This window comes from Schistocerca serialis, chromosome 1 (assembly GCF_023864345.2).
Source record: "Schistocerca serialis cubense isolate TAMUIC-IGC-003099 chromosome 1, iqSchSeri2.2, whole genome shotgun sequence".
NCBI classification, from domain to species: domain Eukaryota; kingdom Metazoa; phylum Arthropoda; class Insecta; order Orthoptera; family Acrididae; genus Schistocerca; species Schistocerca serialis.
Window position 1 is genome coordinate 991994781 of NC_064638.1, and position 288358 is coordinate 992283138.

The following is a 288358-nucleotide window of genomic DNA, read 5'->3' on the forward strand; positions in this document are numbered from 1 at the left end:
AGGGTTAGTCAAATGGAAACCAGACGGATGGAAAAAATAAGTAAACTGTTTATTATTTCAAAAGAAATCACCTGAACTAGTAATACATTTATCTCACTGTGAAACTAGACGGCCAATACCCTCATAGAAAGAAGTGTACAGTTGCCTATGGAACCATGATTGTAACTAGGCACGCATCTTCTCGTCCAAAGCAAATCGACGGCCACAAATGTCTTTCTCCAGGACTCCAAAAATATGTAAATTGCAGGAGGAGAGGTCGGGAATGTATGGGGGACGTGTAAAGGATTTCCAGCGAAAGTTCTGCAGCGTAGTCGAAACAACCTTGGCAATATGTGGGCGGGCATGGCCTTGCAACACAATGAACAGAATGATGCCGTCCTCAACATTCCTGGACATTTAGATCTGATGGCGCGCTTCAGTTTTTGCAAAGTTCGCAGGAACGTGGACGGACGGCATCATTCTGTTGCAGGATAATGCCCAAGCATTTGTTCCCACGGTTGTTTCCACTACGCTGCATAAGTTTTGTTGGGAAGCCCTTATACGTCCTCCATGCAGTACCTTTCTCTCCCAAGTGATTTCTGTATTTTTTGTGTCCTCATTAAAGACCTTCGTTGTCATCGATTTGCTTTGGACGAAAGGGGGGACCGCCTTGGTGCAATCATGGTTCCGTAGGCAACCGCACACATCTTTCCGTGATGGCATTGGCCGTCTTGTCTCACAGTGGTATAAATATATTATCAGTTAAGTTGATTACTTTTTAAATAATAAACAGTTTATTTACTTCTTTTTCCTCCCGTCTTTGATCACCTGAAAAATAAGAATGGATCCGTGAATACGCAATCCTGAACAACCGACAAACACAAAAGTATATCAACAGGAGATATGGATCTGAGAGTCTTCAAAGGTAGGCTTGCTTTTTCATATAGCAAACAATAAACTATATACAAAAGAGCTGTGAATAGTATCGCCTTCAGTCACAATTTTTTCGTATTTTACTGAACGACACAGTGCATTTCGACCCCAGTGGGTCTATATAAGGCGCAAATTGTTTTAATAAATCATTTACCACTGCTCTTGCATGAGATGATGCGAAATGTGAGTTCCTGTTGCCAGAAGGTTAGTGAGTTGGCGTAAGCTGTCACGTGCACACCAGTTGGCAAAGAGGTAGCAACAAGATCAATAGTAGGCACTGGATAAAGCAAGCCTATCAGGACAGACCCCAAAGTCAGACTCACAAGCAACTGGCCGCCAACGCCTTCTTGACCGCAAGTGGTAGATCGCCGTCGGTGAGTGGAGGGCTCAGTCTCAGTCAGCCTCAGGCACTAGCGCAGTCGCTCAGTCACTGGCGTATTAACCGACATTCTAGTTTGGCATCTGTCATTCATCACATAGCAGGTCTTGTACTTCATCAGCGGTGAGGCTAATATGGACTATTAGTAAAGAGCTTGTACCACAACATATGGACTCTTAAAAGTTAAGTAGCTTCCTGTTTATGTAAATAGAGAACTCGGTCAATACATATGTGCACTTGCGTTGTAGAAGGAAAATACCGACCACCAAACAGCATCCTCTCCCTTGATTCCTATGGTACCAGACTCAATAGTGACGACAAGGACACAAAAGTTAGATGTCCAGTTTCGAAATTCACGCATAAAATGATGAGAAACATGATGAGAAACAGTGAATAACCTAACCAAAAAATCCAGGAAAAACGTTTTTAACGGTTTACTGTAATCAGATGCTGATTTGTTCATTATGAAATTACTTATCACGCGCTTAAAGGCGCACACATGTAATCTGAGAACACTTGAAAGATGTAGTTTCGCACGAAATACCAAAGATGAAAACAGCCATAAGACAGAATAGAACACAATAAAAAGTACTGCCATGAATTATGACTACACAGCTATAAAAATTGATAAAACAAAAATACACAAAGTAAGATAACAAATGCTAACACTTAGGAAGAAAAGAAAATATTTGTTAACATCCAATTACTGGAACCTAATGTACAAAAAATGCTAGTCAATTTAAGAAGGGATATAAAAATTGCTTTATCCACAATCAGTTAGGACACTTACTAGTCGACAAAATAAGAACAGGTTACCAAAATTGAAACCGAAGTTTCAAAACCCAATTCCAAGACGAATGTCTTCAGATTTAATCTCTTCGGAAAATCAATCATTGTACAGCTTATGCTGGAAACTAAACATATTGTCAAAAGGATAGAAAACAATTTGGTCGTATTACACAATGAAGCCAATGATAACACCCTATATCTGGTAGAACAACTGGAAATACACATATGTAAAACCATAATGCCTGAATCCATGCTGAATGAACAGACATAGTCACTTTACTAACTTAAAATACTTATTTTAAATTTATTTCCTTACACATGTCAGTTTATTAAAAATTCTGAAATCTGACACTACATAATAAACTTCATCTTTTGTCATCTCATACTAAACTGCACCAATGAAGTGTGCGCCTTGAGCGACTTGATGTGAAATTATAAAATAGATAAATCAACTTTGACTTTCATTAAAACGTTCGAAATGTTATTCCTGGGTTTTTCGGTAAGTTCTTTCGCTGTTTCTCATCCTTCCCACAACAAGAAAATACATTTCACATCATGTCCCTGAAAGTCAGAGAAAACTATGTATTAAAACGACTTGCACCCGATGAGGGAGCTACAGGGCCCGAAATGCTTCGTGTTATTCAATAAAACACGAAAAACGTGTGACTGAGGGCGTTACTTTTAAACGTTGGAACAGTGTTATGGACACTGCAAAATATATATAGGAGTCACAGGTTTTGTGGTGACCGATTTGTTCAATGACACATTCCGATATAACCAACACCAGATGATCTGAAACAGTAACAAAACCTCAAATAGCGCAATGAACACAGATATATAACTAAAAATGTTACTACATAAATATTTCACAAACTATACAAATGTTATACAAAGGTATGTACCAAAATTGGACGGGACCTACATTCGAGTTACGTGGAGTCATGTACCTTAGACACATGCCAAGATGACACAGACAGGTTCTACATCCACATCGATACTCTGATAAACACATTTAATTGCCTAGCAGAGGGTTCATCGAACCACCTTCACAATTCTCTATTATTCCAATCTCGTATAGCGTGCGGAAAGAACGAACACCTATATCTTTCCGTACGAGCTCTGATTTCCCCTTATTGTATCGTGGTGATCGTTTCTCCCTATGTAGGTCGGTGTCAAAAAAATATTTTCGCATCCGCAGGAGAAAGTTGGTGATTGGAATTTCGAGAGCAGATTCCGTCGCAACGAAAACGCCTTTGTTTTAATGATGTCCAGCCCAAATCCTGTATTATTTCAGTGACACTCTCTCCCATATTTCGCCACAATACAAAACGTGCTGCCCTTCTTTGAACGTTTTCGATGTACTCCGTCAATCCTACCTATTAAGGACAGCACACCGCGCAGCAGTATTCTAAAAGAGGAGGGACAAGCGTAGCGTAGGAAGTCTCTTTAGTAGATCTGTTAGATTTTCTAAGTGTCCTGCCAATAAAACTCAGTGCTTGGTTAGCCTTCCCCACAATATTTTCTATGTCTTCCTTCAAATTTAAATTGTTCATAGTTGTAATTACTAGGTACTTAGTTGAATTTAAGGACTTTAGATTTGACTGATTTATGATGTAACCGAAGTTTAATGGATTCCTTTTAGCACTCATGTGGATGACCTCACACTTTTCGTTATTTAGGGTCTATTCCCAATTTTCGCACCATTCAGATATCTTTTCTAAATAGTTTTGCAATTTGTTTTGATCTTCTGATGACTTTATTAGTCGATAAACGACAGCGTCATCTGCAAACAACCGTAGACGGCTGCTCAGATTGTCTGCCAAATCGTTTATATAGATAAGGAACAGCAAAGGGCCAACAAAACTACCTTGGGGAATGCCAGAAAACACTTCTGTTTTATTCAGTTACTTTCCGTCAATTACAACGAACTGTGATCTTTCTGACAGGGAATCACAAATCCAGTCACATAACTGAGACGATATTCCATAAGCACGCAATTTCACTACAAGCCGATTGTGTGCTATAGTGTCAAAAGCCTTCCGGAAATACAGAAATACAGAATCAATCTGAAATCCCTTGTCAATTGCACTCAACACTTCATGCGAATAAAGAGGTAGTTGTGTTTCACAAGAACGATGTTTTACGTGCTGACTGTGTGACAATAGATCGTTTTCTTCGAGGTAATTCATAATGTTCGAACACAATACATGTTCCAAAATCCTGCTGCATATCGACGTTAATGATATGGGCCTGTAATTTAGTGGATTACTCCTACTACCTTTCTTGAATTCTGGTGTGACCTGTGCAAGTTTCCAGTCTGGAGAACTTTCGGCGGGAGTTTCTCTCTTTGTGGCGTGTTGCCGTCTTGGTGCTGTGTATCCAAAGCCCATTTCTAGGGCTTCAGGTTCTGTAACTAGCGCTCTGTAAGCATTGGTGTCGTCACTGGCGTGGGTGTGGGCGCTTTTCGCTGTCGCGTGGCATTCCTGTGTGGTGGTTTCAGGAAGCCGCCGTCGCTAGTTCCCGACGACTATTGTGCATCTGTCGTCGTCTGCGTGCTTTGCGTTTTCTCAGCGCCGCTGTGTGCGCTTCCTCATTTAGGTCCATGTCGTCACTGGCTGAATCCGTCTCATGAAGCCTTGCATTTCGTGCCTCGTGTGTAGGATTGTTCCGTGTGTCGATCCGTTGTCCTTGCCGGGTCGTCATCTATGGAGCAGAAAGCGGGGCCGCCGCCCCGAGCTCCACTTCTGCAAATGTCGTGGCAGTCGCGAAAGTCGCGCGCTCGTTCGTCACGTCCGTTCGCTCTGACATCTCGAACACGATTGCTACTGCCAAGGGACGGCAGGCGTGAGGTATACATCAGAGTCCCCCTCCCCCTCCCTCGGGCGCTCCCTCCGCCGTCCACGCCGCGGGCACTCTCTTGGCTGTCCGCGCCAGGGTTCGAAGCGTGGATTGTGGCGCAGCGTCTGGTTCAAAATGGTTTAAATGGCTCTGAGCACTATGGGACTTAACTTCTGAGGTCATCAGTCCCCTAGAACTTAGAACTACTTAATCCTAACTAACCTAAGGACATCACACATATCCATGCCTGAGGCAGGATTCGAACCTGCGACCGTAGCGGTCTCGAGGTTCCAGACTGTAGCGCCTAGAACCGCTCGGCCACTTCGGCCGGCGCAGCGTCTGAGTGTTCCCTCGTAGGTCCGCACCCAGGGAGGTTTGCCGGCGGCGTTTCGGATGTTCCTTCCCCTGCCCTCGAAGTCAGTACATTCTGGAATATTTCTACCTTCTCCTTAATCCGTATAATGGCCGGTTCCCAAGCTTGGTTAACGGAATAGCCGCTGTCACGATTCAATTCAAGTTTTCTTATTCTTATCTCTATAGCTTCTTTGATGACTCAGTCCCAATAATTCGAAGTCTGTGTTAGGACCTTGGTCTTGTCATAATCCATGCCGTGAAGTTCTGACAGGCAATGCTCTGCGATTGCAGACTTATTAGGCTCCTGCAATCTCGTGTGCCTTTGGTGTTCACTGCATCGGTGTTCAATGGTGCGAATTGTCTGACCTACGTATTCCTTACCACATTGGCACGGTATTTTGTAAACCCCTGATTTACGTAAACCGTCTTTAACACTGCCAAGAAGTGCTCTTGTCTTAGTTGGAGGGCAGAAGACGGTTTTTACTTGATATTTGCATAAAATGCGTCCAAATTTTCCGATAAGGTCCCACAAAGCCGAATGAATGCCATGGCCGTGTTTTCCTCAGGTTCTTCATTACTTTTCGCTGGTTGTGTTGCAAGTGTCGGACATAGATCATCCCGGATTTGCCTTTCCTTATAACCGTTCCTCAGAAACACGGATGGGCCAATTATTGTTGGAGACTGTCGTCGTCAGAGAGGGCGCGAGCTCTGTGTAGAAGAGTTTTTAGTCCGCCGTTCTTCCGTTCTTCTGAGCAGGATGGTGGCAGCTATCCGCGTGTAGGTATAAGTCGGTGTGACTTTTCTTTCTGTACGCGCTGTGCCCCAATCTGCCGTCATCTCGTCTTTTGACGAGAATATCCGAGAAGGGGAGCATCCCCTCCGATTCTACCTCCATGGTGAGCTTGATATTCTCATGTCTTGAGTTGAGATGTGCGAGAAATTCCGTCAGCTTGTCTCTTCCATGTGGCCAAATAACAAACGTGTCGTCCGCGTATCTGAAGAAACAGGTAGGTTTCAGATGCGCTGACTCCAAGGCTTCTTCCTCGAAATGTTCCGTGTACACGTTAGCGACGACGGGAGAGAGAGGACTCCCCATCTCAACACCTTCGGTCTGCTCGTAGTAGTCATCGTCAAATAGAAAGGTGAAGGCACAGCAATTTACATTCGTTCCACGTTGTAGCACTGTGTTGCCCCTCAGACCAATGGAGTCCACAGCAGTGGAAGTGACTACAGTCCAGGGTCAGGTCACATTTTACTTTGTCTACAAGCAGCCAAAGAAGGCGACACTACCAGAGAACGCTGACGTGCTCTTCCCCGGGCCTAGACGAATCTTTGCTGCAGGGGACTTCAACTCTAAGCACACTGCCTGGAACTCATGGATTTCCAACGCCGATGGAAGATGACTCCACCGTGCAGCAGAGATGCAAATCATTGGCCCCAACGAACCAACACATCATCCGCGAAACAACAACTGGCCAGACATCCTTGACATCGGATTTGCGAAAAGACTCCAAGCGTTCATCACTGCGTAACTTGTCCACGAACTGCCTTCTGACCACCTCCTGGTGATTTTTACGCTGCCCGAGGAACCCACTCGGCGACCTGAACACACCGACTATCGCAAGACCAACTGGCGCCTATACCACGCTGAAGTCGTCAGAAATCTGTGGGAACGCCGCCCTGCTGAAGCAGCGAATGTGGACACCATGGTTGACCACCTCCAAGCATTCATGAAAGATGCCATCACGACAGCCACACCGCCGCCGAGACCTCGTGGAGGCCCAGTACCCGACCTTCCTCAGGACATCCTGGCCTGCATCAGGACTAGAAATCCACTCCCCAAAGACTAGCGCATCACCAGAGACCCAGAAATTGAAAGGCAGGCCAATCTCCTCAAACGACAAATCCAGGCAGCACTGAAGGAACACCGCAACAGAAGGTGGCAAGACAAGATTGCGGCCCTTCAACCAGACTCATCTATGTGATACATGACACGATACTTCTTGCGAACACGACTGCGCCGTCCAACACTGCAGACGCCGGCGGGCACGGTCTACTGACCGCAGGAGAAGGCTAACGCCCTGGCTGGCGTCTTCGACGAGAAGCTCCATCCTATGGAAGCCCCATAGAACATACAACCCGTGCAACTTGTGAAAGAAAGGCTGACTACATACCTCGCTGCACCGGCAGAAGAAGACGAAGCACAGGACGAAGACAGCCTGGAGGTGACTACCCAACAAGTACGAGCCTGCCTCAAGCTCCTGCCTACAGCCAAAGCACCAGGCCACGACGCCATCCCAAGCCTGGCCATGAAAGCACTGCCACCACCAGCTGACGAAGTCCTAGCCAACATATTCAACAAGACTATCCGCAGCAGAACCTAGCCCGAGGCATGGAGGCATGCCCTGGTAGTAACAGTCCCCAAACCAGGGAAGAATCGAGATGACCCAAAGAGCTATGGGCCCATCAGCCTTCTGTCTATCATCAGCAAGGTCTTTGAAAGGATCCTCCTCAGCCGGTTACAAGGGACGAGCACCGACGGCGACCTGCTGCCACAGGAACAGTTTGGATTCAGAGACGGCCACTCTACCACATTTCAACTACTCCGAGTGGTTGAGGAAGCCACCGAGCCATTCCTACAGAGATTTCTGTGGAGCCCTGTTCTTGGACATCAGCAGGGCCTTCGACAGCGTATGGCACTCAGGCCTCCTGTACAAACTCTTTGTGCTAGGATTCCAGGGAACCTACGTACAGCTGCTCGCAAAATACCTACAGAATCGGACGTTTGCCGTACAAGCCGAAGACGCCACCTCCACCATCCGGCAAGTGCGAGTAGGAGTATCCCTGGGGTTGGTCCTTGGACCAGTCCTTGACTCCTCTACACCATGCTACTCACAAAACGACGAAGGCCAGTGCTACCACAACTGCAGCTCCTTGGGGAATTCGTCCAATGGGCAGGCGAGGCCAAATACCTTGGAGCTCTGTACCCTCTAATTAAAGAGAAGTCTTCACTCCCATCGACTCTGTACTCATACAAGTCCTGCGTGAGGCCGATTGTGGAGTATGCCTGTGAAGTCTGGGGCAACGCGGCCGACTGCCACATCATCAAGTTGCAGCGACTGCAGAACATTGCCTTGAGGAGGAAATTTCATGTCCCGCGACTATTACCTGAACTGCACCTTCATGAAGCAGCCCAGGTGCAGAAATGATACAGCTCTACAAGCAGCCGGCTACGAGAACAACTGAGAGACGCGCCCTCACCACTCGTCCGCCAGTTAGGCCGACGAAATGAAGACAACGACCGCTACAAGCGGCCCGTGTCTCTACTGGACAGATACTTGATCCACCGGCAGACGACCTCACGTCCAACACCAACCGCATCCGTGACGACACATCACAAAGTGAAGACTAACCCAACGATGCAGAATCCAGACGAAGCAGTCTTTGCCAACAGGTTAACATGCTGCCTTACCCCCATCGCCAGACACAGAAGAAGCGTTGAACCCTTGGCAGTACATCAGCACACCTGATGATGGCAACAAGGTCGATTGCCGAAATGTTGTGTCCTTTGTACACTCACACCAGGCTGTTCACCCGAAATCTATATCGTCATCATCAGTTAATGATTGCAGTGGGCATAGCATCACTGAGTTGCAACTGTGAATGGATAGAAACGTGTTGCCTCGAATGAATTGCATTTCTTGTTACACCAGGTCGATGATTGGGTCCTTACCTGCCATCATTCAGACGAAAGGCTGCACGAAACATGCACACGCGGCGAATCTCTACCAAAAGATAAACGAGACAATGTGTCGGCGTTTTCATGTTGCACCATCGGGCAATACCAAATTTCATACTGGTAATTTGACAATAATAACAAGTAACGTTGAAGCTTTTGCACCATGCTCTCGGGAACTTGTTTCGAGGGATGAAACAGTGCAATCAAATGCTTATGGTCCGTGATCAGGAAAAATTTTCTGCACAGCAGGTAATGACGGAATTTGGTGACACCATATATTATAGCCAGGGCTTCTTTCTCCAGATGACCATAATTAATCTGAACATTGTTCAAAGTAATGGAAGCATATGCGACGGCTCATTCTGTTTTGCGAATTTTGTGGAATAAATCCACCTTTATGCCATGAGACGAGGCATCGACTGCAAACGTATGTGGCTCGAACGAATCATAGTGGAAAAGGCAAGGTTGACGAAGCAATACATCTTTCAGTCTTTGAAAAGCTTGGTCATAATCTTTTGTCCAATGGAACGGGACCTATTTACGTCTCCTAAATTCTTAGGAGATGGCAATTGCTGAATTGTCTGAAAATGTTTCGTTGAAGTACGAGCACCATTGACATCGATGGCACAGGGCGTGCACGGCAAAATTTGTGTTAGCTATTAGCCCTCAGCGTAACGTGAGCGTGAAAAACCTTTTGCACATCCTAGCGTACCGTCGAACGAATGTTGATACTTGTCACAGAGTTGCTGAATTGGAGTATGGGAAAATTTTGTCTTAATAGCATGCACATTGTCCTGTATGAGTAATCCGAAGAAACCAAAGGCATCGTTGCCGAAAATATCTGGGCTCGTCTGTGAGCGGATTACAGTGAAAGGGACTTCCTTAGTGATGGTTTTGTAAAAAATGTTCAAATGTGTGTGAAATCTTATGGGACTTAACTGCTAAGGTCATCAGTCCCTAAGCTTACACACTACGTAATCTGAATTATCCTAAGGACAAACACACACACCCATGCCCGAGGAAGGACTCGAACCTCCGCCGGGACTCCGCCGAGACCAGCCGCACAGTCCATGACTGCAGCCCCATAGACCGCTCGGCTAATCCCGCGCGGCGTGGTTTTGTATTTTGCTGGTAGGTGGCACGTGCCATGCGCTGAAATTCTGTCGCCATTTTAGGCGATAAGATGCATACTTGATATCTGCAAATGCTGTTGGCCAATTTTTTTATATGTATCTAGGTTAAGTAGCGTGACAGAAGCTCCGGTATCTAGTTGAAAAGGCATTGACTAGTTAAAAAATTGCAAAGTGATCCACAGTTTTCGGTGTGTTTATAATTGTCCATAGCATGATGTGAAAAACTGTTCTCTGTTTCTACACAAGCACTAGACCACATTCGTGAATTTCGAGATTGGGAGAGCCTTTTTGAAGAGCGTGGTATTTTTTTTTTTTTTTTTTCAACTCGTGCGTTTACTGCGTCTTCGCTTGTCTGACTTTTGAATAGGAAGAGGCACAGAATCTGAACATGACAATGACTTCCATCCATTCCTGTTTTGCATTATTCCCGCATGAAACGTAAGAGGGCTTTGTAGTCTTTTGCAGGCAGACTGGTTTTGTATGTCCTGTGCGGTGGCAAAATTTGCATTCAACTTGTCTGAAGAAGCAATTCTTCCAGTCATGGATGACATGGCATTTCACACATGATTTCACTTTGCACGATGTTGGAAGAGTGCAATTAGTGTTGTGCCAGCGCGGCAGACTCTGTATGTAGTGTGTCCTGCCTTATTCATGGGGTGCTGACTTGCGAATGCTGCGGCAGGGGCCATTGTTGGCGCACGGGCTCTTTGTCAAGTGAAGCGATAACTGGTAGACAGAAATCTTGCCACCCAAGTCTTGAACTTCGCGTGCATCGATTTCTTTAAGCACTTCACTGACGCTAGTGTTACGATGTTTTAGAATTTTGGCTCTCAATCTCTGACCTGAGAGATTCGGGATAACAACATCGCGAAGCATTTCATCCTAATAAGCTGCGCCACAGACACAACGGAATTTACAGTCTTTCATCATGTCCTGAAATTCCACAGCCCAATATTTATAGGACTGAGCACTACGATGACACGTGCAGAAAAATTTATACTCTGTATCAGCAACGTGTATCTGACTCTCAAAAAATTCGTCCAATTTTTGCAATTATGATCTCGTAGGGCTCGGTTTGAGGCTCATGGAAAGGAAACAATTTCGTTAGGAGGTGGTAGGTGTACATTCCTACATGTGAAAAGAAAAATGCACGACGAGAATCATCTGTGATGTTTTAGACATCGAAATATTGGTTTCCCTGCATTCTTTCCATGTTTCCTTCGTCTTGTCCATCTGTCGGAAGCTTTTGTCACCTTTTGCTGCTAGGCTGCCTGTGCTTGTATGAGGCAAGGAACTGCTGACAGCAGTCCTGTTATTTGTTGACTATGAAACGAAAAAGAGATGTTAGACACTGCTCTGCCCTTAGATGTTGCTCTCTCTAGTTCGCCATGATTCCTTATACATCTCAACTTACGTATTTCAACTTAATATAAGCATACACACAAAAACGAATTCAATAGAAAGAAGAAACTATGCAGCTCTAGTGCCCAAAGCTACTTGTTCCACTATCCATTTGCTTGTCGCCAGTTTGTTATAACTTCTTTGCACGCTGTATGGTTCCTTAGTGGGTACAGCAGCGAGTAACAGACGTTGTTCATGAACAGATGATTCACATATTAATTTATTCTGCATCTAATATCAAATAGTGAAAGCAATACGTAAATTTGCAGCTGTAATTGCATCGTCAGTTGATAACAGTAGCTTCGAGTGTTGAAACATATACAGATACTGCAGATTTACAAATCAGTCAGTCTTCAATACAATAACCACCCTGAAGATCACGAGCCATGGCCACCCTGAAAACCTGTAAATGTAGTTCAACTGGCAACACGAAAAATGGGTTGAGAGTATTAATGTTCTAAATTACGTACAGCCGCCGCTGGAGTTCCGGAGAAGGGATGCTTGCATCTCATTGGCAGTGCTGTAGGCGTGCGCGGCAGCGCCCTCGTGCCGCGGTGATCGCTGTAGGAAACGTGACAGCGACGTCTCGGTGTGAAAGACGCGGATGGCAAGACGACAAGAATAAATAGCGTAATACTGAAAATTGCTATCTAGTACAATAAAAATAAACTTGCTATATACTATAATCAGTTATTCTATTCATAAAATGAATAAGTCACTACAATCGTAACAGCTACACTAATAGGGCCATGTAGCTTGCTATACACAATTCACAGTACATGGCCTGATTTGTATAGCTGTTATGACTGAACGACTTGTTCATAGTATTTATGAGTAGAATAACTGATTATAGTATATGGCAAGCTTATTTTTATTGCATTACATAGCAAGTTTCAGTATTACGCTATTTATTCCTGTGGTGTTTCACAGCGAGACACTGAGCACCATGCTAGTACCTAAACGTCGGGCAACATGTTAATAGCGTAAATGTGATTTGTACAGAGTCGCTTGTAATGACGTCTTTGTGGTTGTTATGATTTGATCACTTGATGTTCCTTTTGTAGTTCTTTCATGTCTGCTTGACTTTACCGACGTACCGAGCAACAGCGTATGTTTACCGATGCTTTATGTTGCCTGCATATTATGACATGTATATTGCTATTGTATTTATTTTTATATGTCGTATGACTGGCTTAACTACTTGTATATTGAGCGATATATTGAAGGTACAGTGCTTCCTGTTATGCTTTTTAAGATGGTTTTAAATTGTATATACATTAATTTAAAATTATTATAACAAAATAAGTGTAACGTGCTCTGCTTTGAATTATTTTTGTATGTCTGCCTGTGTAACATCTTTGAAGTGTGGTTTGCCTTTACACTTCACATAACACGACGTGCTTTTGTTTGTAACTATTTCCATAGTGGCACCCGATGACTGGTTGTAACGTCTATGACATTTACATGATAATCTCAGTCTTCATTCTGCTGTTGTTGTTGTTGTTGTTGTTGTTGTGATCTTCAGTCCTGAGACTGGATTGATGCAACTCTCCATGCTACTCTATTCCGTGCAAGCTTCATTTCCCAGTACTTACTGCAACCTAAGTCCTTCTGAATCTTCTTAGTGTACTCATCTCTTGGTCTCCCTCTACGATTTTAACCCTCCACGCTCCCCTCCAATGCTAAATTTGTGATCCCTTGATGCCTCAGAACATGTCCTACCAACCGGTCCCTTCTTCTTGTCAAGTTGTGCCACAAACTCCTCTTCTCCCCAACTCTATTCAATACCTCCTCATTAGTTATGTGATCTACCCATCTAATCTTCAGCATTCTTCTGTAGCACCACATTTCGAAAACTTCTATTCACTTCTTGTCTAAACTATTTATCCTCCACGTTTCACTTCCATACATGGCTACACTCCGTACAAATACTTTCAGAAACGACTTCCTGACACTTAAATCTATACTCGATGTTAACAAATTTCTCTTCTTCAGAAACGCTTTCCTTGCCATTGACAGTCTACATTTCATATCCTCTCTTCTTCGACCATCATCAGTTATTTTGCTCCCCAAATAGCAAAATTTCTTAACTTCGTTAAGTGTCTCATTTCCTAATCTAATTCCCTCAGCATCACCCGATTTAATTTGACTACATTCCATTATCCTCGTTTTCCTTTTGTTGATGTTCATCTTATATCCTCCTTTCAAGACACTGTCCATTCCGTTCAACTGCTCTTCCAAGTCCTTTGCTGCCTCTGACAGAATTACAATGTCATCAGCGAACCTCAACGTTTTTATTTCTTCTCCATGGATTTTAATACCTACTCCGAATTTTTCTTTTGTTTCCTTTACTGCTTGCTCAGTATACAGATTGAATAACATCGGGGAGAGGCTATAACCCTGTCTCACTCCCTTCCCAACCGCTGCTTCCCTTTCATGTCATCTGGTTTCTGTACAAATTGTAAAAAGACTTTCGCTCCCTGTGTTTTACCCGTGCCACCTTTAGAATTCGAAAGAGAGTATTCCAGTCAACATTGTCAAAAGCTTTCTATAAGTCTACATATGCTAGAAACGTAGGTTTGCCTTTCCTTAATCTATTTTCTATGATAAGTCGTAGGGTCAGTATTGCCCACGTGTTCTAACATTTCTGCGGGATCCAAAATCGATCTTCCCCGAGGTCTGCTAAAGTACGAAAATAAGTTTGTATAACGATTGCGATATGGACGTTGTTTTATGTAGTAGTTTTTTATACTTGACTTGCTGATATACTATTGTTCTCATGTTCATGAAGTATCCTATGATACGGTTCGGCATAATACGCCTTTGATAAAGATTAAGTGAAATATGCTGCAAAGGTATGTTGTATTCCATGGCATTATGTGAAATTCTGTTACGCCCCTTTACATCTGATTCCAGTTTGCTGGAATATATGTCGATGTATACTTTACGGATCTGATAATGGCAGCGTAGTTTGCTGAAACCGGTCGTCACAATAAATGCTGTAGAACAGAGATCTTGGCTGTTTGAAGCTGTACTTCTATTTCCATTTTCAATCCGCTTATTTACTGATGGCGAGCTTATCGATCAATCGTCGTTTCAACCCTTTTCCACCAGACCCAAGAGATATGTGGGTGAGTCAAATGAAAACCTTAAATTTGTTATAAAAAATCGAAATTTGGTGCCGTTACCCTGTAAGTTCGTAAGCATGATAAAACAGCGTGCAGAATGGCCTGTAGGTGGCAGCATAGTGCAGATGCACACATCCCGTCGCAGTATCAGTATAAAGATGGCCGCTCCACTTGTGATACGCACCAGGGAAGAACAGCGTTCTGTTCTTCGGTTTTTGCGTAGTGAAGGTGTGAAACCTATTGAAATCATCGAGGAATAATGGTTCAGTACGGTGATTCATGTTTTTCATAGCAGCAATTGTACGAATGGAGTAGGAAGTTCGCAAATGGTGTGACTTCAGTGGAAGATGCTCCTCGTCTAGGTCAGGCACAACGATTTGTCATTCCGCAGAACATTGCAGCAGTTGAAGCCATACTGAAGGAAAACCGCCGAGTGACACTGAATGACATTGCAGCCTGTTTACAGATTATTCATGGGTCAGCACACCGCATTGTGCATGATGTGCTCCAGTTTCACAAACTGTCTGCAAGATGGGTGCGTCTGCAGCTGACTCCTGAAATGAGAGAACGACGTGTTGATGCTTGTGAAGAACTTCTTCGGCGCTTTGAACGAGAAGGTGATAGCTTCCTTGCAAGAATCGTTACTGGGGACGAAACCTGAGTTCACTTCCACCAACCGGAAACGAAGAGAGCGAGCAAGGAATGGCGTCATTCCTCATCACCAAAACCAAAGAAGTTTCGAACACAACCATCAGCAGAGAAGGTTATGCTGACTCTCTTTTGGGACGAAAAAGGCGTCATTTCGGAGCATTACATGCCTAGAGGAAACACTGTCACCAGTGCATCACACACAGATCTCCTAAAAATCATCTGCCGCCTGCAATCAAATCAAATCGACGTGGATTGCTGTCAGCAGGTGTCATTTTGCAACATGACAATGCAAGGCCCCACACTGCCCGTACAACAGTTGCAACAATCACAGACCTGCATTTTGAGTGTCTTACTCATCCACCATACTCACCAGACCTTTCCCAAAGTGATTTCCATATGTTTGGACCACTCAAAGACGCAATGGGAGGAAAGAAGTTCCGTTCTGATGAAGAGGTACGCCACGCGGTGCATGAGTGGTTGCGCGGACTACCAAAAGATTTTTTTCTAAAGGAATTTATGCACTTTGTAAGCGCTGGAGGACTTGCATTGAGAGTGGGGGAGATTATGTTGAAAAGTGATACAGCTTTGTACCACTTCTGCACAATAAATAATATTTAAAAAATAATTAAGTTTTTCATTTGACTCACCTTCGTAAAACACCGAACACATTCAACATATTCATTTTTTTCTAAAAGTTTCCAATGGAGGTATGGTTAATTTGATGTCGCAACAGAACTTTACAGCAACGGCAAACTCATGTATCTACAATGTCCTCTGAATACATGAAAAGTTCTTGAACTTTATTCTGGCAGTAAAATCACATGTTACCGAACGGACAGAAAAGCGATGTGCAAACGTTACTCGTAGTAATAGATTTGAAACAGTTCTCACGTCAACATCTGTCGTTTGATGCATATTCTGTATGGCACTCAGTGCGACATTAGCCTTCCAGGAACAAATTATTATCACGAACAGCACACAACAACACGTGGAAATAACTCTTTTGGAGACTACAGCGGTAAAACATGTGACGATAACACCTCTCCGGCACTTTGCGGATTGTATGTGCTATTATTCAGGGCGATTCGGCCTGTTTAGGACCTAGCGGCAATGCGCAAGGCTCTTGGGAAAGCTGATTCCCCGTAATTGAAATGATATATAATAGCGGATTAACCGCAATCGCTATTGTGAGCCGGCAATGCAGCGAGGGTCCCTAATTAGTCATTTGTCATACAAACGGTGGGTCCTGACGGTCTCAGTGCTGCCACCTGTAGCACGCCGCGGCCCGACCGCTGCGAGGCAGACGACAATGGCCTGTCCATTTGCAGGCCATCAGGCTGCCGCTAGTGCTGCGTAGAGGTCCTCTTCACACTCTGAGCGCTCGTTTCAGGAAGTATTTCCCCGCTAGTTATGTGATGTTTCGCATGAATCTAATTTATTTTCATGATTGTTGACGTATAATTTGGAAAGAATTGATGGACATGTTTCGCCCTTTCCGCATCACTTGTGTCAGAAACACAAGAACCATGGGAAATGCGCCATAAAGCTCATCCTTGCAAATTTCTGCTACCATAACACAAGGTGTATCATAATGAATGGTGTAAACGTACGCGGTTGAAAATACACGACACCAGAAGCAAAAAAGTCTAAATAAACATAGAATCTACAACGCATACCCTACGAGCTAAGGCTCTTCTGAATGTTCGACACTGCAAAACAAATCACTTCTACTGTAAGCTCTTTGCTTTCCACATTTTGGAAGGAGGTAGTGTGGACAAAAGCAAGGAAAAAATATCCACTAAACATGTGCTCTAAATCGCATACCTTAAGAGCTGTGATCACTTGTTTCGTTGAAGAGATGTGTTTCACAGTAGTGAATATGAAGAAGTGGTTGCAGCTTTTAAGGTATGCTCTTTAGAGCTCACATTTACTGCATAATTTTTTACTGCTTTGGGTCATACTACCACCTTTCAAAATATGGAAAGCAATGAGCCTGTAGAAGAAGCATCGAAGAAGAGGAAGTAGTACTCACAGCTCTTTAGGTATACGTCTATGTTTATTAAGAGTTTTTTGTTTTAGTATATATTCATTAAAATGTGTGCGTTTACTTCTTTAATTGTGATACACTCCTTGTATACGACGATGAAAGGTAAAACTGAAGGGATACGTTGGTTTCAGATGCGGACTGGAGCGTGGAACTGCCCTCTTTCACTTTATGAGTCATTAAAATGCAACACGTATAATTAAATAGTAGACATCCATGCACAAAACACAGTAATCCGACAACCAATACGTCCCCTATTGGGACGTTTCGTATCTTGTTTGCCTAGTGTACTGCGTTGTAGTTTCAACGATCTGTAAGTATGCTTCGAATGCAAATGAAAGTTGAAGTTATTACAATTAGTCCTTTCATTAAAAACTCATTTTATTTCCAGAAAACCACGTTAATATTCAAATACTCAAACACAATTTATTATGAGACCAAGATTTTGATGCTATGTCAACATTTTTAACTACTTGTGGGAAAAGCGCAAAAAGGTTTGCGTAAATTTGTTCTACAAACATCAGAACAATAAATTTTAGTAACTCATGAATTAATAAATTTCTCAGGGGTTTCTCTCGGAAATGGATTCGCTTGTATCCAAAGGTGTATTACACTGTTACTAATATTCACCTTGCAACCAGCCTGTATTTTTAATTAATATTCCGTGATCGTTGTGATGGCGAATACGCTAAGCTGAACGTACTCGGCAACCTCCGTTTAAAAAAATTGTTATTAAAGGTTTAAACTTGGATAAAGTGGAATGAACTTTTTCATAAGTAAGTAGACTTCAAGAGCCGTAATTCACGAAAGTAATTAGGTCGATAGCAATGGCAGCCAACAATAGAGAGATGAAATTACGTAAAACTATTGTAGAACTACCGTAAATATCTCAGGTGAGGACACTATATCACAAATAAAAGAAGTTTCTTACGATTAACAAATACATACTGCTGTATTCTGAAAATGCTGAAGTAAGTGATTTATACAATTGTTGTTAACAGACCTGTATTTTAATAAGAGTTATTACGATCACGTCAGTCTAAGCCAGCGGTAATCTTAAGAGACCTAGGATCAGTCACTCTTCGTTCGCTGGACAAAAGAAGGTAAGAAACTAACTATTAATGTTTTTGTAGTCAGAATCAGAGATCAAAAAGTCATATGTAATTGTTCATCAGCGTCCCTGATCATCTTTTGTACAGTACTTTTCGTTTATCACACATCAGAAAATATTCTGTCGGCTTTTCAGTAAATCCTAACCAGGAGAAAATAAATTGTCTGTCAAAGAACACATGCAGTTGGGCTAAAGAGCTGGGGTACAGCCTAGTCAGTTCTGTGTGATTCTTAGAACAAGCATGGCAGCAATTACGGCATCTCTGTGTCAGCGTTAATTCCTGGGAAACATAAACGTCTCCTCGCTTTCATATGGCACATGGCCAAACGTGATTTCTGTAGTGGCATCAGTGAGCTTACCCGGAGAGTGGATGACTATTCTGTTTTTCCCTTTCTCTCTTGGCAAGAGAATACTCTGCGTACTATGTTTAAGCTATGACTCACCGAAAAATATACTGCTGGTCATTAAAATTGCAATATCAAGAAAGTTAAATTGACGAAAGTTTATTACATGTATGGACGTGCAAATTATTAGGTTCTCAGCACGAAAGCACACATTATACAGTATGATTCAGCTGTAGTTTCATGCAACCCTCAATATAATACATGGCCTCCAAAAACCACGCGTGAGATTTTCATATTCTCCAGTTACCTACCCGCAGACTATTAGTCCTACAGAAAAAAATGAAGAGGATCTTCTCGTACTAAATTTAATGTACTGAAATTTTGTAGCCGAATAAGTTTCCGCTGGAAGCCATGGTTTTCGAGTTACTTAAGAGTAACGTACAAAAGTGACCCCCAAATGCACCCACAGTTCCACACTCAGCTGTCACCGGTCAGGATTTCTAATCTGTTGTTGATGGTATACTATCCATGCACAAAAATTTGCGACTGCAAGAAATATTTCCCACATTCGACCTTTTTTGGTCTTCATTGACTGGACTCATTACGCCACCGACCTAGTCGAGCACTTACAAATTGAAAAAGTAACATTTGTGTAAATTTTACCTCAAAGTTTTGTGGATTTTAACAGCGAAAACCAAACAATTACATCGTTGAATTCGTCAGGTCTTCTGATTATGAAACTACTATGCTTGTAAGATTTAAGTTTGGATCAAATTGCCAATGTATTTAGTTTTGGCGTAACGTTTACAAAAGTCATTTTCCTTTTATTACTCTCACGGGCACGATTAAATAATAACGTTCACCAAATAGCCGGCTACGCTGGTGGCCTAATGGCCCAATCAATAGAGACAAAAACAGATAGAACAAAACAGCTCGGATATCGGTACTAGTTCGTGTAGTCCGAAATTCTTATACAGTGGTAGGAGGGAGTGCCACGAACGACATACTACAAATCCTGACTGATGAGAGATGAGTGTGGGGCTTGAGATGGTCTGAAGGTTGTACATTTTTCTTCAATAACTCAAAAACCGCGGCCTGCAGCGGAGACTTATCCCGGTACAAAATACGAAAAAGTGATCGTGTTTTTCCTGAGCACCTGGTCATTACTCATCTATGTGAAAAGATAACGTTGGAAGCTGAAGAAGTGAATTAAAATTTGTGCTGCGGCCGTAGATAAATTAGAGACTTAAATGTCTCAGGGAAAATTTAATTTAAGGTCTGTGTGAAAAGAGATTGAAAATATTTTTAAACAGCCAGAAGTTATATTATGCGAGCAAGTTAGATGCCTCACGGTGAATTTGCAACTGAAATATTTATATATTTATAAACTAGGGCGCTGAGGCGACTGAAGTTTTCGAACAAAAGCCAGAGGGAAGCGCATGTCGTTGTTAGGATGAACTGGAGTGGTCTGTGCGACTGCATTGTTGGAACTACAGTGGAAGGAATTTTGCATCCAATGAAGCATGGTAATAAAACCATTTGTAGTACAATGACATATTAAAATCTCGGAATAGAAAGATAATCTTGCATTTATCCTCTTCAAAACAATAAGGAAACACAGTAACATGTTCAGAAAATCAAATACTCAATACAGAAATGAAATCGTTCCCTTGTTCCGCGACGAGCAATTAGTCTAGAAGTAAAGAAGACCAAATGACAATTTATAGGACATATACGTACCAATGCAGGTAGTTAAGAAAACGATACTCCGTCGAACAAGACCAAATAAGGCCTGCAGAATCACAACTGAAAACATTCACAAGCTAAAAACTGCATACAGATAAAAGACTTGGCTAGAAATATGGAGAAACTGGGGATATATTTGAAATGATGATTTTTTGTTCCCTGATCCAGCAATTCTCAGAGAGACCAACGCCGTTCTTCTCGGCGGATGAATCGGCTAGCGATGTCAGCTTCGTGGCATTAATATACTGCATTAAGAAAGTGGTTTCGTCAGTACGACGTCGGTCCTATCGATTCTGGCAGAGTTCGGAACGACCGGAGGCGTGCTGCCTACGACAAGGGCGGACTTCTGCGCCGGATCTAAGGAGATCGTGGGCCAGCCCAGGACAGTCGTTAGAATCTAATGGCCCGCGAGTAATTAGGTCGTTGTGTTCGGCTGCAGTGGGGTCGGAAATTAGGTCGGCACTCAGTACCTTCACGCTCAGTCGGGATTCGACTGTGGCCTGGCAAGTTTTAATGCTGTAAGATCCCCAGAAACGGAACTAAGGTCAATTCGTTTACTCCATTAACTTCATGGATAATTATCAATATAGCGTCCTCTAGGTGGTCATTACCTGGAGAAAAAAATATTGTGTTTTAAAATTAAGTACTACTGAAACGAACTCTGTGTGAGTAAGACGTCGCTACCTACAACATCTAAGAATTAAAAAAAAATTTTTTTTTAATCAGTCTTCTACCTGGTTTCATGCGACCCGCCACTAATTCCTCTCCCGCGGTAACCCCTTCATCTCAGAGTAGCACTTGCACCCTATGTCCTCAATTATTTGCCGGATGTAATCCAATCTCTGTCTTCCCCTACAGATTTTGGTTGGTTGGTTGGTTGATTTTGGGGGGGGGGGGGGGGAGATAGGACCAAACAGCGAGGTCATCGGCCCCATCGGATTAGGGAAGGATGGGAAAGGAAATGGGTCGTGCCCTTTGAAGGAAACCACCCCAGCATTTGCCTGAAGCGATTTAGTGAAATCACGAAAACCTAAATCAGAACGGCCGGCGCGGGTTTGAACCGTCGTCCTCCCGAATGCGAGTCCAGTGTGCTAACCACTGCGCCATCTCGCTCAGTCTTACAGATTTTACTCTCTACAGCTACTTCTACTAGCTAGAAGTTTATTTCCTGATGTATTAATTAGTCGATTCCGCGGAGAACCTCTTCAGTTCTTATCTTAGCAGTCCACATCATTTTCCACAGTCTTCTGTAGCACCAATCCACGTTTCACTATCATGCAATGCTGTGTTCCAAACGTACATCCTCAAGAAATTTCTTACTCAAATTAAGGTCTATGTTTGATTCTAGCAGATTTCTTTTCGCCAGGAATGTCTCTTGCTGTGTGCTCCTTATTTCGTCCGTCAGTGGTTATTTTGCTTCCAAAATAGTACAATTCCCTAACTTGATCCACTTCGTGATTAACCTTTTTGGATGTTAAGTTTCTCGCTTTCTCATTTCTACTACTTCTCACTACTTTCATCTTTCTTCGGTTTACTCTCAATCCACATTCCATACTATTTAGACTGTTCATTCTGTTCAACACATCCTGTAATTTTTCTTCACCTTCACTGAGGATAGCAACATCATCAGCGAGTCTTATCATTGATATAGTTTCATACTGGATTTTAAACACGCTTTTTAACCTTTCTTTTCTTTTTGTCATTGCTTCTTCAATGTATAGACTCAACAGTGTTTTGGTTTTTGCATATATTGTATATCACCCGTCTTTCCCTGTAGCTTACTCCTACTCTTCTCAAAATTTCGAAATCTTGCATAATTTTGCTTTGTCGGACGCTTTTCCCAGAACAAGTCAAAATGCTGACTATATGTAATTTGGTTATAAACTGGGTTATTTACACTTTAAGATACGAGGCCATGAGCTTCTCACATATTATTACGTACATAGAATTCAGAAGTGTTCATTTATGCCTCTTACTGTAACGCTGTTCAAAGTAGGCTACTTCTGTCCTTTTCTTGTTGTAATCCTTTAAGAAATCATAGTCAAATAGCGTTATAATATCATGTAGTGGGTCTAATCTATATGTGGAAGGGGGTATTCTAATCAATGTGTGTTTCAGGATACATAATGCCATGTAATCCGAATATAAAAGAAGAACGTAGGAAGCTTGGAAACTTACAACATTAACGACGCAATGGTGAAAAACTTGTCTTTGGGACTCGAACACATGTTGAAAAAGTAATGTGATATGAGAGTGTGTAACGATTCAAAATTGCGAGATGTCAAGTGAACAAGTCGCCAAAACATTAAAATTAGTGAAAATATGAATAAATAGCATTTCTGAGACGGGTGGACACTTGCCTTCGTAGATCTGATGACAAATAAGATAGTTTATGGCCAAAATTAGATCTTCACCTATTTCAGTATGAGATAATTGCTCTGTTTTTGTGAAAATTCCGCTACTTTTACTTAGTAATTGCAACATGCGTCCGCACTTTCTGTGGTTTTCCTTTTCCAGCGAAAAGCTACCATCCATTAGGACTCATCACTTTTTTTGCCCCGTGAGGTACTGACACGTTTCTTTTCTTGAATCTTCCTGAATGAAGGGACATTACATTGAGAATAGGCGTGTGTTAGTGTGAATTATATCTGTGTGCAGATGGTAACACATTTCATTCAATACACTTTAAGGAAGTTACATACATATGGCAACACAGATATCAGACGCAGAGATAACTCGTGTACTTGATGTCCTGTTAGCTTTCGTTAATAGCTGAAGTATAAAGTTTGTACTTTTCTAAATCTATTACTTCATGTACTAGTTCGAACTCTATTTCTTATTCATATTTTAGCGCATTTGCATAGTTTCAGCACGTACTGTATATCTCTGCTCTTTAGCTTTAGTCACTTAAATATCTTGCAAACAATGTATCTCAGTTCCTTAACGTATTTTAGATTTGTCTGTGCCACTACTGGAAATGGGTATTTATTTTACCACACGTTTTACTTTCTACTCATTTACAATCAGACGTATCTACAATTTTTTTCGTTGCAAATCTAAAGGCCAATGGCCTTGTTGCAGTGGTAACACCAGTTCCCATCATACCCCCGAAGCTAAGTACTGGCGTGCTTGGCTAGCGTTTGGATGGGTGACTACCCGGTTCTACCGAGCGCTATCGGCAAGTGGGGTGCGCTCATCCCTTGTGAGACCAGCTGAGGAGCTACTTGACTGAGATGTGGCGGCTCCGGTCACGAAAGCTGACAATGGCTGGGAGAGTGGTGTGCTGACCACATGCCCCTCCATATCCGCATCTATTGATGCCTATAGGCTGAGGATGACATAGCGGTCAGTCGGCACCATTGGGGCCTCCGAGGCTCCTTCGGATGGAGTTAAGATTCAGTTTAGTTTTACAAATCTAAAAACTGTTCCACTGAAGTAAGGTGGTTTTTCCTTAGTCTACTTACTGCATTGAACCCGCTATGGAGTCAACCATCTGAGAACAAATTACTCGTCCGGGTCATTTACACCCTCACATATGTCACATATGGTCTAGTGTGTCCACTGCATTACCCTTTAATGAATCTAATTTTATCAAAATTTCAAGTATTCGTGAGAAGGGAGTTATCCGTGATCCTTATTTATAGCTCTAAAGTCCAGAACTTCATTGGGTCTAGAGTTTTGAAATGTTAATAGGATTGTAATCGTGTTTTTGAAAAACAGCTTTTGGTATTCAGATCTCAATTTTCACATTCCTGAATATTTTCACATTCGCAAGACATAGCTCAACAGTTCTATGCATTCATTTTGCGAGAAATGATACTAACTTTCAATATTTTTTCAAGGTTGCACTTCACATATTCTTTAATTATCGGTACACAGATGTGATAATAAAATAGACAAATTACATTGTCGATAGTAAAACTCAAGACAATTTTCTTTAATAAAATTCATTGAGATTGTTAATATTTAGAATAATAAGGTTGGCGCTGAACTTAGAAAAACGAACTGTTTTCCCTTTCTGCTGCTGTAAGGCTTCTTACTCTTGTAATTTCAAAACTAGGGCTGCATTTTTCTTGAATTTTTCATTCTCCACACACCTTCTTGTTGACTGCTTGACCGGTCGCCGATCTGTAAGTAAGCGAGCTTCGTCTAGCAGGATGATAAACGGGTGCTGGGACTCCTGCTTTCTTCAGTCTTCAAACATCCCATACCGAACGGAGAAGCAACTTCTACTACACCCAAAATATCTTTTTTTCCTTTTTTCTTTGGCGGCACTTGAACCAATTGACACTGTGCAAATTTTCATTTGTAGTTTGTCTCTTACCATCAGTGCATCTTGCCAGTGGTGCATCACATGCAACTGTCTGACAGACAGATACTATCCTGACCACTATCGGCAGCTGTCAGTGTGCCATGGTACCTCGGGCAGTTCATATCTTAGATGTACTTGTAATTAGAAGACAGCGAAACAGTTTCGGGACCTAAGAGTAAACATTCCTAAGGTGTGAATTACCCATTAAAATGTCTCCCTTTAAAGGAAGTGTGAAAGGACGGTGGTCGTTGCAATAGCACATACGCTCCAAATGAGTCAAACTAGCGTCGTGTTGTCAAGAGCGTTTAAGTCTGAGTGGGAATTACAGAACTTTTTCGAAGATAGGGATGGAAATTCTCAGTGTCTATTATGCCATCGCGTAATTGCCGGGCATCACAGATTAGATTAGATTACATTACATTAGATTAATCATTCATTACATAGAACCACAAAAGAGGGGATTCTCCTAGGTGTGGGTATGCTATAGAACGGCATTGCATCACAATGCACAAAGACTTTAAAGATTTAGTTGCCGATGAAAGATAAAACAAGCTGGCTCACCTAAAAAGGTGCAGTGCTGTACAGCGAGCCGATCTCAACATGGGTAACACATGAAAAACATTGTTTTTGAGCTATTTGTATTTGAACGTGTTTGCTTGTGGAAACCCAAAGTGTTTCCAGTCCGTTCTTTTGTTTCTTGTTCCTAACGGCCCGTCATTTAAAGCAAGTTACAAAATAGCTCTCAGAAGTGTTGGATCTAATAAACCTTCCAGCGATGGCGAGTGCATTGTTGAGGCAGCGGAACTCGTGACGCCAATGGAGATACAGAAGTTTCCCGAAAATTTAGTCTTTAGCTACAAACGATAACCGGGCATCGGGTGTCTACAGGCAGTTAATTAACAATGCTATAAAGTTCATAGCATTCTCGAATGCTCTGGATGAGTCAATCGACACTTCGGACATGGCATAACTTGCAATTCAAGTTTGTAGAGTCGACACAGTCTGCATATGAAAGAAGAACAGTTACATTTGTTAGCAACGAGAGACACAACGAGAGGGATCGACTTGCTGAAAACTGCTGAAGAGGCAATTGGCGTGAATCGGAACATGTGGTCTCTGTTACTACCGATTGAGCGCCAGCGATGCGAGATCCACAAAATGGGCTGGTAGCAATTTTGCGCAAAGAAATTGGAAAGATCAACAGACGATTTGTACGGAATTCATTGTTTCTTACTTCAAGAAGCACTTTGTGCTAAATTTTCGTGGATGGATCACGTCATGAAACTGGTGGTCCGAACAGTAAATTGTCTAAAAGTCACATTGTAAGTTGGGTAAGTAGAGAGGCGCGCCTGGAACGATTTTTCGAGCTGAGATCGGCTATTGTTCCATTTATGAAGGAGAAAGGAAAGCAGGAACCAACGTCATAACATCTGAAATGGATTGCAGACGTCGCATGTTTAGTTGACCAGATTGCACTCGTAAACACACCTCAATAAGACGTTGCAAGGCGAGAAGCAATTAATATCTGATATAATGGGAAAGGTGATTGTATTTAAAATGAGAATCACGTTGTGGAAGGGACAACTTCTGAAAAAGAACGCCACACGTTTCCCTAAACCTTCTGGTATTAACGAATATGCTAATTTTGAACCATTAATTTCGGTGTTAGAAGAAATACAGGATCATTTGTCATATCGTTTACAGGTGACTGCTAACCTCGCATGTGTTTTGAGACGTCCTAAAGACCATATGCTGGAACAGTTGAAAGATCCTCTATTCATTTGCAGATGAAGCTGATCGATCTGCCTTGCAGTTCTCGATTAAAATACAAATTCTATTAGTTTAAAACTATCCAGGAGTTATACAAAGGTTTTCTTCGAGAAGAATTTCCGCGTCTCTACAATAAGACTATAAAAGTGACATCCAACTTACATCAACGTAAGTGTGTAAGGTGTCAGGCAAATCCAACACCTTCCATGAAAACCCTGACATGATAAGCAAATCCAGTAGTATGTCACATAGCTCCGAATAAATCGTGACATTAAATTAACCAAAGTAATACGAGTAAAGAGTGAGCAAATGGAATACCACAGACTAACACAAGAATGCCTAAATGCATGTCATACCCTCCCACCGTGGGACAGACGCAGTTCCGAGGGGAGAAACGAGAACAGAAGCCGAGAGCAGAACTGTGTTAAGCTGTAAGGCCCTTTCGATAAGGGACGGACACCCACGTCGCCAGCTAACCGCTACGACCACCCCCAGCCCATGTTAAAATCTAGAGCCCTCCAGAAGAACAGTATATATCTTACGATAACCCAAAAAAGGGCCACCCCAGCCGCAAGTTTTAGCGTGAGACTTTTTCGCGTCTCTGTTACGTCAGGGCCACCCCCCAGCCCATGTTAAAAGATAGAGCCCTCCAGAAGAACAGTATAGATCTTACGATAACACTAAAAGGACCACACTAGCTACAAGTTTTAGCGTGAGACTTTTTCGTGTCTCTGTTACGTTGCAAACTTTGAAAACATTGCCCCACCACGAAAAGTATAACGTTTCTCATTGGATAGACAGAATTTTTGTAGGCGGAGCTTAAGGTTAACATTGAGACCCTGATTGGTCAGATGAAAACACAGCCAGATAGTTTTTTTAAACCAACTTCGGTAAATTGTAGTAAAGAGAATTTAGGAGAGAGTTGCTTCCGAGACAGCGAGGTGAGCGGAGCTGTGCTGTCCGCCGCCCCCTGACGAACACCGACAAGATAATGAACGCATGCGATGCCGCATAACAGCGCAAAAAGCTTCACTCAGAACTGCAGAAGTCACATCTGTTACACCCCCGTTTTGCGTAATACTAGTGTCGATCGTCAATTAAAGCTCATGGTGTTCACATTTGCCACTTGAAGTAAAAAATCTGAAACGCGATGATTTTTCTGTTATATAGTTATTGAGAAGCCACATCAGCCACTGTAATTTACGACAAGTTAGATAAGTAATTAAAGATAATTGAGGGTCACTGTAGACCATTTTGATAGTTTTCTCTTTTGTGAAACTTAATTTAAACCTAGATTATAGATGTGATATGGCATAGGTCATCCTTCGATCCATTGTAGAACTTGGAAACCCATTCAGGGAATATTCTTTCACATTTTTGTTGAACGCAGTTGGTTTTTACCATCCTGTATTAAAACATTTCCTTTTATCAATAGTGCAATTTATAAAGAATGTTTTGTGAGTAGAATAAAATGTCCAATGGTAAACTTAACTGCTTTTTCGACATTATTTTACCAGCTAACTAAAAATAGGAAAGCCTTGAACCCCTTCCACTAAATTTAGTTAGTATTAAGATTCTTTTACAGGGAGTGCAGTGGAGCTGACGCTGAAATCATTAAGTATTTGGTTATATCATCGCTAGTCTCACTGAACTCTTCTGAACTCTACATGTCATGTGTGGTCTGGCGTCTCCTTACCAGCAACAGGTCCCAGGTTCAAACTAGTCAATTCCCTAAAAAACACGCTCAGAGAGTCGTTGCGCGAAAGTGGTAGGGAGACACGACTTAGAACAACAGACACCACGCAGAATGTTAGAAGTGAGTGAAAGATTTTTTTTCGATACCGAAGCTAAATAAGTGACGGTTACATGGCAGTCTGAGTGATGACAGGCCGACGAATTGCATGCACCAACCAGCGTGAGACAGTCTGTACCAGATATCAATTTTATTATGTCCTTAGCGAACTAAAAGTAATTAAATAATTATAAAAATTTTGTTTTGTGATATATTTTATTGAGAATTGTAGCCATGGAACAGTCGGTAGAGAATTACAAGGTAATAAGTTCTTTTTCCTTTCACATATGATTATGGTAATTTATTCCATTCCCCCTTATGACATGCTATAGACACCATTTGTTTCTGCCTCTTTTCCTGTATCTCAGTTGAAATGCTGTAAGAATTTTACATGGAAAAATGTGCCTTGCAAAATATTACTAGTGTCATGCAGTTGCAACCTCAACTTTATTTTTGTAAGTGTATGCTCTTGCACTAATAGTCAGTAACAATCACAACATCGCTCTTCATGACACATAGCTTAAGTTTTACGAATTTTCAAATATAACATAATATGAAACCTAGCCGCAGGCAAGCGAGTCCGTGTTCTGTGTGCGACTGTTCTGCAATGTATGCGGCCAGTCTGCAGTTCCCACTCAGACAACATCGTGGAATACAGCGGCCCACGTGTCGAGGCATCGCCTGCGTGCCGAGTTTCTGCCAACCCTGACATGCAGGAAATCTTGGATGGAAATAATTAATCATTTCTACACAGTAACCTGTAAATGGCCATCATGTAGCCATACAAACATTTTTTCACATATGTTTGTGTGTGTGTGTGTGTGTGTGTGTGTGTGTGTGTGTGTGTGTGTATGTGTGTGTTCTAGGTTTGTTCTCCGGACACATCATGGCTGTTATTGTGAATATGAGCTGTGGAACAAGTAACTAACTGCGTGATTGATGAGACTCATTTCAAGCAAAACAGGAAATGTCTTTTTTGGTGTTTAGATTTCTGTTTAGGTCATAACATCGTAAAGACAATGACGGCATAAAAAAAATGGAGCTACAACTGCATTAATAAATCGAGCAACCTTCCTTTTAAAAGCATTATATTCCGAAAAATTTTGATACTTTAATTTTCCATAGCTATTATCCTTCAAAGAAACCCATAAACATTCAATAATGGAAAAACGATAGGAAATCCAGTATCACAGTAAATAAAATTTGAAGAGTATTAGTTATGTACAATTAGATGTCGAAAACTTTGCTCAGATACACTGAACCGTTCGTAGGGCATCACGCTTGTTCACATTCCATGAGTTACCCTGTTCATTAAGAAGGCTATATCAAAAACAGAGTACATAATTAATGTTGGGGCTCAAAGTCAACGAATTACTCTAAACTGATGATCAGACGGTGAGTTTTAAGGAAAAAAACTACATACGGATATAAAACGTTACAGCCGGACTCTGTGACCGAGCGGTTCTAGGCGCTTCAGTCTGGAGCCGCGCGCTGCTGCTACGGTCGCAGGTTCGAATCCTGCCTCGGGCATGGATGTGTGTGATGTTCTTAGGCTAGTTAGGTTTAAGTAGTTCTAAGTCTAGGGGCTGATGACCTCAGTTGTTAAGCCCTTTTTTTTTTCAGAAACCCTTGTCAGAAACAAACTCATTCTATGTTACCACGTGTGAAAAATTTTAACTGTCTTGCCTGAGACTAAGAACGATAAAACAACATCCAAAATAATGTGAACATGATCTATATAAATGTATTAACTAAACAGCAGTTAAATATGGAAAACATGGGAAGGGGGTTGATTATAATTTTGAAGGATGCTTACTTTGTCATCTCTGTAGTATGAAAATGAATATGAATTTCAAATTATAAACAAAAGTATTTATTATATGCAGAATGACAGTGGTAAAAGAGCAGCCGATGTAGCCAAATGAAAATGTGAGGTTAAAAAGTCTTACGACAATAGGAAAAGAAGACACCAGTGTACTAAGGAAAATTGCGGAGGTTAAGAAGCAGGAGGTTGGCTGTTAAAGGGCTCAAAGAGAGAACGATAATCCTTACAATGCCTAGCTTCAGCAGATGTACAAACAGATAAAAGCAATGCGGAATGCTTTGTTTCAGTTGCCGAACTAGCTAAGGCTGCAGCCAGTATTCCACGGGCAGGCTCCACAGCTGCGCTGCCAGTTCACCACGTGTCCGCGAGAGGCGCGACGAGCGATCGCCGCTAACGAGGGCAGCCCTGCCTGCTAAATTACCCCACGCGGCAACGCCCACAAAGAGGACTTTTTTAGCTGTTAACTTCGTTATTCTTCTTAGCGCGGGCGCATGCTTTTACCCCTGTTTTTACGAACACAATCTCTAATTAATTAAATCTCTCAGCGCAGGTCTACTCAGCGGATTATGCCAACAGCGGTTGAGGGCTCTGTCACGAGCCATCTCTGTAGCAGACGCAGCGGGTAAAACGCACGATCTCGCCAAAAAAGGAGACCTAATTATTCCCACACGGCCTTGTGACAAGATTGTCGGAGGGCTATTTGACAAGAAGCCTCCCGAATAAAGCCGCGCTGTGGTTTAAGACGCTTTGCGCTCTCCTTTAAAAAAACGTGGTCATTAACCAATTTAGCTGTGAAGCAGACGTCTCGCGTACATATTACTAGGATGAGAGCATTTTTATTTCTTCGTCTTTAAGCGTCGACGGGGCTTAACGTATAATACTGCTTATCGTCCCAAAAATAGCACGTGGTGCGTGTCTGATGCCATCGTTACGATTTCAGAACGAGAGCATTTACAGAATAGGTTCAAACAATGAAATAAGCGTGAATGAGTCGCTAAAAACGTACGAACCAATTTTGTAAGATTCTGCTACTGCCGAATTCAGTCGTTTTCGAAAATAATGCCTATTATCCTTGCACAAATTGATTTAATTGTGTGATGTTCAGCAAAAAGTGAATGCCACAATGCTAAATAGGACGACCCATCCTAGTCCACTGCAGTGACCACATTGTCAATGGGACAATCAATTCTGCCCTAATTTTTCTCCATGGCTGGAGCATTCTGGATGCGTGAGAAAAATACGAGTAAATGTGAGGTGAATGGCAAATTTTACTGACGATAAATAAGGTTATTTCATTACCATCCTTCGCATCTTTCTTTCGTGTGCCAATCTCTACAGATACGTCCCACCAAATTCTCTCAATTACATCGGTTATCCCAGGATGTTGTTGTTGTTGTTGTTGTGGTCTTCAGTCCTGAGACTGGTTTGATGCAGCTCTCCATGCTACTCTATCCTGTGCAAGCTGCTTCATCTCCCAGTACGTACTGCAGCCTACATCCTTCTGAATATGCTTAGTGTATTCATCTCTTGGTCTCCCTCTACGATTTTTACCCACCACGCTGACCTCCAATACTAAATTGGTGATCCCTTGATGGCTCATAACATGTCCTACGAACTGATCCCTTCTTCTAGTCAAGTTGTGCCACAAACTCCTCTTCTCCCCAATTCTATTCAATACCTCCTCATTAGTTATGTGATCTACCCACCTAATCTTCAGCATTCTTCTGTAGCACCACATTTCGAAAGCTTCAATTCTCTTCTTGTCCGAACTATTTATCGTCCATGTTTCACTTCCATACATGGCTACACTCCATACAAATACTCTCAGAAACGACTTCCTGACATTTAAATCTATACTCGATGTTAACAAATTTCTCTTCTTCAGAAAAGCTTTCCTTTCCATCGCCAGTCTACATTTTATATCCTCTCTACTTCGATCACCATCAGTTATTTTGCTCCCCAAATAGCAAAACTCCTTAACTACGTTAAGTGTCTCATTTCCTAATCTAATTCCCTCAGCATCACCCGAGTTAACTCGACTACATTCCATTATCCTCGTTTTGCTTTTGTTGATGTTCATCTTATATCCTCCTTTTAAGACACTGACCATTCCTTTCAACTGCTCTTCCAAGTCCTTTGCTGTCTCTGACAGAATTACAATGACATCGGCGAACCTTAAAGTTTTAAATAGTCAATATTCAGGGATATGACAAGAACGGTTTGCGCCTGACAGAATTTGATGTAATGGCAAGTGTATTAACTCTCTCTCTCTCTCTCTCGCAGGCGACGGAGATGAATTTTCGAAGCAGGCAGGTGATCACTTGTTGCAGTGTACCAAGGCTGACCAACGCGGTATACGGAACTGGAGAGTCAGTCAGTTACTCCGTCGCAGATGACAGCCATCTAGTGCTGGGTCACACGACGCGACTCGTCACTGCCAAAGAGCTTCTTCTCTCCGCTTGTTCCGTAGGCTCATCACAGTCCTAAAAGAACGATCTGTACGAACGAAGTCTTAATCGTGGGAAGCGAACACTCTGGTTTCTCACTACCTGTGCCAGGTGTGACACTGACTTACCAGAGCTACCTGATCCCAGAAGAAAGGGCACTAATATACCTACATGTATGCCATATGCTGAGGTGACAAAAGGCATAGGATACCTCCTAACATCGTGTCGTACCTCCTTTTGTCCGGCGTAGAACAGCACCTCAACAAGTCGTTGCAAGTTCCTTGCAGAAATACTCAGCTACGCTGCCTCTATAGCCGCCCACAATTGCGAAAGTGTTACCGGTGCAGGTTTTCGTGCACGAAATGATCTCTCGATTATGTCTCATAAATGTTCGGTGGGGCTAATGTCAGGCGATCTGGGTGGTCAAATCATTCGCTCGAATTGTCCAGAAAGTTCTGACATGGCGCATTGTCACCCATAAAAATTCCATCGTTGTTTGAGGACATGTAATGTCTGCAGTCCTAGTAAACACAGTCTACACCATTATGGAGCCACCGCCAGCTTGCGCAGTGCCCTGTTGACAACTTGGGTCCATGGCTATGTGGGACCTGCGCCACACTCGAATTCTACCATCAGTTCTTACCAATTGAAATCGGGACACATCTGACCAGGCTACGGTTCTGGTCGTCCAGGATAGACCCGATATGGTCACGAGCCCAGAAGAGGCCCTGCAGGCGATGTTATGCTGTTGGAAAACGCACTCGCATCGGTCGTCTACTGCCATAGCCCATTAACACCAAACTTCGCCACAATATCCTAACGGATGCGTTCGTCGTTCATCCCACATTGATTTCTCCGGTTACTTCACGCAGTGTTGCTGGTCTGTTAGCACAGACAACACTTCGCAAACGCCACTGTTCTCGGGGGTAAATTCTAGTGTCCGATTCCACTCGTCGGCTTTGAGCAATGACGTGATACCTAAGGTAATGAAGGTAGTTATAGGCAGTCTATGAAAGCAACGGATCATACACGTAAACAAACGAATGTAGCAAACGATAAAATTACAATCACATTCACGCAGTTATTTACTTAGTCACTAATTACATCGAAACGAACAGAAGATAGCGAAAATAATTAAGAACAAGAATTAAATGTAAGAAGTATCCTCGTAATTTATGCTACTAGAAAAGCACAGAGAACCTTTGAATTGCAATACATTAAAGCACATAGTGAACTCATACTGTTAGAAAATAGCGTTAATTTTATATTAATTGTTGAACCTAACCGGAGAAGCGCGGGAAAGTGGGGGTTTTGGGCGGGGAGAAACAAAATCGTATCAGAAAAACGGAAAAATTAAGCGAATGACAACAAATACAAAACAGTAGAATAAAATGTGGAGAAACCGAACATAAGTTCTAAAAGAAAAGCCAGTACATTACTAACGAATATCTACAAAATATGAAGAATATTGGAATAGATAACTAGAATTAATCTATGTAGGTAAATTCCAGTTACAGGTTCCACAATCGCTCCACGATTCATATGCAGATTATTTTTGCAGTTGTATACACTGAAACGTAATGCCATTTCTACATTTATAATTGCCCTCTAAAACTACTGCGCTGTATAACAAAAATTGGAATCGGTAACTATAACAAATCTTCTATAAGGTCAATTCTAATTACCGATTCAAACTTTTCGATGGTTCATAATTTTGGACATTTTTGCAGTAAATCTGTGGACTATGTTTTTGGAGGATTTCTAGATTTCTTAGTCATCTCAGAACTACTACGAAAAGCTAATAAATATTGTAGGTATAGCTTCCAAATTTTTCTCTTTTCCATAGTAATGAAGATAGTAATACCATATGTAGAAATCCTGTAAGACTTGAGTTCACACACTTGTTGTTAAAACGATCTAGATAACGAACCGTGGAATGGTGGGATTCGGTAACTGGAATTAACCTATATAGGTCAGTTCCAGTTACCGATTCCAGTATTTGTTATACCCTACTTTTTTTGCCAATTTTCGTTAGTTGTGTACTCGTTCCGTTAGATTTAACAGTTAGTATTAAAAGTTAACGCTGATTCATAATATTATGACTTGGCCATGCTCTACATTGCACTGGATTTAAAGGCTCTCTGTGCTTTTCTTACTCGCATAAATTACGATAATAATTTATTTCAGACATGTATACTTCTCTTTTTCTGTTCTTATTTATTTTCATTACCTTTAATTCTTGTCGGTATAATTTGTAGCTAAGTAAGTAATCACGTGAACTGTGTTTGTAATTTTATCGTATGGTACATTCGTTTATTTACGAATATGATCAGTTGCTTTCAAAGACTGCCTCTATGTCGCATCTCTGCCTTAGATACGAAGTCATTGTCCAAAGCCGGCGAGTGGAATCTGACACTAGAATTGAGCCGCTCTCGGCCGTTACGTGAAGCCGTTGGCCACTCCGCTGCCCGCGGTGAGAGGTAATGTCTGAAATGTGATATTTTCGGCACATTCTTGACACCGTGGATCTCGCAATATTGAATTCCCTAACCATTTCCGGAATGGACTGTCCCATGCGTCTAACTCCAGCTACCATTTTGCACTCAGTCTGTTAATTCCAGTCATGTGGTCATAATCACGTCGAAAACCTTTTCATATGACGAACACAGATGACTGCTCCGTCAATGCTCTTCCCTTTTATACCTTGTGTAACTGATGCTACTGCCATTTATCCCGTAATTTTTGTCACCTCTGTGCAATATGTATGTAAATTGGATATTTGTCCTAATCTCCTTCTTCCCCTGTGCCTGTGCATCTCCTCCTCGCCCTTCTCTCGTTGTTCATCTTCTCCTTTTTCCCCTCTCTCTCTCTCTCTGTCCATCACCTCATCCCACCTTTCTCTGTCCATCTCCTCCTCCTCTCTCTCCATCTCGTCCTGCGCCCTGTCTCTCTGCCCATCACCTCCTGCCGCCTTTCTAGGTCCATCTTCTTCTTACTCGTCTCTTTATATCCCCCTGCTCTCTCTCTGCCCATCTCCTCGTTTCCGCTTTCACTGTCCATTTCCTCCCACCCGTATGTCCATCAACTCTTCCCCCTCTCTGACCTTGAGCCTTGTTTATTGTTACTGCAAATGCAGATTCTGTAGCAGTATTCTAATCATAAACGGATAAACAATAAACATAACTGTCGTGTTTGCTAATAATGTTTCACTACGTATTATATATACACTCCTGGAAATTGAAATAAGAGCACCGTGAATTCATTGTCCCAGGAAGGGGAAACTTTATTGACACATTCCTGGGGTCAGATACATCACATGATCACACTGACAGAACCACAGGCACATAGACACAGGCAACAGAGCATGCACAATGTCGGCACTAGTACAGTGTATATCCACCTTTCGCAGCAATGCAGGCTGCTATTCTCCCATGGAGACGATCGTAGAGATGCTGGATGTAGTCCTGTGGAACGGCTTGCCATGCCATTTCCACCTGGCGCCTCAGTTGGACCAGCGTTCGTGCTGGACGTGCAGACCGCGTGAGACGACGCTTCATCCAGTCCCAAACATGCTCAATGGGGGACAGATCCGGAGATCTTGCTGGCCAGGGTAGTTGACTTACACCTTCTAGAGCACGTTGGGTGGCACGGGATACATGCGGACGTGCATTGTCCTGTTGGAACAGCAAGTTCCCTTGCCGGTCTAGGAATGGTAGAACGATGGGTTCGATGACGGTTTGGATGTACCGTGCACTATTCAGTGTCCCCTCGACGATCACCAGTGGTGTACGGCCAGTGTAGGAGATCGCTCCCCACACCATGATGCCGGGTGTTGGCCCTGTGTGCCTCGGTCGTATGCAGTCCTGATTGTGGCGCTCACCTGCACGGCGCCAAACACGCATACGACCATCATTGGCACCAAGGCAGAAGCGACTCTCATCGCTGAAGACGACACGTCTCCATTCGTCCCTCCATTCACGCCTGTCGCGACACCACTGGAGGCGGGCTGCACGATGTTGGGGCGTGAGCGGAAGACGGCCTAACGGTGTGCGGGACCGTAGCCCAGCTTCATGGAGACGGTTGCGAATGGTCCTCGCCGATACCCCAGGAGCAACAGTGTCCCTAATTTGCTGGGAAGTGGCGGTGCGGTCCCCTACGACACTGCGTAGGATCCTACGGTCTTGGCGTGCATCCGTGCGTCGCTGCGGTCCGGTCCCAGGTCGACGGGCACGTGCACCTTCCGCCGACCACTGGCGACAACATCGATGTACTGTGGAGACCTCACGCCCCACGTGTTGAGCAATTCGGCGGTACGTCCACCCGGCCTCCCGCATGCCCACTATACGCCCTCGCTCAAAGTCCGTCAACTGCACATACGGTTCACGTCCACGCTGTCGCGGCATGCTACCAGTGTTAAAGACTGCGATGGAGCTCCGTATGCCACGGCAAACTGGCTGACACTGACGGCGGCGGTGCACAAATGCTGCGCAGCTAGCGCCATTCGACGGCCAACACCGCGGTTCCTGGTGTGTCCGCTGTGCCGTGCGTGTGATCATTGCTTGTACAGCCCTCTCGCAGTGTCCGGAGCAAGTATGGTGGGTCTGACACACCGGTGTCAATGTGTTCTTTTTTCCATTTCCTGGAGTGTCTTTATACATTGTATATAATAAAAATATGTAGCCTATACGTGTCCAAATGTTTATTATAGTACCATTTAAAAGTCTGAAGCAAGTCGGAGGAGTACTTTTGGAGTTTTCTAGCAACAATGTTTCCCCTTTATATATTACATATTTATTTTTATACTACTGAGTACCTGCCGTTGCCCTGGCATGTATGTATTCCAGTATCCTACTAGGCGAACTCCTCCTTTCCTCTCTCTCTGTCCACCCCCTCATCTTCATTTCCTCCTTCCCTTCTGTCTGTTCATCCCCTCCCCCATCCCCCTGCCCATCTCTTCCTCTCCCTGTCTCTGTCAAGATCCTCTTCTGTCCTTTCCCCATCCACCTCCTCCTCTCCCCTCCCTCTGTCCATTTCATCTCCCCTATCTCCGTCCATCTCTTCCTCCTGCTCCTATCTGTGCACATCTCATCCTTCCCCTCGCTGTCTGTCCGTGTCCTCATGCTCCCATCTCCCAGCGTTACCACACTCATCCGAATGGGCGACGATGGTTCTTTCTTCCAAACTGTGCCTAACAAACCGTGGCTTTGCTCTCTTACGCACGAGTGAAATATAATTGAAACATTGTTGTTGTTGTGGTCTTCAGTCCAAAGACTGGTTTGATGCAGCTCTCCATGCTACTCTATCCTGTGCAAGCTTCTTCATCTCCCAGTACCTACTGCAACCTACATCCTTCTAAATCTGCTTAGTGTATTCATCTTTTGGTCTCCCTCTACGATTTTTACCCTCCACGCTGCTCTCCAATACTAAATTGGTGATCCCCTGATGCCTCAGAATATGCCCTAGCAACCGATTCCTTCTTCTAGTCAAGTTGTGCCACAAATTTCTTTCTCTCCAATTCTATTCAATACCCCCTCATTAGTTATGTGGTATACCCATCTAATCTTCAGTATTCTTCTGTAGCACCACATTTCGAAAGCTTCTATTCTCTTCTTGTCTAAATTATTTACCGTCCACGTTTCAATTCCATATATGGCTACACTCCATACAAATACTTTCAGAAACGACTTCCTGGCACTTAAACCTATACTCGACGTTAACAAATTTCTCTTCTTCAGAAACGCTTTCCTTGCCATTGCCAGTCTACATTTTATATCCTCTTTACTTCGACCATCATCAGTTAGCTTGCTCCCCATATAGCAAAACTCCTTTACTACTTCAAGCGTCTCATTTCCTAATCTAACTCCTGCAGCATCACCAGATTTAATTCGACTACATTCCATTATCCTCGTTTTGCTTTTGTTGATGTTCATCTTACATCCTCCTTTCAAGACACTGTCCATTCCGTTCAGCTGCTCTTCCAAGTCCTTTGTTGTGTCTGACACAATTACAATGTCATCGGTGAACTTCAAAGATTTTATTTCTTCTCCATGGATTTTAATACCTACTCCGAATATTTCTTTTGTTTGCTTTACTGCTTGCTCAATATACAGATTGAATAACATCGGGGATAGGCTACAACCCTGTCTTACTCCCTTCCCAACCACTGCTTCCCTTTCATGCCCCTCGACTCTCATAACTGCCATCTGGTTTCTGCACATATTGTAAATAGCCTTTCGCTCCCTGTATTTTACCCCTGCCACCTTCAGAATTTGAAAGAGTGTATTCCAGTCAACGTTGTCAAAAGCTTTCTCTAAGTCTACAAATGTTAGAAACGGAGGTTTGCCTTTCCTTAATCTATTTTCTAAGATAAGTCGTAGGGTCAGTATTGTCTCACGTGTTCCAACATTTCTACGGCATCCAAACTGATCTTCCCCGAGGTCGGCTTCTACCAGTTTTTCCATTCGTCTGTAAAGAATTCGTGTTAGCATTTTGCAGCCGTGGCTTATTAAACTGATAGTTCGGTAATTTTCTCATCTGTCAAAGCTGCTTTCTTTGGGATTGGAATTATTATATTCTTCTTGAAGTCTGAGGGTATTTCGCCTGTCTCATACATCTTGCTCACTAGATGGTAGAGTTTTGTGAGACCTGGCTCTCCCAAGGCTGTCAGTAGTTCTAATGGAATGTTGTCTACTCCTGGGGCCTTGTTTCGACTCAGGTCTTTCAGTGCTCTGTCAAACTCTTCACGCAGTATCATATCTCCCATTTCATCTTCATCTACATCCTCTTCCGTTGCCATATTATTGTCCTCATGCACATCGTCCTTGTTTAGACCCTCTATATACTCCTTCCACCTTTCTGCTTTCCTTTCTTTGCTCAGAACTGGGTTTCCATCTGAGCTCTTGATATTCATGCAAGTGCTTCTCTTTTCTCCAAACATATTAAACATATTTCACGCATATTTGTACACATATTTCACCTGTATGTCTAGCTAATTTCGCCTTGCGTTTTCATTTTCACGCTGTTTAATGTTCATGACGACGCATCTCCTGAACTATGAGCTATACAACGATATACGTTTGCAGGTTCAGCCAATGGTATATGTGGTTGCTGTCTGAGAAATGTGCTTGGAATAGAGTTAGTAGTAAAGAAGTAATAAATTAAAACGTCGTGCATTATGCGGCAGTTTCTCACGCCCCTCAGTATTAATGACATCATATTTCCTGAACTATTTGTCGTAAACTGATATATTTTTCTAGGTACATTCAGTGGCATATATGGATGCTGACTGCGAAGCATGTTGCGAATAGTGTTGGTAGCAAAGAAGTAATAAATTAAAATATAATGCTTGATGTGGGAGTGTTAAGTGCATCTCGGTATTTGACGTCATACGTTCTGAACTATGTGTCGCACAATGATATATTTTTGTAGGTACATTCAGCGGCAAATGTGGATATTGTCTGCAAAATGCGTTGCGAACAGATTTAGTAGCAACGAAGTGATAAATAAAACGTCGTACATGAAGCGGCAGTCCCATACGCATTCAGTGTTTATGACGTCGTATCTCCTGACTAAGTGTCGTAGAGTGATGTAATTTTTCTGTATATACTGTCGGCTAAATGTGTCACTAGTGCAGTTAGCAATAACGAAGTAATAAATTAGAACGTCATGCTTCTTCATGTGGCAGTTTTAGTGCATGAACAGCCAAAATGCAGTAAGCGATAAACCCTTTTCCTTCCATCATTTTGGGGGACGGGGGAGAGGGGGAGTCGTCAGCGAGAAAAAGTTTGTTGTAAGTCTCTAAATGCTCTCATTCTCAAATACTGGGCGACTAAACTATAGGTATTCACGTGTCGTGGGCTACACTGCTTTCTCACCATCTCCCCCATGCCTTACATAGATGGGTGGTTCTAACTCCCGCCCCGCCCCCCTCCCCCACACATACACACACAGCGATTCTTACGGGCCGTTAATGATATATGTATGAAGTTTGGTTGAAATCGATCCAATAACTTAGGAGGATATGTGGAACATACATATACACATAGATATATTTTTATAATTTGTTTGGATTATATGTATTAAAAATATGTAACCTATGCCCGTCGGATTCTTCGCTACAGTATTTTGTAAGAATCTGAAGTAAATCGGTGAAGAACTTACCGATACTTCTGGTAATAACATTTTCAAATTTATACATTATACAGGGTAGTCCATTGATCGTGATCTGGCCAAATATCTCACGAAATAAGCATCAAACGAAAAAACTACAAAGAACGAAATTTGTCTAGCTTGAAGGGGGAAACCAGATGGCGCTATAGGTGGCCCGCTAGATAGCGCTACAATAGGTCAAACAGATATCAACTGCGTTTTTCTAAATAGGAACCCCCATTTTTATTACATATTCGTTTAGTACGTAAAGAAATATGAATGTTTTAGTTGGACCACTTTTTTCGCTTTGTGATAGATGGCGCTGCAATAGTCACAAACATGTGGCTCTCAATTTTAGACGAACAGTTGGTAACAGGTAGGTTTTTTAAATTAAAAATCAGAAAGTAGGTACGTTTTGAATATTTTATTTCGGTTGTTCCAATGTGATACATGTACCTTTGTGAACTTATCGTTTCTGAGAACGCATGCTGTTACAGCGTGATTACCTGTAAATACCACATTAATGCAATAAATGCACAAAATCATGTCCGTCAACCTCAATGCATTTGGCAAAACGTGTAACGACATTCCTCTCAACAGCGAGTAGATCGCCTTCCGCACACGCATTGACAATGCACTGACGCATTTGTCAGGCGTTGTCCATGGATCACGATAGCAACGATCCTTCAACTTTCCCCACAGAAAGGATTCCGGGGACGTCAGATCCGGTCAACGTGCGGGCCATGGTATGGTGCTTCGACGACCAATCCACCTGTCATGAAATATGCTATTCAATACCGCTTCAACCGCACGCGAGCTATGTGCCGGACATTCATCATGTTGGAAGTATATCGCCATTCTGTCATGCAGTGAAACCTCTTGTAGTAACAGCGATAGAACATTACGTAGGAAATCAGCATACACTGCACCATTAGATTGCCACCGATAAAATGGAGGCCAATTATCCTTCCTGCCATAATGACGCACCATACATTAACCGGCCAAGGTCGCTGATGTTCCACTTGTCGCAGTCATCGTGGACTTTCCGTTGCCGAATAGTGCATATTATTCCGGTTTACGTTACCGCTGTTGGTGAATGACGCTTCGTCGCTAAATAGAACGCGTGCAAAAAAATCTGTCATCGTCCCGTAATTTCTCTTGTGTCCAGTGGCAGAACTGTTCACGACGTTCAAAGTCGTCGCCATGCAATTCCTGGCACATAGAAATATGGTACGGGTGCAATCGATGTTGGTGTAGCATTCTCAACACCGACATTTTTGAGATTCCCGATTCTCGCTCAATTTGTCTGCTACTGATGTTCGGATTAGCCGCAACAGCAGCTAAAACACCTACTTGGGCATCATCATTTGTTGCAGGTCGTGGCTGACGTTTCACATGTGGCTGAACGCTTCCTGTTTCCTTAACTAACGTAACTATCCGGCAAACGGTCCAGACACTTGGATGATGTCGTCCAGGAAAGCGAAAAAAGTGGTCCAACCAAAACATTCATATTTCTTTACGTACTACACGAATATGTAATAAAAAATGGGGTTCCTATTTTTAAAAAACGCAGTTGATATCCGTTTGACCTGTGGCAGCGCCATCTAGCGGGACAACCATAGCGGCATCTGGTTTCCCCCTTCGAGCTAAACATGTTTTGTTCTTTGTAGTTTTTTCGTTTGATGCTTATTTCGTGAGATATTTATCCCCGTCACTATCAGTGGACCACCCTGTATATTTAATATGTGTTACAAAAATGGCTCTGAGCACTATGGGACTCAACTGCTGAGGTCATCAGTCCCCTAGAACTTAGAACTACTTAAACTTAACTAACCTAAGGACATCACACACATCCATGCCCGAGGTGGGATTCGAACCTGCTACCGCAGCGGTCGCGCGGTTCCACACTGTAGCGCCTAGAACCGCTCGTCCACTCCGGCCGGCCAATATGTGTTACATATATTAAAAATATTTATATAAAAGCATTCGAAAGCGAAACTGTGTCAAAATTTCGAAGCATTAGGTGAATAACATTGGGGGAGTTAACATTTTGAACAAACGAACATTTACACTTTTATATAACTTTCGTCTGTAATTGTAACATATGTTATGTGGCGTTCCAGTAGGTGTTCCACGTGTATATTCGAATGCAACGTTGTGTCAGAATTTGAAATCAGTCGGTGAAGAACTTTCGGATTATAAGATTTTGAACAAATGAATATATATATATATATATATATATATATATGTGTGTGTGTGTGTGTGTGTGTGTGTGTGTGTGTGTGTGTGTTTGTGTGGGTGTGTTCGTTTGGTCAGAATTTTAATTCTTCCAAAATTCTTCATCTATTCCTTTGAAATGTGACACAGCGTTCGTTGCATTCGAATACGCGCCAGTTTTTATATACGAGAGGCGTTTAGTAAGTAATGCAACACTTCTTTCTCGGCCAATTTCGGTTGAAAACTGTGCCAACCTACTTGATCTCCCGCGTGCCTGCCGACCGCACACAGCTGTGACTCCTGCAAAGTTGGAACGTGCGGACACTCATTCGAGGTGCTCGATGGATCACAATTAAACATCCCGCTGCGCAACTACACATCTCAGTTGATAGTGCTGACACACTCGTCTGTCAAATGGGCTTCTCAAAGGCGTGTGCATGCTGGGTTCCTCGCCACCGTAAAGGACCATCTGTGCGGAACTGCTTGCGCGTTACGAGACTAAACGTCACAATTTTTTGTTGAACATCATCACAGGCGATGAAAATTTTGTTCAACGCCTAGAACCGGAAACACAACGGCAATTCGAGGAGTGGCGCCACACCATCTCTCCTCCGAAGAAGTTCGAAGGCACACCCTCAGCCAGTAGTCATGACGTCGTACTTCTGAAGCTCTGAAGGGGTTACTCCGTTTCATTTCCTCCCTTATGGTGCAACCATCAACTCTGAAGTGCACTGTGGTAACCTCAGGCAATTAAAGAAACGACTTCAGAATATTCGCCGCCACAAAAATGCAAATGAATTTATTCGTCTCCAAACCAACGCAACTCCTCACACAATTATGCGCACCAGAGAGCAACTCACAAAACTTCATTGGACTGTTCTTTCTCATCCATCCTACCTTCCGACTTCCATCTGTTTGGCCCAATGAAAAATACACTAAACGGGAAGCAGTACGCTGATGCTGGGGAGGGGGGGAATTAACACAGTAAGACGTTGGCTCCGACGTTGAAGAGCAAAGTACTACCATGTAGGCACACGGGCTCTCCCAGCAAAGTGCCGTAACGCCGCCGCATTAACAGTCCATCATATGACTATACGATACCACAGTTGATAATAGTAGTAACTGGCGTATTGTGACGAGCCAGTTGCTCGGCCACCAGTCACCAGACGTTTTCAATTGGTGAGAGATCTGAAGAATGCGCTGACCAGGGCAGCAGTCGAACATTTTCTGTATCAAAAAAGGCCCGTACAGGACCTGCAGCATGCGGTCGAGCATTATCCTGCTGAAATGTAAGTTTTCGCAGGGATCGAATGAAGGGTAGGGCCGCGGGTCGTAACACATCTGAAATGTAGCGTCCACTGTTCAAAGTGCCGTCAATGCGAACAAGAGGTGACCGAGACGTGTGACCAATGACACCCCATACCATCACGCCGGGTGATACGCCAGTATGGGGATGACTAATGCACGTTTCCAATGTGCGTTCACCGCCATGTCGCCAAACACGGATGCGACCATCATGATGCTGTAAACAGAACCTGGATTCATCCGAAAAAATGACGTTTTACCATTCGTGCACCCAGGTTCGTCGTTGAGTACACCATCGCAAGCGCTCCTGTCTGTGATGCAGCATCAAGGGTAACCGTAGCCATGGTCTCCGAGCTGATAGTCCATGCTGCTGCAAACGTCGTCGAACTGTTCGTGCAGACGGTTGTTGTCTTGCAAACGTCCCCATCTGTTGACTCAGGGATCGAGACGTGGCTGCACGATCCGTTACAGCCATGCGGATAAGATGCCTGTCATCTCGACTGCTAGTGATACGTTGCCGTTGGGATCCAGCACGGCGTTCTGTATTACCCTCCTGAACCCACCGATTCCATATTCTGCTAACAGTCATTGGATCTCGACCAACGCTAGCAGCAATGTCGCGATACGAGAAACCGCAATCGCGATAGGCTACAATCCGACCTTTATCAAAGTCGGAAACGTGATGGTATGCATTTCTCCTTCTTACACGAGGCATCACAACAACGTTTCACCAGGCAACGCAGGTCAACTGCTATTTGTGTACGAGAAATCGGTTGGAAACTGTTCTCATGTCAGCACGATGTAGGTGTCGCCACCGGCGCCAACCTTGTGTGAATGCTCTGAAAAGCTAATCATCTGCATATCACAGCACCTTCTTCCTGTCGGTTAAATTTCGCATCTGTAGCACGTCATCTTCGTTGTGTAGCAGTTTTAATGGCCAGTAGTGTATTAATAACATGGAGAGCAGAATTTTTAATCTAAGTCGGGATCTCTCCGATTACGTCGTTTTCTTTGTGTATAAGAGATGTTGATGAAGTTTTCATGATTGTGAAGGGCACTTATGATAAGGTTGTGCCTGTTTTAAATTTATTCAGTGAGCAGAATCCGAAGATAACGTACACGTGCGAAGTTGAAGCGGACAGGAAATTGAGTTTTCTGGATTTGCTTCTTACGAGAAATGATGAGAGCCTTAGCTTTCCAGTTTTTCGGAAGCGAACGCAATCTGTTGCTGTAATATGCAATGATTCCAATCACCCCATTACACGCAAGGTAGCCTACTTTTGTTCTACGTTAGTATGACTGTTGAGTTTGCCTCTAAATGAGGACAAAAATAAAGAGTTAAACATTTTTAAGCATGTTGCGATGGCTAATGGCTATAATCAATCGCTGGTTTCCGGTTTGTACGTAGAGCATAGGCAGATGAAACCATCTCGAACACATGATTAAAACAGTACCTAATGTTGCAATACAGATGTCCAGCCTCTGAAAAGCTGGCCCGCTCCTTCCCAAGATGTTTATGGTAGGATTCCGTACGAGTTGGCAGCTAAGGTATAAGTTGAAACATAGGCTCGGCAATAGGGGAGGGGGTCATGGGAGTGATAAATATAATTCATCAGGCGTACATAAGGTGCAGTGAGGATCTTATGAACCATTTTATGTTGGACAAACGGGTTGAAGTTCTCTCGCCGTTTTAAAGAACATGTGGGTCCTTCTACTAGGACTACGTTTGGACAGCATTTAAAAAAAATGAAGGTCGTCAGGTTGGTATTATAGACAACATACTGAAGGTTATCACGCATCGAGAGATATACAGTTGGATATTTTGGAGGAACTTCAGATTTTTAAAAGCAAAAGAAACGAACCGATAAAGTTTTGAATAAACAAGTCCATTTTCGGTTTAGTCGGTTCTTTGCTCTGTTCGAAAAAGATGTATAGTTCATACTCTCTTCCCCTGCAACCAACCCCGTTGTCATTTCCACAAGCACTGAGATACCCGGTTCCGACACCCACCCCCTCCCCCACATTTCCCTTCCTCCCTTCCCTGCCCCACCTCTCCTTCTCTAAAATAATCATAGCGACATTTTGTTCCCAAGGTTGATTGTCATGTACTGAGTTCAGTTTCTGGCTTTTTCATCCACCTAACTACCGCCCGCAGCTCGTGGGCCCCCCCACCACCGCCCATTATACTTTGCCTTCCCCATTTTATAAAAATACGTTGCATAATTTAACGTCTGTAGTTCGGTTCTTGCAGTTACCATTGGTTTGTCATGTGCTCCCCACCGTTATTGCATTCCATTGCTGATAAACTGTATGTGGTGCTGCTGCGTTTTACTGTTCAGTGACTTTAAGTAATTAACTATTTTAGTTAAAAAATTTAAAAGTATTAATTAGACTGTTGACTTGTATTGTTATTGTATTAATTGTTATATTTTTAATTGTTGGAGAACATTGTAATAAACACAAAAAGGTTTCCTGCATTCCACATCCTGACAGAGCGTCTCCTTCCCTCTGTTTCCTTATGGCAGCGGAAGGAGTAGACTGCCAGTTGTCTGTATGCGCTGCAGCTGTTCATTTGTGCTTCATAACACGTATATATATTCTTAATGTTTTTTGCATTTTCGGAAATATCTTTTGACTATCTGTTACATAAGTCTTGAAACGATATGTATGTATTTTTGGCATGTGCTTAAAAATTGGTAATGTCTGTAATGTACATGAGTGCAAATTTGGTTTTCTGTCCTGTGAGACGATTTGAAAATGGATCCCGGCTCGAAACTAGTCATCGAGTAAATAAAAGAAGTTAAATTTGCAACTTATGATGGTTTTTCGCTGTACCAAATTGGTTTATGTACCCAAAAGAGTGTGGAATGATAGGCATATTGGAATCGTGAATATAACCAACCTGTTTCAGAAAAGAAAGTGTTGCATAGACATTGAATAGCCAAAGAAACTGGTGCACCTCCATAATATAGTGTAGAGCCCCGCGAGCACGCAGAAGTGTCGGGACACGAAGTGGCATGAGCTCGACTAATGTCTGAAGTCGTGCTGGAGGCAATGAACACCTTGAATCCTGCAGGACTGTCCATAAACCAGTAAGAGTACGAGGAGATGGAGATCTCTTCTGAACAGCACGTTACGAGGCAGTCCAGATACGCTCAATAAAGTTCATGTCTGGGGAGTTTGGTGGTCACCGGAAGTGTTTAAACACAGAAGAGTGTTCCTGGAACCACTCTGTAGCAATTCTGGACTTGTGGAGTGTCTCATTGTGCATCTGGAATTGCCCAAGTCCGTCAGAATGCACAATGGACATGAATGGATGCAAGTGATTAGAGAGGATGCTTATGTACGTGTCACCTGTCAGAGTCGTATCGGGAGTCTCATATGACTCCAACTGCACGCGCCCCTCATTATTTCATTGTCTCCACCAGCTTGAACAGTTCCCTGCTGACATGCAGGGCCTATGGATTCATGAGGTTGTCTCCATACCCGTACACGTCCATCCACTCGATACAATTTGAAACGAGACTCGTCAGCCAGGCAACATGTTTCCGGTCATCAACAATCCAATGCCAATGTTGACGGGCCCAGGCGAGGCATAAAGCTTTGTGTCGTGCAGTCACCAAAGGTACATGAGTGGGCCTTCGGCTCCGAAAGCCCATATCGATTATGCTGACACTTGTTGATGGCGCAGCATTTAAATCAGGAGCAATCAGCGGAAGGGTTTCACTTCTGTCACGTTTAACGATTCTCTTCAGTCGTCGTTGGTCCCGTTCATGCTGGATCTTTTTCCGACCGCAGCAATGTCGGAAATCTGATGTTTTACCGTATTCCTGATGTTCGCGGTACACTCATGAAATGGTCGTACGGGAAAATCCCCACTTCGTCGCTACCTCGGAGATGCTGTGTCCCATCGCTCGTGCGCCGACTATAACACCACGCTCAAACTCACTTAAATCTTGATAACCTGCCATTGTAGCAGCAGTAACCGATCTAACAACTGCGCCAGACACTTGTCTTATATAGGCGTTACTGACCGCAGCTTCGTATTCTGCCTGTTAACATATCTCTGTATTTGAATATGCATGCCTATACCAGTTTCTTTGAGGCTTCAGTGTAAATATGCACTCGTATTCGAATGTAACGTTGTGTTACAATTTCAAAGCAATTTGTAAAAAAAAATTTCAGATACTTACGATTTTGAACAAAGAACATTTATATTTTTACTTGTATAAACAAATCGTAGCAAAAGTCTCGAAAGTTCTTGACGATTTACTTCAAATCTTTATACAATACTCTAATAACGATTCAAAGGAACATAGGCTCCTTATGTTTTAAACATCATTGTTTCCCGTCAAAACCAAATGTGGGAAAAAATGCTTTGCTCTGCTGTGAAAATGAGCGGTTTCGTTTTCTTTGCGCAGTGTTTAACTACGATATTAGAGCATTTAAAGTGTGTGTGTGTGTGTGTGTGTGTGTGTGTGTGTGTGTGTGTGTGTGTGTTTTCGCGTTTTCGCAGTTGGTTTTAACAGAAAACAAGAAAGTTGTATTTATGGCTTATCGATTAGAACACCATTAGGAAAGCTAAATCATTCAAAACTTTGTAATCCTACCTTTTCGCAGATTAAAACTAGTGCTACTGTCATCACAGATCTAGCAGCTGGAGAGGTGTCTCTCCTACCCCATATACCAATGATACTAATCGATTTACCCATTAATTTTAAGCGACTTCAGTTACTAATCAGCCGGCCGCGGTGGTCTAGCGGTTCTAGGCGCTCAGTCCGGAACCGCGCGACTGCTACGGTCGCAGGTTCGAATCCTGCCTCGGGCATGGATGTGTGTGATGTCCTTAGGTTGGTTAGGTTTAAGTAGTTCTAAGTTCTAGGGGACTGATGACCACAGATGTTAAGTCCCATAGTGCTCAGAGCCATTTGAACCATTTTTGAAGTTACTAATCAACGTTCCGTTTGCAGTACCAATAAAACAAGGCTCAAGGGCAGAGAGAGGGAAGGAAAAAGAAGTGGTTAGGGGGAGGGGGGCGGGAGAAAATGGACATAGACAATCGTGAGGAGCAGATGGAGAGTGTGGGTAAAGAGAAGATGAACAGATAGAGGTGGGAGGAGGAGACTGGTGAAGAGAGGGCGGGGTGGGGAGGGGGAGAAGGGGATGGACAAAGAGAGGGGTCAGGAAGAGATGGAAAGAGAGAGAATTAGCAATTATGAAGCAAGGTTCAAAAATGGTTCAAATGGCTCTGAGAACTATGGGACTTAATTTCTGAGGTCATCAGTCCCCTAGAAGTTAGAACTACTTGAACCTACCTAACCTAAGGACATCACACACATCCATGCCCGAGGCCGGATTCGAACCTATGAAGCAAGGGCGGGTTCACTAGTATTCATATAAAACGTCATAGTCAGCGTTTCCTCATGACTGAGTTTTTACTCCTAAGTTCGTATCAGCTATAAGAACCTAAGCAAGTGGAATACAAAAGTCGACAGTTTGTTATTCGTAAAAAATTCATCTTTCACTGATGGCATACCACACAAAACCCCTAGGGTTTCGTTATAATTTGACGTCAGGACGGTTAAAGATATTTGGCTTTTACTTTCCGATTACTTTGTTTTATGACACAGTTTGACTGACTTTTTAGTACTTATCTTGTATTTTAAGCCTTGACGCTGTCGTCTACGCAAAGGAACTGCTCTGAATCCTCCGTCAGTTCCCAAATGAACCCGGATACTAGGCTGCCAGGCCAAGTGCAGTATCTCCATCGTCACTGGAGGCAGGATGGCCGCTTGGGAGGTCGCGCTACTCGCGGACGCGCAGAGACGGCGCTCCCCGACTGCAGCGGCGACGAACCGGCCGCGCGCCGTATTCGGTGCCATACGTAACGCTTAGCCAACGATCGGAAACGAGAACGAATAGCAGGCCCGCTAGAATATCTGAGCGCATTAAAGACGGAAACGAACGTACTGGGCGGCCGCTAACCCTCCTAACCGGGATTTAACGCCGCGGCGCGGGTCAGCTGGGTCTGCATTTTATCCCCATTGTCCACATTAGGGCGCCGGCTAGATTACGCTCACGGCCGCACCTCAGCAGGCTGCAGAGCGGCTCCAGCGCAGACTACACGATTCCACACCGGCTGTGATGGCAACAATCGGACAGACGCCATAAACTACTGGCCTACACCTTTGGCAGGGACTTGAAGCCCCTCATTCAGTTAAAGGGTTATTGTATCGGATTTCTAGTAGTTCTGATACCGGTCATCGAACGCTTTCGTCGTCAGTTTCATCAGTCGCCACCGACGCTGTATGTCGAATCCAGTCATAATGTAACGATACACGTACGAATATTGTTACCGTTTCCTCAAAATCAGTTTTCGTTTCATCATATGACAATGCACGTATTTAGAGCAAACGATCTGTCCGAAGGCCAACGCCGAAGTTCAGTGTGTAAGCGTATGCCACCTAGCGTATAGTATGAAACAAAACACAAAGACATCACGTGCCGAGGGTTTACTGTTGGACGCTGTCATCTAGCCACAAAAAATGAAGTAATTTAAAGTATTCTTTTCTGTTGTACATAATAACTGTTAAAAAAAGTCCGCCCCGATAAATGAAAGGTCAGCGCACGAGGGCCCAGGTTCGATTCCCGGCTGGGGTGGGAGATTTACTCCCCTCAGGAACTGGGTGTTGTGCTGTCCTCGTCATCATTTCACCCCCATTGTCGACGGGCAAGTCGCCCAATGTGGCGTTGCACTCAATAAGACTTGCGCTTGGCGGCCGAACTTCCCACTTGGGAACTCCCAGCCACTGATGCCATACATTCATTTCCATTTTCCACTGTTAAAATGTTTAATATGGACAATTTGTTATTCATAAAAGAAAGAACCAAACGATACTGTAAAATGCACTATGCATTTGACATTCTAAGTACCAAGTGGGTCATTTTCGACCCACGAGGACTTTCAAGAGCCCTACCCCTTTCCATAATCATTGTAGGATCAAACGCTCCGTTGACTTATTATTATTTATGGGGTTATACAAGTCACCAAAATGTAATGCCCCTAACCCACATGGAAGCATGAAAAATTTACCTGTTATACCAGTGGTACAATGTGGATCATTTTTTACCCATACGCATTTTAAAGCAATTTGATATCAGTAACTCCGGTTCTCAGACAATAAATAGTTTCTGGGCGAGCCTGGACGTTATTCACGAGATGTTGGCGTGTATTACCACACTTTGGGCTAAAAAGAATGTGAAGTACGAAGAATTCGGAGGTCGGACAATGCTTCATATCAGCGCAGCTTTCCGTTTTCTACTGACTGGCGACATGCAGGCCTACGAAGTGACAATGGGAAACCGCAGAGTAACAAATTATACAGTAGGAAAGCTCATCCCCTCTTACAATACTGTCTGGGGCGCTGCTGTTAGTTCTCCTACACAACAGCAGACGTCAGGCGCGTCGCCCTTACAGGAGTATCCCGTCAATATGTCTTTGTGATGCAGAGAGAGCTAAGGCAGTCCTGACGCCAGTGACGTGAGCTTTCAATTTATTTCCGCGTGTTCGCATCATTGGAGCTACGATGGCAAGATGACGTGGGCTTATGAAGACCAAGATTCTTTACCATCCGGAGGACGTTTCACCGACACAGTCGAGTGATAAATCCGGTAGTGAAACAAATGCGGAGGAGGACGACGATTTTGTTCCAGTCGAAACCGCTGACTTAAGTGATTAAGACGCATCAAATGAACAGCAAGTAGATCTGATCCATCTGATGACGACCTACTCCTTGCATAAAGTAAGCACGAGCCATTCTACCTAAGGTTTTGAACCAATTAGCGCGCAGTCCACTGTGAGGCTTTCTTTCTTCCATTCTTTAGGTGTCGGATTTATAAAATGTGTGTGCAAAGCAGCACAACGGACTCGTCAGGGACGAGGACAGCAGGAAGGAGGCGTTATCATAATGTAAATGCGTGAGTCAAACTACATCATGGCCGGTCTCCTGCCGTCATTCCTTATTTCTCACCTGTTACAAAGGATTTTGACATATGATTCAATTTTCAGCTGACATAGGCGATTATCGAGGTGTTTTAAACGACCCACAAGACGGCGCTGTGCGGCATCCTCTCCCTGGCGAGTAAATGGAGACTTTCACTGCCACCAAGTGAACACGGATTGAGCCAGGCGAAGCAACACATTGGTGTAGCGTGTAGAAAGTGTTGAAGGAGATACCCAGGCCGACGCGACACGCCAAACGACATGTTGTAGATGACTCGCCACTCTCTGTGTTGCGGCTACACGTCAATGATCCGAGCCTGAAACTGATAAAAATGTACGCTGAAGAAAACACTCACAGCACAGTTGGTAATAACGATTGACCCCTGAGCCTGGAAGAATTAGATGCTTTTGTTGCATTACTCTACGTTTGAGGAGCACACAAAGATTGCAATAAGAGGGAACCTCCTCTCTTTCAAAACACCATGTCAAGGAACAGATCCGCAGAAATATACAGTCATAATAACATTTAATATCGCATTATGTATCACTTGAGGATGAGCTGCTGCTCGAAACTGATAGCAGTAAATAAAATACACTACCACAAAAAAATAGTACGCCCCATTAGAGGTTTCCTATTCACTCAAGATTTATTGATCCAATAGTGCATATGGAGTACATGAGATGACTACATTTACAGATCAATAGTAGAGGCGGTCCTGAGTTACCAGGTACCGACCCATGCTGAAAAATTAGTACGTGGTGTAGCCTACACAGACAGAAGTGCAGGCGTTGACAATGGCATCCAGTCGATCGTACAGATGACGAATACTGTCCTGGGATACTTTATTCCACGGCTGATCGACTCGTTCACGTAGTTCTGTAAGACTTGTTGCTTGACAAGTGGCACAAGTCACTTCTCCTCCCATGATGTTCCCACACGCGCCCCATTAGAGACACGTCCAGAGATCATGCTGGCCAGTGAAGTTGCTGCAGATCTTGCAGAGTTCGTTGTGTGGGCGAGCGTTACCCTTTTGGAACAACACGCTACTTTCCTGTTGCACGAATGACAGAAAAACGGGTCTAACAACTTTCTGCGCGTACCGAGCGCTGGTTAGCGTCCCTCCAGAAACACCAAAGATGAACGAGGGTTGTTGTTTATTGCACCCCAAACTATAAACGCAGGGTGGGGCCAGTGTGTCTTGGACGAATGCACTCTGCGAGACAGCGCTCCCCAGGTCTACGTCGTACGCGGAAACGATCATCACTTACTTACAAGCAGAATTTGCTTTTATCGCCGAAGACCATGGCGCACCTTTCCATCTTCCAAGTGATCCGCTGACTGCAGCAGACGAGCCGTTTACGTCGATGCCGTGGCGCGAGTGGAAGACGGGCTGGAGGTGTGGGTGGCCTTACTCCCTCTTGTAATAGCCGACTCGCAACAGTTCGCGTTGACACGTCTGTGCTCACAAGCCCTGTCATCTGTGCTCTGATAGTATGACCTGCCACTGCTGTCCTTACAATACGACCATCCCGGCTCGCTTCTAAGCTGCGCGGCCGTCCAGAACCTCGTCTACGGGTGTGATAATGTTCACTTGACTACCAATACAAGCATCGTTGCACAACTGAAGCAGCACGTCCAACTTGTGTGGCTTTATCGGACAGGACCGTCCCACCACTCGGAATGCAACTGTTTGACCCCTTTCCAACTCGCTCAAATGGTTCAAATGGCTCTGAGCACTATTGGACTTAACATCGATGGTCATCAGTCCCCTAGAACTTAGAACTACCTAAACCCAACTAACCTAAGGACATCACACACATCCATGCCCGAGGCAGGATTCGAACCTGCGACCGTAGCGGTCGCGCGGCTCCGGACTGAGCGCCTAGAACCGCTAGACCACCGCGGCCGGCCCAACTAGCTCACTTGGCTGTAGGAAGCACGAGTGCGCCTCCATGTCATGGTTGCCAGCTTGCTTCACACGTTTGCACCACAGTGAGCCTTGTGGCTGTGAACATTCAATACTAAAGGGTAGACACAAGTGGTGATCTGGTAGCTACGCCACTACGCTATCTGGTGGCAGATGACGTTGAAGTCATCCCCCAGAGGAATATTCTGTCATCAGGTGAAAACTGACGTCGTCTTTCCAGGTGTGCTAATTATTTTTTTCAAACAATGTATAAAAAAACAGCTCTGATGGATTTTTCAAATAATTTGAAGAGTAATACACACATCAAAAAAAGTTTTGCATCATCTCGTTTTCCAGAGTTCCGGAACCTGTACAGAAAACTGGAATTGAGATCAATATAAACATCGCTTCCGCCCTTTTTTATTGCTCATGAAAATCACACATTGCATGTTGTACCACTATACAGCGAGACGTTCAGAGGTGATGGTCCAGATTGTTGTACACACCGGTACCTCTAAAACCCAGTAGCACGTCCTATTGCACTGATGCATGCCTGTATTCGTCGTGGCATACTATCCACAAGTTCATCAACGCACTGTTGGTCCAGATTGTCGCACTCCTAAACTGCGATTCGGTGTACATACCTCAGAGTGGTTGGTGGATCAGCCGCGCAGGGTAGCCGCGCGGTCTAGATCACCTTGTCACGGTCCTTGCAGCTCCCCTAAGCTGAGGTTCGAATCCTCCCTCGGGCACGGTTGTGTGTGTTGTCCATAGCGTAAGTTAGTTTAAGTTAGATTAAGTAGTGTGTAGGCTTAGGGATTGATGACCTCTGCAGTTTGGCCTGTAAGACCTTACCACAAATTTCCAATTTTTTTTGGTGGGTCACGTCGTCCAAAAACAGCCATTTTCAATCTATCCCAGGCATAATCGATAGGGTTCATGTCTAGAGAACATGCTGGCCACTCTAGTCGAGCGATGTCGTTGTCCTGAAGGAAGTCATTCACAAGATATGCACGATGGGGGCGTGAATAGTCGTCCATGAAGACGAATGCCTCGCCACTATACCGCCGATATGGTTGCACTATCGGTCGGAGGATGGCACTCACGTATCGTACAGCCGCTACGGCGCCTTCCATGACCACCAGCGGCGTACATCGGCCCCACATAATTCCACCCCAAAACAGCAGGGAACCTCCACCTTGCTGTTCTAGCTGGACAGTGTGTCTTAAGGCGTTCAGCCTGACTGGGCTGCCTCCAAACACGTCTCCGTCGATTGTCTGGTTGAAGGCATATGCGACACTCAGCGGTGAAGAGAACGTGACGCCAATCCTGAGCGGTCCATTCGGCATGTTGTTGGGCGCATCTGTACCGCGCTGCATAGTGTCGTGGTTGCAAAGGTGGACCTCGCCATTGACGTCGAGAGTGAAGCTGCGCATCATGCAGCCTACTGGGCACAGTTTGAGTCGTAACACGACATCCTGTGGCTGCACGAAAAGCATTATTCAACATGGTGGCGTTGCTGTCAGGGTTCCTCCGCGCCATAATCCGTAGGTAGCTGTTATCCACTGCAGTAGTAGCCCTTGGGCGACCTGGGCGAGGAATGTCATCGATAGTTCCTGTCTCTCTGTATCTCCTCCATGTCCGAATAACATCGCTTTTGCTCACTCCGAGACGCCTGGACACTTTCCTTGTTGAGAGCCCTTCCAGCACAAAGTAACAATGCGGACGCTATCGAACCGCGGTACTGACCGTCTTGGCATCGTTGAACTACAGACAACAGGAGCGAGATGAACGCAGAGCTCACCATCTGCAGCACAAAACGAGCCGTGTACCTCCTTCCTGGAGGAATGACTGGAACTGATAGGCTGTCGGAACCCCTCCGTCTAATGGGCGCTGCTCATGCGTGGTTGTTTACATTTTTAGGCGGGTTTAGTGACATCCGTGAACAGTCAGACGAACTGTGTCTGTGATAGAATATCCACAGTCAACGTCTATCTTCAGGAGTGCTGGGAACTGGGGTGTGCAAAACTTTTCTTCATGTGTGTATTTAAGATCGTACAATGTACTACCGTTTGAGAACGAGCCATCGCACGATACTGCTACTAGTAGTAAATAAAATATAAGAGCAGATTTGATAGATTAATATTAGAAGAGTGTGAATTTGATAGAAAGTATCATACTCAGTGCAAAGAAGCTGCACGTAAAATTCTAGAAGTAGTACTAGCAATTGAACCTGCCGGTTGTAATATGTGCAGATATTAAACATTTATTACAACCAGACGCTACTGACAGACTTCATGTGTGTAAACGACACAGCACCTCTTTCTGCGTTAATGTGACGAATATTCGGAATTTCGCTGTACTGTAAAGTTAGCTTTATGAAACGTTTAGCAAACAGCTGTATCTGATTGCTAAGAGCCTGAAAAATTACTCGTTGCAAAACTAGCAGAAAATTACTAACCTCGATGATGAAGAAGCGTTTCTAACAGCACAAATTTGCCACAGCTGGAGGGAATGCTTCAAGCAAACTGATTTGAAATGCACGAATCTTTTTGTTTTACTGGTAAGTTTTCTAAGGGCTGCACATGCAAGCCGTAATTTAAAATATCGACCTAGATTTACAGTGCCAGTAGAATTTCTCATTCTTACAAATTGCGATGCTCATTTCGTAATTGGGGGGCTGAGAGTACACCTAGTACAAGTTCCTGCTTAAACACACTGCGTAAATTACTGCCACAGTTAAATAGCTACTTACAGACTATTTGAGCTATTATCGTTTTCTTTCTAATAGCCAGTTGATGGTGTATAGTTGTAGATACATTTAGAGACTGTAGCGCCCTTGTATTATTTTTTATAGTATATTACAGATACTTATACTCCTTTTGTCTTAAGACCTTTTAGAGTAAAACAAAGACAAGTGCAGACACATGTTATTCACTACGTTTTATTTTCAAAATTTTTGCTACTATACGTATGATATAGCCTCCTACATACACATATTTCTTATAATTAATGCAAAATTGATATAAGAAACTGAAAAACACAATAAGTATATAGCAACTAAATCACAATTAATTACCTACCAGAGGGTTCATCGAACGACGTTCAAGCTGTTTCTCTACCGTTCCATTCTCGAACGGAGCGCGGGAAAAATGAGCACTTAAATCATTTCTCCTATTTTATTATGATGATCATCTCTCTCGATGTAGGTGAGCGCGAACAAAATATTTTCCGCTGCGATCGGAGGAGAAAGTTGGTGATTGGAATGTCTTGAAAAGATCCTGCCGCAATGAAAAACGCCTTGTTTTAATGATTGCTACCCCCATCCACGAATCCATGTCCGTGGCACTCCTCTATTTCACGATAGTATGGTTCAAATGGCTCTGAGCACTATGGGACTTAACATCTATGGTCATCAGTTCCCTAGAACTTAGAACTACTTAAACCTAACTAACCTAAGGACATCACGCAACACCCAGTCATCACGAGGCACAGAAAATCCCTGACCCCGCCGGGAATCGAACCCGGGAACCCGGGCGCGGGAAGCGAGAACGCTACCGCGCGACCACGAGCTGCGGACTCAAGATGTACAAAACGAGTTACCCACCTTTGAACTTTTTCGATGTCCTCCTTCAGTCCCACGTCGTGCGGATCCCACACCAAACAGCTGTACTCCAAAAGGGGGCGGACAAGCGTGGTGTAAGCAATCTCTTTAGAAGACCTGTTGAACTTTCTAAGTGTTATGCCAATAATCACAGTATTTGGTTTGTTTCCCCACAACGTTACCTATGTGACCGTTCCAATTTAAGTTATCCTTAAGTAATCCCTAAGTACCTAGTTGAATTTACAGCCTTTAGATAAGTGTGGTTTATCGTGTAATCGAAATTTAGAGGATTTTTTTCAGTACTTATGTCGAGGACTTCGCAGTTTTCATTCTTTAGAGTCAATTGCCACTTTTGTCTAAATAATTTTGCAGTTGGTTCTGATCATTGCCGACATTACTAGACGGTAAATGACAACATCATCTGCAAACAATCTGAGAGGGCTGCTCAGATTGAATCCTATGTTGTTTATGTAGATCGGGAATAGCTGATGACCTTCTGTTTTACTCGATGACTTTCCGCCAGTTACTACTAATGGTGACCTTCCTGACAGGAACTCACAAATCCAGTCGCATAACTGAAGAGATACTCCGTGAGCACGCAATTTGATCAGAAGTCGCAGGTGAAAACGGCGTCAAAAATCTTCTGGAAATCTAAAAATATGGAATCAATTTGATATCACCTGTCTATAGTACTCATTACTTTGTGAGAATAAAGAGTTATTCGTGTTTCACAACATTGATTTTTTCTAAATCTCTGTTGACTGTTTGTCAATATGTCGTTCTCTTAAGGGTAAGTCATAATGTTCGAACGCAGCGTATGTTCCAAAATCCTGCTGCAAATCGACTTCATGATTTGGGTATAAAATCCAGCAGATTACTCCTGTTTGCTTCCTTTGGTATGGGTTTGACTTGTGCAGCCCTCCAGTGTTTATGTACGGATCTTTCGACGAGCGAGCTGTTGTTTAATAAGGATCTATTGTATCATCATACTCCGAAAGGGGCCTGATTGCAATACAGTCTGGACCGGAGACCTTGCCTTTATTGATTTAAGCTATTTCGTTACGCTGAGAATAGCTCCTTCTAACTTACTGATATTGGCAGTTGTTCTACATACGAATTCTGAAATGTTTACTTCGTCTTCTTCGGTGAAGGAGTTTGTGAAAACTGTGTTCAGTAACTCTGCTTTAGCGGCACTGTCATCAATAACATCACCATTTTTACCAAATAAAATAAAATCTCGAAAGCGAAAATATGTTGGTGTAGTTCCAACATATATGAGAGATTATTAATAGTCCCTTTACATAATCCCCTTACAGTCAGTGTATACACAGTCAGAATCATTTCCTCCTGTGGTTTCTCTTGAAGAACATCGTTCCTGCACCATTGCGTTGTGCATTTACTAGTCTTCTTCGTCCCCTTCTTCCAGCACGTCCTCTTCTTCGTCCACTTCCTGTTCTTGTACTCATAGTGACTGCTGTTTGGGAATGGGATGTATTGTTGTAGAATTCATGATAAATTGGAGGGTTGTAGTTACTTATCTCCTGAAGATGTTTCCAGTTCTCAAATTTTAATTCAGTGCCATCTTCATGTGAAGGTTGCGGAAGAGGCATTGATGGGCGAGCAATATTGAGCCTCATAAAAATCTGCTTCTATAGGTCAAGATCACGATTTAGTGAGTACTGGACCTTAATTATTAGAGGATTTTCTTTGATGATTCGAATTCACCTAATATGCCTCCACTGCATTTTGTTTCCTTCAGTGTCCTTAGCAGCTTTGTCCTTTGCTGTGGCGTGCATTGCTTCAACTGAAAGAAAGCTTTCTGTTTACATTGTTGTAAAGGCAACCGGAACGGTCGCGGGGTAGTAGTAGTGATGGAAACGCGGCGGGACCCGCGGAGCGGCCCGCGAGCAACAACACAACGGGAGAGGATGGACACGACTAACGGAGGACCTTACGACACAACAAGAACAGACAACAGAGTAACGAACCAAACAAGACAACCACGTCCACTGGAATAGAAACACGAAGTCAGTACGCTGTCTGAGACGATATGTCCTGAGACGCAACGCGATGTTAGACTGTTGGCTGATCTTTTTTTTTTCTTGATTGCCATTTTGCACCTCATACAACGTGGGCAGGCAGCGGAAAATTTTACTCCGCTCTTCAGCCACAAGCAGTACAATAAGAGAAAAAACCAATGAAGACAGAAAAGTAACATAATGGTGGTTAAAAAACAGTAGATACAGTAATTAAAAAACATGAAGCCGTTCACACTCGACGAAAAACGGGAAAACTGGCGGCACTGTGCACAAACACTGATGATTTAGACGACACACGTGAACAAAGAGGCGTGGGCGGCGAAAAACACTGAATCACAAACACGACGGCACACACCCTAAACCGATGGCGATGATCTCCGGCGTGCGAATGTCCACTTAACGTCTGCGAGTCAGGGTACCTGCTAAGAGGGAAAGAAGTTGGTGGGGGAGGGGCAGGGGAGAGCAGAGATGCCAATGGCAGAGGAGATGGGTGGAGAAATGAAGGTATGGGGGGGTAGGGGAAGCCCAGGAGAGGAGGGAGGAGGAAGGGAGGGATGGAAGAGAGAAGGGAGAGAGGGTGCCCTGAGGAAAAAACACAGAAAGTGGGAGGGGAGGATCAAAGTTGATAGGAGGTGTAGATGGGTGTAGATGGAGGGGTGGAGGGCATCATCAGGGAGGGGGAGCTGGCGGAAGCCACCTTGGGAGTGGGTAAGGAGAGTGGAGAGATGGAGAGCAGGTGGGACGTGGAAATACAGGTATGGCAGCGGACGGGGGTGGGAAAGGATGTGAGAGACAAGTGGGAGAGGGGGATCTAGTTTAAGGGAGGTGTAGAGGATCCGTAACCATTCGAGGGAACGGAGGAGGTGGGGGAACGGAAGAAAGTCATACAGGATCTGCGTGGGGGAGGGCAGACGGATGCAATAGGCGAGGCGAAGAGCATAGCGTTCGAGGATTTGAAAGGGATTTGTAAAAGGTAGGAGGGCCGGAGATCCAGGTAGGGTGGGTGTTGCAGAGGATAGGGCAGATGAAGGATTTATAGGTGTGGAGGATGGTGGAGGTGTCCAGACCCCATGTATGGCCAGACAGGAGCTTGAGGAGACGGAGTCGGGAGTGTGCCTTGGCTTGGATCGTCCGGAGATGGGGGTCCAGGAGAGGCAATGGTCAAGGGTGACGCCAAGGTACTTAAGGGTGGGGGTGAGGGCGAGAGGACAGCCATAGATGGTGACATAGAAGTCGAGGAGGCGGAAGGAAGGGGTGGTTTTGCCTACAATGATCGCCTGGTTTTTGGAAGGATTGACCTTAAGCAACCACTGGTTGCACCAAGCGGTGAGTCGGTCAAGATGGGATTGCAGAAGGTGTTGGGAGCGCTGCAGGGTGGGGGCGAGAGCAGGGAAGGCGGTGTCATCGCCATACTGGAGAAGGTGGATGGGGGGTGAAGGTGGCGGCATGTCCACCGTATACAAAAAGTACAGAAGATGGGAGAGGACGGAACCTTGGGGCACACTGGTGGAGGGGAAAAAGGTGTGGGAATCTGTGTTATGGATGGTGATGTAGGAAAGACGTTGGGAAAGAAAGGACCCGATCAGACGGACCTAGTTAACAGTAAGGGCAAAGGTTTGGAGTTTGAAGAGGAGACCGGAACGCCACACACGGTCATAGGCGCATTTGAGGTCGAGGGAGAGGAAGATAATGGAGTGATGGGAATTGAGCTGTTCGGAGAGGAGATGAGTGAGGTGAAGGAGAAGGTCATCGATAGAGAAGGACAGCTGAAAGCCACACTGGGTAACGGGAAGGAGGCGGTGCTGGCAGAGATGCTGGTGGATGCGTCAGGTAAGGATTGATTCCAAGACCTTGCTGAAGACAGAGGTAAGGCTGATGGGACGGTAGGAGGAGACAGCGGACGGCGGTTTGTCGGGTTTAAGGAACATCAGGATGTGGAAGGTTTTCCACAGGTCGGGGTAGTAGCAGGTGGACAGTACTACATTATATAGCCTGATCAGTGTGGAGCGGAAGCAGGCAGGAGCTTCATGAAGGTGGCGATAGGTGACATGGTCGTGACCGGGAGCGATGTTGCGTTTTGTGCGCAGTGTAGTGATGATATCCTGAGTAGTGATGGGGGCATTGAGTTCGGTGTGTGCAATGTTGCCCAAGTACTGGAAACCAGGAGCGAGGGGAGGAACAGAGGTGTCAGTTCGATTGTGGACATCCGGGAAGAGGGATTAATCGAACTGGGGATCGTCTGGGATGGTAAAGACATTGGAGAGGTAGGAGGCAAAGTTATTGGCCTTACTAAAGTTGTCAGGGAAGGGTTGATTGTCATGAAGGAGAGGGTAGTAGGGGTGGGGGGTTTAGATCCCGTAAGGCGGCGGAAGGCTGACCAGTACTTGGACGAGTTGATAAGAAGTGTAGCGGTCCAGCCAGCAGCAGCAGCAACAGCAGCAGCAGTGGCAGCAGCGGTCCAGCCTGCGGCAGCAGCAGCTGCAGCGTTTCTGCCATCCAGCCAGCGTTCCTGCCAGCCGGACAGAGTTCCTGCCAGCCGGCCAGAGTTCCTGCCAGCCAGCCAGTGTTCCTGCCAGCCAGCCAGCATTCCTGCCAGCGTTCCTGCCAGCGTTCCTTCCAGCATTCAGCCTCTGTGGTTGCCTCCCACCAGCGTCAGCGGAGTGGGGCTTCAGCCCCAGTCAGCATTTCGTCGGTCTTCATCTGTCTTCATCCATCATCATGAGTCCCTTGTTTTCTTCTGTAGCTTTTGTAATCATGTCAGCCCCCACCACCACTACCACTGCCACTACTACCGCCCTAGTATACACCTCTCCCTCCACTGCCACCACTACAATTACGTGGTGCGCCCAATCGCTCCCCCTCATTCCATCCCCCCACTTCTCACTCCCCCTTCTCCTTCGCTCTTTGTCACCCCATCCCCAGCTCCTTCTTCCCGTGCCTCGTGCTATGATCCCTTCCCTCCACTCCCTCACTCTGTTTCCTCCACCTCTGCAGAACAAGAAATAAAATAATAAATTAGTTAATAAATAAAATAATAATTGGATCATTTTACAGACCTCCCAATTCAGGTGATACAATTACTGAAAGGTTCAAAGAAAATTTGAGTTTGATTCCAAACAACTACCCGACTCATACAATTACATTTGGTGACGACTAATTTGCCGTCGATACGTTGGCGAAAATACATATTTAATTCCATAGGTGCGCATAAAACATCATCTGAAAGTGTGCTAAACGCATTCTCTGAAAATTATTTCGACCAGTTAGTTCATGAGCCCACGCGAATGGTAAATGGTTGTGAAAACACACTTGACCTCTTAGCAACAAATAATCCTGTGCTAATAACGAATATCGAAACGGATACGGGGATTAGCGAACACAGAATTGTCGTAGGAAGACTGAATATTGGGACCCCCAAATCCTCCAAAAATAAACGAAAAGTATACCTATTCAAAAAAGCAGATAAAAATTCACTTGACGCCTTCCTGAGAGACAATCCCCACTCCTTCCAAATTAACAACGTAACTGTACAGCAAATGTGGCTTGAATTCAGAGAAACAGTACCGATAGCGATGGGGGATTTATACCAAGTAAATTAACAAACGACGGAGCTTATCTTCCATCGTACACAAAACTGCGGTTACACGACAAATCTGTCGAGTCTAAATGCCTTAAATTCAAACAAATGCCCAAGAATTACAGTTACGAACAACTTGAATTGGAAGGAACATTTAGAAAATGTTGTGGGAAGGCTAACCAAAGACTGTGTTTTAATAGCAGCACACTTAGAAAATGTAACAGATCTGTCAAGGAGACTGTCTACACTACGCTTGTCCGTACTCTTTTATAATACTGCTGCGCGCTGTGGGATCCTTACCAGGTAGGATTGACGGAGTACATGGAAAAAGTTCAAAGAAGGACAGCACGTTTTTTATTATCGCAAAATAAGGGATTTTGGGTGGACATCATTAACACAAACGCGTTTTTCGTTGCGATGGCATCTTCTCACGAAATTTTGAATCACCAATTTTCTCCTCCGAACGCGAAAATATTTTGCCGACGCCGACCTACGTATGGAGAAAGGATCATCATAATAAAATAAGGGAAATCAGAGCTCGCACGGAAAAATACAGGTGTTCGCGTTCTCCGTGCGCTATACTAAATTGGAATAATAGGGAATTGTGAAGGTGGTTCGATGAACCCTCTGCCAGGCACTTAAATGCGATTTCCAGAGTATCCATGTAGATTTCGATGTAGATGTAGATGAACTCAAACGTGTATGCTCCCTCTTATCTTCCTCTTTGTTTCTGGTTCTGAATTTGAAGATGGGCACTCTCATATTGTAGCTGTACACGACGTACGCATTCCCGACAGGCTACATGCCTACTGTAATGTGACAGCAGAGTTGTATAACTTGTAATGTGCAACAATGAAGTACTGACAAAAGAATTCATCAATAACAAAAACAACAGGACATAAGCTGCGTTGAGACAAAGAAGATTTTTTAAGATCAGCATTCTTACAATGTTGCTCAATTAACTGAAAAAAAGGCTAGGTTATATTGTGGCTGCGAATCCGTCATACTCCATCATCTTCTCTGGTTTCGCCATCGATCTTCTTTGCCGTCATCTTTATCACAAGATATGAATGGAAAATTTATTTCTAACGAGCCCGCTCACTTAAGAAAAGCAGAGACCTTGGACGTTGTAGCCCTATAGCGAAAGGTAGTTAGGATTCCAGTATCGCGATATCCTTCGTTGTGCATGCCTTTCTGCGATCTCCCTCTTCCTCCCTTCCTCTCTCCTTCTTTCCCTCGATCTCTCTCTCTCTCTTTCTCTACAACCACTCACTTTACTCCGCTACCTAATTGCCAGCAAAGGGCGCAGCCGCCGCTACATTCTTTGTTTTATGGCCTTGGACAACAGCCCTAAGAAACAAATGCAAAGTTAAGGAAACATGTGACAAAATTAAGTGGTAGTTAATTCGTATAAAGGACACAGGAGACAGTGAAAATATTTAATAGTTGTTCACTTCGCTATCATTAACATAAAGGAACTGAACACCATTATTCACATTTAAACTAATTAAAAACTTATATTAACATTAAATAGCTCTTTTTCAAAATATAGTGAATTACTAATGGTTGAATCCGTGGTTATGGGTGTGATATTCAAGGAAATAAAACTTTGAATACGTCTTATACAACAACACCTTCTTATTTCTGCTGATTTGGAAATATTACAATGACACTTCTTCCTTATTTACTTGCATAAGTTAATAGTTTTCTATAGCTTTCCGAGTGACAGTATTAAAATCAATTTCATTCTGTGAACCCTTTCCTTCAAAAGATCTTTTTCATTTCGGTTCTTGTCTATTAGCATTTTGGAACTGTTGCAGGTAATAATGAAATTATATGATACATTCATTTTTGAATTAATCGTACAGATGCGACAGAAAGTTACAGGTGTGACACATGCAAAAAACTTAATTATGATCAAAACAATGGAAGTTTATTATCAGTAGTTTTCAAAAAAGAGTTTCTTTCTTTGCACTGTACTTGAAACTCAGTCTTATTTACTTGCATAAGTTAATAGTTTTCTATAGCTTTCCGAGTGACAGTATTAAAATCAATTTCATTCTGTGAACCCTTTCCTTCAAAAGATCTTTTTCATTTCGGTTCTTGTCTATTAGCATTTTGGAACTGTTGCAGGTAATAATGAAATTATATGATACATTCATTTTTGAATTAATGGTACAGATGGTACAGCCTGTTGTTCACAACTGTTGTTTCTGGTAGTCTGGATAGCTGTATTTTTTTCAGTTGAAGACGTGATTGGAGACCGTGGCTGTTTTGTGACAAAAATTATTGATGATGTACAATAGCAACCAGCCACAGTACGAACAACATGAAAATAACTCGTTTTCAAAAAAATTATAAAAATTATTGTTCCATATGGACATTTCACAGCAACTCACACATTAACCAACCTTAGAAGTGTGTTGGAGAAAGCATCCAACCCTCCTGTTGATGAAATCTATCAATTCGAAAGCGGTAGCAGTACCTTTCCACAAAGTAAGCTTAAACCAGTTTGTGGTTGGTTGCTGCCGTACACCGGCAACAATTTTGTTGACTTGATGCTGCGACTCCCAGGATTATTCATCAGAATATATCCATACTTTTTCAGATCTCTTCCGTTATTTCAGCAAAAGTGAATCATTTTCGATCTCTGTATTTCTTCTATTTGTCTCTGCTTCTCGTTAGCAGAATATCAGTCAAGTCACCACAGTTAAAATTATCCTTCAGGAAATCTGATGCAAGCGTAGGCCCCACGGTTGCTTTCTCATCATCATCAGTCATTGTTATCACAATAGAGTGATCGTTATCAGAAACAAACTTAACAGTCAAACGAGGATGGGAAACTGGCTTAAAGAATTGTAGATTGTGTGTTCCCTGAATAGGCTTCAAAGATTTTCATCTTTCAGTTTCTTTCTTAGGTACAAAAATTATGTCCACTTTCTTAGTCACTGTCTATCACATTCAGCAGACTCTTTAGTACGTGTTGCTTTAAATTTTATTGCACACTCTACCTTCCACACACTTTGCTTAACATCGCTGCCTACTTCATCTACGTAACTTTCACCATGCGAATATGCATTCTCCATCAATGCCATATTCCCCTTGAATAAAAGATAGATTTGATGTGTATCTGATCTTAAATTGAAGTGTACACCCACCTAAGACGATTTAATATAAATTAATATCACACTGAGTCTCAATTTCCTTCTTAAAGATGCACTTGAGGAAAAGCCATACTGTTTGTTTCCCATGAAGGCAGCAACTGAATAGTGACTTGACTTAATCCATTCAACAGCTGTAAAGACAGTCGCCTGCTGATTTGATAAATGAATAATCTACAGTACATCTTAAACACTGACAGACTAGTTCTCTTCTAAATACATCGGCGTAGTACTTTCATTATCTACAACAGAATCCCTGAAAGCTTGGAAATATTTCCGTTGCATATTATATATTAGATAGATGCCTTAAAAATAATGGCAACTGCTGCATAATGTAACTCAACAAGTTCGACAGAGACCCAGCTTCTACAATTGTCCTCATACGACCCTTTGTGTCACACCATTTATCACGCTCAGTTTCCTTACAAAGTACCTCATTGCTTAAACTTCAAGGGCAGTTAATGAATTATTTTTGCACTTTTGACATTTCCCATTCACACATCCTCTATTCTCATCATCGCAACCAAATTTTTCACATGCTGCCTACACTTATGAGGGATGGTTTCACTCGTCTAGGATGCAGATGTAAGGATCATTTCTGCATTTGTGGAATAACGGTATACACGGACGTTATGTGGCACTTCAGACAAGGGCCAAACGTTGGCTGGTCAAAGGTAAAAGAAATTAGAGCGTCCTGTTTATATTACCGAATTCACTTTTTTGAAAGTAGCACATGATTGACCAGAATTATTCAAAGGCATGAAATGTTTTCTGCTATGTATTTGCCAGCTTATGTCATTACTTTCATAAAACTCCCTAACTGTAGTTACAGTATATGTGTATATGTGGGGAAATTTGGTTGGTGTGATATTTATGAAGGTCTTTAGATGTCTCTAGGCATGGTTTAATACCATTTCCGTTTTCTAGGTCTATCTGATAGAGCCTTTCCAGCGCTTATCCAAGCCTTCTCGGAAAGCCTGCAGAGATTTGTAAAACTGACACAGTCTTCTCCAGGTTTTAACGTCTACAACCTACTTGAAGTTTACTCTTTCCGCAATTTTTGTATTTTCCTGGCCGTGGTCATCTTTGATTTAAGTTCCTTGTTTAACTCAAATGTTCGTTTCTTGTACGTAAATATGTCCTTCTCTAAATGCTGTTGATACCTCTCAGGTTCACTTTTTGAGCTAGCCACGAAAAGTTCCTACTTGTTCTTTATATGTCAATGACAAGGTCAACGTCTAAGCTAAATATTATAGTCTTCTATAAAATCGGCAACTGCTTCAATTTCTAAAATTGCCACACATTTAACTAAAGTACTGTCACATCTGTAACCATTAATTTAATTTTAAAACTAAACTCTAGAACCAAACTGCTTGTACGGTATATCAGTATCCATGTGCTGGCTGTGTACTAGCAATTTAAAGGTTTTTGAACAAATATTTGGTGGCTACAGGGGTGACAGTGAATGTGTCAAGCCTTACTCCTACATCTACATCTACCTACATACTCCACAAGCTAGCATATGGTGCATGGCGGAGGGTGCTGTGTACCAGCAGTCATTTCCTTTGCTGTTCCACTCGAAAACAAAGGGAGGGAAAAACGGCTATCTATCTTCCTCCTTACGAGCCCTGATTTCTCTTGTCTTGTCTTGTCTTCGTAGTCCTTAAGCGAAATTTGCGTTTGCAGCAGTGGAAACGATCTGCAGTACGCCACAAATGCTTGTTCTCTTCATTTTCTCAACAGAGTTTCCTGAAAAGAATACCGTCTTCCCTTCCAGGGATTCCCATTTGATTTCGCGGAGCATTTCCGTAACATTCGCGTGTTAATCGAACCCTCCAGTAAGAAATCTAGCAGTCCATCTCTGAATTGTTTCGATATCTTCCTTTAATCTGACCTGGTGGGTCAAGAATGTGGCCCACTAGTGATCTATAGGCGTGCGCTTTATAAAGGAGCTACACTTTCCTGGAACTCTCCAGTAAACCGAAAGCGACCATTCGCTTCCTTCTAACATTCTGCGTGGTGTCTGTTGTTCTATATCGTGTCTCCCTACCACTTTCGCGCAACGACTCTCTGAGCGTGTTTTTTAAGGAATTGACTAGTTTGAACCTGGGACCTGTTGCTGGTAAGGAGACGTCAGACCACACATGACATGTAGAGTTCAGAAGAGTTCAGTGAGACTAGCGATGATATAACCAAATACTTAATGATTTCAGCGTCAGCTCCACTGCACTCCCTGTAAAAGAATCTTAATACTAACTAAATTTAGTGGAAGGGGTTCAAGGCTTTCCTATTTTTAGTTAGCTGGTGAAATAACGTCGAAAAAGCAGTTAAGTTTACCATTGGAAATTTTATTCTACTCACAAAACATTGTTTATAAATTGCACTGTTGATAAAAGGAAATTTTTTAATACAGGAAGGTAAAAATCAACTGCGTTCAACAAAAATGTGAACGAATATTCCCTGAATGGGTTTCCAACTTCTACAATACATCAAAGGATGACCTATGCCATTGTTGTTGTTGTTGTTGTTGTGGTCTTCAGTCCTGAGACTGGTTTGATGCAGCTCTCCATGCTACTCTATCCTGTGCAAGCTTCTTCATCTCCCAGTACCTACTGCAACCTACATCCTTCTGAATCTGTTTAGTGTATTCATCTCTCGCTCTCACTCTACGATTTTTACCCTCCACGCTGCCCTCCAATACTAAATTGGTGATCCCTTGATGCCTCAGAACATGTCCTACCAACCGATCCCTTCTTCTAGTCAAGTTGTGCCACAAACTTCTCTTCTCCCCAATCCTATTCAATGCCTCCTCATTAGTTACGTGATCTACCCACCTTATCTTCAGCATTCTTCTGTAGCACCACATTTCGAAAGCTTCTATTCTCTTCTTGTCCAAACTAGTTATCGTCCATGTTTCACTTCCATACATGGCTACACTCCATACAAATACTTTCAGAAACGACTTCCTGACACTTAAATCTATACTCGATGTTAACAAATTTCTCTTCTTCAGAAACGATTTCCTTGCCATTGCCAGTCTACATTTTATATCCTCTCTACTTCGACCATCATCAGTTACTTTACTCCCTAAATAGCAAAACTCCTTTACTACTTTAAGTGTCTCATTTCCTAATCTAATTCCCTCAGCATTACCCGATTTAATTTGACTACATTCCATTATCCTCGTTTTGCTTTTGTTGATGTTCATCTTATATCCTCCTTTCAAGACACTGTCCATTCCGTTCAACTGCTCTTCCAAGTCCTTTGCTGTCTCTGACAGAATTACAATGTCATCGGCGAACCTCAATGTTTTTACTTCTTCTCCATGAATTTTAATACCTACTCCAAATTTTTCTTTCGTTTCCTTTACTGCTTGCTCAATATACAGATTGAATAACATCGGGGAGAGGCTACAACCCTGTCTCACTCCTTTCCCAACCACTGCTTCCCTTTCATGCCCCTCAATTCTTATAACTGCCATCTGATTTCTGTACAAATTGTAAATAGCCTTTCGCTCCCTGTATTTTATACCTGCCACCTTCAGAATTTGAAAGAGAGTATTCCAGTTAATATTGTCAAAAGCTTTCTCTAAGTCTACCTATGCCATATCACATCTATAATCTAGGTTTAAGTTAAGTTTCACAAAAGAGAAAACTATCAAAATGGTCTACAGTGACCCTCAATTATCTTTAATTACTTATCTAACTTGTTGTAAATTACAGTGGCTGATGTGGCTTCTCAATAACTATATAACAGAAAAATCATTGCGTTTCAGATTTTTACTTCAAGTGGCAAATGTGAACACCATGAGCTTTAATTGACGATCGACACTAGTATTACGCAAAAACGGGGTGTAACAGATGAGACTTCTGCAGTTCTGAGTGAAGCTTTATGCGCTGTTATGCGGCATCACGTGCGTTCATTACCTTGTCGGTGTTCATCAGGGGGTGGCGGGCAGCACAGCTCCGCTCACCTCGCCGTCTCGGAAGCAACTCTCTCCTAACTTCTCCTTATTACAATTTACTGAAGTTGGTTTAAAAAGACTATCTGGCTGTATTTTCATCTGACCAATCAGGGTCTCAATGTTAACCTTAAGCTCCGCCTACAAAAATTCTGTCCATCCAATGAGAAACGTTATACTTTTCATGGTGGGGCAATGTTTTTAAAGTTTGCAACGTAACAGAGACGCGAAAAAGTCTCACGCTAAAGCTTGCAGCTGGTGTGGTCCTTTTAGTGTTATTGTAAGATCCATACTGTTCTTCTGGAGGGCTCTATCTTTTAACATGGGCTGGGGGGTGGTCCTGACGTAACAGAGACGCGAAAAAGTTTCACGCTAAAACTTGCGGCTGGGGTGACCCTTTTAGGGTTATCGTAAGATCTATACTGTTCTTCTGGAGGGCTCTAGGTTTAACATGGGCTGGGTGGTGGTCCTAGCGGTTAGCTGGCGACGTGCGTGTCCGTCCCTTATCGTATGGCCTTCTAGCTTAACACGGTTCTGCTCTCGGCTTCTGTTCTCGTTTCTCCCCTCGGAACTGCGTCTGTCTCTCGGTGGGAAGGTATGACATGCAATTAGGCATTCTTGTGTTAGTCTGTGGTATTCCATTTGCTCACTCATTACTCGTATTACTTTGGTTAATTTAATGTCACGATTTATTCAGAGCTATGTGACATACTACTGGATTTGCTTATCATATCAGGGTTTTCATGGAAGGTGTTGGATTTGCCTGACACCTTACATATCACCAGCTTTCGAACTTAATTTTTGCACTGAAGTTAGGCAATGATTGATTCATTGTCTAAGTCAGTCAAAAATTATTCCGTTATCTAAATTTTGTTGCCTACTGTTCAGCCACGTTATTCTGTTCTATGCTAGTTTGTATTACTAATTTATATTTTTATATTCTTCCACATTATTATCAAAAATATGTTTATATTGACAAGGGAAGAATATTTTTATTCTATTATAATTATTATTTTTTAATTATTTTCTTTCTTTATTTAATTGTGAAGTTTGTTTTTTACGAAGTTTTTCATCGAAAGTGAGGAGTCTTTCACATCGATTTTCTTAGAAATATTGTTTTTATAAATGTAGTAATTAAGTAAAATCTATTCCTAACACATTTTCTAAATATCATGTACAAGTAAAATGTTTTTGTTTCTAGACACTCATTTCAACATTGTTACATTAACAAATAAGAATTATTTCCAAGGATTGCTTTGACAAAGAAGTATACATACACAAGTATTGAGATATTATCCTAACAAAAGGTACAAATGTTAAAAAAAAGGGAAAACATCCAACAAGATAATTTTTTATTCTTTGTTTTTATGTGGAGAAAATAAGTAAAATATAGTTATTCTTTTATTTTTAAGAGGAGAAAATAAGTGGCATATAGTTTTAGTGTTTATTATGTCTTACTTATGTTCTTTATATATGGTCCATTTCAGAACTAATGACTTATTTTTATCGATAGTCTATTTTTTACTTAAGTCCATAGTCAATGACTGTTATTTTGTAGGTTATTAGCTGTCTGGTGCACTTAACTTAATTAGTTTTTCACATGTTTCTTTTGCACAATTCTTACATCACATAATTTGATTTCACACATTCACACAATCCTATGAATGTTTAAGTATAAGGTTGGCGAATGTTTTTTGCATGAAGGTGATGGACTTGAGCGAGATGGATGTGGGCAAGTATTTGATGTGTAGCTTCGTTCATCATTCCTTGTTGGCTTTGCAAGTGTGTGTTGCTGTTGTGGAGGTCCCATAATGGAATGGAGCTGTGAGTGCAGAATCTCGTGGTTTACTGGCTTTCTATGCGTGAAAGTCATCGTTATGTGTCGCTAAAAGCGGTCGTTTTTCGTTGTAAAACTTCGCAGACGACTAGTTCACAATAGGATAGGGATTTGGGAAGGTATGTCGTCTATTCTTCATCCATCTTCTTTCTTGGTTTCAATCCTGCGAATCTTCAACTTCTGTTCTTCCTGCTTTTTCTCTGCTTCTTACTTGTGACTTGGTTCTTCTCTGGACAGGATATGGAAATATTTATTGATAACTAGTTGCTTTGAAGTTCTCCTCTTAGTAACAGTTTGATAAATTGTTTGGGCGTGTCATTTTGACTTTGTGGAAGTTTTCGTCAGTTTCGTGCACCAGCGTGCTGTTTAATAGCAGTAGTGTGACTTTTACACATATTTTTTTTTGCCAGTGGTGGCTTGCCCAAGCAGTCTTCTCATCGGGCCGTTTTTTGCTCGCTCTGCTGAGTCGGGGCGTTCGGAGACCCCTCTGGCGTTCGGTGTCCTATCGTGTCTCTGCAGGGTTTCGCCACTGTGTGGTTCCATGTTCTGTCCCAGCAGGGTTCCGCCACCCTGTGGTTCAGCTTGGCAGCAGATTTATTTACTGCCCACTTCGGCTACAAGGGCCTTCTGTTGGTCTCACTGTCCTTTCCCTTCTCTCAACGCTTCTGTCTTGTAGGAATCGTGTCTTGCTAATTACGTCCTTTCCTTTCTTGATACTTCTCGCTTTGCAACTTGTGGGTCGTTGCATCTCGTCCTTGCTGGAGTTTTTACAATGGTTCTAACAAATAGTTTTACTCATAATCATCTAACATATGTGTAGTACCTACATTGTTTTACGCCTTCTTAAAAGCTTTACAAATTTCGGCGCCCTTTCCATGTTACAATTCTAAGATATTTTGAGTCTTAACGTCTACAAGAATCCGCAAATTCGTTTTTTATTTTTGTGTAGTGTTGTGGTGTATAGCATTTTAGTATTTCATGATGTTAGACTATCTACACTTTATCCCTTCACCTTAATCTATGGTACTATTGGTGTTATTTTTGTTTTTGTTTTTATTGAAACTATTTTCTTTTTCCTACCTTCCTCTCTCTTCATTCTTCTTTCTCCTGACGATCTTATCTGCAACATAATCTTGAAATATTGTGCTGATTATTTACCAGCAATAAAATTAATCTTCAAACTTTTTGATATGGCTCACATGGTGAAGTCCTAACGTTTTGTCTGTTTTTGGGTCCATTAGTTCCACAGCATTATCATGAGCAATTCGGCTAAATATGACAGGTCCTTTGTATGCAGCGTAAAACTTATGTATTTTGTGTTTCTGTTTGCTGGAGAGATGGTGTGTTTTTACAAATACTTTCTGGCCTACTGAGAATGTTCTTTTAATTACTGTTCTATTTCCTCTTTCTTTTCTTTTAATGGCTGCCTTTCTGATGTTGGAGAGTGCTGTTGCTATGACTTGTTTGTGCTGTCTACGTGGTACAACAGGAAATCTAACATTTTCTCTGGTTATGTTTGGGGGTTCAATATTTTTTAAGTACAGTAACTGGGGTAGTAGTGTAGTGCTATGTGGTATTTCATTTATTACTTCTTGAAAATCTTTAAGGTATATATCCCAAGTGTTGTGTCTTTTGCCTGCATATAATCGGCATAAAGTGCCTATGTCCTTCATAGATCGTTCTGCTGGATTTACGCTTGGTTTGTACTTAGATATGTAGATGGGTTTTATTTTGTGTTGTTTTAACGTGTTCTGCCATTGCACTGATTTGTATTGTGGGCCATTATACGAAATTATTCGTTCCACTTGACCTACTTGTCTAAATGCTTTGCTTATAGTAAGACCTGTTGCCTGTTTTAATGGTGTCAAGGAAACATATTTAGAGGTAAGTTCCAAAACGACAAATATGAAAATATATCCATTTTTTGTGCGTGGGAGGGGCCCCATCAAATCTGTTGCAGCTATTTGTTTTAATCTTTTAGGGATAGTGACGTGTTTAGCCCTCATACATTCTTTGAATTTGACTAATACTGTTCTAATTCGTCTTTTCATATTAGGAAAATAGCTTGTTTGTTTTATTTTTAAAAAGTATTTCTTTGGTCCAAAGTGGCCATTACTTAAATGTGTATACCATATGTACTTATTAATTAGTTCATATGGGATATAAATTAACCATTCATTCATTGCAACATTTCGTCTAAAAAATAAAACATTTTTTTTACGAGATAGTGCTGTCGAATGTCTGGAAAATCCTTAATTCTCCACTTGTGTTTGATTCCTAGTATTTCAGGATTCTTGTCCTGTTCTTTGCCTATGTTTTTCAATGCTGTCGTAATGTAGTTTTCGAAAGGTACTTGTTTCATATAGTACATTGTAAACTGGTCTTCTGCTGCTTCCAAACCTATGTTATTGGATGCACCCTGTGGACATCGTGATAAAGCATCTGCTAATACATTCGCTGGTCCTGGTATGTGTGTAATAGTGAAGTCAAATTCTTGTAGTATTAACATCCATCTGGCTAACCTTCCATGAGTTAGTCTGGCGGATAACAGAAATTCTAATGCTTTGTGGTCAGTGTATACTTTTGATTTTCTTCCGAATAGGAAGTATCGAAAACGTTGGAAGCCCCATACAATGGCCAATGCTTCCAGCTCCGTGACTGAATAGTTTTTCTCGCTTTTTGTGAGTACCCGACTGGCAAATGCAATTGTTCTATTTGATCTTAGCCCTGCCTGTTCGTATTCTTGGAATAAAACAACTCCTAAACCTGTTTTCGCGCTATCAGTGGTCATACAAAAATTTTGTGTTAGATCAGGATGTGCTAAAATCGGTGCTGTTGTTAGTGCGTTTTTCGCTTTTAAAAATTCTTCATTGGCTTGTTGATCCCATACCCATGGAGTGTTTTTTCAGTCAATGCACATAGGCGTGGTGTTGCGGGAGAGTCGATCAAAATAAATTTTTTATAGAATCCGGTGAGACCTAGAAATCCTCTGAGAGTTTTCTTATTACATGCAGTACAGAATTCTTTAACTGCCGTTAGTTTTTCTGGGTCGAGCATTACCCTTTTCTCTGAAATTATGTGTCCTAGAAATTTGACCTCTCGCCTTCCAAATTTGGATTTTGTTATATTTACTGTGACCCATGCTCTTTCATGATCTGTAAAAACTGATTTAATGTGTCATTGTGATGTTCCCAAGAGGGTTCTGCTATAATCACATCATCAACATAACAAGTAATTTTTTGTAAAATTTCAGGGCTGAGTATAGTATTAAATCCCCTAATAAACGCTGCTGATGATATGTTTAAACCAAATGGCAATCGTTTAAACTGGTAACATCTACCGATTACGATAAATGCTGTAAATATTCTACATTCTGGGACCAATTCTATTTGCCAGAAACTACTCCATAAATCAATTGATGAAAATATCTTAACACCGTGAAAGTTTTGTATCAATTTCTCTAATTTTTCTGGGCGATCTGTCTCAGTGATTATGATTGTGTTGATCTGTCTGGAATCAAGCACTAACCTGATGCTCCCATCTCGTTTTTGTACAATATGGAGCGGGCTGTTATATGTGGAGGTAGCTGGTTCAATAATATTGTCATCTAACATTTTAGATATCTCCTGGAGTACTTTATTCCTGTAGCTTAATGGGACTGTATAGGGTGGCACTCTAAATGGTTTATGCTGTTTTACTTCAAACTTGTACTGAAAGTGTTTAATACTGCCAGTCTTAGGTAAAAATACCTCTGCTTTATATCGTAAATTACCCTCTAATTCTTTTTTACTGTGTTCCGAAATACCTTGAACTTCTTGCAATTTTCCGTCGATTTCTTTATGGATTTCTAACATGAGTTGAGGGAATTCCCCCTTTTGTGCATACCATTCTAATTTTCATCCTCTTTATCTCGCGTCATTCTTAATTGTTTGTTTATAACTGGTATTTCTTCTAATTTTAGCTTTTGCTCAAAGAGAAGTGTGACATTCCCGAATGTTACGCTGCCTTTCCCCATATCTGTTATCGCTCGTCTCTCATTTAAAAAATCTGCACTTATAATCAAATCTACTGTTAGTTTAGGTATAATCACGAAGTTGGCTTCGATCTTTTGACCTTGACACGAAAGAGTTAACCTTGTTTGTCTCGTAACTTCCGCAGCATTGTTTCTAATAGGACCTCTTACTTTAATCTTACGTGTTTTCAGAACTGGCAATTCTTCATTGGCAATACACTGCATGAATAAATTTTCTGAGATCGCAGTCACTTCACTTCCGCTACCAATTACAACATTGACTGGGATACGCTTTACCATGGCCTTCACAATTGGTTGAATTTGAAAGGGTTGGTTCTGTTCTTCTTCTTCTTGCATCAACGAATCCTCCACTGAATCATACATGAGTCTTTTTAGGAATTTCCCTTGTGAATTCGAACTTTCTGTAGGATAAGCTTCGACTTCCACTTCTCTCTCTTTTATTTCTTCTTCTCTATTTCTTCCTTCATTTACGCTTTCTTCAACATCCTCTACTTTTTCCTCATCCTGTCTATCTTCTCCTTCTTCGTCGCTACTTCCACATAATCGCATCTAGATGCTCTAATTATCGCTTCATAACTTCCTTCATTATATACGTTGGGTTGTGTGCCTACTCGTAACTTATTTTTAACTTCTGTCGACTGCACATTATCCTCATTGAATTCGCTTCCCCTGGTTTCCATCTCAAATAGCTCTGCAATACTCATTACTTCGTCCTTTCCTCCTATATTAGTTGTGCAGTCCTCTGGTAATTCATCTTCTTCGTCAGTATTCTCCCAATTAATTTCGTCCCAACATGATATTGTTATTTTCTTGTCTTCGTTTTCATCTGGTCCCTGCGGATTTGTTTCTTCCTTCTTCTCTTCTCGTGATAAGATTTTTAATTCTCTGTTCAAGGTGCTGCAATTGTCCTGGGTCGGTGCGTCATTCTCTTTGACATGGGCGCTTAGCTGTCAATTCGAACGTTTATCGGGGTTTGGTGGTCTTACCTCCACCTCTTCTATCTGTATTCTCTTTTCTTGTTCAGCTTGTTGATAGTGGTTTCTTTGTTGATAATTTGTCGGTCTATTGGTTCTCCAGTACCCGTTCCGGTTGTCGTTATTCCCTCTGTAATAGTTGTTGCCGTTCCTGGGTGAATTATAGTTATTGCCATATTCTCTTCTAAATCCATAACCGGTTCTTTGTTGAAATCTATTGTCGTTTCTTGGTGCGAAGTTATCACATGATTCGTAATTATTGTTTCTTCGTACTATGTCTTGTGGATTCCACTGCTTTTTGCTTTCGTTTTCGCGTGCGCTTTGTCTTTTTCTTGCGTCATCTTCCGAAAATATGAACTCTAGTTCCCTTAGAATACCTTTACATGCTTCGACGTCATTGCCTCCGCGACCTACTAATGATAGCCGGTATTTCAATGGTAGCTTCATCGCGCATAATTTAATCAACTCTCCGTCACTGTATGGTACATCTAAGCATTGATTTTTCTTTGCCATTAATTCGAAAAATTTCACGGGACTGTTCTCTCCTGAAGTTTCAAAATATGGGTTCTGTAATAATTCGTTCTTCACTCTGTTCTGTGTTTCGCTGGACCAATCTCGTGAGAGAAACATCTCTATGAAATCGTACGATCGGCATGTCGCATGGTTTCTGCGACTGTTCCTGACATGTGTGCACATATGAAGTCTAATTTTTGTGCTAGCGTCCAGTGTTCTGGTAATCCTACTCGGAATTGATCAATAAAAGTTCGTGGATGTAATGAGTTTCCTTCTCGAAACTGTTGAAATTTTCTGACTGTGAGGAAATGATCGTTGTCGTACTTCATCATACTGCCATATAAAATTCGCGATTCTTCGCCACTTTTGTTTCTGATCATTTCTCCGGTCGTTCTTTCCGGTTGTGGTAGATCCATTGGATATTGTCCACTGTAACTTTCGCCTACCCTTGCGTAGTATCGTTGGAGTGGTACGCAATAATTTTCTTCCATCGGTTGTGAACGTGTAGCTGAATGCATTGCACTGTACTCTTCGCGACCTGGCTTTCCATTGTCAGATATTGGTTCAGTATCTTGTTTGGCTAACCTTGCTGCTTCATTGCACGATCCAAACTGTCTTGAAACATACATTTGTGGTTCCGCATGTGTTTGTGATGACGTTTGTTTATCAAGAATTTCGAAACGTGTTTGTTGCTGTGCAGGCTGTCTAATTTCACGTATGTTACTTTCTGCCTGTGATTGGAATCGCAAATGCGTAATATCTTCGTTAATTGCTTGTTTTTCCGGTGCTGTTACAGATACGGATGTGGTTGCAGACTCTGTGCTTGTTCCATCCTGTTCACTATGCTCTTCAATGGTTTGCAACAACTCTGTTCGCAATTTCTGAAATTGTCGCTTCGTTTGCGCTTCTATTTTGACTATGCGGTTATCATATCTTTTCAGCGCTGCTTTTGTGATACGTTTGTGTAACATACTGTTTTCAACAACTTCACGTGCTGTACCTGCTGCTTGTCTAGTAATTTCGTTTATCTGTTTCTCTAGTTTCTTGACTTCTCCCTGGGTGTTGTTAGGTAATGTTTTGATCTCGTCCTGAATGTCATTACGCAATGTTTGTACGTCCGCTTGTACCTTGTCAATGTCTGTTCTCAATTGATTGTGATCTGTTATTAAGTTTCCTATCACTTCTCGAGATTCTTTTGCCTCGTCTTCGATATGACTTAGGTATAACTGATTTTTTTTGCTTTGTTCTTTAATCGCACGCATTTGTCTCGTGGTTTCTGCACTCTGAATTTGAATTTGCTTCGCTATGTCTTTATTTTGCCTTGTCATGGTTTCCGTAATTTGTTGTGATAATTCTGCCAGATTGGTGAGTCCTATTGCGTTTTCTTCCGACGTCCTACGCTCTGTGTTTTCGGCCAAGTGTTGGTTCGCAACCGATTGCATTGAATTGTGCTGTGACACGTTTCTGCTCGCATTCCTTCTACTCTGTGGTGAGGGAGCTCTGATTACTTGTACTATGGATTCTACGTATTAAAGACGCAAGTTAGAATCCTCATCGACTGTCTCTCTACTTTCAAGCTCCTCTGTCGTATGCTGACTTACGTTTTCTATGCCTTGACGTACATTATCCTCGTTATGGTGCGTTATATGTCCTATTTCTCACGATACTGCATCGTCTGTTGTACTGTCCTCTATTCTCTGTCCATTTACATGCTGCGTCTCTACCTCAATTCGATCAAGGTCTCGATCTGCCATTGCTAATCTTTCCGAATTCCTTATTTTCTGTTTTAAAAGCAATTCACTCGCCCTACTTCGAGTCAACATGCGTTCATACGATCTCACGCGTTTTATAAACTTTTTGTTCACACGACTTGACACTTATTATACCCAAGACTGACAATCCATTCACTTACTTGTTGGGGTCAGAACCAACATGTCAACGATGTATCCGCCACCTGTGCGCTTGCATTGAGGAGAAAACTTAATTCTAACAATTTTTAAAATTCATGACTTAATTATGCTATTCTCTCTGCTAGAATGTCTCACTATCCATCGCTGCAGCTACTGTTTTAACTATTTATGCCTTTCAAAAAAAAATTTTTTTTATTACGAAATTTTTTAACAGGATATTTTTCTAACCTAGTTAGGTGGTCGACCTTCAATCATGGTATTTTACCATCCTGGCAGGGTTGCCATTCTCTAACATTCTGCGTGGTGTCTGTTGTTCTATATCGTGTCTCCCTACCACTTTCGCGCAACGACGCTCTGAGCGTGTTTTTTAGGGAATTGACTAGTTTGAACCTGGGACCTGTTGCTGGTAAGGAGACGTCAGACCACACATGACATGTAGAGTTCAGAAGAGTTCAGTGAGACTAGCGATGATATAACCAAATACTTAATGATTTCAGCGTCAGCTCCACTGCACTCCCTGTAAAAGAATCTTAATACTAACTAAATTTTGTGGAAGGGGTTCAAGGCTTCCCTATTTTTAGTTAGCTGGTAAAATAACGTCGAAAAAGCAGTTAAGTTTACCATTGGAAATTTTATTCTACTCACAAAACATTGTTTATAAATTGCACTATTGATAAAAGGAAATGTTTTAATACAGGATGGTAAAAACCAACTGAGTTCAACAAAAATGTGAACGAATATTCCCTGAATGGGTTTCCAAGTTCTACAATGGATCAAAGGATGACCTATGCCATATCACATCTATAATCTAGGTTTAAATTAAGTTTCACAAAAGAGAAAACTATCAAAATGGTCTACAGTGACCCTCAATTATCTTTAATTACTTATCTAACTTGTCGTAAATTACAGTGGCTGATGTGGCTTCTCAATAACTATATAACAGAAAAGTCATTGCGTTTCAGATTTTTACTTCAAGTGGCAAATGTGAACACCATGAGCTTTAATTGACGATCGACACTAGTATTACGCAAAAAGGGGGTGTAACAAATGAGACTTCTGCAGTTCTGAGTGAAGCTTTATGCGTTGTTATGTGGCATCGCGTGCGTTCATTACCTTGTCGGTGTTCGTCAGGGGGCGGCGGGCAGCACAGCTCTGCTCACCTCGCCGTCTCGGAAGCAACTCTCTCCTAACTTCTCCTTATTACAATTTACCGAAGTTGGTTTAAAAAAATATCTGGCTGTGTTTTCATCTGACCAATCAGGATCTCAATGTTAACCTTAAGCTCCGCCTACAAAAATTCTGTCCATCCAATGAGAAACGTTATACTTTTCGTGGTGGGGCAATGTTTTCAAAGTTTGCAACGTAACAGAGACGCGAAAAAGTCTCACACTAGAACTTGCAGCTGGTGTGGTCCTTTTAGTGTTATCGTAAGATCTATACTGTTCTTCTGGAGGGCTCTAGCTTTTAACATGGGCTGGAAGGTTGTCCTAGCGGTTAGCTGGCGACGTGCGTGTCCGTCCCTTATCGTAGGGCCTTCTAGCTTAACACGGTTCTGCTCTCGGCTTCTGTTCTCGTTTCTCCCGTCGGAACTGCGTCTGTCTCACGGTGGGAAGGTATGACATGCATTTAGGCACTCTTGTGTTAATCTGTGGTATTCCATTTGCTGACTCGTTACTCGTATTACTTTGGTTAATTTAATGTCACGATTTATTCAGAGCTATGTGACATACTACTGGGTTTGCTTATCATGTCAGGGTTTTCATGGAAGGTGTTGGATTTGCCTGACACCTTACATCCTCTACTAATGACTTTAGGTGCTCGTACCATTTGATATGCTCAAGCATTCTGCAACAGACCCATGCTACTGATCCTGAAGTATGATTTCGTGGGTTCCTTCTTTTAGCCTTCTTAAATAGAGGAATCACCTGCGTTTTTGTCCTTTGCTTGGGATTTTGCGCTAGGCGAGAGATTCGCGACAAATGCAAGCTAAGTAAGGGGCTAAGGCGGAAACTGATGTCGGATTCCATCCGGGCCTAGTGACTTTAAGTACTTTCAACTGCTTCAGTTGCTTCTCAAGGCCATGAATGCTTATTTCTGTGTCCTCCATACGGGAGACTGTACGGCGACCATCCTGCGTAAATGATTTTTAAAATACAAAGTTTCAAACTTAGCCCTTCCTTTTGCTGCCTTCTATTGCCACGCCAAACTGGTCGACGAGTGACTGAATGGAAGCCTTCGACCCACTTAGTAATTTTACTTAGGTCCAGATTTTCATGGCATCGGTAACTATGATGACATCGTGATCACTATCCCTGTCACTATACTGATACCCTCGATAAGAGCAGCCTGTTTGTAGCTACAAAGTCTAAAATATATCCATTGCGTGTTGGTTTTCGAACTAACTGCTCAAGATATTTTTCGTAAAAATTTGTTAATAACTACTTTACCACCTGCAATAAATCCATAGACATGCCTATACCCCGTAGGTTAAAGTCGGCCCCGACCAATATTTCATGGTCTGAATACTTTCGCGATACTGAACGTATATTTTCTCTGAAAGATCCTACGTCCCTACATAGGATCTTTCAGTGAAAATATACGCTCAGTAAGCGCGGAGGTATTCCGACCATGAAATATTAGTTGGAGCCGACTTACACCGGAAAGTAGTTACACGTGTAGTCCCACTCTAAGACCATTGCGCGGCAAGACTAACGTATTATCAGAAGAGTGTTCATTTTCCGGGTTTCCTGCATGCGTAGTTCTGCTACGGTACGGGCAACAGTTGTACCACAGTGTGCGAGTGACATGGCACGGCAAATGGAAACTTACTCTAAAGTTGAAGTTCGCGGGGAGTACGGTTCTTGTCGGCAAAACGTCTAAATTACACACAGATTCGGCGTGAAGTTCTCGCGATAAGTGGACCGAGTGCAACGTCGTGTCCAGGCGTAGTAAAATGTTGCCAACAATTTGACCAAGGCCGCACAGACGGGGATGACACTGATCTGGAAAGGGGATCATTGATAACAACGATGTCCAGACGATCTTTTCGCCAAGCTGAAAGAACATCAGTGGAGAAGAATTTTTCCAACGAAGAAGACGGTCACATAGTGTTCCTCGAATGGCATTAAGTAGAAGTTACTTAGCCTGGCACAATAATGTTTAACTTACTTCCTGAAGTGCATTGGTACAGTTGTTATAGTGGAATCAGGTAAACCTAGGCTGGCTACTCGCACACAGGCAACTTCGAAGTCAAATTCAATTTCGACCTCAATAGACGCAATATTTTTGACGTCTTCTATCCTGTACCGTTAAACGTGCCCTTTCGATGTACATTCCGTACCTCGTTAAATACTTAAGAGCTATCTACTTCGAGTGTCATCCAACTCTCCATTACGAGTACAGGCTGTAAATTCCAGGTCTTTGTTGGGAGTACTTCGGAAATTTACTGTCAAAATTTTGACGTTCGCAGTGTCTTTATGCGATCTAATTCCACTCTCTGCTTATCGACTGGTGAGTGACCACCAGGACCTCAAATCATCACCTAGTCCAAGAAATTCCCATGTGCATTTCACAAATACTCCGCTACCCGAGTAGTTGTTTTCTCTGTGTACTGCACTCCTGACCTTTCAAACGGTATCCTACCATTCTCCACCCCATAACGCATGAGTAGAAATCTGTAGCCAAGACCGTCACATAATCGAAAGACCGCCCGTCACAGAATCGAAAGACCGTCACACAAATCGAAAAACCGTCACAGAATCGACAGAGGCTCTTGTTGGGACCCTTCACTCGACTCCAAACAAATATCGTCAATGTACTCCTGTGTTGTAAGAAGACCGCGGATGACAACCAAAGATGTCCTGCTATGAAATGAAATAGTACTCCAGAGCATTACTCCCGGTTGTCGGGCTGTACGACAGTCATGTTGGTACTCCACTACTGTCCGGGGCGTCTCCAGCAACGACTCCGCTGGTCATCGAGGCTCAGTTCGAAGATGGACAGGATGGGACTCATCACTGAAGACAATTCTACTCCAGTCCGTGAGATTTCCGACCGAAGAAGTGTCTGGAGGCGCCCTGGACAGCGTTGGGATACCAATCTGACTGTCTCCCACCATCCGGCCCAACGACCAGTAGTGATGGTCTGGGGTGCCATTTCTTTTCATTGCAACCACAATAATTATGGGTCCGCAGCTCGTGGTCTCGAGCTCGCGTTCCGGAGTCCCGGGTTCGATTCCCAGCGCGGTCAGTGATTGTCACCAGCCTCGAGATGACTGGGTGTTTGTGTTGTCCGCATCATTTCATCATCATTCATGAAAGTGGCGAGATTGAGCTTCACAAAGGTTGTGAATTTGTATGGGCGCTGATAACGGCGCAGTTGAGCGCCCCACAAACCAAACATCATCATCATCATCACATTGATTCTCATCCGCGGCACCCTTACAGCACAGCGGCATTTCGACGTTATTCTACTCCCCGTGTTGTTGCCTTTTATGGCAAGCTTACCTTGGCTTACATTTCAGCAAGATAATTCCCGCTCAGACACGGTGCGGGTTCCTGTTGCTCGTTTTCGTGCTTGCCAAACTACTTTGGCCAGCAGGGTAGCCGTATCTCAGCCAAAGTGAAAGCGTTTGAGTATCATTGGCAGAGCTCTCCCAGTCAGCTGTGGAGTTTGATGACCTAATGCGCCAATTGGACAGAATTTGGTACGATATCCCTCTGGAGGACATATAACACCTTTGTTAATCGTCAGTCAATGCCAAGACGAATAACTGCTCGAGTAAGGACCAGAGGTAAACCAACGCGTTACTGACTTGCTCAGTTTTTGAAGGTCTTCCTTTAGAATAAATCATACATTTTTTTCTGAAATTATATTCATTTGTTTATCTGTCCCATCTGGATAATTCCTTCGTGGTGAATCTTTTTCTTCTTAGAGTGTGTATCGATGCGCACTGCTCCATTCATCTGGAATTCGGTGTTTTGTCTATATTTGTTATCCCTATAGTTGTTTGACTTCACTTACAGTTTTCTAACGCAATTATTTCTCAGCCTCTAATGAACTCGGTGTTGACGAGATGACATACATCTTCAAAGAATAACTTGCTGTTTTTTCCTTTTTTTTAGTTAAGACTAGCCACAGAACTGGGATGCCGCGTTCCATAGTGCACAAATCGCGTTTTTTTACGAATCCAATAATACCCTTGAGATCAAAAAAATAAGTTACAATGGACTTCCGGACCAGCTTTCAAGAGAAATTTGCGTCCTTCTCTTCCGATACGGGATGCATACGGCCCTAGAAATGACGGTGCTTTGCTTCAACCCAGGGAATCTGTGACACAGTGCTGCACTAGCTTTTAAACATATCATATGGTTATGAAATAACTGAACCAACACGTGACGTGTGCAAGTGAAGCTATCTTTAGGACACATATAACTGCAATTATTACTTAGGAAGTTCAGTGGAAAGCCGTTATAAACATTATATCCATTGATGGATTATACAGTTGTCATATAAGAGCGACACTTCTCCTATCACCTTGGATGTAATATTTAAACAGTGACATACAGTTCCTTCTGAGAAAAAAAAGACACAAAGAAAGGAATTTGCCATACAGTGGTTGAAGGAACCGTCCCAGTATTCGCTTCAAATGCTTTAGAGAAACCACGGGAAAATGAAATATGAATGGCTGGACGCGTCTTTCAAATCCTACAAATAATAGACACATGCGTTTGTGTAAGTAGACTTTTGATTAATTCTTATCGTTTGACATGTGGAGTGTTGCCTAGTGACAAAGCGAGATGAACTGCACTCAGAGCAGACACTGAACTCGTATACAAGTAAGTCTGATGAGGGTATACTGGTAAATCTCTGTATGGTTATCATGTGGCATTCTATTATCATTCATACAAATTTTTCACCCCCATCTCAGGAACACAAACAGATAAATCACGAACGCGGACATAATGGACAAATAAATTACACTAGCCAACAAAATTTCATTCTTTTCTGTAACTGGCACGAAAATATCCAATATTTAAGTTTTTCGGGCTTCTTGATAACGAAAATGTTAATCAAAATGCAAGATTAGCTCTCTTTTTGAAGTTATGATAACTTTACGTTATTATCTTTATAAGCCTATGCATATATTTACCTTGGTGTTATGTGTGATGTCCTTAGGTTAGTTAGGTTTAATTAGTTCTAAGTTCGAAGGGACTGATGACCACAGATGTTAAGTCCCATAGTGCTCAAAGCCATTTTGAACCTTGGTGTTACCCCACGAAAGGAGATCACTGAAGGCACAACCGCTTTGCCTGGTGTTTGTAGTTTTTTGCTGATGATTCCCTTATTAGTGTCCAGCAGTAATCGGCTAACAGTGAAGCACTCCACTTTCGCTGGCATCTCATTTCCATGTCCGAAATTTGCTGCTGGAAGCGTCCTCCTTGCTCGTTGCATACAGCACCACAGTTGTCGGGAAAGAAGTCCAAGTAAGAATCTAGAAAATGTAACTTTAAGTACATGTTGCACCCTAGTCTATTATAGCAGAGCAGAAGATTTGCCAGAAGATCCTTATAGTTTTCTGTCCTCTTGGAATGTTTGTTGACACTTAAACAAAGGCATCCCAAGCTTACTTTTCATCGTCTGTCAGGAAAGTGTTCCAAATGCTCTTCTTTTTACAGTTTGCGTATCGGGGATCCAACGAAAATCCTCTCTTTTATTTTTGCCTCACTAAGACGTGGAAATTTCTAACGCAAATAGAGAAATGCTTCCCCAGTTTTATCCACAGCCTTAATGAAAGTTTTCATTAGGCCCAATTTTATATAAAGTGCAGGGAGAATTATGTTCTTGTATTCGAAAAGTGCCTCGTGCATAATGCTGTGAGGTCCTGGTTCAAGTGATCGACTCTTAGGCCAATTACTCTTTCTATAAAGAAGTGCTTTGGCGCGGCTATCCCAGACGCTCAGGAAGCAACAGAATTTGGTATAGCCGAGTTGTAGCCCAAGTAATAGGCATATTATTTTCAGATCCCCGGAAATCTAGCATTAAAGCTTTCACAGTTCAACCTCAATAACAATTGTTTCAGATTATCATACGTTTATTTCACGTAAGGTGCGTACCCAATCGGAATCGATGGTAAAACGTTGTCATTATGCAGTAGCACAAACTTGAGACTTTGGTGGAGTTGATGAACCAACCTACTCTGCTCACTTTTATATTTAATGCCCATAGCTGCCAATAGTCCCTGTACATCAGTACAAAATACCAAGTTATTTTCACTTTCGAAAAATAGAAGGGATGGCACATGGCACTTACAGAGCGCAATCACATTTACCGTCTTATCAAGACAATTCCACTGTTGTAGTCTTGACACCAACAGTTCAGCTTTACCTTTCGAAAATTCCAGATCTGTTACTAGTTCATTAAGTTCACATTGTGTTATTTTGTGAATCTCTGTACATTCACCATTACACACAAAATCAGTATCTTTCGCAGAACTAGGTTTCGAAGGTGGTGGTGCAGCACTAAACTCCCTTCGCTATAACAATAAACCTGATGTAAACAAACACAAACGTGCTGATTGTGTAACACCAAGATCGATTATAAATAATTTATACTGTGTAATTTTATATATGTAACAATGAACTGTTTGGTCTTTACTGATTAAGTTCATTGAGTTGTGAAAGAAAAGTTGATATGTGTAATACAAAAACTTAAAATACGTTTAAAAATAATAAAATTTTGTAAATTATGTCTGTTTATCAAAGAGAATTTGTAATTTGACTACTGGTTCATACTTAGAGAAATTGTATGGTGTAACTTGAAAGACGTCGGGAACCCTCTCCGCTACGGAAGGGGCTTGGCGCGTGGGAAAAGGTGGATCTGGCGGTCAATCTGAGCGGAAAAAGAGAGAACATATTGCGCAGTCAGTGGCTAGACGTTGTACTGTTAACAACACAAGTGCCAAGTGAGGCAGTTGGAAGCCAATTTATGTTGAAATTGCCCCAGATGTGGGTTTGGCTGTCGTATGGTACTCTTGTTATCATGGCATGGCTCTGAAATGAAGGAAATACATCGCCTGGAAGAATTTATAAAGATCATTCAACTTCCGGAGCATGAGACCACTTAGCACCATGTGCTTGCCACCACTATTGCGCCACTGCTCCACCAACTGCAGGAGTTCAGATATGTACCACAGTATGAACCAGTATACTGATGTGAGTGTTTTTCAATAATAATTCCAGTGATATAAAATTGTGTTTGAACCTTAAAAACTGTCCTAATGAGAAACTAATGCAGGTCTTATCCTTAATGTACTGTTGTGGCGACAGACGCCAAATGTGGCGTATTGAAACTCGGAAAGATCTTTCCAAATGATTTATTTGTTCCCATTATAGTGGTCTGTTCACCTCGGTCTGTGTCACAGGGCCCCGCAATGCTGAGGAAGCACCCCACTGGCCTGTGCAATGCAACACTGTGTCATGCCGGCCTTGGCCAGCCCACTGAGTTCCGATGATGTCAGGATGGCTGCGACAGCAGCCAACTCAGCGGCCACTGTCCTCATTGACTCCGTGCTGTTCCACCGGGAGCCGTAGGCCGGCCCTGCTGCTGTTTCTTCCTTGCTGGTGTAACTGAAAATGCGGCGGCAACAACAGCCAGCGATTCGGCGTCCGAATCTGCAGCCCTCGCCTCCGGCATGTGTCGGGAGCCAAGACGACTGCCTGCAGTAGCGAGCCAAAGAGTGGTCCGCCATGACTGACTGCAGACGCCGTGTCGGCCTCAGAGGGCCGAACCAACGATTCGCCATGGACTGGGATGCAGGCGGCCTCTCTTGTGCTGCATGTAGCCTGGCAGTGACGTGCCCCGCTGTCCAGGAGAGCTGCACCACTTCAATGAATCTCATTAGAAAACGGCACCAATTAATACTCGGCTGTGCACCCCCGTTTTGCCAAGCATGCTGCTTTGCGTCACATATGCATAACACTTAGGTTGGCCAGTGGCCCTCTTCTGCCTGTGACTTGCGCCATGGAAACTGCTGTGTGCGCTCTCACTGACCGTTCTACGCCCCTGTGGCCTGTATTTGCCTTCGCTACTGCTGGTATGTGTAACTTACTGCAAAACGGTGGTGCCACTACAGTACAGATAATCGAGCATCCTGTTAATGAAAATATAATGATTTGTTGTTGCACTAAAGGTGCTGAAGTTCAGTGCTAAAATGTTTAAATGTTGTTATCAAAGTTACCTGCTTCACAGGTAGTGAGAAAGGCACGTATATTGGACTATTATGAAAAGTAAATTGCATTGATTAGTATCATGAACTATTCTCTGAAACTGATTGAGCTTAGTATTTTAATAACTTGTTTTAAACCATTAAAACATAAACAAATCTAAGCAGGGTTAGAAATCCACAATAGTGTAATGTAATTTGTCTCTGAAATAGTTACAGAATTCGCCAGTGGAGTAATTGACAGCTTATGGTCCCCTACTATATTCTTTTCTATTATGAGAAAGTTAAAATAAATAGTGTTTTGCTAAAGAAATCTGAAGTATTTCCATAATTGAGAGAGGGTAAAAAAGTGTTTGTACAGAGTTATTTATCTGCATTTGTGGTGTGTGTGCCGGCCGCTGGTGGCCGAGCGGTTCAAGGCGCTTCAGTCTGGTTCGAATCCTGCCTTGGGCATGGGTGTGTGTTATGTCCTTAGTTTAGTTAGGTTTAAGTAGTTCCAAGTTCTAGGGGACTGATGACCTGAGACGTTAAGTCCCATAGTGCTCAGAGCCATTTGAACCATTTTTTGTGGTGTGTGTGTTAGTTAAATCAGGACACTTGTCCTACTTCATTTAGCCTCATGAGGTCTCTCATAACTTCTGGTGCGCAGTTGGTTAATGTTTGAGGCAGTGATTATTATCAATAGGAGTAAAGTGCTAATTATCTTTCTGTGATTGCCAATTTATGCAAATGATAACTACTGCTTACCACTGGTCAGTTCGTCTGCTATTTGTGTGTGTTCATTGCACTTTGTAAAGAGAGGTAAAATGAAACCCCTTTTGCTAAATTATATTTAAATTCTTTGATATTAATGTTCCAAATGATTATGCCTGCTTAGACTGGCGATCGTTTGTTATTTAATTTGTATGCATTTACTACGTTCTTTATCTTCAAAGTCTTTCAGCTTTCTATTAATTAGATGTTTGGACAACATTGTTGTGAAAAAACAGCGATTGCTACAAATTAACTCAGTATTAAGAAAACAGTCTTAATCGCGATTTTTTATTTATAGTGCAGACCGGTTTCAGCCCATCGCAGGGGCCATCTTCAAGGCGAACATACTATGAAATTACAATATATCTCTTAAATAAAAAAAAACGATAACCATCGTAAAAGAGTGGATTACGTAAATATTATGTTTTACCCACTGTTCGACTGCTGGTGGTGTCACGTCTACCAAGGTGTTAAAGCACCTTAAGCAGTGCCTGCAGCGGTGGTAAATGGTAGACATCTAAGCTTAAAAATGAAGCTTAGATGTCTACCATTGGTCACTGCTGGAGGCGCTGCTTATGCTCACATGCTCATAGCTTGCTATACAAACCCACACATAATCACTCGATGAGTGGCAGTGAAGGGTTAAGCGTCGCTCCTCTTACTCGCGCAGTGTCAGCCATAGGCCCCCGCTTGTACGGGTCTACAACCAGGAGTGTTTTCCAGCTTTTTTTTATCAAAACACTAACGGGCACTTGCACCGAGGTCTCGCAGCTTAGCAAAACGGCACTTGGGAAGTTTTGCACAGCGTCGCCTGACAGCAGAACTGTCGTGTCTTCTCGTCGAGGTGGTATGTCGAGCTTGGGTGGTGCCTTGGGGTCGCGGCGGTCTCTTTCCGCTGACGACACGAAGCGCGTTTTCTTGCTGCCGCGGGCCACGCCGCCGGCCGTTTCGAGCAATTCGGCTGCCGCAGAGCTAGTCTCTGCCCCCCACCCCCTCCCAAGAATAGGGAAAAAGTAGGCCAGGACCTGGAAGCAGGCCGTGGAACCATAGAAAGGGTTTCCGCCGCCTCCGTCCAGAATTCCGCGTCTGCCATCGTTCTCTTAGGGTCAGCACTGCAACCGGTAAACCCAACGGTGACAGCAACTGGCAATCCATGGCAGCAACCCCCCTTTTCCGCTCCAGACATGGCAACGTGTACACAAAATGAAAACACACATAAAACACAAACAAACAATTACATTGTCAATATCTGCGATCCCCTCCCTCCCTCCCCTCTCCTTAGCCCTCTCCTGCTTGCCAACGCCCAAAATCGTCTCGCCGAACACATCCTCGACCTAAATGGCAAGTAGAAGTCCCATCAATTGATCAAAATCCTTCCCAAACCTGCAACTGCTATCCAACCCCCTACCCGATCTCAGTTTCTCAAATCCCCCCCACTAAAGAGCACATCCATGAAGCAGCGGCGCGCAAAGAGCGATAGGAAAGAGAAACATAAAAAGAGCAAGAATCCCACCCCAAGAACCCAAATCCCCCTCTACCCCTGAGGAGCGCACGGTTCCTGAGCCACCGACAGCACCTGTCGTCACCCTGGAAGGGAACCAGGAAACCGCTGCCCTGGAAGGGAACCGCAAAACCGGGGAGGACTCAGGGGCTTTGTGCTGGCGAGAAAAACCTTTCTCCAGCCGATACTTCCACCTGCTCAGGGAGAGGAACCCACCCAAAACATGTTTCAGGCTGTGGCTGATGCATCAGACGACACACAAGAAACAACAGCACGGAATCACACAACACACTGCCTCCCACCAATCATCGCGGACTTTCCCTGCAACTATGAGGAACTCCACAACATGATCAAAACACATCTCAAGGGGGACAACTTTGCAGCAAAACCAAAATTGTGGGGGGACAAAATAAATATCACTCTACACAACATCGAAAACTACTGGATCACATTGCCGCCCACTATCAGATGCCCGTGTGCTGTAGAAAATGCGCCAAACCCCACTTTCACAGTAAGACACATGTACCCACAGTTAAAGTGCGTGCTGCGTGGGAAAAACCACACAGCAGGGTACCAAGGCTGCGAGGTCCACAAAAAACACACACAGAAGGCAAAGGGTGTGAAGGCCACCCCCGCCCCCCCCCCCCACACACACACACAAACAAGACACAGCCGCCCCATCAAACCACACCGAAAGACAAAACAGGACAACACACACAGACAAAACTTGGGGAAATCCAATGCCTGACACTCCAAGGGCTACATATACAGAAGTGGTCTCTCCACCAAAGAACCACGAAAACGTCAAGACATCGGCGCAAGTCGTGTCACCACAACACCAGACACACACGCAAGAACAACACCGCGAAAAACACAACAACGACCAGGTCCACTAAGACAGGGGAAGCTCTAGAGAACCCCACACACACCCCACCCCCTCGGATCAATTGTTAGGCGCTATGGTCCAGACCATGATCCTTGTCATGGAAATTATGAAGGAATTCAGGGAGGCCCAGAAGCAGAACACTCAGATACTCGTTGCCCTTCAGGCAACAGTCCAGCAGTCGCTCCCCTCTGGGACTTCCTCAGTAGTCACAAAACCCCATGATGGATAGACGACCAAATATCCGAGACCTAACAATGTGCGTCTTTAATGCAGACCGCATCGTTAATCAAGAGGTCCAGTTCAGAGAACTCATGAAGGAGTTCTCCATTAACATATGCATGATGGGGGAAACCAACCTAAAACCGGAAATAAAAGCGACAGTTCCCTACGAGGAGTGGCCATATACATAGAAAGAGGGATCCCCCACCATGAAGTATTCATACCAGCTACCAATAAAATCGAAGCAGTGGCCATGGAAGTAATCACTGCCACCAGACCCCTAACAATCGTTGCAATCTACCGACACCCACAATACGAGATAGACGAGGGAGACATAGCTGCTCTAGGGCAAATTGAAGGCAAACTCATAATAGGGGGCGACTTCTATGCCAAACACCCCAACTGGAACTCTAGAGAACCTCCAGGGCAGGCACCAAATTGCAACGACTAGCGTGCGACCACCACTTCGAAACGTGGGGTCCGGTCTAGCCCACATATTTTCCAAAAAATGGAGGTAGACCCGACGTGTTAGATATAGCCCTCACTAGGAGAACCGCGGGGTTTATGGCCACAAGGTAAATCAACAGAATGTCCTCCGATCACAACCCAGTGATTCTAGAGGTCGATGTGGGAGAATGGGTAGCACTTCCACAGTATCAGACGTCCTACAAACGTACTGACTGGGGGCGATACCGAGAAACCGTCGCCTCTGATATCGCTCGCGCTCCGCCACCTACTGCCGAAACAATAGAACAAGCGCTACAAGACCTAACAGGAACCATCTTGCAGGCCGCGGAAGATGCCACTCCCCCACAAAAGGATGGCCCGCCCCTGCAAGTACAGCTCCTGGAACATCTACTAGCCCAAATACGTCACAAGAACAGATTGGCAAAGGAGTGGAAGATCACCAGAAATCAGGCCACCGGGAGGTTGCTCAACTGTCTACTGAGAGAGCTGAAGGTAGCGCTCAATGAGCACTGAAACCAGCAATGGCAAAACCGCCTCACAGCCCTCAAAGTAGACGATCACACACTATGGCAAGTAACCAAACAATTTACCAAAAGACGCGCTAGGCGGCCGCCTCTGCATGGCGAGAGGGGTCTGGCCTACAGCCGTGCTGAAAAGGCCAACGCCCTCGCCGAGACCTTCGAGAAGCAGTTTCAAACGGCAGAACCCCAGGATGACGAGCATGAAGGGGCAGTCCGTCGTCAACTGGCTGTCTTCCTCAATGCTGAGGAAGACCCAGAGGACGAACCCCCACTTTTAGCCCCGAAGATGTGGCAAAAGTAATTAGGTCCCTCCCTACAAAAAAGCTGCCAGGACCACGACAGTATCATCAACCACCTAGTTCAAAACCTCCCGCCCTCGGCTGTCGAACACCTCGCGAACGTCTTCAACGAGATTACTCGTACCTGCGAGTTCCCAGCATACCGGAAACACGCGGAACTTGTCGCGATACACAAATCAGGGAAAGACCCTTTATTCCCGCAGCACTACAGGCCTCTTGCCAACTCTCAGCAAGATCTGTGAGCGCGTCCTGCTTATTCCCATACGAGACCACATCACCAGTGAGCGACTTTTGCCGGATTTCCAATTCGGATTCCGACAGAAGCACTCTGCCCCACAACAGATCATGAGACTAGTGGAAGCAGCCACAGAAGGCCTCAACCACAGAGGCTACTGTGGTACAGTGCGACTTGATGTAGCCAAAGCCTTCGACTCAGTATGGCATAAAGGGCTACTATACAAGTTATACACACAAGGGTTCCCCGGGACCATAGTCAGGTTAATCCGAAGCTATATCACGAATAGAACTTTCTCTGTCAAGGTAGAAACAGCCATCTCCACCAAAAGGCGTATTCGTGCTGGGATGCCACAGGGATCGGTCCTGGGGCCCGTTTTGTACAGTCTGTACACTGCGGAACTCCAGTGGCCCCCCTGGTGCACACCGCACAGTACACTGACGATACCGCCTTTTACACTCGTAACGTGAATAAGGACCTGGTCATTCGTAGGCTACAAATGGTTTTAGATAACACAGAAACCTGTGCCCATCGCTGGCGCATCACCATCAATCCTGAAAAGAAACAGGCTATGTTGATCACCCGGAGACTCGGGAGACGCGGACCCCCTCAATGCCCCCCCCCCCTCCTTCACCTGCACCTACATGGATCCCGACTCCCCTGGCGCAGATCCGCCAAGTATCTCGGCGTAATCTTGGACTCGAGACTAACGTGGAAACCCCATATTGACGAAATGCACAGTAAGGTCTGCACCAGAATGTCCATTCTATACCCAATTCTCAACACAACCAGCTGCCTTCCCTGCTCTGTAGGACTAAACGTCTACCAGGCCCTCATACGGTCAGTAATGGAGTATGTGTGTCCTGTCTGAAGATACTTGGCAAAGCAGCACCTGGAAAAACTCCAGAGGCTGCAGAACCGTGCCCTCAGGAGGGCACTGCACCTACCAATGGGATTCCCCACTGACGATCTGCACGCCGCTGCTGAAATCCCACTCCTCAAAGAAATATTCCAGGGTCTGGCAAGGGCTTTCTATGAGAGCTTTTCCAAATTTGGAAATAATCTTATCCAATCCCTAGGTCGGTATGACATGTCCCGCGACAAGCACAAACACCCCATGACGATCTTCGACGACTGAGTCGAAGAGAAAATTCCAAAAATCCCCAAATCCTAGCCCCAATCTTTAATCCTTAAAACACCAAACATCTCGCCAACCTCAGGCAAGTACTAGACACCACCAGAACACCAACACAACACACAGACAGATAAAACAGTCAGAGGCAAACACACACTCAAAACGCACACAGTGGAGTAAAAGCTAACAGGCTCACACTCCTCAAAACATTGTTAAAAGGTGAGAGAGAGACCCACACGTAAGGCAAATTCCTGACAGTCTCCTGCCACACCTCGGTAGACATGACGCCACCAGTAGTCGACCAGTGGGTAAAGCATTATATTTACGTAATCCACTCTTTTAAGATGTTTGCCGTTATTTTTGTGTAAGACATATATTGTAATTTCAGAGTATGTTCATGCTGAAGATGGCCTCTGCCATGGGCTGAAACCGGTCGGCATTAAATAAATAAAAAATCGTGAATAAGACTGTTTTCTTAATATTGAGTTTTCTATTAATTGCCAGAATAACGAAATTCATGTTCGATATCCTCTATTTGGTAAACACACGGTCTAATACAAAATTTCTCCCTGAGGGTAACGCTTATTGTGTGTTAGTGTCACATTTAGGTGCTAACGCACAGTATAGCTGTTATAATAGATCAGAAGCCACAGCACACGTACACTTGTGTTGTTGCACTCTTAGAAGTAGGTCTTACTTATGTATTAGATATATTATTACTAAGTTATGTTAAATGAAACTTTAAGATATTCAAATGTATTAGCAGCCATGAACGTTTTTCTTAATCACGCTTCAGTTATGCAGTTTTTATTTCAAACATAGTGTATAGTCACAGCCTCTCCACTGTTGTGCTCTGATTGTCGCCCTGTTAATACGCAATATGGAAAAATGTTTGTCATAAATTTATAGAGATAATCGGTTTCGAAGTTGTCCGAGGAACTGCACCAATAGGCAGGTGCACGTTTGTCTACGGCGGAAACGGTAGCGTTGTAGCTTGATAATCTATTGCAGTAACAGTTTGCTGATTAAAGTCGCGTCTGAGTCAACTTTTTTTCCTCGTTCAATTTGAATTACCTATGTCTCGTAATTGTAAAATTCATCATAATTTTTATTGAATAATGCACGTCTTATTGGTTTTAATTACTTATTGCACGCGAAATTCCTGTTTTCATTTCAAATATAAATTCTCAGTTACCTATTTTTACGAAAGACAGTTAATAAAGGGTGCTTAAATTAAGAAAACATAATAATTTAATTTTTAAGGCAAAAATGAAAAAGTAAATACTCTATTTCAATTGTGCCCAGTGTTTTATACCACAGATGTAGATTGTGTCGTAGAAACACAAAAAACAGTCATTTTCACAGCATCAAGCACACCATACAAATGCTGCATTTTTACATTTGCCACTGTTCCATTACAATATGAACCCAACAGAGCTGATCTGAAGCCAAGTTAAGGGATTGGGCCCGAGAAATAACAAGACCGTTAAAGCTGCCAGACGTACTGGAACTAACGCACGCAGCATTTTCACATGTTACTGCCGAACGTGGCGGGATATAGTATGGCATGTCGTGAAAGAAGAGGAGAAAATGCAGCGCCTGCGTGACTTCGTGGATTCTGTTGTTGATCGACTCGTTATCTACGTAGTAGATGACAGTTTCAGTATTGAAATGTATTTCTCCGATTCGGATGAGGAAGGAGCTAAGAGATTACCAGACAACTGACTGCAATTAATACCTTCAGTTGCATCAGTATTCAACAGCACAGTGAAAACTCTTCAGTAAGCTTTTGCATCACACACAGCCCGCTCAGAAAAATTACCCTGTGTGTAAGTTAGGAATTTTCTTCACTATTGTTTCCAATTAGAATACTATGCCAGGTGAGAACGAGAGCATGAGTTTTGCCGAGTATTATTTCATTCTCTTTAAACTTAAATGACATTCGAAGCTATAATGTCTCTTTTCCCGTCTCTTTTCTACGTCTGAACTGCAAAAGCTCACATCATTGCAGGCTAGTTGGGCCGCTGGCTTGCCAGCGCTATCCAAGTTTAATGCGCCGGTAAAGCTCTTGTCCCGCACATTATCGCTCGGTCTATGTGCGTGTGTCACAGCGTAAAACGTATCCTTATGATCGTACTTGTCTGTACTGATCAAATCTTGGCTTCCATTCCATGTGAAACGAAATCCTAAGGAATTCAGGCAAACGCGTGTAACCTCCCCCTCACTTATCGACCTTAATGACAGTGAAAAATGAAACCGCGTGTACCTAATGGTAATTTTGGAAAAGCAATCGTCACCGAAGTTAACCTGTCGGTAAAGAGGGAGGAAAGGGTTACATCTAAATGAAAGGAAAAATGCAAGTGAAACTGGTGGAAATTAATTTTGAAGTAGGGATAAAGTTAATAAAGAAAGTAAATGTGCGGCCGTTACGTTAACAATCAACTAGCGGTAATTAGATATTTGAGATTTGGGGGAAATTACGGTCGCCAGTCCTATGGACAATTACTATAATAACTGAAAAAGAAAGGTTATTACACATATAATTAGCACTAGAAGCGTGGCAACTGAAGGTTGACACGTGTAGTGTGAAAACTGAAAGTTTGTCAGAAGTAATAAATTTCGCTACACTTAATTTAGCAAAAGAATTAATGAAACCGGAAAATCGAAAGTTAATTTAGTGACTGAAGTTAATAGTGAGCTTTCTTTCTGAAGCACATCGAAATACAGTTAGTCTTGGACTACCTCAACAATCATTTCTAAAGCTACTTGAATCTACGCAATTTAGAAAGAAGAGATTTAACTTTGAACTTGAATTAAACGATTCTGAACAATTAACAATAGTAAAATTTAGTACGTACCAAGCTGAGCTGCAGTGACAGGTAAGCTAAAATACGGTAACAAAACTCGCACTCTTAATTTGTGCTTGTGTAATCTAACTATTGTAGCCAGCTATGAATACTTAAATTGAACTTTGAAATTAAAGCAGTGAAATGGAATTATGCTGGCGTTTGAATTTCAACGACACTCGGGTTCATTTCGGAAAAGGAAGGGACCCTGCTTGGCAATGCAATTGGGACAATGAGCAACAAAGGTTCATGCTAAGTTGCTGTAATTTTGCGAGGCAAATGGAACAATTTGAAAAGCTGAGGTCTGCCATACAGTTCTGAAACTTTACGTGCTTTTAGTCTTCCTTGTTGGTTGATAGAAGGTTTGAAGGCGTCGATCGAGGAGGTGGCGACAGTCACTCATTGTCGGCCGTCGCTGTTGCAGAAGCTGGATGTTGGCGCGCCTTCTTCTCGACACGGTCACCAGGCGAAACGGGCTCTTGATGTGCGCCAGCTAATGCTTCCCGTCCGCGACACCATGTCAGAAACTATCATCGCGAGTCGAGCGCAATTACATGCTGCCAAACCCCGAAAGCGCGGCAACTCGCGGGAGCGTCACACAACACACCTGCTCCACTCGCTACTCCAGCCAGACTCCGACAGCTCTGCCCGCGCTCCACGCGGCAGAGTTAACATTACCAAAGATCCTACACACTTTGAGTCTTCACACGACCTATCGATGTAATCGTTCGATAGCAGTTTTCCCTAGGCAAGACCCAGCGTAAAAATACAAATAATATTTACGAAACAAACCAATTATACATCGACATAAATGCATAAATATATATATACAAATAGTAAAACAATTACAATATGTAAAGACACAGAAATGTCATATATTCAGGTAACAAAAATAAGGAAAACAAATTATAGTACAATAGATGGAAATAGGATATGCATTTCCGGCGTTACACGCGGAAGAATACATGGCGTAATGTTTACATCAAGTTTATTCTTATGATGAACAGAGTGTAATGACATTATTACAATCAGGTGAGAGAGGAACAGGCAGTCCATCTCCGTGAGGCACTGATCACATTACCGACGGCATATTAGGATATGCCAAGGAAGACTTTCTCTTCTCTGAAATATCATATATTAACGGAGTTGTCACACAAAAGTAACAATCATTCACATGTCTGATGATTCTCACCAGATCGTGAGTATAACGAAGACAATGGTAGATCTTTTACGATTCATCCACGATTGAACACTCGAGTAAAAAAGTACGTTACGTACATAAGGAACCGGAGCTTGTCCTGGTCCCCGATTTCACATCCTCATAGTTTGTACAATATATGGCGTTATTGGCCTCTTTTGCAATTTCAGTGTAGCCTGCCCGAAAATGTAGCAAAAATTGTCAACACTACTTAAGTACTTGCAAGGCATACAGAATCACAGGCATTACGATGACCACACGCACTAACTACACTTCATTAACACGTTCTTCCAGCACACGAACAGAACACAGCCTGTAACAGACAGAAACTGCACTTCAATGAAAGATGCTCCGCTCCTCTTCCCTCTTCAAATGGTTCAAATAGCTCTAAGCACTATGGGACTTAAAATCTGAGGTCATCAGTCCCCTAGACTTAGAACTACTTAAACCTAACTAACCTAAGGACATCACACACGTCCAAGCCCGAGGCTGGATTCGAACCTGCGACCACAGCAGCAGGGCGGTTCCAGACTGAAGCGCGTAGTCCTCCCTCTTCCCCTTCCCCTTGTGGCTATGAGCCCGGGCTACAAATAGCGACAAAATACACAAATCTATTGTTGCCTGAAACTTCATCACCCTGTCCTCTGTATTTTTGATTAAATTTGCCCCTTTAATTTCGAAACGAGAGCTAATTCGAATTTTTCACTGTCATTTTCGTTATAGGCGTGGTCGATATACACTATGTGATCAAAAGTATCCGAGCACCTGGCTGAAAATGACTTACAAGTTCGTGGAGCCCTCCATGGGCAATCCTGGAATTCAATATGGTGTTGGCCCACCCTCAGCCTTGATGACAGCTTCGACCCTCGCAGGCATATGTTCAATCAGGTGTTGGAAGGTTTCATGGGGAATGGCACACCATTCTTCACGGAGTGCTGCACTGAGGAGAGGTATCGATGTCGGTCGATGAGGGATGGCACGAAGTCGGCGTTCCAAAACATCCTAGAAGTGTTCTGTAGGATTCACGTCAAGACTCTGTGCAGGCCAGTCCATTACAGTGATGCTATTGTAGTGTAACCACTCCCCCACAGGCCGTGCATTATGAACACGTGATCGATCGTGTTGAAAGATGCAATCGCCATCCCCGAATTGCTCTTAAACAATGGGAAGCAAGAAGGTGCTTAATACATCCTATGCTATGACAGTGCCACACAAAACAACAAGGGGTGCAAGTCCCGTCCATGAAAAACACGACCACAGCATAACACTAACGCCTCCGAATTTTACTGTTGGCACTACACACGCTGTCAGATGAAGTTCACCGGGCATTCGCCATACCCACACCCTGCCATCGGATCGCCTCATTGTATACCGTGATTCGCTGTTCCACACAACGTTTTTCCACTGTTCAATCGTCCAATGCTTACGCTCCTTACACCAAGCGAAACGTCGTTTGGCATTTACCGGCATGATGCGTGGCTTATGAGCAGCCGCTCAGCCATGAAATCCAAGTTTTCTCATCTTCCGCCTCACTGTCACAGTGGATCCTGAAGCAGTGGATCCGCTCTCTCACGATGTCTAATGACTACTGAGGTCGCTGATATGGAGTACCTAGCAGTAGGTGCCAGTACACTGCACCTAGTATGAAAAACGTATGTTTTTGAGGATGTCCGGGTATTTTTGATCACATAGAGTAGTTAACAATCATTTCCTTCATTCCAAATGCATTTTCACTCTCGTCTAGTATTATGTAACGGATAGAGTGAGTAGTAATCCCCTGTTGCTTGCTGATAGTGCTGTCGCGAGCGAGGTGGTGGAGTGGTTAGCACACTGGACTCGCTTTCGGGAGGACAACGGTTCCAGCCCGCGTCCGGCCATCCAGATTTAGGTTTCCCTCGATTTCCCTACATAGCTCCAGGCAAATTCAGGGATGGTTCCTTTGAAAGGGCACGGCAAGTTTCCTTCCCCATCCTTGACACAATCCGAGCTTGTGCACTGTCTCCAATGAACTAGACGTCAATGGGACGTTAAATCAAACCTTCCTTCCTTCCTTCCTTCCTGATGATGCTGTCGTATAAGATAAGGTGTCGTCGTTCAGTGACGGTAGGAGTATACAAGATGACTTAATGCCGATTCCCACTACAGCGGCGCGCGACAACGGAAGCGGCAAGCGTTTTCTCCGGTGATGCGGCGGCTCGCGGAATTGGCGTTCCCATCTGAAACCGGCAGACGTTAGCGGTAGCCAAGGACGGACCGCCACTGAGGTATGGGGAGGGACCCACCGAAACGCCCGGTGCGTTTCATTAACCACAGCATCAACCTACATGAAGGAAAGACGAAGTTGGGTGAAGAAAGGCATACCAATTTTTTACTTTCTTTTCGGTGTACCCTTCACATATTTCATTATTCATGTTTTCTTATTTCACCATAAACAGATTTCATGACTACCGCCCATGACTGTTCACTGTCTCATTTAGAAAACTGATCGACCCAGAACAGAAACTTAACCAGCTTTTAGTATTGCAAATTGCAGTATCTAAACGCAGTTTTAAAAATGTCTGACAGTTGATCCTCAATATTTGTTATTTTAAGAACATTTATTTAAATTACTATGTAAGCGTCACCTATTGAAACTACCAATGAAGTAGTATCACAACACTCAGCTTCATCTCTAAACTGCCATTAACATTATCATTACCAAGATAGACATAACGCTAACACTCACACCACTTTGATACAAGTTTACATGCCTATCTACACCACAGGTGATGAACAGATTGGAACAATGTACGCTAAAAGAGATTACTCAGATAGTTAAGGAGACAAAAATTTAAAATACGATGAGACACTGAAATACGGTAGTAGGTACAGACAGAGAAAATATTAAGAAAATATAGGTTTGGGGGTAGGATGAAAGGGGAAGCCACGTGATAAAATTTTGCACAGACCATAATGTAATCATCACCAACACTTTGCTCAAGAATCATGAAAGAAGAATACATATTTGAAACAGAGTTTTCGAAACCAGATTTTAAACTGTAAGCCATTTTCCGGTGCAGACGCAGACTGACTATAATTTATTGGTTACGAACTGCAGTTTACAATTAAAGTGACAGTAAACGGTAGCACATAAAGGATGTGGAACCTGAATAAGTGAAGACGCAGAGTTTTTTCAGTAATTTTAAAGGTACCATAAGGTAACGACTGACTGAAACAGAGGAAGGAATCAATACGAATGGATATCTTTGAGAGAAGAAGTGGCGACTGTAACAGAGGATGTAAATGGGAGAAAGGTACAGTAGAAATCCTTGGATACAGCGTATGTTTAATTTAATTCACAGGAGAAAATATAAAAATGCAGCAAATAAAGTAGGCCACGGGGAATAGACATGTCCAAAAATTACGTTGACAGAGAATTGTAAATCGCAACAGCGATTTTGCTCATGGAAAACAGAGATGCAGACATTAAATAAGAAAGAAAACTTTGCTCAAAGGAGAAGCAACTGTCAAGAACTCATTTTGCAATACAGAACTAAGCAAATAAGAAAAGGGTAGAAGGTGGAAGGAATATGTAGAGATAAGATGGGGGAAGGGCTATACAAGCTAACATGAGCACAATGTTAGATTCCTGTGAAATGTCTGAACACGGGAGACAATACTGATCCTACCACTTAGCTAAGTAGACAGACTGAAGAAAGGCAAACCTGTGTTTATAGCATTTCCATGTTTAGGGAAAGGTTTTGACAATGTTAACTGAAAGACACTCTTTGAAGCTCTGGAGGTATCAGCGATAAAACGCAGGGATACAAAATTATCTACAACTTGTACAGAAAGCAAACTGCAGTTCTAAGACGCCAATAACTTGAAAGGGAAGCAGTAATTGAGAAGGCAAAAGTAGAAAGGATATAAAATACAGATTGTCAATAGCTAGAAGAGTGTTTCTGAAAAAGAAAATTTGTTCACATCGAATATAAATTTTAATGGTTGAGTAATATTTTATGAAGGTATTTGAGTGGAGTGTAGCTTTGTATGTAAGTGAAACATGGACGATGAACAGTTCTGTCAAGAAGACAATGGCCGCTTTCAAAACGTGGTGATAAATAAGAATACTGAAGATTAGATACGAAGATAGTATAACTAAAGAAGAGGTACTGAATTAAATAGAGGAGGAAGAGAAAATTATGGCACGATTTGTCTACAAGAGAAGTTAGTTGACAGGACATATTATGAGATATCAAGGAATCGTCAGTTTGGTAATGGAGGCTAAACTGTAGAGAGAGAGAGAGACCAAGGCTTGCCAACGGTAAGCAGATTAGAATGGATGCAGGATGCAGTAGTCACGTAGAGATGAAGAGGCCTACACAGGATAGACTTCTGTGGAGCACTGTATCAACACACAGATGAATTGTATTTCTTGTTAATGCAGCCCAGCAGCAAATAACATCACTTTTCATTAGGTACGTCATTTGCGTATATATTACAAGAATATTTGTTTAATATAGCCTCAAACACATATACTTGTGATGTATTTGTGTATGCCTCTCTATTAATCTCTGCAAACAGCCTTATGTGAAGGAAAAGTTACAATTTGAATGGAGTTTTCTTATGGCGACTGTCAGCAAATGATAAAATTTAGTTATAGTTTTGGCCACTCTGCCATTTGTAACATTTTCCATAAGACATGTGTTCCGTCATGAAACAACAAACAATGACTGGTTACGTATTATTCATGACTTCCGAATGCACTGGCAGTTCTCAAACTGTGTAGAAATCATCGGTGGTAAATGTATCGTAACGCAGTTTTATGTATGCTGCCATACGTTTTTTGTGCAGTGGAAGCTTTTCCGCTGACTTCAGGTATCATGTGACCATTCTCAGGCATATTAAAGGATGCACTAGCATCGTATGAAACTACTTTTAATTGCCGTTTGTGTCAGGGAAAGCAGGTTAATCAAAAAATAAATATAGTATTTCCGCAACCAAATATCGAATCGGCAGTTGGATTATAACTCCTAAAGTGGTAACTGTGAAACCAATTATTATGACTGGTCCTTCACAATTACTTGCAACACTGAGGTCAGTGAGACTTCATCGGTATTGAAAACGATTCATATAATACTATATTTGGTACTTTATTCCAAGGTGTTTGACACAAAGATTCGATCAGGGATGTGAAATATTTCGGTGAAAGAAACCGACTTACCAAAGGCTATACGTCCTGACTGTAAAGACTGTTTTAGCGATGTTGGAAAGAGTAATCAGCAATCGCCTGTTATTACACGTAATTATAAAGTATTTTATACATTGCAAATAAACAAAATGTCTTAAGGCAAAACGAAATAATTAATAAGAAGTTTGTTTATGTGGCCAACACCTGCAGCAAGCACAGAAATATTCATTTGTAAACTGCAAACGCCATTTTCTTCCTGTGATGCATTTTATTTGTTCTAGATGCTTTTCGCCTTTTAGTTTAAGATACTTCAAGTGGAATCTTTGTGATATTTGTAGATTATGAAACAGTTCAGGTCTTATTTTTTACCTGAATAAATGGTTACTTACAGTTAATCGAATTTTTGTCTGGCATCTGCGTTTTCTCTCATTTGGTCCCAGTCTGTAGCTCGCACTATAAAATCACTTACGAGACATATGCACATTTTCAAGTCACAAACTTTTTTCTCGGCAATTTTGGCGTTCTTTACGCTGATTGGTGTGGAGCAAAATTACTCCTTTGTCACTGGCTGCGGATATTTTACCAAAAAATTATTTAGAGTCGCAACTACTGTGTGTTCAATTTATGTCTCTTCTTATTTGGCTTGTTTATCTACACGTTGCCAACCTAACGAAGTATATGCTGAAACTAAAGTCTGTGCATTCTGTTCCCTTTTTATCTGTTTGTGTGTGTGTGTTGTCAATTAGGATGTGTTGCAGAAAGTTGAATGTGAATGTAAAATCTGCCAGAGCGTAGTTGAGAGTGTTCGTGTTCAGCTGATTCAAGTTTTGGTTTAAATATTTTGTGTGTGTGGGGGGGGGGGGGTGTTCATGTAAGAGTGCTGGCAAAGGGGTTGGGTGCTCGTATTCTGATAATAATTGTCCTCTGAAACGTTATTCTACTATTTTATCTATTAATGTAAGCATGAGTTTACTCTTATATGAACTCCTCCACATAACATTTAAACCAAAATTGAAATCAGCTGAACACCAAACCTTTCAGCCACTTTCTGACAATTATTGCATTCACATTCAACTTTTCTATAACTCTCACTGACTAACCACAAACACATACAGATATAAGGTGAACAGAAATAAACGATTGTTTTTAGCATATAATTCGTTAGGTTAGCAACATGTACAGAAACAAACCAAACAGGAAGAGACATGAAGTCAACACACTGTAGTTACGACTTTAAATTACAGTTTTCGGTAAAACGTCTACAGCTAGTGACAGAACAAAACGAACATAAAAATGTGGTGACCAGGTGAGAGGAAAAGCAGATATCCACCAAAAACTCGATTAACTGTAAGGAATCACGTATTCACATAAAAAAGATGTGAACTGTTTTATAATCTGAAAGTATCACATATGAAAACAAAATTAAATCATCCCAGATGCCACTGAAGATGCCTTAAAGAAAAAGGCAAAACGCGACTTGAACAAATAAAGTACACTGTAGCAAGAAAAAAGCGTTTGTTATGTACCGAAGGAAATAATCAATAGCTGTAGATACTTAGCAAATTACATATTACGACATACCATCAAATTAGTTTCGGTTTAACTTCTGTAGGTAGAATATTGTAAATATTAACGTATTCTATGTCACTATAATTCTCATTTCACATGCTAGTAAGTGACGGTTAAAAAATTCATCGATCCATTCTGAAAACTTGTAGTTACTTTCACATCTCGGTAGATAAATAGATTTTGGATATTTATCATGTGACGAAATACATGACTCTTTACAAGTTATAATTTGTAAAAAAACACATTTCAATTTCTTGAACCGTTTACGAAATTTGAGGTTGATACAACCACATGGTTTATGATGAGCCGGGAGAAGTATCGCATCGCGAGCGACCCGCGCGTGGCCACCGCACAGCCCGTCCGCCGACATATCAGAGAACAGTGATAGGTATCGTTCTGCTCTCAACTTTAAAAACAATTTCGATATGTTGACTAAATTTCATATGCAATAATGTTCAAATGGTTCAAATGGCTCTGCGCACTATGGGACTTAACTTCTGAGGTCATAAGTCCCCTAGAACTTAGAACTACTTAAACCTAACTAACCCTTAGCACATCACACACATCCATGCCCTGCCTGCGACCGTAGCGGTCGCGCGTTTCCAGACTGTAGCGCCTAGAACCGCTCGGTCACCCAGGCCGGCGCAATAATGTATTACCTAAAGTGAACCATACGCAAAGTTCATGCAATGTGTGTTTACCTCTGCATGCTCATTAAAATTTCATGTAATGGTTTACATAAATCTGATACAGCAAGTAACCATGACAAATAACGAAAAGAAATTCAGTCCTTTATCGAGAGAAGATATCAGGCTGTAAGATGTATAAGAATCTTTTTTTTTTTTTTTAATCGGATGATAATCATTTCATAGATTCCGCCGCGTCCGCGCCAACGCTTGGCGAAAGATCGTGTGGCCGGGGTTGTGTGCCTGAAGTCACGCTCAACATGTTACCGTGGTTGGCGGCTGGGACCTACAGCGCGGCATGCGTCGGCGGCAGCGGTTCGACATGGGCAAACTGCGACGCAGAACCGGCTGCATTGCGCCGCTGACGACGTTTCCATGGCAACCAAGGTACTGCCGCGCAGTTTTGCCACGCAGTTTTGCCGCGCAGCAGCCCTAATGGGAACCGGCCTTTAGGTAATATTTGTAGTTGGTGTGACGAATGGCAGCTTACTCCAAATATTGAAAAATGTAGAGCTAATGAAGATGAGTAGGAAAAATAATCACGTGAAGTTTGAATACAACTTTAGTAGTCACTGTTTGACACAGTCACCTCGATTAAAAAGACATAACGTTACAAAGCAAAATGACATGGATCGAACATGGAAGGACAGTGGTAGAGAAGGCAAATGGTCGACTTTAGTTTAGTGGGGCTGCTAGATTTGTTACCAGTAGGTTTGATCAAAAGGCATGTGTTATGGAGACTCTTTGTGAACTCAATCCCTGGATAGAAGATGACATTTATTCAGGGTCTACATCTATGTCTACATGATTACTCTGCAAATCACACTTAAGTGCCTGCCAGAAGGTTCATCAAACCACTTTCATACTATTTTTATACCATTTCATTCTCGAATGGTGTGTGCAAGAAACGAGAATTTAAATCTATCAATGCAAGCTCTGATTCCTCTTATTTTGCCATGATAATCGTTTCTTCCTATGCAGGTGAGTGCATATATTTTTGTCATTGGAGGAGAAAGTCGGTGATTGAAATTTCATGAGAAGATCCTGAACCAATGAAAACGCCTTTGTTTTATTGCCGACCCAAATTCATGTATCACAGCCATGACACTATCACCCCTAGTTCATGGTAAAACAAAAAGCCCTTCTCTGAATGTTTTCGATGTTTGCATCAGTCACAGCTGATGCAGATCCCACACCGCACAGCAGTACTTCAGGAAGGATGGACAAGCATGGTGTTGGCAGACTCTCTAATAGAGTGTTCTGGCAATAAAACACAGTTTTGGTTTGCCTTCATCACACGTTATCTATGGGATTGTTCCAATTTAAGTTGTTTGTAATTCTTAATTATGTAGTTGAACTGGCAGCCTTCAGATGTGTCTCATTTATCATGTAACAGACATTTAACGAATTCCTATTAGTACACACGTGGATGACCTCACACTTTTCATTATGCAATTCGTTCTGATTATCTAATGAATTTACTAGGCAGTAAACGTCAGTAACATCTGCAAGGTAACTAAGAGGACTGCTCACACTGTCTTTGAAACTTCTTAGTGTTTACTTATTTTTTTATCATTTCAAACACTGACCTACAGAATATTCCCTGACAAAGACAACTCAAACTTAACCTATTCATTTATTACCCACAATATACAAGTCCAGTGCAATCTGACTGCTACACAGTGACAACATGGCTTCAAGTAATTAACACAAAAGAATGGCCCTGAATTGGAAGAAATCCTGACAATAACCCACACTTTTCATAAGTCACTTACCTCACAGAAAATCTTCAGAACACGAATTACAGCAATTACAGCAGGCAGCAACTACAGCCAGCTGAATAAAAGGATCCTAGCTACTGTAACTACTGTAGTCTCTAACTACTAGGAGACATATGGTTATCAAAAGAAAGAGTTTGTTGAAGAGAAAACAATGTATTTAGCAGATTTTACATTATTCATGTAACATCCAGTTCCAAAAATTATATAGTTGTTAATAATTCCATTATCCAAACATTAACAACTACATCCATCCTCATTTTACAATGCATGTCCTATCAACACTGAGTCTCCAAGAGGGACACATCTCCAAGCCGTCTGCTTGCTAGCTGCTAACCGCTAGTCCAACCGACCACAGAGCCTCTTACCGAGAGTGCATAGCGCTGTCAGCGATATTAATACAGTCCATAGCGCTGCCAACATTGAAACATATATACAGGCTATGTACATCTTCTACGTCATTTACGTAGATTAGGAACATCAGAGGACCTCTAACATTACAGTAGGGAACGTCGTATATTACTTCTGTTTTACTTGATGCCCTTCCTCCAGTTACTATGAACTCTGACATTTCTGTCAGGAACTCATGAAGGCAGTCGTAAAAATAAAACTATACATCATAGGCACACAGTTTGATTAGAAGCCGCTTGTGAGGACTGGTATCAAAAGTATTTTGGAAATCTAGAAATATAGAATCAATTTGAGACCCCCTGCCCGAGCAGTCATTACATCATGAGAATAAAGACCTAGTTGTATTCCACGCAAACAATATTTTCTGATTCCGTGCTGACTGGTTGCCAACAGGTCGTTTTCCTCTAGGTAATTCATAATATTCGAACACAGTATGTTCCAAAATCCTACTGCAAATTGACGTCAATGACATAGGCCTGTAATTCAACGCATTACTCCCACTTCCTTCTTGAGTACTGGTGTGACTTGTGCAACTTCCCAATCTTTAGATACTGATCTTTCATCCAGCGAGGAATTGTATATTATTGTTAAGTATGGAGCTACTGCATCAGCATACTCTGAAAACAACCTAACTGATATACAGTCTAGACCGGAGGTCTAGCTTTTATTAAGCAATTTAAGTTGCTTCACTACTCCGAGGATGTCTACTTCTAAGTTTCTCATGTTGGCAGCTGTTCTTAATTCGAATTCTGGAATATTTACTTCGTATTTTTATCGAAGAAATTTCAAAAGGTTGTGTTTAGTAACTGTGCTGTAGCGGCAATGTCATCCATAGTATTTCCATTGCTGTCATGCAGTGGCGGTGTTGTTTGTTTCTGTCGGTGGCTTACTTCACATAACACCATTGTCTCTTTGGATCTTCTGCCAGATTTCGAGACAGAGTTTCGCTGTGGTTTTATCGAAGAAATTTCAGAAGGTTGTTTTATCGAAGAAATTTCAGAAGGTTGTTTTTAGTAACTGTGCTGTAGCGGCAATGTCATCCATAGTATTTCCATTGCTGTCATGCAGTGGAGGTATTGTTTGTTTCTGTCGGTGGCTTACTTCACATAACACCATTGTCTCTTTGGATCTTCTGCCAGATTTCGAGACAGAGTTTCGCTGTGGTTTTATCGAAGAAATTTCAGAAGGTTGTTTTATCGAAGAAATTTCAGAAGGTTGTTTTTAGTAACTGTGCTGTAGCGGCAATGTCATCCATAGTATTTCCATTGCTGTCATGCAGTGGAGGTATTGTTTGTTTCTGTCGGTGGCTTACTTCACATAACACCATAGTCTCTTTGGATCTTCTGCCAGATTTCGAGACAGAGTTTCGCTGTGGAAACTATTAAAGGCATCTCTAACTGAAGCTCGAGCTAAATTTCGAACTTCTGTAGAACTGCGCCTACTTGGGGATTTTGTGTGCTTTTTTTGGCATGCTTGTGTCGTTCCTTCTACAACAGTGTTCTCACCTGTTATATGTACCACGGTGAGTCAGTTCCGTCTCGTATGCGCAGCCTGCAAAATGCTGAATAGATCGCTGAGGAAAAAGTCATTGACTGCATGCAAGCTGACTTTATTATTCCAGTATTATGCGTTTCGGACATTGCCGTCGTCAAATAGCCTGGAACACCATTTTGTACATAGACGCAAAAGTTACTTGTTGTAGTAGTAACAGTCATAAACAGATTGTTACTACTACAAAGCCGGCCAGAGCGGCCGAGCGGTTCTAGGCGCTTCAGCCTGGAACCGCGCGACCGCTACGGTCGCAGGCTCGAATCCTGCCTCGGGTATGTATGTGTGTGATGTCCTTAGGTTAGTTAGGTTTAAGTAATTCTAAGTTCTAGGGGACTGAAGACCTCAGATGTTAAGTCCCATAGTGCTCAGAGCCATTTGAACCATTTGAACTACCACAACATGTTACTTTTTTATTTATGTGCATCATGATGTTCCATGATATCTGATGATGACAATGTGCGAAACGCGTAGTACTGGAATAATAAATTCAGCTTGCAACCAGTAAATTACTTTTCCTTCGGTGACCTGTTCAGCATTTTGCAGACTGCACGTATTTATCAACATGGTCGCATACATCCTTCGTGATTTTAGGTCCCAGTTATGCTTCTTATAATTTATTTGGTAACCTCTCCATTACTGTCGATGCTATTTCTTTGAATTTAAGCACATCTGGTCTATTCTTTCATAGTTATTTCGGAAGGAATGGGGGCAGTCTCTTAGAAAGGCGTCAAGCGCCCTTTTTCTCCTTTCCAAATAGATATACCGGTATTTTGCTTTTATTTTTGGTGGGTATGGATGTTACGATATTTAGTGTTGTTACAAAGACCTTGTGATCACTAATCCCTTTATCCGTCGTAACGCTCGCTATTTCCTCGGAATTATATGATGCTAAACGGTCGAGTATGTTTTCGCAGCTATTTACACATCGAGTGGGGTTCTGAACTAATTGTTCAAAATAATTTTCAGAGAAAGCATTTAGTACAGTTGCAGACTATGTTTTAAGTATCCGCTGACTTTAACATGTATTTTCGCCAACATATCGAGTGTAGATTGAAGTCACCACCAAGTATAATTGTATGAGCGGGGTACCTATATTAAATGAGACTCAGGTCTCCTTTGAACTGTTCAGCAACTGTATCATATGAGTCGGGAAGTCGGTAAAAGAAAACAATTATTGATGTATTCCTGTTGTCACGTATAACTTCTACCCATACTAACTCACACGAACTAACCACCTCAATTTCGCTTCAAGATAGACTACTTCTGGCAGCAACAAACACGCCATCACCAACTGAATTTAATATGTTGTTTCTGAACACCGATAGATCCTTTGTAAAAATTTCGGCTGGACTTATCTCCGGCTCATATCACGAAACAGTACTGAGAAAATTTACGGAACCGACATTTTAAGATTATTGCTGGACGATTCTACCGTTGCAAACGTAACATTTCATGTACGAACTACGAACATAAGAGAAATTTTGTCTGGTAACGAGGCATATAGAGAGTTGTTTTTTTCTCGCCCTATTTGCGAGTGTAACAGGAAATGAATTGACTAGCAGTGGTAAAAGATTAACCTCCGTCACGCACCAAGCGGTGGCTTGCGGAGTATGCATGTACACGTAGATGTAAGAAAAACTGTATGATGTGTAGACAGATAAGAAGCAGGATTTTCACCCCATGTTAGTAAACAAGAAAGAGAATTCTAAAAGATGAAGGTATCACGACGATCTCCATAGGATCTCGTAATTCAGTTGCCTCAGGTCACCGAAACATTAATATCTCACTGCGTTTCATCTAGTGCTGGACAGAGATTAGGACGTTATGACATACATAGTAATCTCAGAATTGAAATAACTAGAATAACGTTCCAGCGAGGAGTTGATGATTCAAATTCCAATTTAGCCACACTGATTTACGTTCCTCTTAATTTCCTTGAACCACTGATCAAGAATACGGGTACGGTTTCTTAATCAAAAGAACCAACAGTCCCGTTTAATGAAAACTATGTCTCGCGTCGACGGTTTTGTATTGGAACAAAAATAAAAATGACATTTTTATATAATATGTATTACAAAGGCGCTCAAATCTGCATGGAAAGTTTTAGTCAGGAGAAACTTTAGATTCTGCGTTTCGTGGGACTCGCGATTTTCTGTTTCAGCGGTGAAGAAGGCTCGCGAACTCTGAGAATTCCGCACGCGAGCGATCAGGGGCGAATCAGGTCGTGGCGCGAGCCAGCCGTGAAATTGGACCGTGGCGCCGTGTCCTTAAGATCTCGCAGGGCCTCACAAAGGCGCCATCTTCCAGCGTGCGCCCGCGTTCCTTCAGACCATACTGAAGCTCCTCTAGGGATCGTCCAATTAGCAATCTGGATTCTTGCCATCTGCCACTTGCTCAATGGAACGGTGTGACCTCCATAGAAAACGATGTGCCCGAACTCCCTAGACATTCTCCGTTTCTACCCATCTGTATCATATCAATACAGCTCTTAGTGAGTGCCCTGTGTATGTGTTAAAGGAAGGCGTTGGTTAGTAGTGATAGTATGCCGGTGGTGACGGTAGTAGTGATAGTAATAGTAGTAGCAGTAGCTGTAAATTTGGTTACAGTGACGTCTGGCCCTTAGCATCCATCTGTAAACACGTCACCAGCTTCAAAAGTCTGTCAGCTGATGGCGCAAATTGTCGAAACCAGTTGCAGAGTAATAAAGTTGTTTTTTGTGGTGGAGTACGTGAAAGTGTCTCTTAAAAAGTTGTGAAACGCACCCTAAAGGACACTAGAGTCGCTTACGGGAAGAGCCTCTGTTCATTTCCCCTTCTGGAATCCTGTTCCCACACTTCCATAAATCAATTAAAGTGATTCCCAGATGGTTTTCTGAAACAATCACGCTGCACTTATTCATCCTTGTCCCACTGGGTCTTGTGCTCCGTCTCTAGTGAACTCGTTGTCAGTACGACATTAAACCGTGATCTTCCTTATTTATTCCTACTGAGCGTATCGCTGATGAGACGTTAAACCTTAATCTCCCTGCTTCCACATTTCAGAAGCTTTCTTCTTATGTGCCTTGTAACATTTTATTTTTCTTATTGGGGTACACTCAACGGAAAAAATATTCGTCAACCCCTTGATGAAGCATACCGGTCGCTTTGGAGAGCTGTATGTGGCATAGAACTGATAGCGGTCTTGTAATTCTCCACCGCTGACCGAAGCCATGCCATTATGGTGCTGTATACAACGAGCACAGTAAGACTGCTCAACGTGGAGAAGTGACAGAATGACAGAAAGCAGCTAACGTGTTTAGACATTTACATGACCACACGTCAATGAAATTGGCCCGATTTACTGGCGTATCTGAGAACACTCGCGTGTTATGAAAGTGTTATAATGAAATTTCAACTAACAACATGTCGGCAGTTAGAGCCTTTATAAAACCGTATCATACAATAAAAGATCACTAATTGCAGAGTTTCAGCGTAGAGTAATTATTAGGGGCCCCACGTAATGTAACAGTGGATAGAGGGTTTGCGCCGCACTGTGTCCATTTTTTTTTTTAAGGAATACTTTCTGTAATATTTAATGTTTTGTAAATATAAGAGCGCTCTCTGTCAGGAGTGAAATGTTCTATTTTGTGTGTTTTTTACATGTTTACGGATAATGAAGTATATATATATATATATATATATATATATATATATATATATATATATATATATATATATATACCACGTATATATATATATATACCACGCACAGAACAATATGAGTAGCTTTTGGACAAGAGAGGAAATGTGCGTTTTAGTAGAGCTAACGTAGGGATTTTAAGCAAGTTCATTTTCGTGAATAAGCCGTATAGTTCGTGAGACAAATAAAGACCGAGCTTGGTGGCGCTGTGGTTAGCACACTGGATTCGCATTCGGGAGGATGGCAGTTCAAACCCGCTTCCAACCATCTTGATTTATGTTTCCCATGACTTCTCTAAATCGCCTCAAGCAAATGTCAATGGCGATCTGTTCAAGCTCGACAGGAACTGGTGCTGTCAATGAATGTAGACTCATATCAACCAGTTTCCAAGAGAACATTGCAAAGGAAACTGCACTGAATGTACACCGAAGCGCCAAAGAAACTGGTATAGGCATGCGCATTCAAATACAGAGATATGTAAACTAGCAGACAGAATACAGCGCTGCAGACGGCAAAGCCTATATAAAACAATAAGTGTCTGGGACCAACAATGACTGAAGAGAATCGTTCAAAGTGACATAAATGCAATCCTTCTGCAAATTGCTGCAGATTTCAATGCTCGACCATCAACATGCGTCAGCGTGCGAACCATTCAACTAAACATCATCGACATGAGCTTTCGGAGCCGAAGGCCCACTCGTGTATCCTTGATGACCGCACGACACAAATCTTTATGCCTCGCTTGGGCCCGTCAATACCGACATTGGACTGTTGATGTCTGGAGACAACCTCATGAATCCATGGAGTTGCACGTCAGCAGAGGACTGTTCATGCTGGAGGAGGCTCTGTAATGGTGTGGGGCGACCCAATATGTTCTGTACATGGTGAGAAGCAATCTATCCTTTTCACAATACTGTCGTTATTCTTTCCGGTGTTTTCCACTGCACTAAGATTTTATGTCGTTTTTAATGATTAAACTGCTTTTTAAAAATATTCATGCATTAATACCTGAGCCACGTCTCTCACTAATTTCATTTTTTTAAATTTCTTATGCTTCGTTTATAATTCACTCTTGACCATACATTCCTTCAATGTAATGCTCCATTCTTGAATGATATTTCGTAGCTATAAAACATTTTAGCTTCTGGTCTTACAACATGTCTAACAGAAAATTTACAGATAAAGAAATACTTCAAGTACCGGTATTGGAAGAATCTGATGACTTCAACTATTTCAGTAATGAGGATTTGGACTACATACCAAATGGTTAACATAACGATGGGAAAGTCCATCTTGTAAGTGTTCTCAGTGAAGTAAGTGCTGTGCTTGAATTAGCAGAGATTACGAACCTAGAAGATACCAGTAACATTGATACCAATAACATTGAAATTACTGAAGATTTATGTCTCGGAAAAAATGAATTTTAGTGGAATAAAATTGCATGTCAGGAAACGAAAGTAAGGAAACATATCTAAATCTATACTGATTGCAAATCATACTTAAGTGCCTGACAGAGGCTTCATAGAACCAAATTCGTAATAATTCTCCATTATTCCACTCTCGAACAGAGCGCACATAAAACGAACACTTCTGTCTTTCCGTGCGAGCTCTGGTTTCCCTTATCCTATTGTGATGATCGTTCCCCTCTGTGTAGGTCCGAGTCAACAAAATATTTGCGCATTCGGTGGAGAAAGTTGTTGATTAGAATTTCGTGATAAGATCATAATACAATAAAATCACAAGTTGATACAATCAAGCTTCCTCTTTTGAAAACTATAGTTAAACCGACAGATGCATTTGAACTATACATTTCATCAGAGATTGTTGAGACAACTGTCAAGTTTACTAACATCGAAGCTGAAATGGCGTATAAGGGAAAGAATTTTGACAAGAGTTAGAGAAAACGTGGTAGTGTAGAAATAAGGGTTCCGATTGGTTTTTGATAACAGCTGGTCACTTAATAAGCAATTTGTGAAATGTAAGAATACTGTGGAGCAGAGATAGGAAGACTTGCTATCGTTTCTGCAGCTCAATGACAAAGCTACTAAAAGAGTTCGAAGAGACAATGATAAATTTGCTGCATTCAAATACATTTGGGAGGATATAAATCAAAAAATTGGGAAATACATATATCAAAAAAAGTTTTGCATCATCCCAGTTCCCAGGACTCCTGAAAATAGACGTTTACCGTCGCAGACGCAGTCCCTTTGACTGTTCAGAGGTGTCACTAACCCCCCACCCCCCAAAGATGTAAACAACCATGCATGAGCAGCGCCTATTCGATGGAGGGGGTCCGACAGCCGATCAGTTCCAGTCATTCCACCAGGAAGGAGGTACACGGCTCGTGTTGTCTGTAATTCAACCATGCCAAGACGGTCAAAACCGTTGTTGTAGGGCGTCTGCATTGTTACTTTGTGCCAGGAAGGGCTCTCAACTGGATGCAGTGGATGACCGCTGCCTCCTATCGGAGGAACCATGACAGCAACGCCACCATGTTGTAAAATGCTTTTCATTGTTATCCTGGTAGATTTTGTTCCTGAAAAAGTTCTGTTTTTGTGTCTTGTTTCCGAATAGAGCAGTTGTTAAACTTCACTATGAGGGATAAACTGTCACCATCTACGTTTGTTCTGCAGTTACTGCAAAAAATTTTGTGTGTTCTTCCTTTTTTGAAGGGTCGCCGATGTCACAACTCTTCTTCTTTACTGGAGCTTTCCCTTTTACTACCGCTCTGAAGTCTTGAGGTTCATGCACAACACTTTCCAGACAATGATAAACAGATTAATGAATCCCTAGTTTTGGCATTTTTTTGATATGTGGTTGAATCAAATCTTCAATGAGTTAAGGAAGAAAAATCTGACGCCTAGGCTTCATCTTCCTGACGTAATATTTCCGGTTTTTATTGAGAAATATCACACATGCTACAGCTTCACATATATCAACTGAGTTCATGAATAATGGCAGGGGCCATCTTCCTGTTTGTTTTTCGCGGTAGTAAGTAGTTTACAAGCATCTTTAGTAATTACATTTGATGTACGATGCTTTGTAGAAGGTAGCTCTACACTTTTACCCTTTCTTTATACATATAACAGTAGAGCGAATGAAACCATATTAAGTATATGTTCCTTCTGGCTTTTCTTTGGCAAAAAAATGTATAGGTGCAAATGTTTTATTTTGTCGAACTGTTCCAAGAAGTGTCAACCCATGTTGCAGTAGGTAATCTGTGAGATCCATGGATGTGAAGAACTTATTCACTGTAAAATTTCGGCAACTACCGAAATTATCTGTTGCAAGATGAGTGACAACATTGAAACCGACATTATTACTTTTTTCGTTTCCCTATTTTCCGAGATGTGGTAGCCATTTCAATGGGTAGAAAGTTTTAGAGTCACAGACACAGAAAATTTCTATTGCATACTTATCTTTCTTTGAACTCATATACTGTCTACATCTAAACCGTCTACGGAATGGAACTAACTGTTTATCGATCGTCAAATTTTTATTTTACACATAATACACATATCAAAAAAAGTTTTGCATCACCTCGGTTCCGAGAGTTGTGGAACCTGTACAGAAAATTGGAATAGAAATGAACATAAACATCATTTCTGCCCTTTTTATTGCTCATGAAAACCACACATTGCATGTTGTACCACCATACTGCGAGACCTTCAGAGGTGGTCGTCCAGGTTGCTGAACACACCGGTACCTCTGATACCCTGTAGCACGTCCTCTTGCACTGATGCATACCTGTATTCGTCGTTGCATACTATCCTCAAGTTCATCAAGGCACGTTGGTCAGCCTGACGAGGTTGCCTCCAAAGACGTCTCTGACGATTGTCTTGTTGAAGGCAAATGCGACACTCATCGGTGAAGAGAACGTTATGCCAAACCTGAGTGGTCCATTCGGCATGTTGTTGGGCCTATTTGTACCGCGCTGCATGGTGTCGTGGTTGCAAAGATGGACCTCGCCGTGGACGTAGGGAGAGAAGTTACGCATCATGCAGCCTACTGCGCACAGTTGAAGTCGTAACACGACGTCCTGTGGCTGTACGAAAAGCATTATTCAACATGGTGGCGTGGCTGTCTGGCTTCCTCCGAGCCATAATCCGTAGGTAGCGGTCATCCACTGCAGTAGTAGCCTTTAGGCGGCTTGAGTGAGGAATGTCACCGATAGTTCCAGTCTCTCTATATCTCCTCCATGTCCGAAGAACATCGCTTTGGTTCTCTCCGTGTTGAGAGCCCTTCCTGGCATAAAGTAACAATGCGGACGCGATCGAACAGCGATATTGACCGTCTAGACATGGTTGAACTACCTCCATCCTGGTGGAATGACAGGAACTGATCTGCTGTCGGACACCCTCCGTCAAATAGACGCTTCTCATGCTTGGTTGTTTCCATCTATGGTAGGGGGAGGGGGGGGGGGAGGGGTTTAGTGACATCTCTGAACAGTCAAACAAACTGTGTCTGTGATACAATATCCGCATCTTCAGGAGCTCTGGGAACTGGAGTGATGCAAAACTTTTGTTGATGTGTGTACATGAAGGAAGTAAAATAACAATTTAAAGTTATTTCCACAGAGAGGTCTTTATGAACGGTGTAAAAGTTCGGATCGTACCATGCCAGCAGAATAACATCACTTTTTTTGCCTATCGCTCAAATATTGATAGATAGTGTCAAAATTAGACCTAGTATTAAGACATCTCCAAGTAAATTTACTTACAGTTACACGTTTTTCTTATCATTTAATTTAACTATTTTTCAGACTGTGATTTAATTTTCACATTAACGTTTTAAATCTAAAATTTATTACAAATCAAGAAATATGAACTATAGTGATGCTCTGTGTGGAAGTTCAGTTCGCCCAGTTTCTTTTATTACATCATTGCATTGTGTTAAAAGGGGGGGGGGGGAGGGGTGTTATTTTACTGGAACCTCGTGGTAAGTTTTGTTAGTATACTATACAATCTTACAGTATACCATGTGACGGAATTTGTATTTTATGAGGCAATTTAACTTCAGTTCAGCAGTTAGAGTAGTGTAGGTAGCTCAGTTCACTTTTTGATTGTTTTAGGCAGTCGTTTCCACTTTGGTTTCCAATAAGATAATATTTGCACATGTGAAATGTAAAATGTAACATGTCCTGATGTAAACTGAGACGTAGAATTAAGATCTATAAAATCGTGTCTTAGTTGTTGTGGGTATCTGTTTGAAAATAACTTTCCATCAAAGTTACACATACACATACTTGCAGCTGCAGAAACCAAAGGAGAGGAAATACCAGGAGCATTGGGACGTTAGAGCCTTGCTTCGTATAAACTTTGTTTTCTATATTGTATTTTTTGCGGCGGAGTTTGGGGGCCAGGCGGTATTTGTCCAAACTAGTTTGGAAATCCGCCTAGAAGCTCAGTCAAGCTCGCCAGTGTACCACACCAAAAGTCGTTAAACCGCCTCGTGGATACGCTCCCTCATAAGCCATGGAGCTACGCTCTAAGCTGTGCGAGAATGAATACATCAGCTGTGACTACATATGAACTTCTAAATAAAAAAAGAAGCTCCCATGTAGCCTTACGTAAACTCCTTCAGCATAAGGTAGTGCGAAACGACACGACCTCTGCACCTACATGACTACTCTGCAATTGACAAATAACTGCCTAGGAAAGAGTTGTTCGAACCTCTTTCACTCTATTTCTCTACCGTTCCACTCTCGAACAGTGCACGGGGAAAACGAATTCTTACACCTTTCCGTGTGGGCTCTCATTTTATTACAAAGATCATTCCTCTCTAAGCCGGTAGGTACCAACAAAACATTTTCGCATTCGGAAGAGATAGTTGGTGATTGAAGTTTCATGAAAAGCTCTTTTCCCAACGAAAAAGGCCTTTGTTTTAGTAATTGGTACCCCAACTCACGTATCATATCCGTGACATATCTCGCGATCATACAAAACGAGCTGCCCTTCTTTGAACTTTTCAGTGTCCTCCGTCAGTTCAATGTGGTAGGGATCCCGTACTGTACAGCAGCACTCAAGCAGAACTTCATGATCGTTCCAGTTTAAGTAGTTCCTAATTGTGATTCCGAAGTATTTAGTTGAATTATTGACAGCCTTTACATGTGTGTGGTTTATCATGTAACCAAAATTTAACGCCGGCCGATGTGGCCGAGCGGTTCTCGGCGCTTCAGTCTGGAACCGCGCGACCGCTACGGTCGCAGGTTCGAATCCTGCCTCGGGCATGGATGTGTGTGATGTCCTTAGGTTAGTTATGTTTAAGTAGTTCTAAGTTCTAGGGGACTGATGACCTCAGATGTTAAGTCCCATAGTGCTCAGAGCCATTTGAACCCAAAATTTAACGGATTCCTCTTAGTACTTATGTGGATGACCTCACGCTTCTCGTTATCTGGGGTCAATTGCCAGTTTTCACGCCATACAAATAACTTGTCTAAATTATTCTACAATTGGTTTTTATCATTGACGACTTTACTAGACTATAAATGACAGCATCACCTGCAAACAGTCTAAGATGACAGCTCAGATTGTCTCTTAAATCGTTTATATAGATGAAGTATGTAAGAGGGTCTGTAACACTTCCTTGGTGAACGCCAGATATCACTTTTGTTTTACACGATGAGTTTCCGTCAATTACTAAAAACTGTGATCCTTCCGACAGAAACTCACGAATCCAGTCACACAACTGAGAAGATACTCCATAGGCAGGCAACCAGATTAGAAGTTGCTTGTGATGAACTGTATCGAAAGCCTTTTGGAACTTTATTATAAGGTGCTTGTGAGGAATGGTATCAAAAGCCTTCTGGAAATCTAGAATCGTGGAATCAATTTGAGATCCATTGTCAATAGCAATCATTACATCGTGAGAGCAAAGAGCGAGTTGTATTTCACGAAACCGATGTTTTCTGAATCCCTGCTAACCGTGTGTCAACCACAGATCCTTGATGTTTCGTTAGTGTGCATCAACTAGCACTTGGTGTTACGTTAGGTGCCATTCCGTTCACGCTCAGTATGAATCGATCTTCCTCGACGTGAGCGCAGACGTCAGTTCACCAACGCCCAATAAATGTTCACTTTTTTCGTTCGATAGTTTCGGTGATGACATAGTTCTTTTAATATACATTGCCGGAAAAAAAGTAGTACACCCTTCTAGAGATTTCCATTTCGCTCAAGAGTTATTATTGCAACAGTGCATATGAAGTACATGAAATGATTACATCTACAGATCAATAGCACAAACAGTTCTCAGATACAACTATCGACGCATGCCGATACACCCGTATTAGTACGCGTCTCCCTGGAGGCACCACCTTATCGTAGCACTGTCCGTGCGGGTGGGAGAGTTTGCGTGTTCCTGTGATGCTGAGAGCTATACCGGTGGTAGCGTAGCTACTGGCAGGTTCAACCTAACCGGTCAGGTCTCAGCAGAGGAGCCAGACGAAGTGTGCCTCACAACGACCTACCGTCCTTTCCTCCCTTTCCCTTCCAGTCCCTTCCCTTTCCCTCTTCCCATCTGTCAGTCTCTTCATCGGTGTAGGAGGCGGGTAATATCGATAGGTAAACACTTATGGCTTCTGTACCGACGAAGCAAGGCACCTGTGATGTGCCTTAAGGGCGTATGTCAGGATACTTCCAGTGGCATATGGCCATTCACTGCATCCCCTGCCTCTTGCCAGTCGTATCGGCCCTACGATCCACTGCCAACCAGAGGCAGAGGACGAGAGAGTGGATCTGCATCTGCGCAACTGCTTGTCCACTTTAAATACCTTCACGCGCAGATGACACCGGCAAAGTTTCAATGGACTATGAGCTTTGAAAGTCCTGCGGCGATGGAGTGCTGATGGTGAGGCAAGGGTTTGGTGTACCTGAACCTTAGTTGGTGCTCTGCACGTTAAGCGGTCAGACGGTGATGGTCGTTCTGGTACTCGTGAGAGACGGGAGGACTGGTTCGGCAGCTCGTCAGACGACAAAGCAGCCCTATTTAGGATCGCTCTGCTTTCCCTAATCCAGGGAGGGGCCTAGAAAAGGTGGCCTAAACATAGCCCGTCTCAACCCAGCACAAGTGGCAAACTGCGGTCACTTGTTCACTAACATATGCGGTCAAAAAAATAATAAAATAAACAGTTACCTTAAATATCTGATTGGAGTCTGGAACGTCCGTACTTTACAGGATAACGACCATAATCAGTGCCCAGAGAGAAAGACAGGACTTATCGCAAGGGAATTGGCTAGATATAACATCGACATTACCGCCATAAGTGAAACACATCTTAGTGACTCTGGACAGTTATGTGAACCGCTCGGAGGTTATACCTACCACTGGAGTGGAAAATTATCCACTGAAAGGGCGGAAAGTGGGGTAGGCTTTGCCATACGCAATAAATTGGCATGTTCACTAACAGAACTCCCAAAAGGTATCAGTGACAGAATAATAACACTGAGACTTCACCTGGCATCCAAGAAATATCTTCACTTGGTCAATGTATACGCACCTACATTGCCATCTCCGGATGAAGAGAAGAACAAGTTCTACCAAGACCTCCGACATGTCCTTAGGGATATTCCTTCTGCAGATAAACTTCTGTTACTTGGTGATTTTAATGCTCGTGTTGGGAATGATTTCGGTGCTTGGAATTGAGTCCTCGGTCGCCATGGGACTGGAAAATGCAATTCGAATGGTTTGGATCTTCTAACTCTATGTGCCGAGTTTGAACTCTGTCTGACAAATACATATTTTCGTCTGCCTGAAAAATATAAAACGACATGGATGCATCCGCGATCTAAACACTGGCACCTTCTGGATTATGTGATAGTACGGAAAAAAGATCTTGGTGACGTACTGGTCACACGTGCAATGAGAGGCGCTCAGGGATGGACAGACCATCGACTCGTGAGGTCCAAATTAAAGATAACTTTGAAGGCACCTCGCCGAGCTTCACACAAAATACCAACAAAATTATCCTGCAAAATCTTGGCCAATGAGAGCAAAACTGGATGAAAAATTTGGTGTCGATGGCGTTTTGATATCTGAATCTGCCCCTGTAGATGAACAGTGGAGTGCATACGCTAGCAGACTGCGTGGCTGTGCTTCAGAAGTCTTGGGAAAGCCTCAGAAGAAGCACCAGGACTGGTTTGACGACTCAGATCCAGAGATCAGAAAGCTAATTAATGATTTCAGAACCTCTCTTCGCACCCCTGATGATAACAAGCGTAGAGCAGCGCATTACAATCTGAAAGTGAAGGTACGTGCTCTCAAAGACAGTTGGTGGGCAAATCAAGCAAATGAAATACAGTTATATGCCGACACACACCAAACGGGCAGATTCTTTGAGTCCCTGAAAACTATCTTTGGTCCAAGAGTTGGGAAGATAGCACCAGTCTATAACAAAGATAAAAGTTGTCGGCTGACGCAACAGAGTGACATCCTGTCTCGGTGGGCGGAACATTTTAATGACGTTCTTAATCCCGACCATAAGACAACCGATATTCCATACATAGAAGCACTTGAAGACCTGCCAGTTGAGGAACAACTTGCGGATGCCCCTTCCTACGATGAATTCATTTCACACTGGCTAAGCTGAAAAATGACAAAACAGCAGGATTAGATAACTTGCCATCAGAGCTATATAAATATGGGGGGCCAAACATCAAGAAGCCATTGTTTGCTCTGATCTTAAGGATTTGGGAGTATGAAATGATTCCACAAGACTGGAAAGATGCTTGTATTTCCAAGATCTACAAAGGCAAGGGTGACATATCAGACTGCAGCTCCCACAGGGGCATTTCTCTTCTCTCAGCAGCGCGAAAAGTCCTTGCCCACATAATTAACACCCGGTTAACACACTTTGCAGAAAAACTGCTATCAGAGACCCGGTGTGGCTTTCGCCCAAACAGAGGCACAGTGGATGCCATATTTGTTGTCAAACAAATGCAAGAGAAAAGCTTAGAGCAACATCGGCCTTTGTTCGTGTGTTTTGTAGACCTGGAAAAAGCTTTTGATCGAGTCCCACGGGAAGCTCTCTGGATCATACTAAAGAAAACTGGGTGCCCTGACAAAATTGTCAGTTTGATTCGGCAGTTTCATGAAAACATGATGGCAAAAATCCGCCATGAGGACAAGCTCTCAGAACAGTTTCCCGTGACATGTGGTGTAAAACAAGGCTGTGTTCTGGCTCCCACACTCGTCTCACTTTACTTCGCAGTTGTTATGAAAGACGCGACCAAAGCCTGTAGTAATCAAATTAGTCTCGACACAAGGACAGACAAAAGTGTTTTCAACATCTCTCGCCTCAGAACAAAAAGTCGCGTAACCAAACTATCCATCTTAGAGATTCTCTACGCGGATGATGTATGCATGATGGCTAATTCTTGCGAAACTCTTCAGACTTACATAAATCTGCTAAATGCCTCCTGCAGAAGATTTGGCTTAGCCATTAGCATCACTAAGACGCAAGTTCTCAAACAGCCACTTAGAGGTCTTAATGCAGATGACTCCAGTATTGAGATAAATAACAAACCCTTGCAAAATGTGTCAAATTTCAAATACCTGGGAAGCCAAATTAGAAGTGACAACAGCCTGACAACGGAAATCGCAGCGTGTATAGCCAGCGCAGCCTAAGCCTTCGGTAAGCTTAATGACCGAGTATGGAAATCACATGATCTCAAACTACAAACAAACATTGCAGTCTACAAAGCAGTAGTATTATCCACCTTACTCTATGCCTCGGAAACCTGGTGCTGTTACAAAGCTGAGATTAAGAAGCTAGATAAATTTCATCTTCGATGTCTGAGATCAATTCTGCGCATCAAATGGGAAGACCGTGTCCCAAACACGGAGATTTTGCGCCGCGTGAAACTGGCTGGTATTGAAGCTTTAATAATGAAACATCAACTGAGATGGAGTGGTCACATAGTACGCATGGATGACAGTAGGCTACCTAAAGCGGTGTTCTACTCGCAGCTCTCGTGCGGGAAGAGGAGGAAAGGTGGTCAACACCTGCGATATAAAGACACCATTAAACGCCACCTTGCAGCCTGTGGCATTCCAAGCAACCGTTGGGAGGAGCTAGTATTGCGCCGATCGGAGTGGCGATCAACTGTACATAAGAGCATCGAACAATTCGAGCAAAAGCGTCTAATGAACCTGGATGCTAAAATCTCAGCTCAAGCCTGTCTAAACGTATACTTACAACTCTGCTGGTCAATTTCACTGTGCTTCATGCAACAGGATATTCAAAGCGAAATTCGGATTCGCGAGCCACATCCGAGCCTACCACAACAAGGACAGAGAAGACTGACGGAGTCGCTGTCGCCGGACACGGCGAGGAGGACATCATTAGTACGCGGAGCTGCACGGGCGGCAACATAGACGGTGTCTCTGGCATCAGTCGATCGTACAGATGGCGAATATTGTCCTGGGATACGTTGTTCTACGCCTGTTCGGCTTGTTGACGTAATTCTGTAAGGGTTGTTGGCTGACGAGTCGCACGAGTCACTTCTCGTCCCATCATATCCCACACGTGGTCGATTGGAGACACATCCTGAGATCGTGCTGGCCAGGGAAGTTGCTGCACGTGTTGCAGAGTACGTTGAGTTTCAAGGACAATATGTTGGCGGGCATTATCCTGTTGGAACAACGCATCACCTTCCTGTTGAAAGAACGGCGAAAGAATGGGTCTAACAAGTAGCGAGCGCTAGTTACCGTCCCCCCACCCCTCCCCCCCACCCCCCCCCCCCCCACCCCCAGAAACACCAAAGTTGAACGACTGTTGTAGCTTATCGTAGCTCAGACCATAAGGCCAGGGATGGGGCCTGTATGTCTTGGATGAGTGCACACTACGAGGCAGTGACCACTAGGTCTACGTCGTATGAGCAAACGACCATCACTTGCGTGCAGGGAGAATCTGCTTTGATTGATCTACATCTACATCATACTCCGCAAGCTACCTAATGGTTTGATTCTTGAGTTTCTCCCGGCGTATTTGATAATCAAAATATCCACGGGTATGCTGCCGGTCTATAGTGTCCAACGGGCACAATATTTCGGCGATCATACATGTCGCCATCATCAGGTGAACTGACGGACTGAGCTCCTGTGAACGTGCCGACACGGAGATCCGTACGCTATGGCTGCTCAGAGGGAACTGGGTTCGGTCGCGACGGCGGCAGATTTAAATACCCTCCGCCCGCGGCGCGCTCCCTCCGCCGTCCGCGCCCCGCGCCACGGTCGCGCGGTGGAACAGATTGCGCGGCGTCTGAGATGACTCTAGTACATAGGGCGCGCACTATCTCTGACGCAGAGAGTCTACCCCAGGTTGGTTGGTTGGTTGGTTTGGGGAAGGAGACCAGACAGCGAGGTCATCGGTCTCATCGGATTAGGGAAGGACGGGGAAGGAAGTCGGCCGTGCCCTTTGAAAGGAACCATCCCGGCATTTGCCTGGAGCGATTTAGGGAAATCACGGAAAACCTAAATCAGGATGGCCGGACGCGGGATTGAACCGTCGTCCTCCCGAATGCGAGTCCAGTGTCTAACCACTGCACCACCTCGCTCGGTCTACCCCAGAAATTGGAACATCTGAGAACTGTATTTCGAAAAAAATGGGTACTCAGAGTGGCAGATTCAACGCGCTCTCCGCCCAACCACTGCAGCACAACCTGTTGAGATGGATGAAGTCACGAGGGAGGAGGTAGGCACTGCATTTATTCCATACACAGGCGCACTCTCGGGGAAAATCGCCCGCATTCTGAAGAAACACCGGGTCGGAACTGTGTTTTGTCCTCCAAATAAAACTCGTGCATTGGTGGGGAGCGCCAAAGATGACCTCGGTTTGAGGAAGGCCTGCGTGTGCCAGATTCCGTGTCAATGTGGCAAGTCGTATATTGGTCAGACGATGCGTACCGTCGAGGATCGATGCCGTGAACACCAGAGGCACACTCGACTGATGTATCCGAGCAAGTCGGCGGTCGCTGAACATTGTTTGTCGGAAAATCACGCCATGGAGTATGACCGCACGAGGATTCTGGTACAGACGTCGAGATACTGGGACAGCGTTGTTAGAGAGGCCATCGAAATTCGCACCAATGACGACCTCATAATCCGTGATATATAATCTTAGCAAGGCTTGGGAACCAGCGATCGGGTTAATCAAGAGTAAATCGAACAAACGTATAGTTGTGACGACCACGGCGGACAGAGCCATCACACCGACGTCATCTCAGACGCCGTCGCAATCTGTTCCACCGCGCGACCGTGGCGCGGGGCGCGGACGGCGGAGGGAGCGCGCCGCGGGCGGAGGGTATTTAAATCTGCCGCCGTCGCGACCGAACCCAGTTCCCTCTGAGCAGCCATAGCGTACGGATCTCCGTGCCGGCACGTTCACAGGAGCTCAGTCCGTCAGTTCACCTGATGATGGCGACATGTATGATCGCCGAAATATTGTGCCCGTTGGACACTATAGACCGGCAGCATACCCGTGGATATTTTGATTACCTAATGGTTTGTGGCGGAGGGTACTTTCGATACCACTATCTGGTCCCTGCAACCCTGTTCAAATGTCTCTGAGCACTATGGGACTTAACATCTCAGGTCATCAGTCCCCTAGAACTTAATACTACTTAAACCTAACTAACCTAAGGACAGCAGACACATCCATGCCCAAGGCAGAATTCGAACCTACGACCGTATCAGTCGCGCGGTTCCGGACTGCAGCGCCTAGAACCGCTCGGCCACCGCGGCCAGCCAAATCCTGTTCCACTAGCGAATAGTGGTGCTGTGGTAGCTGTACGAACCGCCACTGCTGCCCTTAAAATGCGACGATCCTGGCGGGCGCCTGTGCTATGTGGACGTCCAGAACGTGGCCTACGGATGTGAGAATGTTCACAAAACCACTGATACCAGCATCGTTGCAGAAGTGATGCGGCACATCCAACTTGTGTGGTAATTCTCCGAAAGGACCATCACGCCACTCGAAAGGCGAAAATTTCACCCTTTTCAAAAAAAAAAAAAAAAAAAGGCTCAAATGGCTCAGAGAACTATGGGACTTAACATTTGAGGTCATCAGTCCCCTAGAACTTAGAACTACTTAAATCTAACTATCCTAAGGACATCACATACATCCATGCCCGAGGCAGGATTCGAACCTGCGACCGTAGCGGTCGCACGGTTCCAGACTGAAGCGGCTAGAACCTCTCTGCCACCCCGGCCGGCCATTCTTTTCAAACTAGCTCATTTACCTGTAGGAAGCACGAGTGCTTGCTTCACCCGTTTGCACCACACTGTGCTTTCTGTTTGTGAGCATTCCCTATTAAATGGTAGACAGAGATGACGCACTGGTAGCCATGCCATTACGCTGTCTGCAGGCGTACGACGTTTTAACCATTATCAGTACGTCTATTATCCCCCAGGAAGCATATGCCACCATCGGATCAGAATCGACTTCGCCTTTGCAGGTGTACTAATTATTTTTTCCGCTAGTGTATTCCCGTTCTTTCCTTCTAAGAGCTTTCCAAGACATGTTTCGAAGCGCGACACGTCTCCACTCTCACTAATAGGATTCCTCGAGGTGAAGCGGTGGCGGGACAGAGGGGGGCGATGCTGTTGGACGGAGTGGGTGGGGAGTATGGTGGAATTACACGAGAGCCAAGCCAGCACTGCCACTAATTACTCAAGAGATTCTGCTAATTCCTCGGCGCCTGCGCAGAATTTATGAGGGCCCTGATTGCGATTCACACCTCGGCAACTTTAAGAATGTTGGCAGGTCCGCAGGGGAATTTCCCGGCGGGTGCGTATAATGAAGCGGGAGATTTAGTGCTGCGCGGCAGGCGGCAGGCGGCATCGGCTGCGGAACAGGCTGAGAATTAGGCGCCAGTGATCGGGAGGCGCCTTCTGGCAGCGCCCGAAATGGAAATCGTCGCGATAGCCAGTCCGTCGCGGTTTTTAATCTTGGCCACGTCTGCTGCTTGTTCTTCCTGTGACTATAAATTTCCCAAGGAGGCGAAATCAGCTCTGGACAGCAGCTGTCCTCACGGAGTGACTTATTTCTTGTCCACACTGACGACTTCTTCGGATTCAGTGAGCGTAATCAAAGCGATAACCTCATTAAAAAAAATAATAATCTCAGCGCTAACTTAGAGAATTTACATCCACTGAACATAGCTATGCGTTCTGCGCAAATTTAAACACCAGGGATTATGAATAAATCTCTACAATGCTTCACTTCGCATCTGTGAGTAGGAAGCAGAAGTTGTCCTCTACTTTCAAGAAACAGGGAAGAGATCTAAATTAGACTTGGAACTGGGACCATGTGAAGTGTGTGTGTGTGTGTGTGTGTGTGTGTGTGTGTGTGTGTGTGTCTGTGTATTTATGTGTGTGGAGGGGGGGAGGGGGTTCTGTTCAGGCTCTGTTGCTTTTCTTGATATGCACTCAGGTGAAGAAAGTCATATACAGGGTGGTCCATTGATAGTGACCTGGCCAAATATCTCACGAAATAAGCGTCAAATGAAAGCACTACAAAGAACGAAATTTGTCTAGCTTGAAGGGGGAAACCAGATGGCGCTATGGTTGGCCCGCTAGATGGCGCTGCCATAGGTCAAACGGATATCAACTGCATTTTTTAAAAATAGGATCCCCATTTTTATTACATATTCATGTAGTACGTAAAGAAATATAAATGTTTTAGTTGGACCACTTTTTTCGCTCTGTGATAGATGGCGCTGTAATAGTCACAAACATATGGCTCACAATTTTAGACGAACAGTTGGTAACAGGTAGGTTTTTTAAATTTAAATACAGAACGTAGGTACGTTTGAACATTTTATTTCGGTTGTTCCGATGTGATACATGTACCTTTGTGAACTTATCATTTCTGAGAACGCATGCTGTTACAGCGTGATTACCTGTAAATACCACATTAATGCAATAAATGCTAAAAATTATGTCCGTCAACCTCAATGCATTTGGCAATACGTGTAACGACATTCCTCTCAACAGCGAGTAGTTCGCCTTCCGTAATGTTCGCACATGCATTGACAATGCGCTGACGCATGTTGTCAGGCGCTGTCGGTGGATCACGATAGCAAATATCCTTCAACTTTCCCCACAGTAGTGAAACATGGACTGTGGGAACATGGGAACACCGGAATAGAAGAGAATCGAATCATTTGAGATGTGGTGCTACAGACGACTGTTGAAAATTAGGTGGACTGATAAGGTAAGGAATGAGGTGGTTGTGCACAGAATGGGAGAGGAAAGGAACATGTGGAAAACACTGATAAGGAGAAGGTACCGGATAATAGGACATCTGTTAAGACATGAGGAAAAGACTTCCAAGGTACTACAGGGAGCTGTAGAGGGTAAAAATTGTAGATGGAGATTGGAATACATCCAACAAATAACTTAGGACGTAGGTTGCAAGTGCTTGAGAGGAATTCGTGGCGGGCCGCATCAAGCCAGTCAGGAGCCTGATGAAAAAAAAAAAAAAGAGAGAGAGAGAGAGAGAAGCACGGCTATAGATATCTAACCTCATTACCTATAGACAGAGACAGAAAGAGCGGAGGAAACAGTTTTTCAGCACTATGTGTTAGGGACTGTGTTACTAGTTAACCACTTGAAGCAGTAAGGGATGCAGACTGGCTTCTTTTAAGACATCTTTTCACTGGCCAGTGCGCATATCTGTAGTAGAGCCTATCAAAATGATGAGACACCAGTCTTCCTGTAAGGAAGCAGGTGGCACAAAATCACTTCTGCGCCAGGCCTCTACTGTGCAGTCAGGAGCCATCATGGGATGATCTCATCAGTTCAGCATCTCTGCAGCTAGGTCCCTCTTCCAGAGTTGATGAGCTGGGAACGTAGAATTTTTGCCAGATTATTTGACCTTAGCTGCAGATGCAAGTTGTTGATAGAAAACCAGTGACTGATTTTGCAGCCACTTCAGCCTCCACCTGCAGATTAACATAATGATATCTAGTCATGACAGCGAGGCGAACAGCAGGGACAGATAAGTCATTTCTACCAAGTTCAGTAATTTCAAGGTTCACTCTGAAGGAATTGTTATACACTGATACGCGTTTATTAGAATCACAGCCCAGATCCGTTATCCGGACTTGCCAAAGTATTATTTTAGAATTGTCAATGTTTTTCAGATTTAACGTGCACTTTAATGCACTAAAATGAGATAACTGTGATTCTTGTTTAACTTCATATGCATCGTAATCCTTGTTCATTATTTTGGAGAGCAATGATTTAATTATGTTAGATCAGCAGGGTCACTTGGCATATAGGCTGATCTGCTTGAGTTATTCGGAAGTAAGGCATCCGGGTGTACCTTAAACCTGTCTTAAAAGTACTATATGTTTGGCCAGAGTAGAAGTTGCGACAGTTATTACAGTTCAGTTTACAGATTTATGATTTTTTTTTTTGTGGATACTAATGTGTAGAAGTGCATGTGCACCCTTTGTTGAAAGTTATTATTGATGGAAAAGCTGCTTTTGACATTCTCCTTTTTGGATAAGTTGGAAGTTTTGTACGAAAGTGGGTCTATATTTGATATGGTTGCATACTTTGCCAATTTTGTGTCCTTTACAGTTGTTGTAGATGTTGTTTGCTGCAGAGACTTATTGTCAGCAATTCTTGCTTTGATTTTCTGGGAGAGCTTACCTATTATTGAAGTATCACATCCCTTACTATCAGCAACTGATTTAATTATGTTGATTTCCTTTTGCTGTTTGGTGAGGCTGACGGGGATGAAGCACTGACCTGTAGTTAGCCTTCTTAGGCCAGGTAGGACATCAACTTCGCTTCTGTTACCATCAAACAATGGGAAAGAATCATCGGCAAATCTCATGTAGCAAATAATTGTACTGTTTATTTGGTTATTGGATGAGAAGGGCTTTTGCTCCAAATTATTGAAGTTGTAACAATGCAGCAAGACCGCTCCCCACTGCACGTCCTTTATCTTGTTCATAGACTATTATTCCAAGTGAAATACTTAAGAGACAGTACAAGTGGGAGAATCTGTTTTGACTCACATATTTCAGGTAGGCTGAGCTTCTTGTTTTTTAGGAGGTATTATGTTAATAGATTCTTCTTTTGGTATATTAGCACAAAAGTTAGCAATATATAATGAGGCAAACTTAGCTGTAAGTAATATGTGGATGTCTTTGATATGTTCTGTGAGGTCACATGTGTTTTTGATTGTATAACTGATTTCAAACTTATTGTAGTGGTAAGACGATCCTTCGGTTTGCTGCTTATTCTTTATGCTAGGCTGTTTATTGAGCTAACAACTGGACGATGGGGCAGTACTCTTTGTGAAATATTTATTCAAAATGAATTTGTAGCTATTATGTAGCTTGGGATTTTTCTGTGTGGTCTGATTCTAGTTCTGTAGTTATTAGTCTGGAAGAATTTTAGAGTTTTCTCAGTGTGATCTGCTTCATACATAATGATAGTAGTTTCCTTTGTCAAACTTCACCATGAGACATTTGTTAGCAGTTAGTTTATTGTTGATGTGTTTAAGACTTTTGTGTTCATTGCCAATTATACTACTTGTTGAAAACGTGTACTTACAAGGGAACCTCCCCATCGCACCCCCCTCAGATTTAGTTATAAGTTGGCACAGTGGATAGGCCTTGATAAACTGAACACAGATCAATTGAGAAAACAGGAAGAAGTTGTGTGTAACTGTGAAAAAATAAGCAAAATAGACAAACTGAGTAGTCCATGGGCGACATAGGCAACATCATGGACGATGTGAGCTCAGGAGCGCCGTGGTCCAGTGGTAGCGTGAGCAGCTGCAGAACGAGAGGTCCTTGGTTCAAGTCTTCCCTCGAGTGGAAATTTTACATTCTTTATTTTTGCATAGTTATTATCTGTCCGTTCGTTCATTGATGTCTCTGTTCACTGTAATAAGTTTAGTGTCTGTGTTTTGCGACCGCATCGCAAAACCGTGCGATTAGTAGACGAAAGGACGTGCCTCTCCAATGGGAACCGAAAACATTTGATCGCAAGGTCATAGGGCAACCGATTCCTCCACAGGAAAACACATCTGATATATTCTATACGACACTGGTGACGGCATGTGCGTCACATGACAGGAATATGTTGTCGACCCACCTAACTTGTACACTTGGTGAATGGGTAAAAAGATTCTTCTACCTTGCCCGATTTAGGTTTTCTTGTGGATGTGATAATCACTCCCAAAAAAGTGATGAAAACATAAGAGTTTGTCACATAAACTGAAAATAAAAAATTAAACTTTTCACTTTTTTTTGTAACCATATATATTTATTTAAATATTTTAACAAAGATACATTAAAAAAAAGACATTTTATTCTATTAATCTATTATCCTAGTGATGGTTAATATTATTGTCATTTTATATGTTTTCGTTTTTATATTTTCCTTTTTCGTTTTTCTCTTATTGTTTGTTAAAACCCTTTTACATGGCCATTTGTCGTCTTTTTTTTGAGGGGGTAGACATTGCAGGACAGGCATAACAGTTTATATTTGGCATCGTTGCATTGATTTGAGTTTATGTTTCTGTATGTGATGCACTTGTGATGACACAGGCACATTGTGTATTCTGGTTTGATCTCTTCCTCTAGTTACACTGTTTAGTGGGACAGTATGAAGGAACGTCACCATGATAGGTGGAGCAGAAGTGGAAGAAACTTTTTTTTTTTACATATACTACAGAATATATCTAATTGAAGAAGAGAGAAAATTTTGTCATATTCCATAAGAGAAGCAGAAAGGATAGTGTGAGTAATCAATAGAATTTTATAGGCACAAAGTAAAGGAAATCAAAATATCTAATAATAATAAGTAGTTGGCACTTTCCACTAAGGAGCACTTTGTGTCACTGATTCCACTAGGAAGAAACACTTTATACTACTATACTTCACTATTTGATGCGAGAAGAGAAAGCTCTTTATCTTTTGTGTTGCACTTGTTCACTATCACTGCACACGTTATTCTTGTGGTGAGTGTGGTGAGGTGGCTGGTGGCGGTGCTGAGGGTCACAGGCTGGGGAGGACTCTGGCGATTGCTGTCTGCAGTGGAATCTGCAGGAAGTTTTTGAAGTTCTCGTGGTATCGCCTGTGCTGCTGGGCCATCTTGTTCTCCTCCCAGAGGTCCATCAGGAAGGCCAGCCGGTCGGTCTGCCTCCGCGCTACGATGGCGTGTGCCGTCATGGCGAGGATCCAGAGAGGCGCCAGTCGCTTGGGTCGTGGAAATGGGTTGCAGTCTGGGGCGGTGATTGCTTCCACTGTGATGCTTCCCGGCGCCGTTCTGTTGATGTGGGCCACCATCTGCTGGCACGCTTCCCAGATGTTGATGGCATTCCCGCACGTGAATCGGTGTTCGAGGGTGTCGGTCATGCCACATACATCACACTTGTCACTTGCGACGAGTTTTATCTCCGCCAGTCTTTGGTTGGTTGGTACCGTTCTGTTAATTATTTTGTACCATGTCTCCTTCGCATGTTTAGGTAACACGTTTTCTGAGACATTCCCCCATATTTGTTTCCAATTGTATTGCGGGAGTTTTTGTTCAATTTTGTTTTTTGCCGGCTTCCCCCTGAGGGCCCAGTATATTCTCTTGGCTGTTCTGTGGCTGGGGTTCGCCACGGTGTCCAGAACGTAACTTTTGTTGGCGTAGTGCAGCCTGACGTGTCGCATTCTGCAGGGAATGTGTCTCGTGTCGACCGGCGCTTCTTGTGATGCGGGCTTGTATCTTCCAATTATCTTGGCTGTGACGCTGTCAGGGTTTTCGATGGAAGATTTGAACCAAGGACCTTTCGTTTCGCAGCTACTCACGTTACCACGAGACCACGGCGCTCCTGCGGTCCCAGTGTACTTGATGTTGCCTATCTTCCCATGAACTACTCAGTTTGTATATTTTGCTTATTTTTTCACAGTTCCACACAACTTCTTCCTGTTTTCTCAATTGATCTGTGTTCAGTTTTTCAAGGCCTATCCACTGTGCCAACTTATAACTAAATCTGAGGGGGGTGCGATGGGGAGGTTCCCTTGTTAGTAACGAATCTGTTAGTTTTACATGCTAGGGAGGATTTGTCATTGGGCCCTACTTTGAGAGTAACACTTGCAATCTTTGTAGCTGCTATTAGGTATTTTTGCCCTCACTAGTAAGTTTTGGGGAAATACTCTGCTTGAGGCCTTTGTTCAGAAGATCAAGTTCATTATAATTGAAAGTGATATCAGTTTTGTTTATTATTCTTAATTTTAGTTTAACAAGGGATCTCAAATTCTTATTGTGCCTATTGGAACTTTTCTGTTGCTCTCTGTTAAGAGCACAATCTAAATAGTGGATTACATATGCGGACTGTTGAGGTTAGAGGCTGTTTCCTAATTGTAAATGCAACTTATATACATAGTTGTTTAGCTTTTCTTTCTTCCTGTATTGTAGGTTGATTTCTGTCTTTAACCAGGTAGTTTCACACTTTTCTTTTGCAAACTTAGCTGCTTTTGTTTATGAGTTCATTTTAATATAATTTGTTGAATTTTGTGTAAAGAATGGTTCTTATTACATTAATATTACATTTCTTGAGAACATATAACATCATCATTACCTGGTTAGGTAAGCTTAAAGCTGTTTTTGACAAAATAGTGAAATACGGTCAAATAGTCTGTGAAGTCAAAAATTTAGATTCTTAGCGCTGAGAGAAGATGAAAAGGTATCTTCGAAGTACCACGTTCAAGATCTTGTGCACTAAGTGAATGCTGCTATCTACACTATGAAAACAGTCTCTGACATTGAAACACGAGGGCTTGTTTAATTTTTTCATTTTCACTGTATTATCTCCTACGGTATCATATTTTGGGGCAATTCGGTGCACTCACCAGCCATATTATTATCTCCAAAAACGGCAGACAGTTAGATCTGCGGTGTCTTTTAGCGAACTTCGGGTAGACGGATGTACTGCTTCCTCAGAATTCTAGCTGATTCATCCCTGTATATAAACTGCATCACGGGATTTGTTGTTGACAATATTGACTCATTCAGAAAAAAATCGTTCAGTGAACGATAGACGGAAATACATTTTTCACTTGACTAACGCTCCCTTAAACTCTGTACAGAAAAATGTGCATTATTCAACTGGTTTTATTTTCAGTAGACTTCCTGCATAACTGTAAAGACTTGAGGAATAAATTACAAGTCTTCAAATCTAAGTTGAAGGGTTTCGTTGTGGCACATTCATTCTGTACTATGCAGGAGTTCCTTGCAGTAGTTAACAACGTTTCTCTGTAATGTGTTATTGACCTGACGGCAGCCATCGTGAGGTCATCCAGAATGTGATAAAGTTTTTTGTGACGACGGGTTTCAAATGGTGTCAAGCACACTCAGTTGGGTCCATGTCAGCAGATGACACAGGCCATCCCCCTCTTAGAGGAACATGGATGCAGTGTGCTGTTGTAACATCATGTTGAAAGAGGAAGCCATCACCTAAACGTTGACTGTCGAAGGGTCTTATTGCAACAGTGTACAGTCCTCGAATTACCCTCGACGGCAGTAACTAACGTACCTCTCCGCACAGCCCGTGTTGGATATAAATGTAGACACCTGAGACGTAAAAGGGTAGCTGAACAACTCCGCACTTTTGTGTGATTATTATCAGGTGTCGGACAAATCCTGCAAATATCGGTGAAGAGGAACCTGCGCCACTGATCCAGGTGTTCCACTGCCCACCTTCTTCGCGCAAGAGGGTGCCTTTACATCCTGCAGTAAGACGGCAGCCATACTGTAATATGTAAAGGATGCGTAGGGATCAAATTGAACCTACGGAGACCATTGCTTGCTGTTTGGGTCTACACAGCCCAACCAGTTGTCTCGAAAAAGGTAGCCCTCAGTTCAGTTCCATTCTTATTGGCGTATTTTCGAGCCTTAATTTGTACGTAGCGGTCAGCAAATGCTGCTGCTGAGAGGAGACCGCTACGAGAGAGAGTTTCTTTTGTGTCGCACGATAGCGGGTGGTTGTAATGACTTTGCTGTGGTGTATACTAATTTGGCGGCCAACTTCCCGAAAAAAACAATCCATTCTGTAGCCAAGCGAAAATGCGCACACAAATTAAGTTTGAAAGGATCCTTGGAGACCTGTCAACGGACTTAGATTAGATTAGATTAGATTAATACTAGTTCCATGGATCATGAATACGATATTTCGTAATGATGTGGAACGAGTCAAATTTTCCAATACATGACAAAATTAGGTTAATTTAACAACATACTTAAGTTAATATAACAACTTTATTTTATTTTTTTATTTTTTTAAATATTTTTTTCTTTTTTTTCCTTAATTTATATCTAAAAATTCCTCTATGGAGTAGAAGGAGTTGTGATTCAGAAATTCTTTTAATTTCTTCTTAAATACTTGTTGGTTATCTGTCAGACTTTTGATACTATTTGGTAAGTGACCAAAGACTTTAGTGCCAGTATAATTCACCCCTTTCTGTGCCAAAGTTAGATTTAATCTTGAATAGTGAAGATCATCCTTTCTCCTAGTATTGTAGTTATGCACACTGCTATTACTTTTGAATTGGGTTTGGTTGTTAATAACAAATTTCATAAGAGAATATATATACTGAGAAGCTACTGTGAATATCCCTAGATCCTTAAATAAATGTCTGCAGGATGATCTTGGGTGGACTCCAGCTATTATTCTGATTACACGCTTTTGTGCAATAAATACTTTATTCCTCAGTGATGAATTACCCCAAAATATGATGCCATATGAAAGCAATGAGTGAAAATAGGCGTAGTAAGCTAATTTACTAAGATGTTTATCACCAAAATTTGCAATGACCCTTATTGCATAAGTAGCTGAACTCAAACGTTTCAGCAGATCATCAATGTGTTTCTTCCAATTTAATCTCTCATCAATGGACACACCTAAAAATTTGGAATATTCTACCTTAGCTATATGCTTCTGATTAAGGTCTATATTTATTAATGGCGTCATACCATTCACTGTACGGAACTGTATGTACTGTGTCTTATCAAAATTCAGTGAGAGTCCGTTTACAAGGAACCACTTAGTAATTTTCTGAAAGACAGTATTGACAATTTCATCAGTTAATTCTTGTTTGTCAGGCGTGATTACTATACTTGTATCATCAGCAAAGAGAACTAACTTTGCCTCTTCATGAATATAGAATGGCAAGTCATTAATATATAATAAGAACAACAAAGGACCCAAGACTGACCCTTGTGGAACCCCATTCTTGATAGTTCCCCAGTTTGAGGAATGTGCTGATCTTTGCATGTTACGAGAACTACTTATTTCAACTTTCTGCACTCTTCCAGTTAGGTACGAATTAAACCATTTGTGCACTGTCCCACTCATGCCACAATACTTGAGCTTGTCTAGCAGAATTTCATGATTTACACAATCAAAAGCCTTTGAGAGATCACAAAAAATCCCAATGGGTGGTGTTCGGTTATTCAGATCATTCAAAATTTGACTGGTGAAAGCATATATGGCATTTTCTGTTGAAAAACCTTTCTGGAAACCAAACTGACATTTTGTTAGTACTTCATTTTTACAGATATGTGAAGCTACTCTTGAATACATTACTTTCTCAAAAATTTTGGATAAAGCTGTTAGAAGGAAGATTGGACGGTAATTGTTGACATCAGATCTATCCCCCTTTTTATGCAAAGGTATAACAATAGCATATTTCAGTCTATCAGGGAAAATGCCCTGTTCCAGAGAGCTATTACACAGGTGGCTGAGAATCTTACTTATCTGTTGAGAACAAGCTTTTAGTATTTTGCTGGAAATGCCATCAATTCCATGTGAGTTTTTGTTTTTAAGCAAGTTTATTATTTTCCTAATTTCAGAGGGAGAAGTGGGTGAGATTTCAATTGTATCAAATTGCATAGGTATGGCCTCTTCCATTAACAGCCTAGCATCTTCTAATGAACACCTGGATCCTACTATATCCACAACATTTAGAAAATGATTATTAAAAATATTTTCAACTTCTGACTTTTTGTTCGTAAAGTTTTCATTCAATTTGATGGTAATACTGTCTTCCTCTGCTCTTGGTTGACCTGTTTCTCTTTTAATAATATTCCAAATTGTTTTAATTTTATTATCAGAGTTGCTGATTTCAGACATGATACACGTACTCCTGGATTTTTTAATAACTTTTCTTAATATAACACAGTAGTTTTTATAATTTTTGATAGTTTCCGGGTCACTACTCTTTCTTGCTGTCAGATACATTTCCCTTTTCCGGTTACAAGATATTTTTATACCCTTAGTAAGCCATGGTTTGTTACTAGGTTTCTTACGAGTATATTTAACTATTTTCTTGGGGAAGCAGTTTTCAAATGCATTTACAAAAATGTCATGAAATAAATTATATTTTAAATTGGCATCAGGTTCATGGTACACCTCATCCCAGTCTATCTGCTGTAGGCTTTCCCTGAAATTTGCAATTGTTAAATCGTTGACTGAACATACTACTTTGGAGGACTGTTTAGTATTGATGAATGGAGCTATGCCATATATTGTAACTAGCTGTGCACCATGATCAGAAAGACCATTCTCAACAGGCTGAGCATTTATCTGGTTAAACTTATCTTGGTCTATAAAGAAGTTATCTATCAGTGAGCTGCTATCCTTTACCACCTGAGTAGGAAAATCAATAACGGGTGTCAAATTGAAAGAACTGAGTAATACTTCAAGGTCATTTTTCCTATTACCCTCTTTCAGAGAATCTACATTGAAGTCCCCACAAATAATAATTTGCTTCCCCCTGTCTGACAGATAGCACAACAAGGAGTCCAAATTTTTCAGAAATAGATGAAAATTTCCTGATGGGGACCTATATACAGTTACAATTATAAATGTGCCTTTATTTAATTTAAGCTCACAGGCACATGCTTCTATATGTTTCTCTACACAAAACTTTTTTGTTTCTATACTTTTTGCACAATGATAACTTTTGACATATATGGCAACTCCTCCTTTCTCCATATTTTCTCTCATTACATGTGCAGAGAGCTTATATCCACTTACATTTACCTTATCCATATCAGTAACAATGTGATGCTCAGACAGGCATAGTACATCTATTTCATTCTCAGCTTCTAAATCTTCTAAACAAACCAGAAGCTCATCTACTTTATTCTTTAAACTCCCAATATTTTGATGAAATATACTTACATTATTTTTAATTATACTTTTCTGAGAACCTTTCCTTATTCTAACATTTGCAGTACTCTCCTGTCTGAGTTTCTCATTGTGCTTAGGCCTAGTTCCTATACCAGTGGTCACACGGTGTTCAGAGAGGCAGATTATGTCAACTGGGTTGGGTGACTTTAATTCATCAATGCAGTTACCTAGGACTGAGATACAACTGAACAGCCCCAGAGTCTTGTTTACGACTGAAGACGTAGCTCCTCTACTGAAATGCACAGAACGCAGCTTTCAATGCAACTTTAACCTCCACTGCGCATAGCGATTCCCAATCAAAAATCTTTCTTCCTTGTCATTTTCTTTTCGATATATTAAAATAACAATTACAGTTTCTAGAATAAATATTTTTAAAAATATACAGTTGCGGTGTCTCTGATTTATTAGCAATTGTAGTCCTGAATAAAGTAAGTCTCAATTAAAAGTCAAATATAAAAAAAGGAAACTGCTTAAAACTGTAATTCAAATAAATGTGGCTAGCTGACCATAGATGCAAAAGACTGGAAGGGGTCAACACCTCTGACACGCAACAACATCTGTATTAGGGCGAACTCTTGTGATAACACAAAATTTTTCAAACTCTCGCAGAATTCGTCCTACCATCACATAACGAACTGAGAACGTAATGAGAGTGAGGCTCTATAAGCAGTGCGTACTGGAGAGCCTCTCCACATGTAAACAGATGTTTACTTCATCACAACGCTTTGGCTCACAATGGAAACACAGGTACTAGAAGTGTCTTGCGACTGACGTATGGCCCACCGGGGATTCACAGTCAAGAAAAAATAACCAAGAGACTCACTGACTGAATATTAACAAAGGAGGCAGAACACATGCAGTCTAATTTTATTTATTACTGCTGTATCCCCTAATGTTGTTTATTACTGCTGTATCCCCTATCTAGAGGAATCAACTGCCATCATGAATACTGCCCCCCCTCCCTCCCCCTCCCCAAATAATGGACCAAACGAAATTAAGATAATTTGAGGAGCAAGGTTCATATCACAGTCGGCCCAGTCTGATTTATAGCTTCCATAAATCACTTCACACAAAAGCTGAGACGATTTGTTAAAGAGGCTGATACCATTTCATCCACACCTCCTTCCCTGATCGCTCTGAAACCTAGTTAATTTTCCATCTCCACGTACCCAGTCTTCCTTGCAACAAAAGGTCGCGCCATATAAGAACTGTAGCTCATGGTCTGCACAATTCTTCTTAACACAAATTGACTGGCAAATATGAGGAAGGGGCCCAGAATCATAAAATATACAGGAGCAGTTGCCCTACTGCTTAAAGCGCCTTGTACGCTGGTGGAAATGGGAAGCGTTACACCTTGATCAAACACTGCCTAACCGCTCTCCAGTACTTTCATGCCTGTGGGACAAGTCGATTAAATTCCATCCTTATGCGAGCTTATTTTCAGTACAGAAAACAGTATTTCGCACAGATGAGGAATAATGGGCATACATGATGGCTGCTGGATGTTACTGGAACTTTTCAGGTGGAGGTACCATAACAGCATGCTCAGAGGACGTGCACGTTCACCTCGTAGTGGTTGTCATTTAAGATCATAGAATGAAAGCTTTCACGATCGGATGACACAGCTGCTGGTAAACGTTTCAGGATGTGAGGTGGTGGTCCAAGAAACTCTTTCGGCAAGACTCAGCGGAGGTGTGCCTCTGAGGATGACCAGCGCAGTCCTGGACGAAACATCAGGAACAGAAGAGTTTCTTGGACCACGACCTCACATCCCGAAAGGTTTACCAGCAGCTCAGTTACATAAGGTTTTTTATTCCCCTTTAAAATATTAAATTCAAATATAACTTAGGAAACTCTTAGTTTCAAATTGTTGCTGAGTGACGAGCGAAGCGCAACAAGTGCGGATAAATCCTTACGTTAATGATTTCAGGAAAAAATTGTTACAAGTCGTCCACAAAAATCTTCCTAGCCACCACCCAGGTTGGACTTCCAGGGAAAGCGTACCCTCAAGACCAATGTACAGGCTTCTCATAATCAACTTTTCGCTGCTTCCTATGAAGAAACAGGTGATCATAGGACAATGAAACTTCGTGGAATAATATTAAAGGCGTGTGGAAGAGAAATAACGAGTAAAACACTGAAAGAAACACATTTAAATTTCCATATGATGGAGCAACATTTGTTAATTGCGTACTATATTTGCGTTCAATGTTACAAACGTTGCTCAATGACTAACCTCCCCCCTGTATTTCTTTCTGTCTGAAATTCAGCCCATCTTTACCTCCCACTCTACAAAAATCTACATATTACCACAACTATATCCCCACAAACTATTATCCAACTTAAACTTGTATACTAACCTTTGATTAAACAAAAGCTAATCTTAATTGAACTGTAACTGATCTGAACGCAGTTTGTGTTTATATTAAATGCGCCACTGAAGTAAAACAGTTATCTGGCCGTAATAAAAATTTCCACTTACCTTGTGTCTTGACAACATTGTTACAGATTTCTCGAAAGCACAACAACAAGCAGGCAGCGACAAAGCTAGGTTTCTATTTCTAAATAAAATTTCCAGCTGTTGCATATCACATGTACTAATGATTAATGACAAATAGTGGTGTGGGGAGAGTAACTATTCGTATGAAGTGATATTCTAAGACGACGATTTTACAACGAAACATACAAAGGTCAAAAAATGTTTTGCATCACCTCGGTTCCGAGAGTTCCAAAACTCGTACAGAAAATCGTAATAGAGATCAACATAAACACCATTTCCGCCCTTTTTATTGCTCATGAAAACCACACATTGCATGTTGTACCACCATACAGCGAGACCTTCAGAGGTGGTGGTCCAGATCGCCGTACACACCAGTACCTCTAATAACCAGTAGCACGTAATCTTGCATTGATGCATGCCCGTATTCATCGTGGCATACTATCCACAAGTTCATCAAGGCACTGTTGGTCCAGAAAGCCCCACTCCTCAACGGCGATTCTGCGTAGATCCCTCAGAGTGGTTGCTGGGTCACGTCGTCCATAAACAGCCCTTTTCAATCTATCACAGGCATGTTCGATAGGGTTCATGTCTGGAGAACACGCTGGCCACTCTAGCCGAGCGATGCCTTATCCTGAAGCAAGTCATTCAAAAGATGTGCACGATGGGGGCGCGAATTGTCGTACATGAAGACGAATGCCTCGCCAATATGCTGCCGTTATGGTTGTACTATCGGTCGGAGGATGGCATTCACGTATCGTACAGCCGTTACGGTGCCTTCCATGACCACCAGCGGCGTACGTCGGCCCCACATACTGCCACCCCAAAACAGCAGAGAACCTCTACCTTGGTGCACTCGCTGGACAGTGTGTCTAAGGCGTTCAGCCTGACCGGGTTGTCTCCACACACCTCTCTGGCGATTGTCTGATTGAAGACACACTCATCGGTGAAGAGAATGTGATGCCAGTCCTGAGCGGTCCCTTCGTCATGTTGTTGGGCCCATCTGTACCGCACTGCACGGTGTCGTGGTTGTAAAGATGGACCTCGCCATGGACGTCGGAATTGAAGTTGCGCATCATGCAGCCTATTGCGCACAGTTTGAGTCGTAACACGACGTCCTGTGGCTGCACAAAAAGCGTTATTCAACATGGTGGCGTTGCCGTCATGGTTTCTCCGATCCATAATCCGTAGGTAGCGGTCATACATTGCAGTAGTAGCCCTTGGGCGGCCTGAGCGAGGAATGTCATCGACAGTTCCTGTCTCTCTGTATCTTCTCCATGTCCGAATAACATCGCTTTTGCTCACTCCGAGACGCCTGGACACTTCTCTTGTTAAGAGCCCTTCCTGGCACAAAGTAACAATACGGACGCGATCGAACCGCGGTACTGACCGTCTTGGCATGGTTGAACTACAGACAATACGAGCCGTGTACCTCCTTCCTGGTGGAATGACTGGAACTGATAGGCTGTCGGACCCCCTCCGTCTAATAGGCGCTGCTCACGCATGGTTGTTTACATCTTTGGGCTGGTTTAGTGACATCTCTGAACAGTCAAAGGGATTGTGTCTGTGATACAATATCCACAGTCAACGCCTGTCTTCAGGAGTTCTGGGAACTGGGGTGATGCAAAACATTTTTTTTATGAGAGTCTCATTTTTTGGTCTATGGAACGAGAACTGAATGTAATCTAATCTATTATCATCCTTCACCCATGTGCATGCTTCATTAATAGGTCTACTCACGTCGCATGTGTATTTCACCATAGCCATTTTGACTAATGATGAGTCAGACTAACTCAGCTGACAAACTTTCAGGGTCTAAGCTGATGTAGGCCCTGCGAACCACGGTACGAAGTATCTCTTCATGCTGACCCGTACAGTGACATGTGTCAGGCTACAGTAGTCAGTGTGAGTGAGCTTCCTGAAAAAGATGTCCCAATGTATTATCAGTCTTCCTCCAGATCAACACATCAAGGGAGGCAAGGCAGCCATCCATTTACGACCCCATCGGGAAACGAATATTTAGATAGACTGAATTTAGATGTTATAAACAGCCGTTTAAATTCTCACTGCCGTGAGGCCAAACAATTAAAGTATCGTTTAACTGAAAATTCCATTATCTGAGCATATAGATTGTTTATTGTACAATCATGATTTTTCTGCCTTTGGACATTTTCAAGTACCACTGTCAAATGCCCGTTATGTTGGTCTTTTAGCAGGTTTAATCTTCAGCTGAATATAGTTCTGGATGGATTTTTTGGTCCAGCATTTTTTATTAAATCTGATACATTCAGTCGTTTTAATTAGCTCAAGCGTTGTGAGTTGGAAACGAAGAATTTCCCCAAGTGCCTGGCTAGACAAATTGTTAATATTTCCGTAGCTTGGGACCACACTCATATGACGGAGTTATTTCAATAGCGGTACAAGCCAATTTTTGTTCAGTCTGAGATACAGAGTCCTCAAGTTAAATGAGCGCTGAAAAATTTTCAGTTGAGATACCCGAAATATTCAAGTATATATAATTATTCAAGTATATACTTATTCAAATATATATACTTGAATATTTCGGGTATCTCAACTGCAGATTTTTCAGCGCTCATTTAACTTTAGGACTCTGTATCTCAGAATGAACAAAAATGGACTTGTACCACTATTGAAACAAGCCCTTCATATAATACTGTCTAAATGAAAGCTCCGCCATTTCACTGTTTAGATTGTTCGTTCTAGAATATTATAGAATAAACAATCTAGTCAGTCAAAAGGCGGCACTTTTATTTAAACAGTATTATATGACTATGGCGCCTAGCTACGGTAACATTATCAACAAAAGTATCGTCTACAAATCTGGAAAACACGCGGGTTTCAGTGCCGGCAACTCCAAGGCACATTCCTCGAAGTCTTCCGCAAACAAATCTGCAATAATAAGTGATAACCGGCTTCCCATCGCAACTCCATCTCTCTGCTCATAATACTAGTCACTGAATGATTGTAACTGCTGAGCAAATCTTCTGTTCCAGAACATTGCCTTGGCACCGGCCACCCTTGGAATATAACAACGCAGCTCTTAGGATAGTGATATTAAATAAGCAATTGAAATTAAATTAGCAAGTGATGTTGTATATAGATATAGAGTTTTTTGTTGAAACTTTGCTTGAAATACCACTCTCTTGCTTGACGAAAAAGAGCGGGACCGAGTTAACGCTACTTCAGCCGTTGGTTATTAATATCCATTAACGATATCTTCTGACATAGGTCATCTTTGGTTGTGTGATGGCGCTAGTGTTTTGCCAAATATCCTCTGCATGCCGAGGTTTTAAATTTCCTTCCGCAGAGCATTCTTGCTGCATTTGTGCCTTGCGAATGACATGGTGTGCAGTTGCAGAAATATCGGCGGTTGTCGAAGACGTCACCGAAAGGAGTGGGGGGGGGGGGGGGGGGCGTCAAAATCTTAACGGTCCAAGCTTCATGGGGGGGCCCAAGTCTGTCAAGTGTTCGGATCGCCCGCCAACCCCCCCCCCCCCCCCCCCCTGTGCTCAGTTGACAAATATCAGATTGATATAGTAAAATAAATTTTGCATTATATAGTTAATAAAAGAATAATATCCCAACACCAGCACAGCCAATCTAGCTCTTGCTTTCCACTTCATTTCTTGGTTCAAATGGCTCTGAGCACTATGGGACTTAACATCTATGGTCATCAGTCCCCGAGAACTTAGAACTACTTAAACCTAACTAACCTAAGGACATCACACAACACCCAGTCATCACGAGGCAGAGAAAATCCCTGACCCCGCCGGGAATCGAACCCGGGAACCCGGGCGTGGGAAGCGAGAACGCTACCGCACGACCACGAGCTGCGGACTTCATTTCTTCACTTTTATGATGCTTACATGCACGACGCAAACAGTTTCATTTCTTATTTAATCATGAATGCTCAATATTTTCTTTAGACATTCATCATTCATTCATCCACGCTATCAGGCCCAGTGGTCCAAGCGCCACCACAGTTAGAGCTCTCCATCTGTTTCTGTCTTCTGCTATCTGTCTCCAATTTTCCGTGACTCCCAGCTACAACAAGTCTTCTCTCACTCCATCGATCCACCTCTTTCTACGTCTTCCCACTGGTCCTCTGCCTGACGGGATCCAGTCCATTGCAATTTTGGGCCACCTTGATGCCTCCATTCTAGCTACATGTGCAGCCCATTGTAATCTTTACTTCTCATCACTCCCAAGATGTTAGGCTCCTTGCAGCTCTTCTAATTCTGTGTTATGGCGTCTTCTCCATTCTCCAGTAGTCTGATCTCGGATTGGTCCAAATATTTTCCTGAGAACTTTCCTTTCAAATGTAAGCAGTCGATTAAGGTCTTGTTTTCGAGTGCTCCAGGTTTGAGAACCATAAAGTACTACTGGCATTATTAAAGTCTTATACAACCGTAGCTTTAGTTATTGAGAGACACTTTTACAATTTAATACAGGGTCTAGAGAGTGATAGCATCTGTTTTCCGCCTGCAGTCGTGCATTTATCTCCGTTTCAGTTGATGTTACTTGTGTAAAAATTCATCCAAGATATTTGAACTCTTTCACGTGTTTATACCTGGTCTGGTTCACAATTAAATCTTGAGAGTTTTGGATCTTTCTTCCTATGGTCATATACTCAGTCTTTTCAGAGCTAATTTGTAGGCCTCTCCTATCTGCCAATAACTCCAAGGTCTGGATAGTTCTTTTCAGATCTTCTTGTGTGCATGCTAATAGTGCAATGTCGTCTGCATAGGCCATATATGTAATGTGTTCATTGCCAATTTGAATGCCCTGGAAGTTTTCTTAGTTGAAATCCCGCATTACCTTCTCAAGTGCCAGGTTGAAGAGGACAGGTGATAGCCCATCTCCTTGGCGTAATCTTGTTACAACTTTGTAAGTTTTCTGTCATTTTATTGCCTACCTTAACCTTAAGTTTTGTGTCATTTAGGCATACCTCAACCAGTTTGACCAATTTCTTTGGTATACCAAACTCTGTCATAGTTCTAACCAGGCTAGGTCTATGTAAACTGTCGTAAGATTTCTTGAAGTCTACAAACGGGAGATGTATCTCTCTGCCGTTTTCCTACATTTTTTCACAGACCTGTTTTAGAACAAAAATATGGTCCGTGGTTGATCGTCCTGCTTCAAAACCTCTTTGGAATTCTCCAATTATGTCTGTTGCTAGATGTTTTTATTCGTTCTAATAGGCAGTTGGAGAAGATCCTATAAAAGATGTTGAGTAGCGCTATGCCCCTATAGTTGTCACTTACCGATTTGTCTTTCTTTTTATATATGGGACATATCACAGCTACCTTCCATTCCTCTGGTATTTCATGCTTTGCCAAAATTTGCTCGATTAGCTTGTGGATTTTGAAACAGAGGATTTCGTCCCCAGCCTTGAGAATTTCAGCAGGAATTCCGTCCTCTCCTGTACTTTTAATATTTTTAAGGTTTTTTATCTGGTTCCTTATCTCTTCAATGGTGGATGGAGGATATTCTGGCTCTGCTGTTACTGGGTCATCAAACTCGAGTAATTCGGTCGGTTCATCAGAGTTTAGTGATTCTCTGAAGTATTCCACCCATTTTCTCCCAATTTTTTGATCTTGTGTTAACATTCTTCCGTTGGCATCTTTTATGGATTTCTGTTGATGGTATGTCCCTCCTTTAAAACTTTTCACTTTTCTATAAATTTCTTTATACTTATTTCCATGAAAGTCTTATTGAGCTTCCTCCATGATGCTTTTTACATATTTTCCCTTTGCTTTCCTCAATGTGGCTTGTGTCTGCCATGGTATTTCCTCGAACTTTGATTTTTCTTCTTCTTGCATATTACTTTGTATCCACAGTAGTTTGGCCCGTTGTCTCTCCCTGATAGCTTCCTGACACTCCTCATCGAACCACACTCTTTTTCTCTTAGTTCTCTTTGGGATTACTTCTTGGGCTGTTTCTTTAATGGTCTCTGAAATCGCCTTCAACTTCTGATCTACCACAGTATCTCCTTCCTCTTCACTCAAAGCCTCAAAACGGTTTGTCAGTGCTATCTTGAAAGTTCTTCTTACATTATCTTCAATCGGACTCTACTGGTCATATCGAGGGACTCTTTGCAATCTTTTGTACTTCCTGGCTCTCCATATTGTTTTCATCCTTCCCCTGACAAGGAAGAGGTCTGATCCATATTCCGCACATCTTGCCGTTTTGACATTTTGTGTCCACTTCTTTATTCTCGCCTTTACAATTAGGTGGTCAATTTGGTTCACTCTCTTCCCATCAGGAGACACCCAGATTCCTTTATATATTCTCTTCCCGTCGAAATCATTACTACTTATAAACAGGCCTTTTACAATCGCAAAGCTAACCAGCCTAGTGCCGTTATCACTGCTCACATCATGGAAACTGAGCTTTCCGATGGTCCCCATGAAGGCTGCTTCTTTCACTATTTTCGCATTAAAATCTCCAACGATAATTTTGTAGAGTTCACTTGGTACATTGTCTAAAATCGCTTCTAATTCCTCGTAGAAAATATCTTTTTTGATGTGCTCGCTTTCTTCGGTTGGGGCATGACAATTTATATATGTGAGTTTGTGTTTTTCTGTGTCAATGGCTAGGAGTGAGATTATGGGGTTGATTGATTTAAAATCTATGAGAGTGGCACAGAGTGAATCCTTCACTACAAAACCTGTTCCCAGTGAGTGGTTTGCTTCTGAGGCTCCATGGAATATAACATAGTTTTCCATTTCTGTAGCTCCGATTTCTGTCCACCTTGTCTCTTGCAGGGCCAGTAGATCTATTTTATACTTATCTGCTTCCTTTACTACGCATTTTGCTGCCCCAGGCTGGTATAGGTTTCTGACATTCCAGGTCCCTAGTTTTTTTTCCTCCCATAGTCCTTGTTCTTGCTTAGGTCATTTTACAGAGATCAGTCCTATCCGAGGCTCTTCTGTGATTCTCGTACCTTTGGACATTATGCGCTACGGCCACCTTGTGGTGGAGTCGAAAAATGTAGTCAGAAATCCTACCAAAACATTTCCTCAACAAGTGTTCGCGGCAACAGCTGTGAAACATCGTTATGATTTAGGAGGATTATGAACAACATTCAAAGAAAAGGTACATCTGATTCCATTATAAGGCGATTTTAATAAAAACATGGGAATGTCGTGTGGCTAGGGCCTCCCGTCGGGTAGAGAAAAGTTTTACGTTCAAGGGTAAATACAAAATAAAATATATCGATTTGTGTATAGTTGTTCTGAAAGAATCATAAGGGTGAACAAAGGGAATGACATGAAAGACGTACCTCGGCCATGCTGACGCTCGTAAGTAGGTGCAATGTCCTTCTTTTGTTCGAGCATAGAGTAGCCAACTTTTCGGGAACACTCATGTTACTTGATATTATATTTTCTGGTCAAAGAAGCTTGGCCTTCATAGATTCATCTCACAAACATGGGGAATCAAATAATGGAAATTTCATCGTAATATCAGAACTCGAATCACTATAATCCAGTTCTTGCAAAACACATTAGCAAGGCCAGGGACGGCCAAGAAACTGGAAGGCGTTTACAAGTGCATCACTTGTCAAGCGATAATCAGAACAAATTTATTTCTAGTTGTGTCCAGCATGTAAGGAGTACCGTCTTGGAACAGAAAGAAAATGAGGAGTATCACTCAGTTATTGTTAATGCAAGTCCTGAATCAAATAAGACTGAACAGACAATATTCTTCCTGTGTTATATTTACTTCAATAAGTAAATTCATAAATGTGACATAAATGAAAGGTTTCTGAAATTCGTATATTGCAATGGGAGAACAAACGGAGTTGCTATTCGACATTTAATTCTATAAATACTTGCGAAACATTCAGTCCCTATCAGTGAACGCCGCGGACGAGGTGCTCATAGCGGAAGTAATATGAGGAGATCAGAAACATTTTCTTTAGCGGAATCCTCTTGGAAAGGTTTCTCTGTGTGCTTGTCACAGCCTTATGTGGAGTACATGCAGCTGAGAGTTGTCAAGAAGCGAATTGCAGTCCACAGCGACGGCAAATTATGAAACAGTTTGTTAGAAATTCCTTGTATTCGAATGTATGGTACCTGTTGGCGTGCTCTTGTTGATGCTGTAAGACAATTGCAACTCACGCGGATAAGATTGCCATTGCTGTTGAAACTCTCAGTCAGTTAAATATTTCAGCCGAAACGCGATCTGTAGTACGGCGTGTTTTCGACTATTTGAGATCTTTCAAGCGTTCGATCATATCGTGATTTTGGATAAAGTCTTCCCACCAGTTGACAACAGAAGCAAATTTACAACAAGCTCGAAATACTACCATTGATGTTGAGGTAAGGCACGTTTCTCATGCTCTTTGAGAGTTGCTTTCCATTAGAACGTTATAAACGGGGTACTAGCAGTAAAAGGCAGCTCCGGTAGCTGACTAGTGGGATAAGGATATCGTGTAAAATAAGGTAGGAATTATAGCAATATGGTGGAAGTAGTCTCAATTAAGCTTCAGTAGCCCATTACAAACAGTACTGTAAGGTGCTTAAAAATGTTATTAGGAGGGCAAAGAGTAAGTGGTGTGCAAATAAAATAATTAATTCACAGGATAAAATTAAAACCATATGGTCAGCTGTGAAGGAAGTGTCTGGTCAGCAGCACAAGGTCGACAATATAAAGTCAGTTTGCAGGAAAAAAATTTCTGTTACTGATAAATCGGATACATGTGCAGTATTTAACAGTCATTTTCTGAGCATTGCTGGTGAATTAAATAAAAAATTAGTTTCTACAGGGAATCATATAACTCTCTTGGCCTTTCTGAGATTGATGTCTGAAATACTCCTCTGTGATACTGACAAGGGGGAGATTGAGTCAATAATTAAATCACTGAAGACTAAGGACTCTCATGAGTGCCTACCAGAATATTAAAGTACTGTGCTGCACATGTTAGCCTTGTATTTAGCCATATTTGAAATTTTTCCTTTAGGATTGGTCAGTTTCCTGAACGATTAAGTACTCAGTAGTAAAGCCGCTTTATGGAGAGGGAGAACGGAATAATGTAGACAATTTTAAACCTTTTTCTATGCAATCAGTGTTTGCTAAAGTTATGGAACAGGCTGTGTATGTAAGGATAATTGATCATTTTATATCACACGATTTGCTATCTCTGTGAGGTTCCGTAAGGGTTAAACAAAAGATTTCGAACACTAGGCATAGTTTTTGATTTAACTAAGGCGTTTGATAATGTCGATCACAAAATATTGCTCCAGAAGTTGGACCATTACGGAATACGATGAGTAGCTCATACTTTGTTCTCCTCTTACTTTAGCAACAGACAGCAATAGGTCATTATTCACAGTGTTGAGAACGGCTGTCATGTGGGGTCTGAGTGGGGTACAGTGAAGTGGGAGTGCCTCAGGGATCAGTGTTGGGGGCCACTCCTGTTCCTTATTTATATAAATGATTTGCCCTCTAGTATTACAGGCAACTCTAAAATATTTATGTTTGCTGATGACACTAGCTTGGTAGTAAAGCATGTTGTGTGCAACGTTGGCTCGGTTTCAGATAGTGCAATTCCTAAGTTCATAGCTTGTAGAAAATAGACTAACGCTAAATCACAGTAAAACTCAGTTTTTTACAGTTTCTAGCAAACAATTCAACAAAACCTGAAGTTTTAATTTCACAGAATGGGCATATGATTTGTGAAACTGAACAGTTCAAATTTCTAGGTCTTCAGATAGACAGTAAGCTTCGTGGAAAGCCCGCCAGCCGCAGTGGTCTAGCGGTTCAGGCGCTCAGTCCGGAACTGCGGAACTGCTATGGTCGCAGGTTCGAGTCCTGCCTCGGGCATGGATGTGTGTGATGTCCTTAGGTTAGTTGGGTTTGGGTAGTTCTAAGTTCTAGGGGACTGATGACCTAAGATGTTAAGTCCCATAGTGCTCAGAGCCATTTGGAAAGTCCATGTTCAGGATCTTGCCCAAAGACTTAATGCTGCCATTTTTGTTGTGCGAAAGCTATCTGAAGTGAGTGATCGTTCGACAGGAAAATTTGTCTACTTTGCTTATTTTGATTCGCTTATGTCGTATGGTATTATATTTTGGGGTAACTCTTTCCATTCTAAAAGAATATTTATGGCTCAATAACGGGCGGTTCGGGCGATAAGTGGTGTAAGTTCACGAACGTCTTGTCTACTCCTGTTCATGAGTCTGGGTATTCTGACATTGTCCTCCTAATATATATATTCCTTACTGTCATTTCTTGTTAACAGTATTAGCTTATTCGCAAGAATAAACAGTTTTCACTCGGTTAATTCTCGGCAGAAAACAAATCTGCATTTCGATCTCACTTCATTAACTCTTGTGCAGAAACGTGAGCAGTATACTGCTGCATACATTTTCAATAAGCGACCACTAGAATTCAAAAGTCTTAGCAGTAATCCACACTCTTTCAAATCGAAACAAGAGTTTCCTCATGGGTCATTCTTCCTATTCTGTTGAGGATTTTCTTAAAAAAATAAGTCGATTCTTGTTGTATTGTTGATTGCGTTTACTTAAACTTATGGCTAGACTTTTTGCGGTTCATAAACATTTTACTTTTACCTGTTATTACTTTTATGTTGTAATTTCATCTACTGACACTTTCCATGACCTTGGAGATTTGCTCCTCAATTTGGTCCTACGGAACTTGACGTGTATAAAAAAAAAATACAATGCGAGACCTCATTAAATGACTTAAAATATCATCGCGAAAATTGAAACACCGTTCTCCTTAAATCTGAAGTTGTTACTAGTACAATTAATATCGATCCTGAATTCCCGGAGGTGGGCAATAAGAAGAGTAAATCGTTTCATGATGAAACAAGGAACAAAATGACAGATTTGAATTCAGAAGATTTATTCAAGATAAATCTTTCCCTGTCGTTATTGATTATATAGTTTCTAACTTGAAAACTCGATAAGAAACAGTGAAGATTTTAGATGAAACATTTGCGTTTTTATGGTAATATTTAAAGTGGGCTAACGATCAGGTCACTGAGGCATGGAAATTATTTATCAATGAATATCATAATGTCACAGCTGATTTTGATTTAGAAGAAAAAAAATAAATTATCTGAAAACAATTCGAACTTCCAACTGCAAAAACATTACTCTGTAACAAATAGACCTCTTGAATGAGATGTAGGAGCTTAAAGTTTGAAGCTTATTTCCGAATACATTTTTAGCTCTATGCATCCTTTTTAACACTTATCCAGTGACTTTAGCTGAAACAGAAAGGTCATTCAGCGCACTGGCTCGTGTTAAAAATTGTCTCAGATCAACTATACATCAACAACGTCTCACAAATTCGGGGACCCTGGCAACTGAATATAAATTGGCAAGGCAACTAGATGCTGTGATTCAAACATAGGCTATAATATGCCATCCGTTGCACGACTCATTGCGATTTATATACGAGTGCGCTGATGTCGATTCATCGAAATGTGCGAGACGCCAGGGAACAAGCAGGAACGGAACACTCCATATCGCAAGGTTACTGACACTAAACATTTCGTTACTGTACAAGTGAGTATAATACTTGGCGTTTTGTTTTAAAGTGGAGTGAAAGTAAATTAAACAATTTCAAAAAATAAATATTAAATGGGGCGTATATACATTTTACAATAATTCATTATACAGTAGCATCTGAACTCGAACTTGTAAGTTCGTTAGTAATATCAGTTCTCTCTCTTGCCGTGCACCTCTCGTTCGAGCTGTCATCCAGTTCCCAAGCTGTGGTGGTCTTGGGTTCTTGAGAATTGTCTTCGTCACTACTTTTCAAACCAATGTTTATCACTATTCTTTCAGTTTTCAGATTCCTAGCCGCGCGGGGTAGCCGCGCAGTCTTGGGCGTCTTGTCACGGTCCGGGCGGCTTCCTCCGTCGGAGGTTTGAGTCCTCCCTCGGGTATGAGTGTGTGTGTTGTCCTTAGCGTAAGTTAGTTTAAGTTAGCTTAAGTACTGCGTAAGCTCAGAAACCGATGACCTTAGCAGTTTGGTCCCATAAGACCTTATCACAAATGTCCAATTTCAGTTTCCTACTGCATGAAGACGTCATAGTACTGCTATTCTTTCTCGATATATTTAACCTTTTCACATCCATTAATGATTCATCTGACTAGTGTCTTTTCAAACGTGCAGTAGGAAACTGGAGTCATAGTTACGACTATTCTTTTTTTTTTTTTTTTTTTTTTTTTTTTTTACTATATATTTGATTGTAACAGAACACTATACTAGGCGTATCATAATAATTATTTCTAGTTTTCTAAAATAGTAGAGGGCATGAAATTAAACGTTTTTCTTAATAATGCAACGTCCAGTAATGCGTCGTTTTGAACTTGCACTGTGAGAAAGGAAACTATTTATTGTACTAAAATTGCTAGAAGGACTTCATTGCAAAACGAGTGTAAATGAACGTTATCTTGGCAATTTCACATAATGCAAGAGTGCTACAAATTATTTTTTTTCTACGAAATTATTATAATTAAATATATATTTGTAAATGTTATTTAGATTTGTAGCTGCTTGAAAACGTGTTTGGGAAACAGAATTGTGAAAGTGGAAAACGTGCTTGGAAAAAAAATTGGCAGGAAATATAACTTTCAGTGTCTGTACTGTAATTAGGAAGCCCGACTTTTCCCACTTTCGTAGGAAAACAATGTTACGTATTTTAATACCCTAAACTAAGTGAACATATCTCACAGAAAATATTCTGTGACCTATATAACTATAACAAAATAACGAAAATCATAATAAAATAAGGGATATCAGAGCTCCACGGAATGATATAGGTGTTCGCTTTTTCCGCACTCTGTTCGAGAGTGGAATAACGGGGAATTATTGTAAAGGCAGTTCGATGAACCCTCCGCCAGGCACTTAATAAAGTGTGATTTGCACAGGATCCATATAGATGCAGATAATAATAATTATATTAAACTAACTTCAATAGTTCATTATTTCCATGGTAAGAATAACAGCTGAAACAAAAGTATCTAAAATCTGAGTAATGAGCACTGGCTTTTGTACACAAAACGAAGCATTTGTACTGTTGATAATATTTGCGTTCATATCCTCCACTAAATCAAAACATTAGAAAACGTTACACCGATACCCCCGAGCTTTCTGCTCTGGGTCGGAAGACTTCGTGCTATTCCTTCGCGGACATTTGCTCTCTAAATACAATGCAGTGACATGTCACAGTCTGTATAATTACCTCGGACGGGTGGTTGATTTGGGGAGAGGGGACCAGACAGAGCTGTCTCGGTCCCGTCGGATTAGGGAAGGATGGGGAAGGAAACTGGCCGTGCCCTTTCAACGGGAGTATCCCTGCATTTGCCTGAAGCTATTTAGGGAAATCAAGGAAAATCTAAATCGGGATGGCCGGACGCGGGTTTGAACCGTCGTCCTCCCGAACGCGAGTCCAGTATGCTAACTACCTCGGGTGTTTACAGGCTCGGTAATACTGAACACTGTATCCAACAACCAACCGAACCTAGTGCTTTTAATAGTTGCTCGATGAAACACAGGCAGTGGCTATTGGCACTCTGTGCGCATCCTCGGTCACGGAAACGGATTCATTAAATTTAATATTTTAGAAGTAACCATGGAGAAACTTTGCTGTTTTGTGTATTCAAAAACACTTGGTATTACAAAAGCTGTATACAGGGTGTTACAAAAAGGTACGACCAAACTTTCAGGACACATTCCTCACACACAAAGAAAGAAAATGTTATGTGGACATGTGTCCGGAAACGCTTACTTTCCATGTTAGAGCTCATTTTATTACTTCTCTTCAAATCACATTAATCATGGAATGGAAACACACAGCAACAAAATGTACCAGCGTGACTTCAAACACTTTGTTACAGGAAATGTTCAAAATGTCCTCCGTTAGCGAGGATACATGCATCCACCCTCCATCGCATGGAATCCCTGATGCGCTGATGCAGCCCTGGAGAATGGCGTATTGTATCACAGCCGTCCACAATACGAGCACGAAGAGTCTCTACATTTGGTACCGGGATTGAGTAGATAAGAGCTTTCAAATGCTCCCATAAATGAAAGTCAAGAGGGTTGAGGTCAGGAGAGCGTGGAGGCCATGGAATTGGTCCGCCTCTACCAATCCATCGGTCACCGAATCTGTTGTTGAGAAGCGTACGAACACTTCGACTGAAATGTGCAGGAGCTCCATCGTGCATGAACCACATGTTGTGTCGTACTTGTAAAGGCACGTGTTCTAGCAGCACGGGTAGAGTATCCCGTATGAAATCATGATAACGTGCTCCATTCAGCGTAGGTGAAAGAACATGGGGCCCAATCAAGACATCACCAACAATGCTTGCCCAAACGTTCACAGAAAATCTGTGTTGATGACGTGATTGCACAATTGCGTGCGGATTCTCGTCAGCCCACACATGTTGATTGTGAAAATTTACAATTTGATCACGTTGGAATGTAGCCTCATCCATAAAGAGAACATTTGCACTGAAATGGGGATTGACACATTGTTGGATGAACCATTCGCAGAATGTACCCGTGGAGGCCAATCAGCTGCTGATAGTGCCTGCACACGCTGTACATGGTACGGAAACAACTGGTTCTCCCGTAGCACTCTCCATACAGTGACGTGGTCAACGTTACCTTGTACAGCAGCAACTTCTCTGGCGCTGACATTAGCGTTATCGTCAACTGCACGAAGAACTGCCTCGTCCATTGCAGGTGTCCTCGTCGTTCTAGGTCTTCCCCAGTCGCGAGTCATAGGCTGGAATGTTCCGTGCTCACTAAGACGCCGATCAATTGCTTCGAACGTCTTCCTGTTGGGACACCTTTTTGGAAATCTGTCTCGATACAAACGTACCGCGCCACGGCTATTGCCCCGTGCTAATCCATACATCAAATGGGCATCTACCAACTCCGCATTTGTAAACATTGCACTGACCGCAAAACCACGTTCGTGATGAACACTAACCTGTTGATGCTACGTACTGATGTGCTTGATGCTAGTACTGTAGAGCAATGAGTCGCATGTCGACACAAGCACCGAAGTCAACATTACCTTTCTTCAATTGGGCCAACTGGCGGTGAATCGAGGAAGTACAATACATATTGACGAAACTAAAATGAGCTCTAACATGGAAATTAAGCGTTTCCGGACACATGTCCACATAACATCTTTTCTTTATTTGTGTGTGAGGAATGTTTCCTGAAAGTTTGGCCGTACCTTTTTGTAACACCCTGTATAATGAGGCGAGTTCAAAAAATTTTCGTTTAAAAACCGACAATTATAAAAATAGGAAAATATGATGTTTTGCTTTGTCTCTCGCAGTTAGTTTCAACAGAAAACCTGTAAACAGCAGCGCCACGAATTGGAATACTTTTCGACTACTACCGATCACCACCAGATTGGCGGACCAATTACAGTAATATACAGATTGTTTCATTATCCTGATCATGAATTTACGCATTTCACACCATCTGACTGCTGACTTTGACTTGAGGCAAGAGATTTAATATTACTGTCAGTGTCTAACGACTCAGCAAGTTTTTTTCGCCTCATTATTTGCGATTGATGAGCATAAGAGAAAAAATATACATACATAAGACGTGCTACTTATCAACAAAAATCGGCAACAACATGAACGATATCTGACTTCATCCATTTACTTAATTTTCTTTCTAAAACTACTGCTCATCGTATGGTTGTTCAGATTCACATACAAAACGGTCAATTATATCACGCACACGACGATGTCAACATTAAAATCAGATAGCTGCAGAGTTACTTCGCTGTTTCAAGTAACCGTGCTTAACGGAACTGTATTTTACATCGTATTCAAACGAAGAAAAGACCTATCATATGATTTGATCCTGTTATAAAATTTAAGTCAAGTGTGAATTACCTGCACACGTAACGTGATTGGCTATGTATGTACACAGATGCAACTTTCCCAGCTAATACGCAAAGCCCATCCGGTGATTTTATTTTTTACAGAAATAGCCAAATTCAAACACTTAACAGTTCGTAAACATGCAGAAATGTACTAAGTCATAAAAATAAATTTCTGGTCTGAAGTCAGCGTTAGCAAGCAGTGTGTGTGAAACCCATAGATTCATGATCAATTTAAGGAAATGATCTGTACAATGTTTTAAATGCCCTGCCGTGCTGATTCTGATCGAGGGATGAGGGGAAAAATCTCTAAATTCGTGCCGTTTCCGTTTACAGATTTGCTGTTAAACTGACTGCGAGGAACAAAGCAAAACATCACATTTTCATAATTTTATAATATCATTTTCTTTATCTCTTTTAATATCTTTTTCAACCTCATCACATGATATACTGTCTGTTAACACAAGGTGTTTTTGAATACACAGAACATTTAAGTTTCTACATGATTATTTCTGAAATATTAAATATAACGAACCAGCCTCCGTGACCGTGTACGCGGCCAGTGTGTCAACATCCATGTGTCGCTATTACCTCTAGAGTGTCAATATTCACTGCCTGTCACACATGTGTATACTACAGCACGCTCTGATTCAACCCATTACACCATAAACAACTGTTAGTTCGCTCGAATTCCGCCGACAGTTCATAGTACCATAACATAAACTGGATTTGCGTACATCCGATTTTATTTTTTACAGAATATAGCCAAGTTCAAACACTCAACAATACGTATAACATGCAGCAGAAATTATATTTATTCTATATTTCATCCCAATGAGTATTTTGCATGTATGTCCAAAATTCCCCGAATTATGTTACGTATAAATTGTCAACATTCTTTAAAATAATAACAATGGACCGGAGATGTTGCCCTATCACATATCCCGCGCCGGACCCAGTCCTGGCTCTCAGCGGCCCTGGAACTCGCAATCGTTTCGCGTCATCTTGCCATCAGGTTTTGCATTTCATATTTTGCAGGAGGTTTTGCCAAAACAGTTCCAGTCTTAAAAGTCTTGCACAAATCCAATCGTTCGTCTCATGACACTCGACAGTGAACACGAGCTGCTTTGTCGGGAACACAATTTTGTGTTGCATTCAACTGGTCGCTAAATACATCCGTCCTCTCTCCCACTTAAACGTAATGACACAGCGAAGTGCCCTTGGCAGAGCGTGCGAGAGATGCGCGTGTGCCGACATGTGGCAGCAACTGATTTGTGCATGTAAATAAAGATATCCAGCATTTTCTGCGATCGGTAGCATTCCTGTTCTTTAACAATGGTCAGTACCGCGTCACTCCTACAAACACACTGATGGAAACAATTGCAACACCAAGGATTTGTGCGACATTAACGTAAGTTTATAGGTGTGTTTCTACATCTGAAAAATGGTGTCTATTCAAATTTCGAACTAGCAGCGCTACTACGAGGGTGCATATCAGGTTTGCTTTAAATACACGCTGTAACGATCGAGAGCGTTACTTACCTTTGAGCTTGGACGTCATGAATCGGTGTTAGTCAAGAATGCCTTTAAGCCGACAAAGACGCCGTTTATCAACACCTCACTGAGTGTGAACGAGATCGTGTAATAGGGCTACGAGAAGCTGGTTGTCCCTTCTGCAATACTACAGAAAGACTTGGCAGGGCTGTAGCCACTGTACACGATTACTGGCACAGTGGTCACGGGAAAGTACGGTCACAAAGAGACTGGCCTCCGGACGGCCATCGAGTGCGTCGTATGGTTCTGGCGCATTGTACTGCATCTGCAGCGGTAATTTGAGCAGCAGTTGACACAACAATGACACAGTGAACTGTTACAAATCGGTCACTTCAAGGACAGCTCGGAGGCAAACGCCCTGCAGCGCACAATCCACTGCCCCACAAACCACCGTCATTTGTGACTTCAGTGGTGTCAAATGAGAGTTCATTAGAAGGCAGGGTGGAGGTCTGTTGTGTTTTCTGATTAAAGCTGCTTCTGCCTCGGTGATTGAAATGGTTGTGTGTTGGTTAGGAGGCCAGCTGGGGCCTGCAACCAACCTGCTTGCGTGCAAGACACGCTGGAACTGCACCTGGAGTCATGTTCTTGGATGAGATTTCGTATGACAGCAGGAGCACTCTCGAAGTTACCCCGCGCACCTTTGCTGCAAATCTGTACGTCAGTCTGGTGTTTCAACCTGTTGTGCTTCATTCATGACCAGCCTTCCAACAGGATAACGCTCGTCCACAAACCGCTGTTGTAACCCTACATGCTCTACAGAGTGTCGACATGTTGCTTTGACCTGCTCGATCACCAGATCTTTCTCCAGTCGGGTATCAATGGGACATCATCGGACAACTCCAACACCATCCACAACGATTATTAACCGTCCCTGTATTGATCGACCAAGTGCAACAGGCATGAAACTCCATCCACGAACTGACATCCGGCACCTATACATCAAAATGCATGCACGTTTGCGTGCATCCATTCAACATTTTGGTGGTTAAACCCATTATTATTGAGCAGCATTTCACATTTTCAATAGCTCATCTCACGCTTACAATAACCTGTGGTCTTGCAATGTTGATCACTTAAATATGTAGTCCCGAAATTTCATTACTCTACATCAATTATTTATAGATGCCGCAGTTTCCTTTCCGTCAGTGTATTTGCCAAGCCAGTTTTGTTTTGTCCACCCTGTATAAAATAATCTATAAATAGTTGCCACAATTATCATTACTTGTTGGTATACATTGCAGGCAATAGCCATAACTGGTTGCTTCTACCTACTAATGCATAACTTGACTGATTCTACGTTCCTGAAGATTCTTCATCATTATGAGATTCACGTATACGATGAATGAATGAGAATGAATGAACATCTCGTCCAATAATCAGGTCGCCTCTGGCTTTCTGTGCCGCCTCTAGCAGATCCGGGCTGCACAGTTTGGGGAGGTTTCGGAGCCCAGTCGACCTCTGCTCTCAAGGCAAACGGACATGTTTATTACCACGTGTCGCTCAGCCTGCGAATTATCGCTGGCAGTCGGGCGTCCCACAAGGAAATAGGAATTTGTGGTCTGTCATTCTGTCCCTGGCAGCAGTGTTCGCCCCGCAATGTCCCGCTCCGCTGAAGCTCATAACGCGTCCTCACAGGAAACGCCAGCTTCGATACGTAACAGTGGGTGTGTATTCGTAACCTCGTTTCCACATATACACGCACAAGAACAGAAGTATTCCTGTAGAAAATACTATACTTCACGGACTATAAGACTCTACGGACTGTAAGACGCACCTTAATTTTTAAGCAATTTTTAAAAAAAAATAACATTTTTACTATTTTTTATTGTTAGATTATAAAGCCAGACTAAAAAAATTAGCTTACAAAACTGAAATGAGACCTTTAAAATCTCTGAAAATATACATCTAAGCTTTCTTCTTCTTCGTCGTCGTCGTCGTCGTCGTCGTCACCGTTGTCCTCTTTATATATAAGCTAGTATTCACTGCCATCGAGAGCGTTACACGCCGCACTTCTTGAAAAATTTAACAATAATGTTTTCTCTCACTCTAGACCACGACTGTGTTACCCACTGACACACTTGTTAGATTAGGTAGTTTTAAAGCTCCCTTCGGCGTGAATTCATGTAGCTTTTCATCCGTCATCCATCTGTTCCGTTCCTCTCTCATATAATGGTATATTTATCGAGACATCAAGAGGTTCCAATTGTGAATTAAGTCTTCCAGAAAAACAACGAGCTCTGTATTTCCCTGTCTCATTTTCTCTTTCACAGAATTTTTTAAATGACTGCTAAACTGATCTACCACAAGAAGACAACTCTTTTCCAATAAAGCACATTTCCTTCTCTCCCACACTCTGTTAATCCATAATTTCATACCAGCCTCGTCCATCCAACCCTTGTCATGTACGTGAACAACAACACCTGGCGGTATTTCAGAAAGTTTTGGCATTGCTTAGGGTTTGAAAATGATCATTGGATTAAATTACCTACCGTCAGCACAAAGTGATAAGACAACAGTGTAGCGCATTTTTTCATGTCCACTTGCTTTTATAGTTATGTTTTTAGCACCATGGTAACAGTTCTGTTACTCGGCACATCAAATGTCAGAGAGGTTTCGTCCATATTCGCTATATGGCTTAGTTCCACGCTGGTTTTCTTTCGATGTTCAATAATAAAGTGATGGAAAGACCATACTTTCTCTTCATGCTCTCCTGGTATTTTCTGATATTTTGGTTTTGGTTCACATTTTAAGCCCATGATACTTCATACACCTGTCGCACCAACCAACTCCACCCTTAAACCCTTGTTCCACTTTAGCGCTACATTACAAGCGTGTATTTGAATCATTTTTGTATTAATTCCAATGCCATTTTACGGTGTTTTGAATCCATTTCAGTACGTCATGCATTCAGTCCTCTGTTTGCATATTTAGTCTTCCTCATTTATTTCAGTTCTTCTTTACTAGTCCGCCAATCGCGAACGAAATACCGTTCAGCTACTCTTTTCCCATTTCTTCCTCATATGGTATTAGTTACAATTTATAGCGCGCCTTTCATTTTTCCTTTACGAAACTAGCTAATAACAAAAATATTGTACTGTTACCGATAACACAAATCACTTTCAGTTCAAGTTCACTGGCACCGTAGATTGCAAAGACGGGCGCATCACAGGCTAGACAGTGTTCTGTGTTTGTGATGGCGGGGAAGGAGGGAGACAGTGCTAGCTAACAAGATTGTGAATCCTCGCAACTCACGTTCGTCGCGTCGGTGCACTGCTGCTGCCAGTCGCCAGACAGAGACAGGTTTTCAGCGCCATCGAATATATGGCCATTTCTAATGCTGGCAGGATTTTTAAATCAGACACTGGGAATTTTTACATTAATTTCTAGTATAAGATGCACCTGAATTTAGGAGCAATTTTTGGAAGAAAAATTATGCATTTGAAGTTGTGAACATACCTTTAAGGAAGCTAATAAATTATCGGCTAACGTTTATGACCTTCTCGCACTTTCTCTATCGTACCCTGTCAGGTGTAGCTTCTTATGCAACGTAGACGGTAAACAATAGCACCTTAGAGGGAAAAGAATGGTTTTTTGCAGCCGCATTGATCTGCTACGTTTTCAAAGATATATTTGCGAGACAGCTCATGGAAGAGTACAAACGATGCATAAAATGAAGACGAAAACTATGGAACACAGAAATGACTAATATACGCGTTCACTAGGAGAGAAATACTTCTGGGAGATGTGCAAAGAGTAGAAAGATAATAGAAACTAACGCAGAATATCGTCAAAAGGCTGCAGGGTCTAACTTGGCTCGATAATGGCCCGGAATACGTCTTCTGAAATCGTCGTCTCACAAGGAGTACCACAACTTAAAACGACTCGCACGCACGCAGCAAGGCGGCACAGTGGTGAAACAACGGATTCGCCTTCCGGAAGGCGGGGTTTCCTTCCCAGCTATGGGTTGTAGGTGGTTTTGTCATTATTAATTTATGTGTGTCCATTAAATTTCGGGTCAGTAGCAGCATAGATTCACCTCCTTCTTCTAATATTTCGACTGTATGTCGTTCAGCCATCTTCAGAGTGAGCCGAAAGGCTGTCGATCCACGATGGGATGTCGATGTACCATTCTGAGTTGCATTGTCGCGACGTCTTTGCAAGCTTATTACTTATTTCCGAAAGCGCCGGATTCTATAAATTGTCCAGACTGAAGCCGCTATCTCTGTTAATTAAATCTGTCGTCAAACGTATTTCAATTGCCTCTTTCACCACAGCATACCAGAAAGATGAGGTAGACGCTTAAATTTCATCGTTTTCGTGCAATACAGCGTGACGAGTATCAGTACAGTGTTCTGCCACAGCCGATTTACTTGGCTTTGAGAGGCTGGTGTAGCTGCGGTATTCTGTACATCTTTCATAGGCCCTCCAGCCCTCTGGAGCATCAAATTATCTTTAACGGAACCAAAGAGTGCCGCTGTCGTCTGTGGAGGACGAAAAATCGCTTTTACTTTGTGCTTGCTGAGGATCCGTCCTATTTTTGACGATAGGCTTCCCACATACAGCAGGAAAGCCATAGATTTAAATCTTGCAAAGCTACGCAGAAGAAGACACAGAAATATTAAATCATAGCTTTCTGTCGTATGTAGCCTTTCGTCGAAAATGGAACGGATCCTCAGCAAGCACAAAGTAAAAGTGATTTTTCGCTCTCCACCGAAGACAGTAGCACTCTTGGGCTCAAGTAACACGTATTGCGCCTAAGTAAGTCCCTGAGAAGCAACGCGAACCATTGCTTGATGACGCTAAAGCATTTGCACCGTTAACGTCGCGTAGGGACTTTGCCACTGTAGCTTCTGTGACGCCACCACCTCGACTTCTAAACAAGCGTAGACGATCGAAGGATGGTGAGAAGTCAGACAATTCCTCTTACCTTCTCTCCCATCCCCTAGTTCAGACCGGGCTGTTCGAGATTTGAAAGCATCCAGCGCGCCTTCCGATCTATCTCGCAAGACCGAGACCGAGACCGCCTCTTCAGGAGGCACTGTTCCGGAGCTCCTTACTATATCGACACACCTGTCGGGCATCGGTAAGTCTGCAACGTATTCCCACCCTTCTTCTGCAGCCCCGGATGGGAAAAGCATGCCACAGGCCGCTGCTGATCAGACCCAGATCGGCACAAGTGTGCCATTGGAACACGTGGTGTCAGTGAAAGACATACCGTCTAGAGATGGGTCGTTCGCGAACTAGCGGGTCCAAAGAACGGTTCACCAAGATGAACGGAACGAGCGAGGAACGAATTCTAAGGAACAGTCTTTCATAGTTCACTTCGGTCGCGGCTTTCTATTTATAGTTCCCAGGAAAGGGAAACGGTCGGTCTCGATCGCGAACGGCGCGTCGGACGGTCTTGTTCCAGCCTCGGTCACGTTCCCGTCTCTCTCGGTTTCGGTCTCCCTCGGCCGGACTCGTCCCTCTTCGCGTGGCCACTCGTCGCAGTTCCACTGCCGACTACTCGTAGTTAGTTCACTAAGGAGTTTTTGTTCGTTTCGTTCGCTTAGCACGCCCATTCTAGATCTGTTTCAAACCTTTTTTGAACACTGAACTTCTGGTTGTTTTCGTATTCTATTCAGCGTCCACGACCGGTAATTAAAATTTATTTTATAATTACGTAAACAACATAAAATTACGTGGTATGTAATACATACATCTTTTCAGGTAACAAAACGGCCTATCAGCTTACTTCACTATTTCGATAAACAGCAGAAGAAATACTTGTAAAAAATGCAAGATTTTTTGTTATTACACATGCAAAGGACGTCGGCACGGCACAAACGAGTGGCCATTTTCCGTCTTTTTTTTATCCAAGGTAAAAGATCATGTTCATTGTTATGGAAGGCAGACCGACAACTCCTACAGTATTATTTCAGTGGCACAGGGTGGGGCACGAAAAATCGAGCCCGATTACTAAACTGCTCATTGTCGCTTAGCAATCGTCGTCTGTTGTTTCGAAGTTGTTTGCATTAGCTTATTTGTTATTTCTTCACTGCCTAATTATTACATGTTTATCTATTCTGCTCGTAGCGGTCAACATATCGTACGTAATTGGCGAGCAGTCTGTACGCGGGACCGGGTTTTTCGTGCGCCACTTTATATATTATTTCACTGTGATCAGCCACATAACGCTACAGTCCGCTAAAGGAGATGTTTTGCAGAATCACGAAAATTACAAGTGTGTGAGAATTCTTTTATGAATAAAAACTCTGTACTCCAGTGGGAGGAGCCTTCCATCTTCAGTCACCTATGCTACTAGTTTTCAGTTTTCTGTAAGAACCATGTACCAAGCACAATGAACGGTGAACGAGTAAAAATGCACTGTTCCCAAAAAAGTGCGATCACGAGTGAACTAGATCCCAAGGATGAACGACTTTGCCCATCTCTAATACCGTCAGTCAGATTTCATTTCCGTTGATTCTCAGGAGTTGCACCACCCACCCGTGGAAGAGTGGGGCGTGTCCTCTGCACATGACCGTGAATTTCCGCAGAACTCCCCCCCCCCCCCCTCCCCCGTCAAACTCTCTATCAAACTAATGGTCAAGTATTGACGTCCCAACGTCACATTTCAAGAGCGAAGTATAGTTACATAACCTCCTCTGTCGGATTGCTTGGCTACTCCAGCAGTCATTGATAAATTTCTAAGGACTTCACTCGAGACATGATACACTGTATATAGTCTTACTCTTGGATCACCATCACAAAAATTACCGGACGTTGACAGTACTCCTAAGGAATTTTTGTACACTTTTAGCCTCTTGTAGGTGATACCATTAAGTCACTGGTTAATGAGGTGATACGGGAGGGGGTTCACACTCCTTTCAAGGTTAGTAAAATCGTTCTAATTTCAAGGACAACCGGACATCGAGATAAATTCCGCACGATCACGCAACTTACTTTCAATTACAAAACCGCCGCCAGGGCAGTAACAAGCCATTTGTCGGTATTGCTACAGAAAATTCTTGTTGTTTGCCAAAGCTGTTTGTCTGGGTGCACGATTCTGACTTCTGTAGTGGAAAGATGGGACGGGAGCCTTACTTTTTATTGATTTTAATAACGTATTTGATCGTGTACACATAGTTTCTTGATGTAGGTGCTCAAGGCGACCAGTCTCAATCATGCTGAGTGTCAAGTATTATCAGTCAAATGGTTCAAATGGCTCTGAGCACTATGGGACTCAACTTCTGAGGTCATAAGTCCCGTAGAACTTAGAATTACTTAAACCTAACTAACCTAAGGACATCACACACATCCACACCCGAGGCAGGATTCGAACCTGCGACCGTAGCGATCGCGCGGTTCCAGACTGTAGTGCCTAGAACCGCTCGACCATTCTGGCTGGCTATTATCAGTCCTTTTTGTTTAGTTTAGTAAGCAGTTTATAACCGTGATAGATTTTCTAAAGGGTTATGATAGGAAAAATGATATGGAAACTTTATTTGGGTCCTACAATTTGGTCTCAGTAACTAACTTTCCAACGTGGGTGGATAAAGGCAGTAGGACCCTAATTGATAATGTTTTCTTTGATGAAGATCAAAGTAAGAAAATAAGTGTTTTCCCAGTAACAAATGCTATCAATGATTATGATGCATAGTTAATTAGTATAAAAAAACACAGTGCCTTACGATATGAATACTCCTCAGTACAAATCAGTTAGAATAATTAAAGACTCCAAGGAAAATATTTTTAAGAATAGTTTACAGAAGATGACATGGGATGTAATTTATAACGAAACAAATGCTGACATAAAATTGATTGTATTCCATGATAAATCCATATCATTACTTGAAAACAGATTTCCACATAAGATAGTCAGAAAGGACACCAAACCGCCAAGTAAAGAGCCATGGATCTCTAGAGAGATTAAAGTAAGTATCTTGTGAAAGGAAAAGGGAAATGAATATTTCAGCAAGAACAAAGACGGATCTTGCAGTAGCTGCACACTACAAAAACTACTCCAAATTTCTAAGAAAGGTTATTAAAAATCAAATAACATGCACATAATGTCAGAAATAAGTACTTCTGACAACAGACTTCAGGTAATCAGGAATGTATCGAAGTGAATGACAGGGCATCCAGCTCTACAACAACACAACGGCACTGTTGAACTGAATGGAAGAGCTGTAATGATGAGTCACGAGTAGCAAAAACAGTTAATAATCATTTCTTAAACACAGCAGAAAGCATAGGGACAAACCGTTCAAGAACAAAATCACAGCAATATGTTGAAAATCTAACTATCATATAATTCACTCATATGAATGTATCACCAGCTTCTCCTTCTGAAATTAAGAAAATTATACGTTCTCCAGAAAATAAAAGCTCGTCTGGTTTTGATGGTGTTTCCAATAGAGCACTAAAAATTTATTCCCATGGAATAAACCCAGTCTTATCTGAAATATGTAATGCATCACCGACTCAAGGCACTTTTCCAGAGAGACTGAAATATGCTGTTGCTAAAGGTGATAAGAGAGATGTCAATAACTACTGACCTCTTTGTCTGCTGAAATCATTCTCCAAAAGTATTGAGAAGAAGGTGATGTATTCTAAAATATCTCACCTTAACAACAATAGTATCCCTGCAAATCACAGTTTGAGTTTCAGGAGGTTTACTCTACTGAGAATGCCATTTACATGTTCTCTCACCAGATTTTACAAGCATTAAATAATAAACTAGCACAGATTGGTATTTTAGCTACCACTATGAGGCATTTGACTGTGTTAATTACAGCATTCTCCTAGTTAAATTAACATTTTATGGGATTGATGATATAGCCGACCAATGGATAATGTCATATCTAACCAAAAGAATGCAGAAAGTTCTTCTTAGTAATTCAAGGAATATAGTCCAGGTACATAATTCTGACTGGGAAGAAATCACATATGATGTTCCCCAAGATTCAATCTTAGGTCCATTACTGTTCTTCATATATGTAAACAATGTTCTGTCTAGTATACAAAACGCAGAATTTGGTCTTTTTGCAGATGATACTAGTATTGTAATCAGTCCAAACATACACATGGAAACAGAATAAATGGTAAGCAAAGTTCTTAAAAGTATCATTGGTTTTCTGCAATATGGTCTCACCCTCAATTTTAAAAAGAAGCAACATTTTATGCTCTTCACATCTAGAAATACTTTATCAATGAGAAGTACAACACATTGCAAGGAAGTACTAAATAGTGTGGAAACTTCAAAATTCTTAGGGGTCCATATTGATAAGAATTTAAATTGAGAAAAAAAAACACATTTTTGAACTCTTAAAACAACTTAGTTCAGTCACATTTGCACTTAGAATCATTGCAAATCTTGGGGAAACACAAATCAGTAAGTTGACATATTTTGCATATTTTCATTCTATAATGTCATATGCCCCCCCCATGAACCATGGACCTTGCCGTTGGTGGGGAGGCTTGCGTGCCTCAGCGATACAGATAGCCGTACCGTAGGTGCAACCACAACGGAGGGGTATCTGTTGAGAGGCCAGACAAACGTGTGGTTCCTGAAGAGGGGCAGCAGCCTTTTCAGTAGTTGCAAGGGCAACAGTCTGGATGATTGACTGATCTGGCCTTGTAACAATAACCAAAACGGCCTTGCTGTGCTGGTACTGCGAACGGCTGAAAGCAAGGGGAAACTACAGCCGTAATTTTTCCCGAGGGCATGCAGCTTTACTGTATGATTACATGATGATGGCGTCCTCTTGGGTAAAATATTCCGGAGGTAAAATAGTCCCCCATTCGGATCTCCGGGCGGGGACTACTCAAGAGGATGTCGTTATCAGGAAAAAGAAAACTGGCGTTCTACGGATCGGAGCGTGGAATGTCAGATCCCTTAATCGGGCAGATAGGTTAGAAAATTTAAAAAGGGAAATGGATAGGTTGAAGTTAGATATAGTGGGAATTAGTGAAGTTCGGTGGCAGGAGGAACAAGACTTCTGGTCAGGTGACTACAGGGTTATAAACACAAAATCAAATAGGGGTAATGCAGGAGTAGGTTTAATAATGAATAGGAAAATAGGAATGCGGGTAAGCTACTACAAACAGCATAGTGAACGCATTATTGTGGCCAAGATAGATACGAAGCCCACACCTACTACAGTAGTACAAGTTTATATGCCAACTAGCTCTGCAGATGATGAAGAAATTGAAGAAATGTATGATGAAATAAAAGAAATTATTCAGATTGTGTAGGGAGACGAAAATTTAATAGTCATGGGTGACTGGAATTCGAGCGTAGGAAATGGGAGAGAAGGAAACATAGTAGGTGAATATGGATTGGGGGACAGAAATGAAAGAGGAAGCCGCCTGGTCGAATTTTGCACAGAGCACAACATAATCATAACTAACACTTGGTTTAAGAATCATGAAAGAAGGTTGTATACATGGAAGAACCCTGGAGATACTAAAAGGTATCAGATAGATTATATAATGGTAAGACAGAGATTTAGGAACCAGGTTTTAAACTGTAAGACATTTCCAGGGGCAGATGTGGACTCTGACCACAATCTATTGGTTATGACCTGTAGATTAAAACTGAAGAAACTGCAAAAAGGTGGGAATTTAAGGAGATGGGACCTGGATAAACTAAAAGAACCAGAGGTTGTACAGAGATTCAGGGAGAGCATAAGGGAGCAATTGACAGGGATGGGGGAAATAAATACAGTAGAAGAAGAATGGGTAGCTTTGAGGGATGAAGTAGTGAAGGCAGCAGAGGATCAAGTAGGTAAAACGACGAGGGCTAGTAGAAATCCTTGGGTAACAGAAGAAATATTGAATTTACTTGATGAAAGGAGAAAATATAAAAATGCATTAAGTGAAACAGGCAAAAAGGAATACAAACGTCTCAAAAATGAGATCGACAGGAAGTGCAAAATGGCTAAGCAGGGATGGCTAGAGGACAAATGTAAGGATGTAGAGGCCTATCTCACTAGGGGTAAGATAGATACCGCCTATAGGAAAATTAAAGAGACCTTTGGAGATAAGAGAACGACTTGTATGAATATCAAGAGCTCAGATGGAAACCCAGTTCTAAGCAAAGAAGGGAAAGAAGAAAGGTGGAAGGAGTATATAGAGGGTTTATACAAGGGCGATGTACTTGAGGACAATATTATGGAAATGGAAGAGGATGTAGATGAAGATGAAATGGGAGATATGATACTGCGTGAAGAGTTTGACAGAGCACTGAAAGACCTGAGTCGAAACAAGGCCCCCGGAGTAGACAATATTCCATTGGAACTACTGACGGCCGTGGGAGAGCCAGTCCTGACAAAACTCTACCATCTGGTGAGCAAGATGTATGAAACAGGCGAAATACCCTCAGACTTCAAGAAGAATATAATAATTCCAATCCCAAAGAAAGCAGGTGTTGACAGATGTGAAAATTACCGAACTATCAGCTTAATAAGTCACAGCTGCAAAATACTAACACGAATTCTTTACAGACGAATGGAAAAACTAGTAGAAGCCAACCTCGGGGAAGATCAGTTTGGATTCCGTAGAAACACTGGAACACGTGAGGCAATACTGACCTTACGACTTATCTTAGAAGAAAGATTAAGGAAAGGCAAACCTACGTTTCTAGCATTTGTAGACTTAGAGAAAGCTTTTGACAGTGTTGACTGGAATACTCTCTTTCAAATTCTAAAGGTGGCAGGGGTAAAATACAGGGAGCGAAAGGCTATTTACAATTTGTACAGAAACCAGATGGCAGTTATAAGAGTCGAGGGACATGAAAGGGAAGCAGTGGTTGGGAAGGGAGTAAGACAGGGTTGTAGCCTCTCCCCGATGTTGTTCAATCTGTATATTGAGCAAGCAGTAAAGGAAACAAAAGAAAAATTTGGAGTAGGTATTAAAATTCATGGAGAAGAAATAAAAACTTTGAGGTTCACCGATGACATTGTAATTCTGTCAGAGACAGCAAAGGACTTGGAAGAGCAGTTGAATGGAATGGACAGTGTCTTGAAAGGAGGATATAAGATGAACATCAACAAAAGCAAAACAAGGATAATGGAATGTAGTCTAATTAAGTCGGGTGATGCTGAGGGAATTAGATTAGGAAATGAGGCACTTAAAGTAGTAAAGGAGTTTTGCTATTTGGGGAGCAAAATAACTGATGATGGTCGAAGTAGAGAGGATATAAAATGTAGGCTGGCAATGGCAAGGAAAGCGTTTCTGAAGAAGAGAAATTTGTTAACATCCAGTATTGATTTAAGTGTCAGGAAGTCATTTCTGAAAGTATTTGTATGGAGTGTAGCCATGTATGGAAGTGAAACATGGACGATAAATAGTTTGGACAAGAAGAGAATAGAAGCTTTTGAAATGTGGTGCTACAGAAGAATGCTGAAGATTAGATGGGTAGATCACATAACTAATGAGGAAGTATTGAATAGGATTGGGGAGAAGAGAAGTTTGTGGCACAACTTGACCAGAAGAAGGGATCGGTTGGTAGGACATGTTCTGAGGCATCAAGGGATCACCAATTTAGTATTGGAGGGCAGCGTGGAGGGTAAAAATCGTAGAGGGAGACCAAGAGATGAATACACTAAGCAGATTCAGAAGGATGTAGGTTGCAGTAGGTACTGGGAGATGAAAAAGCTTGCACAGGATAGAGTAGCATGGAGAGCTGCATCAAACCAGTCTCAGGACTGAAGACCACAACAACAACAACAATGTCATATGGATTAATGTCCTGGGGTTACTCATCTTTAAAAGAAAGTCTTCAATGTGCAACAATGTGCTGTGATGATAATTTGTGGTACTCACCCATGATCATCGTGTAGATATTTGTTTAAGGAGTTGGGCTTTCTGACTACAGCTTCACAGTATATTTATTCCCTCATGATGTTATTGTGAATAATCTGCTACAGTTCAAGAGGAACAATGAGATACATAATTACAACACCAGGAGAAAAGATGACATTCGTCACTCCACATTTCTTTAGCACAAAAAGGGGTGCAGAAGGCTGCAACAACAATTTTTGATCATTTACCAGTACCCAATGATACAAAAAGTCTGACAGATAGCAAAGTAAAATTTGATAACAAACTGAGAGTTTCTCCTTCACAACTCTTCTGTTCTGTAGAAGAATTTCTACTTTTGTAATGTGTTACAAGTGGTGGGTAGGAATTACAAACACACACCTGTATATCTTTTTTCTTTTCATAAAAGAGAGAGAGAGAGAGAGAGAGAGAAAGACAGAGAGAGAAATGTTCAGAATGTAACTGTACGTAGAAATTAGTTTCTAATGTGAATGTGTAGTAGATCGTTCCACACCATTACAATCTATCATGCAAAATGATCCATGGAATTTGTTGCTTACTAACTAACACAAAAAGCCATGATATTCTAAGACATTTAATATTTCATGTTGATCTTGCGATGTAAAAATTCATTAAATTTCTGAATATGAAGCAGATGCCTGGTGAAAATTAGCATCCACAGCAGCAAGAATATCATGTATCAGTGAAGAATGATATGAGAATTAAATAGCACAATAAAAGCAAGATTCACCATGAAACTTAATACTTCGGTTATGTAGGCCTAATTTGATTTTGGGTAAAAGTTATGTATTGGACCCCCCTTGCATTTGTCAGTTATGGCATGGATGTAAACATTAGGCTTCGCTGCTGGTCAATTGGTTACCACAATCAAATTTTCTGCTTTCACATTCGTTGGCTCCACCAACTCACAACCTAACCTAGACCTCAGGATATGCTACATATCTGTCTGTCACCACAACAGAGATTTTAAAGAGGTCCAGTACTTAACTTTAGCGTGATTTTGTATTGTGGAAGTCATTAAAACGTTGGCTATAGAATTGCTGCAGTATAGAGTGGATTTTTTTTCCATAACTCACATAGAAACTTTTGAATTTGTGCCCTCTGTGTGGCTTTGGTGAATATTCTAAAAAACTAATGATAAAAAAACCATGGATTGATATTACATTAAATGTCTATTACTAGTATAAATACAATTGGGGGTGAAGTGTGTGTTGATGTAAATGCTAGAAATTACCAGGTATGTAGATAAGTAATATCAATTTATTTGTTATAACAATTACAATCATGAAGGGAAAAAAGAGAGAAAAGCACATATAAAAAACAAAGAGAAAAAAGTCAAAGAATAAATATTAAATAGTCATTACTTCAATGTCTCCCTCCCCCCCACCCCAAAGTAATAATTTCATTAAGTATGTGCAAATATCACTAATCCCACCTGCAGAGACAGTCTATTGAACATGTACACTCATAATTGCTTTTATTAAAATATCTGTCACTTGTTCCTCAGAGATAATGTATTTAACATTCGTGTGTCCTTCAGTATACAGTTGACATATGAAATTGTATTTAATACCCACATACTTCAGTCGTCTGTGTTCCCACTTCTGTAGTAGATATGTGCATCACTGATTATCTTCAAAGCCTTTTGGAGTTCTCACATTCTACAAGAAGATTCTTCAACCACAAGGATGTATGTTTTAGCTATTGGTGGAGCAATATTTTCTGATTCTGTTGAAAATAGTGAAACATGTCTGTCTCATTGTATACCACCAATCAGCATTTCCAAAAACCTGGAATATGTATCCTGTTGTAGATATTCTATCTTCACTTTCCCAGTCAGAATCAACATAGCAGGGACGAGCATTTGAATTTCCCTTTTTGTAACACAGACCTACATTAAGTGTTCCTTTAATATATAGGTTCAGTCCTGGATAGAGCACACTGTAGACTTTGGTTTATCGGTAGAATACTGGGGAATTGCAATCAGTCTACAAAAGAGATTGCTTACAAATCATTCAAGTGACTGGTGCCTGAGCATTGCTCAAGTCTATGGGAACCACACCATAAACAGGGGATATTGAATGTATACAGAGAAGGGCAGCACAAATGGTCACAGGTTTGTTTAATCCGTGGGAGAGTGTCACAGAGATACTGAAGGAACTGAACTGGCAGAGTCTTGAAGAAAACAGACATAAATTATCCCAAGAAAGTGTTTTTAAAAAGTTTCAAGAACCAGCTTTAAATGATTGCTCTAACGATATACTACAACCCCCTAAATATCACTCATGTAGGGATCATGAGGATAAAACTAAACTAAACTAAACTCAGATAAGATCAGAATAATTACTGCACACACAGAGGATTCACACAGTCATTCTTCCTGCACTCCATACTTGAATGGAACAAGAAGAAACCCTAATAACTGGTTGAACGGGATGTACCATCTGCCGTGCGTCTCATGGTGGATTGCAGAGTATAGATGTAGACGTAGACATAGAGACTGAAGAGTCCATTTCAAACCTTTCCAGTAAAATTCTCTTGCTTTATTTTAATGTTTCCTAAAATTGTCAACTAATGCACTTATGTCTGGTCCTGTATCTGTCATTAAATATGCCAAATAACCTAGTAATTCCCTGTGCAGTTTATTTCAAACCATCTCACCATAAGCATTTTCAATGGGTTTGACTTCCATCAGTGTTTTACAGTGTTCCGTGTTGTTCCATGTTGAATCTTTTCAATAAGTTTTCAAGATGAACATATTGACTAAGAAACCTATTGCCACTGGTTCTTTGTATATTTATTCTAAGGAATAATTTTGGTTCTCCAGATTCTTGCACTTATTTTTCGTTTTACAATTCCTAGCAATTAGAATACCATCTACAAACAGTAGCAAATAAATATTATATCATCAATGCTTTCAACAAGAGACTTCTATCAACTTTGGATTGACAAAACCTGTTTTTCTTTATAAAACTGCCAAATATAGAGTTCCAAGTTCTTGGTGCCTGATTCAGCCCATAAAAAGCTTTAATGAGTTTGCATGCAAGTCCTTTCCTTGAGGAAATTTCATATAAATTTCTTCAGTCAGTACACTAAGAAAAGTTCTGTGTTGAGTCAAGCAACTGGAGCATATGTCACCTCATAGTCATATTCTTTTACTTGAGCACAACCTTTAATAACTAAATGTGCCTTATCACTTTCAATATTTCCAGATGCAAATCTCTTTATTTTGAACACCCACTTACTGTCTATGACTCTTTTATTTTGATGTAAGTGGTCCATAAGTCGAAGTCGGATTAGATTACAAAGAGCCCATTTCTCCCTTTATTATTTTTGACCATTCTTCTTTATCATGCTGACCCTTCACATCTTTAAAATTCTGAGGTAAGTTTTCCACAAATGTCTCTGCATTCAAGGCCAACACTGCATAATCCTCAAAGTATCTAGGTTTTCTTTTTATTCTACTGCCCTTCCACAAAGGTGCTGCTTCCTACAGATCTTCTGAAGTCACAAGCTCTGAGTTATCTCCAACAGTTTGTTCAGTTTCCTCAAAGTTAGTTTCATTCTGGTGTTAAAACAATGACTTTTATTGAAGAGTATAAACTCTGTAATGTGCGTATAATCATCAGTGAAAGTTATTATATAATTCTTTACATCAAAAGGAATGTATTATAGGACCATGCACATTACTATGTATCAGTTCAAGTGGTTGTCTGGCTCAAACACAAGACTGAATATGTGGTAATTGTCTATAAAGGTCAAGCATTTATTTATGGGTTTAGAAATCTTTACTTTGCCCAGACCCTCGCTACATTATGGAGTATCTTCATATTTTTGAGGTTCAAATGTCCTAAGCGTTTATGTCACAACTCTACACCACTGTCTGAAACACAAGCATTACACATAGAACTCTTAGTATGTTTGAACAAAAGGGTGTCAATCGCTGAATCTTTTCTATGAGTTACAGCTATAGCTTTGTCACTCTTTCAAATTAAACCCACCGTATTTTCAAAAACAATTTAGTACCCAGCCATTTCCAGTTTATGCACTGCCAATAAATTACTTAGGAAACATGGCACTACAATAACATATTTTATGTTTATTTAAAATTTCTTTCCAAAAATAGTGCTCTCACCATCAACTTCTCCAATCTTTCTGGTAAACAAAAACAAATCTGTTTTGGCAGACTTCATTCTATAGTATGTTGAAGTAGCGGCCGAAGTAAATCTCGAGTGTGATATTCCTGTTAGTAGGCTAAACAAAGAAATTGCGAGAAAATGTGTGAAAAGTGCAAACAATTCAGTGTTTACCGTAATAACATGTGCTTGGTGTGTCATATTGCCGGAAAAACAACCGAAATAAAGACTAAGGACATAGAAAAACGCTATAAAGACATTGCCCACATAGCAACCACGTCCTACAACAGTGATATGAACGTGTTTTTCGATTCCGGTTATCGCCACTGTGAAAAACGAGTTCACAAGGGAATAACATGTGTGAAATGTAAAGCAATATTTCATTTTCAGTGTGCAAATGCAACTTCAAAATGGAAAATATGGTTATGTGCAAAATGTGATCAAAATGAATTGAATAGTAAACTTAAAAAGGACTGTAAAAACGAAATTATTATGGCGTTAATAGAAGAAATACATACATTAAAATACAAATGTGATGAACTTTCGTATATGATAACAGAAAATCGTAGTACAACTCGCACTGATAATAGACTAGATCCTAGCACCCAAGTTTCAAGTGAGGAAATTTCGTCTCGTTGTAAAAGATGAAAGAAAAATGTGAAAAGTGGTGTGAAGTGCAACGAATGCTGCCTACTATTTCACTTTAGATGTGGAATAGTTGATCCATCCCTTATAGAAGACGAAATTGTTGACAAACTGGAAATGCGAGGAATGTAGGACAAGATCTAATGCTGTAAGCCAACTGGAAGTTTACCATAGAGAATTAACAACAAAAATGGACACGCAAAAGAACGAAACACCGTCTCAGTCCACAGGGCAAACACATTTTCAGAAAAGCAGCACAGGATAGATTATGCCCCGAGCGACCCGTAAGTAACAAACAATACAAAAGTGAATAGTTATCTTAATCTTTGTACAATCCCTGAACATGAGAATATATACTCAGCTCTAATTCATATAAACAATGACAGTGATCATCAAGTGACAGTCCAAAGAAGACATACCCCAAACAAAACTGTGATAAAACAATCTCATCAAACAAACACAAAGTTACTACGAAAAAATAAACACTATAATAACCTAAAAGTTTTCTCAGACAGTTTTGGAAGAGGGTTAGCTATAAAACTGAAAACAGATGATGCAGCAGGAAGGTTCAAAATTCAGGGACTAGTAAAACCAAATGCAAGATTAAGCCAAGTTGTTGACAGTGTTGAAGAAGAATGCAAGAAACGACTATGCAGTAATTATAGGAGGTGCTAATGATGTGTATCACAATGACACAGTTGCAGCAACAAAAGCATTGAATGAGTCACTGGGTAAGCTAACACATACCAACGTAATAGTGGCTAAAATACCTCACCGTTATGTTCTAATAGAACAATCATATGTGAACAACGAAATTAAAAAAGCAAATAACCTCTATGATTCAGTATATAAACACTTCAAAAATGTGACAGTGATTGACATGAATGATATTTCAGACTGCTGCCACACTACAATTGTGCCCCTTAGCAAACCGTGTCACTGTAACAGAGGTTGTCATACAAGCCATGGTCAGCATCTAAATGGCTTAGGAAAGTCACTTCTAAGCAAAAAAATACTTGGATAGTAAGAGAAAAATTAAGCTCTCCTAATAAAACAATTTATAGGCTTCAAATATCGTACAGGGAAACTCCCAGTAGTGACCAATTCTAACACAAGTTGTATTTGGTCACAGCAGTTTGCAAGGGACAGTAAAGATACAGAAAAAGCAACAAGTATTCCTCCCAGTAACAAAAACGATTACATGTTATGGGTCAACAGAAACCTCCCATCTTACTCGTCGGCTTTGACCCGTGACGTAAGCGTGTTGTGGTGTGTGACGTCATAACGTCATTCCTTAGTCATAGATCTTAATGGCTTCACTTCGAGGCATAGATAATAAAGCAGTTCTGTGTTCTAATAAGCTTTTCTGTTATGTTTCAATTTCGTTTTTTACTGATTACTTAATAAAGTAGGATCAGTTTATTCTATCTCGTGAGATTTTTTTTAAGGCAGCTACAACATTAGAAAAATCGCTTCTCGGCTTTTGACAAGATATTGCTTAATAAAGTAGGATCAGTTTATTCTATCTCGTGAGATTTTTTTTAAAAAAGCCTAAAAAACACTATTGCTTAATAAAGTAGGATCAGTTTATTCTATCTCGTGAAATTTTTTTTTAAAAAGCCAAAAAACACTTATTAGCTACTGAAGGGAGCTACAACATTAGAAGAATCGCTTCTCGGTTTTTGACAAGATACTGCTTAGTAAAGTAGGATCAGTTTATTCTATCTCGTGAGATTTTTTTTAAAAAAGCCAAAAAAACACTATTGCTTAATAAAGTAGGATCAGTTTATTCTATCTCGTGAGATTTTTTTTAAGCCAAAAAACACTAATTAGATACTGAAGGGAGCTGCTTAATAAAGTAGGATCAGTTTATTCTATCTTGTGAGATTTTTTTTTTTTTCCAAAAGTCAAAAAACACTTATTACGTACTGAAGGGAGCTACAACATTAAGAACAATCGCTTCTCGGCTTTTGACAAGATATTGCTTAATAAAGTAGGATCAGTTTATTCTATCTCGTGAGATTTTTTTTTTAAAAAGTCAAAAAACACTTATGCCTTTGACAAGATCAATGTTTATCTCTCTCGCATTCCTTTGTTTCTCAACATTCTCCTCAGCTCTTTCATCTCTGTAATACATGCTCTCTGGCGACTTGTGACGTCATTGTTCAAAGCCGACGGGTTGTATCCCCTGCTGCACTAGTCCCGATTTTTTTCGTCGTTTTGCGTGGTTTTGTATGGCGGTCGGTGGCTACATTTGTGTATATTTAGTTTCTCCCCACCCAAAAACCCCCAATTTCCCACGCTTGTCCCGTTAGTCATTAGGCTTTTTGTGAAACCTGTGTATTTCAGTGTTTATGATACGTATGCGATGTTTTTATATCCGCCATATTGGAATTGTCGTTTATGGTCGTTTCCGCCATATTTGTGACGTCATGGGTCAAAGCCGACGGGTAAGATCGGACGCTTCTGTATTTCCCATGTTATTTCTTGTTAGTGTACAATCCCTAAGACAGTAGAGAAATGAGTTACATTACTTGGCAGACAAAATTAACTGTAGCATACTGTGTATTAATGAGCATTGGTTGCATGACTCAGAAATAGATATGTGTGTACCTTATGGCTACATATTAGCTGCAAAATATTGTAGAACAAATATTGCACATGGTGGAGTTGCAATCTACAGAAAACTTAAATCTGCAGCATTCAGTGATAGACCTACACAAACATTGCATTGAAGGTGTATTTGAAGTAGCAGCCATAGTACTGCATACTCAAAAAGTTATCATTGCTTCTGTGTTCTGTACACCAGCCTCTGATGAGGAAGTTCTTATAGATAAACTAAGTTCACTAATCAAATTATTCACTAAACACAAAAATCACAAAATTTTTATTGCAGGTGACTTCAATATAGATACAAGGGAAAGTAGAAAAAATGTAAATGACATGGTTAACAGCCTAGAGGCACTAAACTGCTACTGTATAAATGAAAAACCTACTAGACTAGATGCATTCCTTGACAATGTAATTAACAATGTAAATCAGGATCAACTAAAGCATGATGTGATTAAGTTAGAGTTATCTGATCAGAATGGACAGTATGAACCCAGAGAGAACAAAAAATTTACTCACTTTCAGAATACTAAAAGAGAGCAATATTGTACAATTGAAACATGAACTGAAGGTGGTAGAATGGCCAAATACACCACACAATATAAAAAATCTTGATGAATGTGTCTCTATGTTTTTATATATCATTAAAAATGCAGTAGATAGTCACTGTCCACTTACCACAAAAAGATGCACCCTTAACAATAGAAAAAAAACCTCAGCACTCTAACAAGTGGTACACTCCAGAACTCAAGCAAATGAGGACACTGCCACTTATAGTAAAAAATAATAGTGATAAAAATGAGGAAGCCAGGAAACACTATGTGACCCTTAAGAAGTTGTACAAATATGAAATAAAATCAGCTAAATGTAAAGTAAATGATGAATATGTTGCAGGCTCAAAAAATGCCTGTCCAGCAGCTTGGAATATAAGTAAAAAGTGAAGTCAATATGAGCAAATAGGAAGCCACAGTGCCTATAGATTGCAACATCCTTAACGAATATTTTATAAATTGTGCCAGCTCTTATTATTCTTCTTCTTCTTTCGGTAAAAATAATTCTGACAATATTTCAGCTGCTGTAACCCTTCTTAAACAACAAGCACCAGCAACCAAGAAATTCTCTTGGTCAAAAATCACCTCTGGCCACATTATCAAATCTATAAAGAAACTTAAAAACTCAAAAACAGAGGACTATTATGGGCTTAGTAACTGTTGTTAAACACATAGCCACTGCAATCTTAATGCCACTAACATATCTGACAAATCGCATACTTGAAGAAGGAATATTCCCTGAATGTCTGAAAATGACAGTTACTCTCCCAATCTATAAGAAAGGTGACAGAAAAATGCCAAACAATTATAGACCTAATCAATAGTTCCCATTATATTAAAAGTAATAGAAAACTGCATACATATCCAAATTTACAATTATTTTGAAAGTAATAAATTATTGAGTAAGAACCAGTTTGGCTTTCGATCTGAACTATTGACAACCAAAGCAGTTGAATGCCTCCTTAGTAATATATATGAAGGATATGAAAACAAGAAACTCACTTGTGCTACACTGTTAGATTTAACAAATGCCTTCGACTCAGTCACACATGACATAATGATAAAAAAAACTAGAATATTACGGTATTGTAGATAAACCATTACAATTTTTTCAATCATACTTAAGCAATAGTCTAAAATTAGTAAAAACAAACTATCAGAAGTCAACACCCATGAAAGTAAAGAGAGGATTTCCACAAGGCTCAGTGCTTGGCCCTTTCCTGTTCATTGTTTCCATCAATGACTTCTCAAATTATATGCCATGCAACAATGTACTGTATGCTGATGCTATGACACTAATAACAGATGGAGAATATATGCAAGATGTCATAGAATACAACAAAGTAGTAACTGAAATGAGCAGTGACTGGTGCAGAGCCATCCTTTTAGCAATAAACAAATTGCAAACTGAAGAAATTTACTTCACCCTGAAACCAATTGAACAGAATACAAAAAATGTCAAGTTACTAGGTTTACATATAGATCAAAAACTTACATAGGACAGACACACAAATTATCTATGTGGCAAATTTGCTCAAACTCTCTTTCTATTACACAAGCTGAGACATGTTATCAGTAAAAATCTGCTAATCTCCACGTACTTTGCTTTTTTCCATTCACAACTGCAATATGGGGTACTTCTTTGGGGCAACTCAGTGGGTTCAAGTACCATCTTCAAGTGGCAGAAGAAAGCAGTCAGGTGCATTTTAGGACTAGCACCAAGACAAAGTTGCAAAAATAATTTTAAAGAACTAAAGACAATGACACTACCTAGTATATACATTTATAATTGTTTAATATACGCTAAATAGAACATAAAGAACTTTAATTTAAGATCTGAAGTGCATGTTCATAATACTCGAAATAATAGTAACATAGACCTACCATACACAACGCTGATATTCACACAAAAGAGCCATAAACACCTTAGCTTGAAAATTTATAACAAAATATAAATCAGTTGTAATAAAAGCTGGACTGGCAGACCATCATGCACAGGCTATAAGCTTTTGTGTAAACACTAATCCATCCTATAATTATATGAGGAAGACTACACACATGGGCAGAACTTTCAGTAATACAGCAGTACAAACATTCCAGTATTATCTCCAACAAGAATCATGGGAGATAGTGTATAGTACACAATTTATTTCTGATAAGTTTCAGACATTCATGAATATTTTTAAATATTAATTTGATCTTGCTTTTCCATTGAAAGCCAAAACAATGCAAACCACTAAAAGCAACAAGTGGATTACTAGTGGTACAAGGAAATCTTGTGCTAGAAAACGGTACCTTCACAATATTGCAAGAAGCTACAACACAACTCAGGAGTTTGATAGTTATTTTAAAAATATAAATCTATCTTAAATAAAATAATAAAGGAGGCAAAGAAACAAGACAAAGACAAATACATAGAAGATGCTTCAAACAGAACCAAAGCAATCTGGCAAGTTGTAAGAAAAGAAACCAAATCTTACAAAAGTAGAGTTAATAATATAGTATTAAAGGCTGGCTTGGAAAACATTAATAACACACAGGAAGTAGCTGATATGTTTAATAACTATTTTATAAATGTAACAGAGAAACTACTACAACAGACTACTAATAGAAAACAGTATACAGAAACAGGGAAATAGTCTCAAGCAGATCAATGTTTCTGTACCCAACAAATGTAGAAGAAGTACAGGTTACAATAAAAAGTCTCAAAATGAAACACTCTGCAGGTGTAGATGATATACCTGATTTCATTATAAAGAAGTGTGGGGTCTTGATTACTGAGCCCTTAACCCACCTATGTAATCTATCTTTTGCTACAGGAACTTTTCCTTCATGTTTGAAAATAGCAAAAGTAAAGCCATTATACAAGAAAGGAAACAAAGATGATGTTTCGAACTACAGACCACTGGCACTTATTTCTGTTTTCTCAAAACTATTATAAAGACTTTTCAATAGGGGCTAACAGACTTCTTAGAGGTAAATGGCATTCTGTCAGAATCTCAATATACACTCCTCGAAATGGAAAAAAGAACACATTGACACCGGTGTGTCAGACCCACCATACTTGCTCCGGACACTGCGAGAGGGCTCTACAAGCAATGATCACACGCACGGCACAGCGGACACACCAGGAACCGCGGTGTTGGCCGTCGAATGGCGCTAGCTGCGCAGCATTTGTGCACCGCCGCCGTCAGTGTCAGCCAGTTTGCCGTGGCATACGGAGCTCCATCGCAGTCTTTAACACTGGTAGCATGCCGCGACAGCGTGGACGTGAACTGTATGTGCAGTTGACGGACTTTGAGCGAGGGCGTATAGTGGGCATGCGGGAGGCCGGGTGGACGTACCGCCGAATTGCTCAACACGTGGGGCGTGAGGTCTCCACAGTACATCGATGTTGTCGCCAGTGGTCGCCGGAAGGTGCAAGTGCCCGTCGACCTGGGACCGGACCGCAGCGACGCACGGATGCACGCCAAGACTGTAGGATCCTACGCAGTGCCGTAGGGGACCGCACCGCCACTTCCCAGCAAATTAGGGACACTGTTGCTCCTGGGGTATCGGCGAGGACCATTCGCAACCGTCTCCATGAAGCTGGGCTACAGTCCCGCACACCGTTAGGCCGTCTTCCGCTCACGCCCCAACATCGTGCAGCCCGCCTCCAGTGGTGTCGCGGCAGGCGTGAATGGAGGGACGAATGGAGACGTGTCGTCTTCAGCGATGAGAGTCGCTTCTGCCTTGGTGCCAATGATGGTCGTATGCGTGTTTGGCGCCGTGCAGGTGAGCGCCACAATCAGGACTGCATACGACCGAGGCACACAGGGCCAACACCCGGCATCATGGTGTGGGGAGCGATCTCCTACACTGGCCGTACACCACTGGTGATCGTCGAGGGGACACTGAATAGTGCACGGTACATCCAAACCGTCATCGAACCCATCGTTCTACCATTCCTAGACCGGCAAGGGAACTTGCTGTTCCAACAGGACAATGCACGTCCGCATGTATCCCGTGCCACCCAACGTGCTCTAGAAGGTGTAAGTCAACTACCCTGGCCAGCAAGATCTCCGGATCTGTCCCCCATTGAGCATGTTTGGGACTGGATGAAGCGTCGTCTCACGCGGTCTGCACGTCCAGCACGAACGCTGGTCCAACTGAGGTGCCAGGTGGAAATGGCATGGCAAGCCGTTCCACAGGACTACATCCAGCATCTCTACGATCGTCTCCATGGTAGAATAGCAGCCTGCATTGCTGCGAAAGGTGGATATACACTGTACTAGTGCCGACATTGTGCATGCTCTGTTGCCTGTGTCTATGTGCCTGTGGTTCTGTCAGTGTGATCATGTGATGTATCTGACCCCAGGAATGTGTCAATAAAGTTTCCCCTTCCTGGGACAATGAATTCATGGTGTTCTTATTTCAATTTCCAGGAGTGTAGATTCAGAGCAAACCGCTCAACCGAATCAGCAGTTCACTTCTTTCTATTAGAGGCACTGATAGCATTAGACAGCAAAAAACTAACCATGGGCCTATTTTTAGATTTGTCGAAGGCATTTGACACCATAAATCATGACAAATTGCTACACAAGCTAGAAAATCTTGGCATTAGGGGAACAGCTAACAATTGGCTCAGCTCTTATCTTAAAAACAGGGAACAATATGTGGAAATAGATCAAGAAAGGGACAGTGTCATTAGGAAATATAATTCCAAGCTACTGACTGTCAAATAAGGAGTGCCACAAGGATCAGTAATGGGTCCTGTTCTGTTCTTACTCTATGTAAATGACCTAAACATAAGCAATGACAGCAGTAAAATATTTCAATTTGCTGGTAAAATATTTCAATTTGCTGGTAAAATATTTCAATTTGCTGGTAAAATATTTCAATTTGCTGATGATACGGGTGTTCTAATTACAGGAAACTCAGAAAAAACTCTTGTAAAAAACATAAAAGAAACCGCTGATGGGCTAACATGTTACTTTGATGACATGATTTAATAATAAACACTGATAAAACTGTAACTATGGATATACACACAGCACAAACAAAAAATCTGATATCACCCAATCTAGAGGTATACGGACAGGCAATTGCCAAAACAGCCTGTACCAAATTTCTTGGACTTCATCTACAAGACAATTTGTAATGGGAAGCACATATTGAGCAGATGAACAAAAAGTTAAGTACTTCTTGTTTTGTGTTGCGTACATTAAAAATTTGTACCAGCTACAACACCCTTCATTGTGTACATTATGCAGTTGTACACTCTCACCTCCGGTATGGGATTATGTTCTGGGGAAATTCTGGAGATGCCATCAAAACATTCAAAATTCAAAAAAAAATTATAAGAATAATGGAAGGGGTAGATAATTGCAAATCATGTAGACCATTGTTTCAAAAAAGGATGATCCTGCCACTTCCTTGCATATATATACTTGAAAATATAATGTATTTAAAGCAAAACTTACATACAAAAAGACCACTCATCACTCAAAATCACACAATACACAGCTATGATACAAGACAAAACTGGATGTACATGTTCAAAGCGCCAACACAAAGTTATTTCAAAAGAGCCTTATCCCTCCTAGTATCAAACTATACAATGCCTTACCAGATACCATTAAACACATACAAAACATTGGTCACTTCAAATCTAAACTGAAGTCGTACTTGGTTGATCACTGCTTTTACACAGGAGATGAATACCTACAAAACTAAATTTTGGTGTGTTTACCCAATGTAGTCTCATTCAGAAGAACATTTGTATTTTATCTCTCTGTATATAGTGTAGCAACATTTATTTAAGTATTGATCATTAATTGATATATTATTGTGTGTTATTATGTACAAAGGTATATTATATGTAAAACTATTAATATTAACAAAAAAATCCATATATCTCTTGCACATTGTGCAGCTGTAGATGAAAATGGATCAATAAATCAATCAATCGATATAAAATGTAGACTGGCAATGGCAAGGAAAGCGTTTCTGAAGAAGAGAAATTTGTTAACATCGAGTATAGATTTAAGTCTCAGGAAGTCGTTTCTGAAAGTATTTGTATGGAGTGTAGCCATGTATGGAAGTGAAACATGAACGACAAATAGTTTGGACAAGAAGAGAATAGAAGCTTTTGAAATCTGGTGCTACAGAAGAATGCTGAAGATTAGATGGGTAGATCACATACTACATCTACATCTACATCTACATTTATACTCCGCAAGCCACCCAACGGTGTGTGGCGGAGGGCACTTTACGTGCCACTGTCATTACCTCCCTTTCCTGTTCCAGTCGCGTATGGTTCGCAGGAAGAACGACTGTCTGAAAGCCTCCGTGCGCGCTCTAATCTCTCTAATTTTACATTCATGATCTCCTCGGGAGGTATAAGTAGGGGGAAGCAATATATTCGATACCTCATCCAGAAACGCACCCTCTCGAAACCTGGCGAGCAAGTTACACCGCGATGCAGAGCGCCTGTCTTGCAGAGTCTGCCACTTGAGTTTATTAAACATCTCCGTAACGCTATCACGGTTACCAAATAACCCTGTGACGAAACGCGCCGCTCTTCTTTGGATCTTCTCTATCTCCTCCGTCAAACCGATCTGGTACGGATCCCACACTGATGAGCAATACTCAAGTATAGGTCGAACGAGTGTTTTGTAAGCCACCTCCTTTGTTGATGGACTACATTTTCTAAGCACTCTCCCAATGAATCTCAACTTGGTACCCGCCTTACCAACAATTAATTTTATATGATCATTCCACATCAAATCGTTCCGCACGCATACTCCCAGATATTTTACAGAAGTAACTGCTACCATTGTTTGTTCCACTATCATATAATCATACAATAAAGGATCCTTCTTTCTATGTATTCGCAATACATTACATTTGTCTATGTTAAGGGACAGTTGCCACTCCCTGCACCAAGTGCCTATATGCTGCATATCTTCCTGCATTTCGCTACAATTTTCTAATGCTGCAACTTCTCTGTATACTACAGCATCATCCGCGAAAAGCCGCATGGAACTTCCGACACTATCTACTAGGTCATTTATATATATTGTGAAAAGCAATGGTCCCATAACACTCCCCTGTGGCATGCCAGAGGTTACTTTAACGTCTGTAGACGTCTCTCCATTGATAACAACATGCTGTGTTCTGTTTGCTAAAAACTCTTCAATCCAGCCACACAGCTGGTCTGATATTCCGTAGGCTCTTACTTTGTTTATCAGGCGACAGTGCGGAACTGTATCGAACGCCTTCCGGAAGTCAAGAAAAATAGCATCTACCTGGGAGCCTGTATCTAATATTTTCTGGGTCTCATGAACAAATAAAGCGAGTTGGGTCTCACACGATCGCTGTTTCCAGAATCCATGTTGATTCCTACATAGTAGATTCTGGGTTTCCAAAAACGACATGATACTCGAGCAAAAAACATGTTCTAAAATTCTACAACAGATCGACGTCAGAGATATAGGTCTATAGTTTTGCGCATCTGCTCGACGACCCTTCTTGAAGACTGGGACTACCTGTGTTCTTTTCCAATCATTTGGAACCCTCCATTTCTCTAGAGACTTGCGGTACACGGCTGTTAGAAGGGGGGCAAGTTCTTTCGCGTATTCTGTGTAGAATCGAATTGGTATCTCGTCAGGTCCAGTGGACTTTCCTCTATTGAGTGATTCCAGTTGCTTTTCTATTCCTTGGACACTTATTTCAATGTCAGCCATTTTTTCGTTTGTGCGAGGATTCAGAGAAGGAACTGCAGTGCGGTCTTCCTCTGTGAAACAGCTTTGGAAAAAGGTGTTTAGTATTTCAGCTTTACGCGTGTCATCCTCTGTTTCAATGCCATCATCATCCCGGAGTGTCTGGATATGCTGTTTCGAGCCACTTACTGATTTAACGTAAGACCAGAACTTCCTAGGATTTTCTGTCAAGTCGGTACATAGAATTTTACTTTCGAATTCACTGAACGCTTCACGCATAGCCCTCCTTACGCTAACTTTGACATCGTTTAGCTTCTGTTTGTCTGAGAGGTTTTGGCTGCGTTTAAACTTGGAGTGAAGCTCTCTTTGCTTTCGCAGTAGTTTCCTAACTTTATTGTTGTACCATGGTGGGTTTTTCCCATCCCTCACAGTTTTACTCGGCACGTACCTGTCTAAAACGCATTTTACGATTGCCCTGTACTTTTTCCATAAACACTCAACATTGTCAGTGTCGGAACAGAAATTTTCGTTTTGATCTGTTAGGTAGTCTGAAATCTGCCTTCTATTACTCTTGCTAAACAGATAAACCTTCCTCCCTTTTTTTATATTCCTATTAACTTCCATATTCAGGGATGCTGCAACGGTCTTATGATCATTGATTCCCTGTTCTGCACTTAAAGAGTCGAAAAGTTCGGGTCTGTTTGTTATCAGTAGGTCCAAGATGTTATCTCCACGAGTCGGTTCTCTGTTTAATTGCTCGAGGTAATTTTCGGATAGTGCACTCAGTATAATGTCACTCGATGCTCTGTCCCTACCACTCGTCCTAAACATCTGAGTGTCCCAGTCTATATCTGGTAAATTGAAATCTCCACCTAAAACTATAAAATGCTGAGAAAATTTATGTGAAATGTATTCCAAATTTTCTCTCAGTTGTTCTGCCACTAATGCTGCTGAGTCGGGAGGTCGGTAAAAGGAGCCAATTATTAACCTAGCTCGGTTGTTGAGTGTAACCTCCACCCATAATAATTCACAGGAACTATCCACTTCTACTTCACTACAGGATAAACTACTACTAACAGCGACGAACACTCCACCACCGGTTGCATGCAATCTATCCTTTCTAAACACCGTCTGTACCTTTGTAAAAATTTCGGCAGAATTTATCTCTGGCTTAAGCCAGCTTTCTGTACCTATAACGATTTCAGCTTCGGTGCTTTCTATCAGCGCTTGAAGTTCTGGTACTTTACCAATGCAGCTTTGACAGTTGACAATTACAATACCAATTGCTGCTTGGTCCCCGCATGTCCTGACTTTGCCCCGCACCCGTTGAGGCTGTTGCCCTTTCTGTACTTGCCCAAGGCCATCTAACCTAAAAAACCGCCCAGCCCACGCCACACAACCCCTGCTACCCGTGTAGCCGCTTGTTGCGTGTAGTGGACTCCTGACCTATCCAGCGGAACCCGAAACCCCACCACCCTATGGTGCAAGTCGAGGAATCTGCAGCCCACACGGTCGCAGAACCGTCTCAGACCCTCCACTCGGCTCTGTACCAAAGGTCCGCAGTCAGTCCTGTCGACGATGCTGCAGATGGTGAGCTCTGCTTTCATCCCGCTAGCGAGACTGGCAGTCTTCACCAAATCAGATAGCCGCCGGAAGCCAGAGAGGATTTCCTCCGATCCATAGCAACACACATCATTGGTGCCGACATGAGCGACCAACTGCAGATGGGTGCACCCTGTACCCTTCATGGCATCCGGAAGGACCCTTTCCACATCTGGAATGACTCCCCCCGATATGCACACAGAGTGCACATTGGTTTTCTTCCCCTCTCTTGCTGCCATTTCCCTAAGGGGCCCCATTACGCACCTGACGTTGGAGCTCCCAACTACCAGTAAGCCCACCCTCTGCGACCGCCCGGATCTTGCAGACTGAAGGGCAACCTCTGGAACAGGACAAGCAGCCATGTCAAGCCGAAGATCAGTATCAGCCTGAGACAGAGCCTGAAACCGGTTCGTCAGACAAACTGGAGAGGCCTTCCGTTCAGCCCTCCGGAATGTCTTTCGCCCCCTGCCACACCTTGAGATGACCTCCCATTCTACCACAGGTGAGGGATCAGCCTCAATGCGAGCAGTATCCCGGGCAACCACAGTCATAGTCCAATCGGGGGATGCGTGGGACGAGCTGGCCATCCCCGACAAACCCCCATCTGGACCCCCACAGTGATGCCCATTGGCAACAGCCTCAAGCTGTGTGACTGAAGCCAACACTGCCTGAAGCTGGGAGCGAAGGGATGCCAACTCAGCCTGCATCCGAACACAGCAGTTGCAGTCCCTATCCATGCTAAAAACTGTTTTGCAAAGAATGTCTGAACTAATCTACAGAGAGCGCAAACAAATCGACAAAATTTAAACGGTTATTAAAATACAAGATTGCCTAGTAAATGCAGTAATGCTGCTACTTGCGCACTGCTGACACTGCTCGGCGGCGGAAGGAGACTACACGAATTTACACTATTCAGGTACTAAAACGCGATGCTACAACTCTCAAATACTATAATACGCCCAAAATTTATGAATTAAACAATGCAAGTACCAAAAACACGCAAAGAAATTAAGAATTAAACTATGTAACAAATGAGTGAGCTAGGAGTATACGACTTGCTGCTGCAGCTGCTTATCCAACGGCGGCAGGAGGTATTGAATAGAATTGAGGAGAAGAGGAGTTTGTGGCACAACTTGACTAGAAGAAGGGATCGGTTGGTAGGACATATTTTGAGGCATCAAGAGATCACTGATTTAGTATTGAAGGGCAGCATGGAGGGTAAAAATCGTAGAGGGAGACCAAGAGATGAATACACTAAGCAGATTCAGAAGGATGTAGGTTGCAGTATATGCTGGGAGATGAAGAAGCTTGCACTGGATAGAGTAGCATGGCGAGCTGCATCAAACCAGTCTCAGGACTGAAGACCACAACAAACAACATGGATTACACCCCACTCTGAGGTTTAACGTAAGAAAAGAAAATGAAAACTTAATTTTACTATACCTGGGGCACAGGCAACTTCTTTCAATTTGTCAGTGCTGCCTTTTCACAGTCTCTGATCTTGTTCCTGATTCTGACACAAAAAACAGATAGTTTTCTGTTTCATTCTAGGTATGCATGTGTGCATCATATCTAGAACCTACATGCTACAAAAATGTCTGTTGCTCAAAAACTTGAAACATCTATCTTTTGTATGTATACCTGTGCATGAAAAAGCAGTTATCTACAAATGAGTAATTGTCTGTCTTTAGTTTTTGGTAATTTACATTGGTTGCACATTTAGATAACAGACTAAAAACTAACCATCATCACATGTGAGTGGAAGAATAAACAAACACTCGAAGCTCCAGGTTGGGGTATCAACAATAAAATGTGGATATATATATATACATAAGGAAATGGATCAAATACTTGATGTAACTGTATTTTCTATTAGAAGTGAAGCACTACTTGATAGCAGATTCACATGTAGGACACAAATTCCCATGGAATCAAACCATATGCAGATTCATATATGTTAGAACATTTATGCAGCTTCAAGATTTCACGCAGTTGAAGGCTATCAGCACTTTGATGTTATGTTTGGTTGATCTCAAGTAGCTCCACTGGGAAAATCACTTAATGTATAGTGGTTTTGACAGCTGAAATGGAAAGCATGTGAGTCATATACCACACATTGTACCAAAAGTCAAAAATTGATGACAGAGTTTTAGAAGGGCTGAAGATCCTGTCATTTAAACACCACCTTAGAAGCAACAATCAACGTCTATTAGATGCATAATCTCGATGGGTGTTTTATTAGACCATAAAGGATGATCTCATACCATGTTTGATGTTTAGTGTGATCGTACTGTTATTTTTAAAGTATCCTACTAGTTAAAGTCTTTGCATATTGCAGTGTAGTGTTTTGCTTATAGTTCATGTGTTATAACATGTCTGTGCTGTGGGAACAAGCTGGTGGCAGTTTATGCAGACATAATTTGTCCTCATTGCATAGCTCTAATTATAAAGGAAATACTGTATCGCTCTCTCACATAAACCTGATGTCATGATTTGTTCTAGATATGGTTGGCAGAAAACTCAGCTTTGAGATTCTGTGATATTATCTCCGATAGCACCATAAGGTAACTTTTCTTTTACTCTCTTCACATTAAACCCCTGGCTGAGAGAACACAAGTGTCAACTGCCAATGACAACAGGAGCCACAGTATCATCTATTGTACACTGAAACATATAGAAAAGAACAGTTTTTTATACTTTATGGTGTTATACATGCAAATGTGTGCTTAGAGTATATATTGTGGTATGGCTTGTGTACTTTATTTATCCGGTCAATCAAATTTTATGAAATATTTATTTATTTATTTTTATTTATTTGTCCATATAAATCTCTTTTTCAATACATATATCATACATAGGATATTGGACTGAAAACATTTTTATCTATTGGTTTTACAGACATCAAACATACATCATTTAAATTTTTATAACAAATTGGATCTTTACAGTTAATAATTACAACTTGATTAAATACTGTTTATTTACAACTCATTTCTGCAATTTCACAATATTATGACTTTCTACTCACCATTTAGCGAGGGTGCTGAGTCACAGATAGACACAACAAAAAGATTTTCACACTTAAAGCTTTTGGTCAATGGCTTTTGTCAACAATAGATACACATATGCACACACACATTCGCACAAACGCAACTCACATACACAACTGCAGTCTCTGGCAACTGAAACCACAATGCGAGCAGCAGTCTACAATTAAAGCTAGAAGTTATATTTTTTCTTGCATAAGATACTGTGAGATTGAATAGTAGCAGTTTTTCAGAAGGTAGTCTGTCACAGAATTTTTAAAGCTCTGTAGTTCAGGAAGAGATTTTATAAGTCTTGGTAATTTGTTGTATAGGTTTGCTCCTGCATGATATACACCTTTTTCACATAATGTGGTGTTTCAATGACTAATGTGTATGTCACTGTCTGATCTGGTACTGTAATCATGGACAGTTTTATTTTGTGGAAAAAGATGTTTTTTCGTCAGCATTGACATTCATGACTACTTCCAGTATATAAATCAGGGAAGCAGTACGATCTTTAGATCTTTAAATAAAGGTTTGCTTGGTTTTCTGCTGCTTGCTTGTTTCATTACTCTTGTAACTGCCTTTTGTTTCCTGAAAAATGTTATGGCCTGGTGTACATTTTCCCAGAAAATGATACCATACATCAGTATTGAATGCACACAAGCTAAGTATACGGCCCTAACTGTTTCTGCACTAGTATTTTTGCAAAGAATTCTTACTACATAGCTCAGTTTTGCTAGTTTTGAATTTACGGATGTGATATTGGAGCTCCGTTAAAGATTTTCCTGGATATAAGTCCCAAGAAATTTAGTTTCAGTGACAGCACTAATGTTTCGGTTATCTACACAAATTACTGGTTGTGCTGCATTTTTACTTTGATCTGCGTGGAAATTCAAGAGTACTTTTTTTGGGGGATTAACTATTAACCTGTTTCTGGTTATAAATATGGAGAACTAGGTCTCAATTTCATCCAGGTTTTTGCAAATAATTGTTATTCCTCAAAGCACGAAACCATTGAAACAGTAAAGGAGCAGCATAAAATGCTTCATATGAAAGATATACTTATTCTTTAACAAACTGGCTGACTTGTGCCAATGTGAGTAAATGATTCCTCAGTTCTAAAAAAGTGTTATATGTTACCAACCTTTCAAGTCTACATAAACCTTATGTTTTGGTTATAATAGAGGGAAACATTCCACGTAGGAAATATATATCTAAAAACAAAGATGATGTGACTTACCAAATGAAAGTGCTGGCAGGTCGACAGACACACAAACAAACACAAACATACACACAAAATTCTAGCTTTCGCAACCAACGGTTGCCTCATCAGGAAAGAGGGAAGGAGAGGGAAAGATGAAAGGATTTGGGTTTTAAGGGAGAGGGTAAGGAGTCATTCCAATCCCGGGAGCGGAAAGACTTACCTTAGGGGGAAAAAAGGACGGGTATACACTCGCACACACACACATATCCATCCACACATATACAGACACAAGCAGACATATTTAAATATGTCTGCTTGTGTCTGTATATGTGTGGATGGATATGTGTGTGTGTGCGAGTGTATACCCGTCCTTTTTTCCCCCTAAGGTAAGTCTTTCCGCTCCCGGGATTGGAATGACTCCTTACCCTCTCCCTTAAAACCCAAATCCTTTCATCTTTCCCTCTCCTTCCCTCTTTCCTGACGAGGCAACCGTTGGTTGCGAAAGCTAGAATTTTGTGTGTATGTTTGTGTTTGTTTGTGTGTCTGTCGACCTGCCAGCACTTTCATTTGGTAAGTCACATCATCTTTGTTTTTAGATATATAAACCTTATGTTTTGGTGTTATTGTGTGCAGGGAACACAATGAAGAGAATTTTACTTTTATACGTTTCATATCTAGCACTCTTGTGTACTTCTCAATGACAGTAATTTAGTTTTAGGTTGATAACTATGAATTGTGCTGTTTAATGTGCAAAATCAACTGTGATGTCAGTTACACATATGTTCAAGAGTGGAAGAATCATAATCTCAAATTATATAAACATTTTTCTGCACAATTCCATGTATGTAGCCACTCATTACCCCAACTGATTGTTTAGTGAAACTTTAATTTCTCCACAACAGTTTGCCAAACAATAATATGCTCTGCTTAGTAAACACTTGCAGCTGTTTAAATGATTGAGCAGTTCTAAAACATTCCTTACATGCATCATTTACTGATGAGTTTAATGTTTGATGTTTCTCCTACCCTAAATGGCTATATAACCATACTAATAGATACTTTATGCAAGATGTTTGTTCAGTCACAGCCCCAAATTAAATTACTGTATTGCTCTCAGTTAGTAATTAAATAGAGGTGGGTTCTACTGAGACAATATCTATGAGTGTTAACAAAAAAGATATAATAAATAGCGCCAAACAAGAGTCGCTTACTGCAAAGGTAGGCAGAAAACAGGTAATCTCAGAACAGCAAGTACCAGTAAAATTGAACTGTATGCTGACAGCCAAGGACGAAATATAGTCAATGAATTTCGTCATACAAGCAGTCAGAATTTTAATTTTAATTGTACAATAAAATCAGGAGAAAAATTCAGTGCTGCTATGTCACTGAGTCAAGAAAAAAATTCCTCATTGAACAAAAAGGAATTTTCCATCTTCCTGGTGGGATCAAATGATGTCACTAGGAACAAAAAAAAAAGATCTATTAACCTCGTTAAAAAGAAAACTGTGTGAGTTGAGAGGAACAAATGTTATTGTTTTTTCAATGCCACACCATTACAACTTGATAGAATGGCCCTGTGTAAATAAAGAAATTGAAACTGCAAATAAAGAGATGCAAAATATTTGCAAGAAGTTTGAAAATGTAACATTTGTGAACATCAGCAATTTAGGCAACAGATTTCACACAACACACGGTTCTCATCTAAATGTACTTGGAAAAAACATAATAATAACAAAAATTTTAGGACTAGTAAATAAAAATCTTAAATGTGCAGTGTGATGATAGAAAAGTCATACCTCTCATGGACAGGAAGTGTGTGTTACCTGGAGACTCAAATGTGAAATCTGCTGTTAGTGAAGCTACACCTCTCAAAGGCAAATGTAAAATTTTATTAATGCAAGTGAACACCTCAAATGTTAACAATTGACAGAAAGGCACAGCAGTTGTGGAACAACAAACACCAGAAATAAGTGAAACAGCAGCAGCACCATCATTATTATCAGAAGCAGCAACAGCAACAGCAACAAGAACAGCAGCAGCAGTAGCAGAATCAACAACAACTGGAGCAGCAACACAGTAATGCTTAAGGAGGAGCCAAAGAAAAAATACATCTGTGTCATTCAGTGATAATTTTTTTTTATGGTTTCAAGCCAAGAAGAAAATAAAAATGTGAAAAACCAGCCTGCTAACTCACACACAAGTCACAGCAACATCTTATTTTTAAATATTCAGGGTCTTTTAAGTAAAGTTGAAATTCTGGAGGAGTCATTGCCACAGAATAATTATTCTTTCTTATGTCTATCTGAACATTGGCAAACCAGAACAAATATGATACTATGTACCAGAAGGCTATGGAAACAGTTTTTGCAGATCTCAGTACCGTAATGGTGGTACTGTTCTCTATGTTTCAAATGAAATAGAGTGTAGAGCATTAGATCTTAGTCGGGCATGTTTAGAGAAACACTTTGAAATTAACAGGTTCATATGTGATATGTGGAGAGCCAGTCCTGACAAAACTCTACCATCTGGTGAGCAAGATGTATGAAACAGGCGAAATACCCTCAGACTTCAAGAAGAATATAATAATTCCAATCCCAAAGAAAGCAGGTGTTGACAGATGTGAAAATTACCGAACTATCAGCTTAATAAGTCACAGTTGCAAAATACTAACACGAATTCTTTACAGACGAATGGAAAAACTAGTAGAAGCCAACCTCGGGGAAGATCAGTTTGGATTCCGTAGAAACACTGGAACACGTGAGGCAATACTGACCTTACGACTTATCTTAGAAGAAAGATTAAGGAAAGGCAAACCTACGTTTCTAGCATTTGTAGACTTAGAGAAAGCTTTTGACAGTGTTGACTGGAATACTCTCTTTCAAATTCTAAAGGTGGCAGGGGTAAAATACAGGGAGCGAAAGGCTATTTACAATTTGTACAGAAACCAGATGGCAGTTATAAGAGTCGAGGGACATGAAAGGGAAGCAGTGGTTGGGAAGGGAGTAAGACAGGGTTGTAGCCTCTCCCCGATGTTGTTCAATCTGTATATTGAGCAAGCAGTAAAGGAAACAAAAGAAAAATTCGGAGTAGGTATTAAAATTCATGGAGAAGAAATAAAAACTTTGAGGTTCGCCGATGACGTTGTAATTCTGTCAGAGACAGCAAAGGACTTGCAAGAGCAGTTGAATGGAATGGACAGTGTCTTGAAAGGAGGATATAAGATGAACATCAACAAAAGCAAAACAAGGATAATGGAATGTAGTCTAATTAAGTCGGGTGATGCTGAGGGAATTAGATTAGGAAATGAGGCACTTAAAGTAGTAAAGGAGTTTTGCTATTTGGGGAGCAAAATAACTGATGATGGTCGAAGTAGAGAGGATATAAAATGTAGGCTGGCAATGGCAAGGAAAGCGTTTCTGAAGAAGAGAAATTTGTTAACATCCAGTATTGATTTAAGTGTCAGGAAGTCATTTCTGAAAGTATTTGTATGGAGTGTAGCCATGTATGGAAGTGAAACATGGACGATAAATAGTTTGGACAAGAAGAGAATAGAAGCTTTTGAAATGTGGTGCTACAGAAAAATGCTGAAGATTAGATGGGTAGATCACATAACTAATGAGGAAGTATTGAATAGGATTGGGGAGAAGAGAAGTTTGTGGCACAACTTGACAAGAAGAAGGGATCGGTTGGTAGGACATGTTCTGAGGCATCAAGGGATCACCAATTTAGTATTGGAGGGCAGCGTGGAGGGTAAAAATCGTAGAGGGAGACCAAGAGATGAATACACTAAGCAGATTCAGAAGGATGTAGGTTGCAGTAGGTACTGGGAGATGAAAAAGCTTGCACAGGATAGAGTAGCATGGAGAGCTGCATCAAACCAGTCTCAGGACTGAAGACCACAACAACAACATGTGATATAATGAAACTTATCATAGTATGTGTCTACCATTCCCCTGACTCAGATGATAAAACTTTTTTTAGATAATTTAGACAGTGTACTCTGCTACATAACAAAGTGGAAACAATATGTAACTGTAATTGGGGGAGACTTTAATTCAAGCTTTGATGTAACATGTAACAAACCCAGTGTAAATAAGTTACAGATATGCTAAGGCAGCACAACTTCCATCATGTAAATTCAGAATCAACAAGACTAAAGTGTGCCTGGATAATGCTTTTGTCAACTGTGCTCATGATATGTACTCCACAAAGGTAAAGGAATTTGTTTTCTCAGATCAGTCCATGTTAACAGTAGAGTTAAGACATTTTATAAAAGGGGATGAGAGCAAGGCTGCACAAAAGTTAAGAAAATCTAATACCTTGATATTAACAAAACACAATCTCAGAAAACTAACACACCAGCTGACCATAACTAACTGGGACAAATTATTTCAAAACTGTGATTCCAGTGCCCAAATAGTTTATGAAACATTCCACAATTACATAATAGGTACTTTAAAAGCCCATTTTGTTCCAAAGAAATGTCATAAAACAAGAAAGGGTAAATTGTGGTACACCAAAGAACTGGAGAATCTAAAAAGCTAATGCTGTTGAAGTGGCTTGGCAAAATAAATAATTATAATGAAATTAAGAATCTCGAAAAAACCACTAAGACACTGTATAAGAAAGAGTTACAATTGGTGAAACAAAGATACAACACTGTGGCGTAGAGCGCCATAAATATCGACATTTGTTCTGTGTGCAAGTGGGCTATCTTTGAGGAGGGGGCTTTGGGGCAGGATGTTGGACGCTAACGGGAGTTAGCCTCCGGACTTGTATCTGTGTAGACGCTAAGTGTGAATAAATCTGTATATGAGAGAATTCTAGTTGTTTACCTACAACTACACCATATTCCCTCACTGGTGACCCCGTTTTTGTGTAATACGCGTCCGAGTTACCGCCTGGAGGTTATTTACGCGCCTACCGCGTCGGGTTTCTCCGCGATCGCGAGGGTCTTTTTTCAGCTCCAGACAATGGCCTTTCAGCATTCACCGCCGCCTGGATTCCAGCAACATCTCTCCAGCACTCCTGCCGTCGTAGTGGACATGCCGCAAGAATCTTTGGAATCCTTCAGCCAGAACTTGCAGTGGAATTCATCGAGTGCCGCCAGTTTCTTCCAACCGCCAACGGTCGTGGACTCTGGCTTTGTTAGCCTGGACCTTCCCACGTGTTCTCCACAGAATGTTGGTCGGAACATTCCTACTCCTGTGTCGAACACACAATTCAATACAGTTCATGGCGTCGAGTGAGGTTTTGCTACTTTGGAAAATCCAGTAGTAAATTCAAACTCGAATCAGTTCCCACCACGTGTGTATCCTTCCGCACCGGCTAGTCAACAGGTGTCCAATGCTCGTCAAACAGCAAATATCACACCGAGTGTGCATCCTAGTGGACATGTGTGGGATCCTTGTGTTGCTTCTAATCAGGTCAACAATTCTGTGCTGGACAGTAATTACTCCGACATCTACAACTAGCCCCACCACTCACAGTCGAGTGAATACTGTGTGCATAACGGACATTCACCGGCGTACTTAAGCACTTGTGGCTTCTCTCCAAGCTACCACGTCAATGAGAATGCACATTTTGACTACGATCCTCACACCGTCCGAGCGTCCGTCGCTTCTCAGCCGCCCCCCCCCCCCCCTGCCCCCCCGGCGTCAAGTGAATTTCGCGATTCCTGCATTACAGGACGCCAATAATCCGGACTCGCAATCTTCTGCATGCTCTACTTCCGTCCGAAGTAATAGGCACACCTCCGCAGTGACTGTAGTGCCAAATCTGCCGAAATTACCAGACTTCAAACCTGCTCACCCGGAGTTCTGGTTTAACCTGGTTGAGCAAACATTCGATGTCTGTGCTTTGGACGATGACGCACGCTTCACTTGCCTCATGAACCATCTTCACGACCGCGTCGATTTAATTTATGATCTGGTCAAAGCACCCCCCCTAGCAGGGAAGTATGCTGTGGCGAAACAGACGATACTGGAGCACGTCTCTAAAACCAGGAGAGAAAATGTGCGACAGCTCATCTACGAAGAGCGTCTCGGTGACAGGTCTCCATCCCAGCTGTGGCGGTGCATCTGTCTTCTCGTCGATGAGCAAGTTATGCCTGATGACACGCTCGCAGAAATCTGGACTGAAAAGCTGCCTTTGCCTGTCCAGACTGCAATCTCTGCGTATGAAGATAGGCCAGTAAATGAACGTTTACGCGCCGCCGACAGAGCATGCTCCGCCAGGCAACGTGAGCTCCGTGCACTGCATTCTGGACGTGACCGCACTAAGACGCTTTCTGACGCCACGCCCTTGTCTGGTGCTGCTGATAACAAGTTTTTTAAACTAGCCGCCCTGCCTGCACCTTCAACTCCTCGCAACGACAGTGCATCGGCCTCTGTGGAAGACTCTGGGGCACATACTCCTTCACCTAGCAACTACCCACAGGAGCACAGGCCCGCCCAACCTTACTGTTTCTTCCACGCGAGATTCGGGGAGCAAGCTCGCAAATGCCAGTCACCGTGTTCTTACCCAAACTCCAACCGCAGGTGGGCTACGGTGCCACCTCCTGCGAAGTAAACAACGGGCACCATCCCACGTTGCACTCTGTTTCGGACAATAACAGTAAATGTGGTCGAGTCTATGTTCGCGATTTACGATCAGGTGTATGTTTTCTGGTAGACACTGGCGCAGACGTCTCTTTGCTGCCGGTTCGCCTAGCAACCAATAAAGTGCAACCACACAAAACAGTACTTCATGCAGTGAACTTGTCTACCCTACAGTGTTCGGGTTCCACTTTGTATACAGTGAAACTTTCACCCGAGTGCAAGCTGGAGTGGATGTTTCTAGTGTCAACAATTGAAGAACCTATTCTCGGAATTGATTTCCTCAAGCACTATCAGTTGTCACTAGATTTTGTGCAAAATACTGTGTTTTACCCCTCCCTTAACAAACATATTCCTTTCGCTTCGCCGAGTGACAGTTCGACTAACACCAAACATGTGTGCTGTGCTAAGAAGTGTGTAAACCTATCCTTGGAGTTGCAATCTTGGACAAACAAGTGGCTAGTGGAGTGCGCCAAGTCTTCTAAGTTGCGGATGGAACGTATGGAAATGCTGCTGCATCTCCGCGATGTTGGCCTCCACACAACAACGCCTCACAGCACTACAAGCAGACGACTCGTCGGCTACAGACAAGGGCAGTCCGTGCCAATCTGGTGTTCCCGTGCCCGCGCACGTTAACGACAATGTTGTGAACTCTGTAAACTGTGTCAGCACCCCCTTTTGTAATGATAGGATATGCCCGAGTGCTCATGCTCCTTGCGTTCCGAATGGACAATTAACTTGCCAAGCTCGTGGCAATGAACTACGGCCATCTGCTGTCCGGCCACGCCCACTCATGCCTACAGCGCTCGTAGCGGCATGGCCCGCTACCAAAGACCAGTGTACCAACCTCGCCCATGTTAACACATGTGCGGCCTTTACGCAGCCTACGAGCAGGTGGCACACCTGTACTTCCGTGCCCTCAGCGCCACAGCTTGGCCCGTCCGCCACTGCCTGCTCCGCTTCACGGACATCTGACTATCGTGCTGCACCACGTATTGCAGTAGTCACTAACGGCACAGTTCATCGGTTACGTCTAACCGATGGGCCGCCCATATCGCAATGTCCACGCCGCCTCAAGCCGGAATTTATGAAAATTGCAAAAGAACAATTGGACGATCTGTTACAAAAGGGAATAACTGAACCTTCTTCCGGTTGCTGGGCTAGTCCTATCCTGTTTGACCAAAAGAAAGACGGTATTTGGCGTATGGTCAGAGACTATAGGCGTTTAAATGCCCGCACCATCATTGATAAATATCCGGTCCCACACATCGCAGACTTCAATCATGCGCTCGCAGGTGCAAAGTACTTCTCTGTTTTGGACTGTAAGCACGCATTTCATCAGATTCCTATGGCTCCGGAGGACATTGAAAAGACTGCCATAACCACTCCCTTCGGGCTGTTCCAATACAAATTTATGCCGTTTGGGTTGAAAAATGCCCCCCAAATGTGGCAGCGTTTCATCAATCAAACTTTATCCCATCTAGACTTTTGTTTCGTATACATGGATGACATATTGGTTTTTGCTTCTACTTTAAAACAGAGTGAGGAGCGTGTTCAAGTCGTGACAGATATTTTAGCAGCCGCTGGTATTGAACTGAACAATAAAACGACTCAATTGCACCAGTCATCCGTCACATTCCTAAGTTATGTTGCGTCATCGGATGGTCTTACACCACCACAGGACAAGATCAAGCCTGTTCTCGAGATGCTATGCCCTCAGACCTATAGGGAATTACGCAGGTTCATTGGAACAGTTAATTATTACCGGAAACATTTGCCAGCCGCTTCTGCGGTGCACGCTCCTCTCACAGATGCTCTCACTGGCCCACAAACTTCTGGCACCCGCCAGGTACCATGGACACCAGACATGGACAAGGCATTTAATGAACTCAAACAGCTGTTGGCCTCCGCTGTCACTATTGCTCACCCACGGGCGGACGCCACAATGTTTATCACTACTGACGCTAGTGACAATGCTATCGGCGCAGTACTGAGTCAGACATACAACGATGTTACCATCCCCCAGCAGTTTTTCTCAAAAAAGCTAAACAACGCGCAGAAGAAATACTCAGCATTCGACAGAGAATTACTTGCAGTTTACGAGGCCATAAGACACTTCAGAACTGATGTTGAGGGACGAGATTTCTATGTGCTCACTGACCACAAGCCGTTGGTTCCTGCGGCTGATCTGCCCCCACGACGCTTTCGTCACATCGATTACATCTTGCAATTTACAAATGACATTCGCTACATCCGAGGAGCGGACAATCTGGTTGCTGATTTTCTCTCGCGTGTTGGTGCTGTCACAACCTTAATTGACTTAACGGACCTACCTCGGTTGCAATTGGCAGACCCCGATACCATGCAGTTAATTTCAGACCACAGCTCCTCTCTCCAACCGGTACGCTCTACTTTCCCTGGCATGCTTAGTGTGCTGTGATGAATCGACTGGTACGTTGCGGCCATTCATTCCTAAGCCCCTTCAACGCCAGGTCTTTGACAAACTACACACATTAGCACACCCTGGTGTCAAAGCTTCCGCCCGTCTGGTAACTGAACGGTTTGTCTGGAGAGACATGCGCCATGATTGTCAGCCTTGGGCAAGGGCATGCATGGTGTGTCAACAGAACAAAGTTTCCAGGCACACTTCTCCACCCCTTGGCTGTTTTGCCCAACCGCCAGGCCGGTTTCACCATGTTCATGTCGACCTCGTAGGCCCTTTGCCCCCATCCGAGGGTTTCTGTTACTTGTTTACAGCTATTGACAGGATGACTCGGTGGGCTGAGGCTGTGCCTATTCCGAACATTACCTCTGAGACAGTAAGTCGAGCATTCTTAGATTCGTGGATCTCTAGATTTGGCTCACCTGTTTACCTCATCACTGACCAGGGGCAACAATTCGAGTCCTCAGTTTTCTCTGACTTATGTAAAATGTGTGGTATTGTCAAAATTCATACTTCTGCATACCACCCCCAAAGCAATGGGCTTGTCGAGCGATGGCATCGCATCTTATAGTCTGCCCTGCGTTGCCATGACTCACTATGGACAGAGGCACTGCCCTTTGTGCTTCTTGGCTTTCGTGCGACTTTCTAGGAAGACCTCAAGGGTTCTGTAGCTGAGTTTGTGTATGGCCAACCTCTGGTTTTGCCTGGAGAATTAGTCACTCCGACCCCACTTCCACAGCCCTCTGAACTCCCTTCACTTCTCAAGCGGGTGCGCTTGCACTGCAGCAAAATTCAGCCACCACCTCTGGCTGCTCATACACCTCTGCGCGTGTACGTACCGCGCACGCAAGACTGTTGTGAGTACGTGTTTCTCAGAGACGACTCAGTCAAAGCCCCGCTTCAGTTGCCCTACACAGGTCCTTACAAGTTCGTCAAACGCTCTGAGAATAACATGGATCTCCTCATAAAAGACTCTGTAACCACGGTCTCACTCATCCGAATGAAACCAGCTTTCATTGAGCCTCAGGTGAACCTCCCTGATTCTGCCCCTATTTCTCCTACTCCTGCTTCGAGCGGCCATCCATCTTCCCACACCATGCATTTGGGTATTGATTCTCCACAGCATGCCTCTCTGCTGAGCACTGCTCCTTCTCCGCATTCATCTAATTTGAGTGGCCAATCTTTTTGGGGCTTCACTCCTCACAGCCCTCGCAGTCGAACTGCCAACCACTCGGATTCTACCATTGTGTTACCATCTTCGTGTGACAGCTCTCTGTCACGCCGTTCAACCCACGATGGCTCCTTGTTGCCTTCGGTCACGCTCCCTCGTCTGTCAGCTGATCGCCCGAGGTTGTCTCTTGCGCAGTCCAGTGCACCTGCCACCCCCCTCCTAGCAGATGCTTCCCCCTGCCATGGCTTTCCCACACCTCCCTGCCTCCCTACCATTGCTCGTACAGGTGCCATCCAAGAATTCACAACACATGTGCACCCTGATGATATACATAAATTATCTGTTGTCGTAGATGGTGATACGGTGTGTGTGGTACTCGCGTGTGACAATACTGAGGGAGGAAGTGCAGAATCTCGTGTGGTGTGCCGCTTTAAATTGAGCAGAAGTGCTGCGTGTGGCAATTTGTGTGCCTTTGTCAGGCCTTCTGGCAAGGTGATTCTCCGTCTGCCGGCTGACAAAGTGCTACACCTCCACTCCAGGACGGGACGTCGTCTTCAGCCGCCGGCGTCGCTTGCTGACTTCACCGTCGACGTACCGCGTTTCACCCCCCGGTCTCCTACCAGTCGACCGCTTCTGCCTGACGCAGAAGAACTGTGCGTTACCTTCCTAACTTCTCACCCCCCCCCCCCCATTCACACATTCACAGGGACGTACTCCATACTGTGTGTGTGTGGGGGGGGGGGGGGGGGGGCTATGTGGCGTAGAGCGCCATAAATATCGACATTTGTTCTGTGGGCAAGTGGGCTATCTTTGAGGAGAGGGCTTTGGGGTAGGATGTTGGACACTAACGGGAGTTAGCCTCCGGACTTGTATCTGTGTAGACGCTAAGTGTGAATAAATCTGTATATGAGAGAATTCTAGTTGTTTACCTACAACTATACCATATTCCCTCAATACAAATCTTATAAAAAATAGTAAAATCCAATGCAAAACAGGCTGGTCAGTAATTAATACTGTTAAAGGTGAAGTCAGAAACTTTCACAAGACAGTCCCAATATCAGCAGATACATTCAACAAATATTTTGTAAGCTGTGCTGATGATATTGAAAAGTTGATCAGTAAAACCAGTGTGACATATATAGATTATCTTAAGAGAGCAAACCTAAATCATAATAGGGCCAGATCATCATTGAAACACTTTAAAGAGGTATGCCAACATGAAGTTCTTAAAATAGTCAAAGAAATGAAAAATTCATACAGTACAGATATTTTTAATATGTCAAACAAGTTATTGAAAGAAATCATACATTACATTGCAGCACCATTAACATATTCCATAAACCAGTGTCTCATAGAAGGGGTTTTTCCTGATCCTCTCAAACTATCCAAGGGTATCAAATCAGATCCTGCAAACTACAGACTTAGTTCACTAATTCCAGTACTAGGAAAAGTCTTTGAAGGCATAATATATCAGCAGATGTATGAGTACCTAGAACTAAATTATATGTTAAGTGCATCACAGTTTAGTTACAGAAAAGGAAGGTCAGCTATACATGCCATACAGCTCTTAGTCAGAGACATTTTAGCAGCATTCAAGGACCATGCACACACACAGGTAACCTTATGTGATCTGAGCAAAGCCTTTGACTGTGTTGACTACTCACTTTTGCTCTCTAAACTTAACTACTATGGAATATGTGATAAAAGTTTAAAACTCACCAAGTTATACCTCAATAAAAAGAAACAGGTGGTGAGTTCAGGAAGTCATCTGTCAAACACACTCGAGGTTGAACACGGAGTGCCACAGGGATCTAAACTGGGACCAGTTCTCTTCCTTGTACACATAAATGACTTACCAGAAAGTATAGATGTAAAGACGTATATGTATGCAGATGATACAACTTTTCTATCTGTAAACCATGTATTTGATAACCTTGTAAGTAGTATGAAATTGGCAAAAGAAATGGCAACATCATGGTTTAATGCAAATGATCTGCTATTAAATGAGGAAAAGACCCAGAATATGTGGTTCAGTCTATCAAAGACTACAAAAAAAAAAAAAAAAAAAAAAAGGCGAAGTTTTTAGGTATCATACTTGACAACAGTCTAACATGGAAATCTCATGTTGATCTCATTGTGGTTAGGTTATCAAGAGTTATATATTTGTTGAAGAGACTGACGTGTTGAGTGACATTTGAGTATGTAAGGACAGTGTACTTTGCCTTTTTCTCAATCTGTTTTAAGGTATGGGTTAATACTCTGGGGAAACAGCAGAAAAATAAATGAAATTATGGTGATCCAGAAGAAAGCAATCAGAGTAATGGCTAAGGTAGATAATAGACACATTGTAAACTATTGTTCATTAAATATAGAATTTTAACAGTTATATATTCTTGACAGTGTTAACTACATACTTGCTGAACTACCTAATTTACATTTAACAAATCAAAGGCATGACTACTATACAAAAACCTGTACTTCTCTGCTGTTGCCACAAAATAGAGTAGCTAAAACTAACAATAATCATAAGTATACAGCAATTAAAATATATAAAAAATTGTCTAAGAATGCATCAATCCAGCCTGACAAATTATTTAAAGAAAATGAACATAACTTCTTGTTAACTAATCCATTCTATTCAATAGAAGTATTTTTAGAAATGCCCAATATCAACTTAAATATGTAAAAATTTATTTTGTGAAATTAATAATTTAAGTGAACTGATGAAGTCTATTGCATGTAATAATGCTAGATGACCAATGAAGAATCTGAATCTGAATCTGCCAAGTCTCCCACATGTGTTTCCCTGAACTTGCCTCGGACTTTCTAATATGAGAATACATAAAATGTATTCTGTACTCTACATCAAAAGTAATGTTAGTTGGGTTTTTTGAGTGTATATGTGCATCTTTCATAAACTTGATCTATAGTGAAACCTAATTATACTGTTAGCAACAGTCACAAGGTCTCACTAATGCTTCATTAGGACTTAATGACATTATTAAGTTTATATTTCAGCGTACTGCAACAATATGAAGGTTGATAAGCACCATTCGGTATTGCAAATATATCAACATTCTTTGCTGCAAACTGTTTTTCTTGGTTACTTGTTATCAGTAGAATGTTACTCCACTTGTTTACTACAACACCCAAATCCACTCTCACCAAGGCACAACTTTTGATTTTTAGCCCTTGGATGATTACTGTTCTACATCTGAATGAAGTAATTAAATGCATAATATTTATGTAGCACAAATAGAATAGTCGACTAACAGCTCAAAAGCTTCTTTATTAAAGAACAAAAACTAATGTTCACACTCTTTACAAGAGTCATCATATTTATTGAACCAATAATTTCACATACAACAATTACAACACAATATATAATTTTAACACGACATGAAATGTAGGCTTAGTCCAGAAGTATCAACATTACTTTTTACAGTATTTCATGAATGCACGTTATCATTTTGTTTTGTATATAAGACATTGCCTTGCTTATACCAACTGCATTATTAAAACATGAAACATGATAGTACGAACATAAACAATGTTTCTGACAAGTCTAATCATCTATAGTTTGGTGCAGGGAGCAATTCCAACGTAAAAGAATTTCCATTAAACCCTGTTTTTAAAAATTACATTAATACTTCATAGCATTAATTAATGTAATTGTGTTAATAATAGACTGACTTATAAATTCATTTTGACTAGCCTCTAAGCAACACTGGTAGGGTCATACAATACATGTAAGTGTACTGTACACTTTGAATTAATACAAATTTTGATACAAAAGTTTTCTCGGAGACTGCCAGGAATTTCTTTAGAGTTGGATTTTGTTGATGTGAGGTATCAAACCTTTACTCTGCTTTGTCCTGGAACTGGCCCACAGGTTGTTGGGAAAACATTCCCTTAAAAAACTGACAACAGGACAACTTCTAGCATCCCTCTTGCATCTGATTTACAATGCAATACATTGTTTTGAGCACATTTTCAGGTTGTCAATTACAGCAGTTTGATGACAGCATCGAGCAAATAACATCAACAAGTTGTTAATAACATGGAGATAGCAAGAGGATGATTACTGTTCTATATCTGAATGAAGTAATTAAATGCATAATTTTTATGTAGCACAAATAGAATAGTCGACTAACAGCTCAAAAGCTTCTTTATTAAAGAACAAAAACTAATGTTCACATTCTTTACAAGAGTCATCATATTTATTGAACCAATAATTTCACATACAACAACTACAACACAACTCCAAAGAAGGCAAATGCTACAAGACGTGAAAATTATAGGACACTCAGCCTAGTTACTCACGCCTCTAAAATATTAACCTCAATTATCCTAAAACGCATAGAACAAAAAGTCGAAGCTACACTCTCCGAAGACCAGTTTGGATTCCGGAAAGATAGAGGAACCAGAGAAGCAATATTTGCTCTAAAACTAATAATAGAGAAACGACTAGATAAGAACCTGAAAACATACATAGCTTTCGTAGATGTAGAGAAAGCCTTTGATAATGTTAAATGGGATAAGATGTTTGAGGTACTCAAAAAAGTAGGAATAGACCATAAAGATAGAAAAATGATATGGAACCTGTACAAAAACGAGACAGCAGTTATCCGTGGACGGACAAAACAGGAAGAGGTGCAGATACGGAAAGGTGTCCGACAAGGTTGCGCACTATCCCCTGTTATCTTTAACGTATACATTGAAGAGGCGCTGAAAAAAGTAAGGGAAAATTCACAGACAGGTGTAGTAATTCATGGCCAATGAATAGATATGATAAGATATGCCGATGATATAGCTGTCCTGGCTGAAAGAAAAGTGAAGAAGATCTTGTAGTCCTACTGAATAGAATGGATAATGTTATGGGTGAAGAATATAATATGAGAATTAATAAAGCAAAAACAAAAGTAATGGCATGCGACAAAGAAGATCAAGTAAAAGCCCAAGTTCTTGTAGGCAATGAACTGCTTGAACAAGTTGATAAATTTACTTATCTGGGCAGTAATATTACCAGGGATGGAAGGAGCAAGGCAGAAGTGAGAAGTAGAATAGCTCAAGCAAAGGCTGCTTTTAACAAGAAGAAAAACATATTAACATCTAAGAGCATCAGCCTTGAAACCAGGAAAAGATTTTTGAAGTCATATGTGTGGAGTGTGGCATCCTATGGGTGTGAAACATGGACTCTCGGGACAGAGGAACAGCAGAAGCTAAATTCTTTTGAAATGTGGTGCTATAGACGCATGCTCAAAATAAAATGGATTGACAAGGTCACAAACAAAGTGGTTCTGGAAAGAGCAGGTGAGAAGAGAAGCTTCTGGAGTTTCATTGTTAAAAGAAGAGTGCAATTTACAGGCCATCTATTAAGACATAAAGGACTCCTGAACACAATCATAGAGGGATATGTCAAGGGAAAAAGACCAAGAGGAAGACCACGACTGAGGTACATGGATCAAATCGTGAAAGATGTGGGATGTAACACCTATAAAGAAATGAAGAGAAAAGCTGAAAGACGCACAGAATGGAGACAAGCTGCCATTGTAGCTGTTGCAAAACAATCCTTGGATTGACCACTACAGAAGAAGCAAGAGGAATGTAGGTCTGCCTGCTCTCCAGGATCTCTTGATGGTGGTATGTTCTACCTTCAACATATTGTACAACACACATTAGTTTCATGCCACAGTAATCAACAACAGGGTCCCAGAAGCATTCAAGAGCCCAGACAATCATACTATACTGGTGCAAAAGCAACTGTGTCATTATGTGTCACTGTCAAGCAAAACAGCTTGATCGAATTCAGGCCACACATAAAAATTGCTATACTATAATACAGAAGGTAATTGAAAGAGATACACAATGAGAGGTACAGGAATACTGGTTTCATTCAAGGACAATAATTACACTGAAGTCACTGTGATTTATTACGATCTCCTGGACATTACAAAAAGCAGAACGTGGTTCTTAATAGAATGTGTGATCACCACAGATGGCAATGCATGCTATGCAATGTGCTCCCATGTTGGTCGTAAGATTGGTAAGGAGTTCTCTTGTGGTGGGGAATTTAATTCCTTCACCAGTGCAGTTGACAACAGCTGGATGATCATTGATACATGTGGACATGCTGTAATCCATCTTTCCACCACATCCAACACATGGTCAAGGCAAGGTGAGTCAAGAGAACAGGCATGCCGAGTCATTTGCCCAATATTCACTTGTTCCAAGAGCTCTTGCACCTCCACTTTTCAATGCTGTCACGCATTTTCATGCATAAAATTAAAATCAGAGCCCAATGCACTCCTGAGAAGACAAACTTCAGCAAAAAGTAGTGTCATGATGATGCTGACTGCTGAATGTACTGTGTTCAAATATTTGGAGGAAGTAAGCCCATGCAACATTCCACCCTCCCCCCCCCCCCTCCCTCTACCCCCTAACACATTAATACCTGGCCCATCAAAACAACCATGTTCGACAATGTTTGTGGGTGCATTACATGTTCCCACCTCCTACCATATGAGGCCACATGTAATGCAACCAGGAACAATGTTGAACATAATCATTTTGGTGTTCCAGGTGTTAATAATGTTGCATGGGCATACTGGCTTCATGTCTTTGAACGCAGAATACTCACCAGTCAACATCCTTGTGACATTCTACTCCTTCCCAAAGTCTGTCTTTTCAAGAGTGCATTCAACCCTGACTTCATTTTTATGGATGGCAATCCAGAAACTCATCAGTGAGTAGGTATTTGGTGAATGGACTGGCCTGCTCATTCCCCTGCCAAACCATAGTAATACCAAGTTATTTTCCATAACGCACATTACTAGGGGGGGTTACTTTATGCCCAACCTTAGAAACATAATTTTTTATTAATTGTTTTTGAATTGTATTAACAGCATATATTTTAAAGATATTGATGAATAAGTAGGTTCCGGAACTGGAAAGTACCTTTTCTTTTAGCACACTCTTAGCAATATCAATGCACTATCAGTAATGTATTCTACTGGCTTTATAGAAAACCACCACAAAGAATTTAAAAATTCAGATTTGGTTCATTGTTTCTGGCGTTTACTTGCCATGATTTTTAAAGAGATACTGATGCCTAACTAAGGTGCTGAACCTAGAAATACTGAATACAATATTCATTGGGAAAGTGACATCTACTACTGAGATTTAAGCTTTTAGGTTACACTTAACTGAAAATTTAAAATATATATGGAATCTGGTAGAAAAAATTCAAAATGTGTGGGGGAGATATACTGCAGCACATTCAGTTGCACCAACAACCATCCTGCAATTGTCAGCTATGCTGATGGAGGAATGGACTGCCACACCATAATAACTCCTTCCTAAATTTGTGGCCAGCCTGGGAGCAAACTGCAGAGCATGCATTGCCATCCATGGTGATTCTACACCCTATTAACAGACATATCCTGCCTTTTGCAATGTCCAGAGTTCTGCTTGCAACTCTAAAGATACAAGTATCAGTTTTGATAAATTAATAGTCACTTAACAATTTTGTAAAATTGCCTTACCCAAGAAAAAACATTTAATTTTAAACTAAAATGAACCAAACTGCACCTCACAAGTGGATAAAGACCTTTCACCACAATGAAAATATGTGCTTCATTCTTCAACTTAACAGATAATCATGACTCAAGGCTTTTTGACGGGGCTTGGGGTGCCGGAGTAGTGTGTATGTGCCACATTTCATTTCATTTATTATCATCCTTTTCATCATTTACATGAATTGTCAAAATACTGTCCAGAATACGCACTGCAGAATATTTTACAAATTTCTATCAAACACACAAAATTAACATTATGTTGAAAATTAAAACATTAAATTAAAACACATAAAATTAACATTATATAATATGTTGAAAAATAAAACATTGAATTAATGTGTTGTTCTTTTACATGCTCCTTTAACATGTACCATATGTGATGGATTTATATATACATATATTTAGTACATTTTGGAAAACACATATTACACATAATTTTAGGTTAAAAAGAGTATAAATGAGACATAGAACTGACAATGAGAACATGATATTAACAGTACAACTATCAGTTAGTGATTTATGGATTCAAAATATTCCTCTATGCTGTAAAACCATTTATTTATCAAAAACTTTTTTAATTCTGACTTACATTTTCCTTTATCTTCTGTTCCCCTGATGCAGAGTGGCAGAGCATTATTCCATAGTGGCTCACATGTTTTTGAGTTTTTGTTTTTCTTGTTCTTTCTACATGCAGATTCTTACAGATACATGTATTGTAGTAATGAAGATCTGAATTTACACGTAAACTACTCAAGTGTGTTCTTGTATGCAGTATGCTTTTTAATATGTACAAAGAAGATACTGTAAGTATGTTTAGCTGCATGAACAAGGGCTTGCAGTGTGTTTGTGGGGAGCTGTGTGTAATAATTCTAATGGTCCTTTTCTGCAATTTAAAAACCTCTCTCAAGCGACATTTAGTTGCACTCCAGGATGTTATTCCATAGGATATAATAGAATCGAAATAAGCCATATACATTAATGTTGTACAATCCGCACTGCAAACTCTAGAAATTATTTACAGTGCAAAACATGCTGAATTGAGTTTTTTTTTTTATATGTATGTGACATGGTCTTTCCAGCTCAAGTGCTGATCAATGTACATCCCAAAAAATTTTGTAGACCAGACTTTCTCTATTTCATGGGCACTCAACGATAAATGATCATCCTTCTCATTTACTTTACCATACTGTATGTACTTTGTTTTATTTAAATTGAGTGTTAACTTATTAGCGTAAAACCACTGTTCCACACTCTTCAGAACTTTTTCAGCTGTTGTGAATAAGGATTTGATGTCATCACTTATAATTATGCTTGTATCATCTACAAATAACATAATTTTTGATGATCTGTTTGGCCTTTCAATGTCGTTTATATAGATTACGAATAGTAGGGGGCCAAGAACACTACCCTGAGGGACACCTATTGCCACTTTCTTAGCATCGAAACCCACTTTATTTTTTGCTTATTCTGAGATGAGGTGAGTTCCACAACCTGAGTTCTATCTTGGAGATAGGATTCAAACCACTTCCTCCCAATTCCTCTGATGCCTCTTGCCTCCAGTTTGTCAAGGAGAATTTGATGGTCTACTGTATCAAAGGTCTTGGAAAGATCTAGGTTGATTCCTACCACACTGTCTAAATCTAATAATTTCTTCCGCATAGGCCTGTATAGCTGTTTCTGTGCTGTAACCTGTACGAAAACCATGTTGATTATAATTTAGAAGATTGAAGGTGTCAAGGTAGCTTATGAGTCTAATTTTCATCAGTTTTTCAAAATTTTTTGATAAAGATGGAAGGAGGGATACCTTGTTTTTGTTGTGGTCTTCTGTCCTGAGAATGGTTTGATGCAGCTCTCCATGCTACTCTATCCTGTGCAAGTTGCTTCATCTCCCAGTACCTACTGCAACCTACATCCTTCTGAATCTGCTTAGTGTATTCATCTCTCGGTCTCCCTCTACAATTTTTACCCTCCACGCTGCCCTCCAATACTAAATTGGTGATCCCTTGATGCCTCAGAACATGTCCTACCAACCGATCCCTTCTTCTGGTCAAGTTGTGCCACAAACTTCTCTTCTCCCCAATCCTATTCAATACTTCCTCATTAGTTATGTGATCTACCCATCTAATCTTCAGCATTTTTCTGTAGCACCACATTTCAAAAGCTTCTATTCTCTTCTTGTCCAAACTATTTATCGTCCATGTTTCACTTCCATACATGGCTAAACTCCATACAAATACTTTCAGAAACGACTTCTGGACACTTAAATCTATACTCGATGTTAACAAATTTCTCTTCCCATTGCCAGTCTACATTTTATATCCTCTCTACTTCGACCATCATCAGTTATTTTGCTCCCCAAATAGCAAAACTCCTTTACTACTTTAAGTGTCTCATTTCCTAATCTAATTCCCTCAGCATCACCTGACTTAATTCGACTACATTCCTTTATCCTCGTTTTGCTTTTGTTGATGTTCATCTTATATCCTCCTTTCAAGACACTGCCCATTCCATTCAACTGCTCTTCCAAGTCCTTTGCTGTCTCTGACAGAATTACAATGTCATTGGTGAACCTCAAAGTTTTTATTTCTTCTCCATGGATTTTAATACCTACTCTGAATTTTTCTTTTGTTTCCTTTACTGCTTGCTCAATATACAGATTGAATAACATCAGGGACAGGCTACAACCCTGGCTCACTCCCTTCCCAACCACTGCTTCCCTTTCACGTAACTCGACTCTTATTACTGCCATCTGGTTTCTGTACAAATTGTAAATAGCCTTTCACTCCCTGTATTTTACCCCTGCCATCTTTAGTATTTGAAAGAGAGTATTCCAGTCAACATTGTCAAAAGCTTTCTCTAAGTCTACAAATGCTAGGAACATAGGTTTGCCTTTCCTTAATCTATTTTCTAAGATAAGTCGTAGGGTCAGTATTGCCTCACGTGTTCCAACATTTCTGCGGAATCCAAACTGATCTTCCGCGAAGTAGGCTTCTACCAGTTTTTCCATTCATCTGTAAAGAATTCGCGTTAGTATTTTGCAGCTGTGACTTATTAAACTGATAGTTCAGTAATTTTCACATCTGTCAGCACCTGCTTTCTTTGGGATTGGAATTATTATATTATTCCTGAAGTCTGAGAGTATTTCACCGGTCTCATACATCTTGCTCACCAGATGGTAGAGTTTTGTCAGGATTGGCTCTCCCAAGGCTGTCAGTAGTTCCAATGGAATGTTGTCTACTCCCGGGGCCATGTTTCGAATCAGGTCTTTCAGTGCTCTGTCAAACTCTTCACGCAATATCGTATCTCCCATTTCATCTTCATCTACATCCCCTTCCATTTCCATAACATTGTCCTCAAGTACATCACCCTTGTATAGACCCTCTATATATTCCTTCCACCTTTCTGCTTTCCCTTCTTTGCTTAGAACTGGGTTGCCATCTGAGCTCTTGATATTCATACAAGTGGCTCTCTTTTCTCCAAAGGTCTCTTTAATTTTCCTGTAGGCAGTATCTATCTTACCCCTAGTGAGATAAGCCTCTACATCCTTACATTTGTGCTCTAGCCATCCCTGCTTAGCCATTTTGCACTTCGTGTCGATCTCATTTTTGAGACGTTTGTATTGCTTTTTGCCTGCTTCATTTACTGCATTTTTATATTTTCTCCTTTCATCACTTAAATTCAATATTTCTTCTGTTACCCAAGGATTTCTACTAGCCCTCATCTTTTTACCTACTTGATCCTCTGCTGCCTTCACTACTTCATCCCTCAAAGCTACCCATTCATCTTCTACTGTATTTCTTTCCCCCATTCCTTTCAATTGTTCCCTTATGCTCTCCCTGAAACTCTGTACAACCTCTGGTTCTTTCAGTTTATCCAGGTCCCATCTCCTTAAATTCCCACCTTTTTGCAGTTTCTTCAGTTTTAATCTACAGGTCATAACCAATAGATTGTGGTCAGAGTCCACATCTGCCCCTGGAAATGTCTTACAATTTGAAACCTAGTTCCTAAATCTCTGTCTTACCATTATATAATCTATCTAATACCTTTTAGTATCTGGAGATACTAAAAGGAGGGATATAGGTCTTTAGTTTTCTACCTTACATATATCCCCAGTTTTGGATAATGGTTTAACCTTGGAAATTTTCAGCCTTTGGGGGAACACACCTTCACTAAATGATAAATTGGCAATATGTACCAGTGGTTCCAAGATTTGTGTGGCAACTTTTTTTATTATTGTTACTAGCACTTCGTCCAGTCCTGCAGACATTTTGGGTTTCATACTGTTAATTACTTTCAGTATTTCATATTTATTAGTGGAACTTATTATCATGCTATTGACTACTTTTGGAGCTGTTGTTTTCTCTTCATTGGTAAAGCTCTTTGCTTAATTTATCATGTACACTTAGAAAGTAATTGTTAATGTAATTGGGCAAGACTTCCTTCTTTATTTCAATGTTATCACTAGGTTTAAGTACAATATCCTGGGCTTTAGAGCTTTTTCCTATTTCTCTTTTAACAATTTTCCATGTGGTCCTTGATTTATTGTCTGACTTCCTTATTAGTCTACTGTTACTTAATACTTTTGCTAGATTAATTACCCTTCTATATACCTCTTTGTAGTTACTAACATGTTTTTTGTAATTAGGGTCAGTATTGGTTTTTATTTCAGAGTTTAGTCTTTTCATAGTCTTGGAAGAGTTTTTAATGCCAGATGTGATCCAAGAATTTGTGTGTCTGTGGCTAAATGAGTTGATTTTAACTAATCTTTTTGGAAAGCACATTTCAAAATATGTCATGGAAAGAGAGGAGAAAACATTGTATGCAGCATCTGTATCAGTTTGTGACAATACTTCTGCCCAAGATCGGTTAGTCAGTGTGATACCAAATTGGTTGCAGTTTTCGGAAGAGAAAATTCTCTTTACATATGATGTACTGTTTTTGCATGTATTGGAACTGTGAGCACTTTAATAATAAGTGCATTATGATCAGATATTCCTAGGTCAATATTCAAAACATCTGTATATGGGCTTTCTTTATTTGAAAATATATTATCTATAAGACTTTCAGAAATGTTTGTTACCCTTGTAGGACTGTTTATATTAGAATATAGGTTGAAACTGTGTAGAATATTGTCTGAGGTGACAGACTGATCTGAGGTCTAGGTTAGGCTGACAGGTGGTATTTGGCTACCAGCCTGTAAATGTGATATAAGCAACATAATGTTCTGTAGCATAACCTAATGGCAAATTTTTCTGCCCCAAAAGTACAAACTGATACAAATATAACAAAACAGATGTAAATATGTTTCCTTACCTGCCATAATCCCTGATTCCAATTTTATCACTATTACTTTTCTATGCACATTTTCCAGTTGGGATCACAATTCTTGCTATTTCGAGCACTCTGTGCATGACTCCTTCATAAAGAAACAGGATATATGGTAAGCACTTTTATAATGCAGAACTACTAATATATTATTCATATTAATCTTTACACGATAAGCACGACAGCTTAACAAAGGAACAGCACACATGGTAGACACATTCTTAAAAAAACTGATACATTATTGCCATACATACAGACACAAAATTATAGTACACCATATTATATTCAATACTTTCCTTACCTGTCCCATAGACATGCGGTTTAGGTGTGTGTCATCAAGAACAACCACAAAATTTGCCACAGATGTGACATTATTTTTTCTCTGCCTTGCTGTCGCATGGAAATGCACATATACTTCCACAAGTTATGCCTGTGGACAAATCTTCCTGAAAATATCGCAGAATGCTACACATTTGTTCCACATCTAAACCATGTGAACAAAAACCTGTGTTATGCGTACACAAAATGCCGCTTGTATTTGAAAACAGAATGTTTTCATTGGCTGATGGTCACCTCTACCACCATTGGCTGACTGTGATATGGAGTGATATGGAGCAAATATCTTTGGATTGCAATGTATTTTAGCTCAAGGAAATAAGCACTCTTTGATACAGCGTGTAAATGTCATAATGATGTCACGCATGACTTCACCAGCACACAACCAGACTCACCCATGTGTGGCCACACGTTAAGTGGCATGGTCTGCAAGTTTAAAAAGAATGGAGCAAGTGATGGAGTGTCAGGCTTTTGGCTCACTCTGAAGATGGCTGAACAATACTCGTATACAGCCAAAATCTTCAAAGAAGAAGCTCAATTTATCCGGGTGCACACCAGAAGCTGAATGGAGCAGTCACTGTGCAGTGAAAACATGAAGATACACATTAATTTATGCATTTATCCATTGCTGAGCATTGTACTTGCTACTGATGTCATCACAGTTCATACCAACTAAAATATTCCATCATGATTATTAAATGAAACATCCTTGAGCCCAGGTTTGAACCCCTCCACCACTTAAATTTTGGATAAAAATCATCAGCTGCCAAAGACTTTCAACATAAGAAGTCACCCTCATTAAGCCAATAACTGTGGCAAAGAGAGTGGAGGAGCAGACAAAGGTTCAAGGCACTTTCTTGCACTTGGGGTGGGAAACTCCCCCTAAATGCACAAGAATCAGTAATGATCAGTGGCATGAGGATGCAGAAGGCAATGAAAACCATTGCATTAAAAATACATAATGTGTATCCACAGGACATGTAGTCTGTAAATGAAAAAGTGTTGTGATGATTGTGCCATTGGCAAAATATTATGGACTGGTTCTCCATTCAGATCTCCAGGAGGGGCTGTCAAGTGGGAGGTGACCATGAGAAAAAGATTCAATAACCAATCAAACGACAACATTCTATGAGTTGAGGCAAGGACTGTCAGAAGTTTAAATGTGGTAGGAAAGCCAGAAAATCTGAAGAGGGAAATGCTAAGGCTCAATCTAGATTGTCAATGAAGTGAAATGGAAAGAAGACAAGGATTTCTGGTCAGACGAGTATAAAGTAATTTCAACAGCAGCAGAACATAGTATAATGGGAGCAGGATTCATTATGAATAGGACAGTAGGTCAGAGAGGGAGCTGCTGTGAACAGTTCAGTCATAGGGTTGCTCTCATCAGAATCAACAGCGAGCCAACACCAATAGCGATAGTTCAGGTATACATGCCAATACTGCTAGCCAGATAGGAACAGACAGAGACTGTAGATGAGGATACTGAATGGGTAATTCAGTTCATACAAGGAGATGAAAATCCAGTAGTCATGGGGGATTAGAATTCAGTTGTAGGGGAAGGAGTAAAGGAAAGAGTTGCAGGAAAATATGGGCTTGGTACTAAGAATGTGAGAGGAGAAAGACTAACTGGGTTCTACAGTAAATTTCAGCTAGCAATAGTGAACAATCTGTTCAAGAATCACAAAAGGAGGAGTTATACCTGGAAAATCTCTGGAGATACAGAAAGATTTCAGTTAGACTACATCATGTTCAGGCAGAGATTCCTAAATCAGATACTGGATTGTAAGGAGTACCCAGGAGCAGATGTAGACTTAGATCATAATTTAGTAGGTATGAAGAGTACACTGAAGTATAAAAGAGTAGTCAGGAAGAATCATTGTGCATAGAAGTGGAATACGGAAGTATCAAGGAATAATGACATGCGCTTGAAGCTCTCTGGGGCTGCAGACACTGTGATAAGAAGTAGCTCAGTAGGCAGTTCAGTTGAAGAGAAATGAATATCTCTAAAATGGGCAATGACAGAAGCTGGAAAGAAAAGCATAGGTACAAAGAAGGCAACCATGGGTGACGGAAGAAATACTTCAGTTGATCGATAAAACAAGGAAGAACATAAATGTTCAAGGAAATTCATGGCTACAGAAATACAAATCATTTAGAAATGAAATAAACATAAAGCACAGGGAAGTTAAGGTAAAATGGCTGTATGAAACATGTGAACAAATTGAAATGAAATTATTTTCAGAAGGACTGACTCAGCATATAGCAAAGTCAAAACAACCCTTGGTGAAATTAATAGCAAAGTTGCTAACATTAAGAGCACATCAGAAATTCCACTGTTAAATGCAGAGGAGAAAGTAGATAGGTGGAAAGAATACACTGAAGACCTCTATAAGGGGAAAGACTTTTTTGATATGATAGAAAAAGAAACAAGATTCCATATAGAAAATATAGGGGAACCAATATCAGAATCAGTATTTAAAAGAGCTTAGGAAGACTTAAGATCAAATAACTTGAAAGGGTAAACAACATTCTATCAGAATTTCTAAAATTATTGGGGGATGTGGCAAAAAAATGACTGTTCACATTGATGTGTAAAATGTATGAGTCACGATATGCCATCTGACTTTCGGAAAAACATCATCCACACCATTACAAATAAAGCAAGAGCCAACAAGTGAAAGAATTATTGCACAATCAGCTTAACAGCTCTTGTATCCAATTTACTGACAAGAATAATATATGGAAGAGTGAAAAGGAATATTGAGGATGTGTTAGATGATGATAAGTTTGACTTTAGGAAACATAAAAGCACCAGATAGGGAATTCTGATGTTGCAGATGATATCAGCAGCAAGACTAAAGAAAAATGAAGACTCATGCATAGGATTCATTGATCTGGTAAAAATGTTTGACAATTCAAATGATGGAAGCTGTTCAAAATTATGAGAAAAATAGGGGTAAGCTATAGGGAAATATGGATAATATACAATATGTACAAGAGCCAAGAGGGAACAAGAAGAGTGGAAGATCAAGAAAGAAGTGCTCAGGTTAAAAGTGGTGTAAGACAGATATGTAGGCTTTCACCACAACTCTTCAGTCTATACATTGAAGAAGCAATGATGGAAATAAAAGAAAGGTTCAAGAGTGGAATTAAAATTCAAGGTAAAAGGATATTAATAATAACATTTGCTGATGACTTTGCTATCCTCAGTGAAGAATTACAGGATTTGATGGATGGAATGAACAGTCTAATGAGTACAGAATATGGATGTAAAGTAAATCGAAGCAAGGCAAAAGTAATGAAAACTAGCATAAATGAGAACAGCAAGAAAATTAACATTGGAATTGGTGAGCAAAAAGTAGATTAAGTTAAGAAATTCTGCTGGCTCGCCAGCAAAATAATCGATGATGGTCAGAGAAAGGAGGACATAAAAAGTAGACTAGCACAGGCAAAATGACATTCCTGGCCAAGAAAATTCTACTAGCATCAAACACAGGCATCAGTTTGAGGAAGAAATTTCTGAGAATGAACATTTGGAGCACAACATTATATAGTACTGAAACATGGGCTGTTGGAAAACTGAGAGAAGAGAATCAAAGCATTTGAAGTGTGTTGCTACAGAAGAAAGTCGAAAATGTGGTGGACTGATAAGATCAGGAATGAGGAGGTTCTCTGTAGAAGCAGTGAGAAAAGGAATATATGGAAAACACTGATAAGAAGAATGGTCAGGATGGTAGGACATCTGTTAAGACATCACAGAATAACTTCCATCATACTAGAGGGAGCTATAGGGGATAAAAACTGTAGAAGAAAGTAGAGACTGAATAACTGATAATGTAGATTGCAAGTGCTACTCTAAGATGAAGTGGTTGGCACAGGAGAGGCATTGTGGCAGGTGCATCAAATCATTCAGAAGAGTAATGACCAAAAAAAAAAAATACAATCCATGCCTGAGTGATAAGATATCTACATTAGCAACATTTTAATGGAATCAAACTAGAGGAACACTTTGGAGACAATGTTCGTTTGTATCAGCATGGCAATGCTTGCCATTATAAAGCAACATCTTGTGAGGCAGTTGTTTGTCGACAATAACATTTGAAATGGACTGACCTGCCCAGAGTCCCAACATGAACCCAATGCAACATCCACAGGTTGACTTAGCTCCATGCCCCAGCATCCTAGTTCTGTCTCTTCAGAAAGAATGGGCTGCAGTTCTTCTACAAATATTCAGATATCTCACTGAAAGCATCTCCAGAGAGTTCAAGCTGTCATAGAAGCGAAAGCTGGACACACCACATATTAACAACCATAGGTAGGTGTTCATATGCTCTTGATCAAGCAGTCTAGGTGGCTCAGGGTAAATAAGTACATGTGCACCTGTACTCTGTAAGTCCCCTAACCGTGTGTGGTGGAGGACCCTTCTGGTACTCTTAGCTGATCCCCCCTTCTCTGCTACAATCACAAATGGTGCATGAGAAGAAAGATTGTCAGTAAGCCTCTGTATCAGCTCTAATTTATTAAATTTTCCTGTTGTGATCATTTCACAAGACATATGTGGGAGGAAGTAAAATGTTGTCCAACTCTGCCTGAAAAGTACTACTTGAAATCTCTAAATTTCTGTAGTAAACCTCTTCATGGTGCATAGTGCTTCTCTTGCTGCATCCACCACTTCAGTTTATTGAGCAGCTCAGTACTGCTTTCACAAGGACTAAATGATCCCATGATGAAACGCACAGCTCTCGTTGGCTCTTCTCTGTCTCTTCTATCAGTATTACCTGGTAAGGCTCCTCATTCATGAACACTACTCAAGAAGCGGTCTAAGAAGTGGATTGTAAGCCACTTTGTTAGTGGATGAATACATATCTTTATGGTTCTTCCTATGAATCTGTCTCACATTGCTTTTCCTTCTACTTATTCTGTGTGGTCATTTCACTTAAGGTCACTCTGGATAGGTACTCCAAGATATTTTATGATAGTTTCCATTTCCAGCAATTTTTCATTAATAGTGTGCTTCTATGTGAGTGGATTTCTTTTCTTATGTATGGACAATATGTTACATTTATTTACATTCAGTGTCAACTGCCAGTCCCTGAACTCTGTAGGTCATTTTGCATGTCGTTACTTTCTGTTGCCTTTGCTATCTTCTTATAGACAACTACATCACCTGTAAACAGCCTTAAAGAGCTTCCAATGTATACTAATACATCATTTATATACATTTTAAATGGTAGTGGTCTTCCTTGGGATACTCCTGAAATTACCTTACATCTGTCAATTTTGTTCCATTAACAGTGATGTGTTGAGTTCCATCTGCAAAAAAGACTTGAAACCAGTTTTAAATCTGGTCTGATACTTTGTAATCTCATACTTTTTTCACAAAATGACAGTGCAGGATAAAACATGTCCCATAATTCTACAACAGATTGATATCAATACTATAGGCCATAATTATGTGCATGTGTCCCATGACCATTCTTGAAAATGGGAAAGTCTTGTGTTTTCTGTCAGTTGTTAGGCACCCTTCATTGCTCCAGCAACATACAATAAGCTGCTGCTAGAATGGGAGCAAGTTCTTTTGTGTAATCTCTGTAGAATCTTACAGGTATCTTATCTAGTTCTGATGCTTTTCCACTACAAGGTGATTGTAGTTGTCTTTCCATTCCACAATCAGTTATCTCAGTACCTGCCATTTTGAAGTTCATATGATGATTGAAAGGAGAGATCATATTACAATCTTCTGTGGTGAAAAATTTTGGTGATGAAAAATTTCGGAAGACCAAATTCAGTATTTTGGCCTTCTCTCTGTCATATTCCACTTTGGTGCCATTCTGGTCACTGAGTGACTGAATAGATGATATTGAATCACTTATTAATTTTACATAAGAGTAACATCTCTTAAGGTTTTTATTCAGATCAGTTGACAAAATTTTAATTTCAAAATCACTGTATGCTTCTTTCATTGCTCACCTTATGCTCATTTTGGCTTTGTTCAGCTTTTGTTTATCAGTTAGGTTTTGACATCTCTTGAATCTGTGAGAAAGCTCTCTTTGTGCATGTAGCTGTTTTATAACATAGCTATTAAAGGACAATGGGTCATTCCAGTCCCTTAAAATCTTCTTCAGAACATGCTTGTCTATGGTACATTGTACAATGCTTTTGAAGCTTTTCCATTTGTGCTCATTCTCACTACTGAATATTTGATGTTGGTTACTCAGATACTCTGCAATTTGTATCCTGTCACACTTGTTAAACAAAAATATTTTTCCACTTTTCATAACTTTCTTTGTAATACCCATGGTCACACGCTTATGATCAGTGGTATCTTACTCTTATGTTAACTGATTTGAGAAGTTTAGGTCTATTTGTCACTAGGAGGTCTAAGATGTTACCTTCACAAATTGGTTCTCTATCTGCTGGAAGTATATTTTAGACAAGCCATTCACAACAATGTCATGTCACTCCCTTACTCTGGCACCAGTTTTGACAGCATTACTCTACCAATCTATACCTGGCAAGTTGAAGTCACACTCTATTACAACAGCATAATCAGAAAAATTATTCACGAAATTCTGCAAGTTTTCTCTGAAGCCCTCTCAAATTATTACTGCAGTAAATATACCACCACCATTGGTGACTAACCTATCTTTACAATAAATATTCCAATCTGAATTTAGTATTTCATTGGTATTCACTTGCAGTTTCAACCAACTTTCTGTTCCTGATACTATATGGCATTACAACCTCCAATAAACGATACAAATTCTTGACCTTACCATGGATGTTCCTGCAATTTACTAATATTGTATTAATCTTTTATATTTCTGATCTGTGGGAAAGAGCATTCTTTGAGAATACCGGTAATGTGGCTGACGTATCTTCGATTTTGGCAGGAATTTCATCTCTGATCCCAAGGGGGGTGGGGGAGGGGGGGTAGGTTTCTCTAACTTAAAAAAACAATTGCACACCACATATGCTCCACTAACTTGGTACCCATTTCCTGCACGTAGTGCATGCCTGACCTATTAAGCGGAATCCTAGATATCTTCACTAGCCAGCTGGGGTGGCCGAACGGTTCTAGGCGCTACAGTCTGGAACTGTGCGACCACTATGGTCGCAGGTTCGAATCCTGCCTCTGGCATGGATGTGTGTGAAGTCCATAGGTTAGTTTGGTTTAAGAAGTTCTAAGTTCTAGGGGACTGATGACCTTAGAAGTTAAGTCCCATAGTGCTCAGAGCCATTTGGACCATCTCCACCCATTAGTGAAAATGAGAAATTTGCATCCAACACCATTGCAGAATCATTTGAGCCTCTGGTTTAGACCTTCTACTCTGCTCCAAACCAGAGGACTATGATCAACTTTGGGTACAATGCTATAAACAGTGATCTTAGCCTACACCCCACGTGTGATACTAGTGGTCTTCACTGGCTCGCCTATAGGAACTAAAGATGGCTTCAGAACCCAAGTGGCAGGCGTCATTCGTGTCAACATGAGCCACGATTTGCAGATGGTTGCACCCAGTGCACTTGATAGCTGATGGCAGAGTCTCTTCCATATCTCAGATGAGCCCTCTGGCAGACATATCGATTGCTCTCTGACGTTCTTTCCAGACCTGCCTGCTATTCTGCTGATGGTCTCCATTACCCGTGTAATGTTGGAGCTCCCAATGACTAGCAGACCCACCTTCTGTGCTTGTTTGAACTGAGTAGGAAAATCAGCCACTGGCTCAACAGGAGAGGCATCTTGTGCTGGCTCAGAAGTATTATCAACACTAGGTAGCACCTAGTACATGTTACAAGGTGTAAAGAGTCAGCCATCCAAAGGAGTTATCAAGTGTCATTGCAGTTGCACACATTGCATTCAGTAGCCACTGCCAGGACTCCTTCAAGTCACAGATGAGTCTTCACAGCAAACACACCAATGCACATTGGCCTTCTTTCCCAATATTCCTGTTATTTAACTGAGGGGCTACATTACCTGCCTAATGTTGGAGCTCCCAAGAACCAGCACACCCATCCTCTGTGATTACCTGGACTTGCAAGGAAATGAGCTACTGGCCCAACTGACGAGTCATCCTGTGCAGGCTGATGTTTTACCAACACAGGTAGCCCCTCATACGTATTTCTAATGTTTAAGAGGGCAATCATGCAGTTAGTTCCCAACTTTACCTTCAGCCAGAGCTATGGAAAACCAGTTTGATGTTATGCATATCTGCAGAGACAATGACATTGGGGATGCCACAGGATTACAACAGCACCAAATGTGTCACAGTTTTGGCACTGGTGCCCTAAAGTGGCTGCAGCTTAGAGTTGTGCCCTGAAGCTTGTCGACCATGACCAATGCAGCTTCTAGCTATTCCCAGACAGAGGCCAATTCACATTACATCTGCTTACAATGAGCAGAGTCTCTGTCCATGTCTAATGGCTAAACAACAAGTGGTAGTGGCAATAGTAGCAGCAATGTTTACCGAAGTACAATGGGCTACTAAAATGAGTAGAAAGTTCTTACATTCAACAAACTAGATACATAGCCAAGAGAGTCTTATGTCAAAACAGGTGCTGAAACAGTTATCTGTGGTCTGGAGCATGTAGGGAAACTGTCTCAAATTTGGAAGAGTAGTTGGCCAAGCTTTGAATAAATATATCCCTATTATAAAATTTCATGATGGGAGAGTCAGTGCATGCAAGCCATTCTCTTTAAGGAAACTCCTAAAGAAACAGAGATTGCAGAACAATAGCTGTAAAACAAAAACATAGGGCTCCAGATAGTGAGGTGTTAAAGAAACATGTTTGGCTGTCAGGGGCTGTGCCTGAAGTCTTTTGTGATTACTGCTGCAGAATGTTGCTGAAAGATCTCTAAAAAATCAAAGAAATTCTGGTCATATGCAAACGTTGCCAGTGGCTACAAAGTTATTGTTCAGACGTCAAGAATTACACAGGAACTGAAACTGAACAGCAGCAATGCAAAATCAGAAATGCTGAATTCAGTTTTCCACTATCCCTTTACAAAGAAAATCCAGAAATGTTGCCCCAGTTTAATTTTCACACCACTGAAAAAATAAGTGTTTTAGATATTAATATCTGCAGTGTGGATTATCATTTGAAATAATTAAAATAGAACAAAGCCCCAGTGCTCAGTGGTATCCCTACCAGATTCTGTATAGCATTTGTGACTGAATTAGCTGCTCCTTTAACCATATTATATTGTAGGTCCCTCAAATGAAAAACTATGCACATAATTGGAAGAAACCATAGGGCACACCATCTACAAGAAGGGTAACGCACAAAATTACCATCCAGTATTACTGGCATATTTCTGTTGTAGAGGTTTGAACATGCTCTGAGCTCAAAAGCAATTAGATACCTTGAAAAGGATGATGCCGTGGCAATGAATATGGATTCCAGAAATATAGGTCATGCAAAATCGAACTTGGACTGTTCTCACATGACATCCTTGAAAGGCAGGGTAAAGGTAATCAGATGGTCAGTATTTCTTGATTCCCAAATATCATTTAACTTGGTACTACATTAACATTTATTTATGAAAATGAGATTGTTCGGGGTTAAATGAAATTTGTGATGAGATTCAGGATTCCTTGATAGGAAGGATACAAGATGATATTTTGGTTGTAATGGCATCAACAGATGAAAAAGTAACTTCAGGCGCGTCTGTTAGAAGTACATTAGAACCCTTACTGCTCATGTTGCATGTTGATGTTCTGACAGACAATATTAACACTAACCTCAGAATTTTTGCAGAAAATGTAAATACCTGTAGTGAAGTACTATCAGAAAAAAGCTCCACGAATATTCAGTCAAATGTTGCTATGATTTTAAAGTGCTGCAAAGATTGGCAACTTGCTTTAAATGTACAGAAATGCAAAATTATATACTTCATAAAATGTAAAAATGTATATCTTATTATGACAGTAGTAATGTCATCAGTCTACTATTCAAAATACCCAAGTGCAGTGACATCCACAGAAAGATAATGATGACATCAATACAAATAAATTTGTACATGGATAAATGAATAAATAAAGTAGTAAATAAAAGTTGTAGGAGATATAAACATGTTGATTCAGATGTAATTAAAACAGATTGTTTGTAAGATGTTGTCAAAATGCAGTAAATAAAAGTTGTCGGAGAGATAAACATGTTGACTCAGATGTAATTAAAACAGATTGTTTGTAGGATGTTGTCAGAATGCAGTTGTCAGTCTACAAAGGAGAGTACTTGCAAAACACTTGTATGACCAGTCTTAGAATACTGATCAAGTGTGTAGGATCCATATATGAGATAATTGGGGAATATTGGGTGCATACAAAATGCACAACACAAATTGTCGCAAGTCTGTGCATTTTCAACTTCTTGCGGCATGATGAATAGTCCATTAAATTTCGGGCATGCAGCCGCACGAATAAAACTCCCTCCACTGATATTTCGGCCACATATCATCCGGCCATCCTCAGAGTGAGTCACAAGACTGACAACAAGATGCCAAGTGTGGCCTTATATGCTCCACCGCAGCAGTACTGCGCAAGCGGGTCACAGATGCTGGTCATCGGCAAGAAAATAAGCTTACACATGCACCGCCTGTGGCGAAGGCATACTGACACTTGATGCGCTTATAGATGTATGTTCGGCGGCGGTGACACCATGATGGCTTCTCTGCAGTTTAATTACCTCAAGAGCCAGATTCCATGCTTTGTCCAAATTAAAACCATTATCTCTATTTATTAAATCATTAGCTAATCTAGTCTCTATAGCTTCCTTGAAGACAGAATCCCAAAAGGCAGAGGTGGATGTTAAAATCTTCAAATCACTGTATTTCATTGAATGCCCTGTATCAATACAATCTTCAGCCACAGCTGACTTGTCTGGCTGTGAGTATCTTTGATGCTCCATACATCTCTCATGAACGGTGAGAGTTGTTTGACCTATGTATGACTTCTCACATATTCCACAAGGAATCTGATACACACCCACTTTACAAAGCAGTAAATTATCCTTTACAGAGCTGAGCAAAACTGCATTCTTCACAAGTGGCTGGAAGATCATCTCAACACAGTGTTTCTCAAGAATATGGCCTATCTTCAAGGAAAGGGCACCCACACAGGGCAAAAACACATTTGATCTGATGGAATTACTATCCTCTTCCCCATCAAATGCCTGCATTCTAGGTTTTACATTGAATGCTCTACGAATTTGTTGAGCAAAAATCCATTTGCAGTAAAAATGCTCTTGAGGTATGTGAGTTCTTCTTGCAAATTATATTCATCGGATATACAATGTGCCCTATACACTAAGGTCTTAAGGGTACCCATCATCCAGGGGAAGGGTGATGGCACCTACTGGCATGTAGATATAGATTTGTGCATTTTGGTTTTCGACGTACAGCATGTCCTAATGTGCCATCATCTTTACGGTGAAAGACAACATCCAAGAAGGGGAGGCAGCTATCTTTCTATTTTCATATTAAATTTTATACTAATATGGATAGAATTCAAATGCTCAAGAAATCGATGTAATTCATCCATCCCATGCAGCCATACAACAAATGTGTCATCCATGTACCTCAAGAAGACAGTTGGTTTAAAACTTGCTGAGTCAAGTGCCTTGTCATCGAAGTCTTCCATGAATAAATTAGCTACCAATGGGGAGAGGGGGCTTCCCATAGCAATGCCAATCATCTGCTCCTAAAATTCACCATTAAACTGAAAATAAGATGATAACAGCACTTGTTCAAATAAGGCCGTAATGTTCTCATCAAAATTTTGGCCAACAAGAGATAAAGAGTCCTTTAAAAGTGCGATGATACCATGTCAAAATTAACAAGCACATCCATACTCTTCAGCCTGACATTGCTAAGTCTCTGAATAAAATCCATAGAATTACAAATGTGGTAACTACATTTTCCTACCAATAGTTAAAATAAGGAAGCAAAATATTTGGCAGTAAAATATGTTGGTGAATTAATAGTGTTCATCATAGGCCTCATAAGCAAGTCCTCTAGACGCTCATCCTTATCCATCTTGTGAACTTTAGGAATCCCATAAAATCTTGGTGGTACTGCACTTGCACTTTTAAACTTCTTATGACTTCATTTGGTAGTGATGAAGCCTTCAGCAAGGCAGCAGTCATTATTGTCACCTTGCTGGTAGGATCTCTGTTAATCTTCCAGTATGCATCATAATTAAGTAGATCACATATCTTTTATCCCTGTCGACCTCCTGAGGCAAAAGGATGGTAGCATTACCTTTATCAACACGCAGGTCGACTGTGCCAGTATCCTCATGCTGCTTTTGTATCACACATCTTTCTTCCTTGGAAACATTACTTCTTTGTGGAAGATGTTTCGTGATTGCTCGGCAGGTTTCACATCTGATTTCTTCATCAGAATCCTCTGACAGCAGTCGGACAACTTCTTCAATGGCACTGATGAAAGATGATATTGGCAAAGTCTTCTGAATAGGGGCAAAATTTAGCCCTTTACTTAAGAGAGGTGATATCGCTTCATCCAGATCCTTACCCGTCAAATTTATGACGGTGTGTCTAATAACAGAGTCCACCTGAGAAGGCTGGTCCAATCAGCTGCACTTGGCAATCTGTCTTTTTGTAGCCACTTCTTGAACCCAGTCAGACTTAGCCCATGTCATGTCATCAATCCTGTCCCATGAGTCATGAGATAAAACAGTTGCTACCTTCAAATGCAGATGATACAGGTGTTCAGAAACAATGTCCAACATCTGATGAGTAAAACAAATCTTTCTCTGACAATAGCAGATCCAGCCCTATGTAAAATTCTATTTACTGCAGCGTTCTTAACAAAGTGAACCAATCTTGCAATTTCTGGGCCAACTCCATGATCCTGGCACTTCAGTAAGAAGCTCAAGGAGCTCAATAGCTTTGCTCTCTGGTGTTGTACTTGTTTGTGAACTCTGATATGCTGATGCTGCTGTTTTGATATCCTACTCTGGACTGCACCTCTAGCATCTCATTAATCAATTATCAATAAACTGCACAAAATTTAATCTCATTATCAGCTTGAAGAAATCCAACATTATGCTTCAAGGCAAAAGGATTAGCCCACCCATTACCAGTGGTGAATACTCTCTTGAATTCTTAGGTAGCTTCATTAACTTAGGTTTTATCATCTGTTGTTGGATACTGAGATAATGGCCAGAATAACAACAGCATAATTTGTTATGCTCAGTTTCAAAAACAGGATTTAAAACATTAAAAACAAGCATTGAATATATTGGGCCTGTGCAGTCATCATAATTCTGTATGACAGGAAAACTTGGACAATTTTACAAGGCAAAAACACAGGTTGAACCGTTTTCATCCACACTGCCACAAAATGATCTTATGTAAGGACAAAATTCCATACACTGGTGTTCTGTGACCAGCAAGTAGCTGTACCATGTACACCATACTTGGCTGTAATTATCTTGCTAGCTAGGACATACAATGTGCACAAAGCTTGGAAAAATACCTAAATCCCATGCAGAAAACTTTAGAAGGCATCTTCACTTCATAAATGTGTGTAAAAGAAGATCTTGAGAATACTAGCATTAGTGTGAACATACTTCTGGTGCTGAAGGCTTGCCTGTTGGCCAAGCTAAATGGAAGTCATTACAAAGATAAACAGGTGGGAATGACAAATGGTTTTAATCAATGCAGCACCATTCACTTATTCATTCATCGTGTTCTGTAGATCTCATCAAGGAGGAGGCCCCTCACGGGCATGGAGCAAGTCAAGCTATACATCAGCATCAGGCAAAGATATTATAGAAACTTAATTGCACACTGTATTAACAATGAACCAACACTGCACTGCTTAATTACTATTCATGCTTGTATCTTAATGTAATTCAGTAAGTTAGTAAGAAAGCAACTACTTTGAAAAAAGTTTCTGACATCTTAGTTTTATTATATAGCTGCTGTTCATTTGCAAGTAATAGTGTAATGTTTCCTTGGCTGCATTGTTTCTTTTTCAGAGAAAATATATTTACATCTATAAATACTAAGTCCTTCTTACAGTATATACAACTTAATAACAAACTCTATTACTTGCTACATAGCTAAAGAAATTTTAAATCCCTGGATCTAGATATCTAGTTAATTTGTAGAAGGCATAGTCCATATCAATTCAGGCAGTCTAGGAAAAAATCTTACCTTTATAGTCTTGGATGTTACTGAATTTACATACATTAAAGTTACGGACTAAGTAAGTAACATGTAGTTTTTTTTTTTGTTTTCTCCAAAAAAATTTCTGCTCCAGGATACACCCCTCCAAAGATGAGACTGCGCATACCATTTTGAAGATGCAAATTTTGGAAAAAGTTATAATATGCTCTATCTCTGAAAGAGTTCTAGATATTGTGTTGGTTGTTTTTATTTGAAAGATAAATGCTTTATGATTACAAAGAAATCCTCCATTTGGACTTACCTGTCAAAGTTCTTTTACCATTGTGTACTGAAATTTTTTATAATTTATCAAAATCCATAAAATTTTGATTTTTTTTCTGTTGATTAGTACCATATAGTTCTACATTTCCTGAAAAGGAGAGCTTCCACATTTAAGTTGGACAGGTTTTATAAACAATTGATATTTTTTCCATACATAAAACCTGTTTTATTGCCACATTATCACATAACAGGCTCATAAAAATCAAGACCTAGTCATATTTAACATAATTTTAGTTTTGAAAGATGAGTAAGAGACTCAGTTTTCAAGCATTTTAAATGGTTCCAAAATGTATGTGAAAGGTCCAAAAACTTAAAGGTTTCAATTTATACAACTTATGTGCACTCTGTTTTATACTGAAATTAGCCAGTCAATGAACTAAAAATTTGTTCCACTGTTTCAGCATGTTCCTTTAATATAGAGTAATGCCTTCCTGTTGAACCAATAGGAACTGGAGCACTTAAAGTCTCCAAAACATTGTGAAGAGGAAGTGAGCACTGATGGCGTTGTTGCTGTCCTTCAGCTGGAAACCTATATCCAGCAGCTGGTCCATGTGGTAGCAAAAGTTCACTACAAGTTTGTTTAACTCATAATTGGTGTTTATAATCTCTGCAATCCACCCGTCACGGTCATACACACACACCACAAACATCCCCCTTCTCAGATTGTGAATCTGAATATTATACTGTTGTTTCTAAGGTGTTTGCCAAATGAATGAAATTTCTTCTTTCTCGCTCTTTAAGTGCATGCAATATGAGTTCACCCATCACTTTAAGTCCAAAAATGTTTCTGAATTCCTTTCACAGGAGTAATTTGACTGGAACATTCTTCTTTTTTCTGCTCATAGAATTCTTCGATTTCCTCTTTGGATAAAAGAATGAGGGCTGTGGATGTGTAAGGTTTCATGACTGTTATAAAATCCTCAGAATTCTGAATTGCAGCTGTATTTGGTCTGGAAATATTATGTTTTGTAGCATGGTGCTCCTACACCATCACAAGACCCCTTCCCATGACCAGTAGCATTGTGTACCCAGGCAGTTGGCACAAGTGACTTACTCAGTTCAAACAGCTGGCAATGACTTTTAAAATGATGAGGACTACCATCAGAAATAATGATGATCTTCTCTGTCCCTGTTTGCAGTTGAAGAATTTTGCACATTGCTAGCAAAGCTTGTGCTGAGTCATGTCCTGTGTCATCAGTTATAACTGCAACACTTGTGGTCTTGTTTTGAAAATATGTCTCTCCCATAAAAATTGAAATCTGGTCATTATTCCTTTGATACCCTTGTACTTCTTGTGGGAGAATTACAGACCAGTTCTCAGCAAAATCACAGAGAAGCACTAAAAATAGTTCTTCAGCCTGTACACACCCTTTCACTTCTGCAATGTGTTGTTGCAATTTCTTGAGATGCTGGTGTGTTACTGCTTTCACTGACCATTTACCAAGTTCATCAACAAAACTGTCAAAAGCAATGGTTTTCTTTATTAGCTTATCTTCCTCTCATGTTACATATGTAATTTCTGCGGCGTTGTCTGCTACATCTTGCAGGCCAAGTGTCTGTAAAGACAGTCCTCCCTTTCCAGGGCAGTCACCACATACTTGAAATAAAAAAAGTCTCTCGCTTTACGTCACAGACTACTAATGAATTCAGACACACCCAGCTAAGATATCAAATGTCATGTGATCCAATAAGTTCTTCAAAGTTACCATACAAAATTCAAAATTCGCACAGTACACACATAAACAGACATCTCTAGGTGGGTATGGTTGTAGTGCATAAAATTTTGATCTTCCAATATGTGAAGTTGTATAGTTGCTCTTATAAACTGCAAAAGTGTCTTTAATACCACAAATCATGTACCTCTTCACTTTCACAAGTTTTGTCCTTCAACTGTTACAGTTATAGTGTCTTTTTTGTTGAGACTCTGGCGAGAACAGTCCCATTTATCTTCCAGATAAAATGACTGCACTATTTTAACTTGAGTTGCTTCTACAGGATGACAATAATGGGGATCTGGTCTTCCAAAGACTCCTTTTACAGACCTCACGTTTCTTGATTTGTCTACCATGTACTTTGATACTGACGGAAGGTGGTTCACAATTGTTTTCTTTGAAAATGTCTCTAGAATAACCCTTAAAACTTGCACCTTTTCACTGTAGGGTGCACAATATTCAACAGCTGAATTGATATTTGTGAAAAATTTCTGGTAACAGATGCAAGAGTACTTTGGTTCATTTTCTTCTGAAGATGAAATTTCTACTTTGAAGAGTCTGGTCAGTTTCGCTGTAATGTATTCATCTATAGCTTTAGTACTTTCTCTGTTATTTGTCAACAATAGACACACATAAAGACATACACATATACATGCACGATTGCAGTTTCAGGCAACTAAAACCACACTGCAAGCAGGAGCACCAGTGCATGATGAGAGTGGCGACTGGGTGGGGGGAAAGGGAGAGGCTGGGTGGGGATTACCTCTCATTGTGCCCTGAAATGAGAAATGTTCTACCCACTATCTTTCCCTTCCATCCCACAGTGGTATTCTGCCATCTGCCAAACCTACATAATATACTCGTCCATCCTTACACAACCCCATCTCCCAATCCTTCACCTCATATCTCATACCTCTGTAATAGACCTAGATGCAAGACCTGTCCCATACATTCTCCCACCACCACCTACTCCAGTCTGGTCACTAACATAATCTATCCCATCAAAGGCACGGCTACCTGTGAAACCAGTCATGTGGTCTACAAGCTACGCTGCAACGACTGTGCTGCATTCTATGTAGGCATTACAACCAACAAGCTGTCTGTCCGCATGAATGAACAACGACAAACTGTGGCCAAGAAACAAGTGGACCACCCTGTTGCTGAACACACTGCCAAACTTAATATCCTTCATTTCAATGACTGCTTCACAGCCTGTGCTATATAGAACCTTCCCACCAACACCAGCTTTTCTGAATTGCACAGGTGGGAACTATCCCTGCAATACATCCTACGTTCCTGTAACCCTCCTGGATCTCAACCTTCGTTAATCGCTGCTCTCACCCATCCAGCCCCTTCCCTGCTCCCATTCCAGCACTATACAGCCATCATTCCACCAATATTTTTATTTTTTACTTTATTTCTCTCTATTTCTCTCCTTTTCTCCTACCCACCCCCCCCCCTCCTCCCTCTCCCCATCCACTACCCAACCTGCTGCACTTCACTGTCCACCATCCCCACCATACTATCCCTCCCCCTCCCTGCACCAGCCTCCTCCTTTCCCCCACCCAGTTGCCACTCCAATCATGCACTGGTGCTGCTGCTTGCAGTGTGGCTTCAGTTGCCTGAGACTACAGTCATGTGTGTGAGTTGCATTTGCGTGAGTATGTCTGTGCGTATGTGTGTGTGTTGTTGACAAAGGCCATTGGCCGAAAGCTTTAAGTGTGAAAATCTTTTTGTTGTGCCTATCTGCGAGTCAGCATCTCTGCTATATGGTGAATAGCAACTTTCCTTCTCACAATATTGTTACATTCCATCATGGATTTTCCATTGTTTGAGTCATTTCCACAAAACACACTAAACACACTGCAACTGTGTCAACTGGCAAATTCCTCAATAAACACGGAACTCAATGGATGGTCTCGGATTTCTTAGAAGCCTCTTCAGTAAACAAATTAGCACTGAACAACTACAATACAGAATCCTGCCATTAACAACCATGACAAAGAATCTGACAAGAAGCTACAACAAAGTGTAAGAAATATCTGCAACAATAAAAGTGAAAAGAAATAAATGCAACAAAGAAAGTGATAAGAAATAACTGCAACAAAGACAACAGAAATAAACATTGTAACAAAGAAATCAGTGAGAAATAACTTCAGTGAAGACATACATTACCCTTAAAAGTAAAAAAAAAATTAAATAAAACATGTCCAACTTAAAAGTGGAAGCTCTCCTTTACAGAGAATGTAGTACTACATGGCACTAATCAACAGAAAAAAATCTGACTTTTGTGGATTGGTATTTAAAAAAAAAAAGTTTTTCTGTAAATTATAAAAAATTCAAAAGATGACAGTAAAAGAACTTTGACAGATTTTTCCAAACAGAGAATACCATTGTAATCGTAAAGCAATTATCTTTCAAATAAAAAAACTCTAACAAAATATCTAGAACTGTTACAGAGACATAGCATTTTTAAAATTTTCCAAAATTCGCATCTCAGGGCAGGAATGTTTTTAGAGAAAACAAAAAACTACTTGTGATTCTTCAGTTTCTCCGAGCGTATTTGTTGCTCGAACAGTCCACGGGTATACTGCCGGTTCATAGTGTCCAACAGGCACAATATTTCGGCGATCAGACATGCTGCCATCGTCAGGTGCACTGACGAACTGAGCTCCTGAGGGTGGATGGCCGATTTAAATCCCCTCCCACCACAGACCACTCTCTTCACCGTACGCGCCCGCGTGCCGGGGGTCGCGAAGACGTGGCAGTCAGAATCTGCCGTAGCGTTGATGTGCTTACTACGTCTGCCCTGGTCACCAGTTCGTACATCTTGCTGAGAGTCTTCTTAATTACATTCAATGCCGGGTCCCAAGCCTTGCTGAGATTGTAGCCGCAATCTTGGTTGATAAGATCTCCCCTGGTGCAAATTTTGATAGCCTCCCTTATAATGCTGTCCCAATATTTAGAGGTCTGATCTAGGATCTTGGTACGCTCATAATCCATCTTGTGTTTCTCGGACAAACAGTGCTCTGCTACCGCCAACTTCCTTAAACTGAGGTCATCTTTCACACTTCTCAGTAATGCCCATGTTTTATTGGGTGGGCAAAAGACGGTTTTAACTTGGTGCTGCGCTGCGCCACCGAAGATGCCGTTTGCTGAGTGCTCTTGCATTCCTGAAGAGATGTTGTACTGAGCAGATTGTACCAAACTTTGCTAAGGTCATGCATCACATCGATTCTGCAGCAGCCAAGAGAATTAAGAGATGGGCCAGCCTTACCTTGGTACGTGAGAGGGTGCACTTTACTCGCCACAGCCTTGAATACAACTCCCAGGAACTATTTAAACTTCATCTTAAACTGGCCAATCAGTTTAATTCGTGGACCTGGGACTAGGTGGATGGTGTTACCTGGACGACAGCCAATTCTGCACATAAAAAGGCCACTGGATGTCAGATTTCAAAATTCTCACGTCTCTTGGATAAATCATCACTGGAGGCACCATGCAAGGTGATCATCAAACTCACTGACATGGAACTGTCTCAGGAGGTGGTTTTGGTTCTGGAGAAGGGACACAACTTTGCTCCCACCCCTAGGTTCATGCTGGTCGCGGACATCCTCAGTGCAGTGGAACAAGTTGCAGCGTGATTATTACCTGAAGCAGCAGAAGAAGTGCATCAGGAAACCTGCCAGGCTCTGACCAGAACAAAACCTTTGAAGACTAAGATTACCAGTAGAGAGAGGGGCTTAAGAGAGTGCTCTGAGGTTGTTATCTTACCTGCTGACAAAGGCAATGCCACTGTTGTTCTTTCCCATAAGGACTACATTGAGAAGATGCAGCACCTGCTAGATGACAACTCCTATGGGAAGATAAAACACTGACCCCACGAAGGAGGTGGAGAACAAGACCAGGGCTCTACTCAAGGACGCGGATCTACTAGAGGGGGACACCAAGAAATTGTCACCTCAAGGACCTGTACCACCAAGACTCTATGGACTCCCTAAGGTCCATAAAGAGGGGGTACCTATGCACCCAATTGTCAGCAACATTAGGGCACCTACTTACTTGCTTGCAAAATATCTGGCTGAATTACTTAGCCCCTATGTAGGTAAATACCCTCACCATATCCGTAATTCCGTGGATTTCATGAAACATCTCGACAGTTTCAGACTGAAAGACACTGATATCCCAGTGAGCTTCGATGTGGTTTCACTATTCACCAGGGTGCCTCTACAAGAGTCAGTCGAGCTTATTGGGCAGAAATTTGACGAGAAGACCACTGAACTCTTAAGGCATGTCTTGACCTCGACGTATTTTCTGTTTAATGGGAAATACTATGAGCAAACAGATGGAGTCACAATGGGCAGCCCACTCTCGCTGGTGGTCGCGAATTTGTACATGGAGTACTTCAAGGAGGAAGCCTTGGCATCATCCAATTGGAAACCTACTTGTTTCTCCCGTTATGTCGATGACACATTCGTCATCTGGCCCCATGGTAGGGACAAGCTCCTGGATTTCCTTACACACCTAAACTCCATACATCCAAACATCAAATTCACTATGGAGACTGAAGCAGAAGGAAGATGACCATTCCTGGATGTCATGGTCAAGAGAAGAGCTGATGGTACCCTGAGCCACGGTGTGTACAGGAAGAAAATGCACACTGACCTTTACCTGCATGCAGACAGCTACCACCACCCTTCTCAGAGGAATGGAGTACTAATAACATTAGTACACAGGGCGCGCAGCATCTCAGATGCAGAGAATTTGCCCCAGGAATTGGAACACCTCAAAACCGTGTCCTGAAAACACAGGTACTCGGGATGGCAGATTAGATGCACTCTCTGTCCCACCACCACAGCACAACCTGTGGAGACAGATGAAGTCATGGAAGAAGAGGTAGCCACTTCCTTTATTACATACAATGGCGCACTATCGGGGAAAATCCGCCGTATATTAAAGAAACACTGAGTTAAAACCGTCTTTTGCCCACCCAATAAAACACGAAAATTACAGGGAAGTGTGAAAGATGACCTCAGTTTGAGGAAGGCTGGCATGTACCAAATTCCCTGTGAGTGTGGGAAGACTTATATAGGACAAACAGTACGCACCATCAAAGATCGTTGCCGAGAACATCAAAGGCACACTCGACTGAAATATCCAAATAAGTCGGTGGTAGCAGAGCACTGTTTGTCCAAGAAACATGAGATGGATTATGAGCGTACCAAGATCCTGGATCAGACCTCTAAATATTGGGACAGCGTTATAAGGGAGGCTATCGAAATTCGCACTGGGGAAGATCTTATCAGCTGAGATTGTGGCTACAATCTCAGCAAGACTTGGGACCCGGCACTGAATGTAATTAAGAAGACTCCCAGCAAGAAGTACGAACTGGCAACCAGGGCAGATGTAGCAAGCACATTGACGCTACGGCTGATTCTGACGGACACGTCTTTGCGACCGCTGACACGCGGGCGTGGACGGCAAAGAGAGCGGCCCGTGGGGGGGGGGATTTAAATTGGCCACCCACCCTCAGGAGCTCAGTTCGTCAGTGCACCTGACAATGGTGACATGTCTGACTGCCGAAATATTGTGCCCGTTGGACACTATGAACTGGCAGTATACCCGTGTATATAATAATATACAGCCTACAGTTGCAGGTTAACTTTATCGCTTACCTAGGTTTCAACATTAGCAATAATGTCTTCTTCAGAACCTGCAACAAGTTAATATTATAGTGCGCTAATAAATTATATTAGATATGGTCATCCTACAGTATGCAACGTGTAGTACTTACATAAAATATTATTTAAATGTTTGCCTAAAACAGGCCATATCCCTAAGTCAACTTTATAAAACTTGATTCATAACCATAAGGTTTTGTCACTTCATTAAAAAAGCTGTAGCAGATTAACTTTAAGCCCGTTGTATGGGCCTCGTCATGTGACTAGAGACTGTGGACCGTGAGGGCTTCGTGGTCTGCCTCACAGAGGGTGGCACGCATGTACGAGACGTATAGAATCAAATTCTTATTACACACACGTCAGATAACCTTTTTGCTATGAATTAATTTTATATTTTACTATTGTAAGTTAATTACAGTATCCAGCATGACTACGTTTTACATTCTACTACAGAGCCTTATAAACTGACCAATAAATCTCGTATGAAACTGTAGGAAAGGATCTATTATTATAGAAACTGTAAAAAAAAAAGTATACCCGTGGTCTGTTTGAGCAAAAAACTACTTGTTTCTTGAAACTTCCTGGCAGATTAAAACTGTGTGCCTGACCGAGACTCGAACTCGGGACCTTTGCCTTTCGCGGGCAAGTGCTCTACCAACTGAGCTACCGAAGCACGACTCACGCCCGGTACTCACAGCTTTACTTCTGCCAGTACCTCGTCTCCTACCTTCCAAACTTTACAGAAGCTCTCCTGCGAACCTTGCAGAACTAGCACTCCTGAAAGAAAGGATATTGCGGAAACATGGCTTAGCCACAGCCTGGGGGATGTTTCCAGAATGAGATTTTCACTCTGCAGCCGAGTGTGCGCTGATATGAAACTTCCTGGCAGATTAAAACTGTGTGCCCGACCGAGACTCGAACTAGGGACCTTTGCCTTTCGCGGGCAAGTGCTCTACCAACTGAGCTACCGAAGCACGACTCACACCCGGTACTCACAGCTTTACTTCTGCCAGTACCTTGTTTCCTACCTTCCAAACTTTACAGAAGCTCTCCTGCGAACCTTGCAGAACTAGCACTGCTGAAAGAAAGGATATTGCGGAGACATGGCTTAGCCACAGCCTGGGGGATGTTTCCAGAATGAGATTTTCACTCTGCAGCGGAGTGTGTGCTGTTATGAAACTTCCTAGCAGATTAAAACTGTGTGCCTGACCGAGACTCGAACTCGGGACCTTTGCCTTTCGCGGGCAAGTGCTCTACCAACTGAGCTACCGAAGCACGACTCACGCCCGCGTAAAGTTTGGAAGGTAGGAGACGAGGTACTGGCAGAAGTAAAGCTGTGAGTACCGGGCGTGAGTCGTGCTTCGGTAGCTCGGTTGGTAGAGCACTTGCCCACGAAAGGCAAAGGTCCCAAGTTCGAGTCTCGGTCGGGCACACAGTTTTAATCTGCCAGGAAGTTTCATATCAGCGCACACTCCGCTGCAGAGTGAAAATCTCATTCTGGAAACATCCCCCAGGCTGTGGCTAAGCCATGTCTCCGCAATATCCTTTCTTTCAGGAGTGCTAGTTCTGCAAGGTTCGCAGGAGAGCTTCTGTAAAGTTTGGAAGGTAGGAAACAAGGTACTGGCAGAAGTAAAGCTGTGAGTACCGGGCGTGAGTCGTGCTTCGGTAGCTCAGTTGGTAGAGCACTTGCCCGCGAAAGGCAAAGGTCCCGAGTTCGAGTCTCGGTCGGGCACACAGTTTTAATCTGCCAGGAAGTTTCATATCAGCGCACACTCCGCTGCAGAGTGAAAATCTCATTCTACTTGTTTCTTACTTACTCCTGAATTTTAATGTATGCTACTTTCAATTACATCCGAGACTATGAAGGTAACCACCCTGCCTGAAATGATACTGATTATGCCAGAAAGAGCGCTTAATGAGAGATAGGGTTCCCAATTTTTGCTTTGTATTAGATGGGATTTTTTTGAGTAACTTACCACCAACGTACATAATTCCCTTCTGAACTGTGAACAAGGAGCCAAAGTCTGCAGGAAAATTATTTTTGTGTCTGGTATTGTGACTGTGTGTATTACAGTTCAGCTGAAACTGATTTTATTATTAGTAACAAAAATTATTAAGGAGGAAAAGTATTACAAAATGAGTGTGTGGGAACCATAGACTGCCAATGACTCTGGGAATGAGGAGTGCTCTATCTTCACATTCAGTGAGCTTTGGAAAATGTTTATACTTTGATTGTTTTCACATGTTGTGCCATATTTTCATGTGATCAAGCATGAGTAAAAAGTGTTTGATTGGTTATTTCTATCCAGAGATTCAGCAGCATCAATAGTATACCCACATTAGTGACCCCAAGTCACGTGAATATGCTTCAAATTATGAATTACTTATTACTGGTTTCGCACCAGCTCGAACAGTGACTCAACCTCCAGCCTTTCAAACTGCAGGGCATCACTACCGCAGAACTGACTTTCGATTGTGAACACAACATTTTTCCAATACAACAAGAATGTATGTTTGTCCATGTTTACTCTGCCAGAACTGATGACTCTAACCTCCTTTGTCACGCTGCACTGGGTACAGCACACAAATGCACTTACGCCTATTATTAGATTCCATGTTCCCCAGAAAGTTTTTTCTGCTTGAAATTCTAATTTCCTCTCCCTGGAGTTTCTCCCTCATTCAGCTATAGACCACTTGGCTGTACAGTTGGGGTCCACATGCATGATTCCCCTGTCCCCAGTGCAGTCCCCCATTACACACATCGCAAACCCTTGGCGCCAACTTTCTCCCCGATCGCGCTCTGTTGTTCAATGTGCCCATTTCCATACCAGCCAATGGAACACTCAAATCAACTGTGCCAGGACATCCCTGCAACTACCCAACCTACAGTTCCCCAGAGATCTCGGGTGACAAACCATCTGTGGTTCGGCTCCACTACTTGGCACTCAGTCATGATTTCACACCTTCCTCAGTCACGATTTTGTACCTTCCTTTGGGAATCCATCTGCTTCAGTCATCAATGCTTCTGCTGCAGGTTTGCTCATGATCATGTGCTGCTCCCTCTGACACAGGCCACAAATGATGGAACTCCGCAGCACACCTCAGCACCACAGCTTTTATTTCAGGTGTCTTGCTTCACGATTCTTCCATACTGTCTGTGCTGTGTTCCTTGTGTGGCCATCCATGCCCCTTCACCACATGACCTGTGCGTGCTGGGTAGCAAATTGTGCCAACACTAGTGTCAGACTTTCATCACAATACTGAGCATGTTGCTGCTGCACAGTTGATGCCACTGGATGCTACTTCTCCAAACACTGGCATGATCCACACCCTTTCAGCTCTGCCACAAGCATTGCCTCCAGGTTGTTTTCTGAAGCTGCCGCCAATACAAATGGACAACCCTGTGACATGGTTTACCTTGGCAGACAACTCGTTGGACATACACAGTACCATAGACGACAGCACTTATTTTATTTGTTTGGTGTACCAATTGAATATCAATCTGATATTATTAATGACTTGTTGCTAAACCCATCCAAGTGTAACAGATATGCTTCTGATTGTGCACTTCTCATCAAGTATCTTTCAAGTATGCCAGCAGATGCAATCCACAGCATCATTTATGATTAGAGTTTAGGTGATGGAACCCCTTCCCAACCATGGCAACATCTCTGTGTTCAGGTCACAACAGAGGTCAATCAGAAATCAACACTCTGGACATTGTGGTCAGTTAAGCTACTGCATGAATTACAGTTACAATTGCTTCTTCATACCTCATCATCACGTGAGGATAAACTGCAATTGGCTGGCCAGGCATAGGCCATCATTCAACACTACCATCTACATCCCTCACACAGTGCAACATCTGCTATTGAAATTGATGCTCCAGCACCTATACTTCCTCCACCAGCTAATAGAGGTCAGGTGCATGCTTAACTTGAGCAATGCAACAAACCACGGTCATCTAGTAGCCAGCAATGAGAATCTCCAGTCACTCCTTGCTGAAATTCATCGACTACACATGATCCAGTACGAGCCCCCCTCTGGTCCCCTTTCCTGCTGCTACGGGAGGTGTTGTGGTGCCAGCTGACTCATGTGCAGCCTCCAACCCAATATAATTGCTATGCTGGACCCAACCAACTTTCAGGGACGCTGTTGGCAACTGCCAGCTGCCCTAATCATTCCCAAATGCTTAACATGGGCCACAGTAAATGCCATAGCTTACGAGGATGATGAAGGGTGCCTACAAGAAATTGATACAAGAAATTAGGACTCAAACAGGGGCATATAGACAATAGTTTTTCCCTCACTCCATTTGCTAGTGGAACAGGAAAGGAAATGACTAGTAGTGATATAGGGTATTCTCCACCATGCTCAGTATGATGGCTTGCGAAGTATCTTTGTAGTTGTAGATAAACAGATGTTGCATTTTGTTTGAGTCTCTACTCCATGAGGCCATCTATATGCCTTGGATTTTTGCTCACATCATCATGTTCCTGTCAACACTTGAGCCAATGTTAGCGTTGTCCCACTCTCATTCTCTGTATCAGATGTGATACCAACCAAAATTTTCCTTCAAGCGGCAAATAAATTGACACTTTGCCTCAACAGAATGGTCATGTTATGTATTAAACTCATCCCCAGCGAACCATTCATATGGTCCTTCCATGTGGCTTACACCCCCCCCCCCCCCCCCAGGGGGCTTACCACTCTTTGATTGGCTACCATGGGGCCTTAACCTTAGCAGCATCTTTTCCCTTCCATGCTGCGTGTCTATCCTCTTGCTTTCTTTTCCCCTCCCTTGGGGATCATGTTTGGGATGTTTTTGGAAATGTGTTCTGCATATTCAGTAGATGATATCGGATATCAGAACAGTCTCTCCACTGTTTTTTGTTCCTTTTTTCTTTATTCATTCCCCTTCTCCTATCCTTCCTCCACTTCAGTGTATGAGTTCCTCTTTCCCTTCTTCCTCTATGTGTGCTCCTGAAGGCCTGTGTATGCATCTGAAATGTAACAAGTGACTGGGAAACATATAATTCCCAGCTCCAGATTGACAGGTAGGGTTTGCAAATACCGCCTGGTACAGGCCAGGCCCAGGGAGGGGTTATTGCCTGAGCTGCTACCTTCCCAAATTGCCAATTGCTCCCTCTGCCAGGTGTTTGAGAGGTGTGACCTGAGGTGTGAACGATCACCAAAGGCGGGTGTGCCCCCTTCTGAGGTGGGCCACCAGTTGGAAGGAGTGCACCATCGGAGATGCTGGCAATCAAGGGAGATTTTCTTGCAGTGAGCCAATCATCATCTTCACAGTCAACATCTACCAAATGTAAACAGAATGAGGCTGACAATTCAAAGACCCTCCCAGCTGCACCACAGTTCCTCATTGTTTGATGTACTGAAGACAGTCAGTCCTTTGCTACACTAAATTTGTTTGTTATTCAGAAAGGTGTTGATGCAATTGCTGGCCCTGTGAAATCCAGCTCTCATTTATGAAATGGTACTTTGCTTTTGGAGACTACTTCTGATTCTCAAGTACAACTGCTTGCAGCTTTGCTCCTCCACGGCTATCCTGTTCATGTCAAGACCCATCACACATGGAATTCTTCCCATGGTGTTATTTGCACTAGGCTGCTTGATGGTTTGACTGAGGCAGAAATCTGAATATACCTCTTTGATCAGGGTGTCATTGCAGTCCATCAGGTGATGAAACAGGTAGATGTGCCCCTAGTGCCCACAAGCACTCTCTTTCTCACTTTTGATAGAGTGGTGCTTCCATCAAAGATCAAAACAGGCTAAGAAGTTATCACAGTCCAATCGTACATTATGAACCTGACTTGGTGCTACCAGTATCTTCATTACAACTACACTCGAATGTTCTGTCGACACCTGGCAAATGTGTAACATGTGGTGGGGATGCTAATGAGGGTGACTATCCACCTCCTTCTCCCCACTGTATCAACTGCAATGGCAACAATGGCACCTGCTCCCAAGATTGTCCCGTGTATCTCAATGAGCGGGCTGTCCAGGAGTTCTGGGTGAGGAACAAGTGCCTTATCTGGTCGCTAGCAAGTTGTTGGCTAGTCGCAAACCCTGCTTTCTACAATCTGGCACTTACAGTGCTATTGTTTCTACATCTTGCCATGCAGACATGCGATCTCAAATTCAGCACTGGGGTTGTGAAATCACCCAGTGTCATGGCAGCATCTCTGTCGCCTCCTCCAGCTGTGGAGCAAACCACCAAATGTTTGCCTCACAGGGCAAAGTCACCTGCTACACAACTGGCAGGATGAAGGACAGAAGGAATACTCCTGTGAAGACTTCCTACGTCACCCCAGCCAACAAACATCTGAGTCTTCCTCTGCCAACTGGAAAGGCTCCAAGAAGTCTAACAAAGGTGAACAGTCTTCTCCTTCGCCGACTTGGAGATCCTCTTTGACAGTGTCGCCAGGTGATACCCTCACCTGGCCAACCTCCAAGTCACTGATGTGCACCACCAACTGTTTTTCTGCCCTGGACTCTGCAGACCAACAGAAGGAGAATGCCAACACCTCTGTTGACCTCATGGAGCAGGATCCTCCAGCCTTTGCACCCTGTAGCAGTGAGTCCTCAAAGGCTGGCACTCAGCAGCCATCAAGGTGACACCCTTTCATTTTTTTCCCTCCTCCCCTTTCCTCGTTATAACTCTCCTCCAATGTGGGCTTTGATCCAACAAAGAAGACTTACAACTTATCTTAGAATTGCATCGTCACTACTGCTTTGAGCTCTCACACTTCTTCCCAGTTCACTTTGAACTCCCCCCATGGATGGCATTCCATCTCATGGAGGAGTCATGCTGCTTATCCAGGATGATGATCATAATCAGCCCATCTCCCTGACTACCTGGCTTCAAGACGTTGCAGTCCGCATTTTCCTTCCTCACGTGACCTTTTTCCTTTGTAGCATTTACATCCCTTCCTCATTCGGTGTCACCAGGGCAGACTTTCTCCAGCTTATTGGGCAACTCTCTCACCCCTTTCTGCGGCTCAGTGACTTCAACATGCACCATTCCCTTTGGGGTTCACCCAGAACCTCTCAGAGAGGTGCCCTCTTAGCTGACCTCAATCAACTTAACCTCATCCGCCTAAACACTGGAGTATCCACATACCTATCAGACTTCACTTACACCTATTCCCATTTGGACCTCTCCTTCTGCACTGCCAAACTTGCCCATCATCTTGAGTGGCCCATTCTCTCTGACATGTACCCGAGTGACCACTTCCCTGTGCTATCCGACTGCAAAATCCTGCCCTACCTCCCTGCAGCTTTCCAAAGCTGACTTTATTTCTCACTGCTGACCTTCGATGAACATTTCCCCAGTTGTGATGACCAGATAGAACATCTTACAAACGTTATCCTTACTGCCACAGAATGTTCCATTCCTCGACTTCCTCTCTACTGAACCCAGTCCTCAGCCCTTGGTGGACTAAGGCGTGTCGCGACACAATTCACGCATGAAGATGTGCTCTCCACATTTTTAACAGTCATCCTATGATGGGCAACTGCACTCATTACATAAATTGTGTGCACAGTGTCGTCGCATTCTTCAGGATATCAGAAAAGCTAGATGTATTTCCTTTACAGGCTCCTTTAACAGTTCCACTCCCTCTCCTGTAGTGTGGGCCAACCTCTGATGGCTGATTGGGACCAAGGTCCATTCCCCAATTTCTGGCCTTACACTAGCAGATGACTTCATAGTGGACCCTACTGCTATCTCCAACACCTTGGGCCACTATTTTGAAGAGATTTCAATCTCTGTCCACTATCAGCCTGCCTTCCTCCATCAGGAACAAGTGGAGAAGGCATGGGCATTATCTTTTTCTTCTCAGAATTGTGGGTGCTACAGCGCCACCTTTTCTATGAGGGAGCAAGATCAGGCTATCATTTTATCCTGATCCTCCACCCCAGGGCTGAATGATGTTCACATTCAGATGTTTCCCAGATGCTGGCATGAACCCAGTATCATGCCCATACCTAAGCCCAGCAAGAGTAAACACCTTCCTTCTAGTTATCATCCCACTTCTCTCATAAGCTGTGTTTGCAAGGTGACAGAATGAATGGTTCATGCCTGGCTGGTATTGTGGCTTGAGTCTCACTGTTTACTAACCACTGCACAGTGTGGAATTCAAGCTCGCCGTTCTGCAGTTGATCATCTCGTCACTTTGTCAACCCATGTCAGAATGGTTTTCTGGAGAAATACCAGGCTGTTGCCATGTTTTTCGACTTGGAAAAAGGTGTACAACATCTGCTGGAGGACTTGTATCCTCCGTACTCTCTACACAAGGGGCTTCCATAGCTGTGTGCCTCATTTCTTCCAGGAATTTTTAAAAGACCGAGTTTTCAAGGTACCTGTGGGTTCCTCCTCATCAGATACCTTTATCCAGGAAAATGGTGTGCTCATGGTTCCATCCTGAGCATCATCCTCCTTGCTATCGCCATTAATGCTATCATGGTCTGTCTCCTGCCAGGTATCTTTGATTCTCTTCTTGTTGATGATTTTGCAGTCTATTGCAGTTTTCCACTGACTTGTCTCTTTCAACGGTGTCTTCAGTGATGTCGCAACCATATTTACTCATGGAGCATCGACAATGGTTTTCACTTTTTCACTGACAAAACCATTTTTATGAATTTCTGAATGTGCAGTTGGTTTCTTCCACCGTCGTTACATCTTGGGTCTGTTACTCTTCTGTTCATTGAAACCATGAAATTCTTGCTCATGCTCAATAGAAAACTTTCTTGGTCCTCCCACGTGTCTTACGCAGTCACCTACTGTATGTGATCCCTCAATGGCCTTTGTGTTGTTAGCGGTATTTCCTGGGGAGTGGACGGACCACCCTCCTCATTTTGTATCAGTCCCTTGTCCATTCAAAAGTAGACTATGGGTGTTTCATTTATTCATCTGCACGTCTATGCCTCTTATGCCGTCTCAATACTATCCACCATTACGGCACCCATTTGGCCACTGGTGCCTTTCATTCTAGCCCAGTTGAGAGTCTGTATGCTGAAATTGCTGAACTACAGCTGTCATACAGAGTGACTTTCTTCTTGGCAGATATGCATTCCATTTGTCTGCCATGCCTGGCCACTCATCCTATGCCCTCTTCTTTGCTGACTCCTTTGATCACCAGTATGGGGTGCATCCCTCTTCTCTGTTATCTCCTGGAGTTCACTTCTGGCTCTTGCTGCAGCAGCTTAACATCATGCTACCTGCCACTTTCCCAGTGGGTATGAACCCTTCACCAGCTTGGTTGTGTGTGGCAGCCTGTGTTGGCCTTCATTTGCTTTCTAAAGACACTACTGCAGCCTTGTTCTATCACTGTAAGTTGCATGACCTTTGCAACGAGATCTGTGATAGTACCTTTGTGTACACTGATGGCTGTTGGACTGACCATGGTTTCAGGTGTGCCTTTGTCATTGGCACCAATGTTTTTTGGTATCATCTTCCAGAACACTTACTCAGTACTCTTCGCCCTGTATCAGGCCATACAATACATCCGGAGAGACAGGCTTTTCAATTACGCTGTCTTCTCTGACTGTCTCAGTGCCCTTCAGAGCCTCAGTATGCTGTACATTTGCCATCCCTCAGTGCAGTGGGTCCAGGGAAGCTCACTCTTTATGGAGCCACTGTGATGTTTATGTGGGTTCATGGTCACGTTGGTCTGATGGGAAACAAGACCACTGATGCTGCTCCCGAGGCTGCAGTCCTCATACACCAGCCCGCTAGTTCTTCCATTCCCTCCAGTGACATAGTGTTGCCATCTGTCACCAGGTGGTGTCACTTTGGAATCACCATCGCTCCTCCTTTCATGGGAAAAAGCACCGGGGAAGTAAGCCTCTCCTATCAGCTTGGACAATCTCCTCTGGGGCCTCTCACTGTGAGGAGATCATTTTAGCTAGGTTGCATATTGGGCACTGTCCTTTTAGTGATCACCATTTGTCAAGTGGTGCTCCCCCACCACTATGTGCTCATTGCCCTCAAACTCTGAAGGTTCATCATTTCATGACGGACACCTCTTCTTAACTACTCACATTCTTGTTTATGTCTGCCATCTGAGTTATCCGTTTTAGCAAATGATGGGCCAGCTGTAGACCAAAACAAATAAACATGTGGCTGACATTGAGGACTCAGTGCTTGAAACTGATTTCCTGATTCACTTCGGCCTGTCACCTGATCTCTTGTAGTCTGTGCTTTATTGCACCTTGCTTAAGATACACATATTTCATGTTCAGTTATTCCTTCAGCTCCCCCTCTACCTCAGCCCTTCAACAATATTGATGCAGTTCTTATCGATTGCTCTTTCTGGTGAACTGCCTCGCTACTTCTGTTGCTCGGCTCCAATCCAAGCAATCTGCCATCGCTGACCGTCATGCTAGCTATGCAGGATTGAGCTACACCATCTCAATGGCTAAGCAGACCCTTGCTGAAGCAGAATGCCTCACATGCTGACTGACTAAGCTGCTGTATCTTGACACCAGCGATGCATCCCTTAAGGCTCTGGTGCACCCATCCTCACCTGTACCAACAGCATCTCAGGGCAGTGACTCTTGTGTGCTACCAGCTCCTGCTCAAGACTTCCCCATGTCATGTTTGTTGGTTCAAATGAATGCTATTATGAATGGGACAACACATAAAATTGTCGCGACAGATGCCGCCCCCCCCCCCCCCTCCATGAGATCTCCCTCTACACGAACTAAGCTGTGCTAAGACTGCAGTGGATGGATTTCTGTGGGCAGGCATTGTTCAACTGTCAGATAGTAATCGCAAGCATTGTTCAACTGTCAGACAGTAACTGGTCTCCCCTCATATAATAGTACTTAATCCCCAAGAAGTATGGAACAGTGTGCCTCTGCAGTGACTATTATCTTTTCAATGTGCTTACATAATAGACAATTATCCTATCCCATACATTCAAGACTTCACCCAGCTATTTAGTGGAGCATGAATTTTCAGTGTTTTGGACTGCCACAAGGCCCATTTACAAATACCTATGGAACAGAGTGACATACCAGAAACAGCCTTTATCATCTCTTTTGGCCTTTACGAAGTTTGTTACTTGCCTTACGGCCTCAAAAATGTGGCACAAATTAGACAACATTTTGCAGACTACTTCTCTTTAACAGTCCTTACTGCTACAGGTACCTAGATGACATTCTCATATCTCCTCCTCTGACGAAGAACATAAGTTACACCTGGCCATGGTATAGGAACTGCTGTCATGTAACAGAGTCAAGATTAATGATGATGAATCACAACTTCGATGCACCTCTGTTACCTTTCTTGGGTACACCATCTATTTGGCAACCACTGATTGCCAGTGACTCTGGAATGAAGAGTGCTCTATCTTCAGATTCAGTGAGCTTTGGAAAACATTTAGACTTCAGTAGATTTTGCATGCAGTGCTATATTTTCATGTGATCATACATGATTAATGAATGTTTAATGTCAATTGTTGGTTATTTCTACCTGCAGACATGTCAGCATCGATAGTATACCCACAAATGTAAGAATTTCAAGATCTTTAATAAATCTTCTGCGAGATGTATGGTTATCTACTTCACACAATGTTCTTTCTGCTTGTTTCTGCTGAAAAAATGTTTTATTTACACTGTCTGAAAAAAAAGTGAAGACAGCTTCATGAACTTATGATTTATCATGGTTGCACCTCCATTCATTTATTCATTCACTCATTCATTCATCGTGTTCTGTAGAGCCCGTCAAGAAGGAGAACCTTCATGGAATGGAATAATTCAAGGTAAAGATCCACATCAGACAAAGATATTTATGGAGGAGACAAATAAAACTTCATGGTTTGGGAGGGTATGTTGTGTTATTTCAGTGATTACAAAATTGAATCTAACTTACGAAGAATTTGATAGTATGGATGCACTGATTCAGTTGGGAATGGTGTAGTAACACCGGTGTATCCTCTTGTGAGGCAAGCTGGATGGCAATTGCTGCAACTGATCCTTGATATCCTGGATATCCGAATTGGAATGGAGTTGATGTCCAAGCTAATCCCACACGTGTTTTATAGGGAACAGATCTGGGTATCTTGCTAATGATAGTAGTACTTCAATAACCCACTGATAGTTCATAGACACATGTGCCACGTGTGGACAAGCATTTTGATGCTGAAAAATACTACCATGTCACTACTGCATGAGAGGTAATACCTGAAGATACAGGATGTCCATGACATGTTGTTGTGCCATCAGAGTCCCCTCAGTTACTACGAGCCTTGATATGAAGTTATACCGAATTGCTCTCCACACTATGATACCAGGAGTAATGCAGCTGTGACTCTCCAAAACACTGGGAGAATGGGATGTTTTCAAAGTTGCTGCAACCACTTGCCAACAACAGTCATCTGGGGTACTGCAGAACTGTGATTCATTGCTGAACACTATGCAATGCTATTCATCAGCAGTTCTTGCATCCTGTTCACAACACTACTCCAAATGTGGCTGTTTGCATTGTGGTGTTAACAGCAGCTTATGCAGAGGCCGCAATACCCTGCACTGGCTGCTGCTAGTCTCCAGTCAGTGATACAGAATGTTGCAGTGAATCCATTACTTGTTCTCAGATGGCAGGTGCATCTTTCATAAGGTTTCAAAGTACTTGGTGCACAATAAAGTAATCCTCCCTTGTAGTGATTAGATGTGGTTGACTGTAACCTTGAGAAGGAGAGTGCCTGCTCTCACATTTCCGCGTAGTGCAGTGTCAGGCTACTGTTACATCCAAATGGCCCCACAAATCTGGTACTGTATGAGTCAACCAGTTGGTCAAAAGGAGACCCACAATGAGGACTTTTTCAAAGGTGCCAATAATACCATATCACATGAGTTCATGGTAGTTCCATGTCCACATTCGTCACTTAACATCAGTTGCTGTTCACACCCCATAAATATCCTGTGAGGCAGTATAACTACACAAAACAAAAACATCACTAATGCACTTTGGTGATGATTCTACCTCCTACAGAGAATTCCAACTCCTCAATCATTGTGTATGTGTATGAAGTTTCATTTACATCCGACCATGTGTCGTTCTTGATGCTTCACTTTTTTTGTTAAGCAGTACACTTTAAGTGTGATGCTGCAGTAAATAATTCCATGAGACTAGAGGCAATGACAATACATAGAGTATGCTCATAATCTTGTCTTTAGTGCAACACAATGACATGTGCTTCTAAGGACATAAATGTTGAATTGAATTTCTTGAATAGTTTATCTGTGTATTGACACCATTTTGTTAACCAGTTGGACCACAAGGAATTTTGTACACTTATGGGAGCAGGATATGAATAGTGGTATCTGGAATGAACTGTCCCCACTAATATCTGCACGTACATATATTTCAACAATTATATACATGTGCACACAGTACAAGGTATAAGAACAGATTGAATTAATATGGCGGCTCAGATGAGCGACCTGAATCCCAAAGATTAATGTTGTCTATGGTCGATATGACCTATTGAGACCAACAGCCTCCCCCCCCCCCCCCCCCCCCCCCCTTGCAGTACGGAGTACAGAGTACCACACGTGAGTCTTGAGGGAACACCATGTGGGCATCGATGCTGTTGGTGGTCATACAAGCTAGTAGACACAAGACAGGGACCTCCACCCCAACCAGGGTAGGATGCGGAGGCGGAGTGATGGGAGGTAGGTCCACCTCAAAGTCGCTGAGCCAGTGAGGACGGACGATGCGGTGGCCAGCCTGAGAGCAGACGGGTTGAACGGCAGATGGCGGAGTGTAGGTGCGGCAAGCCCGGATGCTAATCGAGCCGTCCAGTGAGATGAAGGCGAAAATTGTTGTCGGGTCGCACTCACGAGGGAGGGTGAGGCTATGCTCAACACTGACGTTTAACTGGTCATTGGGTGGCGGGACAACTGTGTCTGTGAGTAGAATAACTTGGTCATCAAGAGTGATGATTGAAATGTAATTCACGTGGTGTGGGGGTACGTTGCAGAGAAGGGTTACTATGGGAGAGGATGTTTCCGTAGTCGATGAGGTAGCAGCGAAACCCACACACGGGGTGGAGGGTGATGTGTCTGAGAAACCCACAAAAGGCAACAGGGAGGCATTGGGTGAACAAAATGGCATGGTGGCCCAAGGAGAAACATTGTCGGAAATCACAGCGGGAGGAAGACTGGCGGGAGAGTTGTTAGGAGAATCAGACAGAGCCAGCGGAGGGAAGTTGGGGTCCACAAATGCTGGTTTGAGTTGGTGTAGTGAAATAGTTTGTGGACTGTCTTTGACAATGATGTTGAAAGTTGTATCGCACCACCAGAGGACTTTAAAGAGGCCGGGATAAGGTGATTTCAGAGGTTGTAGGACCGAATCGTCTCTGAGCATTGCATGGGAGCAAGTGTTGAGAGCGGCTGGCATGTAAGTGAAGTGTCCTGGGGGGAGTGGCGGATAGGTGGGTTCAGGCATGCATGTCTGAAGTGAGTGCACATGTGCCGAACGAAATCCGGGGGGGGGGGGGGGGGGGGGGGGATCTTCGGGTACCTGAATGAGTTCCCCTGGTAGGACGAGGTTCTCCCTGAAAAAGAAAGAAGAGGTAGTTGTGGCACCTGACCCGTTTTTAGAGTGCGGTGCCACCGTTCCTCTAACCCATTGCTTTGTGTGTGTGGTAGGTTGTGGCGTGAATTTTTTTTTATGCCACAGACATTACATAAAATGGTGAACAGGGAAAACTCAGAGGATACGAGTAGCGGTATACAGAATAAACTGTCCTCATTTATATCTGCACATACATATATTTCAACAATGATCATCTCGTGCACACAGTTCAAGGTACAAGAACAGACTGAATTAACATGGTGGCTCTGCTGAGCAGTGATCTGAGTCCCAAACATTATGTTATTCATGGTTGATATGACCTATCAACACCACACAGACCCCCCCCCCCCCCCCTCCTCTTCAGTACAGAGAACCGCATGTGAGTCTTGAGGGAAGACCATGTGGGAATCGACACTGTTGGTGGTCGTACCAGATGGTAGACACACAACCGGGACCTCCACCTCGACCGGAGCGGGGTGTGGAAGCGGAGCGACGGGAGGCAGGTCCACCTCGAAGTCGTTGATCAATCGAGGATGGATGATATGGTGGCCAGCCCGAGAGCAGGCGGGCAGAACGGTGGATGGCGGGGTGTAGGTGTGGCAAGCCCGGATGTTAATCAAGCCGTCCGGCGAGATGAAGACGTGAATTGTCGTCGGGTTGCACTCACGAGGGAGGGTGAGGCTGTGCAAACCACTGACATTTAACTGGCCGTTGGGTGGCGAGGCCGCGGTGTCTGTGAGCAGAATGAGAACTCGGTCATCAAGAGTGATGATTGAAATGTTGTCCACATGATGTGGGGGTACATTGCAGAGCAGTGTGACTATGGGAGAGGGTGTCTCCATAGTCAATGAGGTAGCAGCGAAACCTGCACACGGGGTGGAGGTTGACATGTCTGAGAAACTCGTGAAAGGTGATGGGAGAGGTGTCGGGTTCACCAGCATGGGAACAGGTTATTAGCAGTGGTATATGGAATAAACTGTCCCCATTTATATCTGCACATACATATATTTCGACAATGATCCTACATGTGCACACAGTACAAGGTACAAGAACAGACTGAATTAACATGGTGACTCAGATGAGTGATCTGAATCCCAAAGATTATGTTATTCATGGTTGATATGACCTATGGATGCCACATGTTCATTAATGTTAATACTAATGATGCGCAAATGGACTCATTCTACATAATTTTGAAGAAAGATTCATTCAAATGATCGATGGAACATGTAACTAACTAACTAACTTTCAGTTTGATAAGAATAATTTCATTATATACACAATCATAAAAAGGAGTTATTCCATACTTATATATTTACACATCCCGCACATTTAAATTAATGTTGAAGCATTTCACCTGAATTCATGTAAATCTATTTTATTAATTGTTTTGAAATTATACCAGCAATTATCAGTCATGAAACAAACTCTTTGACCTCTACATGAGATATCTGTTCTTGTTGATTGAGAGGGAGGTGCAGAGACTTGGCCAGAACGTGTTGTGGAATGGATGTTCTTGGCAGAAGAGCTGTTCCAAAGGAATTTGATATTGTTTTGTGGTACAACTGGAGGTATCACATGTTATTAGGAATTCTATGTTATTATTATTATTATTATTATTAGGTATTATACGAGAGCTGTTCAAAAAATTCTGGAACATTTATAATTTTGCGCCAATGGTATGTTGGAGCAAAATGTGGTTGGCATCCCTGTACATGCCTGTGTTTAATGTTGTTGTTGTTGTGGTCTTCAGTCCTGAGACTGGTTTGATGCAGCTCTCCATGCTACTCTATCCTGTGCAAGCATCTTCATCTCCCAGTACCTACTGCAACCTACATCCTTCTGAATCTGCTTAGTGTATTCATCTCTTGGTCTCCCTCTACGATTTTTACCCTCCACGCTGCCCTCCAATGCTAAATTTGTGATCCCTTGATGCCTCAAAACATGTCCTACCAACCGATCCCTTCTTCTAGTCAAGTTGTGCCACAAACTTCTCTTCTCCCCAATCCTATTCAATACCTCCTCATTAGTTACGTGATCTACCCACCTTATCTTCAGCATTCTTCTGTAGCAACACGTTTCGAAAGCTTCTATTTTCTTCTTGTCCAAACTGGTTATCGTCCATGTTTCACTTCCATACATGGCTACACTCCATACAAATACTTTCAGAAACGACTTCCTGACACTTAAATCTATAGTCGATGTTAACAAATTTCTCTTCTTCAGAAACGATTTCCTTGCCATTGCCAGTCTACATTTTATTTCCTCTCTACTTCGACCATCATCAGTTATTTTACTCCCTAAATAGCAAAACTCCTTTACTACTTTAAGTGTCTCATTTCCTAATCTAATCCCCTCAGCATCACCCGATTTAATTTGACTACATTCCATTATCCTCGTTTTGCTTTTGTTGATGTTCATCTTATATCCTCCTTTCAAGACAGTGTCCATTCCATTCAACTGCTCTTATAAGTCCTTTGCTGTCTCTGACAGAATTACAATGTCATCGGCGAACCTCAAAGTTCTTATTTCTTCTCCATGGATTTTAATACCTACTCAGAATTTTTCTTTTGTTTCCTTTACTGCTTGCTCAATATACAGATTGAATAACATCGGGGAGAAGCTACAACCCTGTCTCACTCCTTTCCCAACCACTGCTTCCCTTTCATGCCCCTCGACTCTTATAACTGCCATCTGGTTTCTGTACAAATTGTAAATAGCCTTTCGCTCCCTGTATTTTACCCCTGCCACCTTCAGAATTTGAAAGAGAGTATTCCAGTTAACGTTGTCAAAAGCCTTCTCTAAGTCTACAAATGCTAGAAAAGTAGGTTTGCCTTTTCTTAATCTTTCTTCTAAGATAAGTCGTAAGGTTAGTATTGCCTCACGTGTTCCAACATTTCTACGGAATCCAAGCTGATCTTCCCCGAGGTCCGCCTCTACCAGTTTTTCCATTCGTCTGTAAAGAATTCGCGTTAGTATTGACTTATTAAACTGATAGTTCGGTAATTTTCACATCTGTCAACACCTGCTGTCTTTGGGATTGGAATTATTATATTCTTCTTTAAGTCTGTGGGTATTTCGCCTGTCTCATACATCTTGCTCACCAGATGGTACAGTTTTGTCATGACTGGCTCTCCCAAGGCCATCAGTAGTTCTAATGGAATGTTGTCTACTCCCGGGGCCTTGTTACAACTCAGGACTTTCAGTGCTCTGTCAAACTCTTCACGCAGTATCTTATCTCCCATTTCATCTTCATCTACATCCTCTTCCATTTCCATAATATTGTCCTCAAGTACATCGCTCTTGTATAAACCCTCTATATACTCCTTCCACCTTTCTGCCTTCCCTTCTTTGCTTAGAACTGGGTTGCCATCTGAGCTCTTGATATTCATACAAGTGGTTCTCTTCTCTCCAAAGGTCTCTTTAATTTTCCTGTAGGCAGTATCTATCTTACCCCTAGTGAGACAAGCCTCTACATCCTTACATTTGTCCTCTAGCCATCCCTGCTTAGCCATTTTGCACTTCCTGTCGATCTCATTTTTGAGACGTTTGAATTCCCTTTTGCCTGCTTCATTTACTGCATTTTTATATTTTCTCCTTTCATCAATTAAATTCAATATTTCTTCTGTTACCCAAGGATTTCTATTAGCCCTCATCCTTTTACCTACTTGATCCTCTGCTGCCTTCACTACTTCATCCCTCAGAACTACCCATTCTTCTTCTACTGTATTTCTTTCCCCCATTCCAGTCAATTGTTCCCTTATGCTCTCCCTGAAACTCTGTACCACCTCTGGTTCTTTCAGTTTATCCAGGTCCCATCTCCTTAAATTCCCGCCTTTTTGCAGTTTCTTCAGTTTCAATCTGCAGTTCATAACCAATAGATTGTGGTCAGAATCCACATCTGCCCCTGGAAATGTCTTACAATTTAAAACCTGGTTCCTAAATCTCTGTCTTACCATTATGTAATCTATCTGATACCTTTTAGTACCTCCAGGATTCTTCCAGGTATACAACCTTCTTTCATGATTCTTGAACCAAGTGTTAGCTATGATTAAGTTATGCTCTGTGCAAAATTCTACCAGACGGCTTCCTCTTTCATTTCTTTCCCCCAATTCATATTCACCTACTATGTTTCCTTCTCTCCCTTTCCTACTGACGAATTCCAGTCACCCATGACTATTAAATTTTCGTCTCCCTTCACTACCTGAATAATTTCTTTTATCTCGTCATACATTTCATCAATTTCTTCATCATCTGCAGAGCTAGTTGGCATATAAACTTGTACTGCTGTAGTAGGCATGGGCTTTGTGTCTATCTTGGCCACAATAATGCGTTCACTATGCTGTTTGTAGTAGCTAACCCGCACTCCTATTTTTTTATTCATTATTAAACCTACTCCTGCATTACCCCTATTTGATTTTGTATTTACAACCCTGTAATCACCTGACCAAAAGTCTTGCTCCTCCTACCATCGAACTTCACTAATTCCCACTATATCTAACTTTAACCTATCCATTTCCCTTTTTAAATTTTCTAACCTACCTGCCCGATTAAGGGATCTGACATTCCATGCTCCGATCCGTAGAATGCCAGTTTTCTTTCTCCTGATAACGACGTCCTCTTGAGTAGTCCCTGTCCGGAGATCCGAATAGGGGACTATTTTACCTCCAGAATATTTTACCCAAGAGGACGCCATCATCATTTAATCATACAGTAAAGCTGCATGTCCTCGGGAAAAATTACGGCTATAGTTTCCCCTTGCTTTCAGCCGTTCGCAGTACCAGCACAGCAAGGCCGTTTTGGTTAATGTTACAAGGCCAGATCAGTCAATCATCCAGACTGTTGCCCCTGCAACTACTGAAAAGGCTGCTGCCCCTCTTCAGGAACCACATGTTTGTCTGGCCTCTCAACAGATACCCCTCCGTTGTGGTTGCACCTACGGTACGGCCATCTGTATCGCTGAGGCACGCAAGCCTCCCCACCAACGGCAAGGTCCATGGTCCATGTTTTATGTGTAACTGCCAAAAGTCTCATTGTTATATGTCTGCTAGTTATTGTTCAGTGCTGTACTGAGTAGAACATTGTGTCACACAGTCTGCAAATTTCGAGATGGCAGAGTTAGAGGACCCCCTCGTCTGCATTAAATTTTGTGTGCAACCTGAGAAAACCCTTACAAAGACACATCAAATGATGCCAGAGACATGTCAGGAACATCAGTGAAATTGTGAATGCTAATCAAAGACTAGCTGTTGAGAAATTGCTGAAGATTGTAACATTTCAGCTGGATCATATCATGAAATTCTGACACAGCATCTTGGAATGCATCGTGTTGTCACAAAGTTTGTCCCATGGCTCATGAGCCAAGATCAGAAAGACCTTCACCTCACAAACTGCGGAGAACATTTGGATCAGGCAGATGAGATCTGATCACTGCAGACTTTTTTTTTTATTCCTGAAGTTGAAAACCCCATTGCAAGGATGAAGATTTGCATTGATAGACAAGATAAAAGAACATTTGCAGACAGCACTTTGCCCAATAAGCCAAACAGTGTTGGGAGCGGATTATCAGTTGTGGAGGAGAGTATTTACAAGGAGACCATGCACAATAAGTAAAAGGTAAGTGTAGAAAAATTTTGTGGACAAAGCTCCAGAATTTTTTGAACAGACCTGGTATTGTATTACTGCTGAGTGTGGAAATCTCAAAGCATGTATCTATTTCAGAGTTCAGGAACTACATTTATCAGAATAACAATCCATTGAGCATTTAATATTTCTTGGTAGAAGGAAGACTTGGGACCAGCAACATATCCCACAAAAGATAATGAGACAAACAACAAACAAACAATATAAGTACTAACTGCTGTTCATAGTATGGCTTCAGCTGTCAGAGACTGTGGTCATGTGTGTGTGTGAGCTGTGTTAGTGTGAGTGTCATTTGTGTCTGTTGTCTATTTTTTATGAAGGCCTTGTTGGCTGCAAGCTTATTGTGTGAAAGTCTTTTTGTTGTGCCTATATGTGACTCAGCATCTCCACTACATGGTGAGTAGCAACTATCTTTTTCATAATAATGCTACATTCAAATCTGGATTTTCCTTTGTTTAATATAAGTTGTCATTTATAACTACAGATCACATGTGGGACTCAGTGCAAATTAACTACAAAATAATGGTCAGTGTCTTGTAAGATAGATTATTGAACAGGCAGTATTTAAGAACCCATACTGTGTACACACAATAATAATAATACTAGTTACAATAATGGATCACTTATCAGTAACATGGAATTCCATAACAGCTCTCACAATGGCTGCCACCATGAATGGCATTCTTCAAAAACATGTTCTCACCCATGTTCTAGTTAGTAGCACATCCCACATGTCACATTCCAGCAACACTGTTGCTAATCAGTGAGACAATAACCTTCCTCCCAAATTGTAAAATCACCGTTGAGAAACAGATGTAATGGTCATTACACACGTGATTATCAACATTATCAAAATAGTAACTGAGATCATAATGACCATCAATCACATGACCGGCATCAGAGCATGACAATGGTAAAAGTGCATCCTGAATTTAACACGTAACTGGAAAATTAAATATGACTGGATCTAGTCCTGCCACCCAGGGTTATAAGGGCATGACTGACATGATAGTCAATTTAATATAGTATAATCACAGTTCAAATATGCATGATGCATTGTGTTTCAAAGACAAAGATTGTACAAAGAACTCCAGGCATGAAGTACAATCTGCTGTACATGCAAGTGTTGCCAGATTACCTATAATTGTAATCCTGGGTACAAACACTCAATTAAATGCCATGTCGACAAGTTTCTTTAGAGGAATTTGTGAGCATACAAAGATACCAATGTACCCAGTGACTGGATGCAGGATCTTGGGAGCAGCTAGCCTCAGATCTAAACCAGTGAAATGACAGGCCCTGTTACAAATTGAAATACAGGAAATGAAGTTGGAGTGCTTATTCCTGATAAATGCTATTATACCAACTGAAAGTTTGATAGTAATCGACCTAATAGGCCAGAGGGATTCTAGGATTGGCCTCTGTGCTGCCCACCAGAGTTTGAGAGTAGGTTGTGATGACATCATCACCAGTTTCATTCGCAGTGATGAGGGCCATGGGCACTTTTCCCAGACAATAAAAATACAATATGTTTGCAAGCTCACTGATAATAAACCATGAAACACACTTGGACTACTTGCCACACCAAGCCATCATACACAAAGCTAATGAATGAATCTGAATATCTGAAGAACACTCATAGAAGTGAGTTCATAGATGTTTTGCAAGAATTTGATATAGTATCTGAAGACCCCCAGGCCATGTGGTCAGCTCTTACTAAGGAGATCATGAAAGTGCTATCTTGGAAAATGTTGAAACCTTCAATGATGTTAGGATCAGTATATATATGCACATTTTATTCATGTTGGGGCAGGATTGCTCCCACCATTTCACTATGTTTACATATATATGTGTCTAGTTAGATTTTAAGTATGTGTATCTTTCTACCCTTCTATGTGTGATATTTCAGTTGGACATGGGTTGCTCCTTACACACTACAATTCACTGTTTATTTTTTAATACATGCCTGTTGATAAGTTACACTTGTAGCAGTATTAATTTCATCTTTTTGAGGTTTTTGAGGTTCTCCTTATTCCGCCTCAGTTACACTATGTCGACATGACATGAGTACCTGATTGACTGCTACATATTTGGTGGACCTACCATTCTGTCAATTTGACTTAGCCATGATGTGGGGATAGAGGCCATCTTGTGGCATCTCGTGAAAGCTATGCAGACCTTGCGTTGCTGCCACTGTTTCCATGCTGTCACTAGTCCTCTACAGATGGCAAATGAATGTTTCTATCATTGCAGGGGGCCACTACTTCATAACAACACCTCCAAGAGCTGCAAATGTGCCTTGCAGAGGAATCTGTATTTTTATGAACTAGTAGCCAGATGAACTGAACAATGATAAGATTTCAAAATAGCACGCATGCAGTGAATGAAAGATCCTGGACTCACCTTCTGGCTGTGTGAATTCCAATGATTAAGTTACAAACCTGAATTAAAGAACTTCAACAAAGTTTATGACTGAATACCACAAGGACGCGATTTTAGTGACCTGAGTTTTATTAATTCTTCTTGTGTATTTTGTCTCTTTCAATATTGATCAATACCATGCCAATAGGTTGTGGTACATCTTCCTCAGGCCAACTTTGCCTCTAGCAGAGGGTGTGCCATTGTGATCTAAACAAGTGGCAGTTTGAGGAAGGAGTCAGATGGCATCAGGCAGTGGAGCAGGAAGGGGTCTTCAGGCATGGCATGTCATGATTTGAGCCATGCGATTTCTCTATCAGATGACTTTTATTTCCATGTCCCACTTGGGGCTGTGCATCTGAGAAACAGTTTTCATCCTGGAGGCTCTGGAGGACATGATGTGGCCAAAGCTATTCCTACTGCTGAAAGACGTGGTTGCAGTGCCTTGATTAAGAGGGAAGTGTGCTACCTTAGAACCATGGAGAGGTACCTTACTTCTATTGAGTGAACTGGGTGAAAGCATGAGGTTTGCAAAATGTTCCTTTCCATTGCCTTTGCTAGTGGGTCACCATCTTCTTATGCACCTTTTCTGCCTTCACAGTTACTAAAACTCTAAAAATATCAGCTAAATCTTCATGCTTGCTTAAGTCTCAGATGTGGGTAAGTTAAGTTCAAGTTCAAGAGGCCTGCACGCATTTTTACCAACTGCTTATTATACTAGCACAAATTTGTGAGTTCCTGTTATTAAGACAGACCTTGTTTTTACCTTCCTGTATATGGTAGGTTTGTGGATTTTGTTTTAAGTTACCTCATTTATTCCTATGAGTGGCTCTGATGCTTGCTAGTGAACTTGTTAATTCTGGGAAAAAAGAATTTGTGCCAACTGCTTGGTATTTATTATGCTGTCTGATAATGTAATTGAAGTTCGTTTGCCAACTGTGTGCATCCATTCAAACCTTGTTGATTTTCCATTCTAGTGACCACTTGCTACCGTTACACTGTCAGGCATTGTTATGAAACTGAGTTGTGGTTGGTGGGTGGACCTTCTTATCTCCTTCTTAAGATTTTGATGTGCATTTTGTAACAAGGCCCTGACTGTTTTTTTTTTGCTATTAATACTGGAGGGCTTGGTTTCTGCCCCTTTATCAGTATGTTGTGAATTACACTTGTAGCCATGCTGTGTTCAGTTAGTGATTGAGATCATTTATCATATGATTATTTGTCAAACTTAAAGATCCATTTTCGCCAGGCAATACTAGTAGTTATTAGTGCCATGTTCAAAACTGTTTCAATGATCTGGGAGGTGTCTGTATCTGATTTACACTGAATAACTACCTGGATGCAGCTGGTAACAGAAAAAGTGTATGTATGTCTTTTTGGGGAACTGAATGTAAATTTTGAGGTCATTGTTTTACTGAGTTTTCATTCCTTTGGCCTGAAATGCTTATCTGTTTGTGACACAAATTCTTCTTGTTGTAGCTGTTGTTTTGAAGCACATATACTGTATTAAATTTTTGCACAAGTCTTCTGTCACATAAGCTTGTGCTAAAAAAATTTCTGTGTCTTAATAATTACAGGGTATCTCATTATAGGAATTGAAACTTAGTGATAAGTGATTTGAAGCATAGGTACCGTATTAAATTTTTGCACCACTCTTCTGTCACATAAGGTTGTGCTAAAAAAATTTTAGAGCACATATTCTGGAAGAAAATGAAGATGCATGAACTGTCATGAAGCACTGTGTAAAGTTCAAGGCTTCTCACAGAACAATTAATTTTTGTAATATTGTATAAAAATCTTGAAACAGCTCTGTAAGGAGCATATTTGTTGCAACCTTTTAACCTGCTGCCATAGTTAATAAGGGATTTTGTAAATCTTTGCCACAGATCTTTACTGACTGAACTACTACATCATTAATCAATTACATTATGTTTGAATGTTTCCCTTGAAAAACTTAATTACCTTCAGGATTTATTAAATTAGTTGATCATGAGTTATTTCTGCTTGTCATGATGATACATTTATAGTTGAGTGAACTTTTGAACTCAGTGATACCACTGTGTTGTTGTGAACTGACTCTGTGAGAAACACTGTCATATAACTGATGAGCTGTGAGGTTTGTGCAACTAATGTTTGAGTAATTTTTTAATGTTTCTACAAAAAAATAAAAAATAAAAATTATGAGACAATGCAGTTCTCCTCAGGCCCTAACATTGAATAAACTATACCCAGTAGTGGCCACAGACAATAATTAATAGACCAGAATGAGATTTTCACTCTGCAGCGGAGTGTGCGCTGATATGAAACTTCCTGGCAGATTAAAACTGTGTGCCCGACCAAGAGTCGATCTTGGGACCTTTGCCTTTCGCGGGCAAGTGCTCTACCAACTGAGCTACCGAAGCATGACTCACGCCCGGTACTCACAGCTTTACTTCTGCCAGTACCTCGTCTCCTACCTTCCAAACTTTACAGAAGCTCTGCTGCAAACCTTGCAGAACTAGCACTCCTGAAAGAAAGGATATTGCGGAGACATGGCTTAGCCACAGCCTGGGGGATGTTTCCAGAATGAGATTTTCACTCTGCAGCGGAGTGTGCGCTGATATGAAACTTCCTGGCAGATTAAAACTGTGTGCCCGATCGAGACTCGAACTCGGGACCTTTGCCTTTCGCGGGCAAGTGCTCTACCAACTGAGCTACCGAAGCACGACTCACGCCCGGTACTCGCACAACTTGCTACACAAACAAATGCGCCCACACGATCGTCCATGGTTGTATGTTTAAACAGTCTTTTCACAGTATTGCATTGTAAAGCTGGCTGTGGAGAGCAGCTTCTGCATGAAGATTAACATTTTCATCATGAGTGAGAAATTTTTCGATTCAAAAGATTAAAAGGAAAATTTCAATGTTGAAGTCTTTTCATTACCACTGTTAGTGAATGTCCTTCACTGAACACATTTGTGTCTTTCATGTTTTATGTCCCTACAACTAAGAACAGGTAAGAGTGCAACCTGCTTTCATTTCATAAGGTCTGTGCAATTCCTGGCACAGCTGAAAATATTCAGTTACAAAAAATGTTCACACTGAGGATCTATAATTAAAGATACTACATGTTATCTTAGAGGATAAACTGAAAAATGCTGAACCTAAATTGATGAAAAATCAAAGAATGGAAACTCCAAGTTGGAATACCAACAGTATTAGGTAAAGGATAGATTGCTATTCACCATACAGATGAAATGTTGAGTCACAGACATGCACAACAAAAATACTGTTACGCATTTAGCTTCCAGCCAAAGCCTTCTTCAGAAAAGGGAACACACACACATCCACACACGTTAGCACACCTTACCAACATGACTGCCATCTTTGGCAGATGACAGTGCTTCTTCAAAGTACTAAAAATGTTTGAAGTTTTAAAACTTTTATTGAAAATACAGTCGCTTAAGGATCTCTTCGGTTCAGAGCAAATGGATTTCTGCTGAATGAAAACAAAATTCTTTAAAGACATTCTTACATCATCATTGTAATTATGTTAAGTTGTTGGTTGTATGTTTGGATGATAAATTATCTGGTGTTCGACGTGTAAAATACATCTAGAATAAACTTGTCTGTTAAAGTGACTTGTGAATTTTGAACCTGAAATATTCATTAGAACATGTTATTTTACATTTTTTTCATAACATTATAATACTGGCAATAGTTTTTTGGGGAACCTAAAGCAGTGTGCATTACATCTGATTACTGTGCTACATAAGAAAGCTATCATGCTAAGCAGTGGTTTGTCATATAAAGTACGCTTTAATCTCTGGTCTTACAAATAAAAAATTATGATGGTACTAAACATACATAAAATGGCTACTATATTTTACTTTACATAAAAAAGAAGCTGTCAGAACCAAAATGCAGGCAATAGAAACATTCATATGAGTTGTATTCTGAAAGTAAGGTCTGATTGGTCGTGAAATGGAAACCACAGTGAAAATCAAAAATATTTTATTTGCAGTAGTTAGCCACACCTTCCAGCAATGTCTCTACATAACCACCACTCCATCTGAGACATTTATTGTAGCATTGTACCAACTTTTCAATATCCTTATCAAAGAAAACAGCCACCCGCACTTTTTGCCAATTCTCTGTGCTGATCTGCAGTTCATTGTCTGTGCCAAAAGGTTGACTTCATAGCCAGCAGTTCATTTCAGCAGAGATTAAAATCACAGGGAGCAAAGTCTGGGCTGTATGGAAAGCAATCAAACACTTCTCACTGAAAACGCTGCAGGGGCATCCTCATTGCCCCTGCAGAGTGTGGCCGAGAGCCATCATGAAGAAGGAAATGCTTGACAGTTCTGTTGTGTGGGCTACATCAAATCAGGTGAAATCTTTGCAGGAGATACTGTTTTTTGAGGCGTCTTTACGTGCTCACTGCACACTCAGATCTGAAAAGACAGACATGAAGCGACGAACGGGTATGCTAGAGACACTTTTGAACACACCTGTGCAAAGCTTTATCATATTTTCACTGTGGTTTCCATTTCATGACTGATCGGACCTTACGTTCGGAATATGCCTCATACATCACACCATAGATTGTCAAAATTTGTTACAGTAACAGCAACGAATTTATGGAGCACAAATTCTTGAGTAAACTTTCACAAACTGCAGAAGATCTTCTTGATCAAGCATTCAAAAAAACACTACATGACAAGTTAGTTGCCCACTCTTTCTAAAACATAAAGGAATTTCTTAATTGGAGCACAAACTTCTAATCTCAACAGCTAACCTATTCTACTTTTGTATTATTAACTGTATTTTATCACATATTTGGCCTATTGCTGTGATTGCCCAATGACCAAAAGTATTATTATTCCAATATGAGCAGTTACTTTCAGTGCCACTGGGAGTACAGCATTCTCATACATATACACAAGTTCACTAAAATTGCATTTTCAAGTTTATTTTTTTCCCTAAGTTCTTTGTGTGGGTTGTATATTCTGCATGAAATATTTTTCTTCTGAGCTTACCTCAAAAATTTTCCACTCTTGATTTCTGTGCATAATTTGTGGAGCTTCCAATTTTTTATGCCAGTTTCAATGACTAAGAGTGTCGTTTCAGGATACCCATGGGCTCACCTACCATTCACTTCATAGAGAGAGATGAGTTCCTATGAATGCTAAAACCATTTCATTTAACGGGAAAATCCCTATGCAAATTGTACTGATATGGGTTACAAATTCAAATGTGCACAGATTATAACAGCCAGGACTAGCCCTATCAAAACTGTAAGAATATGAAGGAAGGTTAAGGTTTAGGGTTTGATGTAACATTGATGGCTAGGAGAAAAAGACACCCAGGATTTATGAAGAGAGAGGGGGAGGGGGTTAAGTAACATATGTCAGTTTTGTAATGAATGAAAAGTAGTTATCATGTTTCACAGCAGCTACCCTTGCTACTAGTCAATATACATAACATTTACCGCCTTTCTTCAAATAAGTGTGTTTGTGTGGTGGAGCAAATAGGAGATGCAAATTTGGTTAATAAAGACAATCTTTTCTCTGGGACGGGAGGGGGTCTTAGATATGGAGCACAAGAAGGATTTGGCCAATGATAAGAAATGAAATGGATCATGTTCTTGCCAGAGGAATCATCCAAATATTCACCTCAAACGATTCTCAGAAACTGTGGGAACAGAAATCTGGATGACCAAATGTGTATTTGGATAGCACTCCTGAATGTGTGTCCAGTTCCTTAATCTCTGTGCCTCTTTGTAGGTGCAGTAACAAAATTATAGATGACATGGCTTTAGGGGTCAGTCAGTTAGATTATAGACAACTGCTTTTAGTGCACTGTTGGTTTCATCTTGAGAATGAACAGTGGGAATTGGATGATTGGCTCATAGTATTTACTTTGCCTTGCCATGACTGTTTAAAAAAATGAAGTAATTTATCACCTGAAGAAGCATCTTCACTGATGAGAAACTGGTCGTGACTTTTTAATGAAAGTATTTTAACAGCCAGTGTGGAACATTTAATTCACCATAGTTTTCACAAGAGATGAAGTAATACATTATAATTAATGACTTTTGGAATGTGTTTCCCCTTGCAAAGCAGTCATCAATCCAAAGATTGTTTTGAATAGCACAGCACTTTACTAGGCATTGTCCCATTGGAGGTAGTATGCCGTTGCCTTCTCCAGCCTTTGAATTGACTTACCCAGCCATTTACAGGGGACCCTACAACTTAATGTGGACTCTGGGCTGTGGTACAATTCAGTATTTTTCACTTTACCACAATTTCCAGATGAGAAAAAAGTGACAAATGAGAGATAAAAGTACTAGGACTGACTGGGATTGAACCCAGTACATCTTGTACTGGTATAAAATACCAAATACCAATCACAATTGAAGGGGCATCAGATTAATGAAAGAACACACAACAGAAGTTAGTACTGAAGAGAAAATAGTTGAGATTGGCATAATTCAGAAGAAAACCTTTGAAAAGGTTGGCAAGTCATTGACTAATTTTTATTTAGTACCATTTGATTACATAATGTATAGGGCATGCATTTGTAATATAGGATAGGTCATATTAACCTAATATCTCAAAATGTTTAGCCTACATATTACAATATGAAACAACATACTACAAATTATTTATATGCATCATTCCAATACATATACAGGGTGTTTCAAAAATGACCGGTATATTTGAAACGGCAATAAAAACTAAACGAGCAGCGATAGAATTACACCGTTTGTTGCAATATACTTGGGACAACAGTACATTTTCAGGCGGACAAACTTTCAAAATTACAGTAGTTACAATTTTCAACAACAGATGGCGCTGCAAGTGATGTGAAAGATATAGAAGACAACGCAGTCTGTGGGTGCGCCATTCTGTATGTCGTCTTTCTGCTGTAAGTGTGTGCTGTTCACAACGTGCAAGTGTGCTGTAGACAACATGGTTTATTCCTTAGAACAGAGGATTTTTCTGGTGTTGGAATTCCACCGCCTAGAACACAGTGTTGTTGCAACAAGACGAAGTTTTCAACGGAGGTTTAATGTAACCAAAGGACCGAAAAATGATACAATAAAGGATTTGTTTGAAAAATTTCAACGGACTGGGAACGTGACGGATGAACGTGCTGGAAAGGTAGGGCGACCGCGACGGCAACCACAGAGGGCAACGCGCAGCTAGTGCAGCAGGTGATCCAACAGCGGCCTCGGGTTTCCGTTCGCCGTGTTGCAGCTGCGGTCCAAATGACGCCAACGTCCACGTATCGTCTCATGCGCCAGAGTTTACACCTCTACCCATACAAAATTCAAGGGCGGCAACCCCTCAGCGCCACTACCATTGCTGCACGAGAGACATTCGCTAATGATATAGTGCACAGGATTGATGACGGCGATATGCATGTGGGCAGCATTTGGTTTACTGACGAAGCTTATTTTTACCTGGACGGCTTCATCAATAAACAGAACTGGCGCATATGGGGAACCGAAAAGCCCCATGTTGCAGTCCCATCGTCCCTGCATCCTCAAAAAGTACTGGTCTGGGCCGCCATTTCTTCCAAAGGAATCATTGGCCCATTTTTCAGATCCGAAACGATTACTGCATCACGCTATCTGGACATTCTTCGTGAATTTGTGGCGGTACAAACTGCCTTAGACGACACTGCGAACACCTCGTGGTTTAGGCAAGATGGTGCCCGGCCACATCGCACGGCCGACGTCTTTAATTTCCTGAATGAATATTTCAATGATCGTGTGATTGCTTTGGGCTATCCGAAACATACAGGAGGCGGCGTGGATTGGCATCCCTATTCGCCAGACATGAACCCCTGTGATTTCTTTCTGTGGGGACACTTGAAAGACCAGGTGTACCGCCAGAATCCAGAAACAATTGAACAGCTGAAGCAGTACATCTCATCTGCATGTGAAGCCATTCCACCAGACACGCTGTCAAAGGTTTCGGGTAATTTCATTCAGAGACTACGCCATATTATTGCTACGCATGGTGGATATGTGGAAAATATCGTACTATAGAGTTTCCCAGACTGCAGCGCCATCTGTTGTTGAAAATTGTAACTACTGTAATTTCGAAAGTTTGTCTGCCTGAAAATGTACTGTTGTCCCAAGCATATTGCAACAAACGGTGTATTTCTATCGCTGCTCGTTTAGTTTTTATTGCCGTTTCAAATATACCGGTCATTTTTGAAACACCCTGTATATAGGAGTAATAACAGCATTCCTCACTCTTTACAAATATATTCTTCTACACTATAAAATTCTTTTTCCACTAATAAATCCTTTGAAAGTATTTGTAATACCTTTTCACTCATAATGTACTGTAGACCACTGGGAAGATGTTCCACCAATTGTACACCTGAGTATCGAGGACCTTTTTCAGCAGCTCTTGGTCTCTGAAGTGTACTTATCACCTAGCCTTTATTTGTTGTGTCTTGTAAATGAAAATCTACATAATTTTTTCTGGGAATGTAGTGCCTCTAATTAGCGAAATTATTGTTTTGTATGTATACACAGATGGAAAAGTCAATGTTTTTTAGGTCATAAAGGCAGTTCTACATGAGAGTTGGGTTTTTTTATATTCAGAATGGTTCTAATGGCATTTTTTTGCAATGCAAAAATTCTTTTTATATTATCACTGCTATAGTCCCCTGAAACAGTAATATCATACTATAAGTATGGTTCAAATAGAGCATAGTACTCTGAATGCAGTTTTTGTTAGCATAATAAGCAAGCTGTTTCAGAATATGTAAGTGTTACGATGCTTAATTTGAAAGAGACACTGTCGTTATGTTGTCTCCTCTGGAGTTTATTATCAGCTGTAATTTCCAGATATTTTACAGAGGTAACTTCTTCCAATCTTGTTTCATCTATGAATATATCTAAGTGCTCTTCCTTTTCTCTATTTCTGAACACCATGAACATTGTCAGTTTTAGATTTATAATTAAATCATCGTGTATGATCCACTGTAGTGTGTTATTTGTCGACATGAAAGCACTTCTTTCCAGTGTTTCCAGATTTTCGTCTACTTTCATTAATGTTGTATCATCAGCATACAGTATTTTTTGATCCTTCTCGCTAACTTCAATATCTTTTACAAACAGATTGAAAAGAAAGAGGCCAAGTACCTTTCATTGAGGTACAACGTAGTTAATATCCCTGATTTCAGGTCTGCATCAGATTCTGTTGTTACATATTGCTTTCTGTTGTTTGCATATGCTTTTATCGTGTGCACAGCATGTCCATGTATGGTGGGTGATTGTGTGAAAAGCTTTAGACAAATCCAGAAACAAAGCAGATTCAGAAGTAGTTTGGCGATACCAAGTCAGATTGCGATGACTTTGTTGACGTTTTAGTCGATGATGTGAGTTATATCGTTCTTGCTCACAGTTTTCCGCCTTTTATTTTTCCGGGAATGTCCCTGCAGCCTGTGTCGTCATTTAGATTTTTCTTCCCGTGTTAGTAGACCCATATTTGGGGCACGACGCGTGCTTTGCGGGCAACGAAGCAGCTCTACTGTCGCGGGTCGCCCTTTATTAACCTCATTTCGCAGCGCTTTGGAACGCTGCCTTGGGCTAATCAATACGACCAACACACCCTCCCCTTCCCGGACTTTTCAGGCGTTGCTTAGAGTCCAGCATCAAATTTTTAAAGACAAATAGGGCATTCCGTATTTGAGATTAACGTCCGTGCACTATTTTACAAAAACGGACGTTCTGTTCTGTATTTTCTTCGTTGTCTCTGACTACTACATTTTATAGAAAAGTTGGGCTAACGATCGTTTATATTAAACGAAGGGACTTGGGTTATAAACTGCATACCGGTACTAATACAGCTATTTTAAAAATATGTTTTCCGTTCCGTAGCTCCATAAATATAATTTTCAATGTTGACGGTCCCAAGTTATGATTACCACAAAACCTAGAAATCGGAACAGATTTTCTTCGAATGGATTATCACAATCTATCCAGTGGCGAGATCTGCTTAAGACTGAAAGCAAAGAAGCCGAGATTTATCTCAATACATCATTCATAATTGATCATTCCTCTTTTCCAAAAGTGTTTTAAGATTTAGGAGCTTTTTTAACGCAGAATTTGAGGCTCTACAAAGTTTTCATGTGACACATTTCATTTGGAGCAGCCGTTTTTGAGTTACAGGCGTTGGAACATGAACATTACTCACTTTTTCCGAGAAGTTGGTAAAAATTTCTGTTCTTTGAAGATAGACTGCAGCTAAACGGCTGAACTGATTTTAATTTTTAAGTGGGTAATACGCGAAATTTTATGCTCTTTCATTTCGGTGTGTTGAGATTTTCAGTGGGATATATCGTTTCGAGTAATAAGCAGAAAACTGAAGAAAGTCCAAAAATTTTGGGGTTTTTCATTCCTCAAAAGTTTAGCAGAAGCCAGAAACCATCATAAACTCATTTAACTCTTGTTTGGGGTGCCTAACATTAACTAAAATTATTTCCAGCTTGGGCATATTTATTCGCCAACAAAAGTCTGATTTCCCGACACTAAATGGTTTACAAGCGCTGCTATTGCAGTTAAAAATAGCTGCGAGAAAGGAAACGAAACCACCATTTTCACATCACTGCGTTTTCAATCTTGCAGTCAGTTTTAACAGATACCTGTAATTCATCCTTTAAAAAATATGTAGCTTTTGTCTGTCTGAATGTTTATTGGAGCATCGTGTAACAGTCTTTTTCTGTCCCACTGTTTGTTGGAGTAATGTGTAAAAAATTGAAGTAAATTGGTCAAGAACTTTTCGAGACTTTTGGTAACAATGTAAAACAACTACTTGTCTTCATATAGCAGTATAGGTTACAGAATTTTTTTAAGAGTAGCGGTGCCTAGTCAGACCTTATTTATTTATTTGTATAAACAAATAAATTCCCCCCCCCCCCCCCATGAACCATGGACCTTGCCGTTGGTGGGGAGGCTTGCGTGCCTCAGCGATGCAGATAGCCGTACCGTAGGTGCAACCACAACGGAGGGGTATCTGTTGAGAGGCCAGACAAACGTGTGGTTCCTGAAGAGGGGCAGCAGCCTTTTCAGTAGTTGCAAGGGCAACAGTCTGGATGATTGACTGATCTGGCCTTGTAACAATAACCAAAACGGCCTTGCTGTGCTGGTACTGCGAACGGCTGAAAGCAAGGGGAAACTACAGCCGTAATTTTTCCCGAGGGCATGCAGCTTTACTGTATGATTACATGATGATGGCATCCTCTTGGGTAAAATATTCCGGAGGTAAAATAGTCCCCCATTCGGATCTCCGGGCGGGGACTACTCAAGAGGATGTCGTTATCAGGAGAAAGAAAACTGGCGTTCTACGGATCGGAGCGTGGAATGTCAGATCCCTTAATCGGGCAGGTAGGTTAGAAAATTTAAAAAGGGAAATGGATAGGTTGAAGTTAGATATAGTGGGAATTAGTGAAGTTCGGTGGCAGGAGGAACAAGACTTCTGGTCAGGTGACTACAGGGTTATAAACACAAAATCAAATAGGGGTAATGCAGGAGTAGGTTTAATAATGAATAGGAAAATAGGAATGCGGGTAAGCTACTACAAACAGCATAGTGAACGCATTATTGTGGCCAAGATAGATACGAAGCCCACACCTACTACAGTAGTACAAGTTTATATGCCAACTAGCTCTGCAGATGACGAAGAAATTGAAGAAATGTATGATGAAATAAAAGAAATTATTCAGATTGTGAAGGGAGACGAAAATTTAATAGTCATGGGTGACTGGAATTCGAGTGTAGGGAAAGGGAGAGAAGGAAACATAGTAGGTGAATATGGATTGGGGGACAGAAATGAAAGAGGAAGCCGTCTGGTAGAATTTTGCACAGAGCACAACATAATCATAACTAACACTTGGTTTAAGAATCATGAAAGAAGGTTGTATACATGGAAGAACCCTGGAGATACTAAAAGGTTTCAGATAGATTATATAATGGTAAGACAGAGATTTAGGAACCAGGTTTTAAATTGTAAGACATTTCCAGGGGCAGATGTGGACTCTGACCACAATCTATTGGTTATGACCTGTAGATTAAAACTGAAGAAACTGCAAAAAGGTGGGAATTTAAGGAGATGGGACCTGGATAAACTAAAAGAACCAGAGGTTGTACAGAGATTCAGGGAGAGCATAAGGGAGCAATTGACAGGAATGGGGGAAATAAATACAGTAGAAGAAGAATGGGTAGCTTTGAGGGATGAAGTAGTGAAGGCAGCAGAGGATCAAGTAGGTAAAAAGACGAGGGCTAGTAGAAATCCTTGGGTAACAGAAGAAATATTGAATTTAATTGATGAAAGGAGAAAATATAAAAATGCAGTAAGTGAAACAGGCAAAAAGGAACACAAACGTCTCAAAAATGAGATCGACAGGAAGTGCAAAATGGCTAAGCAGGGATGGCTAGAGGACAAATGTAAGGATGTAGAGGCCTATCTCACTAGGGGTAAGATAGATACCGCCTACAGAAAAATTAAAGAGACCTTTGGAGGTAAGAGAACGACTTGTATGAATATCAAGAGCTCAGAGGGAAACCCAGTTCTAAGCAAAGAAGGGAAAGCAGAAAGGTGGAAGGAGTATATAGAGGGTCTATACAAGGGCGATGTACTTGAGGACAATATTATGGAAATGGAAGAGGATGTAGATGAAGATGAAATGGGAGATACGATACTGCGTGAAGAGTTTGACAGAGCACTGAAAGACCTGAGTCGAAACAAGGCCCCCGGAGTAGACAATATTCCATTGGAACTACTGACGGCCGTGGGAGAGCCAGTCCTGACAAAACTCTACCATCTGGTGAGCAAGATGTATGAAACAGGCGAAATACCCTCAGACTTCAAGAAGAATATAATAATTCCAATCCCAAAGAAAGCAGGTGTTGACAGATGTGAAAATTACCGAACTATCAGCTTAATAAGTCACAGCTGCAAAATACTAACACGAATTCTTTACAGACGAATGGAAAAACTAGTAGAAGCCAACCTCGGGGAAGATCAGTTTGGATTCCGTAGAAACACTGGAACACGTGAGGCAATACTGACCTTACGACTTATCTTAGAAGAAAGATTAAGAAAAGGCAAACCTACGTTTCTAGCATTTGTAGACTTAGAGAAAGCTTTTGACAATGTTGACTGGAATACTCTCTTTCAAATTCTAAAGGTGGCAGGGGTAAAATACAGAGAGCGAAAGGCTATTTACAATTTGTACAGAAACCAAATGGCAGTTATAAGAGTCGAGGGACATGAAAGGGAAGCAGTGGTTGGGAAGGGAGTAAGACAGGGTTGTAGCCTCTCCCCGATGTTGTTCAATCTGTATATTGAGCAAGCAGTAAAGGAAACAAATGAAAAATTCGGAGTAGGTATTAAAATTCATGGAGAAGAAATAAAAACTTTGAGGTTCGCCGATGACATTGTAATTCTGTCAGATACAGCAAAGGCTTTGGAAGAGCAGTTGAATGGAATGGACAGTGTCTTGAAAGGAGGATATAAGATGAACATCAACAAAAGCAAAACAAGGATAATGGAATGTAGTCTAATTAAGTCGGGTGATGCTGAGGGAATTAGATTAGGAAATGAGGCACTTAAAGTAGTAAAGGAGTTTTGCTATTTGGGGAGCAAAATAACTGATGATGGTCGAAGTAGAGAGGATATAAAATGTAGGCTGGCAATGGCAAGGAAAGCGTTTCTGAAGAAGAGAAATTTGTTAACATCCAGTATTGATTTAAGTGTCAGGAAGTCATTTCTGAAAGTGTTCGTATGGAGTGTAGCCATGTATGGAAGTGAAACATGGACGATAAATAGTTTGGACAAGAAGAGAATAGAAGCTTTCGAAATGTGGTGCTACAGAAGAATGCTGAAGATTAGATGGGTAGATCACATAACTAATGAGGAGGTATTGAATAGGATTGGGGAGAAGAGAAGTTTGTGGCACAACTTGACCAGAAGAAGGGATCGGTTGGTAGGACATGTTCTGAGGCATCAAGGGATCACCAATTTAGTATTGGAGGGCAGCGTGGAGGGTAAAAATCGTAGAGGGAGACCAAGAGATGAATACACTAAGCAGATTCAGAAGGATGTAGGTTGCAGTAGGTACTGGGAGATGAAAAAGCTTGCACAGGATAGAGTAGCATGGAGAGCTGCATCAAACCAGTCTCAGGACTGAAGACCACAACAACAAATAAATTCATCGCCCAAGTTCTTCTGTCCTTCTACTTCTACATTTTCATTAAAAAATAAAAATAAGGACCACTCGAGCTGATTGGTCGCCGTGTCATCCTCTGCCGGAGCCAACGAGAAAGCCGCGTCCTCTGCCAAATGACATCATTTGAATGTGAAATGGAGGGGCTCGAGATCAGCATATTGCTCTCGTCATTATAATAAAATATCAGTCTGTCAACTACAACAAGCCTCTTTACTGGGATCTGCACGAATTATCCGCTAAAAATCGCGCAGTCCTAGACGCTTGGAAATTGTCCGACTAGTGATAAAATACGAAATCGAGCATAGAGATCTTATTATTTATTATTGTTATTATTATCATTAATATTATTTTCTTTAGATACCGTAACACTAGTACTAATAGCCTTAAGAGTTCAGCCTTGGGACTTTGGTCATTCGTGTTAAACAGCATCCAGTATCAAATTTTATTATTAGAATTTGTGAAGGGTCCAACTAGGTGTGAGGGAGATCCCATGGCCATAATTTTCATATTACAATAAGTGTGCACCGTTACATGAACAAAAATAAATAAATACTAGCAGGTTACGAAAAATCGAGTATTAGGGAAATGCATTTACACGTGAATAATTAATCAATTTGCCCCTAGTGGTAGTAGCAACAATATCACCATTGTTATACATACTGAAATGTACTCTGCGTGTTAATACAGAAAACAGACAAGTTCAACACGGTCTTCCGGAGCTTGCCAAAAAAGCTGGACGACCGTTTCCATCCGAAACCGCTATAGTTCCTCAATTTCTGCTTCCAAAAGAAGACACTAAGTTCTGGACTATGAGAATACGCATCGGAAATAATTAAAAACTGCGAACTACCTGGATTAATAATACGTGGCTGTCGTCCACGTGCTGTGGCAACAGCAGTGGGTGTAAATTGTTGTATGGTCACCAAATAGTTACAAGACCTGAGGAACATTCATGATTCAGCCATTTCGAGAGCATTACAGACAGATCATTCGAAAGGAGGCGGAGGAATCGTCCGAGTACAGTTTATGAGGACCCGTCCTGACATGACAGAGAAACCTTTTTACCTAAACCACGAAGGCTGTTCTACTACAACGCACGAGTACAACGCACGAGTACCCTGCCCCCACATAGCTCAGTGGAGAGCTCGTAAAGTCTGGATGCTCAGTAAGTGCTGTCCCCTAAGTTGGCTAAGCAATGCTCGATGTATCAAGGGAAGAGCTCTCCAGAAACTGTAACATTTCAGTTTATCACAATTTAATGACGTATAACGCCACTTAACACAACTCAAACAATCGAAAATCCAGGATGGAATGTAATAATATTATGAAAAGGAAAGTTGCTACTTACCATACAACGGAGATGCTGAGTCGCAAATAGGCACGAGAAAAAGACTGTCACAAATAAGGCTTTCGGCCAGTAAGGCCTCCGTCAACAATAGACGGCAGGCGCGCACAACACTCAGGCAAGGCAACGCATACACACGACTGCAGTCTCAGGCAACTGAACAGTTGCTTAGCTTCTGAAGTCAGGGACGTTAAGGCTCTTATTTTTTTTATCTTCCTAACTTTTCGAAGCACGCTAGCGTCTAAGCACAGATGAGAACTTCAGAATAATTACGTATCTAAGAGTTCATGAAATATATCGATTTCCGTAACAGATCATGAAAAAAACTCAAACAGAATTCGAAGCACTGTCCTACAGACGAGGAAAACGGCCGCAATTTTCGGTGAATTTTCGATGTCCTACATCCGCTTGTCTGGCGGTGCTCTAAAGCCACAATGGCGAGGGGGGGACAGTATCCCACCTGTCTGGACCAGAGGAGGATGGTCTGCTTGGACAGATTTCTGAACACTCGGACAAAGAAGACATTACCCTGACCCTTAGACGTCACAGATACCTTGCCCCTGTCTTCTTCGAACTAGTCTGTAGACACACCTATGCCCCAACAAAGGATGTCTTGTGACTCTCTGACGTCATGAAACTTCCTGTGAATGGAGGATTCTGCTTAGTTCTTACTGAATTCATGAGCCAAATTGCTGCTGCCAGTATGGGAGCACTGTCCGCCACTTTCTGCACACAGAAATATTATGAGACTTTCAGCGGAAAACTATTTAGTACAGGTCGACAGATATACAGCAGTCATGTTGCACTGACAGTTAAACCATCCAACAGTGGTCTAAAGATCATGAAATACGGAAACTACCGCCAGAGACACTTCCTCAATTACACTGCTCAGCTACTGTCGAGGAAAGTTGAATATTTTCGGCGTAAATCCGATCTGCAACAGGCTATATCACCAGAAACGATAGTATCACCATACCACATCGATGGGGTAAACGCAATTCGTACCCTGCAGTCTACAAAATCATCACTTCTGCACCGGGGCGCCGACTTATAAGAAATATTGGGGGGGGGGGGGGGGATACTGGGAGTACTGCTCCGGGAAATTTTCTAAATTTTAGATGAAAAATAGTGAGTTTTAAAGTTTTTTAAGCATTTTAGACTCATATGATCAACATTAGAACCCCGAAAACTGGACTCTCGGTAACTCGACACTCCAGGAAACTCGACGAGCCTGACACATTTTTTGGTTTGAAAACCGAAACAAAACGTAAACAAGCACAGTATTTTCGTAAAAAGTTAATTTAATTTACAGTAATAATCATGCAGTGTATATATAGCTCTGAAAAGACTGAAATTATATTTAAATAAATTCTAAACTATCATTAAAAAGATAAAACATAAAATATTGTTGTCGCATAGTAATAGTATTTTGATAAATAAGTGAAATAGCTAATTTAAGCTTTCTTTGAATAAGGTTGGGTTTGGGTTGTTTGGGGGAGAGACCAAACTGCAAGGTCATTGGTCTCATCGGATTAAGGAAGGACGGGGAAGGAAGTCGCCCGTGCTCTTTCAAAGGAACCATCTTGGCATTTGCCTGGAGCGATTTAGGGAAGTCACAGAAAACCTAAATCAGGATGTCCAGACGTGGTATTTGAATAAGGCTCAGGGTTCATTAAATAAAAACAATATCTCAACGTTAATGCTTTAATACAGTCAATAAAGTTAATACAGTATACCCAATACTTTCAGTTAAAAAGTATGTAAACAGCGGGTATTAATTGGGCCTTACACCCTAAAAATAATTAAGTACTTGAAAATAACTAATATAGTACTATAGCAATATAGTAATACAGTATTAAACTAGTACTAATATTTCGAAGCTTAAAATTTAACATTATATATGTATTTAATTCTCTATTTTATAAAGATTTTTAATATTGCTCTAAAAGCCATTATTAGGGCTAGAGTGTCTTTAGAAAGGTGCAAATGTCGACTGTCTGACTAGATTACTGAATATGAAGTCTTTGATGACTGGTCGGATATCCAATTCATCCAAAACATCCCAGTGGGCATGAAGAAAAGCCAAGCTGTTCAATCGCTTCTGTCCCATTGTTGATCGGAAATATGACTTCAAACGTCCAAGGGCGCTAAATGGCCGTTTTGCTGTTGCTGTCGTGATTGGAACTACTTGGAGAAGCTTAATGCACTTCACTACTTCACATAACCTCTCTCCAACTTCAGGCTCTTGTGTAATGGACTTTCTTACATCACGCATGTTTTTTAAGAACAGTTGTTTTTTTATTAGCGCTATCGGCTAACATATTCAAGTATAAGCACAGTCTCTCACTGTCTAGGTCATTTTTCAAAAACTCAGATGGCTTTTTCCAAATTTGTTTCACTTCTGTTTACTAAAGCAAGCACTCTTGTTCAACTTCAATGACCTGTGTGAGCTCAGTTGAAACAAACCGCTCAGTAATGCAAGATTGCACTGTTTCACAAACTTCAATGTAAATAGCTTTGTAGTATTCCTTTGGGGTTTTGAAGGTATGCGGTGAGCTGGCTTCGTTGTTTTCATACTTCTTTGGTATACTTCGATTCCAAGGAAGCGAAGGATCATCAACTTGTGAAGGCTGTCTTTTAAACACAATTCCCAAAAGTGTTCACGCCTTCCATTCAATATACAAATCAAGCCCTCATATATTTTTTCCAGATCAGCAACACTTAGATGAGGGCATTGAATTTTTTCATTCTACTGGGTTCACTGTATGGCAATAAAGACATAAAAAGAAATAAGTCTTGAATTGTAACATTGACTCAAGGTAGTCTGCGCATTTGCAACCTGCCTCTGTTTTGTCCTCTGCAGAAAATGTTTCAAAAAAACTCTAGAAGTTCTTCAAAGTTTTTCAATCTTCTCAAGATACCAGAAGCTCGCATAATCCATCAAGTCGGGCAAAGGGGTCGTAGCCCAGCATGGTCGTTGGCGCTCTCATAGCATATGCTTCTGAAAAGTTTCATCCTTTGGTTGGATTCCCTTACGGTATTTATGAAGTCCTTGACTAAAGCCATAATATCCCTCATAGACTTAAGATAGCGAAGACTGCAAAATCTAAACTGTGAGCAGTGCGGTGCACATAACGTGCTTTTGGTTGTCTATCCAAAACTAACTTTTTTAGTCCTTTGAACTTACCTCTTATATTCGAGACACCATAATAGCACTGTCCTCTTAAGTTATCCATTGACAAATCAAGATGAGCAAAAGTGTCTTTTAAAATACTAAACAGAGTTTGTGATTCAGTGTTGATGATCAAGGAATCATTGACATTACGAATACAAAATGACACTTGTTCATGAATCGAAGAATCACTTGTTTCGTCAACCATAACAGAAAAATGTTCAGTCCTCTTGACTGAAGGCAATACCGTTCTCAGCACAGACTTTCCTAGTAGATCAGTGATCTCGTTTTGAATATCGTTGGACGTCCACTTATACCCTGAACGCCCTAACCAATCTTTAAACTGAGGTATGCCATTCTTTCGGAGTTCCAACAATTGAAAAAAATTTGAATTTACATCTTCGTGCCCTCTAATTGCTAGTCCTTGTCGGCATAGAAATTGCACGGTAGTAAAAATTGTCTCAAGAGCTAAACGGCTTTTCTTCATATCACTAACTGTTTATTCAATTGGGAGGCCACACTTCGGTTAGTGATAGAATTTAGTTTCAGAACAGTTTCTTTATGCGTAAACGTATTTCATGAAGATGGAATTTTTCCAAAGCCTTTTTTCAGTTAGAAAACCTTACGAAAGTAAATGCATCTTCTTTTTTTTTTTTTTCAAGAAAATTGTAATAGATTTTTAGCATCTGCCTCTTTGCAGATTTTGCATAAAAACTTTTTCGGTAGATGCTTCATATTCTAGCCGTATATATTTGATCAACGAAGACTTCTGAAATGATCTTCCCTTACCGGATTGTCCAGGTTCTCGCCTGAAGACGACGAAGCCATTGATGACACAATAATTGTTGGAGGTTGACTTGCAGTATCATCAACATCCAAGAGCGCCTTTTTGGTAACAAATTTATTCATTGCAAACTTAATTCACAATACACTAAGAGACTAAAGTAAACGAATAAAATATAGTCATATAAAATAGGCCACTAGACACTAAAGTCGGAACACTAAACACGTCTGCAGCATGCACTGAACTAAACTATCCACACTGAGTGACTGCGACAGCAGGGTGGGCTCTATATATCGGCACCATCGTAATATCTCGAAGCATCAAGGCATGTGAGCCGGAGGGTTCCTGGCGCTTCTGCTCTAGTCCTTTTGATGTCGCCGCGGCCGCAGCGCTGGCTCACCGGCGCCAGACTTTACCCTAAGGTTCGCGCACCGGGGCAAATTCTACGTGTGCCCGCAGCACCGTAACACTATCATGATTCACACCACTCGTTTTCAGTTAACCTGCTTACTACCATAATAAGAATTTGTTTCAACGCATTACTGAATGTATTTTAAAAGGTAACTATCGTCAAACAAGGAAAGTAAAAAAATCCACCATAATTTTGTGATTTTACAAAGCATAATATAACTATCAATTTTCTTATAACTAATAATTTTCAGGCCCCATGGAGTCGGCGCCTGCGCTTCTGCATGTAACTATCGACCACCAGATGCTCATACATATTCCACGAAGACAGACAGACCCCAAAAAAACATAAACACGTGCACCATATATCGTCGCAGCACTAGATATTTCCCACGAGGTCGGTCAGTTGTCCATCACTGCTAACGGCCCCAAGGCAACTGCCCCCAAACACAGTGGCCTGACGTGCGATCAGATCTCCATCCGCCGAAAGCGGCCACCCTCCCACCTGGTGAACAAAGGCTGGGCTACTTTCCCTGGCACAAAGGCGACCGTTTCCAGTCTGGCCTCCTTGTTGCCATGGTTTCTCCGACGACCTGCGATCATCTCCACACTCTGGAATTACAAGAACATATGTATTTTCACATGGTTTGCCAGAATATCGATATCAACCGCAGAGCAGTATGCTACCGATCGCTTACACAGTATCATTCCAAAGAAAAGAGTGGAAATGATATCTCTAGGAACCCGAAACTTTAGAGAGATCATTACGTGGGACGTGCTGCAAACCAATGAGTAGCTAGAAACTTATCTCGTCTGTGAAGATATTTACATGAAAAATGGAAAATAGGGGAAACTAGTAGTATTTTTAACGAATAAGGATGTCAATCATATAACAGATTCCAGATCATCCATGCACTTTAAAAAATCAATTAATTACTTTTAAATACATTATGGGAGTGACAGTGATCAATGTGTTACAAATATTTACTATTAAAAACAGCCTTGACCACGCTTTATTTATTAAGGTGACCCTTTTTGACCCCTACTGTGGTCATCTTCAGACCATAGAGTAAGAACCTCTTTCTGCTGGAGAATCACTAAATATATAATGATCAAGACTGTTTTAACAGCAAATATTTAAAAAATCAACTAAATTTTTAATAGTTATAATTGTATGTGTTTTTCTTGTCTAGAAAACCAGCAAACATCTCTAACCTGTGTTTCAGCATCTAGATGCACATAAAACACACACCACAATCCATGTTCTCTCAACCAAATAAAGATGCAAAACGCGTAGAACGGCATTACAGACAGTCAAGTTACATGAGAGGTGATAATTGTCCAGCGCAAACACTCGCTCATATTGAATCTTCTCTCATTTCCATGGACAATGCTGGCAACATGTGATCATGAATGTTGCCCAACACATACTGAGTATAAGTTCGCTATTCACCCACCTAGAAGGTGGCATGATTAAGTCATCTGAATAATTGTACCCTGCCTGCCCAATTCGGGTAGCTCAGTGGCAGCTCCTGCTATAAGCTGGAAATGTCAATTCAATCCAGTCACAATCTACCAGCCACATATCTATCATTGTAATTACAATTAAATATTACAATCTAGCGCCAATATGACGACATTCGACAACGAACGAAGTATTGGAAATATCTCCTTCTGATGACAGTGGATCTGGAAACATCAGTATCTGTAACATTCTCATTACCAGACAAATCTCCCACGTAAAACATTTCAGCCTCTTGCGGCTATCAATGCACTGAAATCGTGGCTTTCCACATCAAATCCATGCCTCCCTTACTACCAGAGAAATTCATTTTTGTTGCACATGTCAGAACACTGACTAGAGTAACTTTATATCCCAACACATACTTTGAAAGCTAAGGACTGTGGCTAAAGAATGTGGCTAAGGAATGTGCTATTAAGCTGATATTGGCATCTCCCCCACGCTGCCACTAGATATTTCTCACACTAAAAAACAGTATTTGTAAGGCATTCTATCTCGATGCCATGTAGGCAGTGTAATAAAGGTTCTGCAATATATCCACTGGGTAATAGGAAAGGGAAGATACCGATTGATTGAGAATGTTGACATACAGAAGGTTGTGTGCTATATGACGTCTCACTTTAAAATGCGACGTTAGATTGAAGTCATAAGAAATGTACAGAGTTTTATGACCAATACACTGGCTTTTCAGATTTGTAGTGTTAACCTTTCTGGTAGATCCGCTGTTTGCGATTAGTAGTCAAGTCTCTCCATACTTGTGTTGGATCCTATGTTGTCTTTTAATGGTTACAGCCACTAGTGAATCATATTCGTGGCACTCTCATGTCTCTAAACGAATCATCTTTTTCGTACCTATTTGCTAAAGTACCCTTACAGCAAAACTCCAAGTCCCTCTGCATCTTGTAACTGTTTCACAGTCTCTGCCCCGTCCTCTCTGCAGCTTTTTTCGTGTGATCGTCCAAATTTAATTCGGAACGAAGCAAGTCAGAGAGCACCATATCGACCACCTTCTGCAACCCATGAGAGGCAGTGTAAGCTGATTAATGTGACAGAACCATGTTCTGACCACTTAACAGAAATGGGAACATGTTGTCGTAGCTCTGCCAACCATGTATGATGTGTAATGCCAGTGCAAAATGTATCTTTCCCCTGCCACACAAGGTAGTAGAAAAGACAGTATGAGCAGTTACAGTGGTGTTTCTTGTAGGGAAAATTAGGAAGACTCCACATCATACAGGAACTGGAAGGAGGACGAGGATTTTGCCACTGCAGTGTGGTGGAATTCCAAACTGCATACAAGTATTGCAGTGCAAAGGAGATATACATCCCGCAGCATGCATTCGTGTCTGTAACCCAAACATTTTCTCTATCGTCATTGTTTTGTACCATCCAACAGAGAAATACTATAAATTATAAAAACTTTTCTAACATCACCTGGAAGAAAACATGATAGGATTTTACTGCATCTCTCTCTTCCGATATATGACGAAATAAATACTGTCTGCATGTTGAAAGTGACCACATGTGGTGATCCCATTAAATATACATGTATTGGCCCTGTGGAGCAGATGGCTAACGATCGAAGTTGCTTGGACAACCACTGTAAAAAGTTTCATCGCCTGTACTGTAGGAGGACCATATCCCACAGACTATCAGTCGCAAGAAAGAGACTCTTTGTTGTTGTTCGATACATCCAAGTAGTATATGACTACAGCTGCGTACACAGCCATACATTTTGTTTCTACCACTATTTCAAGGCCTGTGTCAGGTGCTAAACTGACATTAACACATTTCGATCCACTGGCTCTCACAGAAAGCTGGACATCGAGTGGTGTAAATTATGTTTCTGCTGCTCCCACAACACATACAGGATGATGGAAATATTATAAAAGACAGAAGCGGTGTTTCTTATTGACAAAAATGTGGAAGACATCATAACATAAGGAAACTGAAATAGTTTTGAGGCACTGTGGAGCCTTTCCAAACAGCTGCCCAAAGGTGATAGCCTCTAAATTTAATCTCATCTTTCATAGTGACAGGGTAATAAGTGTCTCAGTGTTCCATTTCCATTGATTCATCGTACTGCAGTCATGTACATGATTATTGTTTCATGTCTGACCATCCCCAGATGGTGATGCTCCCACCGAGACTCTCTCCATCTCAAAGGAATCATTTTAGTCTATCATTATGTGGCAATCGACAGTGTACCAGTGGGCGGGTGGAATGGAAAAGACTCTGTCGACATGGGATAATGTACTGCATAAACACCACAGCTGATAATGTGATCAATATTAGAAATTTAAGCAGTTTTTCTGTAATTTGAAGGCCAACAACTGACATGCCAGCATGTTTCCCAGTTTCTGTATCAGCGCTAAACCACCCTTCCACTACTTTGCAATAACCATACACTATATTGCGAACGTAGATAGACAACTGTGCACTCATTGTTAATTCTCGAACATACACTATGTGATCAAAAGTACCTCGACACCTTCAAAAACATACGTTTTTCATATTAGGTGCATTGTGCTGCAACCTACTGCCAGGTACTCCATATCAGTGACCTCAATAGTCATCAGACACCGTGAGAGAGCAGAACGGGATGCCCCGCCTAACTCATGGACTTCGAACGTTGTCAAGTTATTGGGTGTCACTTGTGTCATTCGTCTGTACACAAGATTTCCACACTCCTAAACATCTCTAGGTCCACTGTTTCCGATGAGACAGTGAAGTGGAAACGTGAAGGGACATGTACAGCACAAAAGCGTACAGGCTGATCTCGTCTGTTGACTGACAGCGGCTGCTGACTGTTGAAGAGGGTCGTAATGTGTAATATTCAGACATCTATCCAGACCATCACAGGGAATCCCAAACTCCATCAGGATCCACTGCAAGTATTATGACAGTTAGGCAGGAGGTGAGGAAACTTCGATTTCTTGGTCGAGCGGGTGCTCGTAAGCCACACACCACTCCAGTAAATGCCAAACATCGCCTTGCTTCTTGTAACGAGCGTAAACATTGGACGATCGAACAGTGGAAAAAGTTGTGTGGATCGACGAATCAGGGTACATAATTTGGCGATCCGATGGCAGGGTGTGGGTATGGCGGATGCCCAGTGAACGTCATCTTGGCTCAGTGTGTGTAGTGCCAACAGTAAAATTCGGAGGTGGTGGTGATATGGTGTGGTCGTTGTTTTTCATGGAGGGGGCTTGCAACCCTTGTTTTGCGTGGCACTTTCACAGCACGGGCCTACATTGATGTTTTAAGCACCTTCTTGCTTCCCATTGCTGAAAAGAAATTCGAGGATGGCGACTGCATCTTACAACATGACCGAGCACCTGTTCATAAGGTACGGCCTGTGACAGAATGGTTACACGACAACAACATCCCTGTAATGGACTGTCCTGTACAGAGTCCTGAACTGAATCCTATGGAACACCTTTGGAATGTTTTGGAACACTGACTTCGTGGCCAGCCACTGTGGTCGAGCGGTTCTAGGGGCTTCAAGTCCGGAACCACGAGGCTGCTACGGTCGCAGGTTCAAATCCTGCCTCGGGCATGGATGTGTGTGACTTCCTTAGGTTAGTTAGGTTTAAGTAGTTATAAATCTAGGGGACTGATGACCTCAGATGTTAAGACCCATAGTGCTTAGAGCCATTTCAACCTTTTGAACCGACTTCGTGCCAAGCCTCACCGACCAACACCGACAAATCTCCTCAGTGCAGCACTCCGTGAAGAATGTACTGCCATTGCCCAAGAAACCTTCCAGCGCCTGATTGAACATATGTCTGAAGAGTGGAAGCTGTTATCAAGGCTAAGGGTGGGCCAACACCATATTGAATTCCAGCATTACCGATGGAGGACGCCACGAACTAGAAAGTCATTTTCAGCTAGGTGTCCGGATACTTTTGATCACATAGTGTATATAGCAAAGTATCCCAGACAGTGGTCAATATCGATGTAGTTACGTTATCTACGTATTTCTAGCACTTCGATCATACTGTGTAATTTACGATTACGATTGCACATCTGTCCCTATGTGGATGGGAGTCACAGAGCATTTTAGCATTCTTAGGATAAAGTTGGAGATTGAAAGTTCTCCTTGCATTGTCTTTGAGCAACCTCACAGCACCCATCCAAGTACACAGGATCTCTTCAGATATGCACATGTCGAGGAGGTTAGCACATCTTATCGGTGAATAGTAGATATGAGAGTGTTGTGATGATATAACAGATGGTTAAGAAGAAACATACAGTTAATGCATAACAGACCTCCAGACAGATGCAGTTTGAAACATTTTACATAAATCAGCTTCGCTATTAATTCTAAAGTGTTTTTCTAGTGTCCAGAGTCAGTAGCAAGAAGGTATTGGTAAGAGGTAAATGATCATAGAATATAAACACATGC